The sequence below is a fragment of the Thermobia domestica genome, chromosome 1, assembly GCF_964235325.1.
Source record: "Thermobia domestica chromosome 1, izTheDome1.hap1.1, whole genome shotgun sequence".
Classification (NCBI taxonomy): Eukaryota; Metazoa; Arthropoda; class Insecta; order Zygentoma; family Lepismatidae; genus Thermobia; species Thermobia domestica.
In genome coordinates, this window is record NC_137454.1 from 75,609,829 (window position 1) to 75,898,186 (window position 288,358).

At 35.5% G+C, this 288,358-nt stretch overlaps 3 protein-coding genes and 1 non-coding gene across 12 annotated transcripts in view; 3 read left to right on the forward strand and 1 right to left on the reverse strand.

The window, feature by feature from the left end:
• Positions 1–36,388: 36,388 nt before the first annotated feature.
• On the forward strand, positions 36,389–170,304 carry Wdr59 (WD repeat domain 59). Of its 2 annotated transcripts, XM_081759637.1 has the most exons (23): positions 36,389–36,545; positions 39,269–39,318; positions 44,768–44,903; positions 48,545–48,749; positions 49,910–50,043; positions 52,447–52,596; positions 62,893–63,052; positions 65,670–65,749; positions 67,991–68,063; positions 72,584–72,819; positions 81,118–81,282; positions 85,362–85,451; positions 88,387–88,537; positions 92,902–93,131; positions 106,043–106,179; positions 109,404–109,601; positions 121,021–121,147; positions 122,242–122,271; positions 158,035–158,219; positions 160,580–160,676; positions 162,368–162,521; positions 163,755–163,894; positions 170,061–170,304. In XM_081759637.1, the coding sequence occupies exons 1-22, from the start codon at positions 36,492–36,494 to the stop codon at positions 163,892–163,894; spliced, it is 2,982 nt and encodes a 993-aa protein (XP_081615763.1). In that variant the 5' UTR covers positions 36,389–36,491; the 3' UTR covers positions 170,061–170,304. The 2 variants fall into 2 exon arrangements, with proteins under 2 accessions (XP_081615763.1, XP_081615769.1); XM_081759643.1 differs by lacking the exon at positions 122,242–122,271.
• Positions 170,305–177,353: 7,049 nt separating this feature from the next.
• LOC145686394 (uncharacterized) lies at positions 177,354–283,024 on the reverse strand. 7 transcript variants are annotated; one of them, XR_014131610.1, is made up of 9 exons: positions 282,845–283,024; positions 269,331–269,438; positions 215,431–215,640; positions 212,195–212,656; positions 211,108–211,177; positions 208,283–208,445; positions 201,729–201,827; positions 197,877–197,933; positions 177,354–185,635 (listed from the first exon to the last, which is right to left on the reverse strand). XR_014131610.1 is itself a non-coding variant. In XM_081759686.1 (9 exons), exons 1-8 carry the CDS (start codon positions 282,869–282,871, stop codon positions 197,906–197,908), a joined length of 1,260 nt encoding a protein of 419 aa, XP_081615812.1. In that variant the 5' UTR covers positions 282,872–283,024; the 3' UTR covers positions 177,354–185,635; positions 197,877–197,905. The 7 variants fall into 7 exon arrangements, 4 of the variants coding, with proteins under 4 accessions (XP_081615812.1, XP_081615803.1, XP_081615820.1 ...); XR_014131609.1 differs by having other exon boundaries at positions 197,870–197,933; XM_081759686.1 differs by lacking the exon at positions 201,729–201,827 and adding an exon at positions 201,440–201,631.
• Positions 270,982–271,055, forward strand: TRNAQ-UUG (transfer RNA glutamine (anticodon UUG)). Its single transcript has one exon. It is a non-coding gene; the product is annotated as a tRNA-Gln (tRNA).
• Positions 283,025–283,177: 153 nt separating the features above from the next.
• The window catches only part of CYLD (ubiquitin carboxyl-terminal hydrolase CYLD), a 120,559-nt gene continuing 115,378 nt past the window's right edge, over positions 283,178–288,358 (forward strand). The window contains exon 1 of one of the 2 annotated variants that reach the window (XM_081759655.1): positions 283,178–283,314. The gene's annotated coding sequence lies outside the window, so the exon portion shown is untranslated. The remainder of the gene's footprint in view (positions 283,315–288,358) is intronic. The other variant, XM_081759664.1, reaches the window with a different exon arrangement.

Sequence of the window (288,358 nt, forward strand, 5' to 3'; positions counted from 1 at the left end):
ATTTGTCGATTTATATTATTATTTAAAAAAAAAAATGGAGTTAGTGAGAGAATGACTGTTGAAACATCCCCAGACTTTAACTGAGTGTGAAGTACGTTATGCTATGCACTATTCTTCGAACGTTGTTAACATAACAGACAAGAAGTTCCTGGAATAAAAGTAATAAGAAAATGTTACATAAAAGTATGTATGCAAATAATTTGTTTTGCCATTAGATGGATCTACTTTCACAGTTACGATCTAATATATACAATGAAACTAATGTTGTGGATGATCGAATCATGGGGAAAATGGTTGAACCTTTTGAAATGAATTTTGGAATATAGGTATCACCTACCTCGAACTGGGCTTTTATCATGTCAATGTAATTAAAATACATATCCTAAAGGAGGAGGAGATAGCGGACATAATTTATGCGAAAAATTGAGTCCGTCAAGTTAAGAATATGAAACTCAATACATAAACTTCATTTAGACATTTATTTGTGGTGAATGTACAAATTGTGTATCAGTCTTCGATCTTTCCATTCCATCTCACCCTTCTTCACCTCTGCCTTCAAAATTTCTAAGTTCATCCGGTCGATTGTTTTAAAGAAAGTCAAGGAACATTATGTACACACATTTCCTTTAGTTTGTATAAAAATCTTTTTAATTTTAAAATTTTTAACACTTTCTGACTGTGTGATTCCATTTGGAATCTCAAGCTTCCTTGGCTTTCATAGCGCATCTCCAAATGATTTCAAGTTGTCTCGTACGTTGTAGTTATAGCGCCCTGGCAATATATGATTTTGAGAGGAAAAAATGAATTTTCTTACTTCTTTAGACTTAAACATATAATGCATTGAAATTAAAAAAAAAAAAAAAAAAAAAATCATCATTTCCAAAACATAATTCAGGTCAGAAAGGGTTAAAAATTGTTCACAGTAATCTAGTAACAGATTTAGTAACTTTTCCACACGTTAATGTTGACTATTTTTCGTTAACTTCTTGACTTGTTTGGCCACATAATCTTCTGTTCAATATTTGAACTAGATTTTGTGATGCGATATGAGGCTAATAGCTCTACAGACCTCACATCTTTGTTGCATTTTGGTTTCTAACCAGTAAAATCATTACTGTCTCTAAGAAAACTTTCGGCCATTCTCTCGTTTGATTTACGTTTGTTTTCTTCTCTACCGTCTTAATTAATGTAATTCGTATATTTTCTTTCTCTCTAATATATATGCTGTAAATATCTAACTCGCTTCTTAATGTTGGAAATCCTTTGTCATTCTCGCGTACTTCGTTTTGCTGTTTAGTACCTACATGCTTGATTCTGACTTTCATACAGTTCCTCAGTGTTCTTTTTTTAATTGTTTAAAATATCTCTCGCTTGGATGTGTAAACTACACGTAAGACTTTATCAAATCTGCATATATGTTACTGTGAAAGTCGGAAATGTGATTACCGGAAATCAACTGCGATTACTAGTAATCACCACTCTGATATGCTGAATGTTGGAAATTGAATTTCTATTACCAGGTTTCACCGGTAATCACTGTATCTCTATTGGTGATTACCAGTAATAATTAGTTCACACTTATAGATGTCGGAAAAGAGAAACGACCTTTTCAGTATCCACAACTGACCGGAAATCGTTAGTTGCAACATGTAATTGAAAAAAAAAAAAAAAAAAAAAAAAAAAAGCCTCCAGTATAGGAATATTATGAAAACCTACAATCAACACACAAATGCTTTTTCTTTTTTAAAAAGGAATAATATTAGTGACGTTCAATTATAGTCATACGTGCACACAGGCGGGTTTTAGGGCGCAGATTACGCCCATGAGTTTTTAATGGGGGGAGTACAGTTGATCATTTTGACTCCGTCTCACGTAGAACAAATTTCTTTTATTACGCTATTGGCAAACTCTCGTCCATTATCAGATTGGACTATAGTAGGGTAACCAAAAATCAAAAATATGTCCAGACGGTTATACGTCTCTTCCTCAGCTCTTTTTATTTTCAACGATCTTAATTGCACAAATTTTGTTAAATAGCCATAATGAATTTAAATTCTCGATCCTTTTTGGACTGCATGTCAGTCAAATCAACCTTTTCCCTTGAATTAAGTTGTGAAGAAACAATAGATTTTATAATCAAGCCTTTCTTAGGTGCACTGTGTTTGACTTAGCACTGTTTACATAGTGGAATGTAGAGTGACACAGCTTCGTACTTGATATTTTTGTATTTAGCCTGAAGTTCTTTTAACATATGAGTTCTACCTTATGTCCTGTTTTTTTCTATTCTTTTGTGTACATCAGAGAGATTCACAAATTTCATTATTTTCTACGAAGTACTTAACTGTAGTATCACCTGATTTTAAAGAGGCTATCAGTTTTCAAGTCTCTCATGCACAGCACATCAAAACGCTTTAATCGCTTGTAATTCTCAGGGTTCTCTTTTGTTTTATCTTTAGCAGCGATCACCTCTCCAACAAGCTTGGAATACTTCTCTTTGCTCAGAAAGGCACTGCTGTTACTGCATTACTGCAAAACGCGTTGCGTAGTTTCGAGAATTCTGTGCTCATTAATTTCGAAGAAACATAACCTAACTAGTACTAGTAATCAGCAACTGACATTTGGTGATTACCAATATTTATTGGTGAAAGCTGGCGATACAAATTCAATTTCCAACTTTGAAACAAGCATATAACTATTGGCAGGGTCAACCCGGGATTAATGAATCATTCGCCATGAACCTTCTTTTGGTGTGCATTAAGACATGCATGGCTTAATCTTTGAAACAAACACATGACTACTGGCAGGATTAACCGCGTGTATTATCTCTAGAATTAACACAGTTATCCGAGCAGAATAGGTGCGATCTAAAGAACTATTAACTGAGTTAATGAGCTATACTCGTGTAGGTTTGGACGAGGGTCCTAATTGACCGGAAAATTACGTTTGGGTTTAGACAAGTAGTAATAATCACTACAGTGTGGTACATTTCCTTTTCAATTTCAAGTCTTATTATTATTGTCGTTATAATGGTAAGCACTTCGTCTGCTGCCAGTCTGATTTCTCTCGAGTGTTCTGGTTATTACGCCTTCTGTTGTATGGCGATTTTTGTTCTATTGTTTCAATCCTGCTTCCTTGGGAACTGGTTATTGTTTTTCTTTAGTAAGCGGTTATCATTCTCCAAAGAATAAATAACACTTTTCTTAGAGAGGTTATAGGCTCAACCCCTCTGACTGTTGTGAATTTCTTCGACCAGAGCTAACAGTTTCCCTGTTGTATTCCGTTCAACGAGACGGGTAATTGTCGAGGTTAACAGGTTTAATCAAGTTTCCTCGTTCATTGAAGAATCACGGATGGTGTTTTGTTGTGAGATCATGAGTAAGAAAACTGAAGGCTGTTGTGTATTTTTTGGGTCGAATCTTGTGATGAGAACTTAGCTCTCAGTGTTTCCAACCAAGTGAGAGACAGATTCCTCGCATGTGTTTATCTTGCATTTCGTCATTTTATACTACTGTAAAGCGGTGTCTTTAAGACAATGTGGCAGAAACCGAAGCCTTAATTCATCCGACACTCCAGTAAGATCAAAGTAAAGCGAATTTTCTAAATCAATGAGGAAGTTAAAATGTGTCTAATCTTCCAAATTGTTATAAATATGGAAAGTCAAGTCCTTCTATAGGAAAGCTGACTTCAGTGCGTTTAGTGGCATGACACTACTACACTCTACCATACATATGAAATTCAGTGCGGGTAACTGGAGAGTGTACTATCTCGGTAGTGAGACCGATGATAGAACTTTCTCTCTGTTCAAATTTCTCTGTTAATTGTGACCTTCCATGATTGATAATTGAGACTACTTTTCAGTGAGGGGGCGCGGTGGCTCAGTGGTAGAGCGTTCACCTCCAGTGCTTGGGGTCCCTGGTTCGATCCCAGCTCGTGCCGTGTGGACTTTGTGGTGGACAAACACCGTGCTCGTGGGTTTTCTCGGGTTCTCCCATTTCCTCCCACTTTCTTCATTCCACCATCTCACTCATCTCTCATCATCATCGTCTCCTTTAGCCTCACTGGCATAACCATGGGACGTAAAACTTAAAGATTTCATTTCATTTTTACTTTTCAGTGACCAGCTATTCTGTTTCGTGATGGATACCTTCCTGAATAACACCAATTGAATTTTCTACATTTTAATTATATATATATATATCTGCGTGGATAGCCACTTGCTTTAATAGAACATATTAGCCTCATTTACATGTAATTTCGGCACGTACATTCGCCGTTATCGACCTTTTCTTCGACCTGAGTAATGTTAACTTGGAGATCATCTACTCACGCTTCCATTGTAATACGAATTTGTTCTATGCGGCTATTCATTAAGCTGTTTTCCTTTCTTGAACTCTTTAACTAACTTTTGTTTTGATTTTTAAATGATTCTTCTAAATTTTTACTAATATTCCTTTAGCTTTTCCTCGAGCGTTTCTTTTAATTTCGCACTTCTCTCTTTCATCTTACTTTTTGGTGCTTCTATTGTCTTCTACTTTTCGACCATTTTCTCCCAGCTTTGCCTGGAAGGATTTCTTGAAATCTATTAGGAGGCTTACCACATATGAGATATCTTTGGTTGAACTTAAACCTACTTCAGTATACTTAATGCCACTGAGGTCGACACCAGCTACGGTGATTTGACTATCTAAATGTGGAATGACTTCCCACATTCAGACCGTACATCTAAATTCTGACCTAAGAAAATTTCTGCCTCCGTAGTGATTTTTTAGAATGTGATTTAGTTATTACTATAACAGTTTCTACTTGAATACTTCCTTCCCCCTATTCGAATACTCGGAGATACACAACAAAATATATACAAATCAAAATTAAATCAAGGCATAAAATACAACAATGATTAACTACCATGATGGGTACTAACAGCAATAGAACACATGAAATGATAAATTTTGGAAATAAAGAAGAAACGTGTCTCCTTTTCCTATATTTTCGTTTCACTTGCCGCTGTGTATGTGGTCATCACACCAACGGTATGTTGGTTTCAGAAATGTCACCTTGTTTTACTATGTATTCATTTCTACAGTCTCAACAGTGTAGTTCAGTATTGTAAAGTGCTCTGTGACTCGCTGTCATTTTCCGTCAATTCATTTTACATTTTTTTTTTCTGAATTAAATACTTTCTCTCAAATTTTCTAACACATTTATTTGTCACTTCCCCTTTTTCATGTTTTCAATATCTAACCTCTCGTTTCTCATTTTCCCCTATATACATTTCTCAGTTGAATATAAGCTTCATCAGCACAAAATTACAATCTGAGAAAGAAAAGGTTCACATTCTCTAAACTATTTTGATACTTAACCTCCCTCCATTATGTGTGTAAGCTGTAAAATTCGTTCCTCACATGTATCTTCCCTAAATCATGTTTAACAAATATGTTTCCTTGTTGTACTCTCCCTACGACAGCATTAAAATCACTCATTAGAATACATGGGCCCCTTTCTATGATTTATCCCTATCTGTGATTTTCTTGAATGTTTCCTCGTAGTTTTCTTCTACTTCCTTCATGTAGGAAGCGGTTTATGCCTGTAAAATGTATCAACATCAAATCCTTCTTTCTTCTATTCAGTCTTTCCTGCCCGAAGATCTACAATTCTGCTTTTATTACATTCTCACTTAGTCTGTTACTCATAACGTTACGGCCATGTTGTTTCATTATCTTAGTAAAACATCCTACATTTTCCACGCAGTAAAATCTAATAAAACATGGATGAAAAGTTTCGTTTGACTTCCTTCCATTTCTGTGATCATATATGCAATATCAGTCTCAGATTATGATAATCACGGGACAGCAGTGGCTTAGTAGTAGAGCATTCATCTCTGGTGTATGGGGTCTTTGGTTCGATACCAACTCGCACCAGGTGAGCTTTGTGGTGGACAGACACCGTGCACGTGGGTTTTCTCGGGATTTTCCCGTTTCCTCCCACTTTCTTCATTCCACCCTTTCACTCATTTCTGATCATTACCGTCTCTTTAGCCTAGCCGGCATAATCGTGGGACGTAAAACTTAGAAATTTCATTTCATTTTTCAGTATGATAATCACAATTGAATTTCTTAAGAATGTGAATTTATCAAAAACTAAATAAGGACATTCCAATGCGCTACGTCCATAGTAAGAGACAAAGTGAGCCATCTAGCTGCAAAACAAATTATTTTTGAACTTGTTTATATGAAGTTCATCGGGGGATTACGGCTGTAATATTGGCAAATCGTTTATATTCATGGCACGTAAGACACTTTTTTTTTTTTAAACGTTTTTGTTTGTGGGTGTAGATGATGACAATGGCTTTTCTTCTTTCCAAACAATACTATAAGTATTTCCATTTTAATTTGTCATACTTTGTTGCCATACTTTTAATACAGTATTTAGCGGGAAGAAGTTTTTAAAAATATTTCAATTGTGACCTTAATATACAATATAGTTTTGTCGGGTAAATATATTATTTTATATACTGCAAAATGTATTCAAACAAGCTTTTGTTTTGCTATGTAGGATATTGAGAAGAATATAATACAATTCTGTTAGATTTATTTGTCACGAAATTGGCATTTATGAGTTATGAGCATGGTAGCTTAGGCTTTAGAAATAGCTGCTATTGCACCAGTATCTGATATAGTTTTCTAAGCTGTTACACATATATTGTAGAACTAGCAGCGTTCACCCCGCTTCGCTGCGGTCACCCCGGAACGCAATAAACTTTGTTACTTAGATAATTTTTACTTTTTCGCTTTCAAGTGATATGATAAAAACCATAGAAGATTGCAGTAAATGTTAACATTATATCGCCTGTCATTTATGTTAACCCGCCCCGCTTCGCTGCGGTCACCCCAACCCGCCCCGCTTCGCTGCGGTCATCCCGGAACGCAATAAACTTTGTTACTTAGATAATTTTTACTTTTTCGCTTTCAAGTGATTTATAGCGCCTCTCAGTTATGTTAACCCGCCGAGTCACAGGGTCATGCGGGTTGCATATAAATACGTTTATTTTTATACCTATGATGAACTAATAACAAAGGATTTGTACGTATGGACACCTGAATGGTCAATTATCTCAAGACACTGGTAATTGAAAATTAAAGTGATATGATAAAAACCATCTAGGGTCCACATCCTAACAACCCCCCAAAAATGAAAGAAATCGCTTCAGCCGTATTAGCGTGATGAGCGGACAAAGGATTTTTTGTACGTATTGACACCTGATTGGTCAATTATCTCAAGACACTGGTAATTGAAAATTAAAGTGATATGATAAAAACCATCTAGGGTCCAAATCCTAACAACCCCCCAAAAATGAAAGAAATCGGTTCAGCCGTATTAGCGTGATGAGCGGACAAAGGATTTTGTGCGTTCTCTTTTATATATATAGATATTTAGTTTCACTAGATTTATATACATTGATCTTTGTTATTTTGTGTGTCAGATCAGCGCGCAAAACCTGGAAAAGATCAATTATTTATAACAGAGTTTTGTCATAGGAAGCGCACATTCAATAAAATGTCATTGTCCTCCTAAATTTTTAATCACACAGAAGTTATGAAAAATAGCTTGTGTTCTTCAAGCATTTTTTAAGAAATTTTTTTTGTATATTTGCCTAACTCAGTACTAAATCATGTGTGAAACAATTAATGTAATGGTAACAATAATTTTTTCTTCTTTTTTGTGTAAAAAAAAAAATAAATTGAAACGACTTGCTCATATTTGATCTCTTGAATTAATAATGATTATAGAACTAGTAAAAGATCACAAAATTGTACACTGTACCTGTGGTGTTACTTACGTGATGTGTGGTCTTGTTTTATATTTTGAAGTATTGATGAAGTTAATAGTATTAGTAATGTGATGTTATGTATATAACTTGTATTATTATATACAAATTTACGAGGAAATTATGATATTTTTATTCATTTTTGTACATCGTAATGTACGTTTTGTTTCATAATTCCTGTACTTCTGTTATATTTGAATTTCGGGTTTATGGTTACGTATATCAATGCATGATAGTTCATGATTAAATGGATACATATGATTGTAAGAGTTCACATTATATGCATAATAAGAAGTTAATTTGCAGTGTAGTTGGTCAATCAGATGTTTTAGAATTCACTTTCTAATTTGTTTCTGTTGTTGTTTGTGCTTATTTTGTGTTGGTATCGAAAATGAAAATGATTTATTAAAGGTACAATTATTAGTGGTGTGTTTTATTATTTTTATAAGATTATGTAATGGAAGACAGTTAAATAACAGCTTCAGTTGTTTTTCAATAAGTTTATTGCAGATTAAAAGTATAATTTCGTTGATGGTAAATGCAACGGATATAGTGTTATCCTCAAAAAGTCTCATAAACTGGGATTTAAAAACAAGTTATATTGGATAAAGGCATAAACACACATGGAAACACAACTATTAGAAAGAATAAGTGTTATATCCTTGCTAGTTCCAAATTCTATGGAATCAGAAATAATCAGGCTAACTTATTAAGGGCTCCCACCAACCAGAAGAAGTCAGAGAATTCCACGATAATCTGAAAAGACGTGGAAAAGGGAGAAATTTCAATACGAATTTTTACTTCTCATAACGAATTTCCCTTTTTGCCTTTCCCGGCTATTTGGTAGGGGATATTTTATGAACTAAAGTAGTTTGTTTTGCAACACTCTTCTACCTACACCCACACTATATAGATTTACGCGTATAGTAGATGAAGAACTCCCTGGTTAGGAAAATAGTTATTTTTTACATTATATAGACCTGACAATTTGTAAATCGTAATCTGAAAAAGTCAGGGAATTCGTGATCGCTAGAGTATGTTTGTGTTATCTTGGCACACTTTCCGCCAGTGCACTTGGTTGGCTTTTAAAGATTTTCTGCTAGCACTCACGTGAACGTTTTAATCCAATAGACGTCTTATTAGCTTTGTCGTATAGATGACGTTAGCTGTCAGCCAGCCCATCAAATGAGGTCATTGCTATTTGGCGGGCATTTGAAGTGCTTAGTTGCCACACGCGAAAATATGTGTTTTGTAATTTGTGTGTGGCGTGGCGTTTTGCTGTTTCCTATTGTAACTCACAACTTAACAGTGATGTGGCAAGAACGCATTGCAGACATCCATCCTTTACGCGGGAAGCGTGCTAAGATCAAACAAATGTACTCTAAATGAGTGGGAATTCTGTTATTGCAGGTGAGCGCAATTTCTTTTTCTTTCTTTTTCCCCCTCAATATCTACATAAATGGGTATTGGAATTAGTTGATAGATTTACTACTATTGTGACTTCAGTGGTCCCCAGTATAGTTCTTCCATTAAAAAATAAATAAATAAATAAATAAAAAGGAAGGAACTTCCGCAGCATGAGTTCTGACTCCCAAAATAATTCCTTTCCTTATTTGGATTGATACGCATGTTACAATAGGTTTATAATAATAATAATAATAATAAATGAAATAAATAATGTCCTGTAGGCTATGGGATGATAAACCAAGTTAATAAGTATGAATTTGTGAAATGGGTTTTAAAATGAGAAGAAAACTACAGATTTAAATGTTTTTCTCTAAAAATTCATTTGAGGTGAGATTGAACTGATGAAGGATCCGTAGACAACAGTCTTTAAGAGGCCCAAAACCAAATGAGTTTTTAAATTTAATTTTCCATATTATAACACCACCACTTCAAATTTAAGCATAAAGGCTTGAAAGATTTAGTGATTGACAGCATTTTATCTATGCGCGTTCCTGCTAAGAGCAGATCTTTGTCTATAGTACATAGTTTTCTTTAATAGGTATAGTGATTTTTTTTTCTTTTTTTTTTAAGTGAAGAAAGCAATAGCAAAACAAACGGTCCTGCGAAAAGGTTTCCACACAGAAGCATTAGAACGAATAAAATAAATTTAATCGGAAGTAATCAGTCTAGATTATGCCGAGGTTTTACGACAAACTTAAGTGCTTCGTGGAATTAGTCTAACTAGTATCATGTCATGAATATTCATTTTAAAGTATTTTAAAATTTGAAATACGGGAAGACTTCTCTAACACGAGACATCTCCCTAAATAATAATTCTCATATTACTTATTCGAGTTAGGTAGCATGTATTTACGAAATGTAAAGAAAAACCTAGATAGTATGGAGAAAAAACAGGTACCGAAAACTAGTCACCTGTTCTATCTTCTTCCTTCCTACCTCTATATTTGATACCGACCCCTTCGTTCTAATCACCATTGCTTTTGTCTTTCTTACATTTATTTTCATCCTATATTCTTCATAGTTCTTCCTCAAGTTTCCCAACATCTTATTAATTTTCTCTTCAGATTCCGCAACAAGCACCATGTCATCTGTAGACCGTATACCTAATCGTTCTACCTCGTATTGAAATGCCATCTTCATTAAGGCGGGCTTTTTTTTCACTCTCTCTTCCAGATAGATTTTTTTACTACCTCTTTTTTCAACTTTTCAGTATCCAACATCCTGTTGCCTACTTTTCTTCTGCTTTTTTTGGTTGAACATCCACTTCGACCAGCACAAGGTTATAACCAGAGAAAATGCCATTCCCGGGAAGGGTCTTCGCGTTCTTCAAGCTATTCCGGTACTTGTCCTGATTCATAATATAGTCTATCTGACATCTCCCTCCGTCTATTTGGGATTTCCATGTATATCTTCTGTTGTGCTGAATGAACCACGTGTTCCCAATCACTAGTGAATTCTGCCTACAGAAATTAGTCAGTCCCTCCTCTTTCATTTCTTTCGTCCAAACCATATTTGCCTACGATACTAGCTTCCTGTTTTTCCCCCACAACACTGAAATTTCCCATTACATTTACACATGCATCCCTCTTCTCCCTGTCTATAATTTCTTCTTTTTTCTCATATTTTTCCTCTACTTCTTCAATTGTATGCGAAGTTGTCGGTGCATATATCTGTATCACTACTGGATCATTCTTTTTGCTTTAAGTCTTTAACATCATAACTCTATCATCAACAAATTCTACTTTTATTATCTCCTCTTTTAATCCCTTAACAGGAATTACTTACACCATTGTGATCGCCTTTTCAGTACCTGAGTAAAACATTTGATATTCGATGTTCAACGCCCCATTACCTTTCCATCTAACTTCAACAACTACTAAATCTAGATTATTTTGTTTCATTTCCTCTTTAAGATTTTCTAATTTCCCTTCTTGTAACATAGTGCGTACGTTCCATGTCCCTATCCTAAATCTTTGCTCTTGCACATCCTTCTTTTCTATCTATCTTCGCCACATTGTTACTTTCTCTTCTAATAGTCCTTCCCAGCTGCCCCCCTCCCGGAGATCCGAATGGAGGGATATTTTACCTGCGGATATTTTGACCTACGAAAGACAAATGTACATACAAGGGAGGGTCAGAAACTAAGGATACAAGGCAGATATTTCTGAATTTCCGTCTGTTATAGAGGAATGAGGAGTGTGCGGTAATTTTAACACGGAGTTGGCAAGAATGCAGAGTTTAAGCCATCCATAACCTAGTTCTATGTAAACATAAATGGCGACTCGTGTGGAAAACTGATCTCGCAAAGAAGTCCGCTCATTTATTCGGTTTCTGTGGGCGAAACATGTAACCGCGGCTGAAATTCACCAGCAGATGTTAGAGATTTGCGGAGGGGCTGTAATGTCTCGTCAGTATGTCGCAGAATGGCGTGGAAAGTTTGCGGCTGGTAGAGAAAACGTCATCGACGAGGAGCGCAGTGGCCGACCCAGCACTGGAACATCGTCGATCACCCTCCCTACAGCCTGGACCTCACTCCAAGCGACTTTCACTTGATCAAGGATAGTCTAAGCAGGAGGAAATCCTCAAACTCATCCCACGATGCAACTAGTGCATCAACCGATATGGATACTATGTCGAAAAATAACCTGATGTATGTACTATCTGTTGGCTGTATTGGTTGTATTAAATAATATATACAGACTTCACTGCAGGCTTTGTAACCTTACTTTCTGGTCATTCCTCATATGTTCTCTTTCTGCTATCAGCAAACTAAGGAAAATAATGTGATTGTTTTCCGTTACCTTCCACTCTGAAGTATCCCAGCCGTTAAAGTCACTAACATTCTTCGTCTGGTTACTCCATTTATGTCAATTTGGTAGGAATAATCCTTATGGTAGTGAAGTACCGCCAGCATAGCTCTAAATTTCACCGTAGCACGCAATCCTCCCTACCTGACACAGAAGTGTCTTCGTAAAGGTGATGTTTATCGGAGAGACCTTTATATATGAGTCGTTCAGTTCCAAAACGGCTCTTGTCCATTTACAGAAAATCGAGAGAACTTGTAGGGTCGATGTGTTTTGTAGAACTGGAAATATTTAAAAATGTTCAGGTTTCTCACATGAACAGACTGAAGTATTCCCAGTTTACAAAACAGCCAGATCCTAAATTTTCTAAAGTTTTGTGTGATTTTCTGTAAATGGACAAGAGCTGTTTCGGAACTCGACGACTCATACGAGGGATTAAAAGTTTTACTTTTTTCAAAGGCCTTAAAAACTGCTTAGATAATCACCATATATTTGTATAGATGAGCTTCAATAGATGGGGAGATCATAGTTCCGATTATAACAATTTGATGTCTCAAACAGATCTGGAGATATAGTAAGTACTGTGAATGTTGGCAAGAGTGCTTAAAATTATGTAATTCCCGAGAACTTGTAAATACACCACCAAAAGGTATTGTGTCGGTGCTAGTTTACTTTTGGAACAACACATTTTGGAAGATTTACAGGTAAAATTCAATACTTTGCGTGAAAAAAACATAAAGAAAAATGTCTGCAGGCGATAGATTTAAATACAAAGTACTACATCCAGTGTTCGAAGTGGGAAAAAAGCAGAGGTGGTATGTTTTACTAGAATTTTCAATTAACATACCGGCTATTTAAATGTTGAAGTACAGTTAGGGTATGTTACCTAAAAGATCGCATTTCTATGTACATAATGAATCAAAGCCACGAGAGAACTTCCCCGTAGTTACGGCAAAAGGAGCATGGAGAGGTTTTGCCCCCTTCTCCAACTTTCTGAGAAAAATATAAAAAAGTATCCCTTTATGTTGTATTATAGAGAATTATACACGAAAATGCTCAAAAGCCAACTTTATATATGAACAATTTGTAAACAATTTCTTGTTGGACAACTCCATGAACCCCTCTCGACTGAGGGTATTTAGACACCCTGAAGGTTCGCCCGCTCTATAGCTGACAATCCCTAAGTCCGCCCATGCTCAAATTTTCAGATTTGAATGCACCTAAAGTTCCCTTCGCACTTGTACATATAGAACAACCAAATCCACCATTATTGTATGTCAGCCACGTATATATTTTAAATTTGGTCTCACATTATGCTTCAGTAAGGCAATAAGGAAATGTAGCAAAATTCATGTCATGAGGATTAACTTTCTGATAGATGAATTTATTGAGGAAGAATGTAAGAGAGTTTTAATTTCCATTAACAAAAAGCAAACGCCACAATGATTTAAATATAGGGATACACTCATGCACACAAATAATGACAGTAGACTAATTCACAGTATTATCCAATTATTAGAAAGACGCAAAACAGGTTTTTCGACTGGATAAACTACATATTTTTTCTCGTAAATGCTGGAGTCTCTTACTTCTTTCTTTATCATTGTAGGAGAAAAGAAGTCTCGACCGGGGCCGGCTCTACCATACGTGCTACACGTGCATTTGCACGGGGAGGCAAGTTCGAGGGGCGGCAAAATCTGTTATAAATATTATTTAAAATAAGTATTTCTTGGTGGAAACAGACTTCATGATGGTGGTAATTAAGTTTACTAAGCTCACCTTCTGTTTGAATACTTCACTCATATATCATGTTTAGGTCACATTAGTTTAAGGTCCATAGACAATGCTAAAGCAACAAAAATTTGATTGATATTGAATTCTATAAAAGGGATTACCATCTTTCCTCTGCAGGCGTGTTTACTATATCTTTCACTAACATAATAGATCATTATTTAAAAAGAAAACAGATACAGCGAGATTGTATTTGTAGTGTTTAGGCCTTTCTGAGCGCGAGTGCTCTTTTCCTCCCCTTCGGTGTTTATGATGGGGTAGCATAACCGTAGTTTTTAAGATATGTTCTTTCTGGAGAAAGGGGGCGGTAAATAATGCTATTGGACGGACGGCTCTGGTCCCAACGAACTCACAACAGTCCTTCCGATTTCAGTTCAAACAAGTCGCCTCAATACACTATTTTTTTTTTTGTTTGTTTGTTTGTTTGTTGTTGTTTGGATTGGGCCCATAAAGCATTCCTTTCTGCCCTGTGACCCTTATCGGCAACCAACACGAGTTCTTGTATAGGAGAAAGAGGCTATCTTCTTTGTAAACACCTCATTTCAAAAACAAAAGATAGGGGGAAAAATGGTGTTGGCAACTTACAAATTATTTCTAAATAAGAAAATAAACCTTTGACATACAAATCTACTCGTCAATTATTGTGTATAAAAAGGATTTATGAAAGGTTTATTAGCATCCACTTTCCATTGACGGTATGTCTTGACCACTGAGAAACCAGAGACCAGTGTTGCCACACTTGGTACAATTGTACCAAATTCTGCCCTTTTCGTCATTCACCGGCCCATTGGTACCACGCTGATATTTTCAGCCCCTTTTGTGAAAAAGTTGGTGCAATTCTACCCAATTCAGCACCATTTAACAAATACTTGTCACATTTTCAAAAGTGTCAGTAAGACTGTTCCTACATCTAACGTTACTCATACTGTGTGTTGGACTCTTAAAATTGCTGTTGAACATTCATTACTCTGACGTTTCACCGCATAACGCTACGAAGTTTGTGTAGAAAATTCATAATTAGAACTATACCGGGAAACAAATGACGCTAGATGGGCGCATCCGCGCCACGCATGAAGGAGACGAGAACGAAATAGTGTGGTAGAAATTTTAGTCGACCTATTTGGATGTTTTTAAAAATAAATTTTTAGAAAGAGCACTTTCTCCATTTGAACTCTTCGAAAAGGGGAAGTGTTATAGAACTTTACCTCTTTTAGTTTAATGTTATAGAGCAATGTATTAGGGGAGAAGAGGGTAATAGCGGTCAGGCGATAATGATGGTCAGTGATGTCATTATATAACGGTGAGTCACAGACAAATTTTGACAGGTGCTGCTGTCTGCCGAGTCCCCAATAAAGCTTGATAAGCATTCCCGCCCAGATCGCAGTCTTTGTTTGAGTACAGTAGTGAAAAGTGTGTTTTGTCATTTTCTGATCTAAAAATAAGTTACATTTACAGACTTGTTGTACCATTTGTTGTTGTTCGATAGTGCTGCAACTTGTACATAGAATACTTTGAAGAGTCTTCTTAAAGGTACGTATTCATTTTTTCTTAATTGCGCTATATGTTTGCTATACACTGAAGGGAATAATAAATGTACGTTTCGGATAATGGCGGTCACTCGATAATTATGACCGGTATTACCCTCTTGAGTCTTGAATAGTATTCTTATGTCTCATTTCAGATGCCCTCTAAGTGGACAAGGAAAACAGACAAAGGGAAATGGTCAACACAGTCGCTGGAAAATGCTATTGCTACCATAAGAGGAGGGATATTGATTCGGAAGGCAGCCAAAATGCATGGAATTCCCTTTAGTACCTTACAAGAGCGAGTGAAGAAAGGTGTTTTTAGCTCTCCAAGGTTTAGAAGAAAAACTTATTTTCCTCCAAATTATGAACATGCTCTTGCGAATCACGTCAAATTACTGTCCAAAATATTCCACGCTTTGTCACATATTCAGTTGAGACGCATAGCTTTTGAATATGCCGAACGTAATAACATAAAAAATCGTTTTAATAAAGCAAACAGGATGGCTGGAAAGGATTGGCTTAGCGGTTTCCTTAAACGGCATGATATTAGCGTCCGGAAACCTGAAGCTGTGAGTGTAGGTAGAGTTGTGGGCCTTAATAAGATGGATGTTAACCGGTTTTCCACCAATTTGGAGGAAGTAATGGAGAAGTACCATTTTAAAGATACTAATATATGGAATATGGATGAGACTCGCATAACCACAGTCCAAGATCCAGGAGTCGTGATTGCTGTAAAAGGACAGAAAAGAGTTGGCTCAATCACCAGCTGGGAGAGAGGAAAGACTATAACAGTTGTTTGCGCTATGAGTTCCGGAGGTCAGTTCGTGCCACCAATGTTCATATTTCCTCGGCAGCGCATGATACCATCGCTGGAAAAGAACGGCCCACCCGGTTCTATTTATCACTGCAGTAAATCAGGATGGATAACAGAAGAACTATTCGTGTTGTGGCTTAAGCATTTCGCGGACTTCACCAATGTATCGAAAGACAATCCTGTCTTATTAGTCCTTGACAACCATACTTCTCACTGCACATTAGAAGCTTATGAGTTTTGTAAAGATCGTGGAATCGTTATGGTTTCCTCACAACCTCACTCTTCCCATCGTCTCCAGCCGTTAGATGTGACTTTTTTTCTCCTTTAAAGGCTGCATATCGCAGAGAATGTGATTTGTTCATGAAAAGCAGGAATTTTCAGAAGATAACCCCTTATGATGTAGCTGAACTTTTTCATAAGGCATATGCAGTCGTAGCGACTATTGCTAAAGCAATTTCTGGGTTTCAAGCCACAGGTATCAAACCACTTAATCCAAATATCATTACCGAAGAAGATTTCCTTTGCGAAACAATACTACAGAATTCTTCTAGTACACCTGTTTGTACTGATGATGCATTTCCAGCAGGCGATCACTCAGAACCAGGTTCGCTGTTATCTTCTCGTCTACAAACCTGAAGATCGAGTGCAACAAGGATGTTCACCAAGTAAGCCTAGTTCTATATCTTCTAAAGAACCTGAAATGTTAGTTCCAATAGAAGACATCTATAATCTCCCATCGACGAGCACGGGCTATCGGGGAAAAGAGCGGGAAAGAACGCATTCTGAAATATTAACATCCACACCAATGAAAGACCGACTTAAAAAGAAGAAAGCAAAGAGACTTCAGAAAGGCCTTAAGAGCTCTAGTAAGATAAAGGAGAGAAAGGAAGAAGAAATATTCAAGAACTGTGAAGTACAGAGCAAGAAGAAAAATGAACGTAAGCAGAAGAAATTACTAAATAGAGGCCTACAGAAGAATTTTGATAGCTCTTCAGAAAGCTGTTCGCTTAATGAAAGCCAAATCTGTGACGATGATTCTGATGATGACTGTGAAACAAACATAGGCAAAGATCTTTGCCTCATTTGTGAAGAGTTTGGTAAAGACGGTGAGATGTGGTTTCGCTGTACAGGGTGCGGATTGTGGGTACATCAAGCGTGTAGTGGTTGGGACACTGCAGAAGGATATACTTGTGATAGATGCAATTGAAAAGGTTGTCTGATAAAAGAAAACTGTTTTAAGGTAGTAACTTCATGTTTTTGTACATATCTAAATGACTTATATATATTTGTATATATATATATGACTTGTATATATTTTATCTGAAACTTCAAACTCATTAAAATTGTACTTTTCGTTTTGAAAAACCTTATAAGGCTATATTAGTACTAATATGCTGTATATTACTACCGCCATGCAGTTTATAAATACTATAGTTAGGTTCCTATTGTTATTACTAATAATATAACAAATAATTCGCTTGGTCAAGAAAGATAGGCAGACATTTAAATAATTAAAATTATTTAGTACGCTGAAAGTAGGTCTACTGAAGCAACTCCTCTGTAAAAGCAGATACACTGAGAAAAAAAAATGTTAGGTGGCATACTTAAAAACGTAGGTTACATTCGTAATTCCTGTAGTTTCTGGACTTAACGTACAACCGTATATAACATCCTGCAGCAAACGTATAGCTGAAAAAGTATGTATTATACGCACTGTCTGCATAAGTGCAATGACGTCATTCGTGTGACGTCATCTGCAGTAACAAATATATACGGAGGTGATATCTAGCTTTGTGACGTCAGGATCGTATGTAGCATGTGGTTAATAATGACGACACACACTGACTATCAGGACGGAGCAATAATTTCAAGAAGTATGCAATATACGTTCTGTACGTATGTTTCTTTCGTTCAACCCCAAGACAGCATCTATATTGTACTTGTGCCCCGTACGTACGACTAGATACAGTATACGTATTGTACGTATGTATTATACAGATTTTCCTTATGTCGCACACAGCTTGTCCAGATACAGCATACAGAATATCCATATGCACCATACAGAGTGCACATATGTAGCTTACAGACTGTATGCATGCAGCATATAGATTATACGTATGTCGCGTACAGGTTGGCCATATGTAATGTATGGATTGGATGTATATAGCTAATAGGTTGTCCATATGAAATATACGGATTTTACCTGTATCGCATACGTATTGCCTTCTTGTAATATATGGATTGGACATATGCAGGATCTAGATTGTACGTATAGTGCACCATTATTAAAGTGCTGCAACATACTGCAAAATGCATGATACATTCTTACTGTAATGTTGTCAAATATTGTTTTACTCTGTATGAAAATAAAATAGCTTAAAATATGTTTGATCTCCTTTGTGCCAATAATAATAAAATTAACAATCTTAGTTTGGAGCAGTGAAAGTGTCCAAAGAAATGTATTTACATGCAGGGTGTCCTATAAGTTTGGATTTCCTGCTAATTCGTTGGGAAGCTACTGCAAAGCCAAGTGTTGAAAAGTGGCACAAGCGTTAATTTTAAAATTATGGGCACAAAGGAGGTTAATCATATGTTAAATTATTTTCGTTTTCATACAGAGTAAATCAATATGTGATATATTACTGTAAGAATTTATCATATGCTTTGTTGTTAGTTAGTTCCAGCACTTTAATAATAATGCAAAATGCACAGCCATATACAATCCTATATTCAAACTCAAACAACTTCTCTGTACATTTTAATTAACAGGTATGTTTTTTTTTTTTTTTTTTTTTTTAATGTCGCAACAATTAAAAGTATGGTGTCAGCTGAAAACGTGTTCACTCACAAGATGATTTCTACTCAGTACTCGCCACTAAAAATGCAACACCAAGAAGGAGGCTGGGTAGCTGCGCCAAAGTTCCCAGGCCGATACCTAATAGTAAGTGCAGAATACTCTTAAACGTCCGCCGTATTCGCTGTGCGACAACGTGGTGACAGCGGAGGCGTTGTGCAGCCATCGACTAAACATATTTATCCTTCCCTGCTCTAGACATTCTGCAAATTTGGATTTTCGTGGGTGCATCCTTCTTAGTGCAACATTTTAAGCAACGAGCGGTTGAACAGTCTCATACATTGCTTAACCCTTTCACTGTGGAAGGCGACGGAAAAAATTTCCCTAACCTGCGAATGTCGATTATAGTCGACGTGTTAAAATTTGTCTGTATCTTGGGTTTGTCGATTGTAGTCGCCAAAGGTTTTCTGTGTGATTTCTATTGTTTATCGAAAACAATAGAACACAAACAAAAATGAACGGTACAACTTTGGCGACTACTCTCGACAAAGCCAAGATACGGACAAACAAATTTTAACACGTCGACTATCGTCGACATTCGCATGTTAAGGAATTTGGTTCTGTCGACAAAAGTCGACTTCCTCTGTGAAAGGGTTAAAGAAAGAGCATTGAATTCTCAGAATTACTCGGAAGATATATATATATATATATATATATATATATATATATATATATATATATATATATATATATATATATATATATATATATATATATATATATATATATATATACAGTGGCGGATCCAAGGGGAGGGCTATAGAGGCTATAGCCCCCCCCTTGACGCTCAGGTTTACACTGGATAAAATGGGCTTCAATCTTGGTTTACACTGGATAAAACGGCAAACTATGGTTTAGCCCCTCCCTTGATCATATCCTGGATCCGCCACTGTATATATATATATACAATAATTTAAAACTGATGCAAACATCAAACATCAAACTTTGCAATTTAGAGCACGAAAAGAACTATAGCTAAAGGAACACTGATTTTAGCCAGATAGTAACTAGTAAACTCAATCACACTCAGTACCATCAGTTTCATGGTGTTATCCGTAAGTCAGAGATCATGGTATCTCATTTCGTGTAGACTTTTGCATTTGTTTAATGCTAAAAATGTATTTTATCGCTAATTGAACCCAGTCCCATATATATATACCGACAGGACGTACCTTAGTCACAAGGTGACATGAGTGAAACACTAAACTATTCGATTGACACCTGCGGCCTTGTCAACACTAGAGAAAGTTACAAGTGATTAAGTAAATACGGAACATAGTTCATACAAAGTATAGCGATGTATGAAGTCTCCGTTTCATACGACTTGGATAAAGGATACATCTGAAATTGCAACAAAAAATATATAATGATTTCTCTGGATAATTCGGATTAGTCCAGAATTCGAACACATATACGTTGGTAAATCCAACTTTTTTTTACTTCTTTCTTCGGATTCCATAAAGTTGACTACTGAAAAGCTGAGTTACAGATTCTGTATTAAAACAACACCTTTGCTAGACATGTTCAGTATACACATTGTCTTACATACAGAGCAATACATTAGTTATTAATGCATGTCTGAAATAATAGTGCTTCGTATAGAATTTTACTTCATTAAAACGTAATAGCACAAAGATAAAAAAAAATATTGCGAGGGATAATGTTCTTATTACAGAGAAAAAGAGTTGAAATGACTTAACACTAACAAACATTTTCTTTAAACAGAGACAATATTTTATTCTAATTTATGGAAGAAAGAAATAATTTGTAGTACAGTATCTTTATTAGGGTTATATATTCGTACAAAAGAATGTAAGTACAATTGGGTCTGTCTTCAGAAAGGACGTACTTTTAGCCACAACCTACACTGCTTCTTTTCACTGTCTTTCAAGCAGAATCCTGGTTTGATGCATGAAATACCTGAAACAAAAATCAGAAAACATTTAAAATGTTACATTCGGTGTGCTCAACTTGGTTGTACTTAACAATACAAAGTATCTTAACATTTTTGAGATTAAATGGACAAAATCTGTTCGGTCAGGTATGGACTTTTAGGTTGCACGTAGAAAAATTTGAAGTGTTTATTGATGCTGAACAACAACTCAAAATGTATTACTATTCAAAAGTAAGTGGGTACCCCAATGGTGTTCGGGGTACCATGGGGTATCTAATGTCTGTATTTTTTAGATATATGGAAATGTATGTCTCTAAAATGTAAGGAACTGACATATGTTTACTGAAAACCTCAACTCGGTAAGCCTTATGGATATTGAGATATGGGAAAATAAAGAGCGACACCATAGAAGTGTGGGGTTTGCGTACACATCATATGGTGCAGTTTCGGAAATGTAATTACGAGGGCTTACAACAACCTCAAAAGTAATTTCAATTAAATACACTACACACACGCCCTGATGGGGCTTTTCGGGTACCATGATATTCGCAGAACTCTCATTTCTAAACATTCTAAAATATGTCTTAATAACGTTTTAAAGAACGTTAGAGGTGTGTGTTTGCCGAAACTGCAAGTCGGTACGCCTAACAGTTACCGAAATATGGTGAAATAAAAAGCGACACCATAGGTACGTGGAGCTTGCATATTAGACAGTACAATTTAGAAAATTAATTAAAATATGACTATCAAGATATTGTCAAATAAAGGGAGGATCCATACAGTTATGGGGTTTTCGTGTTAGGTGTTAAAGTTTCCGAAACCGGCCATGGAAAGTTAATAAGCATCAGTAGCAATTTCATCTTAAAGTAATTAGGTATTTCCATGGAGTTTAAGAACATCATGGGGTCTACCAAGGTTAAATTTTAAAAGCTTTGGAAAATATATTTTGACATTTGTAAAGAGTATTAGAAATATGTATCTACCTAAAACTTCCAGCTAGTACATCTAGCAGCTAGAGAGACACCATACAATAAAAGCGTATTAGATCTTGAAATTTCAGAAAACAATTATTGATCCTAACAAAAGTTAAATAAGATGGTACTTTTATGGGTTAAGTGACTACCTCAGACTCGTCAGTACAATTTCGATCGAAAGATTAATTCAGCTCTAAATTTTCTTTGGACAATTCCAAGCGTTCATCGGGCTCTGAAATAAGTGAACATTTTTTGTCAATATCTAATATAGGAAGCGAGATATAAGAAATTATTTTATGACGTCATAAAAATAGAGACCCACATGGATTTGTACTTTTGAGTCTTTGCTGTAAGAAGAAATTTCAGAAAACAACCGTATATACCTTAATAGAAAATTAAATGGGCGGGAGCACGGTGGCTTAGTGGTAGAGTGCTTACCTCTGGTGTATTGGGTTCTTGGTTCGATCCGCGGCCGTCAGTTTGTAGTGGACATCGTATTCGTGGGTTTTCTAGGGGTACTACCTCTCCTCCCACCTTTGCATTCCATAAATTCTGTCAACAACATTCACTTGCTTTAATCATAATCTCCCTGAGACTAAAATGCATAATCGTGGGTCGCTACACTGAAATATTTCCTTTTATTTAATTTTAAAATTAAATAGGGAGTTAAGTATGATCGTATCTCTATGGGATAAGTGAAAACTCCAATAGTTTCTGCAAAAAAAAGACTAGTTAAACACCCTACCACTAAGCTACTCTGTCCCCGTCCATTGAATTGTCTATTAAGGTATATACAGTAGTTTCCTGAATTTTTTTCTTATGGGAAAGACCCAAAAGTACAAATCCATAAAGATCTATTTTTACGTCATAAAATATATAATTCCTTATATCTTCTCGACTATCTTAGATATTGACAGCGACTTTTCATTCTTTTGCACAGCTCGATGAACCATTGGAATTGCCTGAAGAAAACCTAGGACTGAACTAAATTTTCGATCGAAATTGTACTAAGGTACTCATTTAACCCATAGAAGTACCCATCTGATTTAATTTTGTTGCGACCAATAATTGTTTCCGAAATTTCAAGATCTCATACGCTTTTATTTCAGTGTTTCTCCAGATGTTAGATGTACTAGCTGGAAGTTTTGGGTAAACACATATTTCAAATATTGTTTACAAATGTCAGATTATATTTTCAAAAGCTTTTAAAATTTAATTTTGGTAGACTCCATGATGTTCTAACACCCCCTGAAGATATCTAATTATTTTAAGATGAAATTGCTACTGGTGTTTATTAACTTTCTATGACCGATTTCGGAAATTTTAGCATCTAACACGAAAACACCTTAACTGTGTTGGTCCTCCCTTTATTTGACAACATCTTGATAGCCATTAGTCATATTTTAATTCAATTTCCGAATTGTAGCGTCAAGTATGCAAGTCCCACATACCTATAGTATCGCTCTTTATTTTCCCATATCTCGGTATCCATAAGGCTTACCGAGTTGCAGTTTTCAGTTAAAAAAAAAAATCAGTTCTTTACATTTTAGAGACATGTATTTCCAAATATCTAAAATGCAGAAATTAGGTACCGCATTGGAACCCCATTGGAGTACTCACTTACTTTTGCATAGCAGGGTAAAAACGCCAATGGTTCTCACTTTAAGGTTGAAAACATACTATTTTGTCTCTTCTCTGAGCATCGTGAATCTGTCGGAGCTGTACCATAGTTGGAAAGACTCACTGATCCTTCCTATAATGACCATATAGTCAGAATTCAAAAAGGAGTAGCCGTTGAAGGAAAAACAATATTTTAAAATCCTTGCACCAGTAGTCGTCACCTTAAAATCAAAATGTTCCAGTAGTAGTCAGGATTTTCTACCAGTATTCGTCACTCAAATAACTTGATATAATTTATTCAAAAACGCACTGTGTATCAGTTTAGGGTTAAGAATACAATATAAAGTAGTAAGCTTAATAACTTTGCATCACTTTTAGCACTCAAGAAAGAAAATAGAAACGTTTTTACATACTTTTTAAAGCAATTTCAGAAAGAAAAATGTTAACTGAATTCAAAAGTTAACTGTATATCACTTTCACGTTAAGAGTACAATATTAAATACTATGTTTAATAACTATACATCACTTTAAACACTCAAGAATGAAAATAAACGTTTGTACATTCATTTAAAAAAACAATCTGAGAAATAAAATAAGTTAACTGAATTCAAAATTTAATTATACATTACCTTAAGCTTAAGAATACACTATAAAATACTGAGAATAATAAAAAATGAAATCTTTAACGTCCCACGGTTATGCTGGTTAGGCTAAAGGAGACGGTGATAATGAGAAATGACTGAAATGGTGGAATAAAGAAAGTGGCAGGAAATGGGAGAACCCCGAGAAAACCCACGAGCACGGTGTTTGTCCACCACAAAGTCCACACGGCGCGAGCTGGGATCGAACCAGGGACCCCATGCACCGGAGGTGAACGCTCTACCACTGAGCCACCGAAGAGTAGACGACTGAAGGCGCAAGTAGCATACAAATTTATGATGCTGAAGGCGTTATTTTTCACAGCTATGGAGGAAAGAGATAGAAACAAAAAATAATAATAATAATAACAGGAAATCTTTATTTTACGTCCTACGAATATGCTATGTAGGTTGACGGTCAAAATTGAGTAATGAAAATTGATGATCTTGGAATACGATTTGGCCGAATAACGAGGGAGAAAATAATCATTGATTAAATATTAAATTAAAAAGAATTAAGAACCTGACGCTCAAATACTTATCTATCCGGCACCCATCTTGATCCCCATAAAATATCATGAAGTGCTTGATTGATTCTAAACCCAATAATAGTAATAGTAATTTAACAATAAACACAGAATACATAATTTACGCACCTTGAAATGTAGAAATTAATGATTGTAATCCCCAGCTTTTCAATAGACCTTTGATTTTTTCAAATGAAGATTCGGATATCTTGTTTCTTCTCAAGCAATAATGGGTTACAATAATCAGTTGCAGTCCAAAGCCAAGTCACTAAGTGAAGCATGAATATAAAAGAATTCATTAGTTAGATGCATACAAAATCCTACGCATGTAAATCCGAATCTACTTATATTAAATTGTAAATTTAAACAAACTAAATTATACTACAGTTATAGTGACATAAAACATACATTAAATAAGGTATACAGGGTGTCTCAAAAGTCCCCTGACATAGGGTAACTCTGTTATTATCAGAGTTACAACAAAATGTAGGAGAGGAAAGCATCTCCAAATATGATGTTTTCAATCTAAAGTGAAGGAATTTTTAAAATCGGATGGCCCGTTCGCGCTGTACACTCTCTGTGCGCCCAATGTGAAATGAAAATGCAACGTTGCCATTTACCTGGACCTACAACATAAGTGAATGAAGTTACTTTCTTTTGCGCTAACATTTCGATGGCCAGCCCCCGTTTCAAACAGGAACTTCATTCACTTATGTTGTGGGTCCAGGTAAATGACAACGTTGCATTTTCATTTAAACTTTTGAGACATACTGTATACATCATAAGAAGTTCCTTTCTAAATTCTACACGGATGTGGTTTCATTGAATGTGAGGTGGGTGATACACATTAGGCCTTTTGGGAGTACATCACACGGACGACCGTAATTTTGTGTTCAAAATTTTTATTATGAACTGGTGGGATATGTGATACATATGGCCACGGGCTAGAATTTTCTCAGTATGTCAAAAATGCAATCATATTTCATGCAGCTTAATTTGGTGAAAAGCTATTGCCAATTGAACGTTACACTTACCTCTTTCTTGCAGATGTTGAACCATGCCGTTAGCACGTGAGGAATGGATCGAAATAATAAAACTGTGGGGCTGGAGGAGTATATGTGCAGTGGTTGCCGATTGCAGACTCATCCACAACGTGACTCTGTGTCACATGTTTCAGTGCTACAGTAATTAACTAAATTTGAGAAGACGGGCACATTCGTGAACATACATCGTAACGGTTCAAATTCGCGGGCCCTTTTTCCTTCCCCATTTTGAACCGGTACATGAAAATGCCATTTTCTCTATGTTTGCCTGCGCCGATTTTGAAAATTCCTTCACTAATCGATTTCTCTCGACGAGTACTACAAGAATCAGTTAAAATCTCGTGGGCCCTTTTTTCTTCCCCATTTTGAACCGGTACATGAAAATGCGTTTTTCTTCATGCTTGCCTGCGCCGATTTTGAAAATTTCTTCACTAGTCGATTTCTCTCGTTGAGTACTACAAGAATCAGTTAAAATTTCGCGGCCCTTTTTTCTTCCCCATTTTGATCCGGTACATGAAAATGGGTTTTTCTTCATGCTTGCCTGCGCCGATTTTGAAAATTCCCTCACTAGTCGATTTCTCTCGTTGAGTACTACAAGAATAAGTTAATATCTCGCGGGCCCTTTTTCCTTCCCCATTTTGAACAGGTACATGAAAATATGATTTTCTCCATGTTTACCTGCGCCGATTTTGAAAATTCCTTCACTAATCGATTTCTCTCGACGAGTACTACAAGAATCAGTTAAAATCTCACGGGCCCTTTTTTCTTCCCCATTTTGAACCGGAACATGAAAATGAGATTTTCTCCATGTTTGCCTGCGCCGATTTTGAAAATTTCTTCACTAGTCGATTTCTCTCGTTGAGTACTACAAGAATCAGTTAAAATCTCACGGGCCCTTTTTTCTTCCCCATTTTGAACCGGAACATGAAAATGAGATTTTCTCCATGTTTACCTGCGCCGATTTTGAAAATTCCTTCACTAATCGATTTCTCTCGACGAGTACTACAAGAATCAGTTAAAATCTCACGGGCCCTTTTTTCTTCCCCATTTTGAACAGGTACATGAAAATGAGATTTTCTCCATGTTTGCCTGCGCCGATTTTGAAAATTCTTTCAGTAATCGATTTCTCTCGACGAGTACTACAAGAATCAGTTAAAATCTCGCGGTCCTTTTTTCTTCCCCATTTTGAACCGGAACATGAAAATGAGATTTTCTCCATGTTTGCCTGCGCCGATTTTGAAAATTCCTTCACTAATCGATTTCTCTCGACGAGTACTACAAGAATCAGTTAAAATCTCACGGGCCCTTTTTTCTTGCCCATTTTGAACCGGAACATGAAAATGAGATTTTCTCCATGTTTACCTGCGCCGATTTTGAAAATTCCTTCACTAATCGATTTCTCTCGACGAGTACTACAAGAATCAGTTAAAATCTCGCGGTCCTTTTTTCTTCCTCATTTTGAACCGGAACATGAAAATGAGATTTTCTCCATGTTTGCCTGCGCCGATTTTGAAAATTCCTTCACTAATCGATTTCTCTCGACGAGTACTACAAGAATCAGTTAAAATCTCACGGGCCCTTTTTTATTCCCCATTTTGAACCGGAACATGAAAATGAGATTTTCTCCATGTTTGACTGCGCCGATTTTGAAAATTCTTTCAGTAATCGATTTCTCTCGACGAGTACTACAAGAATCAGTTAAAATCTCACGGGCCCTTTTTTCTTCCCCATTTTGAACCGGTACATGAAAATATGATTTTCTCCATGTTTGCCTGCGCCGATTTTGAAAATTCTTTCAGTAATCGATTTCTGTCGTCGGGTACTACAAGAATCAGTTAAAATCTCGCGGTCCCTTTTTTGTTCCCCAACCCAATATTTTTATATATTTTGAATGTATTCAAGTATGGAACAAAAGTGTTTAATTAATTCCCTTAGTAGGCTTCTCGACTTAATATTTTTCAACTTAAATTTTATTTATTTTGATTATTTATTTTCTTGTGACTCAATATTTAATTGCAATCGTTCATTGGGGAGAAGGGTGGCCATTCTCAAATATATAAATATAGTATTCTTAAAATTTATGTCTTCTCGTATTATTAGTTTCTTCCACTAGACCTGGAAATTGCAAAATTAATACCTGAAAAATCTGGAGAATTCAGGGAAATTGAGTTCCATATTTATGTATGAACCCTGCTATTTACAATTTTTTTTTCGAATAGGGAGAATTGTACAAAAGGGTGTTTTGGGAATGGTATAACAGTAAGTTTCTGGGGGTGTTGTTCGAAATGAAATAAAATCTTTAAGCTTTACGTCCCACTATTATGCTTGCTAGGCTACAGATGACTTGGTGTTGTTCGGTGGGGGTCAATGTTGCCAATTTTGGGAAAAGTCGCTAAATCAGGGGAATTAGACCTCAACGATAGCGTAGGGTGACCATAAAATTTTCAGTTAAAAACTGGATAGGTTCTGGCAACCCTATGCTTTTAGATCTACCTTTGTTCTTATCAGTGCCTTGATATCAGAGTTCCTCCTCTCTCTCTCTTTGTTACTGAGCGGGTACTTATGAAAAAGGAAAGACACGTTGAAGTTTGTTCAACACACAACCAACTGCTAAATCTCTGCTGTCTTTCGAGCAGTACTACGAACTATAGAGTATGTTTAATATAGGGAATTTCAGTTCAATTTTTGCCTCTTTGTTATTATTAATTATTAATACTTTTAAAAGGAGTAAAGGTACTGGGTTTGTTATTTACTTCTTTCATTTACATAAAATGGGACGAATACTACTTTTTTCCATCTACTGACGGGAAGGCCGGGACACGCCCCTGAAACGGGACTGTCCCGGTCAAAACGGGACGTATGGTCGCCCTACGATAGCGACAAAAAATAATTTTTCCGATTGGAAACTTTTATGGGTGATTTTTAAATGACGATTCAGCTACTTATACATTTAGCGACTTTTTGCTGCAAACAAAATTTTCATCTGTAGAGAAGCATTATTAGTTCAAAACAGTTGTTGAACTAATAATGCTTCTGTTTGTTCTTTTTTCTGTTTGTTTGTTTTAATCAGCACAAGTGATGAAGAGTTTGGAAATACAGCGTACCCACTGGCCCACAATCCTGCATTGTTATGTTGCCCTTGTCCTCTAACGAAGAAGAACTACAAACTTGATGTCCTTTAGTTCGCAGTTTCCGTTGAGAGACACACGTAATACATCTTTACCGATAGCAAAAAGATTAGCTATAGATGCGTGAATAAAGGCGAAGTGGGTGTTTGTTATATTTATTCTTTGGGGTCTTTTAATTATTCTGTAGTTTTTCTTTTACAAAAAATTGCTTAACGTAAGTACTGTAGTGTTAATTATTTCGGAACTATTTTGACTCCACAATATGAACAAAAGTACCCGAAACAATCTGAAATGATCCCTGAATTCAAGGATTGGTTGTGCCCTGTTTACAAAGATGTGAGTAGAACCAGCGGCGCAAATCTGTCTTCAACATTGGGGGGGAAGGGTAAGACCGTTACCACACTTTTTATTTTGCGATGTCCAAAATAGTTATGAAGTTGAAAAACAATGTTGTGGAGGATCAGAGTTGTCTTCAGCATTGGGAAGCTGCAGATTTGAGGCTTATTCTGGGAGACGTCTATTTTATCTCACGTTCCTTTGTAGCAATCGGACAAAAATCATCAAATTTCTCCCAAAAAACACATTTCAAATCGGATTATTGGGGAAAACTCCCCCTCAGTTCCAAGATTGGAGGGGACATGTATCCGTCACCCCCCCCTCCCCGCGATTTGCGGCAGTGAGTAGAACATATTGTTTAGTTTACACCTACAACTTTAAAACAATGCTTATAGACAATGAATTTCTCGATTATTTTTTATAGCGACTTTTCACCCAAAATTGGAGTCGCCACCTCTCGTTTCGCAAACTTATTGTCAACATTTTGGCAACACTGGTTGCGGGGAGAGCTACAATGGAAATGAAAATGAAATGAAATCTTTGAGTTTTATGTCTCACGGTTATGCCGGTTAGGCTAAAGGAGACGGTGATGATGAGCAATGAATGAAATGGTGGAATGAAGAAAGTGGGAGGAAACGGGAGAATCCCGAGGAAACCCACGCACGCGGTGTTTGTTCACCACAAAGTTTATTTGGCGGGAGCTGGGATCGAACCCAGGACCCCAAGCACCAGAGGTGAACGCTCTACCATTGAGCCACCGCGGCCCTAAGAGATTGAGAGTAGAACATAAACTTAGTCACTTTCAATTTTGTAATATATATATATACTGTATATATATATTACAGTATATATTACTGTATATATATATTACATCACTGACTGATAACTAAAATGCTTGGATTGTATATATAAAAGTCGCCCCCTGCCCGTAAAAAGCTTCATTCGAACTCGGAATCGAACAATTGCATTTGTAAAGCAGTGCTGAGTTGATTTTAACGTTCCTTTCAGCAGCAAGGCTGTATGAGACGTGGACCTACAAATAAACGTGGAATCTGAATCACATAAGCTCCGCCCGGGAATCGAATCCGGGTGTCCCACGCCAAAGGCGTGTACACTAACCACTTAGCCACGAGGGAACTCATCTGGGTAATAGTTAAGAACAGCTACTTCTCATCTCCCGTGCACGAGGATACATCTTATTGTTGCACTACCTAAACACCCTAAGTACAAGGGCAAGAACTCAGTCTATTACCTGCTTTTTAACATCGTGTAAGCAAAAAAAAAAAAAAAAAAAAAAAAAAAAAAAAAAAAAAAAAAAAAAAACGCACACTGGATGTTGGCGCAACTGAGGATCAAAACATCCTCAATGGAGTATGAGAAATCGTAAACGTCAATCAAAGTGTGTTTTTGCTTATTCATTACTTCGTTAATAGTTAATTCCTTCTAGAAATAGTGAAACAATACTATGAAGAAACACTAATTAAACTAATAACTATTACGTTGTATTTCTTACCATACCACGTATACCGTTTTTACCAGCCATAGAATTTGAACCTAGTACTATACTGCATTAGTCACGCCGGAACGAAGGGTGAAATTCAAACACCTGGCACTCGTAGCTGTTGAAGCTGTGTTGTAGTTACGCGGCCTGCGTTGGTACTCCTCAACATAAATACGTCACTGCCCAAAACCAGGAAACATCACAGACAGAAGACAGGGGCACAAGCAGTGCCTGACACTTCACGAACTCAAACCCGCCAAGACTCAACTCAACATGACCTTCAATTACGTTCTACAGTAGAAACCAAACCAATGCTAAGGCACAAACTTACCAACTTCCTATATGAAAACACAAGAAAAAAAAATTCTAACTTTTTGGTTCCAAAGTGATGCCATAACAATAATACTAAAAAGGTTTTAATTCTCAGTAACCCAAACATTAATTAACTAGGGAACATAACAAGCAAAAATAAATAAATAAAAATCAAATCAAATTTAATTTAAAAAATAAAAACCTGACAAGTAAGCTCTCCCTGACTACTTTTTTTTTAAATTTCAGTGAGGCTGTAAAATATATCAATATCTTCGTCAAATATATATATTTCAATGTAAACAAGTTCTTTAAACAAAAGAAAGCTCTGTAGTAGAGCGCTTACCTCTGACCCGTTAGGTCCCTGGTTCGATTCCTGCTCCCGATAAATAGGCTTTTGGTGAACACTGTAGGTGTGGTTATTCTTAAGACTTTCCAGTTTCCTTACATTTTCTTGATTCCACCATTATCATGTATCTCATCGTCACCTTCTCACTTACATTTATGTACAATCATGGGGCGTTAAACTAAAAGTAAAAAAAAAAAAAAAAAAAAATCTTGCAAATATCCTAATAAAAATGAGTTTTCTAGACTACACAAGTGGCCCCGCGTAGCGTAGTTGCTAACGCTCTCGCCTTCGGTGCAAACGGTTCCGGGTTCGATCCCGTTGGGGATCGATTTCCTCAGTCGAAAAAGTATCAAAAGATTTTAAGTCCAGCCATCCTGAATGAGATTTCTTTGGGTTTTCCTCATTCACAGCAGGAAAATGCCGGAGTGGTACCTAACATATAGGTCCCAGGCCGTTTTCTTCCTTCCCCAATCCTTTCTTCCCTTCCTTTACCCGGATAGTGTGCTCATCGAGGGACGTCATCCCTCATATGTGACGGGCTAACAAGGCCATTGATGCCGAAAGCCCAGAAACCTAAAGCCTAAATCTTCACTACACAAGGGAATTTTCGCGCTGAAAACGGTTTCTTAGCAATTATGTTAAGCAGTCCTGTAGTAACTCTGCACCAGGTAATAAATTGTCACATATAAAACGGAATGAATAAACACATAACATTCATGTTGGTACCTTGTAACGTAAAATGTTTCAAAACATTAATATTCAAAGATTTCTCAAAATTCAGATTCACCCATTCCATTCTCCTCAATCATTAACGAGTTGTAGTCATAAACTATATTACTTACTTAGTACTATACTAAAGCAAGTTACACTAAAAGAATATATAAATATAATTAATGGAATATTTAACTAAAGTAATAGTTAACTAGTGCACTTACCCAGGTTTTTGCTTCCTTCCTCTCTTCTTTTCCGATTGTAACAACCTCGTTTCGCAAGCAAAAGACGCTAGTTCAATGACGTCAGCCATGGCGAAAGAAAGAGTGCCTATAGGCGGTCTGGATCTCACGTACAGATGGACGTATATAACGTATAGCTGAAGTACTTAACATACGTATATGTATGTAAAATACAGAAGATTGTTAGATGTCAGACATCCTGCAGCGAAATGATGTAATATCTAAGCGGGTAAAAGGCAGTACCTGTGTAGTATATGGATAAAGTACGCTCCGTACAGATTTCCTTAGTAAACATAACGAATCCTTGTATTTGTACAATATACCGCTGTCCGGATAATGGATTTTTCTCAGTGTAAGTTTTTATGATTCTTATTGTAAAGACCTTTTATGACTTTCATTTTTACCTAAACTTTGAAATTACATTATGAAAACTACGTTATAACGTGTATGATATTATTAATATTTAACCATATAAATATTTTCTACCCTATGAATTCTATGTAAGAAAAGTGTATAAAAATAAATATTGTTCCAGTGGACATAATTAGTTCTTTCTCTCATTTCCATACAGTTATACATAAGCTAAGTAGCATAATTATTATGAAATAAATTATTTTTATATGAAAATTGTATTATGTAAGAACTGACCGCCATTATCCGCATGTGAGAGAAATCCCGGTCAAAGCTCTTCTTTCACTTTTTCGGGTGTATGTGATAGATGATGCTTCACAGAATATTCAGAGTTGTTGTTTTGCAAAGAGTACATTTCAGCTTAATTATTCCATTTTAAAAAGTTCGAATAACTGCTTCCAATTCTCCAGTATATCGAATTGCGCTTAAGTGACCGCCAATACCCCATTCTCCCCTACACTCAGGGGTAAAAGTGGTTCTGAAAAGGTAGGGGGACGCATGGCGTCACGTTGTCCCCCGTGCCTATCTTTGCCCATTGTAATTTTTTAGAAGTAGAGGACGCCACAGATATTTTCTGGAAGTGGGGAGACGACGTCCCCCGCGTTCCCCCACACTTTTACCCCGATAGTATAAAATAATGAATTCAGCCCTTTTTGTTTCAATTTGGTACTATTTTTCAGCCCACTCCAGAGCAAGGACTGTGTCAACACTGCCAGAGACAGAATGTCTTCATCACTGAAAAACCAGAGGTGATATGACATACCACTGCATACTGTCTCACTTCGACCACTGACTACATCTGTATTTTAGTCCCTCTTCATATTTATCCACTGCAGTGCCGCAGCTCGGTGGAGCAACTGCTTGTGAAGCATTGCTTTAAATTGCTGCCTTCGTTTGCTTCCACTGCAGTTGCTTCCACTAAAACGGTTGCCGCCACCAACCGCTCTCGCGCAACTGTCTCGAGCAACTCTCAGTGTCCGTCACTCGAGGAAAAGCATTGCTTTAAATTGTAGCCTTCGTACGGGGACACTGAAGTGGCGGTCACCGCACAAGGTTGCCAGTGTATCTTGATGCCAATGTATGTATATGTTGTTAAAAAAAAAAAAAAAAAAAAAAAGGAAGAAAGAAAAGAAGAAAAGGTGCTGATCAGACGAAACATGCACACTTGATCTTTCCGTGCTTGCCCTAGTCGCGGGTTTACTACCCCTCCCCGATGGGGGAAATTTTTAACACAATAGAAAATAATAATGAAAAACTTATTTTATGCATACCTTTATTTCGTTTTAGTAGAAATTTTAATGAATTTTCATTTTACATATGTTGTGAAGAAAGACTTTAGTTTCTATAAATTCACGATCTTTTCTTGTTGTTTGAAATAGTTACAGAGAATGATGAGTTTTACGATATGCGTTGGCGCAATAATGAAATAAATTCGTTTTGAATTTTCGCCCGTAATAATTTGAATATTCCAACACTAAGAATTTCATCAAAGGGAATAAAATAATCGGATTGCAAGGGCGCCCATCAGGAGGAACAAGGTGGGGCGATCGCCCCCCCTAGAGGAAATTGTATTTCAAAATATCGAAAATCCAATAGAATTTTTACATTAGTTACAGCAAAATTTGAAACTATTTTTGAAATGTCGCTTATACTGCCCCCCTTGTAAACCACAACATGGGCGACCTTGTTGGATTGTTGAACTTTATCTAGATCTATATTGTGACAAGGTGTTGAGGAGCACATGCACAGTGGGTTGCGAGGGAAGTGCAATATACCATAATTCCCGCCTCTTCGCCACTGTCTACTGCAAGTAGAACGTTAAAATTCTATTTAGCTTCGACGACCAATGATTAACGCCAATAGACTTGCTAAATCAATTATTATTTGGAGACTGTTTGACTTCTGTTATTATTATTATTATTATTATTATTATTATTATTATTATTATTATTATTATTATTATTATTATTATTATTATTATTATTATTAATAATAATAATAATAATAATAATAATAATAATAATAATAATAATAATAATAATAATAATAATAATAATAATAATATATTTTTGCACTTTTCTTCGTCTTGCTAATTAAATTTTTATTCAAAGTGCTCCCCTCAAAACGTTGCGCCCCTAGACTCGGGCCTACTGGTAAATCCAACTCTGCCTAGTCGTTTATTATGTTTTGTTCTTTGGGTATTAGCCATTTATATTAATCACCAGATTAGCAGCCACCCCTTATGCCAAATGAATCATTTCCGGATACGTTTATTACTATTATTATTATCACGTAACGGAACTTTAATTTTATATTCTTAGTCCACCGTCCGTTACTCCTACGATAACTCTTGGACAAATACCAAATTGTTATATTCTGTTTTTGCAATAGATATGTGGAGCGATTATGGTATCTCGTCCGAGTTCGTTAATGGAGACGATTAATTAACCGGACGTGGCAAAAATCTACCATTTCCGGTTTTAACGGTTTTAGAGCGAAAGCCATAATAGATAGCGAGAAGGGGTTTTCTCAAATCGATTAATTGTTCCAAGAATATCTTCCATGTCCATCCTTAATACTGTATTAAAACCGGAAGTGGTAGAAATCCAGTACGATTTCCGGTTTCAATATTAATCTATATAAAGAAAACCGATAAGAGAGCAAGTTCGATTTCCTTGGAATCGACTTAGCGTTTTAGCGACTTGAGACGGTGGAAATGCTTCTACGAACTACATGAACCGGATAGTCGCCGAATGGACACTGAAATCACGAACCATGAACGGCTGTAGGCCTATGTGTGTTTCTGCGTGTTCCATGTATTTCTGTGTATCCTGGCAACACCACTCATAACTTGGGCAATAAAAAAAGGGGGGGGGCAGAAAATAACAAGAACCCTTGGTACCTGCTGTCGGTTGCTTGTCTTTTCAGAATCAGTGGCGCAACTCTTGTGTTTCCACTCAGTGGCCGCGAATGAAGGGGACCTTAGGTTTACAATTGTAGGTTACTAGTGTAAAATCATTAAAAATCCTTTACGACCGATAAAATGAGTGAAAGATGACTGTATTAGAGCCTGTCTATCACAGGTGTGCCTTCGGAAGCTATGCGAAATATATTTCGGTCTCATCCCTGCCAACCTCTGATGGATGAAACCTTCCCTCTACTTAGGGAAAAGAAGTGAATGTATTCAGCTGTGTTGTCAATTTGTCATTCAGTCGTTTGATCTTGGCGAGTGAAGATCGTAGTCTAGGCTACTTAGAATGGCTAACAAGACAGAGCACAGTCCGTGAAATAATTCATTGTGGCAGCGCTTCCGCATTCAACAATTTAAAGATCTAGGCCGCAGCAATTTGTCCCTCCTCTTAAGTCCGCAGCCCAAAAATGATTGTTTAAAATACAAAAAGTCTATATGCAATGAATTTATGCATGGATCCGTACAAGAAATCTGCACCATATCTGATTACCCGAAATCAAGAGTTTTTGAAAATTTCACAAATTCACTGCCCAATAAACTGCGATAACACTGCTTTTGTATTTGATGTCCTGAATTTCGACAACATTCCCTATCTACCATTTTTTTAAAAAATAAATTTCCGTATGTATTTTCATACCAAAACAAGAGAGTAACTGGACGTATTGAAGCTGGCTATACTGCTGGTGGATTTGGGTGCTTTCTGCTTTGTTGTATTATGTGTGATTTCGGCTGACTGTGGAATTAATTTTGTAAATAATGGCAGCAAGGTGGAGTAGCGAGTTTGTTGTTTCAGAACACAAAGATTTACAGGTATGTAGGAAATCGATCAACTTTGTTTACTTATGTGAGATGTATTTCCTTTTCAATAGCCCGAAGAAATCAAGTTGTGAACTGATAGGAGATGACATTTGAAGTCGGCTAGGAGAAAATCTAAATTATTTATCCAGCAACATAAAGTACTTTTCAATATAATTTCAGTTTAATTGACAAAATGTAAAAGTATACTTCATAGAAGTTTGTTCAAAAGAACCTTTCATTTTATTACAACTTTTAATGGAAATTGCCGCCTTGCCTCTATTTAATATGTAAACGCTGAATGCATCATTTGCGTGCAGGTCAAGTTTAGGCACGCTGCTCGAAATAATTCTTGAAAAGACATAATTCTTTTACTAATTTCCTTATTTTCCAAAGAAATTGTACTAAGCGACATGACAATTCCCAACGTAGTGCAGATAAAGTAAAGGAGGACCACCAGAAGTAATTGTTGAAAATTTACAATTTTTTCATGATTTACGTATAGATACAGTTTTCTGCCATATGACATTAAGCAAACCAACATATGCTAATTGTTCACTAAAAATGATTACTATCTAACCGAGTCCGAACAGGGCGAAGCTGGTTATCCTCCGCATGGAAAAGGTTCTAGAACACAGGTCCCCTTATATAGATTAGTAGCTAGGTTGGTTCCTTTCTGTACCAAACTTTAATATTTAATTCACATAGTATTGCCGAGCGAGTGAAAGCGGGTCAGAGCCCCGTAGGGCACGTTGTTTTCTGTCTTTATCACAGCTATATAGGAAAGGGGGACCTGTGTTCTAGAACCTTGCCCATTAGGCATTACTTGAGCACACGCTTGTACATAATTTGGCAAGTCTTTACTTTGGGCAAGGCAGTGACAATAGGCAATGAATCTGAACCGGTTCCCTCAATTATATTTACAGTTCTTAAGAATGAAAGACATAAAACAACGTGCCCTGCGGGGCTCTAACCCGCCTTCACTCGCTGACGCTCGCTTGGCAATAATATGTACTGCCCATAATTTTGACAAATTTCGTACATTTTGAGGTTAGGCCTACCTTAGAGCTTCTAAAATACTGGTAATAATTCTTACTTTCAAAACTGTGGCTTAAGTTTAGAGTTGCCCCTCCAATCCAGAGTTGCCCTTGGACTTTGCAACATACAAAATACAGTGCTTAAAGTATTTAAAATCGTTACATTTCACTTAACTTCAGTACTCCGTGGGCTTCACAAAAATTTAAAAGGTTTACTTCATTATTTTTGCGCATCCGTTATACCTGTTTGCCATATTTTACAACTACCATGCTGCTGAAACCTTACGCAAATGCTTCCGCATCCGGCAAATAGTACTAACTTACACATATCTTTTCTCATATTAAACATAACTCTCCTGCCGAAGTTACATTCCTAAACATCAAATAAAAACTTCAAATTATCATTTCTTACCTCATTTCTCCTGTACATTTTTCTGATTTTTATAAAAAGCGGAGGGATAACTCTAAATTTAACCCAAAACTGTTGTACTATTTATGAAATTTTGACAAATTTCTTACATTTTCAGGTTAAGTTAGAGCTTTCAGGTTCTATCAAATTTTGACAAATTTCACTAGCGTTCAAAATTCGTTTCAGTATGCTGCGCACCGACAGAAATTACTTATCTTCACACTCTCATTCCTTCACGAAAAATGTTTTCACATCGTATTTTACCTATAAATTTTCTATTTGATAAAATCATCTGCTCAAGTAAACCCGCCCCGAAATACAAAATTTGAGGCGAAGTGAACAGAATCAGATAAGAAATCAGCAGGAGAAAAACAACCTTGTTCCTCCATGTTTATTACTTTTATTGAATATTTCCTTCATTTGTGAAATATTTCACACATGATGCCAACAAAAATGTAAAAATATCGTTAAGAAGAAATTTAATTGATAAAGTATGCAAGCCAAAGTAAGTGTTCAGCAATCTTTACACACAGTCACATAGAGCATAAATTAAAGGCATGTTGTGGAATTCCTCATAAATTATTGATTTGTGAATTAGATTATTGATTTATGCGGAATTCCACAACATGCCATTAATTTATGCTCTATGTGAGTGTCCTTCAATTTTTTTTTCGTTGTATTTGAATTATTGATTTAAATAGTGTTGTAAAATCTGAATTGATGGAAAATACAGAGATGATTATTAAGGGCAATCAAAAATCGAAATTAAATCACTGAATACTTTCCACTAATAGTTCTTTAAAGAAAACAGAATTAATATAGGAGATGTAGAAGAAAGGATTTGGTGATAGTTATAAAATGGTGCTGATGATGATGTTTTCTTAGAGGAAACAAATGTTCAATGAAAGTAACAAAGATGAAGGCACAAGGTAAGTTAAGTTTTTATTATTATTATTATTATACAAAGCAAACTAACAATGGAATCAGTTATCCTGTTATATAACTGGAACCCCATGGTTCAAGTTGCTCGTGGTCTAAGACTACCAAAATTTTAACCTTGACCTTTTGTGACCCACCCCAAAATTCCCAAAGTCGTATACCCTTTCCAGATTTTTGATGGTTAAGAACACTTTAAACGGAGACAAATTTTTACTGACTTACACCAAGAGGGGTCATTGTTACTATTTCTACATTCAAGCCGCCTACTCAATATTTGCTATGTATGTTTCAGTTAAAACTAACACGAACAAAAAAAGTATTTCTTCTGATAATGGGTAATTTTTCTCTTTCAGGCTAGTGCAATGGCAGTTGATTACACTGGATCCTTCGCATTGCTTGCTGGGTAAGTGAAGAATTAATAAATAAACATCGCATATCAATATAAACGTAGAGAAGAAGAAAGAAAAGTTTAACTTTAAAATTGTAAAAAGCACAAAACTTCAAGTATCACTAGTTAGCTATTTCTAAAAAAAATTAATATGGCGTGTTAATGGCAGGACGATGAGTCGGTTTGGGATCAATCCATATGAAGTGATCTAGTAGGGGTTGCTGGACCATTTTTAATTGTTTTAATTTTTTATATATACTATTACAATATACATTAACAGACAAAACTGTTTCTTTAAAATTTGTAATCCCAGCACATTTGTGAGTGGCGGCCATGTTTGTTGAGCAGCGCGCTCCAGCATATTACTGAGTTTGCAGACGTGTAAACCTTAGGACTGGATTATTTAAAAACATTGCAACAAACACCATGTTCTTCAGTTCTTTCTCTTATTTTATTTTGTCTCATAGTATGAAAAGCTTTAATTGGATTCTAATAAGTGAAAATTACTTCCTAAGTTAACCAATCGAAAGTTAACAAATTCCACTTTCAAGAGTTGACATTTATAATAAAGGCATTATTATTATTATTATTATTATTATTATTATTATTATTATTATTATTATTATTATTGTAAGTGCAGATGGTACTATATTCAGTATAGCTAAAGTAACCATTGATAAGAGTTTCCTACATATTTTATGATTTTTTAAATTTTGTAATGTTGCAAAATTTGAAGTGGGGTATCTCTGGTGGAACATAAAATAAAATACTTTTTTCTTACAGAATATACATCTGTGTAAGAAAACTATAGCAAAAATGTCAACTTCGATATTTACTGTGAACAGTTATGAATTTTCAAAAATTGTACAGAAAACTCATGTTTATGCCACTCTCAACCCTTTGTTTTTGATTTAAATATATTACTAACTTGAGTCATAGAACATTTTGCTTTAATTTCTTACTTCTGTTTTAATGTTGAATGACTCGTACTCACCACAAAACTTGTACCGGTACCGTATTCGTGCTTATTAAAGGTCTGAGGTTATTTTTCACTTCTTTGCGTCCCTCTTTTAACCTCTTCTGCCACTAAAAACCATGTGTGCATCATATTGCATTCTCTTAGTACACTTGCCAGGCCGCGGCGGCTCAGTGTAGTCCCAGGATCCCAACGCTCGCCAGGTGGGCTTTGTGATGGACAATCACCGTGTACGAGGGTTTTCTCGGGGTTGTCCCGTTTACTTTCATTTTCATTTCACCATTGCGATTGCACTTTGCAGCTACCTCGTATAAAAAAAAAAAGAAGAAGAAAAATTCAGTTACTTTTTTGGTGGAGGAGTCAATTTGTTACCGTGATTATCTTCTCCATCAGAAAAGTCTCTGACTTTTAACTAATCTCCAATTTTTTCCCATCTTTTTTTCTTCTCTAAAGTTTTTTAGATACTCGGCAGCTGCATAGGACGGTCGCATTGTCTCCCTTAGCCTCGGTGCATAATCGTGGGATGTTAAACTAAAAAAATAAATAATAACTCTTAAAACACTTGACGAAGTATATGAAGTACTTCTAACAGTTTTCCCCAATCGCCCAGAAATTTCAGGTTGGTTCGTTGCTCCACATTCCTCATTCTTCACAGCTGAACGACTTGCAAATCAAAGGTGTAAACGAAAGGATGTTTAAAGAAAGACTAATGGTTGCAGACAGATGATGTATAGTCGTATAATACCAAGACATCATATTACGTGATTAAGTAATCAACCTTCACCTATTTCTTCCATAGCCCACATAACGGATCAAGTTCGAATATTTTTCAGACAGACCTGGTATATGGGTTTCTGTAAATATCATACAAGTGTCCTTTCGTGGGCAAGTGGCGTGCGCTAGTGCTTTCTATGCTTTCCAGGATTGGTCCTCGAAGGGACAGACTTCGATAAAAGCTCATGTAGTGGTCCGTTCATTTTAAGCAATGGGTTTCGTTCTTTATAGCGGTGATGCTGAAAAAGTGTACGCTTAATTTCAATTAATAAGTAAATTATTCTAACACATAAGTTCTACACGAAGGACATTCAAGTTATAACCGGATTTGTTTGTTTGTTTGTTTGTTTGTTCATCGAGAAGACAACATGCGAATTAATTACTGTTCTTTTCCAAAGTGCTTCCCATTTACACTCACACACTTGTCCCATCGGTGTGGGAGTGCCCGTATTCCTGCTGCATAGAATTTTCTGTGACGAATTTCAGCCATTTCAGCACACACGTTTTGACTTCGTCGTTGGTATGGAATTTTTGTCCTCCCAAGTGCTCTCTGAGAGGATCAAAAGGATGAAAGTCCCAAGGCGACAGATCGGGGCTATACGAGAAATGGTCTAGGATCTGTGAACCAGGTTGGTGATATCCGTAGGTCGTTGTCGTGGTCGTATGAAAATGTGCGTTGTCATGTAGGATGATTACACCGTTCTTCACCGTCTGTTGTGGTTTTGTTTTCAAAGCCTCTTTGATTTTGGTCCGGAGGAGGTTATTGTAGTACACCACATTGATTGTGGCCCCGCTTGCCAGGAAACCAATGCATATCATCCCGTTTCTGTCCCAGAATACCATCAGTATCATTGTATCAGCTGACGCTTGTGCCTTTAATTTTTACAGTGGCGGGGAGTCTGAATGCCTCCACTCCATGCTGGAACGATTTGATTCCGGAGTGTAATGATGCACCCAGCTCTCATCGCAGGTGATTATCTTTGCAAGGAAACTCTCGCCTTCTCTCTGAAATTGCTGCAGATGCTGATACGAGTCGTTTTTCCTATGTTGTTTCTGGTCGAACGTCCATTTTTGGAACCAATCTGGGTATAATTTTCCGAAAGTTCAAGTGTTTGTGGATAATCTTTTCCTCACTCTCACCCTGATGTTGATTTTCACTCTCAAATCTCTCACACTGATACGTCGATAACTCAGAATGAGCTGATCCACCCGATGAATGTGGTTTCGTTGACAGCAATAGCTCGGCGTGGAGTACGGGCCACGTTAAGAATGGATTCTCTCCCTACCTTGAATTTTGAACACTACTCGTACGCGTGCGATTGAGGGAGAGTTTCTTCGCCATATCGCGCACACAATCTTCTAAAGATTTCAGCAGGTTTCACGCCTTCCTTCAGGATTAACTTGATGATGCACTGCCGCTCCACTGGGGCTGCCAGCTCCATACTGCCAGGCTCTCGTTCATCACTGCTCTCTGCGACACTATTTTCTCAACTGCCTGTTGTCGCAGAAAAGTGTCAAGACTACCTTATCATAGGATGGGAGCAACACCTGGAAAAAAAGTAATTCCGGTTACAAATTGAACGTTTCTCGTAGATATGCAAAAAAACTTCATAGTTTTGTTTACAAAAAACATTAAATAAAATTAAGCCCAAGAAATTCTAAACTAAGAGAACACGTCGCAAACTAATAACATTCTGTAGATAACTAACTAACTCTATGGCCTATGGAACCCGGAGGTTCAATGCCGCGTTCACAAAAGCTCTCCACTGACTTCTATCCTTAGCTAACTGCATCCAGTTTCTACTTTGTATTCCAATCTCTGCGAGATCCATCTTAATATTGTCCTCCCATCTGCGCCTAGGTCTTCCTAATGGTCGTTTTCCGATTGGTCTTCCAGTCAAGACTTTGAGAGCGTTTCTACTTTCTTCCATTCTAGCTGCATGACCCGCCCACCTAAGCCTCCTAGACTTGACGACCCTAACAATGTTGGATAAACCATATAAATTATGTAGTTCCTCGTTATGAAGTTTCCGCCATTCCCCATTCCTGTTCCTCTTGGGTCCGAATATTCGTCTCAGGATCTTGTTCTCAAATACTTTCAGTCTATGTTCTTCCCTCAGAGTAAGTGACCATGCTTCGCAGCCATACAGAACAATAGGCATAATTATCGTTTTGTATATTTTAAGCTTCAAATTCCTCGACAGAATTCGTGACGACAAGAGATTTTGAACCGAATAGTAACACGAATTCCCTGCTTTTAGTCGACATTTAATTTCTTCGTGAATATGATTTTCCTCTGTTAATATTGATCCTAGATATTTGAAAGTATCCACTTTATCAAAAGTATTATCTAATATTTTAACGCATCCATAATTTGCTGTATTCCGGTCCCGACGCACTTCCATGTATTTAGTTTTCTCTGCATTAACTTCTAAACCCATGTCCCTGCAAGCGTTTAATAAGATCTCTGCATTTCTTTCTATTGTTCGCCTATCATCCCCTATTAAATTTACATCATCAGCATATGCCATAACCTGGTGAATACCGTTCGACTCTAGGCCCTGGTTGCTATCTTTGATTTTCCTTATAGCGTATTCCAGAACAAAGTTAAATAATAATGGCGACAACGCATCTCCTTGTTTCAGGCCACTTTCGACGTGAAAGCTCGTGGACAAAAATTTTCCTACCCGGACTTTACTTTGGGATTCATTTAAACATGTCTTAATTAACCTAATTAGCTTTCTCGGTATTCCAAGTTCTGTAAGAACGTTGTATAATGTTTCTCTCCTAACCGAGTCGTACGCCTTTCTAAAATCAATAAATAGTTGATGTACCGGGGTATTGTATTCCCACTTTTTTTCGAGTATTTGGCGAATGGTAAATATTTGGTCGATAGTTGATCGATTTCGTCTAAATCCGCACTGATAATCTCCAATAATTTCATCTGCGTATGGGGTCAGTCTTCCTAACAGAATATTTGAAAGGAAAATTCTTCTGTAGGTACTCGTTATAATAGTTAATTTTAAGGAAGCCCATTTATATTTTCAGTGCTCTCTTATTTATTTATTATTATCGTCTTTAACGTATTTCGCAGAAAATATTTCTTCTTGTAGCAGCAATGAATTGCTAAATGATCCTATTCTTACATTACTCATTCGTTGCAGATTCTTAAAAGTGTGTATATTTTTGTCAAACTTGAGAATAACTAATAAACTTTAAAAGAGAAAAAAAGTGTTGCGTCTAAAAGAAACTGTAGACGAACTCTGGTAAACTACATGCCAGCTTATTAACCGCAAATTAGTATTTTAAGGTTCACGTAACTAAATAACTAATTTATATATATACAAAAAGTTCAGTTGAGTAACTCAGTTTCTAGTTTCGTTGATATGTGTGTCCGGGACTTAAAATTAAACCAGAATGATGCAAGTAGTAAATACGATATCCGCCACTCCGTGTTTGCAGTTCGTCCATTCCAAAAGAAGGACGACTTTTATCCATAATATATTTCAGATAATTTGGTAGTATGTAGAAGAGAGGTACATATGTCAGCAAGGAGTAAAGGTGAGCACTGAAAGTGCTCGTTGCAAATGCCTATGGATTGCATACATTTATAGATTTGACATTCTTAAATATTCAGCGAACAACAGTTTAATTTCTGTCTTCCCCCTCCTTCAACAGTATTAGAAAGAACTGAAGCCGTGTCTTCTTTTACAGTCGCAGATGCTTGGCTGTTGTAAGTTTGGATGATCCATCAGACACATTACGAAAAGTGCCTCGACAAAGTAAATATGAAGTTGGAGCAGCAGAATGGAACCCTAATTCTGCGAATAGAGATCTCAGCGCTATTTCTGTAAGTATAAAAAACATCTTATAATGAATCTTCTGGCAGACTAGGATTCATATAATCTGAACAAGAAGATGATTCAAAATTTAACTTAAGTTAAAAAATCTTGAGTGGTTCGTTCTCAGTTTTAAAACTTCTGATTTTAGATGACTCGTATATTGCCATTAGATTTATGTTTTTCTTGATACATGATCCGTAACATGTTGTGTTAGCAGATTACTTGTATACATGTTACAGTGTTCAAGTGGGAAGGGAGAACATATATTTGTAGTTATTCACGGAATTATACGCAGGTTTGAAAACAAATCTTGAAATATTATTTAATATTTTTAACAATAACTTTTTAAAATTTATTTTATCTTTTATTCATATATCTTAGGCTAGAATTCATTAAATAATTTAACTTGGAAGCATTGAATTGTATTATTTCACTAGAGTATTTCATTTCCTCGCTGGAAGCTTCATCGAATAATTGAAATCAGGATAACTAGTCGACTGCTGATTACATCCTTTAGGTTTCTTGTATATTACAGGAAACTAAAAACACGCACGGTATACTTCAGTAACATTCAATGAAGGGAAGAACTAAACTATATCTGGAAGTGTGCGGAGATGGAACTATTAAATCATCGTCGGCAGTCCGACATTTGCAAATTATAAATAATCAGCGTTGCTAAATGTAGTAACCGAAACTTACACTACTGAGTACTAGAAAAATCAACTAGATTCCCTCAAAGTTTTGTTAACCAATTGTTATGAGCGATTAAAATTAATTAGTGTCAGGAAGAATAAACTCAATAGATACTCCCTTTTGCTTCTTCAGCTTATTATAGATTGTTTAAAAAAGTATCAGACGTCGAATTTTTTTGCTAATTAGCTATCGACATTGTCGAAACACAAGTATGAGTACAATCATTTAATTTCCACACATCTTATTCTTACATGAAGACAAAAGAGGTTAGCTGAAGACCGTGTGCATGAAAGCTTCTCAGTTCGCGGTAAGTAGCGTGTCAATAATGGCAGAATACGTATGATGATGATGATATCCATGCTAAGTACACTCATGTCCAAAATGATCGTCGCATATCTATAACTGTCTTCTTGTAAGAATATAATTTGATAATGATTTTGCTGGTTACTTTTAATACTGATACTAGGTGTATAATCGGGAAATGTATATATGTGGTAAATTTCATAGGAAAATAATTATAAATACGAAAATTAGAATAAGTAAAACAAAATGTTACAAAATGGACAAGAAAGTTTTATTTTCGTTTTATTGTTCTTATTTGCTGCTCTTTTGACATGAAATTTGCCATATACATATCTTTGCCGATTATACACATACTAACATTATAAGAAATACCAGGCAAATTCGTTATCAAACTATATTCCTACAACATATTTATAGCCATGCGACAATAATTTTGGACATGAGTGTACCTTTAGTCCGAGCTATGTTGACAACTGTCAGCAAAAGTGAGTGCTTTTTGACTGTATTGGCAACAGGGTTGGCTGGTTTAAACCAAGGTGGTTTAAACCTTGGTTAAAACTAGCTGGTTTAAACCAAGGTGGTTTAAACCAGCTGGTTTTTGCCCCCCCCCCTCCCAAAAAAACTGATTTAAACAAAACAACGGAAAATGTTCGTAAAAGTGTAAGTGTTCGTAAAATCTTGATGAACACTTATTTGTGGGTTATCGCGTGTCACTCCCGCATATTATTCGTATTATATTCACACCTAAATTCCCCATTCGTTACTCAAAGAGATTATACTATAAAAGCAACTTTTTTTTATATAAGTTTATGAATGTTTCTTTTGTGATTTTTTTAGTTTGTTATTATTGTTATGCAATTGCAATCAAAGAAACAATCAAAGAAAAATTGCAAATATTGTTTCGCTTTAATAATGTTTACTACTGATAAAATACATCGAAATACCGTAACTTTTTGGGGGGGAGGTCTTACAAACCCCACGAGAGGCATTTACTGAAATCAGAAGTATCTTCGGTATCTATTTATGTATAAATGGGTCAGAGCCAAAGTGGAGTCAAATAATTCTTATCTTTATTCACTTTTCTTACTGATATGTAAATTAAGTCGTCGTATTTTTTTTTTTTTTTAAGTTGCACTAATAAAAGTCGTAGTGAACTAACTTGGACTTAATTAGTCCTTCTGTACTCTGCAATATTTTAAAATTATCCATATTTAATTCTGTATAATGGTTTCACTTGTGTAACTGTTTATCCTTACACTTATTTCTGTCCATATGTGATACAGATGCATAGAGCATATTATTTAAACCAAAAAAAAAAAAAAAAGGCTTTTTAAAATTTTTTAAATAAAAACCATGGTTTTTGCCAACTCTGATTGTCAAGATAGCTCTTCAATCAGTTTACATTACATTATCATGGTAAAATGTTTATTTCCGTAGTTTCCACATATTAATCCTCATTTTCAGGCATAGATCACACTTCATTTGTATTTCCTCGTCAGATATCCCCGTCAATTCGGCAACCTACTGCTTGCTTTCTTCAGCTTCGCTTAATTCTCGAAGTATTTAATACATGTTAGAGTCGGCCCATAGCCATCTGGGACTCAATACAAAAATTGTTGCTAAGAAAACAAACCAATACCACCGGTTTCAAGTCAGAAGAAATAAACTTAATAAGTAGGCCTAATTATTTTTTAAATAAAAAATTAATGGATTTTTTTGGAAGAAGAATGTTATGCAGAGGAAGAAGAGGAAAAAATTAACGAGTACGACAGAAATTAAGAAAGCCATGATATATTTCTGCATGGCCTGTTATGGGATCTGTATGACTAAGGAATCCAGATTATGATGTAACGTATTTATTTGTTCAAAGTGACTGCAAGGGCTAACTAAAACATGGCTGACTGGTCAGTGTCCATGTAGGCTGCACAACAGGATGATAGACACAAAATAAGCTTTGGTTTAGGCATTTTCATTGGTTCAAATGAAATATAGAAACTGTTTGGCACGTTTTTCGTAATTAAATTACATAACTAATCTTATAGATCTAATGTATTTATTACAGCGAAATTGTTTCAGTAGCCACTTCTACTTTTACCCACGGTCTGTCGAAATACGAAAATCGATGAATGCACAGAACTTGTTCGTTAACTAACATTAAACCAGTGATTCTGTACGTTGTAGAAACACTAATTTAAACTTCAAACTATACAAGGCAATTTCTAATCTCTAATATATATATAATAGTGTGAGGGGAAGAGGGAATAAAGCGACTCTTCGTTCTTGGTCAACTTAAATTCCAAGCATTAGGAGTTTATGAAAGCCTCAATAAAAATATATATAGTATGTTGTGTTAGAATGGAATAATTTTTACTCAGATAATTGTGGAACATATCTTTTACACCGGAAGAGGGAGAAAATGAGGGTTTTATTTTTGAATGAACCTTGTATATTGCCATTTTCTTAAATTCCTGATTCCTATTTATTCCATGCACTTTTTTAATGTGCTATTTTGGTGATTATTTTTCAGCTTTTAGTTATATTTAATAGTTGATCCACTAGTGTTCTTACATATATATAAGACTTGAGTGTTGGGAATTAAACTCCGTTGATATTAAAAATCCCGTAACATTTTTTTTTTTTTTTTTTAATTCAGAGTAGTCAGCGAGTGGAAATCCATTCCTGGCAGGAGGGAGATTTGGTATTGATCCATACGCTTCGGTGCCATACTCGAGTAGTGAGTGATTTGAATTGGCATAAATTTGATCCTAATTTATTAGCAACATGTTCAATTGATACCTTCATTCATGTCTGGGACATGAGAGATGCCAGGAGGCCAGCACTCTCTTTATCAGCTATAGGTAGGTTTTTATTTATTACTCTGATATGATATAAAATTGTTTACATCAGTGTTAAAGTTTTATGATTTGGGCAGAAAATTCCAAACTGTAACTGCACATAAAGTGGGTTTTAAATGATAGTGCGGATTTTTTTTTTTTTTTGACAGAAAAGCATAATATAGTTTTTTCTCTTTTTCCTTCTCTTTTAATAGTTTCATTTCTATACCTCAGTAGTTCCGAAAAAGTGCACCGCGATTCTCTGCTGGTTTATGGTGTGCTGTAAAATGGTACTTGATATTAAAGTTTTAATATAGTTTATAGAGTTTAGACTTTTCTTTGTTTTTGGTACATCGCGGAAAAATCCTTATGCACTTAAGGTACTGTCAATCGAAAAAGCTTTGGAACTACTATATTATCACATGATATAAGTTGATTCAGCCTTTGAGGCAATTGGCAAGCTAGCGGATTTCATTTTTGAAAGAAAGGAAAAATAACTGGGACTGAATGCTCTGACCTCATTCCCAATTGAACGCATACTTTTGGCAGGAATAAGTTCTTCGTGGGCTGCAGGACCAAAAGCCTAGTTATTTGCATATAACGTAAAGTGTGTGTTTTAATTTTGGGTCTAATGACTAATATCCTGCATGTAGAGTGCAAATTAGATGATAATTTGTGTCGTCCACTGTGCTTTAATGGTGTACTTTCTTAGTTGTAAATAGTTAAAAGAACAATCTCTCTAATGTTAATTCGTTTCCCTGACTAAATTAGGATTGTGTGTTAAATGTAAGTTCTTTCAATTTTTCTTTCAAATGTCGCAACAAATTCCAGATGTCCATTACGACTTCATACACGTTGGCGACATACTGTTTCAAAAATAGAAAGAATCGTAAAATTCAGCAACCTGAGTGCTTTTTAAAGTTAAATGAATAGGAAAAGTAAACAGGGTATAGAAAATTCGAGTACAAGTGATACAAAATAAGAACAGTATTTAACAGAGATGGAAATTATAGTCTGTATATTCGCACAGTCATTTCATATCTTGTACAGTGAGCAATCCAGAATTCGCGACAGTAAACCGGTAGTTATATTTCATACACGTTATACAAAATTACCTTTATGTATTTATTTATTGATTTCCATTTTTATGCGAAAAAAAAATGTTTTTTTCTCGTTTTCCGTAGCTGGTGCGTCACAAGTTCGGTGGAATAGGCTCTCTAGACACTTACTAGCTACAGCTCACGATGGGGATGTTAAATTATGGGACCAAAGGAAAGGCACTGCTCCTGTGCAATATATAGCAGCTCATCTAGCAAAGGTAAGTTTATTGCTATTACTTATTGTATTTATATTTAAAAATTCAGTAGTGGTATTATGTATCTATTTTAATTTTGATACTAAGTTTATGTTGTTGCTATTATTATCTAAAGCTCACTCCGTTAATTGTGCTGTGCATCCGGCAGACCACTAATCAATATCTAATTTCATTGTGAATGTCGTACTGTACTCTGGTGAGCATATCTAGTGATTTTCAGCAAGGGTTATTGATCCTACTTGAACTTGACGTATATTGAAGTATCACGCATCAAAACAGAAGTTACAAACACTCAGACTCAGTTCATTACTGAAGATAATGTTAAAAAATAAATATATTGTTTGTTCGTTGAAGTTTATCTTCCCTTTTCAGCATCTTGCGTACATAAGACGTTGACGTACTGTTTAAGGTGGAATCCGAACCAAATGCTCTCTCAGAGAATAGAACACTAAATCACTTGCATCGAAGGTGCTCATATCTGCCACTAGAGTGGTTTGATCAACGAGAGAGCAGAGGACAAATAAATAAATATATTGTGATATAATTTCCACTATATACAGGGTTTGTCCGGGAAGTAATAGGACTGATTTTATTCCGCCATGACTGTACTTAGGAGCGTGCGCGCACCGACTGGATGCGGTAGAGGGCGTTCCTAGCTAACGAACGAGCGGTTGGTCAGTTGTCTCCGAGCACACAGAGAGTTAGGACAGGCTTTTTCGCGCGACGTGTTTCTGTGAGTGGTGCAAGTCGAAAATGCAGCGTTCATTAGAGCAGAGGTACGCGATTAAATTCTGTGTTAAACTCGGTAAATTTGCGACAGAGACGTTTGATATGATCAAGCAGGCTTACCCAGATGATGCTTTAGCAAGAAGTGGTGTGTTTCGGTGGCACAAGGCCTTTTCGGAGGGCCGGGAAGAGGTCGCCGATGAAGACCGTGCTGGAAGACCTTCGACTTCGACAAACACCGACAATGTGACCCATGTGCGCTAAGTTTTGAACTCAGACCGTCGACTAAATATTCGTTTAATTGCCCAGATGTTAAATTTACCAAAAACTGTGGTTCATGAAATTGTGACGGATCATTTGAACATGCGCAAGGTGTGCGCGAAGATTGTCCCAAAAGTGCTTACTGACGACCAGAAATTGCGGCGAGTGGAATTGTGCCAAGAAAATTTGAACATGTGTGAAAGTGACCCCCAATTTTTGAATAACGTAATCACAGGTGACGAATCATGGATCTTTGAGTATGATCCCGAGACAAAGAGGCAATCTTCCGAGTGGCACACGCCGGCGTCTCCTCGCCCAAAAAAGGGAAGAATGAGCAAATCCAAAGTGAAAACGATGCTCATTGTCTTTTTTGACATCAAAGGCATTGTCCACCATGAATTTGTTCCTCCTGGACAAACCGTCAACGCCAAGTTTTACGTGGAAGTGCTCAAAAGACTCAAACGAAGGGTCAATCGGGTCCGACCAGACATCGGAGCCGATTGGAAGCTGCACCACGACAACGCCCCGGCTCACACCGCCTTTCCTGAGAACAGCTACCTGACCAAGGCCGGCATCCCAACGCTTCCGCAGCCGCCCTACAGCCCAAATGTGCCCCCCCCCCCCCCGGACTTCTTTTTGTTTCCTCGTCTGAAACGCCCGATGAAAGGCAAGCATTTTGAGACGACAGAGGGGATCCAAGCAGCTTGCACCGCGGCTCTCAAGGCTATTCCGGTGAATGACTTCCGTGACGCCTTCAATGCTTGGAAATCGCGCTGGCAGCGCTGCATCGACGCAGAAGAAGCCTATTTTGAAAGTTTTTAAAGAATTGTAACGATTGGTTCAATATTTTTTTTTTTTTTTAATCGACTCAATCCTATTACTGTCCGGACAAACCCTGTATAAAATCAATCTATATAAAAATGACTATGTTTGTGATTTTATAGCTCTTGAATCACCTGACTGATCTCGATCGAATTTTCAACATAGATAAGGTTCGGGCCTGGGATGTTTTTATCATATAACTTTGACGGTGCAACGTAGGAGAGGGGGAGAGACATTTAAAACTGATCGAAAATAGTCGATATTTCGCTAAGATGAACAGTGACACTTCAGATGCTGTTTAAATCCAAATTCAGCTTCGCAACTTGGAGGCGGGGATATATAAAAATGATCAAAAATGACCGATATTAGTGTCGAATCCATAGTTTTTGGGGTCGCTGAGACAATAAGTGATACTTCCGACCATTTAAATCCATGCCACTAAAAACAAAAATAGCAAATTTCTAGGGTACCGAACACGTGAGATGCGAGTTGTGCATTTAATATTATTATTATTATTATTATTATTATTATTATTATTATTATTTCAACTCAGTGAAGCGGGTTAAATAATTTTGATTTTTTTTTTTTTTTTTTCAGATTCACGGTTTAGATTGGAGTCCAATGCATGAAAATCAGCTAGCTACATCTAGTCAAGACTGTACAGTCAAATTTTTTGACATTACTAATCCTAGAAGGGCTGAAAGTATTCTTAGCAGTGGTTCACCAGTGTGGAGAGCACGTTATACAGTAAGTAGGTGTAATTCTTATTAAATGGTCTCCCCACCATGAAATTAAATTAGGCAGGAACTTCATTATCATTTTTTTAATATTGTGTAAATTAAACAAAAACCAATTGTAATTAATTTGTTCATGGTGGTATTATTATTAGAAAATACGAATTCATAGTTTCAAGATGGAAAGTATAGATTCTTAATCTTTGGTGATAAATCGGTACAATAATATGTTAAGTAAAGTACAGGTAAGAATTTTAAATAACTCTATAATATTGTTTTTAATCAAAAATTATATTATACGAGACAATAAGATAATAAGATAAAAGAATGTTTATTTGGTTAAAATTCGGCAAAATGAAGGATTATTCTTTATAAATATATGAAAAAGAAAAGAAAGTTTGTAAGGTTCATAATCGTTCGTGTACTTATATTTAATCAGTGTAACTTTCCTTATCGTACCATTCCTGAAAGCGAAGCTAGGATTAACATATTCATGGGAAAATTATTTCACTTACTTAAATTCGGTTCCCTGAAAATTTCTTCCAATTCACAAAGACTCCAGGAGAGAGTGGGAAGCTTGAAATGGAAGGAATTTAAATAAGTGAAATGAAAAAATTCCTAAACGTGTTAACGTATTGTAATGGGAAACAATGTATTCTTATAAAAAAAGAAAGAAGAACAATTATCATTTTAATGACAATATGGACATTAGTACAACTCATGAACTAAATATGTACTTTAGACTATCACAAATAACATGGGTTCCTGTCACCTCGACATAGCTTGTCCTCAGGTTGCGGATCGAGGAGAAGGCCTCTAGATAAGGAGGTAAGCTGTAATTATATTGAATAAGCAGTCACGGACGGATGACAAGTGATGGTCCTCCAGCTTGGGTGTTTGGTGTTAAGCTAACAACTTCCTCATCCTGTAAATAATAATAATAATAATAATAATAATAAACAAAAATCCAAGATCATTCACAGAAGCCTCGAACCAGAACTGTTAACTTGGCACGGCCTCAGCAAAGTAAAATGGACATGAGATTTGGATCACGGAATATAAGAAGTGTTTATAGAACAGGCACATTAAAATCTGTAACGAATAAGTTAGTAGATAAATATAGGATGAATGTAGTAGGAGTTCAGGAAGTTGGATGGGAAGGAAAGGGAGTAAAGAAGTCCAGAAATGTTACGTTCTTTTACGGGGAGGGAAATGAAAACCACCAACTAGGAACAGGATTTTCGTTCACAAACGAATAACATAAGCATTTAAACGGGTTGAATTTGTTAATGATAGACATTTGTTTATTACTTTTAAGGGTCAGTGGTGTAATATTATTGTTCTAAATGTACATGTCCCAAAATAAGATAAAGTTATTATAAAAGGCGGTTTTTACGAAGAAATAAAATTGGTATTTAACCAACTCCCGCGATATATATGATAATTCTATTCAATACGAAGATATGACGCGGGAATATTTTCAAACCGATTATAGGCAATGAAAGTCTGCATAAGAAAAGTAATGACAAAGTTAAACTTGTGAATTTTGCAACATCCTGAAACCTTATCGTGAAGAGCACAAAATTTTAACATCGTGACGTTCTTAAATACACTTGGATCTCACACAGATGGAAAAACACATAATCAAATTGATCACGTTTTAGTAGATAGAAAAAGATAGCCTAGCATAATTGGTATTAAGTCGCTCAGAGAAGCTGACTGTGACACTGATCACTCTCTGACAGCAGCGATAATAAGAGAGATTATCGTTGAATAAAGGAAATATTTATCATTCAAAAACGGGCAGGTTTAATTTAAAGAAGTTAGGGGAGAGACAAGCTAGAGAGGAAATAGTGGATTGAAGTGTCGAAATAAATTCTTTAGAATATAAATTAGAGAAATATTATTTTTCTTCACGTATTCTTTTATTAAGTCTAAGAACTCAAAAGTATCCTTCCGAGCTCTCTCGTAGCTAAGTGGTTAGCGTACGCGCCTTTGGCGTGGGAGATCCGGGTTCGATTCCCGGCTGGAGCTCATGTAGTTCGGATTCCACGTTAATCAGTAGGTCCACGTCTCATATAGCCTCGTTGCTGAAAGGGACGCTAAACTAAAGTCAACTCAAAAGTATCCTCACTTGTAACCCTGTAAACTGAGGTAACTGGATCTTCATATCATCTCTCAATGTACTACATGGAACAAGCGCTGTTTACCTCATTGTCTTCATTAGCGGTGCTTCCATTGTCGCTATTTTGGTCTTGTGACCTTAACCTCCTAACCATTACTAACAATGCAACAGGTTCAATTCAATACCTTCCTGTTCAGTAATTCCCAATGCCTGCTTTAAACTTTCAATGTCAATAGGACCGGCCATGTTTACCGTTATCTTGCTTCATCCTAGTTTCATAAAATTTATTAACACGAGAAAATTCACTTATTTGCAATCAGTTTTCTAGCTCTCAACTTTAAGGTGGATTTTGTACATACTGACTAATTTCATTTTTCGATAGATTATTTATTTATTTATGATTTGTTTCACGTGGAGAAGTTAACGCTCTACAGCCTTCTCCGAGCACTTAATCACGTGCTTACATTTTTTTAAAACATAAATACTCAGAAAAATATAAATAATTACAAAAGAAAAGGATTTAATCATATAAAAGTAAATATGCTACTTAAGTAAAGGAAATAAAACTACCGAATATAAAATGGAATAAAATACAAGAGAAGAAACAAAAACAAAAATAGACATCTATGTAGGAATAATACAATCCATAATAAAAGTTACATAGAGAAACATGAATTAGATATTGTATATAGTCGTACTACAAGTACATATATATATATATATATATATATATATATATATATATATATATATATATATATATATATATATATATAGGGTGTCTCAAAAGTCCCCTGATATAGGATAACTTTGTTATTATCATAATTACAACAAAATGTAAGAGGGGAAACCATCTCCAAATACGATGTTTTCAATCTAAATTGAAGATTTTTGTTTTAATCGGACGTGCCGTTTGAACTGTACACTCTTTATGCGCTCAATATTAAATGTTGCCATTTACCAGGACCCACAACCTAAGTGAATGAAGTTACTGTCTTTTACGATAACGTGTCGATGGCCAGCCCCATTTCAAACATCATTCACTTATGTTGTGGGTCCAGGTAAATGGCAACGTTGCATTTTCATGTAACATTGGGCGTATAAAGAATGTACAGCTCAAACGGCTTTTCCTGTTTTAAAAATTCCTTCACTTTAAATTGAAAATATCATATTTGGAGAGGTTTTTCCTCTTACATTTTGTTGTAACTCTGGTAATAAGAGTTATCCTTTGTCAGGGGACTTTTGAGATTAACAAGAGTACTAATTAGGTGTGTGTTCATTCATAGGTAATCAATAATCTGGTAAGACGAAGATGCCTCATGGGCCTCATGGGCACTAGTATATTTATCCTTGCTTAAGAGAAGAGAATTCACAGATTGTTTAAATTTGGCAACCGTTAAAACATGATGTATCAATTGAGGTAAACTGTTCCAAAGAAGTGTAGTACCTACTGTGAAGAATTTTGAGTATGAACCCAAATTATGACTGGGTGTGTAAAGCAAGAAATTACGTTATGATCTAGTGCTCCTATTGTGAAAATCCGACAAATATAAGAATCTACGTGCTAGATACGATGGTTCTGACGTAGTAAGTTCTTTGTATAAGAGGTTAAGGTTATGTAATTTTCTTTCTACTAGAGTCTGTATTACTCTAAGTAGTGTCATAAAGACATTAAGTTCAAGAAGAACCAGAAGTAATACCGGGAAATAAATGTATATATGCCGCAATCCCAGAGAAATCAAACAATTTGTTAAAAAACAATAACAATATTTTATTACAATTAACGTCTGTGGCTGCCTGATTTTTTGTTAGTAACTGAGAAAGAAAAATACATGGCCAGCTAAGGCAATATCTAAACAGTCAAGCCCAACCGAAAACGCTCGATAATAATACGATTTATGTTAGTATTTAACAAGGCGAGCCTACGGCCCTGAAAATATATATATATGTTACTTAATTTCCTCCAAAGATTAGTACGCGATGTGGTCTGCTCACCAATTCTTTAAATTTAATATATATTCTGCTAATTAGCTAATTATTAAAATGAATTTCAATATATATTATTAGTACCTAGTATTTTTCGAAAAATTATATATATGCGTACACATACGTATTATTTATGAGATTCCATGAACTGGCTATATGTAATCGCCTCCAGTACCTTACACATCAAACCAAGTACGTTACCAGTCTCCATTCACAGTAACAAATAGCCCTAAATTATTCTTTCCAATTATAAAAAATAAACGCTTTCTATTATGTGCTATCGTTTATTCTGGGACTAATATTCAATAGTAATTAATGGTATTGAACCCAGGGCTCTTATCATTCAAATGCAAGACGTAACCAGTCACCTCTCGCCCACAATGTATAACCATCACATCATTCACTCAGTTATAAATTGTACCCGTTTTGAAACAAGCCTTTTAGTGTATTAAACAACTAATAAAGACGAGCAGAAAGTAACTCTCCCACTCCGTAATAATCGCTTTTAAATAGAGCAAACATTAACGAACAAATGTTGGTGATTACTCCCAGATACCTTTTTTTTTTATTTCTACACTTTTGTGTTGTATATTTTTTTTTAACAGTCACAAAACCAGTAGTTTTGAGTCTTAATTAAACGCAAATAGCATTTACAATGATAATTGTATTAGTGACTTCAATATTACTTTTCGTGGTTTTATATATATATATATATATATATATATATATATATATATATATATATAACGTGTTTGAACAATAAATCTAAGTTACGAACGTTCATTTTGACTCAAAACCCTGATTCCGTACTTTCCCTTAGTATTACCTGGTTTACACTGCAACGAGACATTCGTAGCAGCCGGGCAGCTAGGTGGCAGCTTACGTCATCGCGCGAAGCACGCACGAGTCCTTTAAGGAGCGTTGCTTCCTACGAAACAACTGCCAACGTAACAGCTGGTGGTTCGGAACAAACAAACAACTGTCATAGCCTCAGTGCCCAGAGCGAACGGAGAATAAAGTATGCTAGAAGATTTTTTTTTTTTTTTTTAGGAATCGATGAATTTCGCTACAAGTCAACCATATATATATATATATATATATATATATATATATGAAATGGTGTGAGATGTTCGCTGTAATTTAAATTGAAAATAAATCTAATGCAGAGCTCCTCCGTGGCTAAGCGGTTAGCGTACGCGCCTTTGGCGCGGGAGGCCCGGGTTCGATTCCCGGCGGGTGCTCATGTGGTTCGGATTCCACGTTAATCAGTAGGTCCACGTCTCATATAGTCTCGCTGCTGAACGGGACGTAAAACTCAAAATCAATCAAATAAATCTAATGCAAGCATTTTGCAAATGCCTTGATTGATTATCTTAAAGATCAGAATAGGCTGAGTCGTAGTAGTCAAGATGTGAAAACACAGTACCTTGACAAGTTTGCCCTTTAGAATCATGAAATCGTAAGAAAATTCTTAGCCGATTTAATGAATGCAAAGCACTTTTTTATTTATTTATTTATTTTTTTAATACAAACTCCATTTTTTTGATCTGACCAGGAAAGATTTTGATTTAGTATGCCTCCCAAATTTTTAAGAGTTGTGGAGAATGGAATAACAGTATTGGATAATTTTATATTTGGGAGCTGATAGATACTAATAGCAGAGAGAATTCTAGGGAAGCCAATCATCAACGGACGAGGCCCCAGTTTTGTAAGAGAGTATGTCTGTGGTAAAAGATATTGTGGTTTCTATAATATGTGTGTATTGTTTCTTTTATAATGGCATATTTGCATACAGCAAGTGATAACTAAGACTGTCTAAAAGCAAATTAACATCACCTAAGCGGGTCACGAGACTCCAAACCAAAGTATTACAAAATAAAAACATTAAAAATTTAATATGTTGAAGTATGGATTTTCTAAATTATATATAGAGAAAATCAAAATTCAAAATAATCTGCGTCTAGATATATGATTTAATATTGAGAGCTATACTACATAAATAAAAGTAAAGAATCCTTTCTTACTTAAAATTTCAACGAACTTAAAAAGTTCGTTACTAAATTATCTATGTTTGTGTGCGTGCGTGTGTCTCTTATTAGCGATTTTTTTCGATTTTGAATCCTGCATTCGATAAAACATCAAAAACTATCTGAGAAAGTGATTAAACTTTTCGCGTCACTCTTACCATTCCCAAGATATTGGCCAAAAAATGGCCGATTTCCAGAGATTTAAGGAGCCATATCTCGGGAACCATGTGCTATAGAAAGATGATATTGGTATTGATCAATATCTAAGAGGATGGTAAATATTTTCGTACCAAATAGTAACGGGTGGCCACTGTCCAAATGGCCACTGGTTTGGTCAGTGGCTATCAATTAATATCGATACCAAAATGTTTACCATTCTCTTAGGTATTGATTAACACCAATATCATCATTTTATGACTTACCGTTCCTGTGATATTGGCAAAAAAATAGTTCCGATTTCGAGAGATTTAAGGAGCCATCTCTTGAGAACAGCAAGTCACAGAGAGATCATATTGGTGTTGATCAATGCCGAAGAGGATGGTGAACATTTAGGTACCAAAAAGTAACCGGTGGCCACTGATCAACTGGCCACCGTTCCCCAGATATTGGCCAAAAAAAGTTCGAATTTCGGGAGATTTAAGGAGCCATATCTCGGAAACTGTAAGTCATAGAGAGATGATATTTTGCGAATTTTTGCGAGAAACAGAACAAGGTGCGAATAAAATGCTTTACTTTTACATCTAGAAACAATCACAGTTATCCTTCGCGCTCCATTTCTCCATTCTTTTTAAGTTCGTTCTGGCAATGCTCCTGGAGCATTCTCAACTGGTATCGTTCTGAAATTACTTTTTCTAATTTCAAGCTGTTCTCTATTTAAGAATCTGAAAAGAGACTTTAGGCCTCCCCTTTGAAAACCTACTTTTCCATACCTCGAAAACCTCCATGCCTCCTATTTGGAATTAGCATCAAAATTTCAGATCAAAATTACAGCAATAATTTCTATATTGCTGTTATTTTAGGGGAAACCACTCCCTTTTTCTTGCATTTCCAAAACGAGTGGTGCATCTCTTAATTTTCAATACTAGCTTCATCTTTTATGGCTAACCTGCCTAATCCTAACCGTGATAAGCCTCTTCAAGCAAAAATTACTTTCATTAAGGATTCTAACTAAATTTTTCTTTAAGGAACAAGGTTAGATTAAATAAAGGAAAATACCTCAAAAGAGATTTTATTAGTCTGAACACGAACCAAGTACTCCAACGTAAATGTCCTATCATGGCCGAGCCAAACTCCCATTTAAAAGGACGCACTCAGCATGTCTCTAACAGACAGATCGATTTAATACCTGCCGTCAATAAGGAAATGAAATAAAATCTTTCAGTTTAACGTCTCACGATTATGCCTGTTACACTAAGGGAGACGGGTGATTAAGACAAGTGAACGATTGTGGAAGAATTGGTGGAATTAGAATGTGAGAGGAAACGGAAGTAACCCGAGAAAACCTACGGACACGATGTTGTCCACCACAAATTTACTTATTCGGGGATTAGACCAGGGACCCCGCGCACAGAAGTGCCTTCAATAAGGAATACGAACTCAGTATGTAGAGTTCAAATTGAAATTTCGTAAGAGTAGCCCAGTAAATGAACTAGATTCAGAGACAGTCCAGCACAACTCTGCCATGCATAAAAAATCAAATGTCCTTGTAGGAGTAGGGTCAGTAATAACTTTAAAACAATTATTCATACTCTAAGCATTACTTCAACAAACAGTCTATTACAGGAAAAATTCCTACCCTAACCATAATGCTCATATTACCATCTCAAGAGTAAGATAGTTAAGTTAATAGCAAAACTAGCCTTCCAGAGAACCTAACATTAAATTAGACTGCCAGTCAAAACTCAAGAGCCGTAAAAGATTACTTCATTCATCATCTATCTTCTATATTATAAAATTGAAAGTGACTGTGACTTAATCTGTTGAACCACCCGACCGGTCTCGATCAAATTTTCAACATAGATGAGGTTCGGACCTGGAATGATTTTTATCTTTTCACTTTGACAGTAGAACTTAAGGACAGGAGGAAGGAAGGGAGAAATATTAAACTTAATAACTCTTGAACCCCGCGACCGATCTCGATCGAATTTTAAACCTAGATGAGATTCTGGCCTGGGATGGTTTTTATCATCTCACTTTGACGGTAGAACTTAGGGAAGGGGAGGAGGGGAATATATATATATATGAAAGTCACTATGTTTGTGACTCATAATTGATAAACCACGCGACCAATTTCAATCAAATTTTCAAAATAAGTGAGGTTCGGGCCTACGACGGTTTTCATCATTTCACTTTGACGGTGCAACGTACGGGAGGAGGAGGGGAAGATATAAAAACAAAATTAAAGAGAAAGTAACTGTCTTTTGACTTAATAACTCTTGAACCGCCCGAGCGATTTCGGTCAAATTTTCAACATTGATGAACTTCGGACCTGGGATGATTTTTATCACATCACTTTAACGGTGTAACTTACGGGAGAGAGAAATATTTTAAAATGATCGAAAATGACCGATATTAGTGTCGAATCCATAGTTTTTGGGGTCGCTGAGTGACACTTCCGATGCCGTTAAATCCATGCCACTAAAAACAAAAGTAGCATATTTCACAGGTACCAAACACATGAGATAAGGAGTTGTGCATTTAAAATTTTTATTTTAACCCAGCGAAGCGGCTAACAATGCTAGTACCTTCTAAAACACAGTTATTTTGATTTGACGCTAATAACGTAGCAGCCAAATAAACAGCGAAGTGGATTTTGAATTTTTTGCTTACATAGTCTCAGTTCTCGTGTCATGTTACGCAACCGTCACTCCTCCAACTAGAAAAACTAGAAAACCTAACGGAAACTGCAGATAGACTATGTTTCTCTCCTCTGTTCCCTATTCATCTGGCAGTAAAAGTTAGAATTAAGATTTCCAAATATAGAAAAGTATTTAAGTAAGGAAAAAGATTATTTTTACTACTAGTAGTTGGTAGGTAAATAGAAATTACAAGATAAAATATAAATACATATAAAGGTAATAAGTATGAATACCAAATAAATACGTAATACTACCATTAATGTGATACCAGACGTGACTTCCTAACTAACATATACACACATATATGTATATATATGAAACAGTTTAATATTGAAAATTGAAATTATTGATGAACATACAGAATGTTTCAAAATAAATAATCGTGATTTTAAGGCTTTGTAGTGTATATTACAATTAACTTACAACTATAAGTAATACATCAAATGAAAGAGCAACTCTAATAGTTTTGTATGTATGCATGCGCATTCACTGTTTCCTTTGTCAGCCGTTAGAAAGCGCTAGTAGCAAAGAGCTAGTGAGAGACGACTAGTGAGCAGAAAGTTTTTGGTGTTTTGCATTTTGCAAAGACTGAATCTGTAGTTACAAAGCAACCGTCTGTGTGGAGAATTTTAAGGAGATGCTTAGAACTACGTCATTATCATTTGCAGATGCTACAAGCCTACAGACTACGGTTTACGTGCCAATTTTGCAAATGATGTTGCTGTATGATGAAGATATTCTGGATTGTGTCGTCTTCAGTGAGGAATCGACATTTCACCTAAGTGGCGATGTGAACATTCATAATGTTCGCATCTGGAGGTCAGCAAATCTTCACGAGATGGTGCAGTTGCAACAAGAGTCCCCTAAATTGAATGTGTTTTGTGCTATATCTCGACGGAAAGTTTATGGCACCTATCGATTCGATATATGGCGTGTGACGAATGGTGCTCACATTGAACACATGTAACAAAAACTAATTGAGTTGCTCTTTTATTTGACGTATTACTTATAATTGTACGTTAAATGTAATAAAAACTACAAAGCCATAAAACTCTGATATCCGTTTTGAAACACCCTATATATATAACTTAAATTGATATATTTATACTAAAACAAGCAATAGAACCAGATGGGCCTATTGCAAAGAAGCATATCTTGTATTGTCTCATATAGTCTCAGTGTAAAAGAAAACGTTAAACTCCACTCGCTTAATTAACAAATTGAGTTTTGGTACGAAGTTTAAGAAGAGCCAAAACTATTTTTGTGTGTGTGTGTATTACACACGTTGAAGAATTATTTTAAATTTATTTCAGCCTTTTGGTGAAGGTCTAATCACAGTCGTAGTTCCTCAGCTAAGAAGAGGTGAAAATAGCCTTTTACTCTGGAATATTTCGAACCTAACATCACCTGTACATACTTTTGTTGGTCACACAGATGTTGTTCTGGAATTCGAATGGAGGAAACACAAAGAAGGTAACTCAGTTGTCTGATATAAATACTGTTTCTCCTAAACACCAGAATAAGATATCTGAACGCTTTGTATTTTCATCGTCAAAAATGTACATTCATATCTCGTTTGTTACTTTCATTTAATAAACTGATCACATAAACATAATTATTTTTTTTTCTTTCCATTGAGTATGTAGCTTTATTTCTCGTCGCTTAAATGTTCGTTCTTGGCCGATAAGAGATGAGAGTAATGAAAGTTATTTGAAATCTAAATCATCCATCGACTTCTGGCTATGAAAGCTTGTTCACGAGCATGGGTTTGCAGTAAGTTCCGAAAGTTGCCTACCATAAAACCACCCTCAATCCAGCGGTTAAAAATAAGTAATTTAATTAACTTAAAAAAAAATCCGCTGTTTGCATAGTATGTATCAAATACTCCTTATACAGAAAAATTTACATACTATATATCAGATACCCCCTACACAAAAATTAATGCTTTTATTTCCAAATATGCCAAATGTCATGCTTATGCATACAGCGAATATATATATTTTTAATTGGAATACATTGTTTATCTACGTATCAAAAAACTTTACTATCGTATGCTCAATGGTTACAAAGCTATATGTTATACAGCAAAACCTCTATGGTCTTCACTAATTGTCCAGAGTGATATTCATGAACCAGTAAAATTATCTTGGATATTTCCAAGCTTGATGATGAAGATCAATTCCTCTTCAAAATATCGATGTTTTTATTCATCCTTGATCTGGACTACTAAGGTGAGTAGTTGATTTGTAATAATATGTTCCTTGTGAATTTTGTCAAATTATCCGCCCTTAGCGGGGTCCAACACCTGGGCTCCGGCTTGATATTGACGTTAGTAAATGTAGATAAGGTATTCTGTAGTTCGTTTCTATAAAAGAAATTTATTCCATCAAGTAATATTTTGTAAAACTACTTTTTCTTCAAATGTCACTATCTTGAGTACCGTTGCCGTTTTCTGCTTCACCTATTCCACCACAGTCTAAAAATGAGTTCTCTTGAAAGCTGATTTCCCTTCGGAAAAAGGAAGAAAAATCGCACGATGCGAAGTCCGGCGAATAAGGTGGGTGTTCCAATAATGGAGTTTTCTTAGATGCCAGAAACTATTTAACGGCCAAAGCAGTGTGCCAAGGAGCATTTTCGTAATGCAAAATTCATTCATTGTTCTTCCACAAGAAGAGCCTTTTCTTTTTCAAGCGTTCTAGCAGCTTCACCAAAACATGCTGATAATACTGCTGATTCACTGTATGACTTGATGGTATCCATTCAATAAGGAGCAGGCTGTTGATATCAAAGAACACAATGACCATGACTTTCACTTTCGATTTTTCATTCGATGCATCCTTGCATTTTTCATTCGCAAGGATGAAGAAGTTTTCCAGTGCATTAATTGCCTTTTCGTTATAGGATCATACTAAAAGATTCACGTCTCATCGTCAATAAAGATTTTCTTTAACAAGACCGCTTCTGCTTCCAGACGTTCCAGTATGTCACCACACATACACACACACTTCCGAAAGTGCTTATGCTCCTGCGTTTTTTTTTTTCTTTCTTCACATGTTCAAATCGTCGTGCATAATTGCGCAGATAGACTCTAAATCGATGCCCACTATGTCTACTATCATTCGAATGCTGAGCCTGCGATCTATCCGGACACTGCCAGTCAATTTTTCCACACTTTTCTTTGTTGCTGTGACAGAACGACCCGGTCTTTCATCATCATGAACGTTTTCGCATCCCTCACTGAAGCGTTTGTGCCACTAAATACTCAGTACTGACATCGTGTCATCACCATACAAATTCTGCAACAGTTTCACACACTCACTCGGAGATTTCTTTAAATTCGCAAGGAATTTCAAATTAATGCGCTACTCAGCTTTCACATTTGTCATTGTTCCGATAACACGATTGCACATCTCTCTCTCTCTTCAATCGCTGCTCACAGTCTAAACCTGACTGAGAGGGGCAACTTATGTATATTATACTCTTCTCGAATGTTCAAAGTTGCTCCGCGCGCATTCGCTCCCAACTGCTCCATGTATACTATTGACAGGGTTGCCAACCCCGTTATTTTTTTAGCCAAGTCTCATAAGTGAGATTTAACATAAGCCTGATTTAAAACCTGATTTTATATATATATATATATATATATATATATATATATAAAGTTTCAAATTTCGGATTATATTTTTGCATATAGAGAGTACATTTACTTATACTGACTTTTGAACAGGAACAAAAGTCAATTTTGGTGCGCAACAGGTACAACTGCAATGATCATCGATTAGGTTGTTCAATTAGATATCAGAAGTAGAGGAGATAACTAATATTGCATTGGCCATCTAATTAACAGTGCATTTACTATACAGATAATTTCTAAATGTATTCTAGATTTGTAATGTCATCAACTATGGATATCATTAACCAAACTAAAGTGCTTTTAGGTATACATTTTATTTTTATTTGGATATATAATAAATATTTTCCAGATAAACTTTTGTTAGTTAGATTGAAATAAGGAACTCTAACTGACATTAAATAGATTAGTAATAGTATTATTAACATTTGATTATTTTTATTGTCATTTAAATTGCAGATTCTTCAGATTACCAGCTCATTACATGGTCAAAGGATCAGTCTCTTCGAATTTGGAGAATAGAGCCATTTCTTCAGAAGGTAAATGTATATAAATATGTATTTACTAATAGATCCTATAGAATATGTAACACACAAACGAATGTTCAAACTCGTCTCTGTATCTCTTACAATTTTCTTTATACCAGTGTATAATGTCGGTTGTAGCTGGTACCTTCGTCAGCACCTATTCTTCTTAAAATCCTTAATTTATTACATGACCGTTGTAGATGTTACCCTCCCAGACAGAAATTGCAGGTGGTTTACAGGCGCCTGTACATGCGCCTGAAAATGGAACATTTTTAAACGCATGAGACAGGTATTGATTTTTTTCACGATCATTGCATGTTCATTTCCCGGAAACAGGTAATTTTCATGTTGATAGGGTTGCAACCTTGCAACGTGATAAATGCGTGTAAACAACATGTAGAGAGTGAAAAGACATGTACGTAACCGCCATATTCCAATGAGGATCTGACGACAGCTGCTCTTCATTTGATAAAAATGTAATTGACATGTGAAATACAGGTGTTAGCGAATTAGTGGGCGTGTTAGCGGAATATACATGTAAAGTACATCGCATTAAGTACTATACATGTCTCAGGACCTTGCATATGTGCATGACAAACTGGAGACTTGGTGCCTGAATATTACGTTTCCTACACATGTAACATTAATCATTCACTCCAATCAACCTAGTTCATTGCATGCACCTGTTTAACCCCTTTATTTTCAATCATGATCATTGCATTTTCCGTTTACCTGCACACTGCCTGTACATTGCATATAGGTGGGTTCACACTTCGCATGTACATGGAGATAATACAGGCAATATATTCAGTTGTAATCCCATGCATTATACATGTGTCAGGACCTTGCATAGCGAATGTCGAATTGGAGACTTGTGCCTGAATATTGCATGTCTCATATGCCTATAATGTGAATGTTTAGCTCCAATCCATCTTGTTCACCACACGTATCTGTTTAATCCATTTATTGGCAATCATGATCATTGCATGTTCCCGTTCACCTGTACATTGCCTGTACACAGCACGTAGGGGAGTTACACACTTCGCATGTACACAGAAATGATAAATGTAAAATGACATATTCTACATCATGCGTTTTCCATGCTATACGCTAATACATGGTATTTAAATGTAATGCGAATGTCACACATGTATAGTACATATTGATAAACATACACCTTCCTTGTACTTTTCATTCTTACTGTATTGCGAATGTTATCAACAATCCATTCAAGGTACTTTACATTCACATATTCCCTCCATTTACTTGCATGTGAGTGACTACGTGTATATTACATGTTTTCATTTTAATGTACAGGCTCTGTACAACGCGTGTTTCCGTGCAAAATTTCTAACAGAAGTTTAATACTTTTTCGACATGCGTATTACCTGAAGACAATGTGCCTGTAATATTTTCTTTACATGTGTTTTCGCCGAAACACGCGCCTGTATAATGCCTGTCAAAATCTGATAGGCTCTTTTACAGGTAGTTCCATGTACAAAACATTGCATGTTTCCTCAAAAATTTTCATAATAGCTGTGGAAATTTTAGGAAAACGGAATTATCTGAACCACCTTATAACTCTTTTCCATTCCTGTCACACTTTTTAACTTTCGTTACCGTAGAATTTTTATGAAAGTTATTCTTGCTTTTTGGGATTCCTTCTACCTGAATGCAGAAAAGTGTAAACGACTCTTTCACCGAATCGTGTGAATGTTGCTTTTTGGTTTACAAACTCACTGTTCTATCCTATAAAACTTGTCAAACCTCTTGAAGTCGTCGTTCCCTTCTTGTGAAGTTTTAAATTTTTTAGAAAGTATAACTTGTTGAAAATTATTAGTGTTATATACACATGCTGTATTGCATTGAATAACGCCATCATTTTTTGTTTCACTTCAATTAAGTTTACTGATTTAATTTTGCTTTTTATTTGATATTTGTAATTATATTCCGTATTTATATAAATTACTGCGTTAAAATGAATAATTTCCTTTTGCAAAAATATATTTTCCGAAATGAATAAATGTACCCATGCTATATTAAACTAACATATAGATTTCCGTTATTATTGTTCTTTTATTTCATACCAATAATAACTTCATTTATCACTACTCGGGAACTTATTTCACGGATAAGTAACACTTTCTGACCAGAGCTTATTTTGATTTTGATAAATAAGCGTATTAAGCTCTGGTCAGAAAGTGTTAGTTATTTGACCAATAATAAATAATATATGTGTTTTTATTTCTGCAGCTGTGTGGTCATGAACCTGAGACAGATCAATCAGTGGACGTCACAGAACAAGACTTAGGCTCAACATCTATAGGTAAAACGAACATTTTATTTATATTAGAGCCTGTATTTAGAGAAATGTATTACTAGTTTGAAATCTTATTAACGATATTCCATAGTTTCTTAAAAAGCACGTTAGAATTTACTTTCTTAAGTTAAATATTGGAAGTAAATTTTATATACCGTACCTCATGTGTAAGTTATTCCATTTATGAATAATTTCTAACAGAACGTAATGTTGAACAACAGAAATGTGCTTTATTAAAAGTAAAATTCAGAGTGAAAACGTGGTCCGGGTCGGATGAGTTTTCGACTTATCGTGTCTGCAGTGATTACTATGCTACTCAGTCTGTTTCCAACCAGCCACGTATTTTCATTCTTAGAATAAGCACTTAGCTGTTCAGACCACAAGGGTTGTACCACAACTTGGACAACCTAACATAGTAATAAACGCTTATTATGACTAACAGGGGTAGACAAAAAAATCTAAAAACACTTCATACAAAACACGTAAATTTGGCCCTCCACTGTACAACAACACGTGTTGCAGTTGCCGATCGTTTTTTGCTTTCAGTGTGTCATGTAGACCTTCCCCTTCCGTCAGCAGTAACCAGTTCACCTGTGAGTGTCGTGGTGTGAAAGTGGTGCGGTAAAATGGGCAACCTGACAGACTTCCAAAGAGGCATGATCGTTGGCGACCGTCTGGTTGGAGCTTCAGTTGCAACAGTGGCGAACATTGTGGGAGTATCGAAAGGCATTGTGTCCAATGTCACGAGGGCATACACAATTCATGGGTAAACGACGTCTGCAAAGCACAACAGTGGTCGAAAGACAATCCTGTCAGATAGGGACCGGAGGGCATTAAAACGGATTGTAGCAGCTAAAAAGAAGACCACTACAATGAAAATTACGTCTGAACTCAATTCCGGCGTACAGAACCCGGTTTCATTGAAAACAGTGCGACGGGAACTTAATAAAATGAAAATTCATGGCAGGGCCGCTATCGCCAAATCCCTGGTCACAGCAATAAATGTGAAGAGGCGTATCCAGTGATGCAAGGACCACAAGGCGTGGACTCATGAGCAGTGGAAACACGTAATGTGGTCCGATGAATCGACCTTCACCTTGTTTCCAACAACCGGTCGTATTTACGTATGGATAACACCGTCGCAGGCATATGATACAGACTCTCTGCTCCCAACCCTGTAAAGCATGGGGGTGGTTCTGTTACAGTATGGGCAGTGATATCGTGGTTTTCCGCAGGTGCCATCATAGCCCTGCATGGAATGATGAATGCTAAGGCGTATGAGACCATTTTGGGGGACCAGGTTCTACCCATGGCCCAAATATTGTTCCCTGATGGTAATGGCATCTAACAAGATGATTTGACACCCTGTCACGCTGCAAAAACGGTGAAATCATGGTTTGAGGAGTTATCACACCTCCCCTGGATCCCACAATCACCAGATCTGAACATCATTGAGCCATTGTGGTCAGAGTTAGAAAGGTGTGTTCGGTCTCATTACCCTCCACCAGCATCCCTTACGGAACTGGAGTATGTTTTGGAGGAACAATGGTACAAAATTCCACACACAGCGATTTAGGAGCTGTATACGTTCATTCCATGTCGGATCCAAGCTGTTTGGGACTCAAAAGGAGGATTTTCACACTTTTGCAAACGTTTTAGATTTTTTTGTCCACCCCTGTATATATATATATATATATATATATATATATATATATATATATATATATATATATATATATATATATGTGTGTGTGTGTGTGTGTGTGTGTGTATCATATTTTTTTGAGTTTACGTTTTGGGTAGCAATTTGCGATACAAATTTAAATTTGCACCGCAGTTTATGAATTTTGTGTCGCATTATCGCGTTTTCGGCGGCAGTCAAGGTTGGCAAAATATATATATATTAAATAAAAAAGGTTCTTGATTTAAACCAGGTTTGTTTGTATACCGTCTGATACATACATATATATCAGGGATGCAAATAAACAACAAAATTTTACTCAAGAAAAGAGCTAGTAGCCCACATCCCACAATAGAAATCACTTACCTTTGGTATCGCATTAAATGCTCGCCCACACCGATAAATCAGTCGCCCCGGGCGAGTGGTTATTTGTATCCCTATATTTACGTTTTTTTAAACCGGTGTCGTATTGCAGTTGGCTATACAAAAACATAGAATTGCGACGAAAATGAAAAATTCCATAGTAAAATGCGGTGCATATATTCATAATCTATTACCGAAATTAGCAATCTTTACAAGAAAACGACATAATATAGATTTTTCTTACATGATAGAAGAGTTCTCTTCAGATCTCATATAATTGTGATAAATCTCTTCTCGAAAAGTCGACATTTTCTTTTAAGTGTATATTTAGTCCTCAGTAATATATACTAATCCACTATGGTCTCGACGCCATATTACTGGAAACTGGGCGTAGAATTGACAGCGGGGATATGCACTTTGACGTTTTATAGTATATGGAAATAAAGCACCTCAGTGGGTTTTCGATGTGGAAGACCTCAAATTACTTTCGGAAATTGATAACTAGCGAAATCTCGGGAATTTACCAATACTTTTTTTCATCCTGTTGTTTTATGCTCTGGGACAGGAGTTCATAAATAACATATCAGCATAGTTATTTCATAGCTTTGGCTCAGAAACATTCTTTTGCTAAGTCCTCTTGTTTTTCACTGAAAGGACCACAAAAAACTAGTGGTCGGTTTACAACTTTAAATGAAATTGGAAAACAGACCTGATCCGGGCATCATTTGACTACAATATATGTTAGGAAATTAACACTTAAATGAAATTAAGTTATTTTGTTTTTGTAATAAAAATGTAGGTTCACTTCGTGAGCTACGTAATACCAATTCCCGTTTTTTGACGGCATTATGAATTCAGCACTTAATAAATCGCTCCATGTGTATACAGTAACCAGATACCACCTTAGACAATCTTTAGAATGAAAAAGCTTAGTACTTTTTTTTTTTTAAAAAAAGTCATTACTTTCCCTCTATTTTGCTTTTCGTTATCATATGTATTTGTTATATACAAAAATTGTATTTTTTATTATTTCATGTCCACGTAACATATGAGTAATTTTCCTTCCTATTGCTGACGAAAATGCTATATAAAAATTATAAATCGCGACGCAAATTTAAATTTATTTCGCAAATTGCTTCGCTGAAAGCAAAATAAAATAATAAACTACATATAATAATAAACTACATATAAACTACATATAAATAAAATAATATATATATATATATATATATATATATATATATATATATATATATATATATATATATATATATTAGTTCGTAACAGAAAATAGTGAAAATGATCTACATCCTCTAAAAATGGCAGATTTACAAGTACTTCCGCTAAATGTTTTAGATAGATGAGTGAAAGAAAAAAATAATAACAGAAAAGTAGTATATATAGCTGTATATATACATCTGACAAAAGATTAGTAGTCTCCCATCCACAAAGCACCTAATACCTGATTCACCGCCTCTGGCGTGGATAATCCCTGGTTCTGTTTGGACATGATTTCAGAAAGTGTTGCAGATATGCCTCATCCTGTGAACCCCAGGGTACGTGAATAGTCGTTAAACAATGTACAAACTGTTTGATGCCTGTGGACAAGGCAAAAGTGTCATGCTAAGAAAATATATCCATCATGAAGATGAAGAAATGGCAACACCTGGATTGGACACTGAAAATGTTGAAAGAAACATATTAGTTCATGTTCTCATTCACCTGTATGATTGGCCCGTAGTATCATGATACGGAAAGCACTCTTATACATCACAGAGCCTTCTCCAGTTTGAACCATGTAGTGCAGGTAAAATGCTTCTTTCGATTTTCGGTGTACTCGACACTTTGCATCATTGGAACCATCAAAAGTACGGCTCGTCGGACCATACTATAAGTTCCTAATCCGCTACACTCCAGTGTGTGACGGGGCCGCGGTGGCTCACTGGTAGAGTGTTCGCCTCTGGTGCGTGGGGTCCCTGGTTTATCTTAGCTTGCGCCAAGTGGACTTAATGGCACACCATTATTTATTTTAGATATTTCGATTTTATGCAGACTTCCTGGATGTTGTTCTTTTGCTTGTATGCTTTATCCAGTAAGAGAGAAGAACGTAAAAACTTTACTGAATGCTTTTGTGAGGGCACTATCTGGCATTTTCCTTGTGACAGAAGAATGTACGTACTAACTTGAGGAAGTGGGATTATCTTTAGCTAGGACTTAACCTAGAATCTGTTGTTTATGAAATAATCTCGCTGTTGTCGATTTCATCCTATCTTTAGTTTTTCTAAATTCACTGTAAATGTAGTAGTGTTGAACTTAAAGTAATAGATATGTCTTAAACTTACAAATTTGTAGTTAATCTTTAAGTTTATTTTCTGAATACTTTTCTTTTTTGCTATGTAGTTTCGCGGTTACTGACACATAATATTGCAGAATATGTGAATGATATTGAAAGCTTAAAAAATTCATGATTTTTTACTTCTAGTGGTGGAACCAGTTGTTGAAGCAAGTGAATCAGCACGCCCTATTGAAATTGTAGCTTTGGAAAATGGAACTCCTATTATAGTTGGAACTGAAAATATTGAAGTTATATCAACTCCCACAACGCCAGTACCCTCTGCTCCAGAGAAGGAAGTTATTCCCTCACCCACACAGCCAAAAACATTGCAGCAAGAATTCTCGTTGATGAACATTAATATTCCAAATGTTCAAGTTGATGCAGTAAGTTTTTTTAAAGTAAATTTATAAAAGTGGTTTTGCATTGTGTATTTCAGTTATTAATTTTTACTTTCGAGCGACCATAGGTGAGAAGTGGTAGTTATGAAAAAACTGAATTCTTAATTTCAACTGATTCACATTTTCATGACACTTCATGCTGAAAAAGTGATTTTTGAATGTTTATTCGTCTCATGTATGTACACAGTGGTGGACAAACACCGTGTGCGTGAGTTTTCTCGGGGTTCTCCCGTTTCCTCTCACTTTCTTCATTATCATCATCGTCTCCTTTAGCCTAGCCGGGTATAACCGTAGGACGTAAAACATACGGAGTTCATTTCATTTTTTTCATTTCGATATATATACAGCACTGTACCGTGGGAGGACGCCCCGGGCGCCGCAGTAAGGGGTGCAAAATTCGGGAGGGAAAAAGAAAAGAAAAGAAGGAAAGGAAACAGAGAGAGGAAAAATTACTTGGATTATTTTAAATCAACAGCAGTATTTTTCAATCTAATATTTAATTTGACCAGGGTCAGAAAATGCATGTGCACATATATAAAATCGAAGGAAAAAAGTAATAAGAAGTGCTCAAAATCAAGGAAAAGCAGGGTAGCAGGGTTTATTTTTGAAAATTTTCTTACGCCTCGCGCCAACCATGGTGGCGCGTTACGGCTAGTCTGTCGACCTTACTCATATGTACAGGAGCGCCGTCATATACTCTAACCTGTCAGCGCTCTCTACGAGCCCTCTGTTTGCAATGGCTCCCTCTACGAGCCCTCAGCTGGTAACGGTTATGGGCGAACCTCTGCTGTTACCAGACTCACAGTATCTAAAGTTATTACCACACCCACCATTTAACAGCTATCTTTCCAAAAGAATATTCCTCTGGAGGAGGAATGATAGAACCACTAATTTTAAATAATTAACTTCACCAAGGTTGTTTTCGGTCAGATTCCCCTCTCTCCCTTATTTCCTTTAACTTACTCAAGGGAGGCAGAGAGAAAAGATAGGTTATATATATCTCTTAATCCTATAAATATCCTCGTACAACCTTTCTTGTCGACCAATACCAAATTAACCAGTTTATTCACCCTATTTGCAAGAATCTAGGGGAGTTCTTACTTCAACTAGCATACCAGACTCAAATTATAATGAAAAACTCGTTAAGTTTTCTCTTTTTGATATCTTTATTTCAATAAAGTGCGAATGATAGCTGAGAATAGTCTCTGATCATTAGATAAAACATTTATTTGTCTCTACTTGCCCTCCCAGAGACTGAGATGGGGCTTAAGTATTTCTCTATCCTAATCCCTAAAGAATAGGGGATTACTTCCTACTATAGTAGATCTAAAAATTTCCTACTTCTGTCATCAAGACAAAATTAATATTCTAACCTAACAGGGTCCACTCAGGAAGCGTTCTCTTACAAGCTGATGAAGTGAACCAATTTACAATACTAAAGGTGCCTTCACCACTTGTCCAGCACCTGGCCTAAACCTATGCGAGGAAAAGCCCGGAACCAGACCTTCCTCAAGAAGAATACTATCTAACAAAATTTACGAGAAATAGGTTCAGTGAGGATAGAGGAATAGACCCCAATAAGAGGCCTTTCTAGATCAGCACTCAGATCTATAGGTATAGGTTAAATTCACCCGTTCCAGTCCCCTAGCATTCTAGAGCGGAACCAAATATGTTTCTTAAAACAAACTATCAGCTTGGTTTTATATAGCCAGACGTCGGCCGTACTCGAACCCGGAGCCCCCTAACTCAGAGCAATAAGCCTAGCCACTGGAAGCAGGCAAGGAGTCCAGATAAAAAAAAAAAAAAATCTAATGTAAACTACAAACATTAAATGTCCTAGTTAAAATGCTTAAAGTGAAAACGCGAGCTAACATTATCCAAATTCCTTAGATAGAGAAGTAAAACAAATAAAGCTCTAAGGTACCCTTGTGAACACACTAGCCCACTCACTATACAATACTTGAACTTTTAAGCTTATTTTGAAAATACCCGCACGACAGTCATCATTTAGACTGTTCTAACCAAAGAACTCCCATCCCCTGAAATGGAACCAGAGAAAGGACAAAATTGCCTCTCAGCATTAAAAGCATTAAAATGGTTCCCCGCCTCAAGAGAATGCCTTCTATATATATGAGAGGTTCGGAAAGATACCCAACTGTTTTTCTAGCAAAACTACCCATTGACCCATATAGATGGCATAGGCGGAATAAAAGAAAACAAAAGTAAATCTGGCTCCCGTTCCCCTCTGTCTGTATCCTAAACGTTGCAGGGAAGAGGACAATGTTTCCAACTAGCACTCGTTATCTATCTACTATCGTTATCTATCTGTATATATATATATATATATATATATATATATATATATATATATATAAAAGAAAATATTCTATTTTTCGTTTATATGCTGCAGAAAAGAATATGCAAGGTTAATATATGAATTATACATGGTAAATACAAGAGGGTAAGCGGAAAAAAGAAGGAATGTCACAAAACTGCATTGTCGAGAAAATTGCGATTTAATATTGAAAACCGCGTAAGAAGAATAGAATTAGCTACATCTTTTGCCCCTTTTTACATGGACATTTTTACATCTACCTATGCATGGCATATACAGTCAAATAGTACCAAGAATCACCAACAGATAGGACAAAGCACCCGAAAAAGCACATACATGGACATTCCTTGTTTTTTCCCCTTACCCTTCATATCTTACATGAATAGTAATAATATATATCACATAACCTTTTACCTTTGAAACCAGCGCTGGTTTATCTTATACCTATATTGTAGTTGACCGATTCTATTTCAAATCGTTCAGGCAAACCACAATTGGTCCCCATCATAGTCTCAGATTTCATTTATTTTTTATATATGGGATCTACGTGCAATATTATTTAACCCATATTTTTTCTTTTTGCTGAAAAAAAATTTTCTTCGATGTACAGCCTTCCAAAATGGCTGCCTATGGGACCTAAATGCCCATGGGAAATATTTTACATTTCAAGTACAAAAATCGAAATTTCAATAATTAACTGTGAATGTTAGGGGCTGCAGCCGCATGAACGGTTAACGGATATTAAATACTTAGGTACTTCTCTAGTACATGTAAAAAATTAAGATTTTTAAAAGGTGGGTTTTTTGAGAAAATGGCGTCCAAACATGGCGTCTTAATGAAATTTTCAGCTTTTCATCATGCTATAACGTGGGATGTAATAATCAGAAACTTAAGTCCTTTACATTTTCAAGAGACCTTATGGAGTAAATTTCGATGCTAGAAGCAGATGATTGATATTGCTCGTGAGGACAGAAAAAAATGTTTGAAGTTAGCAAAAATTTCACCAAAGTTGGCAACATTGCGAGTGAGTTGCGCGATTCCTATTGGACTAATATACGAATTTTGGCCCTCCACCGAAACATACAACTTTATACACTTCCTGCTATTACGATTATGTTACCAAGTACACTCGTTTCTCTATAACAAAACTTTTAATTTGACATGTTTTTCAGTTTTTCGAGCAATCCGAGAGGAGGGCAGCCATTTTGGAAGGCTGTATATCGAAGAAAAAATTTTTTTCAGAAAAAAAAAAAAAGGGTCTAATAATTTTGTATGTAGTTTCTTATTTTTAAAAAATAAACTAAATCTGAGACAGTCGTATGGGCCACCCTGGACGATCTGAAATGGAATCACTCAGTTATAAATATACAAGAATATATTCATGTTTATATATATATATATATATATATATATATATATAGTTACCTTGAAATATATAATAATAATAATAGAAACATATAAGAAACTTGCAAGTGGCCCTGAAGGGGTCCCTTGCACACCTCAGGCGCTGATTTTTCACGGCATTTTGTATGTATACTCTCGTAGAAACCATACCGTTAAATGTATCTACACTTTTTTTTTCTTGTAACGTTCTAGAAGATAAGGAATGTTTACTAAATGATGAAAATGAAAAACGATTTTATTTATATTTCGTACATCAATATTCTATTTACAGCCCTATTTTGTATTATCATTTCACTGGGAATTATCCAAAAGGAATATTTTATTCTTGAGGGTGTTCTTTTCGGGCGATTTTGTTGAAAGTGACTAAGGCAATTTTGTTCATGTTTCATAGATAAATATTTTACTAATTACCTGACAATATGGCATAACTAACTTGCCCTGGAGAAATCCACAAGGGGTAATTTACTCGTGGGATTTTTTTTTTTTTTTTCGAAAAATTACTCAAGGGATTTTGTTCATATTTCATTAATAACCTAATAATGTGGCATAACTCATTTTTCCTGGGGGAAAAAACCTTAGGGTTAAATTTATCGAAGCAATTTTCTCTAAAACAACTCATAAATATTCCTTTAATAATCTGACAATGTAGCGTAACTTATTTTTCCTGAAATACTCACAACAAGTAGTTTACTTTTAGGGATGAGTTTTTTCAGACGAAGATTTCCAAAAACACCTTATAATTTAGTTTGTATTTCATAAATAAGTGTTTCAGAATAACTGTAGTATAAAATAATTTAGTTCAAGAAATTGGAGCGAGACAGTGTAGTGGTGATGCCTGTATCTTTTATTTTTAAAGGGAAATTTCGGGATAACGCTAATTGTTTGACAAATGTTACTATATTTCTGCAGGTTAGCTAGTTAGATCATAATAATATTTTTGTAATGTAACGTGTCAGTAACACTACGTAATTGTTTAAAGTTTTCCATAGATGAAATGGTTTGAAGAAGCCAAGACTAGTATTCTGCCAGAAATGTTAATACTAAATGCATAGTTATATCATTTCACTTTTTCTTTAATTTTTATTTAATTCAATGGCTTTCTGGCAATTGAAACCCATTGCTGTGGTATCTTCAGTCATACATATATTCGTTCGTTTCCTAAGAGCTTGCGTAAATCCAAAAGTAACTTGCAGGGCAGAATCATAGAGTATTTAACTGAAGATGTCAATTTCTGTGTTCGGTGTAAAATTGATAAAAGAGAAACAAATCGCTCAAGTCATTCTACCGACATTGCCCCGATATGACTATTAAAACTCTTAGCCCTCCTCTGGTCTAGTGTCTGGCACGCCTTTGGTGCTCGGGGTTTAGGGTTTGATTCCCAGTTGGAAAGCTTCGAAATTTGAATGCATGAAGGTGGTTCGGATTTCACCTTACACTATAGGTAATCGTCTCATCTCTTTGCTGAAAAAAAGGCACTAAACTCCAACAATCCAAAAAAACTATAGGTCATCGTTGCATCTCTATGCTGTTAAAAGGGCACTAAACTCCAACAATCTAAACCAACCAGTTAATGAACGTCTCATTCCGAATACTGGAAACTAAGATTTCGTAGTGTTAAACGTGCTTTATGTTTAAGTTAGTGACGAAGCTAGCGCAAGTGCTTTCTTTGTGTTACAATATTTAGAACAGTATACAGTGGGTTAATACTCATATCTGAGTACTCTATCCAAATAAAATTCTAGCCCACTTACTTAAATTGCTAGTAAGGTATAAATGTATGAATATTTATTAGTTTTTTTTTAAAAATCCCCTAAATAAATAATGGTGTTTGAGCTCTTTTGTAGTTAAGTGGGTAGCGTTCACTGCTTTTGTGCGAAAGATCCTTGTTCAATTCCCTATAGGAATGCTTGCGGTTCGGATTTCACGTTAATCCATAGGACCATGTCTTATGTTTCTCGGTAATGACCTGAAACCAAACAAAAAGTAATTTTTGCATGTTTTCTAATTCGTATTATCTAAAGCTATCAATTTATAGAAAGGTGAACAAACACCACGTGCGTGGGTTTCCTCAGTGTTCTCCCGTTTCCTCCCACTTACTTCATTCCACCATTTCATTCATTACTCATCATCACCGTCTCCTTTAGCCTAGCCGGCATGAGCGTGGGACGTAAAACTCAAGAATTTCATTTCATTTTTTCAGTTTATAGAAAGTTAAATGCTAGTTATCTCTTCAGTAAAATGTTCTTGCCAGAAAGAGAAAACTGAAAGCAATCTTTAAATACAGTGAAAAAGATTTTCATACGCAAAAACATCTAAAAAAACATCCTGCTCTTCCTGCTGCAATCGGATCTTCAATCGAGGAGACCACTGTGGCTCAGTGGTAGAGCGTTCGCCTCTGGTGCATGGAGTCCCTGGTTCAATTCCAGCTCGCGCCAAGTAAGCTTTGTGTTGGACAAACACCATGTGCGCGAGTTGTCTCGAGATTGCCGTGTTTTCTCCCTTACTTCATTCCACCATTTCTTTCATTTTCGTCATCGTCTTGTTTAGCTTGCAACGCATAAACGTGGAACGTAAAACTGAGTTTTCATCCCGGCATCGGGAATGTGACGACCCCATCGCCCTATTCTTCGGAACTGCAATAGGGCGATCCTCCAGGATGGGGGCTCATCGTCCCTCCTGTAAAAGTCCTGCTGTGGATGATCGCTTCAACCACTAATCTGCTTCAGAGGAATGATGTTAATGTATAATATGATGCCCCAGATGATTTTCTGTTGTGACCTAGCTTTGACAATTGACAAGGAGTTGGATAACGCTGGATAGATCCTCTGTCGTGACCCTGGCAATGATTTATTGTCTGTGATTTGGTTTGGTTTACGGGCCGGATACCCATTTTTTTAATTATTTTGACCTAGCTGTGGTTCTTAAACCTGATTTGGGCAGTCCTGGGGTCTTGTGACGGCGGAGTGAAGCTTTTGGCATCTAGCCATACTGAATGTAGTGATACCGTGAAAGAAAAAGCTAGGAATGCGGCATGTTGAACCTCCAAAGAAACTTCGCGTCTACCACGAACCGGTGGTCTCAAAAGTTTCCATCAATCGAGGATAGAAGTGGCTCGCACATTAGAACTGGAGTCACCACTCAGCTTTTTGACAAAGGTTGTGGTAAGTAGTACCTACCCGCCTCGTTGGTCCTCCAAAACATTGATGGGGAAATGGAGTAGATTATTACAACATAGCACAGCATCAAACTCCCGTAACAGCGAAAGATACAAATACTTGAGGGAAAAGCAAATGAGGAAATGATCGTAGAACATGTCTCACGATATTTAGTTATTAAAGATACAAAGGAAGAAACTGCTGGTAGTTTGAATAAATTTTCATCGTTTATTGTACCTAGACATTTGCGTCATGTTGCCACTAGGGCATATTTGCCAACTTAGAAATGGAACTCTTCTTATACAACTGTAAATGGCAAACAATCAGAGTTATATATCAAATACACCACATTGGGTATAGTCCCAGTACACGGTGAATCATATCATCAACTGAATATCAGTAAAGGCATGATTACTTGTTTTGACCTTCGAAGTTTGTCGGAAGCCGAGGTAAAGGATGAATTGCTTTAGCAGCGTTTTGTGGACGTTAAGCGAATTTCCATTCGCAGGAGTGTAGAGGTACAACCAACAGATTCGTATATCATTACGTTCGGCATTCTAGATCTACTTGCCAATCTTACTGTAGCCATATTATTACTTAGAGGTGAGACATACATTCCTCTCCCATTTTCTTTCATGGGATTCTTGTTACTGAAATTTAGACAATAACGGGAACAAAAAGACCTTTGGAGTATAACGCACTCACTCTCAATTTCTTACTCTGAAATATTTCATTTCATTCCGAACTTCAGTTGTTCACCAGAAATATTGGATTCCGGAACAGAGAATCCGAAAAAGTTTAGTTCTATAGAACATCAACAAGTTAGTTCATAGTTTTGATTCAAAAATTTTATTACATATCAAGTACTTCTTGAGTGTATGTATGTAAATGTTTAAAATTTTCGAAACTTTTTGTCAACGTATATTACAACATTTATGTGTTTGCTAAGTGATTCACAGATCAAGACTGTCAAGTGAATGTTAATTCAAGATCATGAATTAGGTGTTGTTATTTGAGTTTACGTAGAAGTACATACTAAGGACTTTTTGTTAGCCATAAATTAGAAAGAGAAGGAAATTTACAAACTTACTCCACCACTTGTATTCTGCAGAATGGACAAGCAGAGAATTTCATAATCATGTCTTTTGTTGTGTAACAAAAAGTTCTCTTTTAGATGCGCTAAAATAGAAGTGAGGAATGCCTTAAAACGTTCACAGATTTTATGTTTTGGATGTTTTAACGTATAAAAATTTTGGTTTACTGTTACTAAATATTCATCCCATCGTATCAGTTAAATAATTATAGTAATAGTTAATGTATAACTACATTTGTTTGCTGCTCAAAAATTTTTACCGTTTCATTTTTTCCTCCTTTAATTTTATTTAATAGATGGACGCTGTAAGGAGGACGTGCACTGTAACCGCATCTGTTAATGGTCATGTTGTAGTATTATTAGTTAATTTCCCGGCTAGCTATCCATTTAACTCGGCTCCAAATTTTCAACTTTGTAAAGGAACTACAGTCGATAGCAATGTGAAGGCCAAGCTACTTAAGGTAAGTTCATATTATAGTTGTTTACAAGTTCAAATTCAACCGAAATACGTTTCAAAATTTGACTAATTAATTTATTGTAATTTAATTATTATCATTCAAAATGCTTCATAATATCTGATTTTTATCAGCAGAAGCTACACACTCATAGTGGCTGTATATACTGTACAGTAGTGGTTCTCAATTACTTCAGAGTTGCGGACCCCCTTTTTATTTTTAAGGTAAGGTACGGATCCCGCACCTTTAAATTATTGTATTTTGGTAGTAATAGTAGTTGCGAGGTATGTAGCAATGTTACCAACAATTGCGAATCTTTGTTTGTTATAAACATATATGATACATGGAGGAAGTCGACAACATTTTTCACATTCTATAAATTATAAGATGTAAATAATGCCACAGACCACTAAGGGTCCGCAAACCATCAATTGGGAAACACTACTCTAGAGGATGTCTAGAAAAGACAAATCAAAATATTTTTTCAATGTGCTGTTCGTTTTCAATTCTACACATGTTTTTAGGCAGAATTGCAAATTGGTAATTACATGGGGGCATATTTTGGGCAAATTGCTTCGTATACGTCTTTGATAATTTTAAATTTATCGAGCAGTTGTGTTACTGTGGTGTGGGATACTAGTTGTCGTTCGGGATAGAATCGATAAAAGTCACTAAAGTCACTAGCAACATCTTGATGTAAGTACCTTCACGCTTACGCAGTGGAACTTTTCGGACACCCTGTACAATTATGATGATTATAATAATTCAATAAGCGCAATGTAGAGGAAAATGGAGCAATGATTGGGTTGATGCTGTGACTATAATGAACAACCAACACATGTCTTAATATTGTTAGTTATGTGACTTAGCTTGCTTATTTCTTGATTAGCAAAACAGAATTGCTGAAAATGTTTGTTATATTTCTAAAATTAAATAATAACTAAAAATATGTTTAAACAATGCTGTATGCAATTTGATTGTTTAGGAAATACGGAAACTTTCCTTTGAACTGAAGGTGGCTTATTAAGTAAGGTCAGAGAAGTAGTGTGCAGAAAACTGCTCTCCACAATAGGCAAATATTACCTAGTTCAGATAATTGCGGGCAGAAAATTTCGTTGTTTTATAAGGCTTAAATTAGGTCATGAGACAGAGGCTACAGAAAATTGCCTTTTTACATGATAGTTCAATATTAGAGATTTACTCGATTACTAGGTTCACTTGTGCGTTATAATTTGAGTACTTACTTATACAAGGAACGCTGTCGTATGTAAGTAACTGATAAAGTAGCCGGTGTCGCTCGGATAAAATATAAAAAGCTGTTGCTCTTTTATACAGCAGGTCATATGTCCCGTGTTTTCCTTCTCCCCTTAGAAGTAAATTTTCGAAAACGCTGGGACACTAGTCCACTTACAACTAGCAGATTACCCGTTCTTCAAACGGAGAGAATACATTTCATTTTGGACATAAAGACCTGAATTTGGATTTAAACGACATCGGATGTTTACGTCTCAGCGGCCCCGAAAACTATGAATTCGACATTAATATCGGTCATTTTCGATCATTTATACAGGGTGTAACGGAGGTAATGTAAATACTGCGGTAAGTAATTGTACGTGACTAGTACATGAAAAAAGTTCATATGATCTTATATCACGAAACACCTAGTTTTCGAGTAAATTGGGGGAAAGGACTATCAACGAAAAACACCACGTATGTATTCACCGATTTATTACTGGTAGTGCAATTAATGAAAGTACCTGTTTTGGCGAATGACCAGTGGTATGTCCGCAAACGCAGGTGGCAGTGTCTCCAGAAATTGAAGGAAAGTCTGTTCTTCAAGTTATTGTCTAGGATGGTTGGGCCGAAGAGTATGTCACTTACCACGGCGCACTACACATTAACCGAGAATCTGTGCTGGAAGTTTATAGAGATGGTGGCATGCGAATTGGAATCACACCAATAATGCCAATTGTAGCTATTATTTATGCCATCTCGCGTAAAGTTAGCCTCGTCGGTAAACATGATGTACTGGATTAAGTGCTCATGTTGCGTTACCCATGTACGAAAGGCCACACGTTTCTCTTTGTCACCATTTTGAAGACTTTGTTCACGCTGAAAATGGATACAAGCCTTCCTCCGCTAATGCTCTCCACACTGCCATATGAGACCCGATCTCGAGCTGACGTGCTATGCGTTTGGTAACTGTTGTGGGGCCAATCGTTCTAGACAATTACCTGAATGAACAGACTTTCCTTCAATTTCTGGAGACACTATCACCAGCGTTTGAGGACATACCACCGGACATTTACCAAAACATGTACTTTCATTAATAGTACTACTAATAATAAATCGGTGAAATACGTATATGGTGTTTATCGTTGTTACTCGTTTTCCCCAATTTACCCGAAAATTAGGCGTTTCGCGATGTTCATATGAACTTTTTTTCATGTACTAGTCGCGTACAATCACCTACCGCAGTATTTGCATTACCTCCCTTTACACCCTATATATATATATATACCGTCCTTCTTCTCCCCCAAGTTGCGGGACTTAACTTGGATTTAAATGACATCGGAAATGTCACTGTTCATCTCAGCTACCGAAAAATATGGATTCGGCACTAATATCAGTCATAGATTCCTCCCCCTCCCGTAAGTTGCACCGTCAAAGTGAAATAAAACCATCCCAGGTCCGAACCTCATCTGTGTAGAAAACTTGATCGAGATCGGTCGGATACCTCGCCCTCCTTTAAGCTGCACCGTCAAAGTGAATTTTTAAAGAAAAAGTCCCAAACACGAACCTCATCTATGTGCCAAATTCGATCGGGATCGGTCTCGTGGTTCAAGAGTTATTAAGTTTTATTTACTTTTATATATTTCCCCCTTTCCTACGGTGTACCGTAAAAGAGAAATGATAAAATCCATTCCAGGCCCAAACCTAACCTATGTTGAAAATTTGATCGAGGTTAATCGAGTGGTTCAGAGGTATGAAGTCACATAGTCACTTTCATTTTTATATATATAGATGAGAATTTAATATTTCCGAGTTACATCTTCCTGACTTGAGGGTTACCTGAGTTACTCATAATTTTTGGCTTTAATTTTTGAATCCTCTTCTCACCCCCTTAGGAGAGACATTTTAATGAAAGAGAGATGATGGAAACGAGTGCAAGGTAAGTACTGTGTTAAAATATTCATTTTAAGTTGTTCAACAATGTCGATTGGTATTGCGAATACACCTATCTATATTTATAAAAATGAAAGTGACTATGTTTGTGATTTAATAACTCTTGAACCACCCGACCGATTCGATCAAATTTTCAACATGGATGAGGTTCTGGCCTGGCATGTTGTTTATCATTTCACTTTGACGGTGCAACTTGGGAGGAGGAGGAGGAGGAGATATATAAAAAATTTCGAAAATGACTGATATTGACTCGAAAATGACTTGAAAAGTCTGTAGTTTTCGGGGTCGTTAAGATGAACAGTGACACTTCCAATGTCGTTTAAATACAAATTCAGCTCCGCAACTTGGGGAGGGGGAGAGACATAAAAATGATCGAAAATGACTGATATCAGAGAGCGCTTCAGTACTGACTAGCGGAACATATTACTAATTTTACTCACTTTAACCCAGTGAAGCAGGTAATTGACGCTAGTAAACAATATTATATACATTACCTCCGTTTTCCTTCTTACTTAGAAGCAGGACTTTCGAAAATGCTTATTTTTAATGCGTAGTACCGAGTTTCATCACCCTCACTTGGGGGGCTCGTGAGATACTTTATTTTTAGTATGAATTTTCACCTTCAGAATTTTCGCATAAAAATGTTCTAAATTATCTACAGTTCGAGTCGAGGCAAGTCCTGTGTTCCAGAATTCATTTCAAACTGTCCAACAATATGGATCAGTATACGGGACAAATAAACATACATTGTCCTTCTCATCTTCCTTGAAATACTTGTGTATTTATTTATTTATTTTCATTTAATTACTTTAAAAGCATTATTATTATTATTATTATTATTATTATTATTATTATTATTATTATTATTATTATTATTATTATTATTATTATTCGTTTAGGTTCTGAAGCAAACAGCGCAACAAAGAGTGAAGAAGAATAGATCGTGTTTAGAACCTTGTTTACGACAGTTAGTGTCAGCTTTAGAACAAGTAAGTCCTTTTATTTATCTACTAATAACTTTGAAATTTAAAATTAAATTTAAACATTCAAAAATTACGTATATTAATTTTTGTGTTTTTCCAAGCTTTCTTTCTGTATTTCAAATTAATTAGAAACTTTCCTAGAGCTAAAAAGTGAGATATAAAATAGGTTAGTTGAAAGAACAATTTTGTGATACCTAGTGAATTCGCACAATTTGAATTTACGAAAGCTTTTTGCTGAGACATTGATAGTCCGTGCTTCATATATGGAGGTTAAGAGGAAAAAAAGAAGGAATGTCACAAAACTGCATTTTCGGGAAAACGGCGTTTTAATATGGAAAACCGCGTAAGAAGAATAGGGTTAGTTAAATATTTTGTCCCTTTTTAAATGGGCATTTCTACATTTACGCATGCATGGTATGTCCAGTCAAATAGTAGCAAGTCACCAACAGATAGGACAAACCACCCGAGAAAACACATACATGGACATTCCTTGTTTTTTTTCCCGTACCCTCCATATATACTTACAGTGTGAAACGCCGTCATATAACAAAGGTTCATTTTATTGCAGAGCACGGTGGCTCAGTTCCTGAGCGCTCATTTTGTGCAAGACATCCCTGGTTCGATCCCAGATCATGTGATTTCATGACGAGTGGGTTTTCTCCCGTTTTCTCCCACTCGTTCCAGTAATTCATATAATAATTCATTTTCATTAACACTTTCAATCCGATTGTAGTTCCAGAACGACACGCTGTAAACTTACGTTAAATCCGAGCGTCGTTCGGGAACGACACGGCCATTTAAAATTTAAAATACCAAATAAAAAAATAATTCTGTACGCTGTTTCATTAGCAAAAGTAATTCTGGGAATAATCTAGTGGCAACCCTGGTCTAAGAATGCCTTTCATTCATCGTAGGGAGAGAAATAAAGCATTCGTTATCACTATCGCTGCACACGAAAGCGCGATTGATCATTTGCGGGCTTGTAATACCATGGCAGTGGGTACTGTGATGCCCAATAGAAAAGAAATGCCGCGTGCACCATTTGCTAAAAAACTGAAGAAAGGAGAAACAATTGTAATGCAGCGGGACCATATTCTGGCTATAAAGTGCCGAGATGTACGGGATGTTTATATCATTAGTACTGCTCATAACTATCAAATGATAGAGCAGCCCACCACAAGAGGACAGCATCAAAAGGTAAAGCCATGTGCTGTAGTTGATTACAACACTTACAAAATAGGTGTTGATACGTCAGATCAAATGCTGTCGTATTACTCCTTAGAAAGGAAGTCTGTAAAATGGTGGAAAAATATTATTTCGCCTCTTCGATCTGAGCATTGTAAATTCGTACATTTTACATAGAAAACTGGCAACGAGCAAAATTGCACTTCGGCAGTATTTGATTGATGTGGCAAAAGGATTGGTCTCAAATGTAGGACTGGAAATCCAGAAGCAATCCCAGGCATCAACCGCAGGTAGACTTTCAGGCTATGGACACTACCCATACTACTTATCTCCAAAGTCTGCAGATCCAAGCCGTAAAGGACAGCGAAGGTGTAAAGTGTGTTCAGATCGCGAGAGATTACGTACAGGGAAAGCCGGTGGAAAACATATCACAACTTACTGTCCCAAGTGCGACGTTGCGCTTTGTATTGGAAGATGTTTTGAATTTTTTCACACAAAAGACAAATATTGGGATGATTGAATGTAGGGTGGTAAAAAACAATGTAATTTGTATATATTGAGCAAACTTTCAACAGTTGAGAAGTGTTTATAAACTTTTAAGTGTACATATGTGTGTGGTCATTCAGTGTCTGATAAAGTGTAAAAATATCTATCAAATGGGCCTGTTGCTGCGTGGGACACAAAACCTGCAAGTACATGATACTTTTCCTTCTGATAGATCGCTATTTCTACTTTCATGTCCCAAAGTTGAAAAAGTTTCGAATAAAAACTTAGGTAGATGTGATTTTTTAAAATAACCTTTATTTTGTGCCGGACACAGGGCGTTAATAATTTAAATACCCCCTCGGATCGAAAGTGTTAATTGTCCGTCCCGTTTAGGCTACAGATCATAATCATGGGACATTAAGCTAGATTTTTTTTTGTCTATGTTATTTCCTTTGCTAATCTTCGATGAACTTGAAAAAAAAAATATGAAGTATTTCCTTTGCTTTTTCAATTTCCTTTCATCGAGATTTGTGCTTCATTAGTCTGTCGATCTAAATTATTTTCTTTTGTATTTAAAACTTGTTTTAATATTGTGCGCATTATTTTTAAGGTGTTTGGAGAATCCAACAACAGAATGTTCATTTTTGGTATTCCTAATGATTCTTTAACTTAACATTTGTGTTTTTGTGTACATGTCGGCTGTCGTAACCCCGTTATTTTGTTTAACAACAACATTTTTATTTTATTTTATTTTATTTATTTCTTTTAGTAGCTAGTAAATTATTTTCAATATTCCTTCAACATTTATATACTGCGTTAATGTTATGCTATCAAATCCTTTTTTTCGTCTTTATAAATATAGGATTCAACGTTATTTTATCATGCCATTAACATATTCTCCCTGTACCTATTCTTTTCTGCGTATAAATTGAAATAATATAGATGCTCACTTTGTTCTCATCAATTATTTTTCTACAGAAACATACTAATATTTATTTCGAAGTAATGTCACATAAATTTAAATATTCTTTTATCAGTTTTATTTCTGTTAACTGAACATGAATTTTTGGATTAAAAAATTACCTCTGATGGTTCAAGTACCGTCAATTACAATAGGTTAGTGGTAGAATAACAGAATGTTTTATTTTATTTTATTTTATTTTATTTTGAAATTGTACGAAATGAAAACAAGATACGTAGTTTATTTTAATTGATTATATTTGTATTTCGTTTGTATTTCATCAATTAATTATTTTATTATCTTTACTAGACTACGTTAAAGGATGAAACGGACAGTATTAAAAAGTTCAGGTTTCAAACTCAGCCTACCTCATTTTTGGAAACGTCTAACATTTATGGCAGTTTCCAAGATGCTTACATACCATTTCCCAGAACTTCTGGTGCTAAGTTTTGTGGTGTGGGTACGTATATTTATATTGTATACGTTTATATTTATGTGAATATATATTTATCTAAATATAAAACCTTTGGAAATATGTAAGTGTGGTTTAAAAATATGTTTTAACAAAGCGCTTTTCAAATTATTTTGTACCATTTTTGCTAGTATGACATTATTGGTATTAGTTTTGTTAGTAAGTGTGTTCTACGAACCATCATACTCTTACCCCCTTTGAAAGTAAGTTTCGTAATTTTTTATGAACATATATCAGTACATCATTGCACTTATATTCATAGAACAGTATTAATTAAATTGCCCTTAATTTTATGTTGGTAATAATATTGTAAGGATTTACAATATAATATAAGAACATACATATTTTAATATAAGAAAAAACATATTTCTTATACATGCATACATACATATATGGACCGCGGTGGATCAGTTGTAGAGCGTTCAGCTCTTGTGCATGGGGTCCTTGGTTCGATCCCAGCTCGCGCGAAGTTAACTTTGTTGGCGAAGTTAACTTTGTTGTGGACAAAAACCGCGTGTGTGGGTTTTCTCAGGGTTCTCCCGTTTCCTCTCACTTTTTCATTCCGCCATTCCCTTCATTTCTCGTGATCACCGTCTCCTTTAGCCTAGCCGGCGTAACCGTAGGTCTTAAAACTTAAAGATTTCATTTCATATATATTAAATAGCTGGAGATTATCATGAATGTTTATAATAATACATCTATATAACCTATTAGAATTTGTATAATCTATATTGTTCGAGGCTCTGAATTATAGTGAGTGATGCACAGATCACTAGAATTTTATTTTTCTGTCTTTTTGGACTAAAATTCACTGTAAGAATACCAAAGAACACACCTCGAAGACCACAGATTGTGAAACATTGCTTTAAAAATATTTACCGTTATAAATCACAAAACGGTGTAGTGATTTTGTCTTGTAAGCTCCCCATTGTTGATCATTGATGCGAACAATAACTAACTAGAGAGGAAAACTATGTAAGACGTCCTATGTAGTTAGGCTTCCTTCTTCAGTGCCATGACTATTTGAGGTATTTACCTATGATGTAATGTAGAATCTGACTCCCGCCACACTAACCTGGAACCTGGGTCTCGCACCAAAGGTGAAGATTTCATTATGTCGCCACGAAGAAAATCGAATCGTGATAATATTTCAACGTTTATTCTACGATTTTTTTTTCTTACCATACACCTCACTAAATGTATCTTGTGATTTTATACTTTAACAAAATGGCAATTAATCATTATAATGTGCTTTGTGAATTGTGCTTTCGTAAATTAAAATAGTTGATTGTATTGAAATGAAATCTTTAAGTTTTACGTCCCACGGTTATGCCGATTAGACCAAAGGAGACGGTGATGATGAGAGATGACTGAAATGGTGGAATGAAGAAAGTGGGAGGAAACGGGAGAACCCCGAGAAAACCCACGAACACGATGTTGTCCACCACAAGGTCCACACGGCGCGAGCTGGAATCGATCCAGGGACTCCAAGCACCGGAGGTGAACGCTCTACCACTGAGCCACCGCGCCCCCCAGTTGATTGTATTGCGCTTAATATCTCGATAAATATTATCTCATTAATACTTATATCAAAACAAGATCATTATATGTAGTAATATGTTTTACTGTGTGAATGCATGTTTTATTTATTTATTTATTTTACAACAACAAAGATAAATAAGAATTTGAAAAGTTAGTTTAAATTGACGTTAACTAATTATAAATGCATAAATATTTGAGTTTCTGTATTTTTTGTGTCTGTATACAACATTAAGATTATGAAGGACACATCCTACTATTAACGTGATCTCATAACCACGACCGTAGCCTAAATTTGGTACAATTGTCGGGTGCACACACTATCTAGCAAGATCAGTCATCACAGTATTGGCCGTTTCCCACCACATTATCTCGCCTCCAAGATAGCTAATTACAGGACCACACCATAAATGAATAAGAGATAGGCCCTTTATTTATCATGTATTAATGTTGTACTCTGTACTTAGTCAGGACTTGAATGAAAGAAAATGCTATTGCCATTTTGTTATGGTAGCATTTTATTTGTCTGGTGTAATTGAGGAGAAATCTATTGAAAATGTGGTCCTGTGTAAGCGTTTCTGGACCGTTTCGTGTAAGCGAGTCTGTAGTTGTCCTCGTGAAGATAGCATGTGGTTTGCTTTATTCATGCAAGTAATAAAACTAAAGCACAGTTTTCGTGTGTTTGCTCGCTATAAAAATCGAACTGCAGTATGCATTACAGTGACGGATGAGAATGATGTAATAATCACATACAAAGCATCGCTATTGAATTTTGTATAAAGTTATGCAAAGGTGACTAGGAAACGTTGGGGATGATCAAACAAGTATACAACGAAGAAGCAATACAGGTTCGGCTGTATTCAAGTGGTGGAAACATTTTAAGGAAGGCAAACGCAATTTGCAAGAAAAGTAGGAAGTGGGCGTCCATCAACATCAGTGAACGATGACAACATTGTGAAGACAGAGACATCGTTGAAATAAGATAATCAGTTTTTATGAATCAGCAGCTAAACTGAATGTTGCTGTTGCAAGATGTCACGAAATTGTTAAAGAACGCTTGAAAATATCTCCTGTTTGTGCAAAATGGGTGCCACGTTCCCTGAGTAAAGAATAGAAGCTCTGTTGCCTTCAATGTTGCCAAACATTTTTTCAGTGAATGGAACAACATATTCAGTTCTTCAGCGGAATAATCACATGGATGCCCTGGATTAGGCATTATGCAGACATCCAGTGTATGGAAACACAACGACTCACGGTCTACCCCTCCCCAAAAAATCAATTTCTTGTTCCTCCAAGAAGTTGATTTTTTTTTTTTTTTTTTTGGTAGAATCATATTGCAGCATTGCATTTCAGGGAATCAAACTGTAAATTACTATGCTAATATTGTGCAAATGGAGATCATTATGGTGTGCAAATACATTTGAAGGGAGCAATTCGCAACTGGTCTTTTCCAACACTTGAGAAGGGCTTACACGGAAGAGAGTTTAGCACGGATTAGGAAGTAAAAGCTGCTACAGCCACTACCTTACACCAGCTCTCAGAAAATGCCGTTCAACAGTATTTGAAAAGCGAGCGCATCACTGGAAACGGCTATAGTGTGTGAAGGGCGCTGTCCTTGAAGAAATGCACATCAACCGTCCTGCTGCCTCACACTCCGAATAGTGATCTCAGTCCACGAAGTTTCGGAATAGCCCTCGTCTTTCGCGTTTTTCTTGTAAAGAAAACTGCTGTCGCTTCATTTTCCATATTTCCCCTATAAAATGAACAGGGACACAAACGTACACATGAATGCATGATACAAGATGCAGTGAACAAAACCACTTCAACGAATGTCAAATATCCTGCATACTCTAAAAATATCCATGCACTTAGTGTTAAAAAAAAGAAAAAAAAGAAAAAAAGAAAAGAAAAAGGAAGAAACTATTACTATAATAAAAAATATACAGGGTGCGGCACGTAAAACCGGCCCGTAAAGTGAACACATAAAATGAAATGTAATGTATTGAATATGATTAACTACAACACATAAATGAAGTGTAATGTATTGAATATGTATTGAAATGTAATGTATTGGACTTCTTGTCATTATCTCCTCCACCTGCATCTTTAATTCAGGTGTGCAGACAGATGGTCGTCTCCTGGGAGCATTTTGAACCGATCCTGTACGCCGCCATTTTTCAATCAATTCCTGAATGGTGCTTTTTACTGGCACAGAACGTCCTGGAAATTTCTCCCGAAACAAATTCTTTGTTTTCACAAAAGATCCAGTGAGAATGAACCCTTCAACAATGGCAACACGCTCGGGTATCGAATACGGCATTATCACACACTGACACTCACCCGGCTTAACACAACGAGGCCTTTTTCTCAACTGGTTTCGACAAGTTTCACTGGTTGCGGCTGCACGTGACTGCTGCAGGTCACGTAAGTCGACCCGACCTCGACACGCCATCTCTTGGTAGGAAGGTAGATTATTTAAGTGTTGCCAAAAACACAATATACCAGAATATTACGACGGGCCGGTTTTACGTGCCGCACCCTGTATTTGTAGGCAAAAAAGAAATAAATACATAAATAAATTTTCGTTCGTTATACTAGAAGTTCAAAATTCGTTAATAGAAATGTATTAACATCATTAAATAAGGAAAAAGAAAGGCATGAAATAATTTCACAGTTGAACATTTCATTCTGGTGTTTATTACAGCAGCATTTTGCTATATTTGCGTCAGCTCATTTCTTAGTTTTCTTTCTATCTTAAGTAAACCGTACTTATTTTAACCTTTGTTCTAATATATATATTTTTTTCTTTTTAGGTGTTCTGGTATGTTTTAGCCGTCCATCATTTACACGAAGAGTGTCAATGGGAACAGAATGTTCTACTCCAAGATCTCTATCAGCTCTTGGTGCTAACTTAAGTACTTTCACACTTGGTGGAACATCAGGGTCATCAACAACACAGTATAATTTGATTTACCCAAATGTGGCTCAAAGTCCAACTACAGATGGAAACGTTTCAATATCGTCGTTTTATTTTCAAGATAGGGTAAGGCATTTTAAAATTTCGTATCGTGAACACTTGAACTTCTCTGTTAGATAAAATATTATATAACGAGTTTATATTCAATTTTTAACCTGGTTCTAATTATAAATTGTTCTTTACTGAAATTTGTCTCAGTTTGTAGGCGGGGGTGAACAGGTTGTTATCTAAACCAGATCACATCTTAATTTAATATTGAAATTGTGTTTGATCTAAAATAACGGACTTAACATGGTACTTTACATGGATGCAAGTCAAATCTGGCTTTTATGCCTTAAGTGCGCTTCCATCTAGGTTGGATAATTTTGATGCTGTTCTAGTATCGCGAGGTAGTCGGGAAGGTACTTGAATTAAGATGGAGGGGACAATGAAGCAAGAAGTACCCACCCATCATGCACTTTAGCAGCACTGTATGGCCCACCAGAACCTTTCATAAGCACAAGAAGCCACGATTTATTTACTTAATTGTTTAAAAAGTAACAGTTCGTGTACACCACGTGAAGGAGTTTAGTTAGAATATTGAAATTCGATAGTTTGCAACTAGCATGACGTTTAGGTACAGTTGGGATGCATAATATTAAGGGGCAACAATATATAGTAACTCCCTAAGAGAATACATGAAGAGCATATCTTCGGATCACCTGGGTGGGTCACGTCCATCAACGAACTCAATTCCACTTTTGATCGTGTACAACCTGGTCAAAATTGATGGTGAACCATCAGGTACTTCTTGAGATTTTTTGCCTCCCAGACGAACGGACACAGACAGACAAGATAACTATGTAAAGATATTTTGATTCACAAACCAAACTTCTTAAAAATTAGATTTGATTTTAAGTATAATTCTGAGATCCCCTTAATCGTTTCCATATTTTCCCCCTTGCTCTTGTTGTAATAAATTCAAAATGTACCCACTTTGCTCCTCCAAATTACTATAGATTGTTTAAAAAACATTAAACGTCGAATTTTAGATAACGGCTGTCAGCCTTGTCAAGCCCTAAATAAGAAGATATATTTAGTAGGGATGGGATGTGTAAAAATTAAATATTTACACTTCTAAGTAAAAACATCTTGTTACTCCATATAATACTCACAAGATAAACTTGTTAAAATTAACAACTACTAACCTTTTCGTGTGCCCTTGAATTCTTAACGAGAATTTTGCCATAATTTTTGTGGGTTAAAAAAAAAAAAATATTCCTTATACATATGGTTATCAAATTAATGGAAACATCTATAGTTTTAAACACGTAGGCAACTAAGATGTGTAAGATGATAAGGCGCAATACGTGTGCAGTGCCTAGCAGTTAGTAGTTAGAGATATGTTAGATGATTGTCTGTAGTACATCTGATGGTGTAGAACGGAAATGCGTGTTGAAGCGAATAGACGATGGAGATGCGAAATGGAATACTCCTCTGAGTTTCTAAGAGACCAAATTGTGGATCCGAATTTCATTTTTGCGAGTTTATCTAAGATGATAAGTGTGTCTAGAGGAGTAGAGTCCAGACGTTAAGGGAAGCCTGTTATCATTGCAACAAAGATCCATAGAGCGAGTATGGCAAAAGTGACTGCACAACTCAATCAGCATCTGGAATAGCCTATTGCTACAAACACTGTCTGATTCAAATTGCAAACCTGAACATTTGTGGTGGGATTGCAATTTCCAAACCGCTGATCACCGTCAACAACGCTTCGGCGCAGAGAAAATGGTGCTAGAACATACAAAGTGGACCAGTGTGGGTTGAACAAGTATAGTACGGTGAGATGATTCTCCTTTTACATTATTTTCAGCAGTAGGCCGCGAACGCCCAAAGAAGCTTGAACTTCGAACTATTGCCTCTATCCCATGAAATATGGCGGTGGCTCTGTAATGCTATGGGCCACAATTTTCTAGTAATTAAGGGGCTCTCTGATTACGCTCACAGGACGTGTTACTTCTAATAATTATGTGGAATTTTTGGGTAACCACTTGCATTCTATGGTTTTGAGATGTTTCCTTCCAATAACACAATTTTCGTAGATGATAATTTTCCAGTTCAGATCGCTGCAGTGTTGAGACGTCGCTTCATAAACATCGGAATGAACTACAACATCTCTCCTGTCCCGCCCGATCCGCAGACCTCAAAACTGTTAAATAATTATGCTCAGTTTCGAAAATCTGATTCAGTAATAAATATCCTTTTCCATACTCTTGACAGAACTGAATGCTACACTGCACAAGAAATTGTACAGTATCCCTATAGAACCCATTCATGACTTACATGCCTCCATTCCATGACGAATCAGAGCTGTTTTTGAAGTTAACTGTTGTCATACGTCATATTAATAACACAAGTTACATTTTCTTCAGCTTCCATTATTTTGATAGATCATCTGTATATTGTATGTGAACTTACGACTTGAGTAGTTAAACTATTCGATTCAGACGAAATTCTGCTCCACATTCCCAGTTGGCACGAAGTAAGTGACAAATCTTGACTTTTATGTTCCCATGAACAGGCACTGAAAATGTTAAAGATATCATTTTCATGTTCTTTTAAAGAAGCTTGGCTTACTAAGACTCCTTTATATATTTACCATTTCTGTCCCTGTGTTCGTCCGTTCGGGAAACAAACGACCTCAAGAAGCACTTGGTGGATTACTAGGAGAAAGGTGATGTTAACATCAGAAGTAGTAGAAATTAACCATTTCTGGTTTTAACGTTAATCACTATAAAGCAAAAACCGTAATAGATAGCGCGAAGTGGTTCCTTCCAATCGATTAAGCGTCTCGAGAACGCATTTCATTTTCATCCTTAACTCTCTTTTAAAATCAGGAGTGATAGAAATCCTCTACAACTTCCGTTTTCAATATTGATATACATGGAGCAAAAACGATAAGAGATAGGGTAGAAGCTGTTTTTTGGAATCGATTTAGCGTTCTAAGAATAAGTACTATCTTTTATCTTAACCCTCCATTCCAGCTAGAAGTAGCAGAAATCAACCACTTCCGATTTTAATTTTGATTTCTATAGAGTGAATACCATAATATAGCAAGAAACTGTTTTCTGCAATCAATTAAGGGCCCCAAGAATATATTCCATCTCCACTCTTATCTTTCTATTAAAACTGAAAGTAACATAAAACTACCACTTTAGGCTTCAATTTAATTGAGAAAATGTCAAAGCCTTATAAACCAGATTCCTTCACGTATACCGCTACTTGTTAAGCGTAATTTTTATGTTTTGGTTTTGTTGAAAATTTTTGGTTCTCATTAGGAAAAGCAATAGCTCTGCGGATCACTCATGAATTGTTATAGCCAGCTAGCGCGGTCGAGGAATGTAAGACTTCAAGCTGATGACCACAAGACCAGTCTCTCGCGGATTCGAATTCCGCTCAGGTCGTGGATGTTTGTATTGTCATCATCCATTTATGTAATTATCATCAATTATTTTTCATTATCTCCTTTAGTCCGAAACACAGAATCTTAAAACATAAATCTAAAAAATAAATCGACTTTGCAATTGTACGCAAAGAATACCTCTAAAATCTGTTACTGTTCTTATATATTCCAGTGTTTGAAAGTCACAATGACTTCAACTGTTGACTGCTTTGTTAAAATGAGAAAGGTTAATCAATCTATGTCCACACTTTTAAATATAAATATTGCAAAAGCAAACATCTCATTATCTTCTTGGTTTTTTTCAAATATACTTTGTAGACCAAGACTTTGCTTTTGTATTGTGTGAAATAAAATGTGAATGCGATAACACTTATATTAACATGACAAAATGCAATATAAAAATGAGAATTAAGAAGCTTATTATGGACTCTAAAGAAGAAAATGTACCGTATCAAGTCCATCTAAACATTTACCAGGAGTATTTTGGCTGAAATGTATACTTACATAAAACTGCTTCGCAAATACGAGAAACATATTTTAGAAAGATAAAAGCACCACCTTACATTCTTGTAATAAATTATTATATTTACTGTTTTAAGGCTTAGCGTCCATCAGTAAATAGAGAGAAACGTATTTCAATCATTCGCACAAGAAATTGAAATCGATCACCTACAAGCGAATTTTGTTAATGATTAAAATACACTATAAGGAGCTTTATTAATAAAAGCAAACGTTAATCTTTATACTTTGCATAATTAAATAACAGGTAATCACGTTGTATCCGAAATATAAGGAATCCTTCTTACGTAATTTCGACCATGTCTAGAGACTTCCTCATAAGTAGAGCAAAGAGAAGTAACGTTGCTGAGGAAAACCCTAGTGAGTGCTGTAATCATATAATAATGAATCAGTTTTTGGATATAAGATGAACATCTTTTATTTAATTAAAAATATATATATTATAGCGTCCGTTAGCAAATATGTACACTTCGTAGTTTTATAAACATGTTTTTACCACTGAAAGAGTTACATTACAATTTTATGATTATGGCATATTGTTTAGCAGTAATATTTACCAAAGAAATTGCAAAAGTGGAAGAAATAGCAACGAAACGTTCATTTCCTTTTCTGAAATATTTATATATTATAAGTAATGTAATTAAGATAATGGATCTTGTTTTTGTAAGAAATATATCCTTCTTTTTTATAAGAAATATATCCTTCATTTTTATAAGAAATATATCCTTCATTTTTATACGTAAAATTGTGAAGGAAATAGAATTCCTTATTTTTTTAATTCCTTAACGCCTGACGAAGACTGCAGCACCACTAGTTGAAATTATTGTGAACTTAAAGAACTATAGTACAGATAAAATCAGTAGTAATTACACCATCTGAGGGTTCGCAGTGGCTCAGTGGTAGAGCGCTCACCTCTGGTGTCCTCTCGTTGTTTCGGTCCCAGCTCGCATCAAGGGAGCTTTGTGGTGGACGAACACCGTGTACATGGGTTTTCTCGGTTTTCTCCCGTTTCCTTCCAATTTCTTCATTTCACCTATTTCTCATCACCGTCTCCTTTAGCCTAGCCGGCATAATCGCGGGACGTAAAACTTGAAGATTTCATTTAATTACACTATCCTAACATTAGTAAATAAATACCTGCAGTGTAACGCGTTTTCGTAGAAATACCAAGTGAATGCATACGTCCAATGGGTACGACATAGGTAGAGTTTTGTGCACTAAGCACAAGTGGCACCAAGGCGCACGTACGTGGCTGTGAGAAGCTGACGGAGTTTACTATAGCTCTAATGTTTACTTATGCGACCACGAATAAACTCGTCAGGGCATCATCAGTGTTGTATTACGTGTTTCATAAGTAACTATTAACAAGATGAAAATGCAGTTCACACGGAACGGAAAGAATGTGTAGACCAAAGATCGTATCGACCGGAACGCGTGAAACGTGCAGTCAATCGCAGTGCAAGGACCCAACCATCCACATCTACTAATAATATTGCAGCCGAGATTGATAGATGGGCATGAACCATCCAGCGTATTTGCGTAATGTGGGAATGTACCAACACGTCGCCATCGTTATGTGCAAGATGCCACAACACTTTTAGTTACCATGTTCTGTTCTCCAATGAAAGCTGGTTTTGCCAATTCCCGGGCAGCCTGTCTTACAGACCACAATTCACAACAATTGCACCATCCTACGGTGAAATAGGGTGAAATAAGTATGATGTGGGATACCATTAGGAAAGGTATTTCTGGTATAGTGTCATTTGGTGTGGGTGGCACCAATGTTGCAAAATACATCAATGTGTTGCAAGATGGAGTGCTGTCCTTCTTTGAAAGATGTAAACTGTCGCTGGACACCACTCAACTGACAACCTGGTAAGAGGCGATTTTGAGTTCAAACTCTGCCGTGCCCTGGATAATGACTGAATTGAATTCTATAGAAAATGTTTGGTACGTTAAAACTTTACGTACTGGCAAACGGGGTTCCACCAAATACTAACTATGTAGTATATATTTGATATAAATGAAATGTTGTAATGACTGAATTTCAGCATGGAGATAAATTCCGAGATTCAAACCTGAAGAACCTTGCAAAAATATATCGTAAATTTACATTTTTACGTGCAAACCATTGTGTAATTATATAAGCAATCGGGCCACGAAAACTGAAGTTTTTAAAGTAGTACGACATTTTCGAGCACTTAGATACGTTTCAAAAAAATAATAATGAAAAGAAGAAGAAAAAAGATGCAAGAGTTTTGCGTAGAAATTGATATAAAAGTTTCTGAACTTGGTTTTGTATTTCCTACTACTTGCGTTCAGCTAAAAATCAATTGCCTGAGTAACAAGATCAAGATCAAGTTCCCTTCTAAGCTATATATAAAAATGAACTTAGAAAGTGTATAGAGTTTATAGTCGTAATTTGATTTATTTCATTCTTCTGCTTTCCTCTTATTCTGCTCCCCAGGATTTCTTTGAGGTTTATGATATTCAGAAAGAGAAGGTAAAGTACATGTGTTGCGGTGTGATTTGTAGAGAACGAATGCGCAGCTTTTGGCTTAGATAACATTGTTGCGATGAAGGCTGTGCAAAGTAGTGTTTTGAGTTGTTAAATGTCAATCCCGTAAACTTAGTAATACTAATCGTGCTTTCATTGTCAGCGTGGCAACTTTGATTTATATGCAGATTCAAATCATGACGGTTGTGTTATTTATAATATGTCGTAGTAGTTTAAATGTTGCTTTTTCTTGTCTTCGGTTGATTATTACTTTGATTTAGTAAGTCAGAAGATTGGCAAGTGTTAACGAAAACTCAAAGCTCGGTAGCAGTAATAATGGGAGATTGTATTGCAGAATTTATCAGTTTGCAAGTTTAAATTCACATATGTCGTTTAAAAAATGCAGGGGCTTTTATATATCTATATAAAAGCCCCTGCTTATATATATATATATATATATATATATATATATATATACACTTCGCTTTACATGGGTTAGATTTAAGGTACAGTTTTTGTTTGTTTGTTTGTTTGTTTTTTCATCGCCGCCTCTCTTTCTACTGTTTATTTGCGGTGGTGGCGTAAATCGATCGCTCTATAGCTAAGATAATTCCTTCTTAGTTTGTAAACATTGTCTCTATAGTCGTGTTCTATCAACAAGACACTCACAATGTTGGTGTCTAGGAAGTATGGATGCTGATCCATTGTCTGCAATTTCCTCTTCCATGAGAATTCAGTTCTAGGTGCACATAACTAAATTTATAACAATAATCAATCATTTTTCTTGCGAGATGGGTAATGGCGGAGCTTATATGCTTCCCGCTATTCTTGCTGACAGTTTTCGATAAATCTACCTCGAGATTTTGATCAACCATCTTCGAAGTTTTTGTTAACACTTAATACGTAATGAATTTGATAATACGTAAATGCTCACTTAGGTGTATTATATGTTTTGTTAAACTTAGAGTTAACAAACATTATTAAATAACTTACTCAGTGTAACAGCAATGTTGCTATTACTAGAAATCTAGGACACATAGTTCAAAATTTGACCAAAAGCGACGAATTCGAATTAATTGGTGAATTGAAAGAAAATGGAATATTCAGGAAAAGCAAGCGCACTCGGGCTGATATTTGTTCATAGCAAGTCATACATGCGTTGGGACTGAACACTCGAATCTGTGTACTAGAGCTAAACACTTTGTCTCTAAACTACCATAATTCTCAAATATCATTTGCTGATCTAAACCCTCGTTTTTGCGTGTTGTGCAAAATTATTGCTTAAGGTATAGAAATAGATAAGGCATATTGCCTAAGAACTTTTTTTTCCCGCTTGAAACGCGAATGGTAAAGAAAATTCATCTGACTATAGTCAAAAATTTATTATCCTTATGTTTTGTTTTGAGTTTACGCTAAGACTTTTGCCAATCACTTGCTGTGTCTATAACATAAAGAATATTCTTTTCCCATTATTAACAGCATATAGAGGACAGAAGGAGAACGCTTTATAACATGTCCATATAGTATAGCCCGTGTAGTTAGTCGCATAGAACTTGCATGTACTGAGGAACTTTCCATACCTGTATAATGTGCAGTATTGTTCAAAAAATTCCCTTTAAAAAAGGCTTGTACTCGCCCTACAGTTGGAACTAAATGAAACAAATTTGAATTTTCCTTGGCCAATTGACATATTTATTTAAAGTATTGGAATTGGTTGGTACGGTTGCCAGAATCTATTGCCTTCTAAAACAAAGTGGGTCGCCAAGATTTTTTGAACAAGACTGTACATAATGTAAATGTTAAGTAGTCTCAAGATTTATTTTATTTTTTTATCCACGCCCTTTTAGTAACTTGACTAAAACGAGTTCGTACTATCAAACAAAATTTTACATCAGTTTCTCTATATTTTCGTAATTTATAAATGATGGTCCACGAAATAATCCATATAAATAAAAGATTTTGTGCTTTAAAAACGAGTGCCGTTACTGTTACTTTTATGTTGAAATAAATTTATTCCTGTAACCAAAATTTAAAGATGGTGTTTGTATAATACAGAGTTTCTCTACACTTGTTTCATCCAAAACCACTAAAAAGTTGTCAACAGGTTACAAGAATTATTGCATAGATGAAGAAGTGTCTTCAGGTGTTCGAGACAGGATGTGATATTAATGAGAACAATACTAATATAACGAAATGCAACATAATTGTCTATCAAAAATCATAGTATGATGTAGAAATAAACGTCTCCTTTCAGATCTTTCAAAACAAAAAGTTAGATTATCTTACCAATGAAAAACTAATGTAAAAGGCGTATGTTCGGAGCTTACCTAATCAGAATGTGAAAAGAAATAAAGAACATTGAGTACTGATAACTGAACTGACACATTAGCAGATTTTGGTATATTTTCAGTGACAAGTTCTTTAAAAAACAAGATTATTCGAACATTTTTTTCTTCTATCTAAAGTACATTAATTTACACGGCTTCTCCTAATAAACATTTCAGTTTTTTCCCTTCTTTTTTTTTTCTTTCTTAGCGGTACATTAGATATTAATACATTTATTACTTTGTTACTATTTCTCTGTATATAATCCTAACTACCACTTTGAACCTAATTTCCTTTTCTATTTATTTTTGAATAGACAATTCAAAATTTTTAAAGAGACTTCTTTATTGAACCAAAATGTTTAAGAAATTCTTATATTTTACAAACTAATATCTGATTAAATTTGGACTCAGTCGGCATCACTGGACACCATCAATCAAGCAAAGAAAGTTAAGGAAAGGTGTAAAGGGGATAATTTCCAAGGAGAAGATACTTGGCCGGAATTAATTTACGAATAGCGAAAAGTTTAGTAGAATGTCACAATCTCCTATTGTTGTGGACTACGAGAAGTCTTGAGTGACTTGTGCCCCTGCGTAGCGTAGTCGCCAACGTTCTCGCCTTTTGTACGACCGGTCCCGGGTTCGATTCTCAGTGGAGATATTTAGTCGAAAAAGTGTAGACTATCCATCCTAAGTGAGGTTTTTCGGGGTTTTCTTCATTCATACAAGGAAAATGCCAGGATGGTATCTCCCATATTGGTCCCAGGCCTCTTTCTCCCCAAGTCCCCAAACGGTGTGATCCCGAGGTACGTCTTCCTTCACACGTTACGGGCTAAAATGGCCATAGATGCCGAAAACCCAGAAATCTAATTCCTAATTCTGAGTAACGTAAATTCAATCAATGTTACCTAGACATCTAAGTCAAGGATATACGTAACTATAAGTAGAGATCACCTTAAGGTAATGAAGTATATCAGTCCTTACATGAATATGAAAGTCCAAAGTACATTTCTAACAAAGTTATTTAGAGTATATTACGAAAAAATGTCTTTATATTAAGTGAGTTAATAATAACTTTTGCCAATATTGATCTAAATTCAAGTTTGAATATAAAACGATTCAAATTAATTTTCCAGTTGAGATCTGACCAAATATTTTTATTTTTCTGGAAAATAGTTTCTTAGGAGCTCCTTCATGGCTAAGTGGTTAGCGAACGCGCCTTTGGCATGGGAGACCCGGGTTCAGTTCCCGGCGGGTGGCTGCGGTGGCTCAGAGGTAGAGCGTTCATTTCTGGCGCATGGTTCGATCCCACCTCGCGCCAAGTGACCTTTGTGGTGAACAAACACTGTGTGCATGGGTTTTCTCGGGATTTTTCCATTTCGTCCCACTTTCTTCATTTCACCATCTCATTCATTTCTCATCATCACCGTCTCCTTTAGCCTAGCCGACACAATCGTGGGACGTGAAACTTAAAGATTTCGTTTTTTCAATTCCCAGTGGGACGTTAATCAGTACGTCCACGTCTCAAATAGCCTTGCTGCTAAACGGGACATTAAACTCAAAATCAACTCAACTCAAAATAGTTTCTTCAAAACTTCTCTACTATCTATTACGTGGGACATACGAGGGAGGACCCAAAAGAAACCGGACTTTCGTTCTAAAAAAATAATTTACTGCATTTTTTACAAAATTCTTTCAGTCTCCTTCAAAGTACTCTTCATTAAATGCGATTCATTTCTCCCATCTTCTTTCCCATTGTTTGAAGCACCTCTGAAACCCTGCAACTTTTATATCGTCCAATGCGCTCTGCGAAGTTCATTTTACAGCCTCTACACCATCAAAACATTTTCCTTTTAGATTTTAATTCTCAGAAAATGTCATCATGTTGGTCAAACAGTTTGGATCACTTTCAATCTGATTTTTCAAGTCTTGACTCAAATTCAGACGAATGATTTGATCCTGTGTGAGCAGGCGAGAAACAAACTTAGCGGCAACATATCTCATTTGCAAAACCTCACGCTAGCATGAGCTCCAACTCACTCCTGCCTGTTTTAAAATATCATCGATCATGAAACGACGATCTGCGCTGATTTTGGGGCAGATTTGTTCAATGTTTTCGTTGTTTCGAAATGATGAAGAGCACCCAGAACGAGCATGATCTTCAACACTCATCTCACCACACTTAATGCGCCCAAGCCACTCAAAAAATTGTGTGCGGCTCATAGTATCCTTCTTGTAAGCCTGTTGAAGCATTTGGTAAGTTTTCCTTTCCGATTTTCCAAATAGGAAGCAAACACACTCCTTGTTCCTTAGAATCTGCCATAACGATTTCGCAGGCGGCAAACGAGAACAGTTGAGAAAAACAATAATACGATCAAAACTTAACCTCCTACGCAGACGCCGCTTGGCCAACTGATCTGGGAAGGTCTCTACTAGACCTACCTAGCAGGAGAACTCTCTACTGCACCTAGGAACGGCAGTGCTCTTTCAATCCGGTTTCTTTTGGACCCCGTCTCGTAGAGAAAATGACATACATTTTCTTATAGCGTTCCCTCTGTAAGAGCGAATTCAGAAAAATGAAAATGGCGAGTGGAATGGAGATAAAACATGCTTACTGTAAAAATTCCAGTCGCCGGCAGAGATCCCTCGTGACTAGCGTACTCATCTTGGGCACGTGAGAACCGGGATCGATTCCAAGCGAAGCTCATGTTTTTCAGATCTCACTTTTAGCTGCAGGTAAGGTATTTTATAACCTTAATGATTCAAGCGACGCCAAATTCCAATCCAGTTTCTGGCGCATATTCAATTTTTCATTCTTTGAGTTGCATTGAATTCGCATCTATAGAGGATATGATTTAAGAAAATATCTTTCTGGTTCCTCTGATTCTCATATAATATCTAATTTAACCAATTTAGGTTTATTGGTATAATGCTTATTGTTCAAGTACAACAGTTATATAATAGTGTATGCGGTCTCAATGACTGAGCTCCAACATAAAGAGTGAAGATGAGTGGTTGGTTTAGCTGAGCAGCGTAATGCTTAGCGAACTGGCATGGTAAGCTGGTTCTTTTCACGTCCCATACTCACTATCTCGCCTTTTGAATTCCATTGAATTCAAACTTACAGATACATTAGAGTTAGGATGCACAGCGTTCTCATGACAGTTCCTATATATCCGATTTAAGCATCGCAATAGATCGCAAGTCGTCTATTTAGGAAGTCGAGTTCTCTCGTAGTTATATGTAGTCATATTTGCCCTCGGCGTAGGAGATTTAGGTTCGGTTCCCCTAGGAGCTCATGTAGTTTAGAACTCACGTTAAGCTGTAGATCCGTGCTTCATAAAGTCGCGGTGTTGAAAGGGACTCCGAACATAAACTCAACTAACGAACCAACGTTTTACGCGGTATCTTCACTAAGACATATTAGCTGTAATAGCATGTTTTATACAGACACTTCGGGTAATCTGCTTTCTACAAACACACGTTCTGTGGTGATAATTTCGCTAGAATTGAACACTTTCTACATGATGTTCTTGAATGTGTTTCCACCAATGTAGGTAATTTAATCTCAGCAGTTTTTCATTAACATTTGGTACTGTAGGTATTTTAGTACAGATCATGTGGTATGAATGACTCAGCTTCAGCCTGAAATGTGTTACTGGAGCAGGGATAGGCTGGATAACATTGTAAGCGCACCAGCATAGTAGTTGGAGACCCGACTTTGATCGCGGCACAGTAGCAGTGTTTAGCTCTTTGAAGTTTCCAGTATCTTTTTAGTGACTGATAAAAGTGTCCAGTGATACCGAATAAACTCAATTTTATTGAAATATTGGACTCTACATCGATAAGTATTTCTCATACATTTGTACAACATTTTCTCTGCATACGATGCGCTGTATCCAAAATGATTGAAAGTTTTCCTAGATACAGTCTTGAAATTAATTACAACTGAATTAGTAGTAATGACTATATTGTTAAGGAATCAAGTACAATCTTGAAATCAGAAAAAGGATATTTATTTCCTTACTTGCAGTTATTTGAATATTTTCTGAAAAACAGAAGTGAAATTATAATATAAAGAAAATAAAATTCATATATAAAGTATGTTCTTAATAATACAATAGAGTAAATAATGTGTTGAAAGGAATGTGTTTAAAAATATTCAACTTTGTCATTTATATATATATATTTTCAGAAACAGAAAGCAAGATCAAAACTCCGAGGTCTGAGCTCTTCTTCTAGGTCAAATAGCAAAGGCACAAAAGCATCTGTTACGTTATACGATGTATCATCACTTCTATTGGTGCATAAGGAGCTTGCTGAAAAATACGTGTAAGTATTAAATGGTCATCTTAATTCTTTCGTATATCATACAAGGGATTAAATCAACGACTATACAAACTGGTCAGAAATCTTGGGAGGTTTAGTATAGCCTACAATGGCTCGATGTATTTTCCACCCAAATTTTCAGATATGACTGTTTCGTTATTCTTTACGGAGATATTTAAAATTACTTGTTTTTGGCATATCAAAATAAAATAGTAATACAAGATGTTTAGGAAGAATAATATCCCTCTATCGACCTCTGTCTGGATTTTTATTGTCTTTGCACATCCAAACAGTTGGATATTTACTGGGTTGTTTATACATATTATCATTAAGGTAGGCTTAATCTTAGTCTTTATCACTAGACTTAAAAGCACTAATAACCTCTGAGGTCTTAATCGAATCTAATGATTTTACTTTTGATACTTAATAAAAAATGACGATCAAAATTTCCTTCTTTTCTTTACCATCTTCCTTTAATACAACCTCTGTCCAGAAAGTTACGTGTCTATATTTTGAATGGATTATCGCTGAAACTGCAGTTACTCTCCTTCAAGGTAATTCTAGTTGGTTGTATTGCACGTCTGGGAACGACTGTACAAGTCATGGAAGCTCCTGGCGTACTTGTTTTTAGGGATGACTGTGAGCTAGGTCGTAAAAATACGTTAGATGTCGGAAAATCTCTGGCTCTTCAGGTCCGATTTCAATTTGAGGAACAAGAAAAACTCTGAGGGAGACAAGTCTGGTGAGTACGGTGGGTTATTGACTGACAACTCCCTTGTTCGCCAGGAACTGCTGCACCAGAAAGACAGTGTGTGGCCTGGCATTGTCGTGGAGCAGTGTCCAGTCGCCTTACTTGGCGTACTGGGAGCATACCCGCCTGATCCGTTACAGCAGACATTTCAATATTCCCACGTACAGTGGTTGTTCAGTCTACATTTGGCCAATTTCGACTTACCTAAAAATTTAGAAGAATCCATGGTGCCAGGTCCGTAAGTGCTCGATATGTTTCCCTTGGTTCCTAACAATAGCCCGACAGCGTAATTTCCACTGTAATAGGCTTCTCTGAAGAACTGGGAGGGGAATCTTGTGTCATTCCCTTGCACAGCTTTCCAAAGTCTCTCTACAGTTGTCACACGCCCTTTTCCCAAAGCCCGCTTCAGCAATCCAAATCCACAATAGTCCATAGAACTTGCATCTGGAGATTTAACAGGTAACTCATTGAAAGGTATCACCTGTATACCACTTACCTCCTCCATCTCCCTGTAGAATGCGAGGGACGATCGTGAGGTATGTGATGAGGCCTTTTCCATGTGAATTCGCACCAGATTGGCGTCATTTCCGTACAATGTTGGAATCTCATGCTCGTAGATCGGCTGCATGATCTGCTCCTGAAAATACTGCGAATTTATTTTGCAATTCTTCGCCACCCTACGAATCTTCAGTTTACCTCGGTAACAGTAGCCAGTAAACTACCATGAACTCTTTTGGGAAGGTTGTTTACAGACACGGGCCCACCTTCTAAAGTTTTTGGCGCCTTTCTCTCGGTACATGATGGCTCTCGGTTTGCCGCAGTCGGAAAGGTAAATCCATGCTTCATAGAGCGTTAAGACGTACACCCACCTTTGTTTTGCTAGATGCCGTTCGTACAGCTTCCGGGTGTTACACTTTCGTTCCTTTTGGAAGGCATCCGTGAGAAGATGGCTGCGAGCTTTCATGACTTTCTCCAGCTTGAGTTTATGGTGTAACGTCCGGCTCACAGTCCCCAAAGACACATCAAGACGATTAGCCATACACCTTTGTGTTGGCGGATTTTCTTGCATTGCCATTTTGGGAAGTTTCCTCTGCATGGTGGAGGTGGCCTTGGTGCATTTCCGCTTCCTAGGCAACTTCGTTGGTGATCTTCGTTGGTGGAGCTTCGGTGCCCTTGTACTTTTTATAACATTTTTTTATTCCACTTAACTGATGTTGCACTGTTTTCTAATGACAGAAACACTAAAGTGGGCGTCATAAGGAGCTTCAACATAGCCTTCCCAAAACCGGCTTAGTTTGGGCGGCATTTTGGTCACAGAGCGGAAACCCACACACTTGGAAACAAATTTAACACAACACTCACAACAATGGTCCTGTTTTGTGCGTTGTTGTCGTCCGCGCGGAAAAACAATTCCGTTCCCAGGTAGCCACTGCACAATACTGCAGGAGGTCAGATGAGTCCATTCTGCCCGGGAAGGGGAAGGAACGAAATCGGCCAAACGTAGGCTGAACAATCTCTGTACGTAGCGCCATTTAACGTGGTGTCCTCAGGGAGAAATTCTTTATGGATGAGATCCTCAGAGTCAAGAACATCGTGAGCATTGTCTTGATGCGGGATTCTCTCACTTCGCACCTTCTTGGTTTTCGGCGACCCAGGATCTCACCACTCCATACTTTGACGTTTACCTGCAGGGTCGTAACTCAGGCATCAGGTCTCTTCGCCCGTGATGATGGTTTTCAGGACATTTGGGTGTCGACCCGCCATATCGTTGAAGTCTTTACACGTTAAACCAAAGTTACATTTGTTCCAGCGTCAAAGTGTGGGGCAGGAGTTAGAAGCAAAGCTTACGTTTACCCAAATTCTAGGTCACTATGAGGTGTCCCGTCTCACTACTAATTCCCACTTCCTTTGCTATCGTTCGCACTGTGACACGACGATCCATGGCCAAAAGTTCTTTTACTTTCTGTACGTTGTCCGGGGTACATGCAGTTACAGGCTGGCCAGTTCCGGGACGTCTTCCACGATGTCCCGCCCTTGTCGGAAATACTTAAACCATATATGAACACACTTCAAGTGACAGCACATTCTTCGTAAACTGTTATCAGCCAGAAACAGAACTGCATATTCTTTTGCTGCTCCATTTTGGTATCCAGTTTTGGTTTCGATCGCATGCACTACACCTTCACTCTGCATTGCGCTGTTTACACACGATAAGCACATAGCAGCGCCGCCACTCGGGAATTTGTTCAGAAATGTCTTGACCTGTACGACGCGGGATGCGGCGGTGGCGCATTCTTGTGACCGTGAGCAGTATCACGTCATTTACCGAACTTCCTGGACAGAAGTTTTTATTTTATGGTTTGGTTCTGGAAATCAAAATCTCCTATAGTTTTTGTGAGATAGTTGTGTTACGTTAAATGTTATATCTTTACAGATTTTTTTTTAATGCAACTTATCTAAAATAATCCTGTTTCAGATTTGACAGTTCTGATGTGCCAGGAATGTGTCACCGCAATGCGTCTGTAGCTGCAGCAGTGGGACGTCGAGATTTGGTTCAAGTTTGGACGCTGGCGGCTTATGCGGCCATGCCAGTTGCTCAGAGGAAAATAGAAGCGGGAGAAGACGATATACCGTGGCCGTTTCATCCATTTGGGAGAGCCATGTTGGAATCTTTGTAAGTAGAAGAAATATTGCAGCCTTAGAAAGTAAAAGAAAAGAAATTATGAAATCTTACGCAGACCTACTGAAGGTTAGAAAAGTCGGGCGAATGTTACTTTGTCAGTGACACGGCAAGAGAAAAGTAATAATCTTATTAATCGTATTGATACCTCGTATATAGCGATATTTTATTTGTTAACTCGTGCTTTTTGATTTTCTAATTGCGTAAAAGTTAAGGAAAATTGTTTGAGATTGAATTTTAGCATGCATTTCTTATTTATTTATTTAGCCGGAAATTAGACTATAAGATTGAAACTAAATGTTGCACTGAAATGAAATACAGGTAACTATTAAAATTAAATTCTTGGGTTTTAATAACGCAGAACATTTTCCAACAATTTAAAATAGAATACCAACTTTCGAGATCAGTTTAAACAATGAGTAAGTGGTTCAGTATATTAGTTGTCCAGTAATATTAAGAAATATGAATTATAAATGTATAACATATCTAAGGAGAAATATTTTTAAGAGTTTGTGTCTGTTTGATTGAACTTAACGCCTCTTTCCTGTCACCGTGGCTGTTTGAAGTGACTTACGTTTCACTTACATTTTAACCATGGAATGCGAACTACACATGTGTTCTTGGTAATCAAACCCAGAAATTTTAAATATGTAAAAAATATTGTAATTAAACAGAAAAGGTTTGTACTGGCGGGCTTGATTTGTTATAACCTCCTATTTACCTGTCAGTTCCTTTAACCAATTGAGTTGTAAACGATACGTCTGTTTTCTGTGTCTCGGCACTTTGTTTTTCTGTTCTGTATATGATAGCTAAATTTGTTCATGCAACCATCTGAGAAACATAATCAGGATTAGAAATGTGCCAATTTAGAATTTCTGTGTAGTTGCATTGTTGATTTGTATATTCATAAGTTTCTTCGGTCAGACTCAGCAAATCTACTTCGCATATCTATGAGAGATTTTTCGCAGTGTAAACAAGCAAACATTGGTCACAACACAAGCAAACAACTTTCACAATTTTAGATTAAATTTATGATTTATTGCTATAACATTAGTACGCGCACATATACATCCTCATAATACATATGCTAATACAATGAAAATGTTTATCCTTAAACTTGGTCATTATGTGTGGTAAGCAATTAAAATACTTAAACACAAAGAAACATAGAAACTAAATAATTTAATAATCGATGAAGTGTTAAGATGTAATTTGAAAACGCCAAACATCTTCGACAGTCTCGTGTTTTCATCAGTGACATTGAAAATTCCTCTGTAAACTTACCTCACATCTCCGGCATAATATCGTTTTGCACTATCACTGATATTGCATGAATGAGTGCGTAGTTTCACATGTAGAATTTCATATAAAATTATCTCTTTCTAATTCCTTAAAATTGCCATAACTTCTTGTAGGTAATCAAACAAAACGATTTACATTCTTCTGATGTTTAGGCGTCACAGTCCTTCAGTGTTTCAAAATATCTCGTTAAAGAATGTAACCTATTAGTATTTTTTTTCACTATTACTGGTACTGCACAGATGAAGAATGTAGTTTCCATTTGTAATTGACAGTTGTAGATCACCTTTCCGGATTCCTTTAAAATTATAATTTTCGCAAGTAATTAAGAAACGAAATATGTACTTCCTTACACTTCCCCGTACATTGAGCATAAGAATCATTTAATTATTAAAAATATGTATATTAACAATATAACAAATGGAATACGTTATCAAATTGATTAGTCATTGTTTCACTTTGTGAGATTAAAAGAAAGAAGAAAATAAGTATTTAAAGCAATGGTAATTAAGGCCACTGAAGAAGACAAAATATCTTGTCGAAACTATTTGGCCTTTCAAGTAAGATTATTTAATTGTAAGTCATTGCCAAATATTAAATATCCATCATTATATTTCATTAAGTTATTATTAAGTTGCAGTTGCAAGTACAACACTGAAACATAGGTTCGAGTCCTGTTGTAATCTCATTCCTTTTTCTGTTTTCGTATTGTATTATGTTTTTTTAATAACGTAAAATTTTAGAGGATATACTTTTAGATAATTATGCTAGGTTTGCTAAGTTTGTATATATGAAATGTTAGTGCTGTCTGCATAAAACCGTATCGGATGATAATAATAATAATAACAAGTGAAACTGATAGAAGTGTCGAAACCCTATAATTTAGAAAGTTCTATTATATATATATATATCTTCCGATCGTCAAAAAATCAAATTAGAGATTTTAAAAGATGTACACACTTCATGGTCCCTATATGTCAAACAAGCGGTGTTCGATATTCGTTCGTGGGCTCCCTCTTGGGTTAGCGGTTTGGCGTGGGAGACACAGATTCGATTACTGGAGGGAGCTCATGTGGTTTGGAATACTTTTTTAAAGCTGGAGGTCCACGTCCCATATAACCTCGGTGTTCAAAGTGACGCGAAAACTCAAAATCAAATCAAACCAAATTGATGTTCATTCGTCCGTCCGTGCACATATGTATGGGCGCAAAGACTTCATGGTTCAACATGTAGAAACCAAACTTCTTAAAGGATGACGGTTGAAGAATTGTGATATTTTTGTAAAACAATTCGAACGATACTGTTTATATTTCACAAAACAGTACAATATGACTTAAATGAGTCTTTTGGAGTGCCTCTTTGTGACCAAGTGGCTAACGCGTGTGGTTTTACGCATATTCCCGGGTTCGATACTTGGTGAAGGTACTCGCCTTGGACTCGACTAATGGTTCATATCCACTTTAAGAAGTAGATCCCGTGACTATAGCTGTGGTGCTGATGAAGGGACTTTAAACTCAAATCAATTAATCATTTTTTCTTGGAAAACTTGTAGTAGTGTAGTTTACTTCTGTTTTTTTATTCATTTTTTTCCGTACAGTTTTGTCGGAAACAACATACGATTTTGTTTGTATGTCATAAATGATGTTTCATTGACACTTCTTTAATTAAGTTATATTTTTGGGAACTCTCGTCTCAATCTCTCTGAGAAGAGATATTTGTGAAAAATCATTCGCTATATATTTCAAAGACTAAACGAGTCTTCATCGTGGCAGTAGATTGCAGATTTTAAGTTCCTATTGCTTCTTATATTTTAGGATGCGTGAAAATCCGTAGAAGTATGTATATTTTGTCAAACTTACAATAAATAAATAAATAAATAAATAAATAAGAAATTTATGTAAAGAAATCTATAAAACAGACCCATAGGTTTGGTGTTCCTGACAACACAAATTATTATTTTCAATCTTCGAAATGTAATGACTAGACTTCGGAATTTTAGGCACCAAAAAGTTTAATTTTAGGCGCCTAAAATAGGTACTAAAAATAGGAAAATAGGCGCTAAAAATTAAAAATAGGCTCTAAAAATAATAGTATAAATTATTACATACCCCTTTTTATTAACATCTTTTGTTTTCAGTGAATCAGGTGATTCATTCAGTACACAACTTGCTCATTCGTAATTTTGGAAACAGTAAATTACCAACAGTTTCTCAAAGTTTTCGACTGTCAATCTCTCTCTTTTGTCTGTAAGGATCATCTTTGCTGCCGAAAACGATCTTTCCACTGAGACAGATGTTACAGGAGCATACTTAAATTTCGATACATTTTTCATTTCCACTTCGTCGGGGATGGTTTCATCCTCTCCCATCAAAACTTTCCCTATACGAGCCAACACAAGAAATCCCTCATTCTTCTTCACTACACTTTCCCACTTACACTGCACTTTTTCCCCAACTTTCCCCGTAGCACTTTGGATTTTCTTTTCGGCTTCGTTAACTACTGACACCTGTTCACTAAGTGGCTTTCCCGTAGCTTCCAACTTAGTGATCGTCGTAGGTAAGAATGAAAAATTTGACTTGATATATACAAGATCTCTTTTGAGAATGGGATCTTTGAAAAGTTCCTTCAAAACTGAAACACTTGCAATGTTTTCCACACCAGGAAGTTCGCCAACAACACCAGCAATAGCGTCCAAGTTCTCTGCGTAATACAAAGCTGCTTCAAGCCATGTTCCCCAGCGCGTTAGGACAGGTTGTGGAGGAAGAGAAATGCCAGGCAGTTTTTCTTTAAAGACAGCGATTCTCGATGGGGCTTTGCAAAAAGTTTTTTTCATGTTAGAAATGAGGGCATTGACTTGAGGAAATTCGTTCCTGATTGTTTCAGAAATTCTATGAAAAGCATGTGCTACACAGGTAACATGGATGAGGTTGGGGTAGAAAGGTTTTAGGTTCTTAAACGCAGCAATCATGTAAGAAGCTGCATCTGTGCAAAGAAGAAGAATTTTAGAATCATCCACACCACTAGGATACAGAAGTTGCAAACTTTTGTTCACGGTGTAAGCAATTGTCTGGTCACTCACTTTCTTAATTTCCTTGCTACTTAACAAGTGAGGAGTTGAAGGTCCATCTTCATCAAGTTTTCCTACAACAACATTCACTATGTATCTATTGCATGCATCAGTAGTCTCATCGACGCCTACCCAAATGCTGGAATCGCCAATATCCTTTCTGATTGTATCAAGTGTATTGTTGTATTCAGAATCCAAACACGTTTTCCTGAGTGTTGACTCACACGGTATCGATTGCTGGCACCACTTCTGTAAAAACTGTCGGAATGTTTCATTGTGAAGTGTGTTCCATGGGATGTTGGCAGCGACAAGGGCTCTAGCAAGATCCGCATTAAATGTGTTCGCAGTTCCAGATTCAGATCCAGATCCAGAAGGCTGAGTTAACTGTGTCTGTTTCTGTTGTTTCTTCGCTTTAGATTTGGCAAGATGTCCAGCACCATCAATGTGTTGCTTTAAGTGGCACTTCTTTTCCTGAGAAACCTTAAAAAAAAAAAAAAAAAAAAAAAAAAAACGCTTAGAAATATATTTTCAAATGCTTCTTACAAAACTAGTGAAGATGGTGGCGTTTTAACTTTAATTTCGGTTTCAAATTCTCTAATTTTCTTCGTGTACATTGCGACTAGTATTTTCAAACGGGTCAGTTCGGGTCAGCTTATTGTTGGACACCCTCAGTAACGGGTCGGGTCAGGTCAGCCTAACTCGGGTCACGAGTCTGGTATCGTTAGACCAACTCAGTTCACCAGTCGGGTCAGGTCAAACTATCTCGGGTGACCCGACTCGACCGGTGAACTGAGTTGGTCTAACGCTACCCGACCCGTGACCCGAGTTAGGCTGACCTGACCCGACCCGTTACTCGAGGGTGTCCAACCAAAAGTCGACCCGAACTGACCCGATTGAGAGCACTAATTGCGACAACTACCATCACTGTTTGCTTGCCTTTCTGGTCGTAATGTGCTTTTTTTTTTTTTTTTAATCGGTGAACGTTACATTATTGATTTAAAGTTGACAAAAAGGCAAACTTGTTGGTCTACCTCGTTAAAGACCAATATACCCCAGTCCCATTTCGAATCAGAACAGATCAAATAAAAGACTAATCGATGAGCATTTTACTTCAGAATAATCCCCAATTTACAGACAGAAGCAATAAAATTGTATATCAATATCTGAGAAATAATATTTAATTTTAAGCACTGTAACTAATTTAATTTTAAGCACTATATTTTATTTAATTTCGAATGCTGACACACTCCAACTTGGCAAAAATTAAAACATAATTTGGCAATATTTTGTTTGAGATTTGGATGCCAAAATAATTGCATGAAAAATTTCAAAATATCGTCCCTTTAAAATTTTCTTTAAAACTGTAATTTACAAAATTTTTAACTGATTTGAACCAAATTTTCCCCAAAATATGATTAAAATGTTTCAGTGTGAAAATCAGTGACCTGTCAAAAATTTAAAATAAGGGCCGTTTTAAAATTTCAAAAATTCAAAATTTTTGCAACTATCAACTGACAGAAACCAAAGTTAGAACGAAAATAAAGTATTAGCAATGCCTTAGTTGAGCGTGAACATCAGCATGATACAATAAATAAAATTGGCGTTTTTTAATTTTTTTTTTTTTGGAAATTAGTTGTCTCTTGCGGCCCTGCGACAAAAGGTGTATGGATATTCTTCATCAGGAGAGAGAGAGAGAGAGAGCAATCGATTAGAATTCCTTTTTTTTTTTTTTTTTTGGCTTTGGGGAGAGAACATCAGAGACAAATTCTTCCTTTCTTAAGATCTGTCCTAAAATAAAATTATCCGCAATTGTAATTCTTGTTAGACGAGTGTCAGACTGTTCTTTTCTTGCCCCTGTGTGGAATTTATTTGTCTGTAACTATGGATGGAAATCAATAGCATCTTAAGACAATAGACAGTAGCACCTCGAGCAAAATTGATAAATAAAAAAACAAAGAGACAAACAAGTTTCTGCTTCGTAAAACAAGTTCTGAGACAATCTATGAACCTCAAACGCCGTTATTTAACTATTAACAGATCTTTTCTTTCTTTTTCGAGAAAAATAACAAAAAAAAAAAAAAAAAAAAAAATGGCCTTTAAACATTTTTCCTATCTTTTATGCTTTTCAAGATATTGACATTTCTAGTTTTTCTTTCAAACTGAAATCCTCGTTTTTAGATATTTTCGGGATGAAAGGATATATCCAGTTTCCTTAACTTTTTAAAGATAATCAATATTGGCATTGCACATTTCTTCTTTCAAACTTTTGGAACTGTTGGCATTTAAAAAAAATTGAATCCCGCCTTTCTTAACTTCTTTCGTATTTTTTTTTTTTTTTTTTCTTTTGAAAAACGAGATAGCAAAAATATGTTTTCTTAAGCTCCTGAAACTGTCGAGTAATTGCTGGCATTAAACATTTTTCTCCGAAAAGAGGACCCCTTTTGGAGTTACTGACACAATATGTCAACTTTAACTTACATTGTTTTTAACCTTTACCGCTTTTTTTCGGGGGGGGGGGGGGAGTCCTTCGGAAAGAACCGAGAATGCCATGTCCGCTTTTCTCAAGATCCCCGAGAATCCCTAAAACTGTTGAATGTGTAAGTCTAGACACTTTCTTCCATTAGCACTTTCAAAACCATCGTTCATATATTTCATTTAAGCAGGCTGCTAGAAGTCTTTACATTTTAAAGATTTTCCTGTGTTACAGGATTATTTTTATGTTTTTTCTTAACTGATCTAAATTCCATGTAAATTAGATTTTCACGAGTTCAGCAGCTCAGTAACGTTGTCTCTTAAAATAGTTAACCTCCCATTGATAAAGGTTTTACTTTAGCTAGCTATACAGAAACAAGGAGGGGGGGGGGTGTACAATTGATTTAATTAAATTTATAAATTCTGTAAATAAAAATAGCTTTTCTTACCTGCTTGCTGCACAATGGACAAAAGATTATTCTTCCATCGTATGTTAGATCTGGAAATTCTTGCAACCACTGGCGAATCAAGGTACTTTTTGAAGACTTCTCCTTTGGCATTGTTGCGTATGATACAAAACTTCTTTTTAAGAATCCTCAAGATCTGTGACTGGGCTGTAAGCCGTTGAGTCCAATTGTTCATGCGTTGTAGAGACGATGTATCGTTCTTGAACTACGTGTTTAAGATAAATCACTGCACTGACCCGAAAATGATACATGGATGGATACTCCAGTCAACTGAACCGCGTCACTTCATGAATCGTTTCTGTTCGTGGACTTTGGTTTTTCCCAAATATTGAAAGCGAAGACCCGAAGAGATTCTTGCTTCAATAGAGCTGTGTGTTGATTTGTGAATGTGTGTGTGTAAACTATTGTCCAAATTCCAGAGAGCTGAACGGATCACAGAAGAGCTGAAGTGAGCCGCTACAGAAGAGAAAAGGTGGAATAGTTCCAAGAATGCAGAACGGCAGGGAGGGGAATATTGGTTACTGCGATATGCACTTAGCAATAGCTTTGGTTTTGCCCCTGGGGAAAGAGAGACAGACAGAAAGAGATAGAGATCTTTCAGTACAGTGTCTGCAGGATGCAAAGGGATGGTTTGTCTTTGTCTTTCACAAATGGGCTTGACCTTGAGCAGAAATAGCTCAACTTTTAGAAACAATTTTTTACATACAACCACCCTCTGCGTTTCACTTCTTCATACGAGTTAGACTAAAATTAGCCTCGACAAACACACTCACTCTGCCTTCAGATTTGTCAATTAAATTTCACTCAACACTAAAAAAAAAGTTTATTTAAAAAATACAGGAATTTTGTATTTTTTGCAGTTTTAGGCATTTTTAGGCCAAAACGGCCAAAATAGGCGCTAAACTCCATTTTAGGCATTTTTAGGGCACTTATAAAGTGTTTTAATAGGCTTAATTCCTCATGATTCGTAAAGATCCGAAGTATTTTTTACTTCCTATAAAGGGAACAAAATAGGCATTTGCCTTAAAATCCGAAGTCTAGTAATGACAGATGATTATTCACAAATATTTGTCCTGAGCTGACATGGAGGTGAGTGTTAAAAATATAAGTGTTCTTCTTACTTTTTTTTTATAAAGTAACTATCATATTTAGTCTATAGTAAGTAGACTTTTCTTTGTTTTTTTTTCTTGTTTCGAAAAAATATCCCTGGCTTAGAATCGGCATCGTTAACAACCAGTAAAGTAGACGACAATTTGTCATCGACGCAATAGAAAAAAAAAATCCGAAACTTATCGCCAGAAGTAAACTGCTAGCATTTAGTAACCATGCATGAATTTGCATTGGCAACAGCGATAGTATTACATTGTGTTTTCTGCAGATTTTGTATATCAGAGTTTCTCAACTTGGAAGCCGCGAGAGGAATACATAGGTATCACGAAGGGAGGTGGAAAAGATAAATTTACTTATAATCTAGTAGCGAAGAAATATTTATTTTAAAAATTATTTTGATGGACATTTGTATTTCCATACGTACTATCAAATACAACTGAACTAACTAATTAACTCTGTGGAACCCTGAGATTCAATGCCGCGTTCACGAAAAGTTTCCATTGACTTCTGTCCTTAGCCAGCTGGATGCAGTTTCTACTTTGTATTCCTATCTCGGCGAAATCTGTGTTAATGTTGCCTCCCATCTGCATCTAGATCTTCGTAAGCTCATTTCCGATTGGATTCCCAGTTAAAATTTTGAAAGCGTTCCTACTTTCTTTCTGGCTACATGACTTGCCAACCTGTCAAATACAACAAAGAATATTAAACAAATAAAGTTATTTTAAAAACTGTTGGAATAAAAGAAAGTGAAATTAGTTTAAAAGAAATGCACATCGAAATACAAGAAAAATACAAGATTTCGTCGACAATTGGAAGAGGATTGGTTTCATTTGTGATCCTTTGTTATTCTTTGTAGAATTGTGTAGGTGTGTAAGGCATAGGCACATAAGAAGCAAAAATTAAAAAGCTTATTGCAAATTGGAAATTACTTATGGGTTTGCTGGCAAGACGAAGCTATAAAATAGGTTCATGATACGAAATAGTTTGAGATACGATAGATAGGCGAATAGTTGAATTTTATAAAATGCGAATTATGGCTGTTTTCTTATGAGGCGCTGTCGTTACACTGCCAGTTTTGAAAGAAAATGTAGTTTCGCTGAAGATACATCATCTTTCTGCGCAGTGGCGATATGAGATTGACGCAAGTAACATCAGACGGTGGAGGAGGTAGAGAAAATAATTATTTGCGTGTTTTCATAAGATAAAGACTTTGGTGGACCAAAATTTGGTGGTCACTATGTAATTGCAGTGATGTTAAACAATTTTGTGAAGGAGTAGCGTCAGAAATGCTTACTAGTGAAATTGTTCAATTCAAAGTTTACGAAATTGCTCGAGAGCAAAAAGTTACTAATTTTAAAGCATGTCGCCATTGAGTCCACTTTTCATGAAGTGCTAGGAATTTTCACTCCGTAGGTGCACGCCAGTTGCGCAAAAGTTGCCAGAAAATTACAAAGAGAAATTGTAATAAGGGGCGCATCTTCTCGGTCAGATAGAAAATGAGCGAACTACCGTGCATATCGATGTGCGTATATATTAAAGTGAAAATTTTGTCAAAATAAGGCGAAAAGCAACGCATGTTAGTAATGCTTGCATGTACTATCGATGGACATTAACTACCTTCTTTAATTGAATTTAAACGCATGACTTACCAAAGTCGGAAACATTTTCGAAAAGCATTACTGTATAGCCAATGAAAGTGGGTTATATGGCCGGGTGAACACTGTCTTAAATACAAAGTACTCATTTTTTCGTATCATCGCATATATAATTGTATATTATACAAGCATGAAAACCATAACAATGGTGTAAGTTTACGATGGCACAGATAATCATTTCCAGTGAAAACGAACTTTTTTTTTTTTTTTTTTTTTTTCCACGCACCGTCACCATGAAGTGAATTTACAATAAGACGCTTATAAAACTACACGTGTTAATTCCAAGATCATTAATGAAAAAATGGAAGGCGGGAAGTCATCATATCGGAACTCGTTGTTCTTAGCTATAAATATTTTCGAAAAGCCCGTTATGTTATTGCTTAAAACTTTTTGAATTGTAGGATTCTAATATTTCTGTTCTACATTTAATATTATAAACACATCTGGGTTTATGTAGACAGACTCTAAATGGCTTATGCTTGAATATATCGGTTGCGAATTAGCAACGTGATTATTTATAAACTCTCGTCAAAAAGTTTATATGTGGTATTGTTTTGTTAAAAAAACACACATTATTTTTTTATTTCACGTTTTATTTGATTAACACATATCACGATTCGTATTAAATCCACGAGTTGTATTCATAATCACTGAGACATCATTGTACCAACTAGACTATTACTTTTTTCGTTTTTATATGCAACTTTTCTTTTCGTAGAAACTCCACACTTACGAAAAAAATAAAATAAAATAAAATAAATAAAAATAATATTAGACGCATATGTATGTCATTGTTTGCTTCGATCTATAACACTGATGATATTGTCAATGCTGTAGGACAGAGTAATTTTCCTGCAAAAATTCAAAATTCAATACTGAAATAGTAATTTACTTGGATTGCGTCTGCTGCAATAATAGATGACTAAATATTGTAGCAGATATAAATAAACTATACATTTTAGGTAAATAACTATTTTATTACTAATAGAACGTACGAAACACCTTTTTTTTAAAAAAAAAAAAGTTTTATGTATTAACTTTAAAATATTCCTGAAAGTATTTTAATGTTAGTGTATAAAAGTTATATAAAAGTACATAAATGTACATTCTTTAACTTATTTCCTTGGGATTAAAATCTCGTTCACTTTTGGAGCAAAGAAATATATGTCCATGGGGATAGTTTCAGGTACTTTTAAGTGCATTTCGATAATATTAAAATAGCATTTGTTAAGAAATGTTACTTGAACTCGTTTATTTATGAAATAGACAATTATGTAATAATACTAACAATTGCCAAATATACTAGTCACTGAAAAAGTATGCTCTTTACATTTTATCCATAGAATTGCTCATTACGTTAAGCAAACTGATGTGCAGACAGCTGCGATGTTATGTTGTGCATTTGGTACAAGAACTGAGAACTATCTTCAATACAAAAAGAAGGATACCAGCAAATCAGTGTCAGTTAGTGTAAGTATTGTATTATGTGGCATTGTTTATATTCATCATCATCTTTTAGTTGTTTACTTAAAAGCACTTTTGTGTGCGCTCTTACACGTATATCAGTGTTCTTTTAACATATTTTCTCTTTCCTTTTTCTTAGCATTTTTAAAATATTTCATAAAATTGTTATTGAAAATTTTCAAGGAACGTCAATTGACAGTGTGTCTGTGAATTAAATGTACGTAATTTCTCCGTTCTAATGCACACTCTGCATAATTATGTAATTTATTGTCTAGATTGTTCACTGAAAAAAAGTCTTAAATTAGTGATATCGAAATGTATATTAAATGTATATTAAGAGGCCTAATCAGTGCGAAATTAAAATACCGCTAATTTTACAGAAGTATGTGATATCTTCAAATAGATAAAAGAATCGAAATGTGGAACAAGAGCGCCCTAGACAATATTATTTTGCATGAGGTACTGTTATCACGAGTCACCTAGTAACTTTCCGTTTGCAACCATTTATAAACGCGAAAATAAATGCCGATTTTCTAAATGACTGGAAATTGAAAGCAGATAAGTGAGTCATGATAACGGCATATCATGTAAAATAATATTGTCTATTGCGCTCTTGTCCCAGATTTCGATTATCTTTTATCTGTTTGAAGATATCGCATAATTACTGTAAAATTAGCGGTATCTTAATTTCGCCGTGATGGGGCCTCTTAAAATGTAAAAAGTCTTTAAATCTCGTTAAATCTTTCACAAAGTATGTTAATTATTATTTAATGCTTGTCTGTTTTTGTTTTTATATCTTTTTCTTTGTTTTTTTCCTCTTTTTCTGTACTTCACTGTCATGATATATACAAACGTTTGGGACACTCACATATATACAAATGTATATGTAATATTTCAAAATATTTTATATAGAAAACAAGATTTTATACTCTTTCTTTCATGGTGTTAAAAAATTTCTATTATCTTTTCACATATCAAATTAGTTATACTAATCTATTACTTTACTATTGACGAGCTCCTTCGAAAAGATACATTCTAGCTGTAAAGTCAATTATTTTAGAAGGGAAATGAGAGCGAACTGATACTTTATTTCCTTGTAGCGCTTTGCACCAGGGAAATGGTGTCTCAAGGTAAAGTATAGGAGCTTCATGACTAACCAAAGACTTTCGTATGTAAATAAAAAACCTGGAACACACTAGAAACTAGTACCTTTTTTATACAAGTGTTTTGTAAATGTCTGGTTTTTTGGCATGTATTTTATGTACTGCATGAGGATTTTGTTTTAAAAATCTCTGTCTCTCTCTTTCTCTCTCTCTCTCTTACTCTTCATTTCATGAGTATGATATCTAACATTCTTTCAATTCATTTCACAAAAGCTTGAGAAAAAAAAATCTGTTTGGTAATGCACTTACCTTCCCCCCCTTTAAAAACCCCTTCTTAAATGTTAACACTTGACAATGTAGAAGTGTTTATACGACGCTTTTATGCTCATCTTAAAGCACAATGGTTTGGCATTTTGATGTGGCACGTGATGGGATGTCTTCTTTTCTATTAGGAAAAAAAAAAATACCTAGATCATAATCAGGCCGACTTACTATATATTGATAATGGATGTACACGTATAGTGGCTTAAAACTAATAACATAACCATCAGCGTGAGCTAATAAAATAAACCAATTTTCGTTACACGAAAAATGGTAATAAAAACAATGAAATGCTGGATTTGTGGCTGCAGAAATACTTGAATAAGTAGTTATGTTTATTGCAGGGTGTTTATGGCGTAACTAAATGATAAGTTATATTTTGGTTAACTTTGAAAAGTAAACTAGTTGATGTAATAAGTTTGTTTATGGTTGGTAATATAAATTTTTCTCTGTTTATATAACCTGAAATGGGAATAGCAACAAGACTTACATGCGGTTGCTACTTTTCGTACAGTATCTCATATGTAAAGAAACATGAACGTGAGTAATCAGGAAGTTATTTTAATCCCTTGATGTAATACCCTGCTGCTGCGATAACCTCTTTTCTAATGTCAGACATGTGTTATATGCTGTTGAGTGCATTATTTTGTGATGGCATTCGAAGAAGATACCTACGGCAAAAATGATACTGGAAATGTCAAGGAGCGTTTCCTTCGTAATGGTTCTTTTATTTTAGGAAAGTAGTCACAAGAACTCATGTCTGGCAATCAATGGGTTCTCTAGTATTTTCCAGCCTTCCTTTGTGCAGTAAGTTCTGCACGTTATGTGTTATATGGTATTGCCGTAGAGGACAATTTCCGATTTTCATGATTGCAGATGTCTTTCCCCTAATAGCTGGCTATAACTGATGTTCAAGATGATGAACACAGTGAGCAGCATTAACTGTCATCCATTGTAAAACACCGTGTACAAAATAACCCTTGGTTAGTCATATAGTCGTATGGTAATATCATCATCACCTTTACATTTGCATGCTGTTGTTTCACTCTCCTTTGGGCATAATGAAGGCAGTACCACCACCATCAGTCAGTTAATTTCCATTTCAATTTAGGTATTGCGACTAAGGCATGCTTTATCATCCCTTTCGTAATGTTCTAGGTGAATGCGAGAATATTTCCGTCTCGGCCACTTTTCCACATCGGTAGTCTGTCTGTTTCGCAGATATTTTATATATGCCAAGGTTCATTGTTAATATTTGTAGTACAGTTCATAGTGAAATGTCTAATACGACTTCTAAATCATTCAGTGTCTATTTGTAGTCAGTTTCAGCAACGTGAGAAGTGACCTAGATTATGTAGATCTGTTGAGATACAAGGGTGCTTTCCGCCGTATTGGTTGGTGGTTAATTTAACGGCCATCTTGAACGACCATGATACAGTACAGTCGATCTAAGTCACAGCAAACCTTCTGCAATCCCTTATGAATTTGTAACTCGTTTCTTCTACGTACAATGTAAAACTTCAATAAATAATCGATGTTCCTGCGCCTTAAAAAATATTTAAGGCGATCAAACCTAACCAAAATTTTCCTCCTTCAGATTCACTAACACGCAGTAATAATCTGAAATATTCACATAAATACGTTCTCTTAACTCCAAAAGATAATTCGTTCTTCACTTGTCACAGAACCGTTTGGTCAATGTGTTCCAATAGTGTTTTCGATTCAAGAAAAACGTTCCTCAATTCGTTAGCAATAATTCGATGTTTACAATAACAAAACGGTTAAAATATCAATCTAGATTTATTTATTTACTCTTACGGCCAAGACTTATACACTAGCGATTAATCGAGATTCAGCTTTCATTGCAAATCGAACACACAATCTAAAGCGAGCGTTCCTAGCATAAACTATTTAGAAAGCTGAAAAAAAAGGAATGGAACTAAGTTAGTTGTACCTTATTCTACAATGGAGTCAAAATATTAAGACTAGTTTCAAAAGTATGATTCTCTTGAACAGTCGAGTGCACGTCTCTTCTGCGTACAATGTAAAACTTTAATAAATATTCAATGCTTCTAACGCTTAAACATAATGGAGGAAACGTAATACGAAGGGTGATCAGAAGGTAAGGTTACCAAGCCTGGAGTGGAACTGTATATATTATTTCATACAAACAATGCAGCCAGCAGATAGTGCATACATTAGATTATTTTTCGACATAGTCCTCATATCGGTTGAGGCATCGTGAAATGAGTTTAAAGATTTCGTCCTGATAGAAATCCTGTCCTTGCGTCTTCAGCCACGTTGTCACAAAGTGTTTCACCTCCTCGACTGAAGCGAAGCGACGGCCTCCTAGGCGTTCCTTCAAGTGCAGGAACAGGTGAAGATCGCTTGGAGCGAGATTCGGACTGTAGGGAGGGTGGTCGATGATGTCCTAGCGAAACTGCTTCAACAGCATGATGATCTTCTGGGCGTATGCGTTTTCTGTGCCAGCCGCAAACTTTCGACATCATTCTGCGACATGCTGACGAAACATTACAGTCTCTCCGTAAACCTGTACCAGCTGCAGGTGAATTTCAGCCGTAGTTACATGTTTCGCTCACAGAAATCGAATTACTGAGAGGACTTCTTTGCGAGATCAGTTTTCCAATGAATCATCATTTGTGTTTACATAACTAGTGCCGCTGGTGGCGGGTGGCTGAAACTGCACAATTACCAACTCCGTGTATTAAAATTACCACACAATCCTCATTTCTCTATACATACGAAACTCCAGAAATATCGGCCTTTTGTAACCTTAGTTTCTGATCCCCGTCATAAAACGAATGCTACTGAGGGATATTTGAAGCTTTACTTCGACATGATTAAACGCCAAACACTATGGTGGATAAAATGAAAAGTCTATATAGCCAGAACAGTGAGAGATCTAGGCAGAAAATCAGGTTTGGAATATGGTCAATATACTCTATTAGGAGTGTATGTACTTGATTTGTTAGTTTACGTTTTGTTTATTGAAGTTTAGCGATCCTTTACAGCATCAAAGTTGTATAAGAAGTAGACTTTTAGTTTAAAGTGAAAACCGAACCACTGTAATGCGTTCTAATTTCAATGCTTTCCAACAGAGAATGAAACCCGAGACCATATACACCAAAGGCACGCGCACTAGCCACTAGGGAAGGACTAGTCTATCGTTTTGAGTATAAAACAAGATAAAGCAAGTAGTTGAGGTCAAGGAAATGGTATAAAATAACTGATTGGTGTAAACCAATGAAATTAGTATTCGAAAACTAATAATATATTCTAAAAGTTTTAATTGTTGCTATATCGTGATAATAAATGAAATAATAATTATAATTTTTCAAAAAAATATTATTGTTAATATTATATAATGATGCAAAAGTATGCACATAATATAATTAATGATTTAAAACTTTCCATGCTGCTTCACTATTGCTTCACTTTTTTTTTTCAATTGAAAATTTAAGTAACATGAAGGCTGAAAACTAACACAATTTTGAATTTAGGTTAAAAAATATAAGTTGTTGTTCAAATTTTTTTATAGCCTAAAAATGTGTAAGCGTATAACGTCATAATTAGTAGCATAGAAAATGCACTAATATGAGAAAAAATTGGGAAATCATTTCGAGATTATCTCTTATGTTACTGTGTCCACTTACTGATCTGCAGAGTTTTCGAATCGAGCTCGTTAGTAAAAGAAATTTGGTAATTTTGTGGTAGTTTCATAAATCTATACTTCCGAAGTTTACTCTTCAGTGCGATATGGAGTGTTTGCTTTATAATTGCCATTGCATATTAATACTAGCCTTTGAATAGGTGGGGGCTTCGCCCCCAGCCCCCCGTGCTTGTTCGGCATACAGCCTCGCGTCTTTTATGTATGAGCTTTTGCATCAAAAGTGAACTTCGTGCATTTTCTTTTTATATTTCCTGTAATTTGGCCAGCTGGGGATTTCGCCCCCTGACCCGCACATTTACTCGGCCTATGGCCTCGAACCTCTTAAGCCCACAATTCTATGAAATTTCAAGTTTTTTTTCGTATTTCAACTATCTGAAAAATAAGATTTTGTATCCCAAGAAAACACCCGTTTAAATAACATGGGGATTTCTTCATCACCCTTTAGACCCTTAAAAACTAAAAGTATTCACTTTTGGCAATTTTCCTGTGGGTCAGTCCCGGAAGACTACAATCATGTCAAATTTCATCATTCTAATCTTGCCTGAAGTGCTTAAACATTTTGGGGTGTAGAAGATGTCTCATATATATAACGGGAAAGATTTTGTTGTTTCCCATAAAACCACTCTACATTGGAAATTTTTATTTTTGGTGATTTACTTCGGTAATGCTAACGAAAACGTACACGCATACAGAATTTCAAGTTATTATTCCAATTTCAAGTATCTAAAACATGAGATTATAGATTCAAAAAAGGCCCATTTAAATAACAGGTGGAATTCCTTCCACGCCCCTTCAGATCCCTTAAAAATTAAAAGTATTCACTTTTGGCAATTTTCCTGTTGGTTAGTCCCGAAAAGCTACAATCATGTCAAATTTAATCATTGTAACCCTACAAGAAGTGCCCAATAATTTTGGGCTGTAAAAGATGTCGCATATAAATAACATGGGAAAGATTTTTTAATTCCCCATAAAACCACTCTAAAATTGGGAATTTGTATTCGTATTCTTAATGATTTTGTTAAATAATCCTATAGAAAACGTACAAGCATGTCGAATTTCAAGTTTTTATTCCAATTCCAAGTACCTAAAACATGAGATTATAGGTTTTAAAAAACATTAAATAACATGGGGATTTTCTTCATCCCTCCTTTAGACCTCCTAAAAATTAAAAATATTCACTTTTGGCAATTTTTCCGTGTGTTAGTCCCGGAAAGGTACAATCATGCCAAATTTCAACTTTCCACGTCAACCGGAAGTACCTGTTATTTTATGTCAGTTCATATAGTTTTGTACATAGTTAGGATTAGGATATTTGAGCAACTTCAAACTTAGAAACTTTGTGTTTTCCACTGATGCTGTGTAACAAACTCATGATCTGTAGTTGTGTGCATTATCTTTTGTTTTCGCTTGTGTAGTGAAATATCGTAGTGGTAAATCGTCCACAAAATACAGTTGGATCAACCATCCAGTGATAAATTACTTTCCGATGCACGCATAATTCCAGCCTTTTTCCGTTCGTTTCTACTAGTTTCGATTTTATTGGAATGTCCTGTCCTGCATTAAATGAAGGTAGCTAATCACACAAATGAAAGGATTTAGGAATACGGTTACTTGTATTTTAGCTCTGTGTTTTCATTGTAATATGTTTTCATTCACAAAAACGTTTATTTCGGAAGTACGTATGCGTTTACGAAAACTTCTGATAAAGCGTATACATTTGGCCAATATTCAGTGAATAATGGACTATTTTCTTCGGAATCTTGATCTTTAAATATAGAATACGTCTTTACATACAAAAGTGTACTTTCTATTTGGTGTTTACTATATAATATTTAGTAATTATTACATTTATAGCTATGCATTTAATCATTTTTCCATTAATAGTTACAATTGTAATGATACATTAATGATGATATGTCTCTAAGTTTTAAAAAATATTGCATATTTTCATTTTAAAATTATTCTGACATTAAAAATGATTTTAGTGTCAGAATTTGCTATTCAAATTATACTCATTTGTTTCCAGTACTTATGGAAGTAATGAAGTTTCGTGATGCGCAACTCCTGTTTTAACGTTTACATCTTCATAGCTTTAATGTAAGAGGGAAAAAATCGTAAATGGAATCTCCATCATGTTAGTATGTTGCTATTCTATGTTATTTTTCGCCAAAAATTTTGAGGTTTGGAACTAGAGAAGCAAACAGGTTCCTTCTTGCTGACGGTTCATTATCGTGTGTTACAGTGAATGAAAGAAGCCGGTCCAAGGGATTGAGCATGTTTCAGATATTATGCGTGTTTGAAATACTTTGCATGCTGATACTAATACATAAATTCGGTAATGTAGTCAATAAAGCGTTCAATTCTAGCGCGAAAGTTCCTTCATTCAAACCATGAGTGCACAATATTGGTATTGTGGTAAACACCGAGTGGAGGTTTTCTCGAAGTTCTCCCGCATCCTCCCTTATTCGTATTCCTTTCGTTTTTAGTAATTACTATCTCGTCGTCTCTTTTTTAAATGCATTTTTTTATTGTTTCTATTTTCATATCCACATTCGACTTTCTGTAATGGGTTACAAATAACAACCGTTTTATACACTTGATGTTAGTGAAAATAGAGCGTCGATTGTATCTTCCATTTCCGACCTATTCGTGATGCAAGTTTTAGATGAATCGCCATATATATATTATTTGTCTAAATGGAAGTGTAGATATATAAATTATGCATCGGTACTTGCTATAGTCCATCCTTGGTCTACAAGTAAGACTTCAGATCTTTTGGCATACTTTTAATCAAAGTTTTGCATAAAATTTGAAAATTCAAATTCCTTTCCCTAAATGGTAAGTATTTATTTTATTAATTAAGTTTTTCTCGTAGGGCATTTAGCTTTGATGTCACCATGTGCCACAGTCACTCAAAGGGTTCATGTCTGAATTACTTCTGGGCGTTAGCGTTCATGTCTGGGTCTAGGCTACTGACATCAAAAATGTCCCTTAACATTGAGTTCCTGAATCACAGTTTTTGATCGATAACATAGTGTACCGTCTTGCATAAATATTTCATTCCCAGATGAAAAACAGTCTTTAACTTTGGATACTACACAGTCTCTGATGATCTCGTTATATTTTTCACTGTTCATATTTCTTCTACAACATGGATTTAACCTGATTCATACGCCAAAATAACATTCCGAAATTTTGCTTTAGAAACCGCGGTATAATTTATTCTGTTTTCAAAGCTGGTGCTGAAGTTCATTTTACACATTGTGGTCTGAATAAGTAATGGTTCTAGCATTGAACACAACCTAAGAAAAGATACTTTATATTTGTTGCATGTGTTTGTTAAATAAAATGAAAACAAAGGATAATCTAAAATACGTATTTCCAACAATTTTTTTCTATTATTTTTCATTTTGGTATATTACTCTACTGTATTTGTCTACCTTTTCCATTATTGACCTAATCTGTTATAAACTAAGCCCAGTGAAGCCGTTTCTTCGTGATATAAAAAATGTACCACAGTTTTCTGTATATTTTGGAATATTGAAATTGTTCAGTAAATACATAGGTTGGATAAAAAGTAGTGGCAGCATTCTCACGTCAGAATGCTGTGTCTCAGCACTACATAAGTTCCGTAGCTAATAAGGGAATGTGAGAGGATGAAGTGTAACGAATGGCAACGACTGTGTGTTACTTAGTCAAAAGCAGAAATGCCTTAAAGTAGAGGAGGTAAGCGAAAGGCCCATAATGTATGTATCACAAAGATAGACAACATGAGTGGATCAAGATTGAAGGGGCACGTGAACGCAGTGCGCAACATTGTTTTCAGAGACTTCGTGATGACCTTTTCGCCAAAATGAAGGAACAATTTTGCCTAAAGCACTACGACACCAGAGAAGCCATCATTTGTCCCATATGGCGATTTCTGCAAGACATCAACAAAAATTTACGCGCTGACGATGTACTAGACCTTCCACACGTGTGGCAGAAGGTGATAGAGATGAGAGGCAGTTACATTAAAGGAATGTAACAGGTGTTCTGTGCATAAAGTCAGATACAAATTATAACAATATTGCTATTATCGAGCCTTTGTACTTACCGTGTTAGTGTATTATAATTATCAAATAGTTATTTAAATTTCTTAGATAAACAAACCCAAAATATACTAGTTTTAGTACGGTATATGTTACTAAAAGAGGTATGCGAAAATATGTACAACAAAACTTTATTACACTGGTCTGCATGAAATCCTCCCACGAGGGTGATACGGTGTACCGGATAGATTTCGAGACGCAGATTACGAATATCTCATCAAAGTTCCAAGTTTTTTTTTTTTTTTTGGGGGGGGGGGGGGGTGTTGTTTTCATAATTGACAGAAAAATCGTATTTTTGGTATTTAATATGTGTTTTCCGTGTTTGGAGTGCATAATTCTGAATTTTTATCTTAATCCAAGAACTGTTACTAGGCTATATCCCAGAGTAAACCATTCTCACCGTTCCTGAAGACAGACTGCCATCTGTACTTCGGATGTAAAATCGGCGACCAGGATCGCGTTTGGGCTCCGAAACAAAGTTGTAAGTCGTGTGCGCGTACTCTCACAGGATGGTTGAAAAGTACACATAAATCGATGCCGTTCGCCGTACCTATGGTTTGGCGCGAGCCCCATGATCATGTTTCAGGCTGTTACTTCTGCCTGACTAATATAAAAGGTTTCTCAATAAACATGAAGCATAAAATACAGTATCCTAACTTGGATTCCGCGAGGAGACCTGTGAAATATGATGTTTGTCTGCCTGTACCCGTACCACCAAACTCATACACCCTGTGCAGTGTTTCATCCGATGAAGAACCTGCTGCTTGTGAGGATGTTGCACAATCTTCGAGTACACAGTCAGATCCCAATTACGCTCCAGTGTCTGACACTAATGAACCACATGTGATAAGTCAGGAAGAGCTGAATGATCTGATCAGATACTCAAACCTTCCCAAGTCTAAGGCCCTGTTGCTTGCATCACACTTCAACAATGGAATCTACTAAACCAAGATGTGAATATATCGATGTATAGGAAAAGAGAGGTGAGCCTAGTTCCTAATTTTACAAAGGATGGTGATTTGGTGTATTGCAGTGACATTCCATCGCTTATGGGACAACTGAAGTTGAACTACAACACTGAAGATTGGAGGGTATTCGTAGATTCCTCTAGGATAAGTCTCAAGGCAGTGTTACTACACAATGGCAATGAAAAGCCAGCCATCCCTATTGCTCATGCTGTACATATGAAAGAAACATACGAGAACATGCGAAACCTATTGCAGAAAATACGAACAGTTCCAGTGGTCTGTATGCGCTGACCTTAAGGTTATTGCTATCCTCACCTGTTTACAAGGAGGTTACACAAAGCATTGCTGCTTCTTGTGTCATTGGGATAGTCGAGCCAAAGATCAGTACACCATCACAAAATGGCCGCCAAGGAAGCAACTGGTCCTAGGGGAGATGAACGTGGCTAATGAACGTCTTGTGGATCCGGAGAAAATATTCTTCAAATATCAAATTAGGGCTCATGAAGGTCTTCGTCAAGGCCCTGAACTGGGATGGTGAAGCATTTAATCATCTCAGAAAACTATTCCCAAGACTCAGAGAGGCCAAGGTGAAAGGTGTTTTTACGGGACCTCAAATCAGAGACGTTTTTAAGGATACTGCATTTTCTTCTAAGCTTAATGAAGTGGAAAGGGAGGCTTGAGAGGCCTTTCGAGAAGTGTGCAGTAACTTTCTAGGAAATCATAAGTCGCCTGATTACAAAGACATTGTGGGCAGGTTAATTACTTCATTTCGTAACATGGGATGTAATATGTCCCTAAAGTTACACTTCCTGCATTGCCACCTGGACTTCTTCCCTGAAATGTACAGCTTGGGGGAGGTCTCTGATGAACACGGGGAAAGGTTTCACCAGAAAATAGCTACCATGGAGAGGCGCTACAGTGGTAAATGGAGTGTGAATGTTGGCAGACTTCTGTTAGAATGTGACACGTAAGTGTTAAACTTTAACTTTTTATGCAATTTTGTCTGCATTATTTTTAATTGATATTTAAATTATAACGTGCAAATTATTATGGGTGGAGAATAGCATCTTTGGGCGGATATTGAAACTCCCTCCTCCCTGAAAACTGGTACGTCCTGGAGAAAAACGGGTTACGGATTCGAACTCAGGAGCTTGAAACCTATAGGAATCACGTATTTTCGTTCGTGGGAGCAAAAAAAGGTTTCATTTTGCCGACCAGTGTTATTTAGATCCAAAATTAGCAATGATATGAAACTTCCCAGTTGCACCAGTGGCTGTTTTAGAAGATGAGACTTCAGAATAACCACAACGGCAAGTCTTTGAAGACGAAAAATGAAGACTGTTGGGAGATACAATAACTCATTTAACATAGCAATATATCAGTGACAAAATATATATGTTGATGAGAAAAAGGTTTCTCTTTCACTGTATGAGAATATACTGTATCAAAATATCAGGTACAGCAAAAGAGTACCAAGACATTTCCCTTCCTGTACATATAATAACCTTATTGTTATCACACAACGTTGACTGAAGAAATGATGCATGTGCTTTCCACCAACCGGTCCTCTCACTTTTAACATAGTTTAACACTGCTTAAAGAAGAAGCGCACAGCTTAAATCACTGGAGGAAGTACGTTCGCCATTAAATGCGATCATTTGCTTTCTTTGAAATTTTAGTTTTTGTAGTGAAAGAAAAAAGAATAAACAAGTGAAATGGAATATATTCTAGCTTTGGAATTTCTAGTATAAATAAAAGACAGATTCTGACCAAAATATTTTCTATCTAATAAGTAGCAGCCTTATAGTTTCGGCAAAGTATATTTGCCTTCATCAGACACACTAGCTTTACCGAAACTGTAACGCTATTATTTATTAGATAGTATACGTTTTGGTGAGAATTTGTCTTTTATTTTGTACTGGAATATATTTATATATCCACCTACCTGTTGTTTTACCTTTGAAGCAATGATTTTTATTGTGATTGAAATTGGTTTAAAATATTATTATAAAATTAATAATACATCTTTATACATATTTATACCTAATATTATTGGTAAATGCAGATCAGTGTTACATGTTAACGATAATGGTACTATTTCTTGAACGAAAATGAGTTCATTGTTTCAGATTTATCCTCCTTTCCCAACTCCATTCTGGCACCTTTATGCTTAAACAGTTGACAGATAGTATTATAGTCTGACATCTCAATTAATGATTAATTTGACAGTAGTTTTCACCAACTTGGAAAATCTTGTATATGTTCCTGTTGTCAAATTAATTGATCATAGCTTTTATCGAATTCTCTATACCTTTTTTCTACGATGAAAGGAATTATGGTAGAAAATAACTACAATTAAAGGGGCTTGAACTCAATAAAAATATATAAAATTAGTCGTTTTCAGCAGCAGAATTTGGATCCATGGTTTAAGTTGATAAATGGTAAGTTAATTCTAATGTGAAAAACGACTCTACTGGCTAAAACTTTCACAAACATTTTAAAGTATACTAGCTAAACCTGCGCTCTCTACACAGCGCATCATTCACATATGAGCATGAATCTCTTTGTCATTCCTCACAACATCTGTATATGTCCCTTTTGCAGACACAGGTGAAAGACGTCTTGATAAAAATCGGCAAGGGGTATCATAAAGGGGAGATACAGGGGTTGGACAAAAAAATCTAAAACGTTTGCAAAAGTGTGAAAATCATACCTAGTATGGTGTGGGGCCTCCTTTTGCGTCCAAAACAGCTTGGATCCGACGTGGAATAGATGTATACAGCTCCTGAATCGTGGTGTGTGGAATTTTGTACTATTGTTCCTCCAAACATTCTCCAGTTTCTTAAGGGATGCTGGTGGAGGGTAATGAGACCGAACACGCCTTTCTAACTCAGGCTCAGTGATGTTCAATGGCTTAATGATGTTCAGATCTGGTGATTGTGGGACCCAGGGAAGTTGTGATAGCTCCTGGTCATTCTCCTCAAACCATGATTTCACCGTTTTTGCAGCGTGACAGGGTGCCAAATCATCTTGGTAGATGCCATCACTATCAGCAAACAATGTTTGAGCCATGGGTAGAACCTGGTCCCCCAAAATGACCTCATTCGCTTTAGCATTCATTATTCCATGCAGGGCTATGATGGAACCTGCAGAAAATCACGATATCACTGCCCATACTGTAACAGAACCACGCACATGCTTTACAGTTGGGAGCAGACAGTCTGTATCATAGGCCTGCGACGGTGTTCTCCACACGTAAACACGACCGGTTGTTGAAAACAAGCTGAAGGTCGATTCATCGGGCCACATTACGTGTTTCCACTGCTCATGAGTCCACGCCTTGTGGTCCTTGCACCACTGGATACACCTCTTCGCATTTACTGCTGTGACCAGGGGTATGGCGATAGCGGCCCTACAATGAATTTTCATTTTATAAAGTTCCCGTCGCACTGTTTTCGATTAAACCGGGTTCTGAGGCCGGAATTGAGTTCACACGTAATTTTCATTGCAGTGGCTTTCTTTTTAGCTGCTACAATCAGTTTTAATGCCCTCCGGTCCCTATTTGACAGGATTGTCTTTCGACCACTGTTGTTTTGCAGACGTCGTTTGCCCATAAATTGTGTATGCCCTCGTGACATTGGACACAATGCCTTTCGATACCCTCACAATGTTCGCCACTGTTGCCAGTGAAGCTCCAACCAGACGGATACCAACGATCATGGCTCTTTAAAAGTCTGTCAGGTCGCCCATTTTACCTCACCACTTTCACACCACGACACTCACAGGTGAACTGGTTACTGCTGACGGAAGAGGAAGGTCCACATGACATATTGAAAACAAAAAACGATCGGCAACCACAACACGTGTTGTACAGTGGAGGGCCAAACTTACGTGTCCTGTATGAAGTGCTTTTAGATTATTATTATTATTATTATTATTTTTTTTTTTTTTTTTTTGTCTATCCCTGTATTTTCGTTTGTTTTTTTGCAATATCCCGCACCGTTTGCAAGATGTGAGCCTACTTCCGGTTGGAGTTTCTAATTCATGTATGATCAGTGTTTTTTTTCTTGTATGCAGTATGTAATAAACAAATACATTACACAATTAATTATAATGTCAGTGATACATGGTGCTCATTGGACAAAACACTCGAAACAGTAATTAATCTTAGACTGGAGAAATGGTTATCCTTCGTTTCTCATTATCATACGGCCTGAAACATATACAACTGTGTGGTGTTGGAATATATAACTCGTAGGATATGATGCTTTGCTTGCTTAAAATTTCAGCACTTCCAGTGTATCCCTAAAAAATGTAATAAAGAAATAGCGGCCATTTCTTTTAAATATTCAATTAGAACTGAGCAGTCTACTCAACATTTGCAATCCATCAGTGAAAACGGCATCTTTCTAGAGCAGTGTTTCTCAAAGTGTGGGTTCGACCCATTGGTGGGTCGCGGGCCGTTTCTTTGGTAGATCGCGAAAAGTTTTTCCTTTTAATTGTGAAAATTTTATTTTGATGCAGAAACATAAGTTGTAAAGTAAGTACCATTCAGGAAGTGAAATTTGTTAATGAGGTGAAGAGTAAGTGGTTATTCAGAGCCCTGCCCTGTTGTACAGTCAGTAGAGATGCTGGGTTAGGATGGAAAGAAAATGGGTGAGTCAAAATCTATCACGGGGTAGGGCATTGCGTTGAAATAGTGTGAGCTCTGTGTTACCTTTATATGGAAAAATTAGAATTATGATTTACAAAATTGAAATACCACCATTACGTAGAATGACAATGTGTATTTGAATAAAAGTTGGTGAGCCACAAAGTACTTTTTAATATTTAATGTGGGTCGCGGTAACAAGTTTGAGAACCACTGTTCTAGAGCGTATGGTTCCCGAGAAAGGATTAGCCACAAACATGTAATAATTGTTTTGATTATAAGCATATAAACCTAGAATTTTAATATATAGATAATCCATTTGCTTAAAATATCTGAATACTCTTTCTTAGAGGAAAAAAATAAAAATAAAATAGGCTCTGACAATAATACATATCATGGCTCCATTTGCTATGAGCAAGAATTACTAATATTAGACATTCAGATTAAATATATTAAATCTTGTTTCTTCCATTTATTTCTCTCATTATTATTATTATTATTATTATTATTATTATTATTATTATTATTATTATTATTATTATTATTATTATTATTATTATTATTGTTATTTTCTCGTCTTTACTCACCTGGCAAAGTCCGAAAAATTGTAGGACAAAAGTGTCTTAATAATAACAGAAACATATTTACATTTTTTTCTTTCCCAAGTAAGTAACACTTTTTGCAATAATAATAATGCAATAATAATGCGTATAGATTGAATTAAACAGTATGATTAACAGATTCATGGTATTTGCCTTAATGGTTCCATTAAATATTATATTCTCTATTGTAACTTCTCATTACTCCAAAATAGTAGCTGTATGTTTGAGAGACGTTTGTAGATTTCATTAAAAATTCAGTGACGCAAGCAAGCATTTAACTTCACATATTTTGCTTTCGGTCTACAATAATCGTAACGTTATTGAAATTTATTAACATATACAAGTTCTTAATATAACTGTGTCCTTCTACCGCGTTTTTTCTTTCTTTCTTCCAGAGTTGAGGAAAGGGTTGTATTTGGTTTCAGAACAAAAGTTAGAGGAAAATGTTACCACTTAAAAGACGGTATAGAAATACTAACAGATGCAAATGCAGCTTTATATATATATGGAAAAATAATTTCCATATATATATATAGTTGAACTTGGGTTATTAATTTAAGCCGTTCCCTAACGCTTTTCGTAAACCGAAATTATTTTTCCCATTGAAATTAATGTAAATACAATTAATCCGTTCCAGTCACAGGAACATGGTACTGTATGGCATTTTTACATTTTAAGTGTTTTTTCTGTAATGAAGAACAGCTTGATGGTTTAAAAGCAGAAAGTGCAAAGAAGAAAAGGGAAAAAAAGAACAAAAAGTAATTTTTGAAACAGAACTATGACATAATGTTTACGGCAAATGCGTAAAAGCACCATTAGGCACCTGGAATTGTCAGTACATGCGTGAGTATTCGTTCCTATCCCAAAATACTGTTGTTAAGTCGAGGGGAAAAAATATTCGCAAAACTTGTTCGTAAACCGAATTTTTCGCCAACCAAGGGGTTTATTCACTGTGTATAGAAATGAGTGGTGGCCACCTATAGACTGCTGCACGATTTCGATTATTTTTGGTACATGAGTGGACCATGGCCTAGGTTGGACTTTTATCATGTTAGTTTTCCCACGAGGGTTCCCTAGAGGGAGAAAACGCTCCTAGGAGTGATATTCTAATGGTAACATGTGAGGTAGAATTTAACGACATTAGGTTCAGTTTGTTTATTTGAATTACATAGCAACCAGTTTTCTTTTTCTTTTTAAATATATTTAAACTTTATTTCTAGAATTTAATGCCCTCCATAAACCTATTCTTCCCGTGCGAAGAACAGATACTTCAGCGTACTAATATACATATATATATAGTCATAGGGGTTGGACAGAATAATGTGAACAAACAAAAAAAAAAAAAAAAAAAGGAAGAACTAGTATAGTGTAGAACCACGTTTTAGGACCGAAAACAGTCTGAATCTGATGAAGAATGGACTGACACAGGCTCTGAATTATAGTTAGTGGAATTTATACCACTTTTCCTGCAAAACAAGCTCCAGTTCATTGGGAGATGATAGAGCTGGAAAATGAGGCCGCACACGGTTTTCTAAAATAGTCCACAATGATTCAATTATGTTGAGAACCGGCGATACTAGAGCACAGAGGAAGTGTGGAAGTGTCTAGTTATGCTCTATAAATCATTGTATGACTGTCCTAACCTTATGACAGAGAATTAAATAATCTTCATAGATGTAATCTCCAGCAGCAAAAGTTGTTTGGGCTAAGGAGAGCACGTAATTTCCTATAATTTCCTCATTGGGTGTTGGCAGTCATCTTTCCATAGAAGAGTACAATGGGCCCTGCAGAAAACCACAGTATCACCACCCACACTGTCACAAAATCAGCCCATGATTCACTGCTGCAAGAAGAGTGTCCATAGAGTAGGAATCCGACGGTGTTCGCCACACATACATGTATTGTGGTACAGTCCGCAGCAAAAAAAAAAAAAAAAAAAAAAAAAAAAAGCCCTACAACATGAGCATGTAAGTTTATTGTGAAATTACGAAGTCTTTTGCTACAAAATAAGTGTGCAGGGGAGGACGCCGAGGTTTCTGCTGGCGTGATTCGTGCCACTTAGACGTAATGTTGATTCCCTGGGCCAGTGGCGTAGCACACTTTTGCGGGCCGAAATTCTACTTCTTGAAATCTTTATTCATCGCAAGACTTCGGGGCCCTCTATACCTCGCCCCCCCCGCACTGCGGGGGTTGCGGGGGCAGCTGCTACGCCACTGCCCTGGGCTGATAGGCGTAGTTTCACAATAAATTTACATGCTCATGTTGCAGGTTTTTTGCTGCGGATTGTACAATATGAATGTTCATCGAACCACGTAACATGTTCCTTTGCTCGGTAGTCGTGTGGTCCTTATGCTATTCGAGTCGTCTGGTTCCCAGAGGCTTGGCTCTAGCAACCGTGCTATGAATATCCATTTTATAAGGTTCCCTACGCACTACTTTCGTAGAGATAGGAATCTCTAATGACAATTGATTTCCATCATAATTTTAGTGGCAGTTTTCTTCTTATTTCTTGCCACAATTCATTTAATGCTCTTCTATCCCTGTCTTACAGTGTTGTCTTTCTACCACTTATGTTTCGCACTAAGTGTCATTGCTCGCATGATATTAAAGATAGTGGCTCTCGATACTTCCACAACACTTACCACTTTAATTACTGACGCTCCCTCTTACCGGACACTAACAGTCTGCCCTCGGTAAGGTCAGTTAGGTCTGCCATTTGAATACACTAAAGTCGCACTACAACACTCACAGATAAACTGAATACCGATAACAGGTGACCAAGATCCACATTTTCATATGTGAATAAAACACGATCGCCAACCGCAACACGTTGCACAATAACGCTCAAAACGCTCATGTGATATCCAACTACAGCCCACATTACACTGCCCAGCTCCTGTATTATATGTGCAAATGACTTGAAACCATCGTAGTAGTTCTAATACTCACACAAACACCGGTATATTCATTTTAGTGCTTTTAAACCCACTTCCATCAAATATGACAGACAAGCGTGAAGAGAATATTTTGTTTTAAACTTGAATTCGCAATTAAAATTCTAAAACTGTTGTATGGCGTGTTAAACCCGGGTTCTATTCCCGGCCAGAGCTCATGTGGTTTGGATTCCACGTTAATCTGTAGGTCCACGTCTCATATAGGCTCGCTGCTGAACAGGACCTTAAACTCAAAATTAATTCAATTTTAAATATGTTTGATAAAGTAAATACTTTTCCAGTACACCAGTTATAGTATTTATTTCCTTGAGCTGTCTTTTTCAAATATAATGCAATTAAGAAACAGAGTTCTGATGCAACAGTGGAAATAAGAATAATTTTGAGCGTATGTTAATTAACGAAAAAATAAATTATATTGTTTCAAGAAATAAATATGCCATCTTTGTGCTAAGATGTAGAAAATTTTATTCAGTACCGTAAGTAGCTATGGTTTATTTCCAACTAAAACTAGTCACCTGTTACATAGAAAATCTCACCAACTGAATTTATGCCCTCTTTTTCGTGATGATTAAAGTTAAATTATATAGCTGTACTTCTATGTTAAATTCGCGAATCTTATATCATGTCAAAATTTGTCATATGCTTTCGTTTACTTATTCGTTACTAAGAACCACATTTACAAAGCTTTTTGTTTATGTTGTACCAAAATAGTGTGATTTTTTCCATAGAGTTAGTAATAGTGTTGAAAAATCTAAATATAATACGAACTGGCTAGATAAAACATTATGACCACCTACCTAGTATCTAGTTTGTCCACCTTTACCTCGCAAGATAACGGTAATGCTGTTTGGCAAGAACCAATGAAGCCTTGGTAGATGGCTGGAAGCATGGAACACCACATGTGCACATACAAGTCACTTAATTCCTGTAAATTTTGAAAGGGAGCGATGAGCTCGGACCTGACATTCAGTGATGTCTCAAAAGGGTTCAATTCGGCTAAGATCGAGTGAGTTTAGGGGCTGTTGCAGGAATTAAAATTCACCACTATGATTCTCGAACTACTGAAGCACAACGTTGGGCTTCTGACAAGGAGCGTTGTCCAGCTGAAATATACCATTGCCAGCTTGACAGGGGCGGATCCAAGACGGACTTCTGAGGGGAGGGGGGTTGTAATACTGATACTTAGAGCTACTTTTAAGAGCTCCAAACTCTAGGATGGGTTTTATTTGTATATAAAATAAGAAAGTTTTCTCTTGGGGGGGGGCAACCGCCCCTCCCCCTGGATGCGCTCCTGCGTGGAAATATGAATGTCCATGAAAGCAGTGACCTGCCGATAGCTAGGAGCTGTCATGGTTCCCTCCACATGCACGACCAAGCTTATTGAATACCATATAAAGATTCTCAAATGGTAATGAAGCCATCCATCACCGGCCTGTCATCGTCCTACTGTGCACGTTTCGAGCATCTGTTCTCAAAGACGACGTATTCTGACCCGGCCACCAAAGTTATGAAGGCAATATCATGCTTCATCAAACCATGCAACGTTGTGCCATTGCTGAGCAGTTCAATAACGATTATCACGTCTCCATTGCAATCATGTTCGACGATTCCGTGCGGTTAACATTGCTAATGTGTAGGACGTTGGCTCCGGAGACCCTTATGTAACAGTGTACGGTGAACTGTGTCCTCAGACACACTCGTGCTTCTGTTAAAGTCCGCTGTTAATTGTTCCACAGTATGCGCCCTATCCTGTTATACCAGCCTCGACAGCCAACGATATTTTAATGAGATATGTCCGCCCCACGTTCTGTCATTTGGTGCTGGTTTCATCGTTCTTTCTCCAACTTTTGAAGCTCGTGAACACCCGACAAGTCTCGCTGTTTCCGAGATGCTCTTTCTCAGTCGTTTGACTATCACAAAGTGAGCCAATCAAACTCTGATATATCACAAACCTTCCCCATTCTAGGCACAAGCACCACAACAACCGATCGAGTGAGATACTTGTCACGGTCTGGCGAGCGGTCCTCCTGTACCTCGTGCTTCTTAAGTAAGGCCAACTACTTCGTTCAAAAAGTAGTGGGTAGTCATAACGTTTTGAGTAGTGAGTTTGGGGCTGGGAACGATGGTATAGTTCTATCATCTATCTCTCTTGGAGGTAAGATAGTGTGGTGGTGAATGGCCTATACTTTAGGTGTTGATTTTACTGACGGTCTGCAGACTGCCAACTGCATCGGATTTAAGCCTCTGTTTTGGTTCGTAGACCACGTTAATATTAGGTCCTGCCATTCGTAACCTCAGTGTTGCATAAGATGTAACACCTTTTTTCTTAATACGCACTGAGTTTCTGAAAGGCGGGGATGGGAGTGTAGAGTTCTCTTCAACATTATTTAAAATGTTCTAAAATGATTCAGTGGTGTTCAAAAGATCTGTTCCGTTGGTTATATCTTCTGTTGCTCCCAGTAAGTATTAATTTTAATTAAAGAAATTGTTGATACTATGAGCTATATACAGTCCTTCTACAAGATTTAGGATCTTTATCAATTTGCAAGTCCAATTTCGCTATTAGCATACTTTCATATATCATGTAGTCTAAGAACTAATGAACCTTTTGCTCACGAGATGGCGTTAGTGTACCAACTCTCGGAGTATATGTGTCGCAGTGGGTCAAGCTCTACGTCGTTCGACAGCTAACAGTTGAAGCTACTAAATGTGCAAAAAGTGCTGGAATTCTTGGAATCAGACGCTTGAAGATATTGCGCTGTGAAGGTGAGTGAACTTTCCGCAAAACTGGGCTACATTTTACAATTTTATTTCGATAAAGGTGCAAATGCTGCGGAAGCCCGTAAACAAGTTTCAGCTGTTTATGGACAAGGTACGTTATCAAAAGCAACAACCTGAAGATAATTCACTTGCTTTTTTTCCGTGAAATTTCGACGTCTAAATTGCTCCTCGCAGTGGGCGACCAATCATGGCATAAGTGGATGATATTCTGCTAAAAGTCGAGAAAGAGTGGCATGTAAATAGTCATTACATCGCCAATGACCTAAACATCGACTACCAGTGTTAAACCATTTGGAGAAAGTCGGCTACAAGAAACAGCTCGATGTTTGAGTGTCACCTAATCTGACTCCAAAAACATTTACTCGATCGAATTTATATCTGCGACTTTCTACTAAAACGTAACGAGCCCGAGCCATTTCTGAAGCAATTAATCATGAGTAATGAAAAGTGGCTAACCTACGACAAAGTGTAAAAAGACCGTTGTCAAGGCGAGAAGAACCTCCACAGTCTGTGGCAAAACCCACATTGACACCCATGAGTGTTATTTTGTGCGTTTGGTGGAATTGAAAAGATATTGAGCATTACAAGCTGCTGCCGCCAGGCAGAACGATAGACTCGGGCCTGTACTGTCGACAGTTAGCGTGAGTGGACCTAGTAATTCGGGAAAAACGGTCAGAACGGGTTTCGTATACCACACTGATAATGCCAGAGCGCATATATTTTTAACGACCCATCAACTATTGGAAGAACTTGGCTGTGAGGGTTTAAAGCATCCACCGTATAGCACAGACCTGGCATTGTCAGAATATCATTTGTTTCGGTTTCTATAGAACTTCCTGAATGGTGTTAAATTAGTTTCAAAAGAAACTTGTGAAAACCATTTAAAAAAAAAAAAAAACAGAAACACAGAAGTTCTATTAACGACGGTATTATGATGTTGCGGGGAAAATGACAGGTCATCGAACAAACTGGTGCATATGTGGATTCATAGTGTAATTTTTAAATAATAATAAATGTATTCTCAATGTTGACCTCCAAATGCTCAATACTTCTTAGACAACCTGATGTTTGAGTTTCTATTTTTACTTATTTATTTATTTTATTTTATTTATTTTTTTATTCTAGAGGGAACAAGGTAAATGGTATGATAAGTGTTCAAGTGATTGTTGATTTCATATATAACAGTGATAGGTAGTTTGTAAACCACACGAAAAAAGATTAGACACTTTTTATAATGTAACCATTTCTTCAGAAGCGAAATGAAGTATTACACAAGAACGAGATACAGTATGTACGGTTAAATTGAAATTAAATGTTACAGTTTACTCAGGTATTTATAATGAAATCAGTAAATGGTAGGAACTATTGTTTGGCCCATTCAATGATGTATCAAATACGAGAAGTGATCAGGAAGTAAGGTTACAAAACCTTCAGTGAAACATGTATATATTATTTCATACAACCAATACAGCTAACAATACATACATTAGGTTATTTTTTGATAGTGTCCAAATCGATTGAAGCATTTGTAGCATCGTGGGATGAGTTTGAAGATTCCCTGCTGCTAAAAATCCTGTCCTTGCGTGTTCAGCCACTTTCTCGCAAAGTGTTTCACTCTCTGATCTAAAGCGAAGCGACGGCCTCCTAGGTGTTGCTTTAAGTGTGAGAACAGGTGAAAGTCGCTTGGAGCGAGATCTGGGCTATAGGGAGGATGGTCGATGATGTCCCAGTGAAACTGCTTCAACAGCGGTGGTCTTCTGGGCTGTACGCTGGCTCTGCCGCAAACTTTCGACACCATTTTGCAACATCCTGACGAGACATTATACAGTCTCTCTGTAAACCTCTACTAGCTGCCGGTGAATTTCAGCCGTGGTTATGTGTTTCGCTCACAGAAATAATAATTGAGCGTCCTTTTTCACGAGACCAGTTTTCTCCATTTGTGCTTACCTACAGCTAGCGCCGTTGGGGGCGGGTGGCTGAAACTCTGCACAGTTACCAACTCCATGTATTAAAAAAAGGAGGCCACTGTGGCTCAGTGGTAGAGCGTTCACCTCTAGTGTATGGGGTCGTTGGTTCGATCCCAGCTCTGGCCAGTGAGCCTTGTGGTGCACAAATACCGTGAGTATGTTTTCTGTGGGTTCTCCCGTTTCCTTCCATTTTCTTTATTCCATCATTTCATTCATTTTTATCATTACCGTCTCCTTTAGCCTAGCCAGCATAACCATGGAATGTAAAACTTAAAGATTTTTCCATGTATTAAAATTACCGCACATCCCTCATACTCCAGAGATACTAGTTTCTGATTCTCCCTCGTATCATCATCCCATTTAAAATTTTTGAGTAACTCCCTAGCGCCCGTGGTACAGGCCCATTATAATTTCCATTCAGCGTGCCCTATGACATTTCCGTATTTCACTTTTTGTTTCATCTTTGTATCTTTAATCGCTTATAATATATAATCACTGTGTATTAAGATCACCAAAGAACTGTAACAACAGAAAATCCTGGTTCGTAAGTTAAATACGAATAAATAAGTAAATAAGTTAAAAGCTACCGTTGTGATTTTGAATATTTTTGTGTTGTTTCATGTATCATACATTCATGTTTCGAATTGTAAAATGGTGGCCATTTTGACACATCTATGAAAAGTTGTTCATCCACTCCAAAAGCATATAGCTATAACATTTACGGATGTGCACTTATCTTCATGTTGTTTCGATAGTTCCACAATTTTAGATCATCCTGTATACTTACAACGAAGTATGTAATGAAAATTCATTTACAGTTGTTTCTAAGTACTTAATTTCTGACGGGTCTCATCTCATAAATTGAATGTATGAAATAAAAGACTTTGTTCAATATAAGATGTAACAGTAATATGTATTCTTAAAAAGTATATTGAAAATAAATCTTTGCGTGGCCATATACATAAGTTTGTTCCGTCGTTGGGGAATCTATTTTCATAACATAAGCATTATTAATTACTCAAGTTGGTTAACTATATATCTTAAAACTTAGCGGTTTCCTGAAGCTTTATGTCTTTGGTTCTATGTTAAATTCACTTATGTATTCTGATCACATAAACTTACACATGATACAGTACATGGAAAGTGTATACGTTGTAGCTTCTGAAAATTTGCTCTCGACCCTGGAGTGTGCATGTATTTAACATTCTTTTCGTATTTTTCGAAACACTAAGAAGTCACTCCTCAAAAGGTCAGTAAACACGATAACGGCCGTGTTCAACAGAAAACCGAATGAAGAAGAAAGAAAGAAAGAACTTAATCAAGTGGCAGTCTAATCAACTTGAATAGCGTACGAGACTACGGATCCTTTTCTAATTTTCCATAGTTAATGTTTATTTATTTATTTGTCTGTTGTTTGTCTGTGGGAATATTTGAAGCAGATTACTAATATCACAATTCGAAGATATAAGTATACATATAACAGCTAATCTCGGTGAAAGGGGAACATAATAATAATCTGCCCTAGTGTTCTCTGGATAGTAGCATGTTAGCCAAAAGTTGTGGATGTTGTATAATTAGATAACAAGAATGTTTTCAATATTATGCATTATTCATAAAATTAATTCAATAAGATCATTAACTAGTAGTATACCATTGAATTTCAGAGTAAAAATTCTTCATTCAAGAATAGTCTCTAGATCTGGCCAAGTACAATTGATTTCAGTTGCAATGCGGCTCAGTTGGCTAAGACGTAGGGCATGTTTGAAGAGTGAAAATGAGTCAATAGTCTAGAGGAGGACTTGACAGTGTACAATTAACGCTCCGGCACGCCTAAGACGGAAATCCGAAATCGCTTTAATAACTTCGTCGCCAGTCGTATATTTTCACTTTTTGATATTTAGTATAATCTCAACTATAAAAACTTAGTGTTAAGAGACACCGGTTTTCTCTTGCATTTGTTTTATATATAGCCTAGGAAAGTAAAACAAAAAATAGCTAAACTTTGTAGAATTCAAACAAGCAAGATTTTTGTGGAAACTTCTATTTGATGCTCTCAGTATATCCTGAAAAGTACCCTTCACGTGAATTGGGGTTTTGGTTTTTTAAGGGGAGGGGGAAATTATAACAAAATTGTACTCTATAAAATTCTACGCAGAAAAGGTTCTTAGACCTTTTCTTTCCCGTAGAATAAATCGTTTCAAATATATATGGACTGAATTATGAATAAGGAGAAATAGGGTGAGGTTTTTAACTTCAGAGTGCAAAATATCTGAAAAAATAAGCATCGCACAGAAAAAAAATATCAAACTAAAAAAAAAGTTAATATTTTGCAGAGAGAAATTCATTTGTGAAAAAACTAGCCCTCTCCCGCCACCGCTGGGAGGGATGGGGCAACATCGGAAACTCAATTGGAGACCTACTTTTTCTTCCAGATTCGGATCCTATGAGTAAAAATAAGTTAATTTTACTCGAAACATTTTACTCGATTCGTAATAGATGGCACTGTAATCCGTAAAAGCTAGTTTCAGTAAAATTTCTTCAATTGGGAGCCTCCTAATCCAGGAAAATTAGGAAAAAGAAGGCAAATCTTGGAAGAATTTCCCGTCAAAACATAATGTGTAAAAAGTAAGTAGTACAATTAATAGAGATGCAAGGGCTCGGAAAAAAACCGGCTTTTTTGGAAAAAAACTCGGTTTTTTCTGCTTTGCTTTTTTGCTTGGGAAATTTTGGGCTTTTTTCAAAATACTGCTTTAAATTGATAAAACAGACTTTGTATCGCTTCTCTATAACACAAAAAATCATTTAACTAATGGTTGATGCTGATAATAATATAAAACATCGAAAATAAACTATGAATTTCGAAAAAATATTTCAAACCATTTTTCTTCAACATATTTATGAATTCCACAGGAACATTATGAATTCCACAGGATTAACCAATGTATATAATAAGAATTTTTTAACCTCCTATATACAAAAGTAAGCAGAGTTGGAAAGAACCGTGGTTGTTTTTGAAAATGCCAAAACCCCGTTTTTTGGGGGATGTTTAAACCAGGCTTTTTTGGTTTAAACCAGGCTTTTTTGACTTAGATTTTTTGCTTTATGTATTTATATTACATATTCACAGAAATAGCCTAAGTTTGTTTCGCCTTGATGTTATTATGCAACAGCGGGGTTATGCCGGAAGAACTCCCATAAGCTTAAAGAAGTGCGGTCAGTAAATTTCTTAAGTTGAGAATCTCCCGCCCTAGCCATTGGGAAAATCCCGTCATTACTTGAAATGTAAGACAATAACGGGAAAATCATGTTATTGCTTTGCATGTAAAATTTAAAGGTCAACGTACCATAATCAGTACGCTAAAACTGAGGTATTAAATTACAAATTTAGTACCGGTACGTAGACATCATTGAAAGTCCAATCCAAGCTAATGTTGGAAGCTACGTAGGCAATCGATAAATTTTGCCACTTTCTATCAATATATTTAAGCAATCTTGGCTTCTTTATAAAACAACACGCATTTAGGCATGCAGAAATATACAATTTGGTTTGTTTCGTATATTTAGGCTTAACATCCTTACGAAATACCGAGGTTATCAAGGAGAAGACTTTCGCTTAAACTGACATCCGAACCGCTACTTGGGTTACGCATGAAAGAAGGTTTGTGGTTCGACCGAGAATTGAACATGGGATACCTTAATTAAAAGGTGAAAGCGAAATAAAACTAATGTAGGTGGTTTCATATCTGGAAACGTCACCATGAAGTTCACACGATTCGCATTTTTCATTCTTTTTATTTTTGTGGTTTAAAACAGTTATTAAAAAAAAGTTGGTGTAAACCAGCCAACCCTAAAAGTAAACACTTCTTTCTAAAGAATACACAAATAACTGGCAAAATAGTATTTAGTATTTTTACTTCAAAATATTCCATACCCTCTTTTTGAAACAAAATAAAATTAAAATAAAACATAAGAGAAATACTTAGATTTATATGATACATTTAAAGGCTGCACATCTAGAGCTTTTGGTTCTATATATTCTTGAAATTCTACAGTTAAGTTTTATAGAACCACCATCACAGTTTACCCAATCCTCAAGTTTTCTGAATTTTTAACAAGAGGGATTCAACATATCATTACGGAACTCCCCCCCCTAAAAAAAAGACTACGGAATATATTTAAGTTAAGCTAAATACAACTGCACAACAAACATGACTGAGTGATTAGCTTTTGAGCTTCTATCGGGAAGTCCGGGATTCAACCAGCATTCGACCATTCTGACAAAGCTTTTCTTCATTCCATCTGTGAATGTAGAAATAGTGCGTGTACTGTGAGTTCGGCGACTTCCTTTTTTATTGTTTTTAAATCGATATTATTACTAATTACCAGCAGTGACGGTTTTGCGAAGGTTAGGAGGGCGGTCTTTCGGACTGAAGCCCGTTCCCCAAAGTTACGGAATGTCTGCAACAAACGAAATATCTATTATTTATGCCTTTACTCATAAACTTTAAGCTCCCGTCAAATAAAAATTAAGAATGTTTAAAAAAACTAAACATTAGTAAGAAACCCTTCCCAAAATACTTTTCTAAATTCGCCACTGATTCTCAGTATAAAATGATTTTTAAAGCTGTATCCGGAAGATTATTGCTAAACATATAAACGAAACGAAATATTAGTTATGCCTGTACTCATAAACTTCAAGCACTTCCCAAATAAAATTAGGACTTTTTAGGAAACGAAACAATCAGAAAAACCCCTCCTAAAGTATTTTTCTAAATCCGCTACTGATTATTTGTATAAATTGGTATTCAAGGTTGTGTCCGGAAAATTATTGCTAAATCACTTCACAGCTACAGTATAACAGAAATGTGGAAGTATGGTTTGACGGATATATTGAAAAACGTACGCTTTGACGGATAAATAGAAAAACGGGCAAGTTTAACTTTTGCGCTAGAAGCTAGAGTACTAAAAGCTCTTAGAAATGAAACACGGATGACAAACTAGAGAAGAAAAAATATGTCGATAACTCAAAAGTTAAAATAAAGTTAAATAGCCTCTAAAATTACCCTCAAATACTACATTCTTCATGTTAGCTTTAATTCGTAAAACATGTGCTCCATCCATCTTGATAGTGAATTTCAGAGCGAAATATCACATTCAGGTCATGGTATTGTTATCTAACTATAGAATATACTATAAGAAAGCTATTTAGGTAGAAAAATCATGAAGTTGAAAAAAGCCAAAATTTCCAAAATTCTCGTTTTTTTCCCAAAAAAGCCGGCTTTTTATGTGAAAAAAACCATCGATTCAAAAAAGCCGGCTTTTTTGCATCTCTAACAATTAACGACTTTGCCTTAATCTCCAGTCCAGTTGGTATGCACATTCTTTGCTAAATTTGGACTTGAAATGTCATCAGGGCTGTTACCAATCAGCGTAAAGACCCTCAATAATATGAATTCGGCGCTAATCTCGGTCAATTTGGATATTTTCTTTTTTTTACCTCATTTCCCTTGCAGATAGGGACTCAACTTGGACTTAAATGGCATTGGAAGTGTATCCCGCGTAGCTTAGTTGCTAACAGACTCGCCTTTGATACAAACAGTCCCGGGTTCGATTCTCGATGGGAACACACTGTCGAGAAAATGTAGAAGTTTTTTTCAAGCCAGCCGTGCTTAGTGAGGTTTTCTTCATTCCCACCAGGCAAATCCCGAGATGGTATCTAACATAATAGTCCCAGGCCGCTTCCTTCCTTCCCCAATCCTTTCTTCCTCTCTAATTCCCCGGGTAGTATGGATAAATCTTAAACCACCCCCATTCCCTTTGAACCCTCTTCTTCTGCCATAGGATACGCATCAAAAAATTCTAAATAGCCTACTGTCTCCTAGATACAGTTACTTGGAAGTATGCTAAGTAAACAGTGTGAGTGTATACCGGATAAACAATGAGACATGCCTTGTTATATATTAGATTAAACACGTGTTTCCCTTTGAATCTCCCTCCTCCCTCATTAGGATACACATCAAAACAGTTAAATAGCCCACGGTTTCTTCCAGACTGGTATGTTCGATAAAGTTATTCATAAGTATTTCAAGAATCAGTGCGGATTAGTATACCGGACAAACAAACGAACATCTAATTTTATATATAACATAAGCCACCTCTTCTCTCTCGGATTTGTATACCGCAGAAACCATCAAACAAAAATTCCTTTTTATATTGTAAAGATCCCCACAAGGAAATTCTATATGCAGCATCTTAAGAATTATCTTGCCCATAAGATACGTACATGTCCGGAATGTCAGAAATTAAAGAGGCTAACGAAGAAGAAACAGGCTAAGCTATTGCATCATTCTGTAGGAGACATTGGGACAGCTTGGGTCTATGATGAGCTTGGACCCTTCCTAAGTGAAGAAGGACAAAATAAGTATATATTATTGGCAACCGAATTAGCAACGCGCTATGTAGTTGCAAGGATAGTAGACTCGATGACTGCCGAAAATATAGAAAAATTTTTGGAACATGAAATCATTTTGAAATTACGAGCATTCAATACACTATACTTGGACCAACATCCAGTGCACGGAGCCGCCCGTCTACAACATATTGCACAGAAGTATGACTCCACCTACAAATACTTCTCAGCATTCAATCACGCTTTGATTGGATTAGTAGACCAAATGAATAAAATTATATAGAATTGTCTTAAATTTTTCGTACAAGAGCATCAAACTGATTGGGAAAAATGGCTACCGCATGTTATTTTGGAATGTACACTTATATATAAGGTAGGACCAAGTACTCATCTAGCTTTCTACTATTTAGATAGCAGCCTAGAGTTCCAACAGAATGCACATTTGGTTCTAAACAAATTATACAAGTGGACAAAGACAAGTTAATGGCTATTAGAAAAAAAGTTCAAACCAATCTGGAACAGGCATACATTAAACAAAAGAAATTTTATGATAAACGCCATAAATAAACATCCTAAAAGCCAGGAGACCTCGTTTTATTCTACTTCCCTACAAGAAAGCAAGGCACCCCGAATGTTTCACAAATCACTATGAGGAGCCGGGAGAAGTAAAACAAAAACTTAATCCAAATGTGTATCCTCCAAATTTAGAAATAGGATACAGGATATTTCGATAAATCGTCTGAAACATTGTACGCCAGATTAACAACATTTTTGTCAGCTCGGATTTCTACATGGGCACAAATAGGAGAAGAACGCAACAAAATTACAAGTACTTACCAGCAGTAGGAGATATGGAGCAGGAGCAGGAAAAAGAAAAAAAAACAATAGAGCTGCACTGTCACGGATAAAATCACAATTCTGTATTTCATTCACTCTGTTATTTAACTTCGCTGCATCAGTATTTCCGTTAAGCTAGCAATCAGCAGACTCAACACTTTTTTCTCTTTCTTTTTTTCGTTCCAAAAGACATTAATCCATGTAAGAACAAAATACAACACTTTCTTGTTTCCAACATCGCTTCTTCAATGAGAATTACATGATCACCTATTACGTCATTTTTATTTTGTTATACAGAGTTTTCATGAAATCAGACTCCTGGCAACCTTATAGAGAGAAACCAAAAATTCACGTTCTCTATTTCTTTCTCTTTTTAAATAAAATTTTCAGGATTCTGATTCCAGTTATTCTTCTTTCTCTAATTCTTATAATAATAATCTATTTGTGCCTCATCTTTAGTAAGGTCCGTTGCAAAGGTAAAGACTTAACAGATCGTCCAGACATCTCATTACCATTGTAAAGACTTAATTCATCGGCGCCTGCTGTTCAAATTGATAATCATACAGTTCAGATTGGCAATACCGAATGTGACATTAAAATTGACACCAATCTTAGTGAGCAAGAAACTCGACCAATACCCACAATTAGTGAACAGGTAAACATTTATTAAATACAGTTATAGTGCTTTCTGCCCACTTTGAGGGAAATGATAATGACAATTTGATCCTGCTTAGCCGAAACAGAAATATAGTGCTATTACCATTTTTATCGTATATATGTCAAAACAAGTGTTTTTAGTGTTTCATAGGGTTTTAAAGTGTCTTTAACAGTGTTTACAGTATAATGTGTTTTTCAAGCGTATCAGTGTTTTTGTGAAACTTCACTCCAATTCATTAAAAATATGTTCTTTCAAAAATAATCTTGTTGATTTTTTTTTTCCAGTGTGGGGGGTGTAAGGATCCCCACGTCACAACATGAGCACATGTTTATGGACGACACGTGCTAACGTTTACAAACAAGCAGACGATACGCTGAACAGGAAGATACAAAGATCAACACGATGGGAACCGAAAGAAGACGAGCCACCTGAAGAGGGCCAATAAAAGAGAAACCAAAGAAGTCCGTGGTATTAGTTGATCACTGATCACCAACCCACAACAGCTCTAGAGGTCACACTGGACGAAGGGGCTCTACCTATCCTAAAATCCCTGGAGGCTGCTTTGAAGCGAAGGGGATTCCTTAACACAAACCATACCTCAAGAGGCTTCCATGAGCCGAGGAGGTCACCTAGAACCGTAACCTGAAGTCGCTACAAGACACCCCGGTGGCTGCCATGAGCGAAGGGGTTCCCGTATGAAACGTTATTTCCTTCACCCTTGGCCATAAGGGAGATACATCAAACTTTGCAGACACAAAGACTTTTTGTATTTTTATAATATAAATCGGTGAAGGGCTAGATTCCTGGATCATAATTGCCTCTTCCTACGCAAAATATTGCAATATATAAGAGTATGGTGGTGTGCGCTATTTCTGTATAGACATAATTCACTCTATATGTTCGAAACGGTTAATTCTACGAAAAAAAGAAAACACCTAAGAACTTTTTCTGCGTAGAATTTTATAAATTACATTTTTTCTTATAAATATTCTCTTCTGGAAATTAATTTCCAAGATTGAGTCATATTAAAAAAAAAAAAAAAAAAAATTAAGGGTACTTCTCAGGATATGTTTAAGACATCAAAAGGGTGAAATGGTGACGTAAAATATCGAAAACGACCAATATTATTCTCTAATCAGTAGTTTTCAGCATCGCTAAGTAAACGGTTCAAATGGGAGCTGTGTAGTTCAAATAGGAGCAAGATCCCCTGAGCATTCCTAGGGGAGTAGGGGAGAGACAAAAATTAGAAGAAACGACCGAAATTAGTGTCGAATCTATAGTTTTCAGGGTCGCTTAGATAAAGAATGGCACTCCAGATGCCATTAAAGTTCAAGTTCAGTCCCCATTAGCACCCTGGGGGATGAAATTGTGACATGTAAAAATAATTGGAAATGACCGATATTAGTGTCGAATCCATAGTTTTGTATTGCCGTTTGAAAAAATATAACATTATGTTCGGGTGAGAACACTGTTAACATTCTGGAGTGGTGTAAGAGGCACGGAGCACAGCAGAACCGCTTACAAGACGGTGAAAGATCTCACTCGCTCAGTTAGTGTGGTACTTGTGCATAGAATGAGAAAGGGTGGTGATATATCAGAGTTCGATAGGGGCAGATTATGATGACCGGATGGCCGGGAACGAACGTCTTGGAAACAGCACGATTTTCGTGTGCTGATGAGCTTCTGTAGTTAGTGTTTTCTCAAAGTGGGAAAAGAGCGGTGAAACAAGAACCAAATGGCAGAATATGGGACGGCCACACCTCGTTAAAGATGTTGGACGCCGTAGCCTGTTGAGGTTCATACAGCAGGATTTGGCGCAAAATGTGAAATTTAAGAGTAGACTTTAAAAGCGGAAAAAACACGAGTGTGTCCAAGCACACTGTTAGCCGTATACGGTTACATATGGACCTTCGCAGCCGACACTAAGTAGTAATGTTAACGGCATCATCAATTACAACTGTAATGATCACATACCCATCGCCATTGGACCGCTCAGCAATGCCACGACGTTGCATGATTCCACGAATCACGATACTGCCTGTATTATATCGATGACTGGATCAGAATCCGTCGTCTTCCAGGGGAACAGCTGCTCGAGACATGTACAGCAGGACGACTACAGACCACTGATGGCTCCATTGCGGTTTGAGAAACCTTCATATGGTCACCCATGGGCCCGGTAGTCCGTATGAAGGACAACATGACGACTCTTAGCTATAGCTATAGGCAGTCTATTGCTGATCATGTACACCCATTTATGTCGGCCATATTTCCAGCTGGCAATACAGCAGGATTTGATACAGCAGGATTTGGCGCAAAATGTGAAATTTAAGAGTAGACTTTAAAAGCGGAAAAAACACGAGTGTGTCCAAGCACACTGTTAGCCGTATACGGTTACATATGGACCTTCGCAGCCGACACTAAGTAGTAATGTTAACGGCATCATCAATTACAACTGTAATGATCACATACCCATCGCCATTGGACCGCTCAGCAATGCCACGACGTTGCATGATTCCACGAATCACGATACTGCCTGTATTATATCGATGACTGGATCAGAATCCGTCGTCTTCCAGGGGAACAGCTGCTCGAGACATGTACAGCAGGACGACTACAGACCACTGATGGCTCCATTGCGGTTTGAGAAACCTTCATATGGTCACCCATGGGCCCGGTAGTCCGTATGAAGGACAACATGACGACTCTTAGCTATAGCTATAGGCAGTCTATTGCTGATCATGTACACCCATTTATGTCGGCCATATTTCCAGCTGGCAATAGTATCCTTCAGCAGAACAACGCTCCGTGTCACAAGGCCAGCATTGTACTGCAGTGGTTCAAGGGAAGAAGTGGTGAATTTGAATTGTTGAAATGGCCCCAACCTCACCCGGGATGTCATTGAACGTCAGATCCGAATCCATCGATTCCTTACGCGGAATTTTCACCAATTAAATGACTTGTGTGTTCAGATGTGGTGCGCAGTGCCTCTAGTCACTTAGTAGGTCTTACTGCTTCCATTCGAAACAACATTGTTGCTGTCCTGCGGTCCAAAGGTGGATATACCAGATATTAAGTAGATGATCGTAATGTGTTGGCTTATAAGTGTATAAGAAGTGCAGAGAAAAATGTTTTTCTCAAAACTAAGTTTTATTGTAGTTGAAATTAGACTGAATTCCTGGAAGTGAAAATATTTATATGCTAGTGTATTAATTAATATTAATTTTGTTTCAAAACAAATTTATCACGTCGTGTTCTGTCAGTTTGCAAGTTTTCAGTGAAACTGACGGTGTAAAACGTAACAGAGGTTTCGCTGTATTTCGATTCACGTGTGTTTGAATGCCTTTTGAAACTCTTGATATATGTCAATGTAAAAGTTTATATAAATTAAATATTAATTCAACCACATTATATGTGATAGACTTAATAAGAAATATATAATTGGCATTGCAACTGGAGTGTGTCCAAATCCTCATTGAATAATAGTTTCCCACATAAAAATAACAAATCCTTAAAGTAAAGTGTAATACGTGAAAGAAAGTCAACATCTTTCAGAACTCCCTCGTGGCCATAGGTTAGCGTACGCCTCTGAACCGTGATACACTCATGTACGATTCCCGGTGAAACTCTTGTGATTTGAGTTTCACGTTAAGCTGTAGATTCATATAGCTTAGCTTCATTTCATATAGCCTCGGTGCTGAACAGAATACTCAACTCCAAACCAACCAACCATTGTAAATCCAATAGAATTTTAGATTGACCATTTACCTTGATACACTTTTGTAACTTCTAAGCGTGTGCAGAAAAAGCACTGAAATTTTGTTTCATGCAAATATTGACAAGGGGACATGGTTTGGCATATTCTGCAATACAACCAGGTTAGTGTTGCCGACCTAGCATAGTTATATTTGTTTTTTTCGAAATGGCACTACACATTTCAAATTTACATGTTAAACAAAAACTTTTTAACTTTTTTTATATAGTGTTCCAAACTGAGGGTATTACAGCACCATAAGCATCCACATTCTGGTAGTCTCTACAGCAATAATAACGTAAGTGAGACGAGAACTAGGAATGCACATCCAAAATATTGTAGTGTCTAACATTATGATTACAGTGTGATGGATTTCAAGTGAATAGAAACAAAATTACAAGGGATTGAAAGTTTGATTTTTTTTTTTTTTTTTTTCAAATGCATTTGTTTGAAAAATATGCTTAGATAAGACCTCATACAATTGGATGGTTCTCAATAGACGTAAAGATCATAATGTCGTTTGCAGCAGTTTGATGTCTCGGACAGTTCTGAAGATGTAAACACTGGTAAAGTTCGAAGCACTGCTTAAAATTACGTAGTTATGAGAACTTGTTGTACAGTAGAGACTCCCTCAAACTCAACACTCGATAACCCAGCAATCTGGATAACTCGGTCACACCCTGACAGGGCGAAAAAAAATCCGCACGCAGACCTGTTCAAGGTCATTGTCGGGTATTTTTCTGAGGTCTACCTTATTAGGTAAATTACTGTACAGTGTATATTCATTAATTTTTATTTTCATGTATAATAAAGGCTCTGTGCCTTAATAAAGTACGTACCTTTCCTTTGTTTAAGGATAATTGGTCAGTTTATTCTCCACTGTATTCTCAAGCAACCAATACATACAAGTACAGTATTATATTTTCTGAGGAGGCACTTGTACTTATTCTTTTTTAACCCCAGTCCCGATAATTCGGCATTTTCACAAACTAGTATTGTTGTAATGTTTAGAAGCAAAATAAATCAAAATTTCTTTTTAAAAATTTCCACAAATACGCTATTTTAAGCAATATACAGTATCAAATTTTACTATTTTTTCGTACCTCCCATAATGTAAACCCATTATGATCTATATGTCTATTAAAAACCATCCACGTAATTGGATATGATACGTGTCTAAACATTTTTATAGACAAAAAAAAAAGTCCTTTGAGAAAGAGCTTTTTAATTCCGTGTAACTTTGTTTCTACTCGTACGAAATATGTCATGACGACCATGTTACTCAACGCAAAGGTACACATACCTTAGATGTGCATTACATCATCCGTATCACTTGCGTTATTACCGTCGTAGAACCCTCCAAAGTTTGGTTGTTTTTCGACTTTTGTGATACTATAGCGTCCTTAGTTTACAATACTGCATGACAAATGTAATGTTTTAAGTTTTCATTTTTCATGTAGATTTGAAATATGTAAAACCGGACCTAGTGCCATTTGAAAATATATAACTTTATGTTGGGTTGGCAACGCTGTTAGTATGGTGGTATCACAGAGTATGTCAAATACTTATATTTGCATGGTACGAAATTTCAGAGTTTTGTCTGTATTAGTTTAGAAGTTACAAGGGCGTATCAAGATAAATGGTTCACCCTATATATAGGAGATGGTTTCTATGACAATAATCCGTTGAGCTTCTTAAGCCGTAGAATGTAAATGTGTTTATATGTACGTTACTAATTTCAATCTAACCACACATAGGTAGATATTTAAGTAATATATATATATTTGAATTTGAATTTGAACATAATATGGAACAACTGTTACATAATATCGAAGAATTGGCTTAGGAGTTAAGAATATATTATATATAAAAAGAGATTAAGTCCTTCCTTCAGCCATAATAATTCTAAGTAAAGGCTGGTATGCTCTTGTACTCCATTTTTCCTTTTTGCTTTCGTTGGAAGAAAAGAGAAAAAAGTTCATGTTTGAAAATGTTGTTCCTGTCCAGTTATTATTACCTTAATTCTGCTTATTCTTTTGCTGTAAATTATGTACTTTTATGTTTACTATAACATATTCAGTATATTTTTGTATCTTTGTGTTCCAGCCAGGAGGATCTCCGTACCATACGATTCATCCAGCAGATACCAATCTAGAAGGATGGAATTTCCCTATGCTCAAACAGAACCGGTCGAATTCTTGGTCGGATTCTCTTGACGAAATTAAGTTTATTTGTAGTATAGTGGAACATCATGAAAGTGTTGAGCCGAAAGCTGCAGAGAAACCTACCAAGTGAGATCTGTATTAGAACTTTCTGAAAAAGAGAAAACATAATAAATAACACGGAAGCGTGCCCAAAGTGGATAACTTTGTCGTTCCCTTTTGCTTCAGATAAAAATTTCGTGATGTGATACGACATTTTTCTGTTGTTACATTCCACCTTGAGCACGTTTCTATGCTTTTCAATAATATGCGTTATGCTTGTAGGGACACGTATGTTGAAAAAATGCGTACCTAAAGTCTATGAATTACATTATGTTTGTGTTTAAATTACAGTACTTTTTATTTATTTATTTATTTATTTATTTATTTATTTATTTATTTATTTATTTATTTATTATTTGAACTGGAATGGAACAAAAAGGGGTTGGAAATTCGAAATAGAAAGGGCGGATTGAGTGTTGAATCATTATAATAAGATGTCGATATCTCCGAATTCTTTAAGGTTACAGATATGAAATTTGATATTTGAATTTTGTATTGAAAATAATTGTACACATGTTCTAGCGTCTTTTTAATACTTGACCTGCAAGGGAAAAAAAAAGAGGTAGAGATGGTTCAGTACTATGTCATACTAGCTGTTCGAATTTCGTTCAAGACTGGAGGTCACAGAAATTCTATATGATAGACGCAAGACGAAGAACCCAAAATATTGCTTACAGTAACATATGGAGGCATTTGCTTATATATATGCATGACTTCCTTTACGCTGATAAGTACCACCATCCACAGTTTCTGGAAATTGAAATAAGGCCTGTTGAAATTTAGCTTTTTCACGATTTTGGACGGCCCTAGCTCTAAAACTATGCACTTTTCGCAATAGATCCATATGAACTTTTTCTCTTATTTTGATATGAGGAATCACCACACCACTTACAGTTTGTCAGTATAGTTCATTAACACTCTCTATATATATAGTGTGTGAAAAAATTTACAACTTTGAAACCTCATATTGATTGATTCATTTATCTTACAAATATTGTTTTGATGTCATTTTATAGAAAAATACATCAAGTTTTGACTCACGTAGTACACTAGTTCAGAAACAAGACACCACAAGCGCTAGCGGCAGTTGCAACAAAGATGGCTGCCTTTACTAGTCCCGAGTGTGCTAGCTGTGTGTTTTGTTTGAAGAATCCAAGTCTGCGACAACTGTGCAACGTAATTTTCGTACAAAGTATGGCAAAGATCCTCCCAGTAGGTCTACTATTTATCAGTGGCATAAGTGTTTTACTGAAACTGGATGTTCGATAAGACACAATAAATCTTCAGGTCGTCCCCGTACGTCTGAATTGAAGACACTGTAGAGTAAGTGAGACTGTAGATAGAATGTGTGCCACATCACCAGTGGAAGCCAAATTGAACCTCTTTAGATATACGGTAAAAACCTTGATGTGTTTTGCTACAGAATGACACCAAAACCATGTCTGTAAGATAAATGAATCAATCAATATGAGTTTTGAAAGTTATAAAGTCTTTTTGATACACCCTGTATTATAGAAGAGTCTACTACGGTTCGTTGGCAAATATGTAATTCCATTTCTGTCTCTCCATGTATAGAATTAAGTTAGATTATCTTTTTCCGTAATCTTTTTCATTTATACTTATGTTAATAATGTTTGTGTGAAGAGGATATGTGAATGATAATAATAGTATTAGCAACATAATTTCTTAGTCTACATAATAAATGAAGAGGTGAGTGGAAGAAGGGCCTATCCCACAATTTTGTGATTTGGAGAGAAATGCAGTTAAAGTAGTTTTGACGTAGAAAAAAATCTAAGTAACGTAGGTACTTTATTTTGTAGAAGTAGATACAAAACAGTATTGCATATCCTACAATGAATTTGGTTTAGTGAGTAACACTAAATAGCACTAGTTTACACTTCAGCTACAAAACTCATTTTTCATTAAAGAGTGGGATTGGCCCGTCTTTCACCAAGCCTTTCAAATCTCCAGTATTGAAAAGAAGTAATTACTTATGAAGACAACAGTATTTTGCTCAGAGCCAGGACCGATGGCGTAGTCCTGTAATCTAGCTGTCTTGGAAGTGAGTTAGTGTGGTGGAGAACGACCGATACTGTGAGGGTTGATCTTGGATCGTGGTCGGCACACCCACCAATGGAGCAGTTCAAGCCCCGGTTGTGGTTCGGAGCCCACGTTTATAGTAGGTTCTGTCTCTCATAACCTAAGTATTGCAAAAAGAGTAAAACACAAAAACTGAAATATAATGCGCGGAAGCAATTATAATATCTGTACAATTCTGTTCATGGCTTTTTGTTTCACACTAACTACACTACATTATGTGTTATGTATATATATATAATTTCAATAATTGAAAATAATAGTTTTATATCTATCTGTTATTTTTTCAGGATGTTAGATGAAAAGAACACGTATCTTTATGACGTTTACAAGCAGGCGTACTCGGAGATCTTGTATAGATGGAATTTATTAGATGCCCGAGCTCAGGTAAGAAACGTTAAAAAAAAAAAATGCCCTGTAAATTATCATAGTTTTAGTAGTTAAAGATACACCCATTTTTTAATATCATTTTCATATTTTTTTACACCGAAACAAGTTGACTCAGTGGTAGAGCACCTATCTCTGGTGTGGAAGATCTCTGGTTCGATCCGAGACCATGTGAATCCATAATGAACAACATCGTGTCCGTAGGTTTTCTCATTTCTTTCCTTATTGTCATTCCACCAATCATTTTCACTAATTATGCGTCTTCTGGCCTAAAGAGGATGCCGTGGGGCGTTCAAGTAAAGATTTTATTTTAACTTCTCGTAAGTGTATTTTTTAAATTTAATGTACAGGAATATCGATTTTTATTTTTGGAGTTTTAATTATCAACAACGTAGATAAAATGTTTCAGCTGATGGAAATTAGAAAGTGATGGACAACAAATAAAACATATAGAACCTTCATAGAATTCATCTTGGCAAATGTCTTACAAATATAATGCGTTCTATATACCTTCTTGTTCTGAATTATAGCACCTTATGACCTATGAGATTCTAGCATAGAAAATATTAATGACCTATGAGATTCTAGCATAGAAAGTATCCACTATCTATCTTTTCAATACTATATGATGAATGCAACGTTGACATCATTGTGTTTGTTATTACTATGGCTATCATACTGGAGTCATATTTCAAATCCCTGCCCTAAGTAAAGACCAGAATGCTACTTTTGATCAACCTAGTTAAGAAAGAAAGAAAAATTACAAAAAATTTAGGAAAACACCTGTTAATATGTTACGTCTCTTTTGTTTATGAAACGAAATCTTTCAGTTTAACGTCCCGCGTGTATGCTCGTTAGTCTAAGGGAGACGATAATTAAAGCAGATGAGTGATGATGGAAGAATCGGAGTATCCTGAGAATACCCACAAGCTTACTTGACCGGGGATTGAACCAGGGACCCCACGCACCAGAGGTAAGCGTTTTACCATTGAGCCACCTCCCCCCCATCTCGTTACTATAGTTTAAAATTGAATACTGCCTTTATGCTGCGTGTATGACATGTAGATGTGTGAAAGTAGGAATAAAGCAAAGTTCATATAAATGTATGAGTACCACGAAACATTTTATATTAACTAACTAACTAATTAACTCTATGGCCTATGGAACCCGGAGGTTCAATGCCGCGTTCACAAAAGATCTCCACTGACTTCTATCCTTAGCCGATTGGATCCAGTTTCTACTTTGTATTCCTATTTCTGCGAGATCCATCTTAATATTGTCCTCCCATCTGCGCCTAGGTCTTCCTAATGGTCGTTTTCCGATTGGTCTTCCAGTCAAGACTTTGAAAGCGTTTCTAATTTCTTCCATTCTAGGTACATGACCTGCCCACCTAAGACTCCTAGACTTGATGACCTTAACAATGTTGGGTAAACTGTACAAATTATATAGTTCCTCGTTATGAATTATTATTAATACAAATAAATTATTTTGCTGTTGGCTTTATGAATTTCTAGAGATCAATTGATAATTATGTGTAGATCTTCTGTATCTTAACCCAGAAATGTATAATGATGAAAAAGTACATTTTTTTAAAAAAAAGAAATATATTCAATTTTGTCTAGACTTTTGTAATGTATCTGGTTAGGAATGATATTTACAAACTAATATTTATTTCTTTTTCGTTTTTATAGGTGTTAAAATACATGTCTACCGTACCTGAACGGCATAGAGGTGTTGAATTCGAAACGGAATGTCAGAATTGTACTCGTACTGCTCATGGAGCTCAGTGCCTTCATTGCAAGAAGCTGAGCTTGCAATGTGTAATTTGTCATGTATCTGTTCGGGGTAAGTATACTCACTCATATGATTAGGCAAACTATATATCTGAAAGACTTTATCAGAAATCGTGTCATTTCGTAAAATCTGCGAAGTGTGTAGATAGTTTGCATCTATTGAATTGTAACGATATTTATTTACCTTGCTCTTTTAAAAATAAAAAAAGATTAGTTTTTTTTTTTCAAATGTTGTAGCTGTGTAGGCTTTCTAATTATTGCGAAGCTAATATTAGATCTAATAAGTTGTATTTAACAAAATAACAATTATCAAATTAGTTATTTGTGTGTCTGAACATATCAACTTACTATACTTCATAGTGTTACAAAGATGTTACATTTGCAGTAACAGGTGCTAATAAACTCGTTACTTAATGCCTAATCCCTAATGCTATTTCTATTATAATCAAAAAATTCATATTGGCTTATTTTAGTCCTGGAACCCACAAAAGAATTAAATAAAATTTGTATAATAGAATAAATGAATAAAATTCAAATCCTCTTTTAGGAAGACATACTTCAACTTAATATAATGCTATTCATATTTTTAAATAGGTATTGTGTCAGATTGTTGCTTATTAATAATTCATTCGATTATGTGTAATTAATCAGAAGGAAATTGAAGTGGATCAAGCAAAATAATAGAGCCCTAAGATAGTAGAAGTAGAAATGAACATTACAATTTCCGGAAAATAGACCAGTGTACTATGTTCTTGCGTATTTCTTTCCCTTCTGACAGTGGAATACACCATAGGTAAATAATAGCATGAAGCATGAAATGCGGTGTTAAAAACTCAAAGATGTAAATAACTTAAATTTAGTTTATTGCATTTATTACAGTGTTAGCATTGTTAGTTTGCTATATATGAAATATAGTACAAGATGTTCAATTTAAAAGAGAACCTGTTATAGATTCAGCGTACGAGTATCTATAAAATATGCATTATGTACATAAATATGTATGTTGCCTGCAGCATATAGAGTAAATGATGTCACTGCAGTCATATTCGTTAGTCCACACATTTCACCGTGTTCCTGACAAGACTCTATTGTCTGTACTCTGGATAGCAACAATGATGTTCATCTTCAGCTCCTCGAAGATATGAATGGTTTTTGTACAGTTTATGTTTTAGTGTACCATTCCGATGTACAGGAGTACTATCAAGTTAAAGAAGATTAATCAAAAATATGCATATTTTTTCACTCATGTAAAGTAATGTTATTAAGTGATATTCCTTCTTTGCAGGTTCGTCAAATTTTTGTCTTGTTTGTGGTCATGGTGGACATACTCACCATATGATGGCATGGTTTGAGACAGAAACCGTGTGTCCTTCTGGCTGCGGATGTAATTGTATGATAGAGAGTTCTGGTGTCTTTGAGCCATAGGTAAGCAAACAGAAACCCTCTTCAACTAAAATAATCCGTGACTCTTCGTATATCTGATATATTATAAGGAAATTTGTGAATTGTAATTTATTAGAACTACTGAAAAGTTATTTTCAGTTACAAGTTGCGCAGTAAGTTATTTTAATTAATTTATTGTATTATTAATAATAATAATAGTCAAATTTATACTTTTTTCCCTTTGTTGTTAGGGTTTGTATAAACCAATATTTTACTAGATTGTCCCTTATTACGATGTTGTGTTTCAATATCCGTATAAAATTATTAGGACGCAGAGTTGTGTCATAATTTGTAGATTTTTGTTTAAGGTTCTCATTCTTAAATTTAAAATATGTTATTGCCTAGAAGTCGCTAGCTCATACCAATTTCATGCAGTGGACAATACTGTTAGGTTGCGGGAATAGTGCCACCAATAGACACGATAATAACTAAACATGGCCGACTTGTTATGACCGTGATCTGCTATGAAGCTAAATTAGTTTTATTGTTTCACGTTCCTTCAACGTGCCGAAAAAAATTGTATTCTCGCAGAAAATGTAAGAACTTAATGCTCCTTTATTATATCATGTAATAGTGGTGGAAAATTGTCCGTATTATTAATAATAGTAATACTCAAAAATATGTGAACCCTATCTTTTGCATATGTATGTTATTGTTCTTTCCTCGTTTATAGAAAGCGTAAAGAAAACGCTGCGATAAATTTTGAACGCTAATAAAACGTTACATGCATAGTAACGCCTTCTAAATTAGAAGTAATAAAATATAGTACCTTGGAAACGTTTAATTATATTGTTTCACTTCATTATTTCATTTTCTTATCGGTTAGTCGTTCACAGAATAATCAAGCGACTGCTTGTAGTTACATTCTGTGTGTCTATCTAATCCAATAGAAAATAGATCAAATATACAGGAGTCCAAAACGTAAGGGGGCTCTGATGGGCGTGAAAGACTATCAAGGAAGCACAGGCTGTTAACAGAATGAACTGCAAAATTATCTTTCAGCTGCAGAGGTGTCTTCATATATATTGCCTGAATTTTGTATTGAACAAAAATAAAATTAAAAAAAAAAAAAAAAAAAACTTTAATTAATTCCAATTGTATTTAGTAATATTGGCCAAAGGAAGGAGACAGAAGAATGTAGAAAAGAGATATAATTGTTCCACTCAAACCCCTCAAACGTTTAAGAAACTTTAAGTGAAAAGTGAAAGTGATTCAGCTGTCGTACAATTCATGTAAACACTCTACGTTTTCTAATCTTTTAGGAACTGCTATCCCGACTTCTTCACGGACGAGAAAAAAAAATGGATACCCTAAAAGCCTTCCAAGTCTACGATTGCGTAATGAATGACATTTGACAAATTAAACGTAAATAAGGCTTATAGACCATACCTGTCCTCTTCGTCCAAATATTGTGTTTATACCACACCTGTATAAAATCAGAAGATCGCCTATGTGTTCATATGCAACACCTGTCTTGAAGATGTTAAAAACGGCATCAAGCTCCAAGTTGGTTAAAAAAATACAATACAACCCTTCTACTCCAACCCTAACGGAACCGGGAGCATGATCGGGACGCATAAAAGGTCGGATTGTCAGAGGAGCACTTTTATTTACGTAAAAACGTGGTACTAAGACTATGCTTTAATTTAAAATGTTGTCTACAGTGTTATTATGACTCAATACGTACTTGTACTCAAACTGTAGGCACGTGTGAAGGACGAAAAAAGTTTGTAACGCTCGTTTGTTTAGCAGCTGACAACCTTGTTTATCCTGCGATGTCCCTCCATTTTTTATACCCACAAAATATGCACTGATGTGGAAGAAGTACTGAGGAGCTGTGTCGAATGCTTGCTTAACGTCTGCATGCGATACTCGAGGAACTGGCTCGTCATCATCGTCGTCATCTTGCTCTTTGCTGTCTGTAGTCTGGGTGACAGCGGCAACGATTTGGTCGTCATTTAGTTTTTCCATTGTGCACTCAACATCGATCGTCTTGATCCACTCACGTTATTGGGCTGGACATCAGGATGAAAAGCCAGCAGATCTTTTAAAATTGCTGGTGTGTACAAGTCTTCATTTTCGTGACTTTTTTCTAATTCTGTTCCATGTTGATTTGTTTTTTCATTCATTTTCAGCTACAGTTTGCGCCAAGATTTTTTAAATGTTGATGGCATTTCTTCTCAAACCTCGGCAATAGTCAGCCTATCTTTGAAAAGTTTTATACCTTTTACATTTTCATTTTGTGTACCCAGCGTTCTATTTGGGAGCATCTCATAATTCAAACCAGATTCATCAATGTTATACACTTTATGAGGAATTAATTCATATTCTTTAACAATGCAAATTTTGGAATAAATTTGCGTGAAGCTGTTCATCAAAAGAAAGCTTCTCACTTCAGATTACAATGTTGTGCTGTGTTTTCCAGTGGTGAAGCCAGCCTTCATTAGCTGTAAATTTCTCGTTATCCTAGTCTCCTCCCAGTTTTTTATACAAAAATTGGGCTTTTTTTTTTTTGTGTTTTGTCCAGACAATATAGTTCCTTTCCTTTTTTCCTGCTCAAACTATATTCGCAATGCAAATCTAATGTCTCACATTTTGGCTTTTTGCGAACTTTTGGAAATTTTCTGTCCTGTTTCATCTTCAACCATCACTGTATGAATTTACAGTATATACATCAATACGCACACAAAAACTGTTTGAAAACTCGCAGTAATATCAGGAGACGCTACAGAACCATATCTTCTGAATAGCACTCTTGGTGACATCCAGCAACCAATTGACTTGCACCACGCGAAATCAGTCCGACAAGTGTGTACAGACACGATTATTGGAGTGAAACATAAACAGTGGCCGATGACGGCATGATCGGACTAGCCGTGTTCTACTGTAATTCTACAAAATTACGCACCCTTATTATTATGAAGTGTTGTATAATGCTATATCGCTCGATCCTAAATTTTCCGTATACCTAAATTTAGAGAGACTAAAACATATATATTGATAAATAATTATTCAGTGCTATGTATCCCTATCTGAAATCAAGTCTAGATTCACGATCACTTTTTTTACAGCATAAAAATGTAATTTCGAAATTAATTTCAATGTAAAACTTATTAAAAATCTCCAATGAACTTGAACCCCGAGCACGCATGTATTGGTTGCCTATTGTCAGTGTTGCCAAATGTAGTAGCTATTGAAATTAACCCTATTGAGTGGTAGGAAAATTAACTAGTTTTTCTCCAGTTATGTATCCAATTATGAGTGATTAAATTTAATGCTAGAATCTTTATTTCCATATAGAGGGTGCCCGGGAAATAAGGACGAATTTGAATTTCGCACCATTTTGTCATATGACGGTTGGCAGCCATGGTTTTACCATGTTTGTTATCCTCTATCCTTCCGATTAGTAGCCTGTGTGGTGAGCATTGTTGGTTGGTGTTTATTTCAGCATGGAGCGTTTGACAACAAAGCAACGCACCCAAGTGATTAAAAGTTATTACAAAAACAAGGAAAGTCCCACGACAACCGTTCGAGATTTGCGTGTGATTTCAGATTGGTTTTTTCCCAGTTTTGGATGAAATGGAAATTGAAAATGACGATTTTTGGTTTCAGCGAGATGGTGCGACCTGTCACACATCCCATGAAACAATTGGTCTGCTGAATGAAAAGTTTTCTAAAAAAAAATTCTCTTTGCGGGGAAATCAGGAATAGCCTGCCAGAGCATGCGATCTTACCCCTTGTAACTTTTTTTGTAGAGATTTGTGAAATCTAAAGTGTACGTGAACAAACCACAGACAATACAACAACTGAAGGATGAAATTAAGAGGGTTATTAACGGCATCACACCAGATGTTTGTGAACGTGTCATCGCAAATTTCAATGAACGCATTGCTCATTGCCGTGCAGCCTTGTGTGGTCATATGCCGGATACAATTTTTCATACATAAATGTGAGAAAATTACCTAATGTGTATGTATACATAAATGGGAGAAGTTACTCAATGTGTTTATAAATTTTTTTAAAAATATATTGTATATTAGTTTTATATAGCACTTTAATATTCGTCCCTATTTCCCGGACACCCTCTATAATGTAATCTTATTGTTTGTCAAGGCCACTTTAGTCTAGATTTAATTTTGGTTCCTTGGTTTTAATGAAGTAACATTCGTAAATCGTGTTTTAAAAAATGAAAACGTTCTCTGAGAAACTTACATTTCTTTTATAGATTGCTTAGTTTCACTTAAGTGCTTAGATAATCCTCTTTCTAATTTTTATCTCTAGAAACCCTGATATGATCTGTATTGGGTTATTCTGAGTATAACTACTTGATGATACTTTCAGTGAGGAAGTGAAATATTGTAGCAAGGGATACAATTCAATGCTTATAAAGTAAACTATTTTATTAATTAGAACACTGTTTTGTTTTAAATGGAACAAAATAATTCTAATATAAACGAGTAGAAGTTTGTTTGCTAGCTAGAAACATTGGAAATTTCGTTGGCAATAGTAAGAATTTTAATATTTAGCTCCTACACTAAAAAAATTGACATTTAAAGATTCTGCTGATTTGACTTCCTAATTTATTATTTACCTTGTTATTTTAGCTTTTCCAAGTTTTCGATAATGGTTTCACGTCTTTTGAAAAATAGCTTTAGATGTGCATTGGAGAATGACCTAGTTTTTGTTGAGCGAGTTCTTGATTTTCTTCGTGCTGCTGACACATTCTCTTCGTTGTTAAGCGGTTAGCGTACGTGCCTTTGGAGAGGGAAACCTAGATTCGATCCCCGACGGAAGCTCATGTGGTTCGGTCCTCACGTTAAGTTCTAGGTCCACGTTTCATATAGCGTCGATGCTCAAAGGGAAGCTAAACTCAAAATAAAATAAAATCAACCCATGTTCTCTGAGCCCTTTTATTCCTTGCTTCTTTCTTTGTGTAGCTGATACTTCTTTTAATTATTTTATTTCGTTTTATCCTTTTTCTCTTTATCGTTATTGTGTTTTATCTTCTCTGTTCGTTTAATTATTATTAGTCGTTTTATTCTTTCTCTAGAGCAGCTTTTTTCTCCTTTTGCTTATTGGATTTTAGAGCCTGGTCATTTCTCTTTTAGTTTGGCATCCATGCACATGGTCAATAGTGTATCTCGACGGGAACAACTGCGATGTTAACGTTCCCATTATTTTCCCCAGTCAATCAGTCATTTGAAAACAACGCGAGGCACATTTGGAAGTGTGTTCATTAGATTTGTTTATTTTATTTTAAGTGAATCACTGTGATGATTGACAAAGCGTTTTATTACACCCTAAATATTCTTCTGTTTGATCTTTTTAAATTTGCTCGTTTTATTTTGTTTTTGCATTCGTCTATAAGGAATGACAAAGAAATTTGCAAATGAGTTATCAAGGTAGCAGTTGGTTATTGCATGGTTTTGCGAAAAGGAATGCGTGTATTATACAAAGGAAATTAAACGTCTTTTCTAATTTTCTGATGTTAAAGGAAAGAAAAAGAAAGTAATTGACACATTTTTTTGGTTACTTTGATTTTAGATGTATGTATTTGTTTTTGCCAAACCATGGAATTTCATTTGATACCACCATTTCAAGAGCTCTATTTTCGACTACTGATACTGTCTATATCAGGCATATTTGGAATATAGAGTTACAAAACCTAAAAATTGATGTTTCCGAAACTCAAGTAAGCATTACAAGTTTTTCATATAGTCATAGCAAAGTAACATATATATTAATTAAATACTCTCTTACCTTGCACCCCGAACTCTGTTCTTCTTTTAAGATTGTGTTTTCATGATATTTCGGTTATTTCTGTGAGGTTTCACAGTAGTACTAGTACTAGTCTTCGAGTGTGATGAATCTTTATATTCTGCACATGCCTTGTACTTTTTCTTAAAGAGGGGATAAAATAACAAAATATTGCAAGCTTATCCAAAAGCAAAAGCATCATACGTGTAAAGGCATGACGCGTCATTATAATAGGAAACATAGATATTTGTTTTATGATCGAAGTTGCGTAGTGTTTGCTTTCCTCTTTATCATCATTTTAGATTTTTGGAAACATCAAATTACCAGAAATGTTAGACATGTCTTTTTGATAATTTTCTTGTGTATTAACATTTGTTCTTTTTTCTTATAGGTGCTAGTTTGATCATTATGTTCCTACGTCACAATATAACTTCGTTTTAAGAAGTTCAATCCATGACAGAATCACCAACTTGTAGAAGTCACAAATGCGAGCTGTGAGTTGAATTTGTAAATCAGAATTCTTATGTAAATAAGAGTTCGTATCCTGTCAGCTTTAGATTGATTCCGAACTGTGATCTGTTTTATATACGTAAAATATTGTTATATAGTTATTTTCAATAAATGTTCTCTCAGTGTTCCATGTTTTATTCTCTTTCTCCCTAACTTCTCGGGACTTTTCATTATTATTATTGAAGATGATGGGTAATTTGCTACTAAACAGTCTTATAAGAAAAATAAAAGATAATGTTACATTTGGTTGATGCAAAAATTCGTGTGGCAAAAGATTTTGATACTCATTTGAGATGAACGGCCGCAAGGTGTCTGAGTTGTTGGCAATAAATATTAAAGTCAAGTAGCAATTCTTGGAAAGATGATTCGTAGTACACAACGCCTTTTTTGTCCTCCAGGTGTATAATATCTGCGAACACAAGCTTTCGTGTAGAATTTTGCTTTGAGTTCAGCCATTCATTCCTTTTGTGATATTTACATAACCCAGGACGGAAATGATCAGTATTGTTCACGAGCAAGTAAAGAAGCACAAATGAACAGCCACCAATATTTATGTTTTCACTTAAAGTGTACGGTATCTATACAGCCAATTTTTAAATCTTATCCATAGAATGCAACGATGCATGATGATCGACTAGTCACAGGTCATCTCATTTTCCAACTATCGGTGTGGCTGACGTGGATCATCGTGAATTAAAACGTTTGAATCGTCTTCATTTAATTTCGGTGGGCTTCCTATATGTGGAGAATTACTTAAATCTAAGGTGCCCCTTTTAAATCGACAGAACAGAACCATTTTCTTGTATTTTACCCGATAACATTCTCCCCACACAGGCACAAATGTTTCGAGACTCTTCTGTCGCCTTTTCTTTGTTGAATTCAAGCAGAATAATGTGTCGAAAATGTGCGTTTTTTTCCCACTTGATACTTATTATTTTCTCGCCTGCAAATAGTATGGCATACTAAAAACAAATGCTATAAACTAATGCATAAACTCAATATCATAGCTTCAATACGATCGCTTCACATTTCGTAGATTTTTCGAACTACCAAATCTAATTCGTGTCATTAGATGATTGTTATTTTTCTACAGTAGAATATATTAACTTCATCAAACCAATGTACAACAATATTGTTCCTTTATATCCAGCTTTAGGGCAAAAGATAATTTTAAATATTGCATAAGCCTGAATGGAAAGAACAAGAAATGTAATTTAAAATTGTATATTGATTCATTTTGTTGATTATTTTTCTTATGAGTTGCTATGACAACTAATATAATATTGATTATGATTTCTATAGAAATAAGACAGTATCCAGGTACTTGTTATATAATATATAAAAATATAACAAATTGGAATATAAATAAAACTTAAAAAGAACGTCAGATGTTTAAGTATAATGTAATGGTAAGAATTTGCAATATATTTAATTTAATCCAATTATAATTGGTACGTTGCCATATAAATTGTGAATCGTGGGTCACATTACAAATACTATTTGCTACAAAAATTTCAATTTAATGAACTGGGGGTTTATATAACTGTGTTTTGGAGGTTATAAATGAGTTAATTAAATGGTGAGTGTTCTCGCCTCGTAACTCACGGCCTTCTATCTTCATAGATGTTTTCTCAATCCCACCAAGCAAGTACTGGAATAGTGATTTTCCATATATAGACTTCACCCAACTGACTTCTAAAAAATTCTTTTACAAGTTTTCATAGCTTTCGTAGCTGCATCGAAACGTTGTTAGTAAATAAATATTGTTAGTTTTTAAGGCAAAGTCTGTGCTAGTACTGTTTCAACAGAAAAAATACTTTTTACCTTTATGTACGTGGGTAATTCAGAAAGTAATGCATCCAAGGTAATACCTTTATTTGTGTTTGACAGATAGCACTGATACATGTATCAGTGGAAAGCTTGCAATGTCAGCTACAAAATGGTGATATCATTTTTCGAAATAGTCTCCATTACGGGCAACACACTTGCGCCAACGCGAAACAAGGTTTCTCATGCCGTCGGCGAAGAATTGTGGTGGCTGTTGGCGACATTATTGCCGAACTGCTGCTTCCACCTCCGCGTCATAACTGTAGCGTTAGCCCTTAAGGTAATTCTTAAGTTTGGGAAAGAGCCAAAAGTCGCAGGACGCAAGATCCGGACTATAGGCAGGATGAGGCAGAATGTCAACAGCACTTTGCTAGCAGATGGGACAACTTTAAATTTCTTGGCGGAAGAGAGGACTTGTGAGGGTACTCCATCGACTGACGCTTCGTTTCCGGATCATAATGGTGTATCCACGACTCGACGCCGGCGATGAATGTTCCTAGGCGCACAATCTTCCGCAGCCAGAAATTCAATGACAGCCCGCTGTTTCAACCAGACGTCACCACTGGATGCCATGGATTACTTCATTACTCTGGAACGCGAAGAGATAGGAAGGTGAAGTAAGTAACATCTATAGCTGAAACATCAGTGCATTAATGATAAACAGTTCAGAATGTTTGCAGTACTGTTGGCCAAGTAGTGGGCTTGGAGGCATTACTTTCTGAATCACCCTCGTATTTTTTTTTTCTACATCGCTTGTTTTCAGGACGATAAAGAAGCGAGTTTCGTTTCATATTATGAAAATACGTCCTATGTCCAAACTATGTAAATTCAATACCGAAACCGTATTAGTAGATCAATAAATTCCAATTGCAATAGAGAAATAAGATTAAGATAGAAACTATTCATGCTATACTGAATCCATATCGTAACCTGCACTTTGCTGTCTATTACAGCTGTTTCACTATGGCGATCAGGTTTGAAACCAGAAATCGTAGAGTTTCACTAGTAACGGTTTGAATAGAAGAATAAACGTAAAAAGGAAATTTATTCTTGGGATGTTGAATCCATTATCAGCAAGTAATTTTTCTCTCTCTCTTACCACTATTGCTCTATGAAGATCAGAGACCAATGTTGTGGCCCCACGTAGCGTAGTCGCTAACGCTCTCGTCTTTGGTGCGAGAGGTTCCAGGTTCAATTCCCGCTGGGGACACTCGGTCGAAAAAGTGTTAAAAGCTTTTTCAGGCTAGCCATCTTGAGTGAGGTTTTCGCGGGTTTTCTTCATTCACACCAAGCAAATGCCGGGATAGTACCTAACATACAGGTCCCAGCCGCTTCCTTTCTGCCCTTTCCTCGGATCGCCAAGGGACGTCATCCCTCATACATGACGGGCTAACATGGCCATAGATACCGAAAGCCCAGAAATCTAATTCCTAATCCCTAAGCCCTAAAGAGATCAATGTTGAAACCGGAAGTGATAGTAGTGGATTTCACCCACTTCCAATTTTAGTAGAAATGTGGAAATAGAATATATTTTCGGGTGCTGAAACGATTCTAGAAAATCGCTCTGCTGTCTAGTACCATTTTTGCTTTATGCTGATCAACGTCTAAACCGGAAATGGTTTATGTACCATACCAGTTTGAATAGATAATTAAGGAAGGAGATGGAACCCCATTCTTGCGACACTGAATCGATTCTGAAAACGCTTGTCGCTATCTCTTAAACGTTTATGCTCTGATACCTTCGAACGTAACCATTGTATAAGACTTTCCTAACTTATGCATAGCATAGTTTGGAAGTCGAAAAGCATGCAAACCTTAACAAGAATTGAATTCTAACATATATTCTTCATGTAATGGAAGATGGTAGTTAAACCAGTATTGTGATAGTTCAGCATCTTTATTGATAGTATGTTAAGCGAAACGTACGTTTTACCCTAAATCACATCAAGAAGCAGAGACATGTAAAGATAAAATTATATTGTTAGTTTAACGTTCCTTGGCTATACCTTATAGGTTAATGGGAACTGGTGATGATTTTAAAACAATTGATGGGTTAAAGATGATATGAGGAAAATGGAAAACCTCCGGACACGATTTTATTCACTACAAGCTCGCATGACCAGAATCGAATGAGAGGTTCTGCTACTCAGCCACTGTGAACCCAGGGAGAAATACATTATTAAGACGTTCAGAGCTAAGGATATAAAATCCACAGTTGTTGAAACAAATATATTCATCAATTATTACTTCTTCTCTAGGTAATTGGCACCCAAACTTGTCAACATATCTCATCGTTTTGTGAGTTGTGAAGAAAATAGTAAAAGAGGTTGAAACTGGATTCATTAATAAATCCGTCATTCCGCAAAGAGTCTCAATTTTAAAAATAATTTCAGGCAAGAAAAATAGAATGACATTTAAAAATAGATGGTTTCAGGTTGAAAGAGTACGCAGGAAGAATTTCGTAGTCACAGTCGGAATCGTATACAGATGCGTATCCGAACACTCTTACTTAATATTCTCACCAACAAGGTTTGTCCCAGAAGTAATGCGTCACTTTATTTTCTAATGCGACTATCCGTCGCAGACCATTCCGCCAGATACGGTGTGAGGTAGGGTCTTTGGAACTGCGTACTGTGCGGCAGTTGGCTCTGAGCTCCCGGAGTGTCAGGGCGCTCAACAGAGTGAAACTCTATTTCGAAGTGTCGTCGAATTCGCGATAGAGAAATCCCTGGAGTAGCGATACACTATCAAATTTTGCGTCGAATCGGGCAAGACTCCAGGCGACACTTATCGAATGATTCAAGAAGCCTTCTGTGATCAAATTCCAGTCGAACAGGTGGCACAAAATGTTCAAAGAACGTCATCGATCAAGCTCCTCTGGACGCCCTGCAGCTTCGCATGGTGACAACACTATGACCCGAGTGTACAAGTTACTCAATTCTGATCGAAGAACGAAGTTGTTAGGTGATACACTAAACATTTCGAAAAATGATATTCACTGGATTGTGACCGCAGAGTTGCAGATGCGGAAAGTACGCTCGAAACTCGTTCCAAAAGTTCTCACCGACGATCAGAAAAGCAATCGAGTGGTTGTTTGTGAAGAACCTGTGTAGTGTTGTGAAGAAGACCGTAGTTTTTTGGACAACATAATAACCATGATAAAACTTGTATCTTTGAATATGATCCTAAAACGAAAATGCAGAGGGCTGAAAGGCACACGGCGCAGTACCCTCGCCCAAAAAAAGCAAGAATGAGCAAATTGAAAATCAAAGCCATTGCTCATTGTCTCTTTAATGATAAAGGGATGGCCCATTCTGAGTTTGTACCACCTGGGCAAACCGTCAGCGACAAAATTTTACGTGGAAGTCCTCAAAACACTAAAACAATAGATTAACCGCGTCAGGAGCAAGATCAAAGATTCGTGGAAGCTTGACCATGACGACATGATCTCATCCAAACTACCTTTGTCGTGCGCGACTACCTGGTCCGGATGGGGGTTACAATGCTTTAGCAATCCTCCTTCAATCTCGACTTCTTTCGATTTCCGAAGGTTAAAAAATCCCTGAAAGGACGTCATTTGGACGCCATTGACAGCATCAAAATGACCTTGACGAGGCTTTTGAAGGGCATCTCCGTTAAGGACTTTCATTAGGCATACAACGCATGGGAATCTCGCATGGCATAAATGTATAGGCGCAGGAGAGTCATACTTCGAAGATTTTTAAGTTATTGTATCAATCTTATCAATAAACACTGAAAAAAAATTCTGACTCATTATTTCTGGAACAAACCCTGTATAGTTTTGATGTCTTGTAATTTTGTAAGTATAACGACGGAAGTTCCTGATTCTGAAGTACTATGCAAAACACCACACTGTTATGGTTCAATAAGACTTCGAGTATCATTTTGCAGGCAGAGGTTTGGACTTATTCTTTTCATCAATATTCCCCTAATCAATCTTTTTACTTGGGAAATAGGTAAATTGTGTCATTATGCTACAATTGTTCCAGATATCAAAGTACTGTCCGAATAAATTACCAGTGTAATCGATTCAACTACACATAAACATTACTAAAGTACAGTGTGAGTATACAGTCTAGAGATATTTTACGTAGCACTAAAATTGTGTGTGTTGTTCTCGTTCTGCAGTTAACTAAGTATTTTTATAAAGTTACCCTTAAAATTGTTACAGATTTCCGAATTTTATTACTGGATAAAATATCCATTACGCTAACCTGTGATCAAGATAATATAGCAATAACGCAGATCAGATTTTTTTTTTTTTTTTTTCATACTGCATGAGTTTCTTTCACGGATTGTTATGTTTTGGGGTGTGCTGAGTCTAAATATGACCATCACCCCCCCCCCTTCCCCTTCCTCCATCAAATACAGTTTGCTTGCGAAATAAGAGAGTATAATACTTTGATTTGTCAAAAAAAAAAGCACTCTCTCATTAACACGTAAAACAGAAACACACTTGCCAATTAGTAGGCATTTGTGATTGATAAATGTTCAGTAATCCTATATTGACCTGTGAAACTTTTTCTTCTTCTTATCTTTTATATTTCTCCTGGTTCATTTCTGGTTTCCGGTATTTTCAGTTTCCCGCTTAAGCATCCAACAATAGTCGAAATTCCCCTTCTCGCACTGTAAACATATTTCCTCATCCCCTCCCCCTCATTGTCCTACATTTTTACTTATTTTACTTATTTTGTACTCTCATCAACACTGTAGAATTCATTGTTCATTTTTAATTACAAGAACTTAATAATATCTCATAAGATGGTGCGTTCAATGGCAGATGGCGAAGCTGTATACCCTAGATTTGCAAGAAAACCTGGCGTAATAAATTGTTTGGAATATTTTTCTCTTATTCAACATGCAAAAATCTATAAGAATCAGAGGAAAACTCCCATGCAGATTTTTTGGTCATAGGTCTGTGTAATTTATGGATAACCTATAAATATATTAAAGTATAAGGCATTACATAAACCTATGGAAGTTTTAAGACAAGAAGCTAATTTAAAATCAAAGAACTATATAATTAATATGCTATTACAATACAGTCGATTTCTTCCAAGTTCATGGTGACAGATAAGATGGAATATTTCATCGTTTTCTATTAGGAGAGAAAAGTAAAAATGCAAGATATAAAGATACCAGTACAAAAAGTTAGTAAGTCAAAGTGGCTTTAAAATTGGAATAAGACCTGGGTGACGATTTGGAAATCTAGGTATTGTAAGAAGATATTGTCGAGAAATATAGAGAAAATTGGAATCTACTTAGGTATTCGTACATATAAAACTGGAAGCATAGGAACAAGAGAAATAAAAGGTCACCAAAAATGTTTATGATTCGTATCTTTTTTTTTATTTATTTATATTATCTGACGCATGTTGGCATATTTTTTTAACATTTCGCAATAGTTACATTTTACTAATTCAATTTTAAGGCGATCTTTTCTTTAAAATGAGTATTTCGAAAGTAAAATAAAATGACTTCATTGGAATCTGTATTGAGTTTTGTAAATACTATAGTATGCTTATGATCACCTCTAGACTATTTAATATATTTTCAGTAAGTTGACCTATTATCAGAAGAGTTTTTCTGTCTAATATATATATAATATTCAGGTCTGATTTTTAAAAAAAATGAACAGATTATCGTATTGACATACTGTAGCTGTACAAAGATTGTTGGACATGATATATCTGCACATTCGGCTAGGGAATCTCACTTTCTAAATTCAATACTCCATTTATTGTTTTTTAAAAAATTCATCTCCCATCATTTATACAAAACACTGAATTATGTATTTCTGAGCAATGTAGAATTCGCTCGTGTACACTATGTAATTTTACATAACACATAATAACACTGAATTTACAATACATTCCTAACATAACTCGAACATATAGTTTTATCACATAGAAAAAAATATTTACATATTGCACTTTTCTCGCGTTGTACCGACTAACAAATTTTATTTTATTCTATTGCAAAAACTGTATTTCTGAATAAAAATATACGTTCTTGTCTTCTACCGAGAGAAACAATGGTAAAAAGAAGCTGTTGACAAAAGGTTCACAAAGTATATTTCGATTCATTGTCAAAAATGTTCTAGTAAAAATTTGATTTTAAAAGCTAGAGGTTAGCACGTAAACATTTTTATTTTCTTGTTTTACGAGTCTGCGTTGAATGGTGGTTAAAAATGTGTGATATAGTGGAAGGAGACTGAAGTTCTTCAGAAAAATTCACTTCATTTCCGTCTGCTATGAAACCAGCATTCCCACTTGAATTCTTGAACATGTATTATCATAGAACTTCAATTTATAGAATATATTCCACGTTGGTCCTATGAAAGTTTCAATTAGCCCATTAACTTGGGCATCTCTCTCAATTTTTTCTCATCCTTTCATTTGTCTTGATGTTCTCTTCGTAATACGTATTTTTTACATGCCGGAATACATTTTGCTTACAATAAACCATAGTGTTTTTAAAAAAATGTTTGAATAATACTTCTTCAATATTATTTGTTTGTTTATTTTTTTATTTACAGAATGCTGGCAAATGCTTTTATATCACGTGCTTACCTCTAGCATATACAAAGACAAACACACCGACTGTTTGACAAAGAGATAGAGAGACTGATTCTCCCTTTTTTTATGTGGAAGATTGAATTTCAATCATTAACCGTACTTCAGGTATTATTTTACATTAATACCTAACAAAATAATGTTTTGCTTAACAACGAAACTACTAACGTCTACTCCGTAATATGAAATGTTCATTTTCTTGTTATTGTTGCTGTTACAAGATTTTTATTATTACAAGGTAAAAGAATACCAGTAAGAAGTAAGCAAGGACCAGATACTACGTAATATATATATATATATGTATAACGTATGTAAATATATTTTGTCCTAATCGCAACGGTATTTTATAAATTCATGTACGATGCTTACGTGCTAATTTCTAAATGAACTAACTTTACTTTTCATTACCTGTGTTGAATTATAGTCAACATTTTTTTTTTTTTTCGTTGCATGTTTTGTTTCACCTGTCTCAAATTAGAAAGCAAGATATTTGTTTGAATACATTTGCACAGTAATTTATCATGTGTTTTGAAGGTACACAGCAAAAAATAAGGTGTTAAAACAACTTTAGCGTGTTATTTGTGTGTTAATTCAGTACCCAGGGTATCACCTTCCGAGCATATGAGAAATACCTCGTTACTGTCTGTGAGTATTTGCATTGTTTTTTATTGTTTGGTATGAGCAAAGCTTTACGCAGTATATTTGGCATTTTATACCAAGTAACGAGTAACATTCTGTGTGTTCTGTAATCGGTCACAATAATGGTCTTGTAAACCTGTGAATTGTTTGACAACTATCACATGAATAGCCGTGCTGCCATCTGTTTTCCTTATCTGTTATTTTTATGTCTTAGCACGTAAGAACAGAAGATGGCAGAACTGTTACTCATGTAACTGTTGTCAGACGATTCATAAGTTTACAAAACTATTATTGTAGAAAACAGAACGTTAGTCGTTGTTTGGTATAAATGCCAAATACTGCGTAAATATTTACATACACCAAACAATAAAAGCCAATGAAAATTCTTAGTTAGCAACTACTTATTTCTGATATGCTTGGAAGGCAATGTCCTTGGTATTGAATTAACACACAAGTAACACCCTAAAGTGGTAGTCATTTTGTGTTGTTTCAACACTTTATTTTTTGCTGTGTAATATATCCCACTTGTGTTAACACAATACTATAATATTTTCCTATTGCACAGATAAATATTAAAGAAATACTAAACGTGACAAGCTATTGGTATGAGAATTAATTTGTCGTATCTTTTATGTACAGGTTATTATTAGATTAGGTTCTATATGCCGTTAACAATATCTGAGCTTTAAGATTTCATGAATATAATCTTCAACTAACTGAAAGTGTTCCAAAATTAAATAGTATTTAATGGTATCCTGTAGTTATAATAACAGAGCCTAGGACAAGAAAGTTGTAAAGATAATATTAGCATAATGCGTAGTGAAATATTTAAAAGCACACAATTCATAGAGAAATAAAAGGGAAAATTATATACCTATAAACAATCTTGCAAATTAATGTGACATCTTATTGTTATAAATAAACTTTGAAATTAGTTTATCTATAATGTGATAATACAAATTGTGTGTGTGACAGTGCTACCTACACACACAATTTGTATTCAGATTGCATTATGTGTTGTTTAATAAAATAACTATTGTTTTAAGATCATTTATTATGGAAGAATCAATATTATCATCACAAATACACTATTTCTATATTCACACAAATTATTAATTTTTATGGTGTATTAAACGTTATACTCACTCATAACAATAAAGTCCTAATAAATTAGTTAGAAGTGTTATTTTTAACGATAAGATAATACATTAAGTTCAAAGATAGTTTATAGACATACAATTGTCTTCTCATTTCTCTGTGACAGGTGTGCTTAGATAGATAAGAGCACTAATAATTATTTTAACAGACTTATACAATTTTCATTTATGCAACATTCCTGTATTTCTGTGGTACGTGTTTTACTTTCTCCTAAACACCAGGATGAACAGTATATTCTTGACTGGTGTACGCATTTTTCGGAATTTCTACTGAACGTAATTAATGAAAGACAATTCAGGTCTTTTAAAATGTAAAATTTGAAGTTACCTAGTCAGTGAAAAGTGTGAAACAAGTTAATATTTTTGGTAAGGTAGTAACGCGCCTCTTGGAAAATTTGTTGTAACATTATAGTTAATTTACATACTGTTAAGTCTCTCTTGGAACGTAGTACTGTGGATTCAAAATATTTTACATTTAAGCTATTGTTAATTTTTTTATTATTATTTATTGATTTCTTTATTTAAAAAATGACAAAGGTGTAAGACTTAAGTGATTAATTGTACTGCTTTGATTTTCAAGTTTATTGATGTATCGTGTATATTCTATTCGGACTTTTTTCATCAACCTGTCAACCCTTGGGAATTTTTCAGTCTTAACGTCTGAAAAATATTATACCATTAATTTTGTTAAAGTACTTTTAACCTATAGCACGATAGTTAAGCCATAAAGTACGTAAGTAGCTTACAGTAATTTATAACAAATAAAATATAGGGTGAAGATTTAATTACTCATTGTGACATTGAATGTAATTATTTTAGTATAAAATGTTAACGTATTAATCTTTGTTTATATATAATGTTTATCCGAATTTTCGGTGACACTCCACTGATAGCTTTTGCGAAGGATGAAGATTCGATAAAAAAAAACTAGATTCTACTGTTACATTCTTGCTTTTAGCTTGGTGTTGTGTTCTCAAAATATTTATATTTCAATAGTCTGTTGTTGGTATTTTGCTTCCATCACAAGTTATCTTCAATTTTGTTTCCTTTCATATTTAACCCAAATAATGAAAACAAGCTAAAACTAAGATGGTCTTGAGCACAAAAAATAACTCCCACTATTTTCCTATTTGCTTCAGTGTTGCTACGTCCCGAGTCTAACCTATTTCCCATTTATTGTTAAAGAAACCCCTATGTTATTGCATAACACTTTTATCCTCGGTAACATTGGTTCCATGGCTTATCACATTGAATTATGTGATCCCAAAGTTTATCTTGCAGGCCAACGTTCTTATTCTAACAAAATGTGACTCATACGTAATTATTTAAATTTGTGAAGACATCTTGTGAAGTATTTTTACCTTGCTAATTAACTGTTTCATTTCCATTAGAAGTTTTTATAAGCCTACAGGCATTAAAAATCTATAAGAGTAACAGGGAAGAAGAAAAGAAGAAATCAACTTGAAGGCAAAGGAATCAACTTGACCAAAACTTTCATATTGGATGCAAAAGATTCTGGAAAAGTTTGGAATTGAAGTAGCACTAAAATCACCTACTAATCTGGAAAAGTATTTAACTAATTATTAAAGTTACTATTTAGACAACCAAGCCTTTTTAGGCACATATTCGGTGACATGCAAATGTAAACATATTTACATTTGCATGACAAAAGAAAATATAGCAAAAAAAAAATAAAAGAACGCTTAGGGACTCAAAAGAATAAGATCTAGCAGGGTCAGGCGTATCAAGACACCCAATGAGAAAATAATCATTTTATAAACGAGATAAAATACTTAAGAAATTTAAAGAATTACTTATGTGTTATATTTTGTTATAACCAGGAACCCAGAATTAAACCAGGATGTTAGCATACTAGATAAAATTTGGAATCACATAATTCAATGTAACAAATGCAAAATTAACATTATCCAGGATAAAAATACGCAATAACATACACACGGGTTTCTTTAACCATCGACAGGAAAATCGTTGGACTCGGGACGTGGCAACATTGCAACAAATAGAAAAATAAGGGGAGTTTTGTGTTCAAGGAAACCTTAATTTCAGCTTTTTTTTTTTCATTATTTACGTTAAATAGAAGACGAAACAAAATTGAAGATAACTTGTGGTAAAAAAAAAAAAATCAACAACAAGATATTGAAATAGATAATTTTGGGAAACACGTCAGGGTAAGAGCGAAAACCTAAGTGAATCTCAATTTTCGTCAAATTTTCATCCCTCACAAAAGGTAACAGGCACGAGTTGCTGAAAATTTGGATAAACAAATAGAAGATGTAATCAGGTAAATATTTGATTTTACGTACTCTTATATATTTTAGTATGCATTATATGTTTAAAGTATGCTATAAAATATATAAAATAGACATTCTAATGACACGCTCAGGAATTCTAATTATCATTCCATTTACAAATTTATGCAATTCGTGAATACCACCTGTAACTCTCTATTGAAGCTTTGGTCACAGAGAATAAAAACGGGAAGAAGAAAAAAAACATCAGGAAGATAAAAGGAACAAATTTCAGGATAGAGCAGTGCTGAAGACACTTTGTCAAAACCTAATATCACACGTCAGATGATAAAGAGATGGGTTACAATATGGCGGGGTTAATTTGCGCATCCTTGTGTTCATTGATGAAAGGTTGCTAACTTATGTTGGTATTTTTATTGTTATGCCAATGCTGTACATGAAACCATTCTTCCAATGCATCCCTTAACCATCCATGAATAAACAGATTTTCAAAAACCAGTCTTTCAACTTCATTCGTAGCCCTTAAATAAAATTTTTGAATCTTCTATCCTATGTTGAGTTTCTTGTAAATGTTTCGACAGTCCTGACACCGAATTTACAGATTTAGCATTCCCAATATATTCCTTCACACGGGCCTTAAGGTTTGTTGTAGTCTTTCTTGCCTGTATAACTCTTATGACAAGTGCATTTGATTTCATAGATACCTGACTTTTCATTGGGATCTATGTAATTGGAAGATGTTCTTCTCTAAAGTTTTCGGGGGTTTCAATGCGGTACAGAAACCGTACTGTGTAAAAACCTTCATCAGTGCTGTTGTTAATCTGGAAAAAGTAAGTAGTCCCACCCATTTTGGATCATTGATATCGGCTTCAGACCCATCGAAACGTGGATTCCTTCTAACCTGAGTATTCTAATGTATTAATGATGAAACTAAATATCCATTTATACTGCCAAGTTTCCATAAATGATTGATCCCTATCTGTAAGTCAGATTACAAATAGAAATCTCTACCTATAAGTGTCTCCAGCACTGCTCTGCCCTGATTAGTCCGTTTCTTTAATCTTTCTGTTTATTATTATTATTATTATTATTATTATTATTATTATTATTATTATTATTATTATTATTATTATTAACTTTACGGGAGAGTCGAAAGCTCGAAAATGCAAAAGTGATATTCAAGAATTTCATAAGTCTGTAAATAGAATGATATATAAAATTATTTTAAACTTTAGCACATAATTAAAGCATAGGAAATTACTTATATTTACTTACGCCAAACACAATATACAGTAAGAATTTTATTATAATCATTGTAACATTTAATGAGGCATAATAGTGAAAAAAATTGATTATTGCTTAAGATGACAGAAAATTTATTTCATACCTTAGCCTTTGAAACATTAGATCTGAAGAAGTAAACAACTATGGTAATTTTGACAGTATTGGTAACAGAAAAATATGTTCTTTAGTTACACTAGTGTCTTTTGTATATTCTGACCTTAAAACATAATTTCTTTGTAACTATTTATATATGTTTTCTTATATTTATCCAAAATTTTAAAAATCTTAATCATTTCATTTCTGAATTAACCAAAAAAAATACTGTATCTGTCGTTGCGTAATTTTAATGAGTTCAAAAAAAAAAAAAAAAAAATAGCCAACAATAAGGAATGTATTTCGCCTTGTCTTCAGTTCCTGAAATGATTTATTGACTTTTAGTATATTTAACAATTGTTTTTTGTTCTTTGTTTCTCGTTTGGATACAGCATAATAGGTACTAGAGTATTACAATCACATGCTATCATATATTCTAATATACAGACGTTGAAACAAACTAATATCATTTAATAACTATTCTGTATCTAAAAAGTTGTCATGAAGAATCTCATAATAATTTAATGACTTTGTTTCAATATCCAGAATAATACATAGTTGTAATTTGAAATGCTTATTATTTGAGCAGTTTTATTGTGCGATTTTCATATTTCTTAATCTGAAAAGTCGGTATAATTTTTTTTTTTAAATATTCAAATGACTTATTATTCTCTTGGATAACCAACTGCTAAGACAAAAGCTATATCGTTATTTATACTGTATATTGACACAAATTCTGATTGACATTAAAACGAGACAAGTAGGTAGTCGGAACAACTTGAAACCATTGGTGTATCTATATTGGCACCAGCTTGGTGCGGTTTGGATGAATTTGTGTAAGAAAAGAAAAAATGAACATCGAAATAGCTTAAGATCTGGTCTACAAAACAGTGGTAAAGATCATAAAATAAGCAAATCCAATATCAAAAGCTTAAATAATACATGGAAAGATTAATGAGCTCAAAATATTTAATCAAATGTTATCCTTTCTCTCAGTTTTTGATCAGATAAATCTCTGAGACTTTCTATTACCATTTACAAGATCATTATTCTAATGTACATGTTACATTTAATGCTTAATATGTTTAAATCTCTTTCATACAAAGAGTTACGGTTTTCAGGATACAAAATGGGTATCTGTCTGAACACTTGTTAAGATTTTTTAAAATCAAAAGTACATAGTGTGCCAGTGTTACGTAAGCTATAAAAGGAAGTGCATTATTCATTCCAAATATGTATAATAGATTTACAAGTAAAAACAATAGAAAAATGAATATGCAAGTCAATTGAAAAAAAAATCATTCAAAATAAGTACATATTGAGAAATATATAGTAGAAACTACAATACTCTCTTAAATGCATACAATATTACACATCTTTCTTCTCATTGTCTTATGTACAAATTCTATATTCAAAATGTAACAAAATGCCTTTTTTACAGACAATTCCAACTTTTGTGTTAAACTTCGGAATATTCGCTCCTGTTTTTCATATTATTTTAAAAAGATGGACTAGATTTATCCACAGTAATGCTCCTATGCATATATCATTCACCATTCACTTATGGCCAACTACAACAATCGAGAAGGGCTGAAATGAAAAAACAAAAAAAACATTACTACTATCTTTTATACATTGTGATTATCATATTGAATGAATGTTAATTTAATAAATATGTGTCTGCAATTTAAGTATTAGATTTAGGAAATTACTAGAATTTTACAAGGATGTTATTTCACCTGACCTTTGTCCCTTGAGGTTTCTAGAAAAGCATAGTATCACACAACTAACACAGCAGACCATAGTATTTCGTACAAAGCAGTACCAGGCGTTTAGTTTAGTTTATGTGTATCTTAAATCCATATGCGTTTAACATACATCGTCGACCGTGATCTTTACATACACACTTCTGTGTGCCATAAACTGGAAAATTAACACACCAGGCAATATAATCATTATAATTTAATTTCGGTAGAATTTGAAGTGTTAAGAAAGCATTTGTATTATATTTTCTTCATATGTACAATCTCACATGTGATTTTTACTGATTACTTATGTTAAATTGATTTATTGCGACTTTACACCTTTGAAAAAATTTCTGAAAGACACGACTTGTAACCCGCTGTAATGCAATTACTTTCTAGAAACTTTCTTAAAAAAAAAAAAAAAAAAAAAAAAAAAAAAAAAAAAAACAGCTTAATAGTTTCCAATTCTTGTTAATTAGATCCAAGTCCCACATTAATACAGTATTAATGTAAGTAGTTTAAGACAGTTCTCTTTCTCTGCTACACCATAAAAAATAGAATTTTATATTCTTTCTAATTATTATTAAAGAAAACAAAGTGTGAGGGAGTTATCATTTGTTCAAACAAGTCACAGTACAGTGAAAACAATGCAATGTAATATAATCAACTTCTTTTAATGTTTGGTTGGAAAATAATAACAATAAAGATTAAACTATTATGTTAATGTGTTCATTTTTGGATTCAAAATTTTGAATTTTTATACTTAATGTTGATGTTTCCATAAAATCTTTCCATACCGAAATAACAATAACGTGTAACAAAATATTATGGAGACCTATATAATCAGAAAATATTATCTAAATATTCCTGTACTTCAGCTCGGTATATGGCGCCATATAATCAAAGATTTGATATATATATATATATATATATATATATATATATATATATATATATATATATATATATATATATATATATATATATATATACAGGGTGGGCCATTTTAATTAATCCACGGAAATATCTGAAAAATGATAAAACATAGAAGAAATGTTTGAAGTACACGTTATATATTGCTAAGGGGGAAAACTAATTCCGCCAAAAGTATCTCTCCTCGCCCCCCGTAAATGGGGGTAACGGGGGGTAACTTTGAAATCTCAAATGGGAACATGGGTCGAGTAATACCTCGTTCGAAAGGTCTTGGAAAACTAAGTAACGCTGTACCAAAAGATGTTTCATATTGTGCACCAGTTTCAAAATGGCCGCCATGATATGGTTCGGAAACTCCAGTACCCGTAGTATGAAAACCATGGAAGGTAAATGAATGGAACAAAATTGAAATACGTAAATATCATAGGATGATCCCTGTGATCCCAGTGGCCTCCCTGAAGGGGTCTTGGGGGCTAACTTCAAAATTTCAATGTCCGACCGGACAACGGTTCGGGCGTACGCTTGACCTACCCAATGCTGTTTGGAAGGCAGACTTCATGGATAGAGAATTGGTGCACTGAGTTAATGCGGATGACCACAGTTACATTTTGAGTAACTATTAGCGGCCTTTTGAGAACACTGCCATTTCACCTCAATCGTTTTCTCCTGCAAGATGTTTGATTTTGCAAGATTTATCGAACGAGGTACCACTCGACTCATGTTACTATTTGAAATTTTGAAGTTAGCCCCCAAGACCCCTTTAGGGAGGCCACTGGGATCACAGGGACCACACCGTTCGATATGCCCTATGATATTTACGTATTTCAATTTTGTTCCATTCATTTACCTTCCATGGTTTTCACACTACGAGTACTGGAGTTTCCGAACCATTTTGTGGCGGCCATTTTGAAACCGGTGCACAATATGGAACATCTTTTGGTACAGCGATACTTAGTTTTCCAAGACCTTTCGAACGATGTATTACTCGACCCATGTTCCCATTTGATATTTCAAAGTTACCCCCCGTTACCCCTATTTAGGGGGGGCGGGGAGGGGTACTTTTGGCGGAATTGGGTTTCCCCCTTAGCAATATATAACGTGTACTTGAAACATTTCTTCTATGTTTTATCATTTTTCAGATATTTCCGTGGATTAATTAAAATGGCCCACCCTGTATATATATATATATACACACTAACTACTGGTCGCTTATCGTTGCATATAACCTTTTATATTGATATACAGAGGTTGATTCATTTATATTGAGCCGAATTTGAATGCGCAACTTACCTAGGAAATGCTATGTTTCCATCACCGGTTGTGTTCGATCTGCACATCACCTTTACTAACTATTGCCCGTCATCGGACTTTCCATCATAGGAGATTCAGTTGCAGCTGGACCACGGATATTGCATCCCACTGCTCCTTACAGGCTTTCCATAGGCCGGAGACGGTAAAACCGACAATGGGACAGGCGCCGCATAAGGAGTCCGAAAGGACAATAGTCCATTGGGCTGGCGTCTGACTCTTGACAGGGATATTAGAAAAGGGAAATGCCGAAATTCCAGTTCCATATGGCGATAGAATTCTAGTAATGTTTTCACTGTATGGCTGGACCCCTTATCTTGGTGTAGTTCAACCTGGTTCACGTCTTGTCCATACAATCTGGGATTCCATGCTAGTACATTTCAATCAGGACATGAGTCTAGCCGCGGTGGCTCAGTGCTAGAGCGTTCACCTCTGGTGCTAGGGGTCTCGGGTTCAAACCCTGCTCCCGCCAAGTGAACTTTGTGGTGGACAAACACCGTGTGCGTGGGTTTTCTCGGGTTTCTCCCGTTTCCTCCCACTTTCTTCATTCCACCATTTCATTCATTACTCATTATCACCGTCTCCTTTAGCCTAACCGGCATAACCGTGGGACGTAAAACTCAAAATTTCATTTCATTTCATTTCATTTTTTTTCAGGACATGAGTCTAGTAGTAAGCAGCATTAATTTTGACGTTCTGCTCCACCTTTCGGAGATGCAGTTTGTCCCTGCACGAGAAACTGGCCACAATCAATGAACTCTTTTCGGAAATTCTCTGCGCACTGACGGAAGAACGTGCTCTTGCCCTTAGCGTCAACAAGTCTGTATGTAATGGCACGAACTTTACCACGGTCTGGAGATAAATACACACCTCATCAAGGGTAATAACAAACTTTCACCGATCACCTGCGAGATGAGGTTCATACAGCCTCCTGCAATTCCTTTTTCGCTCAGCCACATGACATAGATTCAGGACGTACACATTGCTCTTGCGAACAACCATGAAACATAAATCCCTGTGAATGGTGCGATTGATTGTCGCCTGCTATTTGAGGCACTTGCTGGACATCGCACGCAGTAGGGGGGAGGGAGGAATTTTTAAAGGTCGCTATACGCCGAACCACACGCAGTAATGGCAAGGTCCTCCACGGGAGGTCGGTTTCTAGTTCCTTGCGTCAATGTGGTAGGCTCAGGATTCTGTACCGCATATTTTCGTATAATTCGATTCACAGTGGCACAACTGGCAGGAAAATTACGCATTGACACATCTCTACGATGCGCGACACCGTGAACTTGGCGTCCCAAAGGACCGCAATGAACCCGGTCCATTATCTATTCAGTTTCGGTGGCATCAGCCTACTATAGACCATACTGCTCTACTACGTGACTAACGAGATATTGTTGCTTGCCTCGTGGCAATCTCACGGCGATGAGTTACGCATGTGCGGAACAGTTGCACATGGGCTTCGGCTCAATATAAATGAATCAACCTTCGTATTCTCTTTCTCTTCTGTAACTACATCAATTTTCATTATTTTTTAAAATCTTGTTAATATTATAGCTTGTCTTTCTCCATTAAAACTTGATTACTACCTTCTAAATTTTTATATTTATTTTATTCTGTTCTCATCAATTCAGAGCTTCTGAAGGAAATACACCACGAAAAATACTCTTCTTTTAAGAGTTTGTTGCAACTTCGTAATGCACAATCAGCAATAAAAGTATCTCTCTTTCTTGGAAATGCTTTTCATAATACACAGAAAGAAAATATCATTCTTCTTAGCTCTTTCAATATACATATTTGGAGTTTGATGTATATCTATATTCGTCAACACAAAAACAGTAAGTTTGAAAAAGTATTCTCTCAGTGAATTGACATCATATAATAATCTTAAAGAATTTTATAGTAAGAGAAATACATAAAAGAGACATAAAGAAATTCAAACTGTTATAAAGATAGGTATTTTTTCTAGAAAATCGCTTACTGTGCAAGATTTAATTACAAAAAAAAAAAAAAAAAAAAAAAAAAAATCTGAAATGTCAATATACTTTAAATTGCGAGAACTTTGCAAAACATAAAATATGTACACGAGGCTGTGGGTGCACTCAATACAAAACATAGCATCATTAACATAATAATTTGAATTTTAAAAGGGAGTAAAACAGTTTAATAAGTGACAAAATTTCAAGATTGTTAAAAGAAAATAGAAAATAGAGAAGCAAACAAACTTTATAAAGATACGGAAAGAATTAACATGACATAACATATAGTGATGCCTAATTATTATGAGATAATGATATTTATTTCGTAGAATTGCCAAATAAAGTTTTTAATAGTGCATCCTATAAACATACATAATGTAAACATTCATGCTAAAAATAAAACATTTCTTTATTCAGTGGCATATTTTATGGGAAGTGCATAACCTGAAATTAAAGTTGTAAATTTGACAGCTTTATATATTTTTTATTGAGTGGAAGTTTCTTTGAATGAATGCAAATTAAACAGTGAAAGATACAAATAAAGATTATAGTTAAACATTAGATTGCTGAATCCTTTTATAAATTCTCTCATATGCAGTGGCGTATTTAAGGGGGGCATCCGGGCTAAAGCCCCGCCCCGAAATTCACTAAACTATTTTAAAGTAAATGGACTATCTTGCAGAATAAATTTAGCAAAGCGCCCTCCGAAACAAAATCGTATATACGCCACTGCTCATATGATCCTGTTATTAGATTAATTTGTGGTAGCTTTCATCCCAATTTCCACATTTTAACAAGGTTAATTAAAAAAGGATTAGAATTTAAAAAATAACCGAAATAAAAGAGGTGGAATTAATCAAAAAAAGGAAGGTTACTATAAAGATAACCAAGAAAGTTCTGTCGCTTTTTGTGGAGGTCTGTGTTCAATTGATCCTCACACCGTAAGTTGAATGCGGATAGAAATAAGACGCAAGGTCACTTGTTGGTGTGGGTATATCCAACACACTACCTGGTTGTGACAATTCAGTTACACCGTGAACTTGCGTAAGGACAAAGTGAACATGGGACCTCCACAGAGGTCATAAGGGCGTCTATGCTGTACGAATTCAAACTGTGGTCAAACGCCACTGCAGCGGGGCGGAAGATATGCCAGGCCTTTGGGGGTGTCATGAATACGCAGACCCCCAAGCGCATGAGTGCAGCGGTGGTTTAACAAGTTTAATGACGGTGACAAAACACTTGAAGATGAACCACGTGCCGGAAGACCAACACATGTACAGAATGAAGATCTTCGGGCAGCAATCGAGACGAACAATAGCTAAACATGTGAGGAACTGGGACTACAATTCAGTATGAGTGGGAAAACCATTCGGAAGCACCTCCATCAACTTGGGAAACATTACAAGTTGTTTCGATGAGTCTCACATGATTTGATTCCGGGCCAGAAGGCAACGCGAGCATACACCTGTGTTTCTTTGCTGTCTCGTCTGAGGAAGGAGCCGTTTCTGGACAGGGTGTTGATGTGATGAGAAGTGAGTCCTGTACGAAGCTCCACGGCACCGTCATTATTGGTAAGCGTCCCATGAATAGCCGGACTCAGCACTGCACCAGAACAAGGTCCTCCTGAGTGTTTGGTGGACTGATCGCGGCATCGTGTATCGGGAACTGCTACCAGCTGGTCAGAGCATCAATGCAACTGTGTTCAGCAGTTGAGCCGTGTTCAAGAAAAACTCAAAAATCTGGAACCAGCACTTCTGAATTGCAAAAGAGTCCTGTATTATGGGACAGCGCTAAGCCACACGTGGCTAGGATAACCCGGAACACCATTCTACGCCTTGGAATGGAAACACTATTGCATCTGCCATACTCCCCGGACATTGCACCGTCCGATTATCACCTGTTTCATTCCTTGGGCAATCACTTTAGACGATGCCAGTTCAAATCCATAGTAGAGATGCAAAATGCATTTGATATATTCTTTGCTTCACGGCCCACCAAGTTCTACTGCGATAGCTTCCATGGCCTTCCAGAACGTTGGCAGAAGGTCGTCGATGCTGATGGGGACTGTTTTTGATCTTCCAGGTACGTCTTAGGTGACATATCGATGTTCGAAGGAGGTGGGTGAAAAAGCGACAGAACTTTCTTGGTTATCTTTATATTTGTCACTTTCCACTGAGGAATATTGAATCATGTTTTGGTGATCAGCACTGCCAAGCCTTCTTTAATTTCCTCTCAGAAGTGCAAAAAGAACATTTAGAAGTTTCTCTCCTCTACATCTTTTTGATTCGAACTCAGGTCTTCTAAGTCCAAATGTCACACTTTGTCATTTCATGCTAACTCTGTAGGTTATACAGGGTGGTCGTGCATGAATGTCGGAAAATTCGTGAGAATAATCTACAGGTAAAAACAAGCAAAAAATGTCATATAAACATTGGGTGAATGCGGCTTCGTTTGGACGCTAGAGGCGTCTGAAATGTCACCTTCCGAGGCGGCAATTTGCAATATCTCAAGAACGGAGAGAAATACGAATGTCGGGTCAAAACATATCAAAGGAAACCCCATCCGAAGAATCCAATTATGCATAAGTGGTGGCGAAACAGTGGCGGCGCAAGAGAGGGGCACAAAGAAAGTGAATGAAACATTGAGAAAAGTGAACAATTTACACTGAAAAATTGTAGGAGGGGATGTTACTTGGAATATGCAACAATAAATGTTAATGAACAAAGGCAACAACGGCTAGTGTGTAGGGACTTTATGAGTGGCGGATTGTATGAATACAGTATCTTTGTAATGGTGAGAAATAGGAATGTCGGGTCAAAAGATATCAAAGGAAATGCCATCCGAAGAATCCAATTATGTATAAGTGATGGCAAAACAGTGGCGGCGCCAGGGGAAGCACAAAGAAAGTGAATGAAACATGGAGAAAAGTTGAAATTGGTGAAAACACAACTATTTGAAAGCAATCAGGAAACAAGGAATACAACTCTAGGTGTACTGTATGATACATGTCCGATGACAGAGTGCGCATAGCTATAGTAGGTGGAACAAGGGGGCGTGCAGAGCGTCGCGTAGTAGAGTTAGTTATAGGAGTAGTGAAAGCGTGGGTAACGAGAGCGTTCGCATCTAAGGTGCAGAGGACAGCGCACAGTTCATTCGTACTGAATGGGGCAATGACAGTAACAGCACAAGCGTTTTAGTGCTACACTCTACAGGCGGGGCAGTAATCCATGTGTATGTGAATGTGGTTTACTTTGTGTCGTGTGAAACAGTGTTGATGTTGACAAGCGCTATGTGTAATACACCACAATGAATAGGGTAGTATACACTAACGCCGAAATGGCAGATATGCATTTGATGTACGGCTTAGCGGAAGGTAATGCAGAAGAAGCATGTAGGTTATATGCGGAACGCTACCCAGATCGACAAATTCCAACACCGGGGATGTTTATTCGTATTCATCAGCGATTGTGGGACACTGAGTCATTCCTTCCCAACACAGACATTCCGAGACGACGACACGTTCCAACACCCCACCTGGAAGAGAGGGTACTCCGACATGTGACCCGGAACCCGAGTATTAGTACCCGACGAATAGCAAGGCAGGAACACGTTTCGCATCAAGTCGTGGTAAGCATCTTGCATAGTAATAATCTCAGACCATACCACGTACAACGAACGCATGCGTTATACGATGGTGACTATGAAACTCGACGACGTTTCTGTCGTTGGTTATACCGCCGCTGCCGTGTATCACCAGCCTTTCTAACACAGGTATTGTTCTCGGATGAGGCGTTATTCACACGGGATGGCATCACAAATTTCCACAATGACCATCGATGGGCACTCAACAACCCGCATGCAATTGTAGAGACGAAGCATCAACAGCGTTTCCAATTGCATGTGTGGGCTGGTATTATTGGCGACAACGTTGTGGGACCACATTTCTTACCACAGCGATTGAACGCAATATCGTATCTCCAGTTTCTGACTCAGAACCTACCTATTCTGCTTGAAGATGTGCCACTGAGAACACGACAGTGTATGTGGTTTATGCATGAAGGCGCCCCTGTCCACTCATGTCTCACCATTCGTGCATATCTGAACAAAACATTTCCACGCAGGTGGATAGATCGTGGTGGAAGACAAGAATGGCCCCCACGTTCACCCGACCTGAATCCCCTAGATCTTTTCCTGTGGGGTTACGTGAAGAGTCTCGTGTATACACGGCCCCTGCATGATGTTGAAGATCTTCGCCAGCGTGTATGTGCTGCATTTGCCACATTACGGCAAACGCCAGCGATATTGGCACCAGTCAGACAATCCTTACGCCATCGTGTAACTGTCTGTCTCGACGAACAAGGAGGACATATTGAACAGCTGCTATAGAATAGCATTATGTTGACCATGGTAAGTACAATACCTCTTGTTTTTACAGTACACTGGGTCTCATCTTCCATACGTGTTTTTTACGATCTGCACGTTTCATCACTAAGAGTGTTTAACAGTTTCTTTGCAGCTCCCATGCGCCGCCACTGTTTCGCAGTACGTGTGCATAATTGGATTCTTCGGATGGGATTTCCTTTGATATCTTTTCACCCGACATTTCTATTTCTCTCCGTTAAAATGATACTATATTTCAACATTCCACCTCTCATAGTGTCCCTACAGCGTAGCCATTGTTGCCTTTGTTCATTAACATTTGTTGTTGCATGTTCCATATAACATCCGCTCCTAGAGTTTGTCAGTGTAAATTGTTCACCTTTCTCCGCATTTCATTCACTTTCTTTATGCTTCCCCTGGCGCCGCCACTGTTTCGCCATCACTTATACATAATTGGATTCTTCGGATGGCATTTCCTTTGATATCTTTTGACCCGACATTCCTATTTCTCACCATTACAAAGATACTGTATTCCTACAATCCGCCTCTCATAAAGTCCCTACAGACTAGCCGCTGTTGCCTTTGTTCATTAACATTTGTTGTTGCATATTCCAAGTAACATCCCCTCCTACAATTTTTCAGTGTAAATTGTTCACTTTTCTCAATGTTTCATTTACTTTCTTTGTGGCCCCCTCTAGCGCCGCCACTGTTTCGCCACCACTTATGCATAATTGGATTCTTCGGATGGGGTTTCCTTTGATATGTTTTGACCCGACATTCGTATTTCTCTCCGTTCTTGAGATATTGCAAATTGCCGCCTCGGAAGGTGACATTTCAGACGCCTCTAGCGTCCAAACGAAGCCGCATTCACCCAATGTTTATATGACATTTTTGCTTGTTTTTACGTGTAGATTCATCTCACGAATTTCCCGACATTCATGCACGACCACCCTGTATATAATAACGAAACTAATTAGGTTACCCTGTTATGCATAAAACTTTTTAATTAAGTCAAGTCAAACAAACTAATGCCTAATATGAAATCAGTTTGGATGGTAATTTTATGAAGCATTAAACGGGTGGTCTTTAATGATTCATTTTAACGCTTTTGTTGATGTCGGTTAATTTTAGATTTTTGTTAACAGGTACAGTTTGGGGAATGAGACATCTTTAAAAAATCACCTTCTTTTTGTCATATTAAAAGTAATATGTTCCCAAATTAAAAGTGAATGATTTTCACATAGAGAATGTTGCAAATAATCTCTTATATTTCTTTTCCTCCTTCCAATAAAATGTTTGTTTCCTGAATACTACTTTATTATAGAGGGTGTCCGAGAAATAGGGACGAATATTAAAGTGCTATAAAACTAATATAAAATATATTAAAAAAAAATATAAACACATTGAGTAACTTCTCCTATTTATGTATACATAGACATACACATTAGATAATTTTCTCACATTTATGTATGAAAAATTGTATCCGACATATGACCACCCAAGGCTGCACGGCAATGAGCAATGCGTTCATTGAAATTTGCGATGACGTGTTCACAAATATCTGATGTGATGCAGTTAATAACCCTCTTAATTTCATCCTTCAGTTGTCGTATTGTCCGTGGTTTGTTCACGTACACTTTAGATTTCACAAATCCCCACAAAAAAAGTCACAAGGGGTAAGATCGCATGATCTGGCAGGCTATTACTGATTTCCCCGCAAAGAGAGAATTTTTTGAGGAAACTTTTCATTCAGCAGACTAATTGTTTCACGGGATGTGTGACAGGTCGCACCACTTTGCTGAAACCAAAAACCGTCATTTTCAATTTCCATTTCATTCAAAACTGGGAAAAAACAATCTGAAAGCATGTGTCTGTAACGGTCGCCGTTCACACTGACGCCAGCTTCCTCATCGTCTTCAAAAAAAAGTACGGGCCAATCACTCCTCCTGTCCGTCCAGTTTGCTTAACATTTAACACTGACCCCGTTGTCTCAAACTTTAGGACCAACTTCCGAACTGATGATTCAGTAGGAGCAACATTGCGTCCAAGTGTCACACGCAAATCTCGAACGGTTGCCGTGGGACTTTCCTTGTTTTTGTAATAACTTTTAATCATTTGGATGCGTTGCTTTGTTGTCAAATGCCCTATGCCGAAATAAACACCAGCCAACAATGCTCACCACACAGGCTACTAATCGGAAGGATAAAGGATAACAAACATGGTAAAACCACGGCTGCCAACCGTCATATGACAAAATGGTGCGAAATTCAAATTCGTCCTTATTTCCCGGGCACCCTCTATATAAATAACATAAATTATTACTAGTGCTAGTTGAGAAATTGGATACAAACACATAATCAAAATATTATTTTCTCCACTTCCGAAAGCAAATTATAAAAATTCTGGTAATGCTGATCACTAAAACGTAATTTCATATTCTGTGTGAGAAAATAACATAATAATAATAATAATAATAATAATAATAATAATAATAATAATAATAATAATAATAATAATAATAATAATAATAATAATAAATTTTAATCGTCCTTATCGTACTATATCTTTAATTGTACTATATCTTACCTTAATCCTTTTCTTCTCACTTTGCCTAAACTTGAAAAATCGGCCGAAGCAGAAGTCACATAATAGTTGGAACATATTATAGATTATTTTATTCATAAATAACATAGTTTTAAGAATTTAACGCTATACAACACATGCAAATATCCGTAATTGACATGGGGCCGCTGTCGCTCAGCGGTAAAAGCGTTAACCTCTGGTACGTAAGGTCCCTGCTTTGACCGCCAATTGAAAATTGTGGTGGACAAACACCGTGTGCGTGGGTTTTCTCGGGATTCTCCCGTTTCCTCCCACTTTCTTTTCACCATTTCATTCATCTCTCATCATCACCGTCTCCTTTAGCCTAACCGGCATAACCGTGGGACGTAAAACTCAAAAATCGTATTTCATTTTTTCCCTGGTTTGATCTCAGTTTGCACCAAGTGGGGTTTGTAGTAGACAAATACCATGTTTGTGGGTTTTCTCGGGTTTTTCCCTTTCGTCCCACTTTATATATTCCAGTATTTCATTCATTCTCATCCTCGCCGTCTCTAACATAATCGTGGAATGTAAAACCGGAAGGTTTCTGTAGATAATATGTGTTCAAAAATTAATTAATTAATTAATTAATTAATAAATTATGTGTTGAGGCATTTTAAAATGGATTTCATTTAACAACAGAATAACTTAAATGTATTTGATCCTACCTAAGCTCTTCATGCATAAAGGTTTGAGAAGTGCTTCTGAATTCTACACAACATACTCTTAAAGGCTAATGGATGTATTTATTTATATACAGTATATACACACACAGCCATTGAAGAAGCAGTGAAAGTGAGTCAATTATAAAGAAGTATTTATATATATACATAAGGAGAGAGATCGAGATAAATAATTATCTGGACATGCTTCACCTCTCACTTTTTTCCCAAATCTGTTGACTAGAAGATTCACAGCCTCGTAGTTCTGTTGTAGCAGCTAAAGGAAAGGAAAAGTTTACGATGTCAATTGTTAAATTTGTTAACTAATACTCTATATACATACATAATACATCTAATTACTATACTACTAGTTGATCAATGCCACTTAATAGAATTCATCAAAGGTTTTCAGAGGAAATATATTACATGGAAAGCATCATTACTGCACATTTATCTAACTTCTCTTGAACCAGTTATTATGGAGAACTACAGTTTCTCTATGCAGGGTATTTCACAGATTCTTAAGTATTTTGGCAGACGTTAGTATCTATTATTCTGTGTGGAAAAGTTCTTACAAAATTTTTATCGATTTCTCAACGTATTTTGAGGTTATGGGGTTCGATTCTTTCTTGTGAAATAATATTGTGAAAGGCTACATGTATATTACATCTCTGTCAAGGATCTGTCTTCTTGGTTGAAAGTAATTACAATGTTTATATCGAAGAAATATTAATTGAGAGGTGCAAGACCATATCGTCTGTTACAAAATTATATCAATAGTGTAGAACACTAAAGCACATGGAGAAACACCTGTATACATATTATATTGGTCTCAAACTACGTATATCATAAACATTTGTTGAAAAAATATGTACAATACATCCTGAATACGTTTTTAATAATATAATTACATCGAAATTCAGAGTTTGGTTAATATTGTACTGTCTGCGGGGACGACAGTTCCGAACCTGGTTTGACAGATAACTTTTTTAATTTTTAGATACATGTAAGAAACATATTCTTCTGTTCACTAACCTAATTACGCTTGTTGTATTATTTAGTAGTCTGACTATTATCACTGGGAGAAGTTTCATTGCTTAAAAGCATTAATGTCTTCTTAAATCACAATGTAACACCTCCAAATTATTAAACTTTCTGCTGATAAAATATATCGAAATTGAATTTTTTTCTCTTCAATAAATCGCTTATTAGTATTTTATATTTGAATCATTCAAATAACTTCTAGATAGTAAATGAAAGATGGAGAGCAAGAGTGGTCATCACTACCAAACACAGGTTCTTACAATAGTTTTAACACGCAAAATTTTAATCCTTCTGTCCACAAATTATTGAGAACTAGTTGTTTCGTCCAAGCCTTCGGCCTACTGTTCACTATAGCCTAAAATCAGGCTTAATCAAAATATCTAATTGTTTATATTTAACCATCCTAAATTCCATTACATATTTATGCAGTTAGTTAAAGACTTCTTATAGGACAGGTAGTAACATCTATTACCGTTGCTTTATTATTAGAATTAGCATAATCACACAGCCTAAAACGTTTTCTGTGTATTATTAGAATTAAACTCATATCACATAAGCTGTTTTTACCCAGAATAATCGATACTAACATCTGCCAAAATATTTACTATTTGTTCTAAACCACCATATTATTTAACGACTATTATTTTCAAATACTACATTGTACCACTAGAAAAGTACTACGGTAAATTGTGTCTGCTTGTAATACTATAAAAAAGGAAGTAGTACTTACAATAATATTAGCTACTCTATGTTAGAAAAGAAACCTATCTATGAATTATCTTCATTCCACTTTAAACGATAGTATAAAAAGTATACTAAAGAACTAAATAACAAAATTGTAATACTGACAAAATATGTTTGAAGCAAATATGTAATTAGAAATTAGTTAAACAATCTACATATAGAGATAGAGAATAAAAAATATCTAAGATTTAATTTCTAATATACCATTATGAAAACAAATATACTAGTCATATACTGCTCTTAAGGAAGTAAACACAGAAAACCTGGATATAATTGAAAGAATATCCACATTAGGAATTCTTAACAAATATTTGTTCGGATTTTAATGCACTTTTCAGTACTAAGGATGATATACTTATGAGACTTTAACTTCGAAATACATTGGTGAGAAACTGTCTAAACGGAATTTACTATATATTATATAATATTTCACTGGATCTTACCTTAATATCATCAATAATACGTAGAACACCAGCTATAATGCATTATCTTTATTCATATTTTATAATTGTGAAATATGTCTTCTGAACTTGGAACAGGTTTTGTAATAAATTCGGAGGTCCTAAATATAAGTGCGAAGTTTATAAAAATATCACCGTTAATCCCCAGGCTCTTTGTGTATTTGAAAAGCTTTAAAATCTTTAAATACTGTTGGGAATTCAAAAGCAAATTATTTAAAAACTATAGTATATTATTTTGATTTGAAAAAGCGAACTGCAATGCTATAATTGTGATATAACAGAATTATATAAATGTTTTTAAAAATGATCAAATTTTAAGTTAATAAAGACGCGTTTAAATTATCTTTGCATTTGAGACCTTTTTTTTTTCTCTTTCAAAGTGATACTCGTATATCACATGATACAGTTTCTATTGAAAATATTCAATGAATATTCAAAATGAATTATTGTTAGGTGTCGGTCATGATGATCATACATCACGATAACATGGCATTACTTTTTCAGTAGCTATTGACACTAATTTGAGGCGACTTCTGCCAATTGTTTATTTAACTTAAAAATTACTACTTTTTCCTTACTGAAATTACCTGGTATTAAAGTATATATATCACCAAAACGAATAAAAGATACATTATAAAATATGAACAAAAAATTGTGATAAATACTACATCAAGCGAGTGCATAGGATTTTTGTTTTGCAAATTGAAGGTCTCGAGGTTTTTCTGTCTTCCCGTCTTACTAGGCTAATTCTGAGATTGTATATTTATTTAATATATAGATCCTAATCAACTTCCTTCATATTTCCCTTTCCCGTATAATCAGGTTTCCAGTGTGAAATGTACTTCCGACTGTATTTGAAACTTTGTTAATAAATCAATAAATATTGTTTCACATTTCACATAACCCCATTTTTGTTTAATAATATTGACCAAAATTCAGACGGGTGTAACAGTTACACATCTCGGAAGGTACGGCTTCATACCAAGTACCTATTAGTATCAGTTTTGATTTGTATTCCACCAACAGTTTTAGAATAAAGGATGTATTGCGTTATTTGTTGCTTCATCATGTATTTCTGAATTGTATGTTGTCAAGATGACAAACAGTATAATAAACATCTTTCTTTAAGATATATCAATAAATGAATGCAATAAAAACATGAATGCAATAAACGGAAACAGGAAAATGAAGTTATTTTAATATTGTATTTTTATGCGCCCAATACTGCGAATATTTGTATGATTCACTTTTTAAAGAAAGTTACTAACATTCAAAGCTATATAGCAAAACAGTTACTAAAAAAAAAAAAAAAAAATCCTTTTAGATATTAAGTTGTGCAAAATTCATTGTGTGTCTTCCTTAAGAACAATTTAATATATCTAAATATGGAATATTAACTACAATTACAGCTACTAATGTAGTTTACTTATCATAGCAACATAAAAGTGCTTTTTTAATAGTAAATAAGAAGTGAATCACCGTTACGTATTACTGAAAATGTCAGTACTCTTTTTTTCTGTTTTAACAAAAATACCTTTCTAATAAACGTCGCTTTAGTTCTGGTGGATAAGTGACATATATATAGTGCTCATTCTGAGACATGTCATTAATATTCTGCACTGGGTAGTAATCTTCAGAATAGCAGACAGTGGAATTCACATTGTGAACAGGTGATGAGGCTGCTGTCACACTGGCGCTGGTGCTGCCAATACTGACGTCATCAGAGCTGTGAAACAACGGGAATAGAAAAACAAAAGTCACATACGAACTTTTACTTTTAAAATTCTTTATTCATAATGCTAATAGGAAAGTAGTTGACTTACCATAATAAAAAATCCAGACTTCGAATATGTCTTGAATATTTCTTTAATATGATAACTTACGCTCAATCCATTGTTACAAAGTCATCATTGAGCACAGACCTACAATTAAATTAAATAGATAGTAATCTAGTACTTAACCCATGTCACGCCAAGTGTTCTTTTTAATAAAATTTTCGAAACCATATTCGGAACTATATTTGATCTTATACTTCCAAAGCTCATGCCGTTCAGAGCAGAGATTTTGCCAGATCATTAAAGTGGAATTATTTGTCTTAGAAAAAAATCCATCATCAGTTTTTTTTTCTTTTTCCAAAGCTTCAAAGAAAAAGTTTTTAATATAAGTGATATGAATAAAAAGTGTCTGGTAAAATCCCTGGGATTGTTTGTTATATTTTTCGTTGTAGTTTACATTAAATGTTATTGTCAACAGAACATAGCAAAATTCTGATTCATTGGAAATGTATATACAGTAGGATTATATAGTATTGTCGGACATTGGACATGTTATACTGACGTTCCCTTTTCCATATTTAAATAAAATTGGAGTTGCCATCTTTAATATTTTGCCTCTATTTCATTTTGTCCTTGGCTTTCTCTATTCTTTACCCTTCTTCCCTCGAGTTTTCCTGCAATTTGTCGTCTCACCTTATTTTAAGATTGATCTTTCCTTCTCCTTGGTACTTTCAGCTCTCCGATCCTCTTTCCCACATACCCCATAAGCTTCCTGCCTTCAGCCTGTTCAAGAACTTTATATAAGGTGGCAGCCCAATCGTGACCCAATGTCGGTCCGATATATTAAGCGGCAAATTGCTTATGAGATACCTATCATTTCCTTGTTCTATATGTTTAACTGATTTTCTCCTTCATTCCTACAACTTTTCACTCAAAGATACCACGTTAATAGTGCATCTTATATGATAGTCGTTCCTTGTCCTGTCCTCCGTTATACCATACAAATCCATCGTAACATTATTGTTTCCGTTTTTTCCATCTTATTTTCCTAGGATTTGTAATTGCTCAGGTTTTACCATCACACATAATTGCAGGTCTTATCAACTGGACTCTATATCATTTCCTTCAATCTACAACTCACTGTCTTGACACACAGTACCCCATTCACCTTTTTGCAGTTCAGCCAATTACATTTCACTATGTGTTGTCTCTAAAAAATGAAATGAAATCTTTGAGTTTTACGTCCCACGCTTATGCCGGTTAGGCTAAAGGAGACGGTGATGATGAGTAATGAATGAAATGGTGGAATGAAGAAAGTAGGAGGAAACGGGAGAACCCCGAGAAAACCCACGCACACGGTGTCTGTCCACCACAAAGTTCACTTGGCGGGGGCTGGGATCGAACCCGGGACCCCAAGCACCAGAGGTGAACGCTCTACCACTGAGCCACCGCGGCCCCTTGTGTTGTCTCTAGTCCATTATCCTGTTCGAAGTATGATTCAAGACACATAAATTTAGAGACAGAAGTAAATGTAAAATGAAGGGGCATTTGGAAACAATGTTTTAGAACCTAAGTTATGTCTTTTAGAAGCTGACTCCAGACCAGTTACAATGACAAGCCAACACGAGCGCAGGTAAGCAAAGAAGAAGACATAGGGAATTCCAATTGGTAGAATGTTTGAAATGTTCATTAACCAAGGATGAAAGTTCAAATTTTAACGATGGTGATAATAATAATAATAATAATAAATCTAGTTCTAATACACCGAACAGTTAGCGGTTAGCCGAGAATATTATGTCGTTCACCGTATTAAAAAATAAAATCGAGGGGAAAAAGTTGAATTAACACACTAAGACTTAACCCATGCAAGTTATTCAGGGAACATTAAGACTTAACCTACACAAATCATACAGGAAATTTATTTCAAAATGGGAAATGTTCATTGCAATTGTGGTATTTATAGTTTTCGATCAAGAAAAGGAGAGTCCCGGAAGGGTAATTAGTACATTGGGTATGCTGATATCCATCGTTCATCAATCAGTTGAAGACATTAGTAGAAATGATTGAGAAGAAAGTATAAAAAAAAGAGTAAAAAAATCGGGATGATGAAGAATTACGAAAATACGAAGATTGATACCAGACTTAATATTATTAAAATGGGGGGAGAGCTAGAAGCGAGAGTAGTCGTTGAAAGATTGGCTATGTTGAAGATTATATTTGGAAATGGCTTAGTATATTGTGGTGGTATAAATATTAGTAATGCAACTAATATTGGCACAGATCTAGATTGTGATTACCAGGCTTAACCTGCTGTAGCAATTTCTATTTTGAACGCATTGCACGCTCAACGCAAAATATTATGAAATTATTATTTCTTTACAATTCTAAAATCAGACTGGAAACATTAACAACTGTTTACAGGGGATGATCATAGATGGATCATCCTCTGTAAACAGTTTTCAATGTTGCCAGTCTGATTATAAAGTTGTAAAGAAATAATAATTTCATCATACTTTATGTCCCCTGTGGGGGACGCCGGAACCGACATGGTTAAGGTGCACGGTAGTCTTTGAGTACCTTCAACAGTAAAAATCCGTGGATGTAAACCAAGCTAAATCTCTCCTACCACCTAACACAAGTCTGGCCCAACTGGGAACACCAACCGAAAGCATAATTCCCAAGTAAGTTTTGGCCATATTTAAATACCACTCTTTGCGGGGAAGGGGGTAACTAAGTTCTTTTTCATTCTGTATTTTGGATAAAACAGGAAAGTCAATATGAGTCATTTTCACATTTATTTTATTCTTATTTAAACACGTTTATTTTCACTTTATTCTTCACATTTATTTTCTTATTTTAAGCTTTGAATTCTGTAAAGGGAAATATGAAGTCTTTAAAGAGATTATTTTTCAAACCAGACTTGTGCTATGTTCAGTTGAACTTGATGTTAATATTACATGATAAATACCAATTACCGTAGATTGATGTAAACACTTCAAAAAATGATAAAGTAAATAGAGTTTTTAAAACAAAAAAACATTTCTCTTAAAGATATTGAAGTCAATGTTACATGAATAAAAGCATTACATACGAAAAATAAAACGCAAATGAACGTAATTTGTGCAACATAAAAGCATATGTAGCAAAACATATACTTTAGAAATATTTAATGATCGTTTTATGTAATCTAGTAAAAATGAATATGTCATGCAAAGCCAAAAATTGTAAGTTGCTGTAGGTGATTAAAAACATTTTAAATTACTAAGCGAAATTTTGGAATAAATAAACAGGAAGCAATAAATAATAGTATAGCATGATAAATTTTGAACTTCTGCTTCAAGCATTCTAAGAGAAAGCGAGAAAGCATTGGTAGTAAGAGCTATTTTGAAGCCTGAAGTACTATTCTCCTTTGTTAGATCATATTCGGTGGAATAAAAATGAAATAATGTACAGTGTTTGATCTTATTCAATAAAATTATTGTGTTCATCAAGTTGAAATAAACATATTTCAATGTATACTTTTTGTTTTAAACTTTTAAGTTAGAAAATGTAAAACATTTCGTTTTTAATTTTGACTATCTTTTTGCATTGCAATTTAATAATTTAGTAGAAAATGTTTTGTCAGTGCTTTGTAGTGAATAAGCACAAAATGAATAGATGAAAAAAAAAAAAAAAGAAAGAAAGAAAATAAGCAGATTTGTTTAAAAACAAGCTTAAACGATAGGAAACGTAAATCATACCTTTTATTTATACATCCGTAATATATCCTTTTGAATACTAATCTTAAAGCTGCTGCGATAAAGACGCATGATAATACAGAAATGTGCATATTACAGCTAAGATCAAAACTGAGAAATGCCATCCTTTTTAAAGAACATAATTACACTGCGATTAATGTTCAATACAGAATAGAACCCTATACCAATGGCATGAAATGGGTTAAGATTTTATAATAATATGTATACACTGTATAAGAATCATATTTATACCTAATGTAACACAGACTTTTACAACTGGCAAAGAAATGCAATAATGTTTCAGTACTCTATTTTGATTTTCCTTACAAAGGATTTTTTTTTATGATAATAATTCAATTTTTTTCCTTCATGACATCCTCTCTGAGAATTAATTAAAATTGTGTTTCTAAAACTTTTTGGTTGTCGTTTTCATAACCAAGCTTAGTTATGATTTATGATTTTCTTTCAACCTTTTGCAAATATTTCTCATTTTAAAACTAAGATAATGAACACCCAACTTAACTTATATTTAATTTTCCACTACCTTAGTAGTAGTTTTGAAGTAATAGAACGGATTCATTGGATATTTGTGTTCCAAGTATTTAGTTTTCAATATAAGCAAACTATTTATAGTTTTAATTCACAAATTTTTAATTTAGAATACATATCAAGTTTTACTTAATAATCAACTGTTCAATGTAAATATTCTATAACAATTAAAAATACTTCAAGTATAATTATTATATTCCATCAGCATTATGATTTTACTACTAATATAAAGCTTAAATGTTATACATTATTCTAAATTTTCATTCAGATGCTACACTAAGATTACATGCAGATAAAATATATATCTAAAAAAAATTAACCGAAATCTAAAACATATAAAAAAAACTATATATGACCAAAACTAATGTATATTAAGGTCCATACAGAAACAATTTCTCGTAATGTGATTTTGTCAGGGCTTTTTTTATCATTGTGTACAAAAATATTTACATCTTATATTGTAGTACAAGTACATTTTCATATAATTTCGCCTCGTGTACTTCAATTTATTTTCTGTATTAATATCTGGATATTGCTCCTTTGTATTGTAACTACATATAGGTTAAGATAAAAATTGACCAAAGCAAATACTTATTATTTCTAAACTGGGTAAAATTTTCAGCAAAAAGGAATTACAACTTTGAAAATTCATATTGATTTACTTACTTAGCTTACAGAGATTATTTTGGTGTCGTTTTGTAGCAAAATACATCATTTTTTTCTTTTTTTCTTATACTTAAAAAGGTTCAATGTGACTTCCATTGGTGATGCGACATACATACCATCTGAAGTCTCACTTGCTCTATGTCTTCAAACGTACAGGAACGACCTGAAGATTTGTTGTGTCTTATCGAACATTCAGTTTCAACAAAACACTTATGCCACTGACAAATAGTAGACCTACTGGGAGGATCTTTACCATACTTTGTACGAAATTTACGTCGCACAGCTGTCTCAAACTTGGATTCTTCAAAGCAAAACACACAGCTAGCGCGCTAGGGACCAGCAAAGGCAGTTATCTTTACTGCAACTGCTGCTAGCGCTTGTGTGGTGGCTTGTTTCTGAACTAGTGCACTACGTGAGTCAAAACTTGATGTATTTTGCTACAAAATGACACCAAAACCATATCTGTAAGATAAATGAATAAACCAATATGAGTTTTCAAAGTTGTAAAATTCTTTTTGATACACCCTGTATTATTGCCTTCTGTGATATTGTGTCTGATAAAGGCAGTGATATATTGCCGAAACTTTAACACAAATTAGTTGTAGTAAATGATTACTTTAGTCAGATTTTATTTTTATTTATTGTATTAATATATTCAATAAAAAAGCAAGTCGTTACAAATAATTTCATTCTGACAAACAAAAGTACAAATATATTCCTTAGTTTGAGTCTTTGCGTCACTTTCTAATTGAAACAATGGTAGTAAGATATTTTGTTCTCTCTCTTTTAGTTTTTCACTTTTTCTATTTCTTGAGGGAAGGGGAAGGATACACTATGTTATGGTAATCTTAACAAGAACGCCGGACTATTACCAGGTGTCTTCAACTTTCTAATGCAACGTCTTATTGAAAAAAGACAAATTTCTTATGGAGGTGCAAGGAATAGTTTCACAGTTTATAGTATATACTAGCCAGAATTCGAATCATGTGTATAAAATAACCTTTATTTTAGAAGTAAAATTTTTACTATATGTTATCTAGATTTGAAAGTTGACTAGAAACCACAATTGGAGTAGCAAATCCTCTACTAAAATGGGAATAATTTGATGAAACTTATTTTTGGATATGGTTTTCTACTTCGAAACTTCATTTTATCAATAATCCTCTCACTTCTTAAATAAACATTGTTCCTTGTGAAACGAAATTGTGAATTCGCACCCTAGTCATAAATTACTTTATGTGCAACTATTTTGCTACCCTCTATCGCTGAAGTTAAACTGTTTTAGATTGCAAGGGTTTAGTAAATAATTCGATAAATCTAAATGCGGTCAGAAAGTGTTAAAACATAACATGATCATCAACCATTTAACTTTGGAAATTAATATACTTATGAGGAAAATATCTCCTACCTAATATTTCTTAAAAAGAGATTTATTATGCACCGTATTAATAGGAAATCATTCTATACCTGGCATTTAGTCAAATTCTTTAATTCAAGCATCCCTTAAATATATTTTCCTAATTAGAATCAAATTGATTGGCTTTAAGCTACAAGTATTGTACCATTAATTTTGTTCAACCAAGCGAGACATAGATCGATAGTATAATGCAAATATCACAAAACATAAGACTATATTAAGTAGTTACTTACTCGAAAAGTACCCAGATGATATAATAACATAGGCAGATTCCTAATGATAGAACAATGACTAGAGCGAAAACAAGACCCCAAGGAAAGTGACGAGTTTCTCCTGGCGTATCTTCCCAATATCTATCACATGTTAAGTACCAACAAACGGCGCGATTTAACTCCCCTTTATCACAAAAAGAATAAAGAAATGAAATAAATAAAAACATATATTAAAAAACAGGCGTTATGTATAGTAATGTAACAATAGCAAACAAACAACTAGTTATATTGTATTTACATAAGAATAACTTTACACCTGTCAATAATTATAATTCAAAAGTAATATGTAGAGACGAAACTTTTTCGCTAATGCGATATGTGCAAAACGTTAAAAAAATGAGTATATGGTTCAGGAAACTTCAATCTTTCCGTTTCAGAGCCAGAAATCACGTTTATATTACCGCGAATATTTGCGAAATTCAGCATCACTTGTGATAAATGCGAACGTAAACGAAAAAGTGGGATTCTTGGTAATTATTACTAATAATAACTAAAAAGCGCATTTCCAATATCATTTAACTTAAAAATCGTTGCATTTTACCGAAAACGTGCACGACGCTAAATTAAGTTCTCCATAAAATCCGTAAGTTTGCATGGCGTGATGTCACTTTCTGGGATTTGACATTGTTTAAGGAAGTTGACATTGTATCATTGTTAAACAGTTTAAAAGTTAACCACAGGTCTTTTGCTGTTAGCACGTTACATTCAATATGGTTGCCAGTCTCGAGTGTTGATGCCGAAAGATTCTTTTCCAAGTATAATATGATCGTTACTGACAGGAGAACAAACTTAAAGGAAGCATTTGTAATATCTTGTGTATGTTATCCTTTAACTAAGAATGAGGTTAGAGGAAGTGTTTAAATTTTTGCATTAATTTCTATATTTCAGTGAATACATTAACTAGAATGTGCACCTAATCAAGGTATATTCTCATTTTTGTATCACATACACTTTACTACTAAAAATATACTGTTTACAAATACCATATTTTTTTTTAGAGAAAAGCTTGTGCTACATTTAAAAAATAAATACGACATAAATGCAAAAATCGTCATAATTAATGCCACAAAATATCAAAATTGTTGCGAAAAAATTTCGTCTCTAGTAATAAGTATTTCGTATCTATCATCAATCATCTTTACGAAGATGGACTCAAGAGTAAAAAAGTTGTTAGTATAAAAGCAGTTTGTGTGCTATAATAACTCCAGTTAACTTTTCCGTGAAAGCCCATTCCTCAATAATCTTAATATACAACCATGGGGCGTCAAATTACAAGAAGCAATAATATTTATACCAAATCAACTTCCTGAATTCTTTATCTAGTAAGTAATACAATTAAATAAATAATTTTAGATTGTTTCAGAGTAACTTTTTTTTGCAAGGCTATAATATACGAGGGGCTGTCAAAAACTTCCTGGAATTTTGTTGTAGCTATCTATTACCGCAATATAAGTAACACATTTACTTAATCGCCTTCAAAGTAAGTACCTTCGGAACACACATACTTGCTCCACCGCTCCTCGATTGCTGGAAACCCCGACGAAAGAATTCTTTTGGTATCTTCCGAAGTTGAGCCGTCGCGTTGGTTTTGACCTCCTCTACGTTGGCAAAACGGAAAAGGACAATTTTTAGCTTTGAGAAGAACCAAATATCCGATGGTGCTAAACTGTTTTTTTTTAAGACTATCAAACTATCTGAATTAGATCTTCCCCAATTTGTAATAAACTTGATGTTTGCGCGTTGCTCGATTTGTGAAATTGCGTCACTACACACTCCTCCGTTCAGCTACACTATTCGCCTGTTAAGACGTGTTCACACTTGTCAAATTCATAATTAGGCAATCTAAAGACCGTATTTGCACTAGATTCATTGTAGTTGCATCACAAATGCCAAAACTACAACATTCCGGGAACTTTTTGATTGACCCTCGCAGATTTCTTTTATTAAAATATAAATAATTGCATGTGTTGTTCTTTAGGAACTTTTAAATGAAAAAGTATGTAAAATTCAATTCAGTACTTTCAGAATGTAAGGTGTGTGTTACTCATTGATATTGATTACATAAAAGTATGTGTTACTCATTGATATTGATCACATAAAAGTATGTGTTACTCATTGATATTGATCACATAAAAGTATGTGTTACTCATTGATATTGATCACATAAAAGTATATGTTACTCATTGATATTGATCATATAAAAGTATGTATTACTCATTGATATTGATCACATAAAAGTATGTGTTACTCATTGATATTGATCACATAAAAGTATATGTTACTCATTGATATTGATCACATAAAAGTATGTGTTACTCATTGATATTGATCACATAAAAGTATATGTTACTCATTGATATTGATAACATAAAAGTTAATTAATTTGATTTATAATATGAATGTTCCCAGGATATTGATTTCTATAGTTTGTAGTTAGGAAGATTAAAAATGTTAACTTTGCAATGTTGTATATATCTAACTTGTGTGTAGTGTCGAAAAGAAATGTACATATACAGCATGGAAACAATTTGTTTGTAGGGGAATACGTCGCATGCTGAGGGCTAAACTTTCATAGAAGAAAACAGTGAAAAGAGACGGACAATTTATATTTTAATTATTTATTATTTTACTTTCAGAGTTGAATACTTACAACTTTCAACTTATTTAATTTTCTCACAAAACCGTTTTATGTGTTATCACAAACATTTCTTTTTACTTCGTGTTTTTTAAATAAGATTTCAGTTTTACTATCTTATTGTTTGCAAATACGTTTCAAAGAAACTTACCTTCTATATCTTTGAAATCTTGTATGGACAAATTAACCAATAATCCGGCTATACAATCTCGTATTAGAATCTGAAAGGTAAAAAAAGTAAGAGCATTTTACTAAAAAAAATTTAAAATTAAAAAAAGAGTAAAAAATATATTACATGATATTACATGTCCGAGATAAGACCGATATCAGAAAATACATACATACCAATGTATTAAATACATATATGATCTAGTAACTAATTATTTAATAGTTCTAGTATTTCATAAAATATTCTTGCACTAGTGCCTTTAAAATATCAGAAGGATGACGTTGCCATGTATTAAAAAGTACTCATTATTGACTATACTGCTAAACAGAATTTTATTTAATCTTAGTTTAAAAAGATTTTATGCTCATGTTTTATAGGTATAAATACACCTCTTACACAATATACCAACTCAACATTGATCTATCCTGTTGTGTTTCTTTGAAAGGAACTATAAATTGGATTTGGGCTTAAGTGTATTCCTTACGAAAACTATAGTGGTTTAGTAGTTCATTAACTTTTCTTACATTGTCGAAAAGCAGTTATGTTAGAATATTGTTTTGCAAACTCTAAAATGCACCGTGATTTTCTTATTAATCAAAACTCTGTGTTTAGTTAGTAACCCAGAAAGCAGTAAAGTAGGATAAACTATATTTCAATGTCAAAATTCAATATACTATATGCGTGCCACATCTAAGTGCATATAAATATAGAGTACAAGTTTAAAATTTAATAATCCATGATAAAATGAGTTAGTTTTCTCGTAGCACATTTCCTTATCCTTATAACCAGTTCTTTCCAAGCCTCCCCGCTCCCTCCTTGCTAGTCATTATTGACTAACAAAAATGTCCTATTAACACTAAATATACTCATTTTTATACTAAAAATACTGTATGTACACAAATAGACGATTATGCGCTCTGTTAGTTTAATATATCGATACATAAGCAGTTATTAGGAACATATATAATAAACTGTATATTCTTTCCCCGTCGGATAGAGAATTAAGAAATCAAATAACTATCGGAAGTACAAAATGTTTGTACTTACCAACGTAATACTCAATCCTTACCTCGCATCTAATTTTAAGTTTCTGCAACTCCTCAGGTTTACAATTCGCTTTTAATTTCTGTAATTCACTTAATTTTTCTTGTTTTTTATCTGTGGGTGGCAGTGCAGAATCTACAAGGTTTTCGCACACATTATCAGTGCCATTTTCACTGTCTCCGGGCGTATTTGAATTTGATTGGTCCTTTTCAGTTTGTGAACAATGATTGGCTACTATAGCCTGATCACGTTGCACTAGTTCATGGCGATGGCCACGGCGAGAATTGACGAGCACATCTTGTGGAGGAACAGGCACGAGAGCGCGAGGGCTCGACTGAGACAGAGCCGTTTGATAAGGTGTCGCTTCTCTCCAGATCTCGATGTCTGTGTTTAACTGGTCCATGGAACTGGAAAAACCTTCTTGCGTTACGAGAACCTGGCAGCGCATTATATCGCAATAGTCTGCCAGGCAAACCGCATCTTCTGCCTACAAAATAAAAGAATCACAATTTAGAATTTTCAATACGTAGTGCTACTGGAGAAAAAGTACAACATAAATGTTGAGAATTAGATGGGTAGAAAAGGCGACAAATGAAAGAGTGTTGAAATGATACGACAAGAAAGGAATAAATTGAAGACCATGTTGTAAAGAAGAGATAGAATGATTGGAAACATTATGAAACATAGAGATCACGCTGTTGTCTATGGAAAGAATGACAAAAGGAATAGAACTGAAAGGAAGAATACGATTGAAATATACGAAGCAAATAACACAAGATATAAGAAAGAAAAACTACAAGGAAATGAGAAGTCTAGCTCACGTAAGGGAAGAATGGAAAGCTATGTCAAATCAAGTTTGTTGACCCAAGAAGAAGATACTTAAAATAAAATAATAAATAAATAAAATATTAAGTTATAGTTTGAATGTGTCCCGAGTAGGTAGAACACTGGTTGCTATCAATAATCAGATTGTCTGTAAAATATTCTGCTAGAATTTCTTGAAAGAATCTAACTACGTAAACATGAATTCATAATCATCATGGTATTCTGCTATTGCTGACAAGTCACTTGCTCGTGCAAGTTGGGAAGCTTCAATGTAATACAATCTTCCGCCAGTCTTTTTTAATGTTTCTTTCGTTCTTTCTTGACATGGGAATCGCCTTGTTTAGCGTCATTTATCAATTACAATCCTTTTCTTCTTTCTTGGTCATTTTTCTTCTATTATATCCTTTAGCATGTCTCAGAATATTCCTCACCTTAAACGACATCCTTCGTCCTTAAAAGAGTCCTTTCTAACTTAGGTAATTTTTTTTCTTATTTGGTCATTAGTTTTCTACTCTAGCCAATTAGTTTTTCATCATAATTACCTACCGAAAGCATGGAACAAATTATAATATTTCAAGTTTCACACCAGCTAATGTTCCTTGAACATTTTTTCATCCAATATTTTGAGTGCTACAATTGGACACTTATCCTCAGAGCACACAAAGGCTTAAGTCTTTTTTCACAACCCAACATTCATTTTACAACAGTGAAAATTTAAGAATATCGGTGTTATGGAAATTCTGTTGGTACTTACGGTCACTCGAATTTCCCAATATATTGTAGGTTCCTCTTAGTATTTTACTATATACAACAATGTATACGTATATGTCCTAAGATTATTGCATTAACCTTTTTATAAATGTATATCCCAGATTTTTTTCAGAAAATGAATAGTTCTTAATTCAGAATGTAGTCCTGATCGTTTAACAAACAACTTGTTTAAATGGTAGTATGCATAATGTGCACAATAAGTCTTCGCATCTTCCTGCAAAATTACGCTTTATTCAAGTAATTCTTGCCAAGAAGTATCTTGGGCACCCTTTCAGTTTACATGTTTCTTCACAGGTTCGGAATAATATTTTCTTTCCTTTTTTGCATCGGTACAATATACATGACAGAGAGAGAAGTATTTTTGAGGAGAAAACATTTATCCATCTTATTCTTAAACAACTTCAACTATAGGTAATTGGAATGACTAGTAAAAACCACCGATTTATTTATTTATTTTTAAAAACGGATAATTTTTGCCAACGTTATCAAGGAAAATTGTTTCGTTATCATTTTATGTATACTTTCGAGGGGTTGATTTTATTCCGCCTTGTAGAAACAAGTACGGTAAGCAGGCTTTCTTCTTTAAAATTTTGTCCTTGAAGGTAAATCAAACTGTGATGGAGGTGCACTGGAACACTATTCAGTAAAAAACATGCCCTCACAACAGCGATATGTAATTTATCTAGTTCCGTGCAGACAAACCTCACCTGGAAATAACACTGATACAAAGTGGAAATCCTGTCGTGTTTCCTATTATTTAGCTAAATACTGAGGACAGTATAAAATTGACCTAATGTTTGTATATAAAAAAGGATAGTCAAAAGTATATTATGTAACATTTAGGTTTCTACGGTTTGTACGAGAAAAAAATATTTCATATTACAACGATAGTGTATATCTATTTTGTAATTTCTTCTATTTTTATATCTTGGTTTTGGGCAACGGTGCATAAAAGTACACAATCTGTCGTGTAGAAAAAGAAGAAAAGAATATATATGTTGTTGATTCTAAATAGAAAGAAATAAGATTTAATCTTAGTAGCTGAAGATATATGTTGATTTTATGTGTATAACCGTTAATTTAGTTAGTTGCCTGTTTAAAACGTTGCCATGACAACCGAAAAAGAAATATATAATTAATGGATTTTGGAGAATAAAAGTAATAGTGATATAAGTTGTCGTGTCTGATTTAATGTGATTTGATCGTTTTTATATATTTTAAGAATTATATGAACTATGGGCTGGAATGTAACGTAAAAAATATATATACAATATAAATTAATCGTTACATTTTAAATAGTGATTCCAATATACGTTACAATATGAGTTTTGTAACATTTATTTCACATGTTAAGTTTTTATTTGAACTTTCGGTGTAAAGAATTTAATGTGGTGCGAAGTCTTAAATATTGGTGAACTTCTAATTTTATGTTTAAAGGATTTGTTTTTTCAATAACACATGTCCATTATATTAAATAATTCTTTGTAGTAATAATTCATATGAACACACAAAACAGCAGGTTATGAAATGACGATTTGCTGCACCAATATGTTTAATATACATTCTACACTGTAAGATATTTCTATATAAATGTATATCTTGTACTTTTTGGCACTATCTGCTGCTGTGAAAATGATAGATAATATTCAACTATTCTATGCTTACCATATTAATTTTGTTTTTATGCCTGTTGTCGAAGTGCATTTCCAAAAACCTTTCCTCATAGAAAGACTTCCCACAAAATCCACATGTCCATTGTGAAGGACGGTGTTGTTGTTTGGCTGCTTGTTGCGGCCAATAGATATCTCTGAATGGATGAAAGGGACAATCCAAAGGGAGAGTTACTTGGTATTTTTCCAGCACTGGAATCCATTTCTGGAAAAAAAGAGTAAACTACTATATAGCATTTAAAATGATTTGGATTGTCATTCTTAACTCACTGTTTTCTAAAATTATTACCATTTGATATCTTTAAAGTGAAGATTGGGTCAAAATGGAATAGAAAGAAAGGGTTCATAAATTGGCAAGATGTTCTTAAATAGCTTGTACTATTACTCTGCGTTTAGATTTTTCACGGGATCAGAAGAAAAATGGTGTAAATCAGGGGAAGGTGTAAATTTTAGGAAATGTGAAGGAGCCCGAAAATGTTGTATCGTCGTATGTTAGGAATTTCTGCATCCAAATGTGTTAAATGAGACAGTACACAATATTGGCTAAGTATTGTAATCTGTGTTTTGCACTGTCATAAAGTTGGCCTCTTCTTCATACAATAATTTAGCATAAACTATAGACATATCATTCGTAGAGACATTCAGCCACTGACCAGAGGATAGGTCTGCAAAGAACAACGGAAGTGGAAAGCGATTCTCGCATGCTAAATGCAGTGCAATCCGATAGGTAATGTACAGACCATAAGCGTCACCATGCATTACCTTAGTGAGAGGCAGGAAGCTATGGTTCATTTCGTTGTCATGATCAAAGTATTATCTCTGTGATGTGATCTTGTTTATACTCAAGAGATACGCGGCATTAGTAGCGGGAAAGTAGAATTTCATAAACGTAAAAATAAGGATTTTAATACATTGACAACATAGGAAAACTCAAAAAGATCTTAAAATAATGTTTAAAAGGCTAAAGGGGAAAAATGGGAGAACATAAAAGCGAGTTAATTCTGTAGTTGTTGTAGGTCAAATAGAAAAAGTCTTAAACCCCGAAGTAACGTGTAGTTTTACTGTTCTTTTCGTGTTTCATAAATTAAGGACACAAGGGCATTGAATATTGATGGCGCCTGATGCCTATGACGTTAGATGAAGAGCTTACAACGCTTCCGCAGGTTAATGTAAGTGTATTATTATTTATTATATGATGTAATTTGTCTGGATTTTGCAAAAAGCGTTTGACAAACTACCTCATCATATATTATTAAGTAAATTAATGAAATTCAAACTACCATATTGTATAATTAATTGGTTTGTTTCGTATTTATCTAACAGGAAATTTTTGGTAAGATATAAAGGAAATACTTCTTCAATTTGTAATATTACTTCTGGAGTACCTCAAGAGTCAAATTTGGAGCCCTTATTTTTTTTGTTTTTTTTTTATTAATGATGTGTCTGAGAATATTACTTGCAATTATTTGTTGTATGCGGATGATATCAAAATATTTCATCCTATTTTAACAACGAACTATCATACAATTTTACAAAACGATATTAATACTATTGTACAGTCAGCGACAAAAGTTCTTTTTATTTTATTAAATTAGTTTCATAAATATTTTCAGAATGGAAGGACAATTTATGTTTACAGTAAATTAGAAAGAATGTAATTTTTTGTGCGTTCCAAACTTGAAACTCAAGGAATATTTTACTCCAGGAAAACAAATCCCCATATATATATATATATATATATATATATATATATATATATATAATCTATTCAGAATAATTGCTTAAAATGGAAATGCAAGCAAAATGATAATATGAACTTAAGTGCTATACGCAAGGATTTAAGCTTATTAACCTTTAGTGACAGATGCAGTCTTTTCTATCTATAATTCTTGCGTATCTATTACATGGAAGTTTTTATTTAGATGGTTTCATTTTGTTAATAGTTCGTTATTGTAGAATCAGGAATTTACTTCTTTTGTTTGTACTAGGGTATTTTCCAAATCTTCTATTTATAGCTGCATTGAGACAGCTAATATATTCTCTTCTATTTCCAATTGTTCATCAATTACTTAAACTTTTTAAAAGTTGTTAGTCTTGTTCGGATGGGTACCTTTAATATGCGTATAGTTTTCTTCTATTTATATTAATGTATATCTTTTTATATGTATGTGCATTTGATTTTTATGTTCATGCATGTAATTCTACTATGTATGCATGTCATTTTTCCGCATTTAATCTTTATGCATGTATTTTTTTAAATTGCAGACGCTGCATGTTTCTTTTTATTTTTATATTCATTTATCATGATGTATCTAGCATTTTTTTTTACTTCTATGATTTTATGTATAAATTGTTTATGCAATGTTATCACTGTATTAGTATTATTCTTGGCGCACTAGTGGCTGTCAAAAGTTGTTTCCAATAAACTGCTTAAATTTATTATTATTATTATTATTATTATTATTATTATTATTATTATTATTATTATTATTATTATTATTATTATTATTACTATTATTATTATTTATAAATATAAATATATCATGTTTTTTATATAAATCAGGATATATTAGGCTTAAGGGTTTTATTAATACTTACAGCAAAGAAGTTAGTTTCATTTCACAGTGTGAAACTAGGGTAGATTTCTAAACTATACGAATTCAATGCTGAAACTGGAAGCAGTCATTAGCTTCTTATATATATATATATAATTTGGATAGTCATAAGACTTGTGACGTAACTTACCATTAAGGAAGGATTTTTGGAAATTCGAGGTGGAAGGGGCGCAAATAGGGATGGCAGTTATTATATTTAAAATGTCCGTATCTCAAAATTTCTGAGGATTAGAGATATAAAATTTGGTATACGGACGTGTTTAAGCATTTTTTAAGAAAAAGACTTTTTAAAAACTAATGATGTAGTTGTTTTTAAGTATGCTATGGGGAAGTGTCGGAAGTCTTATAGAACAGCTTTGTCCTTCTTTCCGTCTGTCGATAGGTATCAGCAGGGGTAAAAGTGCGGGGGAACGCGAGGGACGTCGTCTCCCCACTTCCGGAAAATATATGTCGCGTCCCCCTACTTCCTAAAAAAAAATTACAATGGGGAAAGATAGGCACGGGGAACGGCGTGACGTCAAGCGTCCCCTTACTATCTTTTCAGACCCACTTTTACCCCTGGGTATCAGAGCAAAAGCCGTAAGAGATATTTAGATGTGGTGTTTTGCAATCGATTTAGCATCCCAGAAATAGATACCAGCTCCTTCGTTAGCCCTCTATTCAAAACGGAAATGGTTCAAATTAGTCGTTTCTGGTTTAAACGTTTATCGCCAGAGAACAAAAACGGTAACAGATAGCAAGAAGCGATTTTCTATAATTTAACGTCTCAACGCAGCGTGCCATGACTATCCAAAACATTCTACCAAAACCGGAATTGGTTCAAATATAATATTATTTCTGGTTTCCATACTGATTTCCAGAGAGCAAAAACGGTTAGAGATATCGAAATGCAGTTTTCTGCAATCAATCCATTGTCCGAAGAATATGTTCCATCTTCTTCATTTATTCTCTATTCAAACCAGAATTGGTTCAAATTAACAACTTCCGTTTTCAACACCCATCGCCATAGAAAAAAATGGTAATAGATAGCAACAAGCTGTTTTCTGCAATATATTTGGTTTCTCAAAACAGCATATCGTCACAACCAGCAACTCTCTACCAAAACCGGAAGTGGTTGAAATTATTACTTCCAGTTTCAATACTGATTTTCGTAGCACAAAAACGAAAATCAATGCAGTTTCTTGCAATCGATTCAGTTTTCAAGAGTAGATTCTGTCTCCTCTCTTAATCCTCTATTGAATCCGAAAGTTGTTCAAATTAACCAATTCTGGCTTCAATTATTTATCGCCATAGAACAAAAATGGTAATAGATAGTGACAAGCGGTTTTCTGCAATCGATTCAATATCTCAAGAGAGCATATCATCACAACCTGCAACATACTATTAAAACCGGAAGTGGTTGAAATTTACTACTACTTTCGGTTTCAGTACTAATTTTCGTAGAGTGTAAGAGGTAGGCTATCGAGACGCAGTATTTTGCAATTGAGTCAGCATGCCAAGAATATGTTCCATCTCCTCCGTTAACTCTCTATAGAAACCGAAAGTGGTTCAAATTAACCATTTTCGGGTTCAACTTTTATTGCCATAGAACAAAAATGGTATTAGATAACTACAAGCTGTTTTCTGCAAACTATTCAGGATCTTGAGAGAACTAATTATCACAACCCGCAACAGTAGGGTATTGCCAAAAAAAAAAAATAATAATAATAATAATAATCGAATATTTATTGTGCCCCCTATCATATTGTTACAATTACTGAGACAAAATTATGTGCTAATTTTCAGGTCTGTATGCCACGTTTTGACCCCCGCCCACCTCAAAAATAATTTTCAGTTGAAAGCGCACATACATAACACTAAGTAACTTTTTAAATGGTTTTGCTTTTTTCTTTACAGATTATAACCAAGGCAGAAATGAGTAAAAGTATGTAAAAAGAACCAACTCACGACGCGGTTCCTTCAATTTCATCCTCACCAGACCGACCAGTGCTTTAAAAGGATGACAAACAAATGTCTGAAGCATGGCTCTTAGGTAATTTATTGCAAGATTTGACCCCGAGAAAAGGATCTGAACTGCCCACCAATGGGGATGTGCTTCGCTACTTTCTTTTTCTCAATCGTGGACCCATGCAGAAAGATAAAAGAGATGATGTTATAAAACACGTTATTCTGAAGGCTGAGCAATTTTGGGAACTTTCTGGCATTCCTGTCACTGCTATCAAATCGGGACATTCCAAAGCAAAACTCAATAAATTAATTGGGCAATACGAGAATCTGTGGAAACATAAAACAAGAAAGAACTTTCCAGCTGAGTGTGAAAGCTTTCTCAAATCTCTTCGTCTACTCTTTGACATAGCGCACGACAATGCTATTTCTATTATCGAACATGACAGATGTAGAACTAGGAAAATGGTTCTGGAAGATGTGCACTTCTTAGATCAACGAACATGTTGGAAAATGGAGTTAGGTGGTATTGATAAGACACATTTTGCGAAAGTTATGAAGAAATTATCTCATCTTGAAAAGGAAATTGAGCGTGCTGCGAGGGACAAGCGTCGCCAAGAAGAAGCTTCAGCAAAGATAAGCACAAGTATTATCCTGGAACTTGATGAGATCGATAGCTTTGATTTAAATGATTCGGATAGTTTGTAAGTTGAATCTGAACCAACTGACGATCCTCTGTTTGTATTTCCATCAACAAGCAATGGCGCAGCTGGTACAGGTACTGTTCGTAGAAAAAGTGCATTGATTGATTTGAAACTACCCAGAAATCCATTTACAAGCCATATCATATCATAACTACGGGGGACAGGCGTAATCTGTCAAGTGGTCAACGAACAGCATTCATGGGAACAATTCTTAGAGAAGGAAGAGTTCCATTGGAAAAAGCTACTCTTTCAATTAAAAGCACATGGACAGCAGGTAAAGAAGTTAGGAACCCATTAGCGCAAACAATTAAGACTACGTTCATAGCACTGAAGCACTGAAACTACATTGGGATGGTAAATTGGTTCCAGACATCAAAAAAACAAAACAAAGAAAGATTAGCGATTCTGGTATCTGGCATCCCAGGCTGTGAAGAAGCCAAAATTCTTGGTATCCCAGTAATTACAAACACAATAGGTGAAGAACAAGCAAGAGCTAAGTTTTCTCTTGCAAATGAGTGGAATGTTTCAGATAATGTAAGATCCCTTGTTTTTAACACTACAGCTTCGAACTCAGGATGGAAAAGTGGAGCTTGTGTTCGGTTGGAAAACCTCTTTGACAAGAAATTGTTTATGTTAGCTTGTCGGCATCATATAGTTGAAACAATCCTAAGTTCTGTTCACAAAGAATTGCTTGGTGCAACATCAGGTCCTGAAAACTCCGAGTTTATTCAATTCAGAGACACTATTTGGTCAACTATTAACACAGAAGGGGGTTTTAGGACCCTGGAAATCAAAGACAGGAGTCTGAAACTCAGTATGAAAAAATCTAAGCAAGCACTAAAGAGAATACTTTCTACTTCAAATGAAAATAACTTGCTTCCTCGTGATGACTATCGGGAGTGTGCTGAATTTATGTTGATACTTCTGGATGAGTCACCTGAAACAGGAATACACTGGCTGAGACCAGGAGCAGCACATCATGCTCGATGGATGTCATCCATTTTGTATCCTGCAAAGATGTTTGCTTTCAGTGCTCAAGCAGGATATGATAAGGACATAATTAGTAAACTGGAAGCACTATGTAAATTTAATGTCCTATTCTACGTTGTAAACTGGCTCTCTTCATCCATTGCGGCCGATGCAGCGTATAATGATTTCAAGCTATGGCAAAACTTGAATAAGTATTGTAAGTATGATCCACAACTTGCAAATGCAGAAATAAAAGTCATGGAAAGGCACTTCTGGTATTTAACCCAAGAATGTGCTGTATTCACTCTATTTTCGAACAGACTTTCCTCTTCAGAACGACAACAGATTGCTCGAACATTGCTCCGAATTCCTCGGCCAAAATAGTTTGAAAGGGGCCATCCAATTTTTCCTATTCTTAGCCAAAGTACAAAACTATTGGGCCTAAATCCTGGTGTTTGTTCCACAGCATGGGAATTGACGCCGACTGGCTAGGAAAACCTGTTAGTGAGTGGCACAATGATCCCGATTACCAAGAAGCTGAGATATATGTGCGGCATGTCAAAGTGGTGAATGATCTGTCGGAACGGGCTGTGAAACTAATCCAAGATTTCTCAACAAGTGATACCAATGATGAAACACAAAAACAGTTTTTTGCAAGTGGTCGAATATCTCTGCAAACAAATCCCTAACTTTCGAAAAGTGACATTAAAGAAATTGACACTCTCCCCCACAAAACCTTAAACCAAGTCATTTGATGTGATTTTATGTATTATGTAGTACTCTATTCCTAAACTTGTTTCTAACAAGTAGTTGGCCTAAACAAGTAGTTGGCCTTCTCTGTATAAAAACAAGTCTTATACAAGTAAAATGCTGTATTTTTAATTTATGTAGAAAGATAATATTTTATTTGAATTCAAAATACACTACTTCGATTCCCGGCGGGAGCTCATGTGGTTCGGATTCCACGTTAATCAGTAGGTCCACGTCTCATATAGCCTCGCTGCTGAACGGGACGTAAAACTCAAAATCAATCAATCAAAATACACTACAAAATGTGTTATTATTAGTATATAAATTGTGCAGTTTATTCTCTGCATAACAAATAGTCTTATACATTCCTGTATTTCTAATTAATGTAGAAACATAATATTTTCTTTTAATTCAAGATACGTCTACTATATATTACCAAAATTGTCGTTATATATGTAGTTTGTCTTCTCTGTCTAACAAACATTTCCATTTTGCAGATAAGACTACCTGTTACAATCATATTGTATAAATGAAAAAATATTGCATAGTTTTTTACGTTATCGTGTTCCAAGTGAGAGGAATTACGCACGAAAATACGTTTCTTTTTTAGAAATATGTTTTTAAAGTTTCCAATGCTATTACAAAACCAATACATCTCACTAAAAGTTGTCATTGCAAAAACAAAATTAAGAAAATTTTAGCAAAAATCATCCTATCGTAAAAATCTTTTCACTTGAAAATGGAATCTAAAGTAAAAAATGAAAATTTTTAATTTTAAGATATTTAATGTTCATAAGGATATATGTATAAGTTAAGTAAATAGTTAATCGTTGTTGGGTGGGGGTCAAAACATCACCAAATGACCTAAAATTTGGTATGCATTCAGATTTTGCCAGTTGAAACAACATAGGAGGGGGGCACCATACAATTTTTAAACTTTCAATTTTCCCATACTTACATGCAATGCTCTACCGCAACAGCCTACCAAATCCGGAAGTGGTTGAAATTTACTATTACTTCCAATTGCAATACTGATTCCGTAGATCAAAAAGGTGGAGTTGAGTTGAGTTGAGTTTAACGTCCCGTTCAGCAGCGAGGCTATATGAGACGTGGACCTACTGATTAACGTGGAATCCGAACCACATGAGCTCCCGCCGGGAATCGAACCCGGGCCTCCCACGCCAAAGGCGCGTACGCTAACCGCTTTAGATCAAAAAGGGTTAGATATATCGAGATACTGCTTTTTACAATCGATTCAGCTTCGAAAGGAAGGTTCTTTAACAGTACCAAAACCAGAAGTAGTTGAAATTCACTACTACTACTTCCGGCCTCGATACTTATTTCCACAGAGCATAAACGGTATGAGATATCGAGATGCGCCTTTTGGAATTGATTCAACTTCCTAAGAATAGGGTCTACCTTCTTTATTAACCCTCTATTCAAACCGAAAGAGGTTTAAATTAACAATTTTCTGTTTCAACATTTATTGCCATAGAATAAATTGCAACAAGCGGTCACCTGCAATCCTTTTAGGGTGTCAAAAGAACATATTATTATAACCTGCAATTCTTTACCAAACACGGAAGTGGTTGAAATTTACTATATTACTTTTGGTTTCAATACTGATTTTCGTAGAGCAAAAACGATACAAGATATCGAGATGTAATTTCTTGCAATTGATTCAGCTTACCAAGAGTAGGTTCTATCACCTCATATAACCCTTTACTGAATCCGGAAGTGGTTGAAATTAACCATTTCCAGTTTCAATTTATCGCCACAAAACAAAAATGATAATACATAGCGACAAGCTGTTTTCTGTTGACAGTGTTGGGAGTACGTACCATCACAACCTGCAATACTCTACTAAAACAGAAGTAAAATTTATTACTACTTTCGATTTCCATCCTCATTTTAATTTCCGTAGAGCAAAATCAATAAGAGATTTCGAGATGCAGTTTTTGTAATAGATTCAAACCCAAAGAACAATAATAAATTAATAAATTGTTGGCATTTCCACAAGGATTTTAATGATTAAGACAACTTCGGCATAAAATATTAAAATATAAATAAAATATGAAGAATTTGCTAAAATATGGAGCTTTCTTCAAAATATTATGAAATTTGAATTTTTTTTCTTAAACGTGATGGAGTCTATGCCTATGGAAATGTATAAATCTAAAGTTTTTTTTTTTCGCAGTCCAGTAAGAAATAAAGAATATGAAATTTCAGAGAAATACGTTCTCTACTCATAAATCATATTTTGGACATGACCTTTAAAAGAAAGTGATCGAAATTGTCTGCAGTTTTCACATTATTGTAATTGTCATAGGTCGCAATTATCATACACACATTTTTTTTTTTTTTTACAATCGGGAAGTCTCTGGTTTGAATCTGGTGATCGGACATTCTGACTGAGGTTTTTCCAGGTGTTTTGTTCTCGATTCCATCAGACTAATGAAAAGGTGGTATTTTAAAATATGGCCTCTAGACAACTTCTGTTCGTTACCTTTTCCATTGTTGTTTAAATTTGTTATAAATATAAAGGAAATTTCTATTTTTTAGTCCCTCGGTTATGCCCTGTAGGCTAAAAGTGACGGATGATTAATGAAAGTGAATGTTTATGGAATAATTGGTGGAATGAGAATGAGGGAAGAAACGAGAGAACCCCGAGAAAACCAAACCGACAGACACGATGTTGTCGACCACAAATTCACATGATCTGGAATCAAACCAGGGGCTTCAAACACCAGAAATGTGCATTCCACACTGAGCCCCCGATAAATAAAAAAATAAAATAAAATAAATAATTGTTAACGGATATTGTTTCCGAAACTTTAATTTGTTTACTAAATATCTTGGATTCTTTTGGATACAAAAAATTAGTTAAAAGGGGAATTTCCATAAGGAAATCCCAACCATTGCCTCACATTCAGATTCTTTACCCCTTCTTTGTCAAAAATATGTTATGACGCCACTGGTTTAGCATAGTCAAGAAAATTTTAACATTACATAGAATAAGTGATTCCAATGCAAAACCTTAAGAGCTTGATATCGTCCTTAAGGTAAAACCTCTCTTCAAACCATGTTGGTTACGAATCAAAGTGAAATATTAGCAGGTGAACATGATATCTGCATAAAACAAACTTGCTATCATCTTATTATACATGTTGAGGTGAGTAGAAACCAGATGTTAAGTGTTCCCTCAGTCTCATGGGGAAAGAAAATGGAAAGGGAATAGAAAGCGGAAAGGAAAACCAACTCATTCTGGTTACATCGCTCCAAGTTTCCCCATGATAACCATTTAGAGAAAAGTTCTTGTAACTTGGTAAGCGCATACGCGATGCTTGTAAAAGAGGTTTCTTTTGCATGAATAATAGCAAAGATGTTAACACATCCGTATCTCTACATAGAATGTGTATCTAGAAATGATCATAGTAAATTCCGAGATAAAGTTAATGCATCTATATGACTGACGAAAGACATATGTTTTCACGTAGAGTTCTATGCCATTTATTATTTTCTGAAAATTATATTTTAAAAAAATGTCCAAATTGTCACTTATTCTGTTTGCTTTTTAATACTGAAGTAATATATTAGTAGAAGCTCACTGTAGCAATCTTGCTCTCAAAGAGTGTGAGCTAAGGTGAGTTGTTATATGTAATCGTCAATATACTTGCCGAAAAGTCGCTTCCCCTCACAGTTATGATTAAAAGTTTACCTTACCTTATTTACTTATAGTAGCATACGCACAATTTCATTAAGGAGGAACAAGTCCCGAAGTTCATATATATATATAGTTAAAACCTAGAAACCACTCGTTGCGTACGCCACCGCTTATTTACCACTTGGAGTATATTTCTCAAAACTACTAGTCTTGTAGTTTTTTACAAGTCGTGAAATATCGTGAAGGGAAAATATTAAACTAATACTAGAAATCATTTCTAAATACTAATGCTGATACCTCTAATTTCTCATTATTTCATAATATGGACAATTATAAAATATTCGATTTCGAAAAGTTGTACACTTGTACAGATGCGCACCCAGAAATTTGTGTTGAGGGGGTTCACCACTAGTAGTTAGTACATCTATGTAGCATTGAACTGGTATTATTCTACACCTGATAAAACGATAAGTAATTTTAAAGTTTTGCCACCTGTATTCTTAGATAAAATAAGAAACCTAAATGTTTTTGCAAGAAAAGAAAGAGTACATATGTACACCCATGTCCAAAATGATTGTCGCATGTCTATAACTGTCTTCTTGTAAGAATATAATTTAATAATGATTTTGCAGGGTACTTTTAATACTGATACTATGTGTATAATCGGAAAATGTATATTTGTGGTAAATTTCATAGGAAAAGAATTATAAACACGAAAATTAGAATGAGTAAAACAAAATGTTGCTAAATGAACAAGAAAGTTTTATTTTAGTTTTATTGTTCTTATTTACTGCTCTTTTGACATGGAATTTGCCTCATACATGTCTTTGCTAATTATACACATACTAACATTATAAGAAATACCGAGCTAATTCGTTATCAAATTATATTCCTACAATAACATATTTATAGACATGCGACAATAATTTTGGACATGAGTGTACCTAGGTAGTGAACTTGGCTTTTCCACTGTTTATCTTCAGTCTTCTCTATCTCTACATTTATCTTTCCATCCGCGGACCTTAATTTTCTTCCAAACCGTCCAGGCAAGTAATTTCTGGCCTTCCGTTTCTTTTGCTAGAATAAAGTCTTTCTTTCATTACTTTGTATGACATTCGATCGTCTTTCACCCTTCTTACGTGTCCTACCTATCTTAATCGATTCGATTTTACAAACCTAACAAATCCTGCTTGTGTATTATATCGTTTATCTATATATTACTTTTATTTAAAAATTCTTATTCTGTGATTGGTCCATAACTTCTTTTTTCTTCTTTTAATTATTCTTTCGAAATTTGTAAAATTTTTCTCATTATTTTGTTAGTGCTCATAGTTCAGAATTGTGTTATTATTGGCCTTAACGTTTTGTATGACTAAAAGTTTATCAGGAAAGATAAAGATCTTTACCCTTGTCGAATGACACGAAGAGTTTATTTTAAAAATTTGTTCAATATTTTCGCAAAAAATATTTTAGATAGTTTATTATAAGTACCAGTTTATTATTATTATTATGAAAAAAACGACCATTTCTGGCTGTAAATGACAGAAGCTCGTTGAACAAGCCGACGAGAGTACGAGAGACAGGGAAAGAGAGATTCTATCGAATTTTCTCCTCCTAACGACGGAAATGACGCAAACAGTAACACAAATTATTGATGCTACCTCCTCTTCATATTTCGTGAACCAACATTAAATTTTAGTAAAATCATAACACAACACGCATTCATAAAAGCACTTTCGTATTCAGGGAAGTAATTCTTCTAAAAGCTAATTGAATTTATAATTTTAATAATTAAGATCCAATTCTCTCCAAACTACCCATATATTTTTCACTACTAAACAATTTTATGGCTGTAATGTCGTGTTTAATGTAATAGGATTGGTTTGTTAGCGTCATTGCTAATTTATTTAGAGGACACAATTTTACACTCGTTGGTTTGTTAGCTTCACTGCTAATTTGTTTAGGGAGATATTTTACACTTGCTTGCCTTCTAAGTCATTTTAATGATAATGAAATGGTTTCGAGGTATGTAAAGCTCATCTGCGCACATGGCTCTTATGGAATAATCCATTTAGACCAGCCGCGAACCAAATGCAATGTTACTATTATTACACAGTGTTGCAGATTACTTAATGTTACAAGAATAAACAGAGTGCCACACTAAATGCACAGAATCGGTTAAACAACAATATTGCATTACATATGCGGGCCTAAAAGTGTTCTTCTAACATTTTATTCATTGACACATGCCGTAACACACACAGGCTTCTTTGGGAAACAAAATATCGTATTTGCTATAAGACACAAAATGGAGTCTTATCAGAAAAAAAAAACAGTGAAAGAATTTTCAAACCATGCAATAGTTATTTCTGTAAAAATTGGAACAGACAAAAGACTGATAGTTAGGTGGTAGTGGTCTCAACATGGTTCGCACCGCATATGTTATACAGAGTGTTCAAAAACCGTAAGGTGATAGGTACTATCCTTAATAATACATGTCACCACACCGAGTGGCCACACAAGCAGATGTAGAGGCAGGTAACCGGCCGAGATGTTGAATGAATGACTGAAATATGGTACGCTTGATGTAAACCTTAAGAGTAGCTCAACAGCAGTCGTTGCCGGAGCCCAACTGGAAGTCTGACCCATCATGTTTTACAAATGTTCGATGGGGGGCGTTATTCTGCAGAAAGACCAGTTCACGCAAATGCCCAGACAAGTTCGAAGGACACAGTTGATGATGTCACGAATGTACGACGCACTGGTCATACTTCCCGAAAGAAAATCAGAAGTGACCGGATTGTGTACTTATTGCTCCCTATACAAAGCGCGGGGTCTCTATGGCAATTGTAAACACATCCTGCATTTTCTCGCATGAACAGGCAAAAGGTCATCAGTATCTCCGGGGAAGAAATCTTAATAAAAACGACTTTCATTATTAAATATCGCTGAATGCTATCGTGTCGTCTATTCGCTTTGCCACTGCAGTCCCTCCTGAGTCAGGAGTTCTGACAACACCGAAGATGTTCTCAGAAATGAGAAGGGTAGCGGAAAATTGTGCAAGAGGAAGGCAGGAATTTATCTTCAACAATTGATTGTTTAGTATTTGCGTATTACATTTAAGAGTAGGTGGCTGTAATCGCGCTGGCGGTCGCCATCCTGTTATTAAGGGCCACCTGAATCATTTGCCTGTTGAGGTCCATTCCGGTACTTCGTGGGGCTACTAAATGAATTTAAGTGGGAAACCCCTGTCTCCACCATGAAACCACAGATATGCCAGGAACCATGCGAATAGCACTCTACAGAAGACCATCTATCCTTTCACAGCTCATTATGTGTGCACGGTTGAAATTATTTAAGTTCTCAATACACATTCGCTGACGTCATCATGGCGTTGCAGAGACAGGATTCTCACATACGAGTACAGCTATAACAGTGTATGATGTATGATTATCTGAAAAAAAAAAAAAAAACAACAACAACAACAACAACAACGAAACTCTAACATTGTGTACTAACCGAAAAGAACACTATTCTTCTTCTTGTAAATTATTGTTATAACGACTCAATATAAAGCATAAAGTAAATAGTGGTGTTAACTATTGTCTACTACAGTCTATGTTAAAGTAAAATTTGTGAAATCTATATGGTATTAACAGTAAATAAACATTTCCTAAGGAGTCTCAAGAAAGATCCGTCATTTAGTTTAATATAGGACCAAGCATATAACGTAGTATCGTTAAACTGGTGTCGAAACCCGGGAATTTTCTGATAACTCGAGGTAAAGTAAGGTTAACAAACCATTGTTGTCGGTTTATAAAATGTTTATTTTTATACACAAACGGATATATATATATATATATATATATATATATATATATATATATATATATATATATATATATATATATATATATATATATATATATATATATATATATATATATATTCTTCTTTCGAACTTCTGGGATAATTTCCTTATTTTGCTGAGGTATGTATATTAGGATGGTTCTTATTTTTGAACTTACTAGTTCTATTGAGTATCATCCCTAAAATGGTTCTATATCAGACCAAAGAAATGAGTAAAATTAGCCAAATTGAATAATATTTAAATGGTGCCCCGACCAACCTCAAGTTTTCAATGCATTTACAGCATACAATACGAGGCAAAGGTACCTTGTATGTTTTGAAAAGACAATTGTAAGTTAATAAACATACACCCTCCATTCCAAAAGAAACCGAACGTTTTAAAAAAAACAAAAAAAGCAATGTACATTTTCGAACAAATCATTTTTATTAATCAATGTATTCCCCTTCTGCATCGATACACATATTTGCACGCTCCAACAAGTTGTCAAACGACTTCTCCATGTCCTTTATTGGAATGGTCTTTAGGACGGCGGTCGTCGCCTTCTCAATGGCATCAATCGATGCGTGCCACTTTCCTTTCATCGCCAAATGCAGTTTCGGGAACAGATAGAAATCGCACGGAGCGAGATCTGGTGAATAGGGCGGATGATGCAACCGAATAATGTGATTTTTGACCAAAAATTCAGTTACAAGTCGCGAACGATGTGATGGTGCATTATCGTCCAAAAGAGTCCAACTGCCGATTTCGCGATATTCGGGCCGAATACGACGAATTCTTGCCAGCAAACGCTTCATGACGCCCAAGTAAAACTCTCCAGTGACTGTCTGGCCGGGCTGAACAAATTCTTTGTGGATAATTCCTTTTGAATCGTAAAAACAAATCAGCATCACCTTAACTTTTGACTTCACCAAGCGACTTTTTTTGGGTGTTCCTTCATCCGGCGCTCTCCATTCAGCACTTTGCCGCTTTGTTTTGGGCTCATATTCAAAACACCACGTCTCGTCACCAGTTACAATCGATTTCAAGAAGTTTCGATCCTGCCGAGCACTTTTAACGATGTCTTTGCAATGCGCAATTCGATCAACTTTTTGGTCTTCGGTGAGTTTGTGTGGTACAAACCGCGAATTAACCTTCTTAAGGCCCAAAACTTCGGTCAAAATGCGGTATGCGGTTGTTTGAGGAATTCCTAATTCCATTTCAATAACTTTCACCGACGATTTTTTGTTATGTTTGATGAATTCACGCACTTTTTCGATGTTTTCTTCCGATAATCCGGTTCTGGGACGGCCTGATCTTTCGTCATCATCCAGCGTCTCTCTACCCGAATTGAATCGCCTGAACCACTCGTAAACTTGCGTACGGGATAGACACTCATCACCATATGCATTTTGTAGCATTTGGTGCGTTTCACTAAAAGTTTTACCCAGTTTAACACAAAACTCAATTGCAGCTCGTTGTTTGAAACTCATTTTCCAACCGATGTACACAACACACTGACAGTTGAAACGCAATAACTTTGTTGCCGTGCATCCAAATGTCATGACATTTATACCAGTTGTCAATAAAGGACTACGCCATCTACCGGTAAAATATTACAACAGATGGCACTAGTGGTACTATTTGTTTTCAAAAGTTTGGTTTCTTTTGGAATGGAGGGTGTATATTATGAAGGTAACAATTATTAAATGGTTAGAGGTAAGTTGGAAATAACGTTAAAGAATGTGTTTCTGGTGAAAAGCATGCCACAATGTGCCACATGACTCCTTCCTACTCAAAATTTTGGACCTGAATCCACGATAGTGGATGACCGCCATGATGATACTATGCAGTAACCTTCATTACCCCTATTCAAGATATGGTGACACTTCCTCTAGTCGTTCTTAGCTTACAAGTTACCTTTGCCTTATGCGTTGAAAACTCATTGCTTGGGGCATCATTCAAAATTATTCAATTGAGCTAATTTTTACTCAGGGTTTACTTTGGTATGATGTGGGTCCATTTTAGAGGATGATACTCAAAAAACAAAGCAAGTCGAAAAATAATGACCACCCAGGGTCGGATCCAGGATTTTCTGAAGAAATCTAAACGTGTTAAAGTTGCCCCGTAACGAACAAACCTTTTTTTTTTTTTTTTTTTTTTTTTTTTAGTAAAAGGATTGTGAAACATGGTTACGTATTATTCATGTATTGTAATAATTGTAATTGTATCGATCTCTTACGAGGAAAATACAGTCTTTGGTATTTAAAATGGGTACCAAAACCGAATTAATTATATATCCTTCTTGTGACCCGTGCCGTCCCGCGGAAAATCAGCGCCCGGGGCGAGAGTATACGACGACGGTCCCGTACATCTAGGCCTACATATGAGTGAGGCCGACAGACCAGCCGCGAAACGCCACCGTGGTTGGAGCGAAGCGTAATAAAATTTTCAAAATTAAACTCTGCTTTTCCTTGATTATGAGCACTTTTTATTACTTTTCTGCTTCCCTTTTATAAGTGCACATGCATTTTCCTAACTTGAGTAACATTATGCAGGAAGGGGATTTAAGTACATACTAGTAGGCTAATATCCCAAGTAATTTTTCTACTGTCCTTTCTCTTTCCTTCTTTTCTTTTCTTTTCCCTCCCGAATTTTGCACCCCATTGCTTCGACACCCGCAGCCGTCGCCCCGCTCGCCCCCCACGGCACGGTACTGCTTGTAAGGACCCTTCTGAAAAAATAAGTTTCTAGTAGGTTATACAAAACTACTGAAAGCCTTATCGCTGGTCTCGTAACTACCACGTGCTTCTTTGTTGCACAAGTGTCGGGTTTGATGACCAGTGACGGAGGATTGAACACACTATGTGGTTTGAATTCCAGCTTAAACATTAAATTCACTTCTTGTATGGAGGCTGAAGATGGTCGACATCAGCAAGGTTCAGATGTGGACAAAAACAGGCAGGGACAGGATGTCCTCTATGGCTGTTTCACTGCGAAGTGGAAGGACCTGAGACACCATCACTTTACTCAGTCCCTAGAAAACACACATGGAAAGAGAAATAAGAGAATGTAATATTAGGGAATACGACACTGTTGTTTCACAGAGGGTCGTCCCCAGCAGGGGAGGGAAACACAGCAGGACCTTCTCGGTCGTCATTACACGAAACCCTTGTAGGATAGGAACCTGGAATGTGCGATCGCTGCTACAGTGTGGAAAAATGGAAAACCTGAAGAAATGGAACGTATGAAGATAGATATCTTGGGAATCAGTGAAGTTAGGTGGCCTGATGGAGGAGACATGTGGAGCGGAGACTTCAGAATGATTTACTCAGGAGTTGTAAACGGTGCAGCAGGAGTCGATTTTGTCTTAAATAATAAGATAGGACAGAAAGTTATAGGCAGTTGGAAATACAACGAAAGGATAATAATGTTGAAAATAGCAACCGAACCGAGGAATATGACGATAATCCAAGTATATATGCCTACATTAAGCTTCACAGATGAGGAAGTAGAAGAAATCTATGAGCAAATAGAAAAAGTATTGATGAAAGTTGAAGACTACGGGTGACTGGAACGCAGTAGTCGGCGAAGGCAAAGAAGAGAATGTAACTGGGAATTTCGGCCTAGGAGAAAGAAATGCGAGAGATGCACGATTAGTTGAATTCTGCAAAAGCCATAATCTAACTGTAACAAACATTCTCTTCCAGCAACCACTAAGAAGAAGATGCATGGGCAAGACCAGTAGACAAAGAAAGATACCAAATAGACTATATACTGGTCCGATAAGCATTTAGAAATCAAGTGAAGAACAGTAAAAGTTACCCAGGAGCAGACGTTGACTCAGACCATAATTTAGTTTTGATGAAGTGCGAACTCCGACTGAAGAGGAAAAAGTGGTAGCACCAAACAAAAGAGGAACACAATCAAGCTAAGAAGAGATGAAAACATGAAAAGGGAATTTGCAAATGCGACAGACAAAGAGACGTCTAAGGCAGCTTTATCGGATGATGATATCGACTCGAAATGGGAAGCCATGAAAGCAGGGATTACACAAGCTGCCGACGAGCACATAGGAAGAGAAAAGAGAATCCAATGTAAACCCTGGATAACAGCAGAAATATTGGAAATGATGGTGCAAAGAAGACAGTATAAGATAACAAACAAAGAAGAGGAATACAGAAGGTGCAGAAATCATATAAACAGAGAAGTAAAGAAGGTCAGAGAAAACTGGATAAACAACTTGTGCGAAGAAATTGAGGAAAATATAGTCAAAGGCAACACAGAAACAACATATAGAAATGTTAGGAAACAGTTCGGTAAGAAAAAGAAACGTACAGACATTATCATAGACAAGGACGGGACACCACTAATAGAAGAGGAGCAGATAACAAGAAGATGGAAGTAATACATTGAAGAACTCTACAAAGGAGATAGAGTAAACGAAGAAGTGGTAGATAAGGAAGAAGACGTCGATGAAAATGAATTAGGACAATCAATTTTACAGTGCGAATTTGACAATGCTTTGGAGAAAATGCAACATGGTAAAGCCCCAGGGATAGATCAAATACCAACGGAAGTGATTAAGAATCTCGGAATAGCAACAAAGAAGAATTTACTTAATCTTATTAATGAAATGCACATCTCGGGAAAAATACCAAGAGACTTCGAGAAAAGCATATTGGTACCTATTCCGAAGGGAAAAGGCGCACTAAAATGCGAAGAATACAGAACGTTAAGTTTGCTTTCCCATGCATCAAAAATGCTATGCAAAATTATCGCACAACGAATGGAAGGGAAAATCGAAGAACGGCTATCGGAGGACCAGTTTGGATTCAGGAAGAAAAGGGAAACAAGGGAAGCAATACTGAGTCTATGGTTGATCATGTAACAACACATCAGAATAAACAAACCACTTGTGATAGCATTTGTAGATATAGAGAAAGTTTTTGACAACGTAAATTGGACTATAATACCAGAGCGTTGAAGAATCTGAAAGTGGATTACAGAGACAGAAGAATTAATATACCAAATCTATAGGAACCAGACAGCTGTTGTAGGAAGAGGTCAAAAGGAAGCAAGAATAAGTAAAGGAGTGAGGCAAGGATGTGGACTTTCACCTCTCCTGTTCAATGTCTATATAGAAGAAGCTATGAAAGAATGCTTTGATAGAAACGACAAAGGCGTAAAGGTGAATGGCCAGGTTTTCAACACAATAAGGTTTACTGATGACAGCATTGATAGCGGAGAACGAAGAGGACTTGCAGGAAGCACTTTCAAACCTGAACGACCAACTGGAAAAAAACATGCAAAATGAAGATAAATAAGAATAAAACCAAAGTGATAAAATGCACAAGAGCAGGACAGGAAAAGGCAAACGTATGACTAGATGGAGAGAAAATCGACTTTAAGACGTTCCCTATTTAGAAAGTCTAATATCCTCGGACGGAAGAAGTGAAAAAGACATAAGATCCAGAATAACACAGGCTAAACAAGCATTTAATAGGAAAAGAGGACTATTAAAATCAAGAAATGTGTCGCTGGACGTTCGTAAACGATTTATTAAAACTCTGGTATGGAGCGTAATGCTTTACGGATCAGAGACGTGGACATTGAGAAAAGCTGAAATATCCCAGCTGAAAGCATTTGAAATGTGGTGTTGGCGCAGAATGCTGCGCATATCATGGACCGAAAGGAAAAGGAATAAAGATGTACTAAAAGAAGCTAATGAAGGACGACAGATCATGAAGATAATAGTAAAAAGAAGAAACACCATGCTTGGCCACCTTATTTGGCACTCCGATTGTATCACCGTGCTGATAGAGAGAAAGACAGAAGGAAAAACCAGGAAGAGGAAGACCAAGAGTAGAATATCTGGATGCAGTTACGAAGAAGAGGCCTTACCAAAGTATAAAACAGTTCTCCCAAGCGAGAGAAAATTTTTAAAATTTCAATGTTGCCCACCACCCTATGGTTGAGGTGAACAAGAAGAAAAAGATATGGACTCGATACTGAAAAGGGACACTAAATCAATAAACAAACAAATTACTGACAAAGCGAGAATGGTTGCGTGATTCTCTAATCCGATTCTCATGAGGAGAGATAATGTGAGAGGGACGAACTAATTATACTGTGATGTTGTATGATGGTCTATACGTCTCTCAACTACATCGTACTTAAGACCGCTTGTGGTTCGCGGCCCATATTAACAATAGATCCCGTTCTTCAACAATCTCAGTGTTGTATAAGAGACTAAAACGTTCAATCTTAAAACTGCTAAAAAAATTAGTACTTTTTTTTTTTAAATTTGCGAACAACTTGCGGAAGAGAATAAACAGTCTTAACCCTTAACCCTTCGGATTTCACGTTAATCAGTAGGTCCCATCTCATATAGCCTCGCTGCTGAAAGGGATGTTAAACTCAAAATCAACTTAACTCAAATACTATTTGAGGATCTTATTTTCAAAAGGAAGCATTTTTATTGCCTTTTTTTCTAAATTGATCTTTAACAGTTTTTGAAACTATGAAATGAACTCAGTCGGATTACGCGATAGGGTTTATGCAGACGAGAAGATGTTGGTAGTAATCCCAATTCTAATCCTACTATAGTCTATATAAAATTACATAAACTCATTGACATAAAATAACAGATACTTCCGGTTGACGTGCAAAGTTGAAATTAGGCAAGTTTATATATATATATATATATATATATATATATATATATATATATATATATATATATATATATATATATATATATATATATATATATATATTTATTTATTTATTTATTTATTGAACAATTTCCCAGATACAGCATAACTTTGCCATTTTACACAGGGACATGCTAACAAAAGAAAGAAAAAAAAACAAGACAACAATAACAACAACATAGAAAAAAAAGAGTGTAAAAGTAAAACTATTCCTTCAAAGCTCGTTTAATTGCTCTTTCAAACACTGGGTAGCTCGAAAAAATGTCCACATCAGTTGTTACTTGATTATAACAGTTTGGTATTCTATAAAAAAGAGACCTCTGTATAACAGCCAACCTAGGACGGGCAAGATGGAATAGGTGGGTATTCCGAGTGATGCGGGAAGGGACACGTAAGGATAGTTCCTGAAGTAATATTTCCGATCTTAAGGTTCCATTAACTATTTTATGTAGATATTTCAGGTCAGAGATAATTCTGCGTACTTCAGGAGTCTGAATATTAAGATGTCGCAAGAGCTCCTTCTTAGATAATATTCGAAGTGCAGGAACACGAAATCGGACTATAGCAATGAAGAAATTGAGAACAGAATCAAGTCTGGAGAGATGTGTAGGTGCTGCCATGGCCCATATGGGAGAGCAGTATTCGATCTTGGGCGCTATTAAAGTCTTATAAAAAGTTGCTAATGAAGAAACAGTGCGTAGTTCGGTGAATCGATAAAGAAGTCCCAACATGCGCATTGAATTCTTTAGTATTGAGGAGATGTGGTCAGAGAAGGTGAGTTTTGAATCAAAGATGACACCAAGATCGTTATGACTAGCAGAATGTGTGATAGGGGAATCGTTGATATGGTATGTGGAGGGAACAGGAGACTTTTTCAAAGTAATAGTAATACTGTCACATTTCTTACTGTTGAGTTTCAAGTGCCACATTTCACACCAGCCTGTAAGGTAATTTATGTCTTCCTGTAGAGCAATTGTGTCATGGAGACACGATATTTCTCTGTATAACTTACAATCGTCAGCAAAAAGCAGAAGGCCACTAGGTTGAGCTGATAAGTGCGTGTAGAGATCATCCATATACAGGACAAACAGTAGAGGCCCAAGTACACTCCCCTGAGGCACCCCTGAGATCACGGGTTGGGGGTTAGAAGTCGCCCCTGAAAGAACAACTCTCTGTTTACGGTCCTTCAAGTAGCTTGTGATTAGAGAGAGAAATTTGCCATGTACATTAAATCTATTGGAGAGTTTATGAAGAAGATGAATGTGACTGACAGAATCAAAGGCCTTCGAGAGATCAAAGTAGATAACATCTAATTGAGTATTGTTATTCATACATTTGACTGCACAGGAAAGAAGAGTACTTAAGTTTGAGAGACTTGAGCTTTTCGGTAGAAAGCCGTGCTGAGAACTATGGATGTAAGGTGAGGTGAATTTAAGTAGCCTGTCTTTAATTATTTTTTCGCAGATAATTGATATTACAGAAAGAAGAGATATTGGCCTATAGGAGGATACATGATCTTTAAGTCCTGATTTATATATTGGGGTCACGTGAGCCAGTTTCCAACTGGTGGGATAATACCCTTCCTTGAAGCATCTATTGAATAAGATAGATAGAGGAACCGCAATAACTGAAGCAGTTTTGTTGAGAAAGAGAGGACTAATTTTATCAGGTCCAAGTGATCTATGTGGAGATAACGATAGCAAGAGAGCCAGAACTTCGCCCGGGGTGGTAGAGAGATAGATAGATAGATAGATAGATAGATAGATAGATAGATAGATAGATAGATAGATAGATAGATAGATAGATAGATAGATAGATATAGATAGCTTTTTGGAGCTATCTCACAGGAAAATTGCCAAAACTGAATATTTTTAATGTTTAGGTGGTCTAAAGAAATGAGAATGAAGAAATTCCCCATATTATTTATATGGGCTTTTTATAAACTTATGTTTTAGGTACTTGGAATAAAAACTTGGAATTCGGTATGATTGTATAGTTTTGTTAGCCTTACCTAAGTAAACCACCAAAAATAATTATTTCCAACTTTAGAGTGGTTTTATGGGAAACTGAATTTTTTTTCCCATGTTATTTATATGGGACATCTTCTCCACCGCAAAATGTTTACTCACTTCGGCCAGGATTCGAATGATGAAATTTGGCATGATTGTAATCTTCCGAGACCAATCCACAGGAAAATTGCCAAAAGTGAATATTTCTAATTTTTAGAGATCTAAAGGGGGATGTAGAAATCTCGGATGTTATTTAAATAGGTGTTTTCTTAGGATACAAAATTTTATCTTTTACAAAGTTAAAATAGGAAAAGAAACATGAAATTCGGTAAAATTGTGGGTTTAAGAGTTGCGAGGGTGTAAGCTAAGTAAACATGTGGGGGCCTAGGAGCAAAGCTCCCAGTTGGCCAAATTCAGGAAATATTAAGAGCAAGTGCATGAAATTCACTCTTGATGCAAAAGCTGATATATATATATATATATATATATATATATATATATATATATATATATATGTGTGTGTGTGTGTGTGTGTGTGTGTGTGTATGTAAGAGATGCGAGAGTCTTGGAGCGGTGCCCCTAGCTGGCCAAACACTAATCACAATATAAAATTAATTGTGTCTATCAAAAAGGAATAACACAACGCTTCATTCATATCCGCCTCCTTCATTCACTTCTACTGCAAAATTAGCAATTGTGGAACATTTCATCTCAAAGATCGAGAAACCGTTAAAGATTAATTTCACCAAAACTGGAGATGGAAATCTTCCCTTTCGAAAATAAGATCTTCATCTGTCGATGTAAATCCAGAGGAATATTCACATAGTTGTATTATTAGGTTTTTCTTTTCAGTCTCTTCAATTCAGTTTAAACGAACTGCTCGTAAATGAATAGAACATTTCCCTTCCTTGTTATTGCGTCTGTTGCATTGATTAGGAAAAATGGAAAGAGAATCATACACGAAAAGGCTCTCTCTTTTTTTTTTATGTGAGACTTTGCTAATCTGCACGTAAATATATACATTTTTTTTATTCGTACTTTGCACGAAATTCTGCAGAATGAAGCATTGTTATTAATCTGTAAATTTGTAGTAGCTGAGGATAGTAATAAAGTTAAAAAGATGGAAAAAGGGAAGTATGACTCACGCAATGCTGTGTGCACATTACATCGATCGATGCTTGTTCTTCCCTCATATTTTCTTTTACCGTAGTGATGAGTATCTGCTTTAATGCTCTGCTTTAATCACACAACTGTATAGTACGCAGAAATATCATAGTAAATGGTAACGACTTAATTGTCGTATTTACTTACACTGTAATACAGAATGCATCACTCATGTGTTGCAGGTAACGTATTGGAGTTCTCAATTTGGGATTATTACTTAAAGTATCTATCATTTACAATGCATTCATGCTTAAGTTTACTACTTGAGTCTCAACCTAATAATAATAATAATAATAATAATAATAATAATAATAATAATAATAATAATAATAATAATAATAATAATAATAATAATAATAATAATAATAATAATAATAATGACATTTTTAATGTGCGAGGGTCTATCAGACAGAACGTGACACACTGAATTGGAGCAAGGCAATTTTAATGCTCATTAATGTGCAGCACCGAGTTGTTGATAGGTGTGTCTTGAACTGTTTTACTCTGGCAAGGTAAAGTGTAGTTCATTTACCAAATGTATTCAAGCGGAAGTAGATTTGTGTTGTAGAATTCCTTATGAAAAAAAAAAGTTCATCGTCTCTTTCAGCATCGAAGCTATATGAGAGTGGAATCCGAATCAGCATAGCTTAACGTGGAATCCGAATCACATGAGTTTTAACCAGGGAAGACAGCTTACAGTAACCATATAGTCACGCTCATCTCTTAAATCAGTAGAGGAAGGGTAGGATACCCAGTTCTTGTCCTTTGTACGTACTTTAAAAGAATATACGGAAAACTGAAATTAAGAATTTAATTTTAACCTGGAACAAAAGAAGAAAAGTGATAGCATTCAAATCTTATTGGCAGATCATTTATCGATTAAGGTTCTCAACCAACGGTTACGTATCTCAAGAACTGAATGGCAAGACATTTCTCAAAACCTATGTTGGTTGATTATATTGGGGTTTAGTGTCTCCTTTTAGCATCGAGGCTATATTAGTGGACTTAAAGATTAAGGTAGCATCCAAGCTACCGTACTGCGTTCAATTTTAATGGTTTTCTATCGGGAATCGAACCTGAGACCCCATGCACTAAAGGCGCGCGGGCTAGCTACTAGATCAGCGGACAGGGGTTCAAAACCTACAAGTGGAATGTCTTAACATACTAATGCAAACGTGAAACTATAGGAAAGAATTTAAAAAAATAAAACTAAACTTGAAGCAGCTAAGCTATGGTTCTGGAGACGCGGCACTAGTTCTAAACGGCACAAGTCCTAAACTACATTGAAACTCATATTCTCTAATCCTTAACGGCACATGTCCTAAACTACATTGAAACTCATTCTCTAATCCTTAACGGCACAAGTCCTAAACTGCATTGAAACTCATATTCTCTAATCCTAAACGGCACAAGTCCTAAACTACATTGAAACTCATATTCTCAAATACTAAACGGCACAAGCCCTTAACTGCATTGAAGCTCATATTCTTTAATCCTAAACGGCACAAATCCTAAACTGCATTGAAACTCATATTCTCTAATCCTTAACGGTAAAAAGTTATAAATGGCATTATTCTTAAACTGGACAAGTCCTAGTAATCTCTTGTGACGCTACCATCACGTTCATTGTAGGAATATCGCCATGTTTTATAGAAGGACCACGCATAGGTAGCTAATACCGCCATGTTTTATCGTATACTTAAATTTCTAGTTTATAGCAGGGGTGTTCGAAGAGATGAGTTTCGGTTACAACCAACAATAAAATCATTGAAATTTTAGGAGATCTTATTCTCTTCATTTTTCTCCACACCGACATTTCGAGAGCTTCCAATCGTTTTTCATCATTTTTACATAATATACATGTTTGTGACCCATACAGTACAATATTCCACATGAAGCATTCTTTGAGTTTCCGTATAAACCAATGGACTTTCAAGTTCATTGGATCTCATTGGGTCCGGGATATCCGGATCCGAAAATATTTGGCCATCCCTAATTCATAGTAAAAAAAAACTATAACTTGATAAAGTGATTGTACGATCCTAATGAAGGTCATTTATCAATGTTTCAGAATGTGTAAGTCATTATACGATATACTTAAACAATAAATATGGTTTAAATGTTATATCATACTCTTCGTGGATCTATTCTGATAACTTCGTCTGATCTAAAGGATTCTGATAACATCTAGATGAAATTATTAAAAAAAAAATCAGGTCATAATTTTTTTTTACATAAATTTACAAAATGAGACGAGACAAGACAAACTTTCAGAGAATCGGGCAGAGATTAGAGCACTAAAACATCTTAAGAAAGAGATGAAAAAAAACTTATTTTTCGTCTCATGGGCAACGCTACATATCGTAGTACAGTATCAACTCTTTTTGTGCCTCTATTATTCATTTAATGATTTGACAGCGATGTAAATGCAAAAATTAAAATTAGTTTCGATGGAAATGAACTAATGTTATTACAGTAAGTTTTCCGTTTTAAAATCTATCGATACTTGATACAAAAAAATAAAAATATTTGTTGAAAATTAAGGAGTGTGATTTTCCAGAAAACAGATGAACAAACATGTTCAAAATAATGCAATATATTCTTGCTATGCCAGTCAGTAATTCAAATCAATGAACGTACAGTGCAATGAAAGTTTTATAGTCAAATGATATAAACAGAATGCCAACGGAACTTGTGATACCCAAATTTGAGTTTAGATGAACTTCAAAACGGTCTGTAAAGATTTGCACGAAACATTCTGGAAAATACGAATACTCTTCTTGAAGCAGTAAGAAGCTTCAAAATACAGTAGATCAGTAATAAGGTGGTCGTCCGGAACAGTATGTGGTTGGTTATTATTTATAGTAACGGCAGTAAGTATTACTAGTTAGTAATGTAGTTACAATTGCAGAAGTAATGGTGGTAATTAGGTGGCCGTACGTTTCGCTATAGCAGAAATGAATGGCGGGAAGCACTAATGTTCTGTTTTGAACCTGTTGACCTTTAACACACCCGAAAACCTGTGCAGTAACCAATACATGCTAGGTTAGATTTTGCCTCCTGTTTGTTCACCGATAATGTCCAAACGAATATGGAGTTGAACAAGCAATTGGAGAATGACTACCTTTTCATTAAGAATACGAAATCAGACAACGATTTCCTTGTTCGGTGGACACATACAGATTTGAGTCATGGATCTGAATATTCACTTTCTCACGGTAGACATCTGAAATCAGTTAGGAATAGCTACGTATGTCTGTAGTAGCTTCTACTTGCGTGGAGTTTTTTTTTTTTTTTTTTACCCAATCAGCAACGTTTAGGAACACGGAACAAGTTACTAGCTGTCGAAGGTACTTTCGTTTATCATGATGTATTTCATAATCACATTTTCCTCTCCGAAAATTGCACCAGAAAGGCCGCAGTTGTGCGGGCCCAAAATGTGAGACCATTTTGATTAATATTCTTTACCCATGTGTCATCAACCAACTTCAAGAAAAATTGAAGAACGCGGAGTATTTTTTAACAGTATTCACATGACACTTCAAATCACAAACATATTCCCACTCCTAGAGATATTTTGTTCCGTCTTCGGGACTAGTTATTAGATTTGCAGTCACTGCATGGAGAAACATCAAACATAATTTGTGATTTGCTACGCGGCCTACATTCCCCACAATACAACAAACAGCAGTTGACCGTCTATTGATGTTGAAACAGTTGTAGTAAAAACATATTCTTACTTTTACATCTACACTCTCCATGTTGAAGAATTGAAGGAATTTTTCTATTTTGCAATAGTTGAGTACTAAAACATCTTATGATTCAAGAAAACAAGATGCCTTTCAGTCATGACAACAGTATAGAGAATCCTGAAACTCTTTTCTGACTTGAAATTATATATACAGGATGTTAATGATCTATACCGTCAAACATTAAAAGATGATCCTTCATATTAAAATATTAAAGAAAAGTTAATATGGACAAGGGGGAAGAGTGCATAATTTCAGAGATAGAGCCGTCCAAAACCCGATTATTTCGAATATGAGGAACTGTGGAGTTTCTCTCCATATCGGTATAAAGGAAGTCCACATATGTCATTCAAAAATGCATATTACGACAATGTGATGGACTTGCAAGGGATTCCCCACGGGACACAATTAACGGTGAATCCAAAATAGGAAAAAATAAGCCTTGACAGCAGTGAACACATTACTGTGTCGGGAGGAAGTTGGCCGCGGTTTCTCATGCACGGAATATCACGTACTGCGATGTGTTTCTTTCAGGCTCTGGACGGCCCTAGCTCCGAAACTGCATATGTACACAACAGAAGTACCTTGCAGAAATACAACGTTTCTTCACAAATCCATGTGCTGAGCTGTAGGTGACTTTGATCGCAATCCATGCTACCACATCGTTCACCATCTACAACACGAAGACATAGTCAGAAAGACGTGATGAATATTATTACCAACTTCTATGACGGTTGTTTCTGTTGACTACAAGAAAGAGTGGGCCAATTTCAAGATCTGAGTAGTTTCAGTTGGGTAACGTAAAATAAATAAATAAACAAATAAATTATTTTGGAGAAAGCGTTGAAGCAAGAATCAATCACTTTGTATCAAAGTTCCCAGACATAGACATCAATGACTACGAACTATTCGATGAAGTAAACAACTTGTGTAGATTTGCTGCATTAAATCTTCAAGAAACCAAAAGTTAACATCCGATGGGTGAAAGTGTTTTCTAATTTTCAAACTCTGTTCCATGTAACGAAACACTATTCTCTGTCTCCCACAGATTAGTGCACCTACTGAAGAATCTTTTCACCTATGAACTATATAGACAAGCTAGAACAAATAGTTTAGCATTCAAACACTGAAAGCAATTTTTATTGTGAAATGTACTGTAACTTCAAAAATGCAGGCACTGAGAACTTGTGAATTTTTTTACAATTGCAGTCAGGGGCGGATCCAGGGGGGGGGGCGATCGCCCCTCCCAGAACAGGAAACCTTATTTTATATATATAAGTAAAACCCATCCCAAATTTTGGAGCCCTTAAAAGTAGCAGTATGACAACCCACCGCCCCCTCCCCAGAAGTCGGTCCTGGATCCGCCCCTGCACAACAATGAAAGTAATTTGAACCCATCCTTCAGTTACAATAAAATTATTATCATTGTAAGTACAAATAACGACTCACAAATAAAGGTTCTCTCCCAAGAATCGGGGATCTAGGAACTGCGCATATATTTAGATAGAGGAGGGCCACGAAGGAATACTTGTGAAATATGCCGGGCCGACAGCAAAGGATAAATCCAATATGGCCGCCCGAAGGTCATGCCAATCGACTTTTGCAAGAAACATCTCATCCACTTCTCATGGTCAGATTGACTTGCAGATTGTTTTGCAGATTGTTTTATATGTGAACACTACACATCTATTGGTTTGAAATTTCGCGGACGTTGACGTATTGAACCAAATATGGCCGATCAAAATGTCCATGTGTCAACGATTCGTCTGGAAAACGAATTGTACTATGGAATGGAAGTACAGTATCACTAGAAAGCATTAAACGTTTCAAAATATCGCCATCTGAAAACCAATATGGCCGAACAAAATCCTGAACCAAACAGCTCGTACTACAAAAACGAAATTTGGTATAAAGGTCCATTATCACTAGTAGGTGAGGAAAATAATACAAATGGATCACAATTTCTACATTGTGTATCCAATATAGCAACGAAATAAAATATACACTGTAAACAGTTCAGGTGGTTTCGCATGAAAATCACCTACAATTCACTGGAAAAGATTTTGCAGGTGAAATGCCAGTAAGTTAAAAATGTTGCCAGTGTCTGTGTTATCTGTTTGAAGTGTTACACGCAAACATATACTGTTCATTTGGGAAGGTCGAGAACACACTAGCCACAAACGTCAGGATTTTGGTTCAGGATTTTGTTCGGCCATATTGGTTTTCAGATGGTGATATTTTGAACCGTTTAATGCTTTCTAGTGATACTGTACTTTCATTCCATAGTACAATTCGTTTTTCAGACACGAGTCGTTGACACATTGACATTTTGATCGGCCATATTGGATTCAATACGTCAACGTCCGCGAAATTTCAAACCAATAGATGTGTAGTGTTCATACATATATCAATCTGCAAAACATTAAGTCAATCTGACCACGAGAAGTGGATGAAAGGTTTCTTGCAAAAGTTGATTGGCATGACCTTCGGGCGGCCATATTGGATTTATCCTTTGCTGTCGGCCCGGCATATTTCACCAGTATTCCTTCGTGGCCCTCCTCTATCTAAATATATGCACAGTTTCCGGATCCCCGATTCTTGGGAGAGAACCTTTACTTGTCAGTACAGTGTATAAGGCATAAATGGCATAATATGCTATTGATTATAAATAATATTGAAGCCGTAGAGTTTAATTTGTTGACCCACTAGAACGTATTTCGAACTTGGGCATTTTGAGCAGAGCCCAGAGATCTGGCAACCCGTTGGTGCATTATGGGCATGGGCATCTCTGGCATACAAAAATTGAGGGGGAAGACTAACACGAAGAATGTTTGTGGACTCCAACTAAATTTACGCCAAAATCGAAATATAAATGGTAAGCTACTTGAATTCAGACAGTGGGGTCAGATTTCTTTTTCTATCAGTACAATTAATTATGAGTGAGATCACAAACACTAAACAATCGATTTCTGAATATTGATCTACCATCCTGCGTTACTTTCTCACGATTACTCCTGGAATCTGATCACCGTGGCATCGAGAGAGACTGCAGTGATAAGGTAAACGGAGGATGGTAGTATTCAGTGATGAGAGTGGACACAGAGATGGTTCTGTGCGCGTATGTAAACCTGCAGGTGAGAGCGAAAATTCAGCGTTCTCATTCGTCACATAGGACTCACACATCACATGACTTTCTAGTATTTTGTAAGAGAGGAGGGGAAATAAGGTGCATATCACGCTCACCTCTGGTTTTCATTCAGGGGAATACGACTAGTGCGTTGTGCATTCTGTTCTCTGACCTTAGCTGGACAGTTTCTAGGACTCCGCCTTTCAACAGCACATCACACGTTTCCATACCGCTCGGTGAGCCCAGTGTACTCTGTTCGGTATACCCTTTCTACTGTAGTCTGCTTGGTCTCCGGACCTAAACATCATCGCGTACGTGTGAGATATGGTAAGACGGACCTTGAGCACAAGCCGGCCTCGACAACGATGATCTTCCAGACAGACATAGCCTAAGCATTTGGCCGGCTACATGTCCGAACAGTTTTTACGGTCACTTATGGTAGTTACACGTTATGTTAAGATACTTAGGCCTACTGTATGTTATTTTTTTTTTTTTTTTTTTTTTTTAGCATATTCAGGATGTGCCATGGATGATATGTTGGAAATACTACTACATACTATGGCTTTCTTCTAGTGTACTAACATTGGACCAGACTTGTGAATTTTCTTTAATACATTTGTGCCCATGTATAGTCCTTATATATTTTATTTGATTTTTTACTGAATGACATTTCCATAAGAAGTCTATGACGACTTTCTCTCGTCATTTGATTAAAATCTCCATATATTTGTTTTTTTTTCGCTTCTTCTCTGCATTATTAATAAACGTAATAGGTATATTATCTACTTTATATTCTTCATTTCAATATATTGTATGTTCTTGAACTTGCCCTTTAGTATAGCAATTCCTTGCTATTCTTGTTTACTTCGTTTTCTTTCTTTTTAATGCCCAAAATACACAGTTTTTTCTTCCTGCCATGCATTTGTCTCAAGCTGTATTTCGCTTGTTAAAGATTCATTTCCATTCTTAGCTTATATATTATCATAGTAGTTTTCCCTTGCTACCTTTTTATTTGCATTCAATTTACTTCCATATACTATTCAAATTTTTTTATTCTTTAGAATTCCATCTGTCACCTGTATGTATTGTGTATTAAATATTTATGTCTTTCTCAGCTTCCCTTCTTACTTCGCAGTTCAATTTTCTATACATTATTATACATTCTTCATTGCAACCTTGTCTCCTTAAGTTTTCTTACCCTATTCCCAAAGTTTCTGCTAGAATCTATGCTTCTTAGCTGTGCTACCTTCGTGATACCATATCTTCACTTGCAAAGTTCGAAGTGCTCAGCAACTAGTTAGTTCCTATGTCTATTTCTCTGAATTTATTTACTTTTCTTCGAAATTTCAAACGAATTTGTTTTACTCCCTCATCTCTAAACTTCCCAGTAAATAGCTTGTTGTCTCTTATTTCATTCCTGGCTAATTATTTCAGTGGGATTCAACTTCAGTCAGCATAACATGGTGATCTGACAATTTTTGCATTTTTTCTCTTTCCATTGTATTTTTTTCTCTTTCATCACAATTTTCTACTAGTAATAGGTCACTTGTCACAAATTTCGGAGTTTCTATGCATAAAAGTCCTGTTTTGACATAGGAATGCTTTAATATTATCCATTAATTGTAGTCTTTCTTTCGCTCTCTTGTTTTATTAATATCATATCATCATACTCCGAGGACAAGTTCACGCAAGTAGAAACACAATATAGGCCTAATACTACTTAATAACAACTATAACATCTTTGCTTCCTCCGCATAAGCATTTGCAGTGTTCATCAATTTGTTGGCTATATAAAATATTGAGGAGGACCCCGGACGCGTCCCACCTGTCCCCCTCGCCAGAGACGCCTATGATTGTGGGTCCTAATTGCAAGTGCGAACACACAGGGTTTTCCCGCTCATCTGAAAGTCAGGGACACGGGACGTGCCATACATACTAATTACTAAGCTTCGGATTTTTAGGTCCCAAAAAATTCAAATTAGGATTTTAAAAAGTGCATTTTAGGATTTTATAGGTTTTTAAAAACACCGTTTAGGATTTTTAGCGTTATATTACTGAAAACGGAATATTACTACACTTTAAACACTTTGTTAGCTATTTCATACTTAAATAGTAATTAACCTTAATTTAGTAAGCTTTATGCTAACCAGTCTTCTGCGTAATAAAAATAATAAAACTCTTCTTATCTTGGACTTCTTTTTGATAGCTGAAATATAGTTTAACATATGTATGGCCTGCCGACTATAGTAGTAGTAGTAGTAGTAGTAGTAGTAGTAGTAGTAGTAGTAGTAGTAGTAGTAGTAGTAGTAGTAGTAGTAGTAGTAGTAGTAGTAGTAGTAGTAGTAGTTGTTGTTGTTGTTGTTGTTGTAGTGCTAAAAATAAACTTGCTGCCCCGCTTATTCACAATCGCAGCCGCAAATTACAGAAACCTTGTTATTGCATTGTTGAAAACTGGTTGACTACGTGTTTGAAAGTATTTTTCAAGTTAAAAATAACTATAAAGAATCATTTAGGACGTTATAGGTTCTAAAAGCTAATTTACGATTTTTTAGGTCCTAACCCCCCAATTAGGACATTTTAGGTCCTATAAAACTAATATAGTTCTACTTATAGCAACTTGAAATGTAAAGAAAACACGAATTTTTTTGCATTCACTGTACAGGAATAAAATAGGTTCGAACCTAAGAATCCGGAGCCTACTAATTACAGATTTATCGAATTTACATAGATTACAAAGCTACTTTTTTTTTTTTTCTCGGACGAATACTTAGTATTGCTGCGGTTTGACTTTTCTGTGTGTGCCGATGTAGTGCGAATTCTACGTCAAGCTATAAATCACGTTTCATTTCTATGCATAGACTGAATCTTACTGTTTAAAACAACACAGATAAGACAAGATAATTTGATAATATTTTCTTCTTTATATCTTCGCATAGTATGGATATTACGAACTAAACTTCTATAGCTTCCCTTCATCCGTTATCCGTTACATCCTTTAACTACGTCCTCTTTAACCTTTCACTCACACATCAACACTCTTTCCCCTGACCCCTAATACATAAGCGTCGACAATCTGTCGTGTGTAATGAAGCCTATGCGGAGAGTGCACTTCCATATCGAGCGGATTTTTATGTAGCCTTTTTCCTTCTATATCACAGTTAATAGATGAGAACATCATAAAGAGAGCTACGCTTCTGACTTTGCCAAGTTTAATCTACGTGCACAGTTATTAGAAAATGGAGTTATTTTTATTTTTGCCTTCCTCCTTAAAAACAAAAATGTAAACATGGGCGCATTTTAACATGTGAACATGAAAAAAGTAGTGAGCAGAATATTCACATGTATTTTTTAATGTATCAATTTATTAAATATAAATTCTATTCCAAAACTTCTATAACACTTCACCTGCTTTATTCTAACATGCTAGAAGGTGGGTCCACAGTTATACAAAGAGAGGTCACATCGGCAGTGGCAAGGAAATTAGTTTCTGTGGACTCCAGTGATTTTTCACGTTGAAAGCATTCTTTATATTCAGATGCAAGGCACAAATGTTACAGAAAAAATGACCAAGAATTTCAGTCATTGCATAGCCATATATCCAGCATATGTCTTATATACAGAATTATTTAATTTAATTTTAAATATTTTACTCAGCACAAAGAATTCAAACTATAGAGCCTACAAGAAGTGTAAAACAATTGAGTTGCCAACATTGTTCAATAGGGCGGAACGAAAAATCACTTTTCTATATATCGAAAACGCAATAGTGCAGAAAAGTTGTCAATTGCTATTGATAAAATTTCCTAGCTGAAATCGAATATCTTCCGATGGTGAATCGCCAAAAAATATTTTGTATCTTTATAGGGTATACAAACACGCTGTACACACCACGCTTTTGTGTTTCTACGGTAAATGAACAATAGTATTACCTATATTTCTTAACGTAAGCAGTCTATAAAATTTAAGAAATAATTTCAGATGATTTAGGCAGATTTGGAACCATAAAATAGCCCATTTTAGCAAAATAAAATATTGTATATAATATACTGTACTTGTGTTTTCGTATAAGGTTCTAGCACTGAATTAACCGCTTAACTTAAAACCACGAATTATTACGTTATTTTTGTTTTGTCCTAAAATTATGAACACGAATATATTCGTGCAAAGAAAAAATATCTAAATATTAATTTAAACGACGAATCCTTACGTTCGCCATACGCAGCTGAGTGTATGGGTGTTCGCTAGATGTCGGTAAGATTCATTTAACTATTTTTGGCTAATATTTTGCATTGAAGGCCAATGCTTATTGACAAAATGACTAAATTGAAATAGCATATTTACATTGTACCAAGAAATCATTTGTTTGTTATTTCTCTTTGAAATAATGGTATCTTTTGCAAAACAGAATACAATAATTCGTGGTAGATTGATTGGAATATTGACTTATATTGAGCTCATTTTTCCCCATTAAAATTTTGCCAAGATGGACAGTGAAAGTGACTTCGATTTAGAAGTTAGCGGTTCCGACACTTCAACCGTCTAGCAATGAAAGCGAAGATAGTGATACAAGCTTATCTAGTGTGCAACAGTGGATAGAAGTGGACTTAACATGTCGATTGCCGCCACCACCTCCACGGTTTCCGTTCACAGAGAATCCAGGTATCCAAATGCAAGGAACGTACATATTCGGGATTTTAATATTTTTTGCAGGAAAATTTAAATCTCAATTTTGATCAGCTTGAAGTTCAAGTAAATTCAACGAACTGCATAAAATATTTTAAAAGATTCGTTGCAGCTTCTTATACACAAAAAATGTTCAAAAAATTAAGGCTAACAACAAGATTCATTTGCTTTTATTACGAACGAATATATTCGTGGTTTTAAAATAGGTGATTTTCAAGTGCCTAATTCGGGCCTAAATTTTGGACAGTTTTAGTAATGTTTGCTTCCACATACCTCTACCTTCAACGTAAAATAAAAATAACAAATAAAAAAAATATAAAATTTGGAGCGACTTTTGCGAAAAAAAATTTAAGTTAAGCGGTTAATACGCCGATAAATGTGTTCATTATAACTTTTCCTTCAACATTTTTTTTTTCTTTAAAACAAATTCTCGTACTGCGTTATACAACTTACCTTCTTCCCCTGTGTAAGAATTCAATTTGGACTAGTTCAATTGATACTAGTAGTGTTAAAAAATATCGTTAGTATTCGATAACTTTGTCCGAGTGTGGAACACGTTTTTTCAAGGTTATTTTGCGGTGTTAACATTGCATTTCAATGTTTATTTCGTTTTACGTAGTTAGTATGTGTATAAGCAGTTCGTTTGTGTACTGTACATTAAACTTTACGTAGTGTGTGTGTGAGAACTGATTTTATATCAATATTGAAACTCTAACCATGTCTAAGATAAAAACAAGATCAAGAACGACTTCTCCCGTGTTTAGACATTCAGCTGAGATTTCAGGTGTACAATTGCCCACAAAATCAGATGTAATGAAGCATTATTTTCATTTCGTAGAGCTTGAAAAATGTGAGAAAAGATATGATCCATCTGTAAAGAGGGTGCAAGAGACATTACTCAGTGTGTGAAATCTGTTTGGGACAAGGCTTCAATCCCTACTGTGTCGCTAAAACGTAGTTCAGTTTCTATTTGCCTTGCACGGAAAGTACAAGAGGTTTGCTAAGTCTGAGAAGAAAATGAACGCTTCTGCTAGTTTCCAGAAAAAAATAGATATACTTAAACAAGATTGCTCGAAGTTGTTTGATATATGTCCATGTAAATGTTATCAACTTTCCATGTGCTCATGTGAAAAAAAAATGAAATCTTTGAGTTTTACGTCCCACGGTTATGCCGGTTAGGCTAAAGGAGACGGTGATAATGAGAGATGAGTGAAATGGTGGAATGAAGAAAGTGGGAGGAAACGGGAGTACCCCGAGAAAACCCACGAGCACAGTGTTTGTCCACCACAAAGTTCACTTGGCGGGGGCTGGGATCGAACCCGGGACCCCAAGCACCAGATGTGCTCATGTGAATCAAGAAAGAAAGTAGTACTTAGGAAGTGGTCATTTCTGCAAGATTAGAGAACAACACGAGTAGGCTGAATAGGGGGAGTGGAATACGGCGAGATTTTAAAACTAATCGCAGGCACTTAAGGAAATCACGACAGACCACCCGCCAGCAGTTATCTTACATATCACAAACGAATATTTCTAATGAACTCCAGACATCGTCTTCTGATGGCGATGAGTAAAGTGTTGATGATTGCTTTGTGAAACAACAGCATATTAGAGAAAAAAGAAGCAAGCAGCGACGACATGACCTTAGACCTCTCGTTATGACGGCAAACTGATTTGGAACATCTCATCTTGCAATTCCTTCGGTAGCAACAGCTACGTGGCAACCTTTTAGAATAATTGGTCCAGAGAATGCTGGCCAGGTGACAGACCGCTCAAAAATTTGTCAAGAAAGCGAAAAGGTACGACAAAAGGAAGTGCTAATGGCCAAAGGAAAGATTCTTACAGGCTTGTACTTTGATCATAGTAAAGATCACATTCTTCGCAGGAAAGAGACTGGAGGTCGCTGGTACACCGAAACGATTGTTGAGGAGCACATAGCAATATAAAGGCAGCCTGAGGGAGATTATATTCATTATGTCACATCTCTTTCTGGCAAGGCAGACCATATAGCGCTAAGTTTACTCGTGCAGATTGAGCTACAAAACATTTCAACTGATGACCTGTGTTGTAGACTGCGATGGAAGAAACACCAATACAGGTGTTAATAATGGGATACTTAGTCGACTGAAAACAGCTCTCGATAAGCCTGTACGGTGGTGCGTATGTCTTTTACATGCTAATGAGCTACTTTCACGTCATCTAATAAGGCATTTAGATGGCACAACTACAGGGCCGAATTCGTACAGAGGTATTGTTGGGAAATTACTGGAAACATTTCAAAACTTATCTGTTGTTAATTTTATTCCTATAGACAGTGACATTCCTGAAGTGCGAGTGGAAGAGCTTAGTACTGATCAGAAATATCCAGAGATGGTTGCCAGAGATGGTTTTATCAGACTTAAACTAAAATCCCACTAAGTAAACGCAAAAGTAGAAACAAAGGCAAACTATGCTCTGCAATGAACGGGGCATGGGCGGAACCCGACCTGCACCCAGGTCCTCGTCGTGGGTCCTAGGTTGTTTCACAGAAACAAGCAGAGAGGTGCAAAAAAATATGTATTTTGTATTAAGTAGATCGGATTGGCTATTGGGTCAATCCATGCTAAGTGATCGAGAAAAAAGAAAAATTGCCGCTCGACCTTTTCAAAAAATCTAATTTTTTCATGAATGTTTATACTATATCAGGGTACTTCAAAATCACAATTAATTATTTTTAAAACATCTCGTAGCGAAGCAGCTTCTACCGCCATTTTGCGTTTTCCCAGTTTCAGGCGTTTACGTTGTATTGAATATCTCAATATGTATTTGTCCTAGCAAATTGAAAATTGTTGGGCGTGTCCAACTTGTGCAGAGATAAAACTTTGATCTCTTAACATTTTTGCCTAAAACCACTTGAAAGGGGTGAAATCGGAGCCTACAGTAGCAACATTTTTGGACATTGAAGACATATTCGGGAAGAGGAAGCAACTGACGTATAGGTCTGAATTTTTGTGTGCATGTAGTCCGGGGCCATAAGTTTATACTCAAAAATTTACAGACCTGTAGCTGCTCTCAAAGCCCTGAAGAAATATCATAAAGTTGGGGAATTATACCAATTTGGCATATTTCACTGTCCAATATCTCCAATGGGCCTGGATAAAAAAAAAATATATGAAATTTTGGGAATAGTTAGTCCTTTAGCATACCACAACACACAACAAAGCGCGTTTTGTGTTTTTGAGCAGAAAGGGATATTAAGGAAACTAGAGGAAAAAAAACGAGCTTGAGAGCCTTAACTGAACTATTCATTCATCCTACCTTATTTTACTTCACAACAATGGATTTCCAGTTGAATTTGTGAACAAAACACCTCCTAGAGTATGACATCATTCCTTAATACAGGGTTATTATAAATAATGGACCCATTTTTAAAGATGTGTATTTATTAAAGTACAAATCCAAAATGAACAATTTTTATACCAATGAAAAGTGGAAGTTTCAAAGTTTTTTTTTTTTTTTTTTTTTTTTTTTTTGCAATACATTATAAATATTCAATGTGTCCACCGTCTGCTGCACGCCAAATATCTATGCGGTAGCTGAACTCGTCCAACACACGAGCAAGTGTATCTACTGTTACTGACAAGTAAACCTTACGTTTGGGTGAATCGAGTTGCTGACTGAGACACATATGAGAAAGTAGTACTAATTGTGGTCAGTATTTCAGTGAAGTTATAGGTGCGAAGCTCCAGGGGTTTAGGAGATATAGCTACCAGAACATCACATGAAGTACAGAATAGTCTTCATACAGTTGGAGGTAAAAGCTCTGTAAGACCTCTTGTAACGACAAAAAGTGAATAAAAATATATGGGTACATATCAGGACTAGGTGGAAGTCATATAGTAAGGGTATACCTGACGGCGGCCATCTTGAAATCCGCCATTTTGAATTAAGGTTAAGTTTTTAAAATAGGAATAGGGTCATGTGATACATGATTTAAGGCGCAAATTTAATTAGATGAACAATGGTGACGTTAATTTTGATTTACGCGCAATTGGTAAAGAGTTACAGGGAAATTAAATATTGTTGCAACATATGTATTAGTCCTTTACCCCACCTTGTAAATTTTGTGTTAATGATAATAATTAAATAAAAAGCAGTTGGATAAATATTAGGTCTATGGTAAGAGTTGCCTTGATGGCGGCCATCTTCAAATCCGCCATTTTGAATCAGACAAAAGTTTTGAACAAAACGCATAACATTGACACCTTATTAATAGCAAATTTTACCATAAATCCAACGGTATAACAATTTTTGCTTTATCATTAACCAACATTTGTTATCGCATAAACAAGTTGCTAATTTAAGGAAAAATGACCAAAGTGGAATTGAGTCATAATTGAACTTGGGTCTTTCTTCCAGAAAAATCCTCAATTAGTACAATCAATATGTAGTTCAGAAAAGAGTGCATGACTTGCACAAATGCTCTGCTCACAGTGAGCACACCTGACAAAGGCAATCGAGTTACACTTGACACATTTGTCGTTAACATTTCCGTCAAAGCGGTAGTCGTAAGGAGCGATCCATTTAATTTTGTGCTGGTTAATGATAAAGCAAAAATGGTTATACCGTTGGAGTTATGGTAAAAATTGCTATTAATAAGGTGTCACTGTTATGCGTTTTGTTTAAAACTTTTGTCTGATTCAAAATGGCGGATTTGAACATGGCCGCCATCAAGGCAACTCTTACCATAGACCTAATATTTATCCACCTGCTTTTCATTTAATTATTATCATTAACACGAAATTTACAAAGTGGGGTAAAGGTCTAATACATATGCTGCAACAATATTTAATTTCCCTGTAACTTTTTACCAATTGCGCGTAAATCAAAATTAACGTCACCATTGTTCTTCTGATTAAATTTGCGCCTTAAATCATGTATCACATGACCCTATTCCTATTTTAAAAACTTAACCTTAATTCAAAATGGCGGATTTCAAGATGGCCGCCGTCAAGGATACCCTTACTATATGACTTCCACCTAGTCCTGATATGTACCCATATATTTTTTATTCACCTTTTGTCGTTACAAGAGGTCTTACAGAGCTTTTACTTCCAACTGTATGAAGACTATTCTGTACTTCCATGTGATGTTCTGGTAGCTGTATCTCCTAAACCCCTGGAGCTTCGCATCTATAACTTCACTGAAATACTGACCACATTTAGTACTACTTTCTCATATGTGTCTCAGTCAGCAACTCGATTCACCCAAACGTAAGGTTTACTTGTGAGTACACTTCCAGTCTCTTGAAATTGCATAAGCCAACGCTTAATGCTTTTTCTAGTTGGTGGTTCAATACCGAATTTTGTACGAAATGCCCGCTGCACTACAGCTTGTGACTCACTTCTTGCGAACTCAAGAACGCAGAAAACTTTGTACTCCACAAGCCATCTCACTCACAACTGAGAGGGAAACGAATGGGGTCCATTGCCGCGCGAACTCTACCGACCGCTTCGGAAACCATCATTGACCACCGAAACTTTCAACCTTCCTCTTTCCATTGGTATAGAGATTGTTCATTTTGGATTTGTACTTTAATTACTACGAATTTTTAAAAATGGGTACATCATTTATAATAACCCTGTACTTTGAGCTCCCTCGTGGCTAAGCGGTTAGCGTACGCGCCTTTGGCGTGGGAGACCCGGGTTCGATTCCCGGCGGGAGCTCATGTGGTTCGGATTCCACGTTAATCAGTAGGTCCACGTCTCATATAGCCTCGCTGCTGAACGGGACGCTAAACTAAAATCGACCTCGACCGAACCCTGTACTTTGACACCATTCTGCTCAAAAACACAAAACGCGTTTTGTTGTGTGTTGTGGTGTGTTAAAGGACTAACTATTCCCAAAATTTCATTTTTTTTTTATCCAGGCCCATTGGAGATATTGGACAGTGAAATATGCCAAATTGGTATAATTCCCCAACTTTACGATGTTTTTTTCAAGGCTTTGGGAGCAGCTACAGGTCTGTAAATTTTTGAGTATAAACTTATGGCCCCGGACTACATGCACACAAAAATTCAGACCTATACGTCAGTTGCTTCCTCTTCCCGAATATGTCTTCAATGTCCAAAAATGTTGCTACTGTAGGCTCTGATTTCACCCCTTTCAAGTGGTTTTAGGCAAAAATGTTAAGAGATCAAAGTTTTATCTCTGCACAAGTTGGACACGCCCAACAATTTTCAATTTGCTAGGACAAATACATATTGAGATATTCAATACAACGTAAACGCCTGAAACTGGGAAAACGCAAAATGGCGGCAGAAGCTGCGTCTCTATGACATGTTTTAAAAAATAATTAATTATGGTTTTGAAGTACCCTGATATAGTATAAACATTAATGAAAAAAATAGATTTTTTTGAGATGGTCGAGCGGCACATGCTTGATCACTTAGAATGGATTCACTCTATTGTGTGATTCCAAATGTGCCTCAATCATGCAGAATTCCTAAAATTTTATAGACTGCTTAAGTTACGAAATATACTTTTGTTCATTTACCATAGAAACACAAAAGAGTGGTGTTCAACCTATTTCTTTAATTTGAAGATCTCAATCGACCCTATCAAAATCATTCGGTTACATACCCATTACCTACATACTTATGAAATGCATAATTTGTAACATTAAACAACAAGAACAATAATAATAATAATAATAATAATAATAATAATAATAATAATAATAATAATAATAATAATAATAATAATAATAATAATAATAATAATAATAATAATAATAATTTGAATTTATTGATGGTAATGACCACAGCCGAAGCCAAAAATGGTCACAACAACAGAGTTCAGCGTTCTACCATTGAAATGATATGAAATGAAATCTGAATTTTACGTCCCACGCTTATGCCGGTTAGGCTAAAAGAGACATTAATGATGAATAATGAAGGAAATGGTGGAATGAAGAAAGTGGAAGGAGACAGGAGAATTCCGAGGAAACCCACGCACACGGTATTTTTCCACAACAAAGTTCACTTGGCGCGGGCTGGGATCGAACCGGAACCCCAAGCATCAAAGGTGAAACTCTACCACTAAGCCACCGCGGCCCCCTGTTCTACAATTGAGCCATTGTGCTGCCTAGTTTCCTGTAGACGGCGGCGTCGACTTCTCGGTAACGAACTTTTCAATATTGTGAACCTTTCTACAATAAGGTAATCTATATGATTTTTATGATACGTTCTCATTCAAAATTATAAATTAATCTTTGGGGGACACGGTAGCTAAATGGTACAGCGCTTACCTCTGGTATGTGTGGAGTCCCTGGTTCTATCCCCGGGCAAGTAAGTTTGTGGTGGACAACATCGTGTCGTCCGTGGGTTTTCTTGGGGTACTCCCGTTTCCTCCCACTTTCTCATTCCATCAATTTTTGCATCATCATTCACTTGCCTTAATCATCGTCTCCCTTAGCCTAAAGAGCATAATTGTGGAACGTTAAAATGAAATATTTCATTTTTTAATTTGATTTCTAAAATAATCTTTATTAATAATAAAATATTGTTTTTGTCTCCTTGTGTAAGTGTCTGTTACTAGCTTTTTACATAAAAAGAAGTCATGTAGAACCATCAAATTTTGTACAAAGGTAGATCTTCATCGAATCTAATCGTGTACGTAGCCGCTTTTTATTTTCGGCACGGGGGATCAGGAAGGAGTCAGAAGTTGCGCATTTTTTCTGGTGAAAAATTTGCGAATTTAAGATGTAGCGTAACGCCTCTGCTATATGCAACCCACATTGCACTTTTGTATACGCGGGCTTATATAACGGAACAGGATAAAGGTGTTGCTCTTCGTTATTCTATTGATGCGGGCTTACATAGAAGAAGAGGAGGGATATCCGGGCAATGGAACTGTTGTGGGAACATTCCTTTAAGGACATTCTTCTTCCTCTATTTTTATCCAGGTTCCGAATTAAGGCCAGGCTGGTGCTTGCAGCTAGTAAGTAATAAACAAATAAAGAGAAAATTTACCAAGCAACAGAAAACTAATGGATGCAATACATCAATGTCATAAAACTAAGGTGATTAATTAGTTACATTGTTATTTTCGTGTTGTTTTTAAAACTTCCTTAGGTGATAATGGCGAATTATAATATAGTAGTAAAGGACAATCATCATATATGATGCACTGTGAGCCAAGACAACATAAGAACTATACTTACGGGCCATTTTTCTTGACCCTCCCCCTATGGTGAAGGTTCACTAAATGTGCATAAGTGATATATTATCTGAATTTTCGTCCTATACCGCTTACCCTGGTTCTTATTCTATGTGTCTAGGCTAATTAGACTCTGAGCAACGCCATTTAAACGTAACATTACGAAATCTGCATTTTCCTAAAAATAAAGTTCCAACGATCTTACTTAGCAGAAAGGACTTTGTGGATTTGTGACCAAAAAGTTAAAGAAAATATTTTTTACATTTAGAAGTCAAGCCTTGAGTCAGATATATTAGATATATTATTATGATGGAACACTTCTTTTTATACATGAAATTGAAGAAAAAGAACAGATCATACATATTTTTAATTTTATTTGCGTGCCGCATGGAATGTGCTCGAGGGCAACCAATTACTCATTACTCTTTGGACTTCCAAACTTACAGAATTGCTGTCACTATAATTTCTTACAGCATTTGGTCACCGATTTATGATCTCTCATGCCATACATCTTGATCATCACATCTTTCAGGGTTTCCATCTCCATTCCTCAGTACAGCCATCATTTGTATTGTAAATTATTAAAACAAAATTTAATGTTAGTTATTATTGATAGCCTCATCAGAAAGTAACATTGATTATCTGTATCAACTAATGATATAATAACGCAATGATGGCCAATTTACAATGCACAAAGGATCATTTGGGAGCTATTTTTTACTTTTCTATTCCCCTCCTGAGGCGACGTTGAGCTGAATTTGCGTACATCATGCATTTTGTGAATCTTTATCCTATTCTGCGTGTTCTGCTTCTTGTTTCATGTGCCTAGGTCAGTTTGGAATCTGTGTTACAAACAGTTGAGAGTAGATTTATGTAATTTGCATTTAAACAAAAGATCATCTCAACACCAACGACTTTACCATGCAGAATGGGTCTGGTAAAATAGATTTAAAAAATGTAAAATACATTTAAAATAGATTTAAAAAATATATTTTTACAGATAAAAACAAAGTTTTAATTCAGGTAGTGTATGGATGAAAATGCATTACAAGTAGAGTAGATTATTGAGTTGTGATATTGGGATGTCAAACTACAATTGAAGGATGGAAGCACGGTGGCTTCATGGTAACACGTTAACATCATCTGTAAGGGGCAGCTGATTCGATCTAAGTCCATGTGGGTTTGTGGTAGACAACATCGTGTTCGTGAGTTTTCTCGGGGTTTTCCACTTTTCCTCCGGCATTCTCGTTCCACCTATTGTTTCATAATCATTCACCTTCATTAATCATCCCGCCTTTTACGAAGTGTTGCCTATACGAGATGAGAAACAAGATTTTCTTATTTCATCTCGTAAAGTTTTGTAAAAATTATCGTTTCGTCTAGATTCTCGAATATTTTTTTCTCTTTTCGTCTCGATTCTTAGAAAGCTATTCTTGTCTTGTCTCTTTTATGTAAATTTATGCCTTTATTTTTAGAATTAATTTAATCTAGAAGTTATTAGAATATTTCCTCATCACGAGAGGTTCACGAAGGGTGTGATATAACAACATTTAAATCATATTTATTACTGGAGTATATTGTGTGATGATTTGTGTATCTTTGAACCTTGATAAATATTCTTCATTATATTCGCACAACCATTTTAGCAATTTATAGTTCTTGTACTATGAATGGTGTAACACTAAAACAGTGTTTGAGATCCAAGACTTAGGTCAAATATATTTGTCCAAACTTCTCGTCTCAAAAAACGAGACAAGAACTATGATGTTCCTTGTCTCGTCTCGACTTTAAATATGTACTTCTTCTCTCGAAAATATACTAAAATATACTTCTCGCTTTTCGAGACGAGAGAAATTTATCGTCTCCTGCACAGACAAAAATCCGTTCTCCGGAAAGCTTTATATTGTGCAAATATACGGTATCCTCTTGCTTACTATAGAAATCAGTGCGAAACCATGCTACATAGGCACTGTCCTTAGATGTTACATCATGCCGTTGCAGGATGTCTGACATCCAACAGTTTTCCGTATATCACATGCATATACTTATGTTACCTTCGTCAGCTATATGTTATATAATTACGTCGATTTGTATGTGAGATCCTGACCGCCTACATTGTTTCATACAGAAAGTACGTATAGATGGAACACTTATACAGAAAGTATTATAAAACATGCGTTTTCACTTATACGTCTGCTGTAAGTTAAGTCCAAAAATTACAGGAATTACGCATGTAACCTATCTTTTTAAGAACGCCACCTACATTTTTTCCTCAGTGTGGGCAACACTGCCTTTAGCTTACAAGGCATAAAAGTATGATGCGTCAAATGAAAAAACTTCACTTTTTGTTTATAACTAAAGAAAGGAGTACGAAATGTTTTTTTTTTTCGCAACTTTTATTGTTAAAAAGGGTTTTCTGTTTTAATTTGTTTATAATAATAAATATTTATTCATTTTTTAATCTTGTTTATTATTCTAAATTTTGGTGATGAACAAATTTAATTCAAATTCACTGGAAACATACCTCGTTAAACGCGATTTTGCACAGCGGATGTTTCTTGGAAATAATAGTTTAACGTCCCATGTTTATACACCAAGGCTAAGGGAGGCGGTGATGACAAGATAGATGATTACAGTGAAACGACAAACACGGGAGAAAATGAGAGAACTTTGAGAAAACCCACGCACACGGATTTTTGTCCACCACTATAAAGCCTACTTGACTGGAGCAGGGATTGAACCAGGGACCCCATGCAGCAGAGGTAAGAAACTCTATCACTAAGCCACCACAGCCTCGAGGTATTCCTGTATATCAGTATGTGTTATTACATAATTTATTACAAGGGTATTCAACACATGGCTCGTGTCCTTATAAGAATTAAGTACCTAACATATAAACCTGATTAGGTAGAAGTAGATGACATATTGCCTACGAGACAATGATTACAGCTGTCTAACCTCGAAAAGGAGTCGTAAAAGTAATGACTCATCTCGGAAAAGTGTCGTGAAAGTGATATCTTGTCTCTGGAATTGCATCTGTTTTTATTTGAAGAACTTTATCTAGTATACAGTATGTCATCATGGAAATTCTGTTCTGTCTTGTCTTATGAGCTACCCTTAATACCGTATTATAACTTAGTAACCCGAGAATATTGCTGGAATTTTAAAGTGGCTCGCGTTGTCTAACGGATTGAAAACTCCTGATTTATTATTTATTGCATTATACGTTGATTGAATTAATTGTATTCCTAGATTGTGATTATTTTAAAATTTATGTAGCAAAGTTTTCTAGCAAACCCTATAATTGTACACGTACTTTATAATTTGTACTGAAACTCTATATTTTGATGAATATATTTTTCTAACAAACTACTAACAGAGACAAATAATAAAAATAACCGGTAGATGTTAAACTATTTCGATTCTTCCGAGACATGACTAAGGAAAGATACAAAAAGGATGTTTCTACGTTTTACGTTTCTTGTATATGATCATAAAATTAAACTTCAAAACTTTTCCATAATGAAAAATTCATGAAACAAAACATTTCAGTAAGTAAACAACTTAATTCTGTCTGTGTTTCGTAAACTCAACAGAAAATGTATAAAGAAAAGAAAACAAATATTTGAAGCATTGGTATGTCATTTGATAGATTTCACGGTGTTGAAATAAACATGGTAATTTTTTTCTTTCAGTTTTTTACTTTATTGTCTAGGCCTATCTACATAAACACATATATATTACACTGAAAAACTTTTTTTAAATGAAACGCCTAACATGTATTAATTAACCATATTAACGATTTGTTTAAAGAGTAAAACTCATTGTTGCTACAAGCCACAACGGATTATGAATGGTCACATAACACATGTTCAATTCAGTTAGGCATGGCCAATGCATCAACTTTTATTAACATTATCTCTGGCTTTATAGTCCAGAATTTATAGCATCTTAATTTACTTAGCTTCCTTGTTACTTTACGAAGCGTTTCAATACTGAAAATTCTCATTCCCAATCCGGATCTGGGTCCATGTGCAGCAAAAGTGTGCGTGCTAGCGATCTGGCTACAAGAAACTAAAATTGGCGAAAAATACTAAACATTGATTCAAAATCTCTGTAATTTTTGAAGTTCTGGAAGAATGATGAAATTAGCTCACGCTATACATCATATGAACTCCCTATCATGAAGTTCATTGCTGGCCACAATTCTACTTAGATAATGTAGCTCATAGAAAAACTTACGATACATTTTTCTTTTTAGTAATGTTTCTTTTTACAATGCTTTCATTAGGTTATTTATCTATTTGTTTATTTCTTCGTTGGAGTCAACACTTGCTACTTAAATTTTACACATTTCCATACTAACTAGAATTCTGAAATTTTATGCAGATACGTAAACCCAAGGACACATTATTTTCACACAATTTTTGTTCTAGCTTATCGTTTTATTGTAAAATTAATCGAGTTATTAATGTCCTCTACGAACTATTAAAAAAATTATCCTACTTCGTTATGCAACCAAAATGATCTGCAGTCGTCATGTACAGTATAACATCCAGGGGATTTTCGAGAATTACGTTTCACTTTGTAAAACTATTTTAAAACGTAAGTTTATCTTACATTTTATTTTATAACGTAAGATAAACTTCAGAATGAAATGAAAATGAAACAACATCTTTCAGTTTAACGGATAGACTTCAAGACCTTGATTGAATGTGAAACATTTTACATAACAATAAGTAAACAATAATAACCCGTAATGCTTTAAAAACAATGATTTTATTGAATTCACTACAAAAAAAAAAAAAAAAAAAAAAAAAAAAAGAGAGAGAATTACTTCTTTGGAAGGGTAAAATGAAGAAATCTCAGTTACGACTAAAGGCACTGAGCAGTGACGTCTCTAATATTCATATGAGTTTTCGCTGTCAACTTTAGGAGGAGTGACCAATGCTTTTAGTCTTACTGTCATTTCTTCATTTTACATAATCGAAAAGAAAATAATTTTCTTCTCTTCAGGTACATTTTATAAAAACTTTTCTTACGGTTATTATTACTTTATTCCTAAAAGAATGAATTTTTTAGTTTAACGTTCCACGCGTATGGCCTTTAGATTTAGTGCACGGCTACTCGATGGCTCATGCGAACGGTAGGAATACGCTGACCATGTATTTAAATGTAGGTGGCTTATTACAATGTGCTGCAAACGCGAAAGCAATAAAAACACGCAGAGTACGTCGACTCGAGCGTATTTGGCGCGTTTCGGAACAATAGACCGCCTACTGTTTCGAAATCAATGAAAGATATCTAAATGAAGGAAAAAAGAAAAGACTGTTGCCAGACAAGGGGATTTTTAGCAAGAAACAGCTACTTGGAAGATGCTTTGTGCAGAGTATTGGAACTCTGCTATTATAAAGTATGTGCGTGTATAACAAAGGGACATTCACAAAAATACAAGGAAATTCCGAGAAATTAGCTAATCACAGAAAAATCTATGTAACACAATAGGGTTACTTCTCGTGATTCGCATGAATGAGAATAAGGGTGTGGCAATAAGATCTGGAACCCTGACTGGCTCACAGTATGATTTATAACTCTGGCGAAAGTAAAATTACCTAGTAGCCACCTAGGTCGCGTTCGCTACAGGGGTTAACGCATCCTCGAATAGCCATAGTCTTAAGAAGATGGATGATAAATAAAAGTGAATAATTGTGAAATTAAATTTTTGTGCTCCCCCACCGGGAATCGGACTCGGGATCACATGCACCAAAGGCACAAGCGCTAGCCACTAAACCAGCAGGGAGGATTACAAAATGAAAAGGGGATACGAGTTGGATGTTAATTGCAAGAACCGAGCCTTAGATGCATGCAAAATATTTAAAGAAAATATTGACTTCTTTGACAACGGCATACATAGATTTTAATTATATGGCGGGAGCTCATGTGGTTCGGATTCCACGTTAATCAGTAGGTCCACGTCTCATATAGCCTCGCTGCTGAACGGGACGTTAAACTCAAAATCAAGTCAAGTCAAGTCAAGATTTTAATTATGAAATTGTAGTGAATTATATTTCGTTTGAAAGTTGATGGTTTATGTCAGCAACGTACGCAAAATTTCATCAAGGGGGGTTCAAGCTCCCAAGTTCATATTATTTTAGGTATTTATATACATATGTTAATATGATAACTGTTTATTGTTCCATCATATTTTGCTCAATGGCGGGTTTCAACTCTGAAACCCTCTTCGCGTAAGCCACTAGTTTATACATTCAAACTAGCGAGATATATATATAGGCCTATATATTAAGTAACTTGACAGTATAGATAGTAATTGTCGTTTTCCTAAATTTCATTGTTTAGCGTATAAAGATGCGAGGGCTTGGAGAAGAAAAGATAAGAAAGATTTTCCCACAGTCTTTTCTGCTTTGGAAAGTGTGTACTTTTTTTTTTTTTTTTTTTAAAAAGTATAATTCCGATGAAAGTTCGCTCCAACACTCTTTCCATATTATAATACAAAAGAAAAATCATTCTGAAAAAAAAAGTATGAAATACTCTTCCATAGAAAAAGGAAGTAAACAAAGGATTCCGGTGGATTGTCCAGTTCCAACGAGTTATTTGCGTAACTATTTGAGTTCAATGACAAGGCTTTCTGGTATTATGTTGAGTGGTATTGGCAATAACTGTACTTAAAATGTAAAAATGTAAACTAAGTGAAAATGTAAGAATATGACAAGAAATTTGATCCACATAGTTATTTACGAAGCCATGGGAACTTTTTTTTAACGTAAATGAGAGTGAAGCAAGAAATTTTGAAATATGCAAATGGAAGGTTAGTACATATGTAAATGGTACTGTACATAGGAAATTGAGTGAACATGTATATCCCCATTCAGGGGTAAAAGTGAGGGGAAACGCAGAAGGATATCGTTCCCCCATTTGCAAAAATATATGTGTCATCTCTCCACTTCCTAAAAAATACAATGGGCAAAGGTAGGCACGGGAGACGGCGTAACGTCATCCGCCCCCCTACCTTTTTAGATCTACTTTTACCCCTTTCTTCATCAGGATATGGCACGAGGAACATTAGTACAACGAATTGTTCGTTTGAAACGTGTTCTACCTCGAATTATAAATTTACAAACCATTGCAAGTATATTTACAATTACGCGTAAAGCCATGGAAAACACCAATGGCATCTACAGTCTTTCGAAGTAGTCTCCCAAGTCGTCGCATGAGAACCAGAGGAACATAACTCCAAAAATGCAGTTTTCGTTTTCTTCATGTTTGGACATAATTTTGAAAGCCTCACTTGGTGTAAATGGAACGTAACGCCATCTGTTCTCCTTGTCGATCATCTGTTGTAATGTAGCTCAACCATAATCTTATTAAAAACACATTTTTCTAAGAAAATAATGCTTTTGTTCTCTCACCTGTAAACCTGCCAAAATGGAGCTACGTCCCTCTGGTTCTCATGCGACGAAGTAATCCACCACATACAGCCAACGATATGGAAGGCCAAATACCTATGACCTTACCATGAATAAATCTTCTGATTTCACTGCTCACTTCTGTAGCAATGCCTTCACGTGTTTTGAAAATGTGTTCCACACAATGGCTTCTTCAGGTTTGGTATGAGGTCGAAATCGCAAGGCGATAGGTCTGGCGAATATGGTGGATGCTCGAGTACTTCCCATCTCCATCACACAAGAAGATCCTCCATACTCGCTGGAGTAGGCTGTTGCTTTGTCATGAAGGATGAGTACATCGAGAAGACGTTGACGGCGTTTCTCACGAATAGCCTGAAGAATTGCGATAAAGTTTTTGTAATCGTAGTGAGCCTGGTTTAAGCCATTCCTCTGACTGGCGTTTCAGTTCTGTCTTGTAAGCCCTGGCCCAGTGGTTACAATTCATCACTGTATACTACTTCGTAGGACTCTAGATGCCAATATTATGTGTTTCTGGCTTTACGCATAATTGTGATACTCATTTTTCTTGTGCTATATCCTAACGAGGAAGTGTATGTTCATCCAATTCCCTACATGTAACGTTTACATATGTGCCAACCTTCCATTTACATATTTCAGAATTTTTTGCTTTCTTCTTATTTCCGTCAGAAAAAGTAAAAGAAAAGAAAAAAATGATTTCCATTATTTTTGCGGTGATCCTATAATTTAGATGTAAACTAAAATTTTAGGTAATCACATATTTTAGAAATTATAGTCATATTTTATGTGAGACCATCAGTTGAACAAGTCTTTACATGCATCACATTAACAGAGGTATTTAAATTTCTGGAAGAAGAAGTTTTAAGCTATTTCCAAGGTTCTCACTTCAAACACGTTGACATGAAGAGGGCCACGGTAGCTCAGTAATAGTGAGCTCATTGTTGATGCATAGGATTTCTTGGTGGCACTCTTGGATACCAACATGCGCCAAGTGGACATTGTGATGGATAAACAGCATATGTATGGGTTTTCTCGGAGTTAGCAGGTTTCTTCCCTTTTTGTTCACTCCATTATTTTGTTCATTATCGCCACCACCACGTCTCTTACCCTCAGAGCATAATCGTAGGGCGTTATACTAAAAAAATGTTGACATGATATGGTAGTAAAGAAAAAAAAGATTCTATGGATAAATAAGTTCACTGCCCTGCAAGGATTACTTACTAAACACCCAAAATGGCCATTTCTTTAATTTTGCGGACAGAACTAATATACAAACTCCTTATACAGAATATTCGAAGACCACACTAAAGTGTTCACCAAACTGAGGAACTCGTATGTGTGTAAACAAAAATGTGATTTCAGTAGTTTGTCTTTTTCTTTTTATCAAGATAGTATTGTTTCATTGCCTACAAGTTTGAATTTGACAATAAGTTCAAATACTGTGAAACTTCAGGCACTGATAAGGTTATTAGGCAACCGAAACAACAGCAGGGATAATTGGGTTGCATAAATTATTCCAGCAGGCAAAGAACGTAATGTGTGTCTGAAAACCAATTAAGATAGTAATTTTCGTACTCAACATATCGCAAGACTTTCAAGTACATCATGTCTTGAAGATACTTCCTTAATACAAAAATATTGTTTTACAAGTTTCGGGTAATGACGCGACAAATGATTTGTCAGAATTTTGTACATTGTGTGTTGATAATGAGAAAATTATTCTAAATAATCCATTTGTTGCCGTTGTTGTTTATATGGTGTATGAGTAATATGTGGGATACACACTAGATAGTTAGTAAGTCATTTGATAAAATATATGTAAATAATTGCGTGAAATAAAGTTGAAGAAATAGTTGTATATTTTCGTTTGTAAAATTATTTTACTTTAACATACCTTCAAATAAAAAGAGTTACTGAGTTCGTCCTTTGTTGAGGCTAGTGTCCTACATGATTTTGAATTATTCTAGTAATTTCTACCAACGGAATGGCTGTGAGCCATCTTTTCAACCCACATGCACCATTTCATCTATTTTCATAGGAGAAACAGCACAAAATAAGATATTTGTAAAACCGTCACCACTGGTCATAAAAGAAGTTATTCCGTATTAGTCTCTAATTAACACACACAAAACATAACCAATATGTTGAATATGCTTTTCTGAATTTTGCATAATCTCTTTTAGCTTTATTTTACACAGTGAAAACAATCTTGAAGTTCCTTCTATTTGGATAATTCCGGAAAATTACCTAGTATGTCTGACCTTAATAATTATTTTCGGAATGTGTTATCATGGGAGAAACAAAAATAGTACTCACTTTCTGTACTAGTTTCCTTACGACGGTCGATCTGTCCCTCGGACAGGAGATTTTGAACACTGTGGGTCCTGGCCATGGAATTAGGGAGAACAGCACAAGCACGATCACCTATCGACAAGAAAATATATAACTCCATTTAATATGATCATATATATAATGTTTTCTACATAAATAAATAACCAACCAAACCAAATACAACTACATATAAAAGTTAAACTTCATTGTAAAGCTTCTATACTTCTATATGGTATTTAGAGTTCTGTAACTGCCCATTTTGAAGGTACAGATTGTTTTGTTCATCTGTGAGAATGGAATTGACATATAGGGAGGTGAAGTTGGGTTAAAGTGATCGAAAGTGGCAACCTGAATGATTCAATGGTGACGTCACTACAGTGGCATATTTACAATTTTATTTCGGGGAGCAATTTGCTAACTTTATTCCTGGAAATGTAAAAATTCTGCAAGTAAGTAAAATAGTAAATAAAATTTCAGGGTGGGCTTCAGCCTGGAAGCCTCCACCTTAAATACGCCACTGTGTCACTATAACTAGAAACTACGGTTTCGAGTTCGACTACTTAAAAAATTGCCGTTTGAAGTGGGAAAGATTACGTATTTTGTAAATCTCACTATTAATTTAATAAGTATGCTAATTGTTTCTTGAGAGCAATGGTAAGCACTTTTGCTTCACGATAAGGGGGATCCATGTTCGAATCTAGTGGCAAGCAATTGAGAGAGTTTTTTTGTTTGTTTTTCTTAGTTCCAACAGATGAACACCAAATACTAGATTCAGATATAGGTCCTGGCCGCCTTCTTTCCACTTTTCATTATTATTATTATTATTATTATTATTATTATTATTATTATTATTATTATTATTATTATTATTATTATTATTATTATTATTATTATTAATAATAATAATAATAATAATAATAATAATAATAATAATAATTGTTGATAATTATCACAATGTGATAATTTGAGTTTTGTGTTTTTCGTCCTAATGCAACATGGTGGTTATGAAGAACGGTACCTACTATTAACCTGAGCTTCGAACGAGACCAATGATTGAACCCGGTGCATTTACCGGCTGTAGAGACCATCATATAAGACTAACCCTCAGAGTGTAAGCCGTTCCCCACGACATAATATCTCTTCCACGAGAATTGGATTACAGGAGCACATCACTGGCCAGGGTCAGTGTAGACTGTTACTCCAAGCTGTATCTGGAAGACTGTCAAATGAATACATGACTGGAAGTTATTTATCAAAGGCTTATCTCAGTTTCATGTTAATTTGCATCACGAAATACAATGTAAAGCAAGACTGTTGTTTTTATTATGACAAGGAATAGAATTATTTGTCACCTTTTAAGATTTCACTAGACTTGAATCAACTTTCTCATAACAAGAAATGTATTATTATTATTATTATTAGATTTGGTATGATTTTCAGTTTAACATCCTTTTGAGCAGCGAGGCTATATGGAACGTGAACCTACGTAGGATTCGTACCACATGAGTTCAAGTCGGGAAACGAATGTTATTATTTCCACGGGATAATTCCAGAAATTATAATTATTATCCTTCTGCCGACAAACAATACGTAATGTAGGCCTATATTAATTGAGCTATTCTAATTTTTTTGAGTGGCCCCGCGTAGCGTAGTCGCTAATGCTCTCGCCTTTGGTGCGAGCGGTTCCGGGTTCGATTCCCGGTGGGGGCACTCGGTCGAAGAAGTGAAAAAGCTTTTTAAGGCCAGCCACCCTGAATGAGGTTTTCCTGGATGTTCCTCATTCACACTAGGTAAATGGTGGGGTGGTACCTAACTTATAGGTCCCAGGCCGCTTCCTTCCTTCCCCAATCCTTTCTTCCTCCCCTTTCCCCGGATTGTATGCTCGCCGAGGGACGTCATCCCTCACAACGTAAAGGGCTAAATGGCCTTAGATGCCGAAATCTAAATGCTAAATCTATTTTTTTTTTTTTTGAAAGTATTATTGTTTCTTATAGCTATGCATATAGAGTGTTGGCGTCCTTACAATCTGAAACTTCGATTTCGATTTTCTTATTATTAGGATTACGTTAGTGAGACTTATAAGATTGTACTAGTACTGTTAGTTTATCCGTCCGTCTGTTACTCCACACGATAACTCTTCAACAAAAAGAAAGTTTTGAATTAACTCTTTTTCTTTTTTATTTATTTCTTTAATTTTTTTATTTTACAATAGATAGCTAGAATGATTATCTTGGCCGAGTTCATTAATGGAGTCAATTTGTTAAAACCTTCATGGGTAACGGTCGCTATCCATTAGGGTGGAGCGAAAAAATCAAATTTTCAAGTATCGAATTCTAATAGATTTCAAAAGTTGCATATTTGCGTGTTAATCAATGGAAAAATAACGGGAAAAATCACACTTTGAATTTTAAGTTCGCGCAAACGGCCTAAAGTTTCAAAACAATTATAAAAAAGACCAAAATTTATCTTTACGCAAGAAATATACAGATTACTTTTTTTTTCATTTCAGTAGCGTCTAAGTACTTTATTTTAGTTGTGTGAGGTCATGTTTGTTAATAATTTGTTAATGTGAGTGATTTTATACATTTTATTTTCTAATGATTTTGCAGTTCCTCGCCCATTTCTCAAAGCTTTCTTCTTCAGGAAATGGCCCAGAAATCACCACGAGGAGGTGGCTGTAATTCGAGTTCCACCCACATCCTACCCAACCATTATACCAATTAGAGTGTGCTAAATTATGTTGATCTGGTCAAGAATTTAGCCTTAAAATCAGATTTTTTTAAAATTAAATTTTGGCATTGTGAATATTGAGAGCAAACTTATTCTACAGCCATCTCTGTTTTCTTGTCCGCACACTTTTCCTGCAGACTCTGTAACAAATTTGACACATCTTTCAAGTTCCTGAGTATGACATCCGAAGAGCTGCAAAATCATTATGAAAATAAAATGTATAAATTCGCTCACATTAAAAAATTATTAACAAACACGACCTCACACGACTAAAATAAAGTACTTAGACGCTATAGAAATTAATAAAAAAGTAATCTGAATATTTCTTACGTAAAGGTAAATTGTGGTGTTTTTATATATATATTTTTTGAAACTTTTGTGCAGGCAGTTTGTTGTCACACTATTCCCTGCAATATGTGTCATGTGAACGGTGCTTTCATTCTGCTAGAGCAGGTGCTCCAAAATGATCTTCTATACCTTCCTTGTAGATACTACATTTATGAATTGGTTTTAAAATGTGTATTTGACAAGTGTTGTGTTTCGTTTGCATCTGGACCGGACGTTCCCCTATTTAAGCATTTTCAGAACGATTGGTCTAAAATAGGAGTTTTTTGATGATGAAGTTAGCATAGTGGAAAAACAAAAATTGGTTGAAAGAATTAAAACTGTAAGGAGAGACCGTGAAGCAGCAAAGAGGCTTGACGCAAGGATAATATAAAAATTCTTGCGAAAAGAGAAATCAGTGATTTTGATACAACAAACAATTTTTTTCTCGTGAGATTTAAAATACCCAAAGGATTTCTTGAGTGTGATCCGATTTCATGGTCAGATAACAATGACTATCTTCAAGGAAAGACAATAGTTAAATTCATCTCCGTAATAAACGATGCAGCAGAAAGGGGAGTGAAACTAACAGAAGATTACATCGTTTTTACGAAAAATGAGTATCAGAAAAAGTTTATTTTGCACATAGTGAATTCTTATAGATAATCTTTTCCTAGATGTGAGAAAAGTGAACTGTGTAGTATATAAGATTGAAAACCTATTGAAAACTTGCCCCAAAGCTACAGTACTACATAAATAAGGGATATTTCAATTTCTTCCATGTTATATTTTTTCTTTTTCCTCATAATGGTCTATGAATCATCTTGATGGAAAAACTTATTGGTAGTTCATGGGGAAACAAAGATTTAACTTTCTCTAGCAGTTTGTTTCCAGTTTATGTAAAATACTTCCAAAATTCTTAGAAATCTGTGGTCCATAACTACAATAAAATAACATTGCATCGAAGCATTTCGTTTTTTACACGTAATAACTCTTACAAGATTATTGGTAGCTTGAAAATAGTACGAGATTTGTGCTTTTGGGAAAACGCCACCTCAAAATGATATATAACATGACCCTCTTCCTATTTGAAAATTTTGACCTGAATTCAAGATGGCGGACTTCAAAATGGCCGCCATAATAATGCTATACAAAATTAGGTTGGTCATTTCCTCTAGTTCCATTATCCAAGATATCTTTCCATTCCCTTAAGCCGTTTGTAAATTGCAAGAGTTTATTCCAGCTTTTCCCCATATACTATGCATTGTAAACGCATTCAAAATTTTAGGTCGTTTGGGGCACCATTTAAAATTATTCAATGGATCTAATTTTTCTCCTGGCTTAATTTTGTCTCATATGGAACCATTTTAGGGGGTGAGACTAAGGAAATTCCTAAATTTATTTTTCCCCATATAAATAAGGACCACCCTAATATATATATATATATATATATATATATATAACCATTTTTCACTAGAGAGTGATTTTATGTATTCAAATTTGAGATGAACTCATTAGCCTGCAACTCTTCATCCATTTTGCAAAATAATTCATCTCAGATTTGAATATATAAAACCACTCGCTAGAAAGCGTGAGTTTAAATTGGCATTACTAATACAAAAATGCGTTTGTTTTCGAATCTCTTTTTAAAAATTCAATTTTTCACCGAAATTCACTAACTGTAGGCCATATGTGCGAACTCTAAATATATCATTGTCATTTTAGAAATATTTTCGGTATTTCAAAAATATATTCATCATTATTGAACAATTAAAATAATTTCATGCTTTCAAAATTCAGAAAACTTAATCTTTAAAATTTGAGTGTTGAAGGAATAATTGACGTCTTCAGTATTTTTTTTTTTTTTTTTTAAATTTTAGGCTCTTTTGCGCGAACTGAAGATAAAATATAGAATCTTTTCTATTTTCACCTTTATCAGCATGTGAATACTCAACTTTTCCGCACTGTTAGAATTTGATATTCGAAAATTCTTTTTTTGACCCACCCTACTGTTCATGTTTAATTTATAAACTTTACATAAGTTTTGATTTATAATATACACGTAGTACTATTACTTGTACTTAAACCATATGTGTGTGTGTGTGTGTGTGTGTGTATATAACTCTTATGATAATAAAGGTATGGAATACTTTGGTGTTACAAGTTTGTATTCACCCAACAGGAATATTACTAGTAGATAATGCTTCCTATAAATCTTCAATGAAGAAAGAGCTAACAAAGCATGTTTACTTTTAACAATCCTACATCCAAGCATTAAGGGATTTGCAGTGTTTGTCAGAACCACTAATATTTGCTTTCTTAAGAAACAAAGAGATGGTAAAATCTCCAAGTTATAGGTAGATTAATATACCTCTAAAAACGTAGCGTGTGTTGGTTACAGAAAGAAAATATTGATACTTATATATACAGGGTGTTTCAAAGCAACACCGACTACATTTGGAAGGTGATTCCTGACAGCAAGATAATTTAAGGAGCTCATATGGACCTATGGGACTTAGTTTCACAGCTAGGGCTGTCCAAAAGCATGGAAAGGCTATATTGCAACACGGGCTATTTTGAACATGAGAAACTGTGGAGAGGCGGTCCATATAAGCGTAAACGAAGTCACATAAATGCTGTCCAAAAATGCACATCTCAGCAACGTGCAATGTGTGGGTAAGGGATTTCCTACAAGGCATAATTCCCAGACATGCTCCCAAGAGGATTCTCACATATGCTCTGACTTGAAGGTTGACTCAAATTAGGCAAAAGCTAAGCCTTAATATAACTGAACACGGATTGCATCAGCGGGGAGTCTGAAGTGTTAGGGAAACTAACTCCACAGATCCTCGTTTTCGAAATAACGTGCGCTGGGATGCATCGCTCCACACTATATTTCACGTTTTTTACACGTATAAGCGTCAAATAATACATCGCACCATGCGTTATACAAAATACCGAAAATTTAATAAATAGATTAGTTCTGAAGGGCGATTCCTTACCACAGAGACGCCTTCACACAGCTCATCAAAATCTTTGTAATTTGTTTTGTTTATAATGCGTCTCAGCGGCGCCTGATTGAATGGACCTATTAGAATTGCGGAGATTTGCAATCCAGTAACCCCGCCTCTCTTTTGTGTAGCGCATCGTGTTCGTAGATTGAGGGAGGTTCCCCTAATGTAGGGAAATTTTATAACAAAATTCAGCAGATAGCAGAAAAGAGAATTTTTGGGGCAAAATGCTGAACTCCCAAGAAAATATTCAAATTAAATTACAAACCAAATTCTATGACCCTGTTCTTCTTCTACGTTCTATTGGGATAAACTAATAAATCTACATATTTATCTACCTGAGTTCAATCTTGATAAACCTAGCTCATCAAAAGTTATTAGGAAATTCTTTTGAAACTTATCTCACTATATTCAAGTTGATTATCAGACTTAACAATACAGCATTATGTACAGTGGCGTATTTACGATTTTGTTTCGGGAGGGGCTTTGCTAACTTTCGGGGAGTTCTTTGCCTGGAAATGTGAAAATTCTGCAAGATATTTCATTTACTTGACTATACTAAGTAAGATTTCGGGGGGGAGGGGACTTAAGCCCGGAAGCCACCCCCTAAATACGCCACTGATTATGTATAATGTAAAGAAACACACGAAAGAAAAAAGGTCCCTTGAGGTTGAATGATGCATCACTCATAACCTATCCTCAACAAGTCAACATTAGCCTATCCGTTGCATTGCCCAAACTTACCTTAAAAGGCCACGGACTGTTATTACAGATGAGGCTTTGGTGACCACATTTGAGCTATTTATTTTCATTTATATTTAGTTGATGGTGCAGGTGTAACATGCGAATAAAACTTATACCAAAGAAACGGGTAACATTTTTACAAATACCACCTTTCAGAAAATGTGTAGCAAACGAAGAGGTTTGATTCAGTGTTGAATTTGTATTCACTGAACTGGAAGTTTAACATTCTACAAAAAAGGTCCAATAACTTGTTTTCGTATCTCGCATGTTCTTCACACAAACATTGAAAACTGTTGAAAAGCCTCAAACCGGAAACGATTTTTTCAAAGTGGTGGCCGTTCCCCACCATTGATATTTTAATGCAGTTTTTCAGTCTTGTTCCTAAGCCAGTATGGATATGTGTAAAAAAAAAAAAAATAGCTTGTTCCGAATTAGTCCCACTTTTTCAACCTAATTTGACTTGCCTACTATATGCTTATAACCACTGCTTCAAATGAGAAATTTAAACGCTGGAGTCATTAACCGATATATTTCGCATATAAATTTTCAAGTGTACCGTCCAATTAAAATTTTTACATGTATAATCTGACTATGAAAGGCGCCGGTATGAAAATTAAAGGACCGCTATGAACCTTTAAAGTTCATTTTTTATGTTTTCGGCATCCTATAAATCCGAAAGAAAGCATTTGTGCACCCAGGTTGGTCTATACTTTTCCTCTTATCTTGGTGTTAGGAATCACCTCCCAAACTTTGTCAGTGTTGTTTAGAAACACCCTATGTTTTCTGTGATAAACGAGAAGTGATAATTGACCACAGTGTTATTTATGCTCGTTCAATGGGCCTGCTCGTATCATCTCATAATATTAATGTACATGATATGTTTGACCATGAATTAACTTCAGTTCCAACTGCTCAGTTTAATGAGAAGGACGAAATTCGAGAAACCCGAAAAAGTGTGCTTCAACACAAATTTGCCGTAATGAAATCAGAAAGATCGCTAGTAAGCACCCATTAAACTGTCATTCTTGACGATTTTGCAATGTTCTGGCACGAATCATGGCCAGCACATCCTGATACTGTAGAAGTATATGTAAAGATATCCACAGCAATGGTGAAAAGTGAGCTCAAACAAGCCCATATTCTGCATGTAGTATTCGATAGATACTATGAGAACAGCATCAAAGCAACAATACGAAGGAAGCGACAACAAGGAAATTCATGACAATATAAACTTACATTATCAACTCCTTTACCCAAGAAAAGTTCTCCTATCTGTATCGGCCAATAAGATCAGAGGATATCTGAAACTCTTGGGATCCGCGAAAGTTTAAGCCGCCAGACATTATTCTCACATTCTTTGAATTGCATCATAACGCGTAGGAAAAGAAAGTTCTATTTTTATCTTCCGTAACTATTAGTTTATTTTTTATCTTTGTATGTGGAATTTGTGGTAGATTGATAAATTATGAAACTCGTATGGCAGAGACACGGGTTCGAATTCCGTCGTGGCAATTATTATTTTTTTTTCTTAATCGATGAATTTCGATGGCAACTGTCGCCGATCATTAGAAAGTGAATATGGGAGAACTATGAAATAAAATAAATAGATGCGCCTAATTTTATTATAAAATTATATGGCGAAGCATTTCCTCCAATCTCAAACGGTTATCGTCGAATATACACGGTTACAAGCGCACTCTGATTGGCCAAATTAAAGACCTCAATGATTTATCCCTTTACATGCGCCGTCTCCTTCATCGCCTCCGTGGCGAAGTCGTGAGAACACGCGCCTTCGGATCGTAAGGTTGTTGGTTCGCGTCCGCATCGGGGTACTTATATTACGTGTTTTTAGACTCACTGTAATCACATTACCATAGATGAATCTCATAGATGGATTATCACAGGACCACAACCATCCCCCATTGAAGTGGGAACACTACTATGGGGTGAGCCAACTACAAATTTAAAAACTGACGTAACAAATAATTGACCACAGTGAATTAGTGGGAGGATAAGTTCTTAGGGAGGATAGACATGCTCCTGATCTCTCTATACGGGTAAAGTGTGACGGTATGGATGTACTAGTGCTGCTTGGATATCATGTTCAAACGCTTAATACACCAATCGTAATGGAAAAATGCGCTGGATCCAGAGAAGTAATTGACATAAATGAAGTTGCAAGAGTGCACAGTGTACATGGTGAACATTCTGACAGCCCATGGTCTAACTGGTTGCGATACTACTTCATCTCTTGCTAGGATTGGTAAAAGCCAAATGCTGAACATTCTATCGAAGTTTCGAGACACACTTGAAGCAGTTGGCAATCCCAAAGCTGAAGAAAGAGCAATAGCAGAGCAGGGTGATACGTTTGTTGCTCAGTTATACAGCCCTGGAGAAACCGTTACCAAAGGACCATATATTGTTAGACCTTGACTCTGGAAGAAAAAGATGGTTAACAAGACAATCACAAATCTGTCATCTCTTTCTAAGCTTCCTCCAACTGTTGGTGCACTGCAAGAACATTATAAGTGCACTCATCTTCAGTCAGCCATATGGAAATCAACTGAACAAACTAATCTTCCTGATCTAGATCCAAGAGATTTCGCATGGAAATTTTTGCCATATGCTGCAGAAGAATATGTACCTCGTATCTTGTCCGCAAATGCACCAATAGCGCCTGATGTAGTAGTGAATTTAATTAGCTGTTCATACACAACGAGATGTTATCGTGATTTGGTTGCCTTAAAAAGTTATCGAAGTGCACATCATTCTCTACGTGCCAAAATGAGTGTATGAATGGACCCAAAAAAAAAAAAAAAGAGAATGATAAAAAGGAGTCCATTGCTTTCCAAGGATGTTGTGAAATAGAGGATCTGCCCATACAACAAAATCGTGAAGCCATACGTCACAGCTTCGCCACACCCACTCTGAGCCACTAAGATCACAATGTTTCGAGCCAACAAACATGGCGGAAACGAGAGTAGCCAATCAGACGTGCCGGCTCAGACGATGCTCGTTTTTTTTTTTTTTTTTTTTTGCTTCATTGAGTTCATATGATGAAGATACGTATGGGCAAATACTCTATTTTATAACATCCTTGATTCCTTTCCTTGTGCGTTGATTCTGATAAAGTTTTGTACTGTGTTTCTCTTTTCGCCAAACAACACACGTTAATGTTTTCAACAACATGTAAGTATGCAGATATTGTTAGTCTGGTTTTCATTTGTTGTACTGTGCGAAAAATTAAAATTAGACAGTAGGAAAAACATTACTCCATTTTACGAAAAAAAAAAAACACTTCTCATATGGTCACAATTGTAGCTTTCCTGAATAACTAGTTTCCCTATGATTATAGTGTATTCGGAGTGACATGAAGAGTAAATAAAAAAAAAAAATACTGCATATACTTTGCATAGATCTCGCTTACTTTTATGTCTTTATCACTAAACATTTGACTCAAAATACAAAAAAAAAAAAAAAAAAAAAAAAAGCATAATTCCGTGATAGTTGGCAAATATGACGTTCAAGACAAGTAGAATTTCTACACAACAAACACGTTTAAGGCTATTCACAAATGATTACGGGACAAACTGAAAATAGTTTACAAGAAATATATATTTGAATTGTTTAGAATGTGTTATATTTGTACTAACCATATCTAGAAGTCAAAATTTATACTTCCCCATTTCCCTGCTAGTGGTTGTCTGGCTTTTATTCATAGCTCATATGAGAGTTTAAGGACTATATATTTGGAATGTGTATGATACTTCTCGTGTTTTTAACATTTTCTATGTGAAAATTTTGTAAAATAAAATATTCTGCACGAAAAATCTTTTTGTAAATTTTATTAATAGTTGGCAACCCAGACATTTGTGAGAAAAATATTAAATTCCGTTAATTCGTTACTAGTATGGTTATTTATAACATATACATGAATTGGTATTTTACTGTCAATAGGATATGAGAAAAATGAAACTATGCTGAGATAATACCAGAAATTTAAGACATGAAAAGTAAGAGCACATCGCCCCATCTTTACCCCCTATTGCGAAGTGTCCCCAAGGTTTAGAGAGTGGGATAAGATCAACGGATCATCGGATAACGGATCATATAAGATCAGCTGAAACACACACACACACACACACACACACACACACACACACACACGCACGCACGCATATATATATATATATATATATATATATATATATATATATATATATATATATATATATATATAATGAAATGATGAATAGTTTTGTACTCTTACTGCCCACAGCTGCAGTTTCCTAATCTTAAAAATACTTCTTGCATAACAGCTGTGAGTTTCATTTTATTGCAATACATTTCAAATACATTTCAATCTTTAGGCGCCGCGGACCCTACTTTGAGAACCACTGCTCTATATCGTAGTATTTTGTAAGTAACGATATATTTATTCTTGCAATATATCATGGAATAAGATTATCAGACGAAAGTCTAAATATACCGGTATTAAACGATGCAATATTTAGGATTCATCTTTAAGGAAGTTATGCCTATTTTCTATGCTTAATTTCGTAAAGGACCATAAACTTAGGACTAGGAATTAAATTTCTGGTCTCTCGGCATCTATGACAATGTTAGCGCGTCGTATATGAGGATAACGTCTCCCGGGGATTACATTCCTTGGGGAATTGAGGAGCAAGAAATTAATGGGAAGGAAGGAAGTGGCCTGGGATTATTATGCTAGGTGTCGTCCCGGCATTTATCTGGTGGGAATGAGAAAACCAATAAAATGGGGATAATATACAATACATCTCTATATTAGATAGAATAATCAAAGGTGGCTCTTGAGGGAAGTCGCTAAAAGTGGAAATTTCATTACTAAAAGCTAAGGGAATAAAATTTACCAATGTCCTAATGTCCTTAATCTAACGATAAAATCGTAATTGTTACCAATATGACTTCCCAGGTCTGAACAAACAGAAGTCTTTATACAATAGTTCATTTCTATTTCCAAGGTGATCGGAATTCAAAGGTATTGTAATGAGCATATAAACACATTTTCATGTACATATTGGTCAATATTGCCAAGTTCTCAAACCTTATTTGAAACGAAACGAATTAAGTCTTTATTGGATTTTGGAAACAATGAAGACTGTTAATCTCAAATATCAATAGTAATATTGATTTCCTAAATGTAAACTCAATTATGTGTAGTAGGATGTACTTCATTTGAGAATTTGAAAAAGAAAAATGTTTTCTTAATGTGGAACATTGAAAGTAACGCCAGATCGAAAAATAATTTTAAAAGAATGTTTCGCAACTAGAAATATCAAGAAAATGTTCTTAAAAATATGATTACTATGTACCAATGACGTAATTAAGTAAATAATGACATTTATATTCTACACAATATTTTATTATAAAAAAATAATAGCACTGATTTCTCCTCTCTTCATAAATCCAAAATATAGCGAAATTCAGGACTGTTAGACATAGAGAAATGCTCCATAAATGAAATAAATAAATAGTAATTTTCCCATTAAGTATCGCAAAAGTGCTTTCGTAAAATCTAAAGGATTACTTTTCAAAACATTTAGGATATATCGAATAAATGAATGCTTGTAGGTAAATCCGAATGTGTCCTATTTCTGATGAGTCTTTTTCTTATTTTATTCAAATATATCCTTTTATATATAATTCTTTTTTTTATGTTTTCAAAATTTAACGTATGATTTGAATTTAATATTACAAGATGTTATTTCCAAAATAAGTCTAATCTTTATAGAATTTTTCTAAAGGGAAGAAACTTTTGTAAAACAAATTATAAACTGTTGAAATTTTACTTTATTCTGTGTAATGAATAAGATTTAAAAATGATTCAGGAAACGTTTCTTTTTTCTTTCTTTCTTTCTTTACCACTTGCTTCTGACCGTATACGCATCAATTATTTTTCTACAGTTAATTTGCTAAGGAATATTTCTATAGACTTTTAGAAGTCTATATAAAATCGTACATATTTCAGTATATACATGCTTTTTTCTTCTCGATAACAGAGAGAAAGTCTCTTTAAAAGTGGGAAGATTTATTTGTACTCTTGTTAAAAATAAATAAAAGTTGAAATTACTATTTTACTCAAAGTCTTACAAATTATGCTTACGAATTAAAACATCATTTCATCACATTCCAGAAAAGAAAATGTATTATGCATATGTTTTAGAAAAGAAGATTGAAAGAAATGTAATTTTCTTAAGTCAAAAATTGTATATAAAAAGAAGTAATTCTAATATTGCATTTCAAGTTCAATTACTTCATTATATGCTCAGTTCTAGCGCTTAAAATAAAATTGATTTCCTTCAGTATAAGGTAATCAGTGATCAACTATTTGCGGTGTCTCCAGTGGAAAATATTGATCTTGGTCGCCACATCTCCAACCCCTAGGATAGAGTCAGGCATTTTGCTATTTTGTAACTTGCTCGCTGAGCCATTAAGTATCGATTTCCTCAATGAAAAGGAATACTATCTATTATCTACCAAGAATAATAATATTATAAGCTTTCTTTAAAATTTAAACTTACGTTATTCGAAGCAGCTACGGAGAGCATAACAGCAGGCACTTTCGGCGGCACTGAGAGGTACTTGCGGCAAGGGATCTTTACAGCATATCTTTACAGTATAAATCATTGAATTATTTTTTTGACGTACCTGTAAGTTAAATAATTTGGTCCTCATTCATATTCTTCTAAAATAGTCAGCTTTTGGGTAGATAATATTCATCCGTTCTTCATTTTTCACACCACAGTAAATATTGAGAACTCCCGGTAGCGCGCACGTAAATGCTCCCCCGATTCACGTATGCAGAACACCTATTCGTAAAGCTTCGGATCTGACCATTAATAATTATGAGTGATTTAATAATTTTGGTTGTATATTTAATTAGTATTATTTAAGTTCTAAATTTAAAATTAAAAATAATTGAAATTTATTTGAAACGAAAACACTGATTTAATATGTTGACCTAAATAGGGAAAAATGGTAATACTCTTATTTGACTCATATAGTGCCCTGCAGCGATTACGTCATTGAAGGTGTACATCATGGCAGAGTACGGGCAGTGGGTTGTGTAATATTAATTTTCATTAATGAATTGATTCACATTCGTTTTTAATAAAAGAGTAAGTAGAAATAGAATTGTGTTAGCTACGTTTTTATAGATAGTATACAAGTTAAAAATATTTGATATGTAATGTGGTTTTATTTTCAATAGTTTATATACAACAATTCAACTTTGACCGTATATAGAATATCTTGATAGGATAAAACGGTGACACATTGACATAGGAAGTGATTTGCATAATATTTTCTAGCTGAATTTTGTTATCAGAATTTGTGCCTATTACAACAGTTCTCATAATTGCGGGTCATAATGACAGAAAGTAAAATATTGTCCACAATTTCTACTACCGGTAAAGTGAAAAGTAACTTCGATTTTGTGACATACGCTAAGTGAAATGATTTAAGTAGATAAAGATACGGTAAGAGTAATTTTAAACCATAACTTGTAAACCAAACATAGTATTACGGTATCAGATAATGTTTATTGGTATTTACAATCAGCTACAAGGGACACCGTATTATAATTCCGATAGATTCCTGTTAAGAATTTCAGTAAAACTGATGTTCTCTGCGGGACTCATTTCGGTAGTGGTGCAGAATAGTCCGCCAAAAAAATGATAATTTTACGGTTAAAATGAGTGAGTGCATATGAAAAATAGTTGTCTAGGGTATTAATTTCTATTGTCTGAGTATTTCTGAATATTGTAATAAACTAGTAATCTTTATGTTTACGAGTGTCAAATAAGTACAAGGCAATTTTAAGATTAAAACGAGTGAGCACGTATTAAATACGACTGTGTAACAATAATTTCAACCGCCAGTGTTTTATGTTTACAAGTAGGCCTATAGGGTTTTAATAGGATTTTTTTTTTGCACTGTCCTCGTTTATGTGTACCATCTGTCGTTGACGCGCCTGCTCCTTACGCATTAACCCTGCTGCTCTGTTCCCATCTACTATACACATCGAACCTTTGTCCTTACTTAACAAACGCAAGTACAGTTCGTTACAATGGGGTAATTAGGGGGCGCACGAAAAATTCGTATTTAGGTTATAACCCTCGATTTTTTTTCTAGTTTTTCCCTACTTTTTTGTTTACCGTAATATATTTTTGGTAATTAGAAGCTTTGTTTCTTAAATATCGCCATAATACTTGTAGGATATATTAGTGGTGTACCAATGTTTAATAAGGTAGTTTGCGTCTGTCTGGTAGCAGTGTTGTCAGCTTCAGAAAATTTTAATTCCAGATTTTAGGGGAAAATTATCTGTTTTCTCTCTATTATTTCCCTCTTATTGGCTACATCGGAACAAATGTACCAGTATCTGGAAGTCTCGTCTTTGCCCTACACAACACACTATAGAAAGTTTCAGTAGAATAATTAGGGAGGTACAGTTGTGGTTTACAGTAGACCTTGTTCTCTAATTGGAAAGATAACTGTGATTTTTTTAAAGGTAGAATGAGATATATTATATTTTTTTGACATGCTTACTTTATTAGATATCGTCACAATACTTGTAGGATATATTAGAGGGATACTAAAGCTTATTTTAAGATAGTTTGTGTGTGTGTGTCTGATAGCAGTGTTGCCAGCTTCAGAAAATTTTAATTCCAGATTTTGGGGGCAAATTTTGGAAAAATTCCCATTTTTGTTTCTATTATTTCCCTCTTGTTGGCTACACTTGAACAGACGTACCAGTGTCTAAAAGCCTCGTCCTTAGCCTACACAGCGCACCATAAAAAGTTTCACTAGAATAATTAGAAGTAGTACAATTGAGGTTTATAATAAACCATGTTCTGGAAATAGTAAGAAAATGGTGAATTTCTGAGGTAGAATGAGATATTTTTTTAAAAAATTCATGCTTACTTTGTTAGATATCGCCATGATACTTGTAGGATATATTCTTGGAGTACTAAGGTTTATTTTCAGATAGGTTTCGTCTGTCTGATGATAGTGTTTCCAGCCAAAACATTTCCGATTTTATATGAAAAATTCGGAAAATTTCCCTTTTTCCCTCTATTATTACCCTCTTGCTGGCTATATTGAAACAAACGTACCACTACCTGAAAGCTTCCTCTTTGCCGTACATAACGCACCATAAAGAGTTTCAATAGGATAATTAGAGAAGCTGTAGCCCCTGCATATCTGTTGATTTTTGCTTCTGAGTCGTAAAAAGTGTCAAAATTTTGTGTGTATGATGACAGAGATTTTATTCTTTTTCTCTTTGAATGGAAGCCAGCGACTTCAGGATTTCACTGTACCTTGTCAATACACCAAAGAATTTTTTAGGTGACTTGAACCCATATAGCAGCAGTGGTGCTAGATACAAAAAAATTTGAAATTCGGTTAGGGAATTTTTTGTAAATTTTCACCCCTACATTTTCCTCAGTAATTTCCCACCCGTTGGCAACACTGCAATGCAACTTACACCAAAAGATAAAAACATCCATTTTCTAAAAAACAAGGTCTTAACCATATCAATCGAATGAATGGTTTTTGAGCAATAAGTCACTAACTGAAAATGTAGGAAAACGCCAAAAATGACCTTGCCCCGAAAGGAATAATCACAATTTTGCTCGTATAGGTACAAAGAAACAAACGATTTGTAAGTTATGAGGGCTTCGACTCAAGTTCTGTTGATTATTTCAATAATCTGCAACATCAATCATTAAATAGTAGTTGCCAGAAAAAATAACAGACATTTGAAAAAAAAACATGAAAAAGAACGATGTTTTATTATTGAACAAAAGCTTTACAGAAAAATTTTTTTTTTACAACACAACTTTCATGTTAAAGTATACAACAACATTCAACGTTAGACCTTTATAAAAGTTTTAAATCCACTGAAAAAATAAAAAGGCTTACCTTAACTTGAGATAATTGTAGAACAAACTAATGTATGGATTGTGTTTATAGCCTATTTGAAGTAAAATATGCAATTTTATATTTAGAAAATACATTCCGTGAATAGTGTGCTCGGCGACACCGGGAGACGTTATCCCTATGTTTGTCGAGGTTAAGGCCATAGGTGCCTGTACCACTAGTAAATATGTAAATACATTAGTAAAACTATTAGTATTATTTCATACATTTGATGGTAACACAATTATTCTTCAGTAAAATTTGGTTTGCCATCAACACTAGTTTAGTTCAGTCATTAGTTGCTACTCTTCAAATAAAACTTATGACCCGTCCTCCTCCTCCTCCTACTGCTACTTTTACTATTGATCCTAATTTAACGTATAAAGCCATAAAACGACTGAATCGGAAAAAAAAAGTGAAATAGCTGGCCCTCCTAAGCTAAACAATAGCCCTCACCTTTAGTGACAATCTAGCACAAGTTGGTTTGCGTTTTTTGCACAATCACTTTTATGGCATGCGTCACCACACGTATTTACATCCGTAAGAAGAAGTACATCTGTTTGCACGCAATTTTAATGCAAAATTTTGCGCATTCGTCAGGGTTATACCAATCCAGAAAATCTTAAGGAATTTTGAAACAGAAGTGAAATAATATTTGTTGTTGTTGTTATTTCACGGACTATTCTGCACCTGCATCTTTTGATTTCAAGTAAACTAACATCCTGCTAATTTGACAGCTGACTTGGAAACTACTTTAAATCTTTTTCATATATTAAATGTTTGACATACTATGTCTACATAGTAACTTCTGGGTCTAGTATTCCAGAAGTGGGAGGAAATAATGGTGAACATTACAATACATGCTCCAGCTGCGCATCGATAAGTAGGACAGCTTTAAAAAGGTGAAGTGAAGTAGGATATGGTAGTAGGATTGGAATTGTAAGTATTGATATAGTAGACTGGTAAAGAAGATAATCAGGGTTAAGTACCGAAGAGTGTGTTCAGAAATATGAAGTCTAAACTACGTTACCGATGCCTTAATATTTTTTACTTACTCTGCAGCACAAAGGCCGAAAATAAAAAATTATTAATTCTGTCGTATCATATGGCACTGTATTTTATAACGTCTTGCAAGTCATTCTGCACAGTATGAAAGTTCGAGTGATTCCATAAGAAACGATTTTATAAATATCACAAGCAGTTTAGTGTAAGGAGCAGGTGGTACAGAAGAACCCTGAAGGAAAAGAACCTGAGTTACCGTATACCGTACCAATAATAAGAGCAGCATATTGATGAATAACGATTTTCAGCTTTATCCCAAGAAAACCTGGTCATTTGATCAACTTGAATAGCAGTGTTCTATGACCCACATTGCACAAACTATAAGTGTCTTAATTTTTCCCTGTCTGAATTTGTTTACTAGCTGTAACACCTGTTCTTCGTAAGAGGGTAGCCCTTGTCTTTTTATGATACGCTTGGAGAATGAATTTGGACGTAAACGTCATCTGTAGTGTCACTATTCATCTCAGCGAACTTGAAACTATGGATTGGACAATAATATCGGCCGTTTTCGATTATTTTTACATCTGGGGACCAATACAAGTGGGCACTGAACTTGGAATTAAACGACATCGAAAGTGTCAATATTCATATCAACAACCCCTTAAACTATGGATTGGACACTAATATTAGTCGTTTTAGATTATTTTTATATTTCCCTCCCCCGTCATTGAAGATATGTTAAAAACCAAAATTAGGCCAGGACCATTTGTATACAAAAAATAACACAGCCACACACAAAATAATCCAGGGTATGAATTCGATGTATTTTGGTACACAGAATCCAAATTTCGAACACCCAGGACGATTGACCTTGTCAATTTTGTTTTATGGGCGAAAAATGTATGTGCTGTCTTACATACAAAAATCCGCTGAAGTTTTTTGCCCAAAAAAATACTGACACGGCCGATCCCCTTGGGGTTTCGAAATTTGGATTCTTTGTACCAAAATACATCGAATCCATACTCTGGAGTCCACTGCACTACATTCATTTTTAATTATATAATGTAATAAGTATTACGTCTGTGTCCAAAGAAAAGTGGATCAAGGTATTCTGAAACATAACTACAATTACCAATAAAATATGAGAAAAATATTTTTTAGTTTGGTTGATGTTATCCTTCTGGCTTTACGTTGGTTAATTGTTGAGTACAACTGTCCTACTGCTTTAGAGAAGTAGGGAGG

What these genes read in the sequence shown, in the direction of transcription:
- LOC145686394 (XM_081759686.1), bottom strand. Translation starts at nt 282,871, where the DNA reads ATGAGGACCAAATTATTTAACTTACAG. An exon ending in TAAGGAAACTAGTACAGAAA is followed by an intron (nt 215,641 to 269,330) that starts GTGAGTACTATT and finishes CTTTTTTTCCAG; the next exon opens with AAATGGATTCCAGTGCTGGA. An exon ending in AACTTAAAATTAGATGCGAG is followed by an intron (nt 211,178 to 212,194) that starts GTAAGGATTGAG and finishes TTTACCTTTCAG; the next exon opens with ATTCTAATACGAGATTGTAT.
- Wdr59 (XM_081759637.1), top strand. Translation starts at nt 36,492, where the DNA reads ATGGCAGCAAGGTGGAGTAGCGAGTTTGTTGTTTCAGAACACAAAGAT. An exon ending in CTTAGGCTCAACATCTATAG is followed by an intron (nt 68,064 to 72,583) that starts GTAAAACGAACA and finishes TTTTACTTCTAG; the next exon opens with TGGTGGAACCAGTTGTTGAA. An exon ending in GCTGCAGAGAAACCTACCAA is followed by an intron (nt 158,220 to 160,579) that starts GTGAGATCTGTA and finishes TTATTTTTTCAG; the next exon opens with GATGTTAGATGAAAAGAACA.